The sequence below is a fragment of the Girardinichthys multiradiatus genome, chromosome 1, assembly GCF_021462225.1.
Source record: "Girardinichthys multiradiatus isolate DD_20200921_A chromosome 1, DD_fGirMul_XY1, whole genome shotgun sequence".
Classification (NCBI taxonomy): domain Eukaryota; kingdom Metazoa; phylum Chordata; class Actinopteri; order Cyprinodontiformes; family Goodeidae; genus Girardinichthys; species Girardinichthys multiradiatus.
The window spans coordinates 16,580,200-16,837,771 of NC_061794.1; the positions used below are offsets into that span (position 1 = coordinate 16,580,200).

At 39.3% G+C, this 257,572-nt stretch overlaps 4 protein-coding genes and 1 long non-coding RNA gene across 7 annotated transcripts; 3 read left to right on the top strand and 2 right to left on the bottom strand.

Moving 5' to 3' along the window:
• Positions 1-64,256: 64,256 nt before the first annotated feature.
• LOC124870189 lies at positions 64,257-65,447 on the bottom strand. The gene is made up of 2 exons (XR_007038719.1): positions 65,307-65,447; positions 64,257-65,155 (listed from the first exon to the last, which is right to left on the bottom strand). It is a non-coding gene; the product is annotated as an uncharacterized LOC124870189 (long non-coding RNA).
• On the top strand, positions 65,149-213,203 carry celsr3 (cadherin, EGF LAG seven-pass G-type receptor 3). 2 transcript variants are annotated; one of them, XM_047368701.1, is made up of 37 exons: positions 65,149-70,727; positions 99,102-99,445; positions 105,605-105,893; positions 123,715-123,937; positions 130,461-130,576; positions 131,184-131,272; positions 131,563-131,577; positions 131,958-132,115; positions 137,261-137,424; positions 139,289-139,414; positions 140,197-140,366; positions 142,596-142,781; positions 144,755-144,865; positions 144,997-145,165; positions 158,665-158,806; positions 160,041-160,161; positions 163,182-163,365; positions 163,637-163,738; positions 163,824-163,918; positions 164,201-164,410; positions 170,092-170,290; positions 173,562-173,753; positions 173,827-174,013; positions 174,853-175,020; positions 176,142-176,268; positions 176,970-177,176; positions 180,012-180,186; positions 190,154-190,266; positions 190,964-191,043; positions 191,801-191,927; positions 192,044-192,163; positions 193,745-193,842; positions 195,305-195,396; positions 195,865-196,038; positions 199,108-199,296; positions 206,612-207,671; positions 209,242-213,203. In XM_047368701.1, the coding sequence occupies exons 1-37, from the start codon at positions 65,297-65,299 to the stop codon at positions 209,267-209,269; spliced, it is 11,781 nt and encodes a 3,926-aa protein (XP_047224657.1). In that variant the 5' UTR covers positions 65,149-65,296; the 3' UTR covers positions 209,270-213,203. The 2 variants fall into 2 exon arrangements, with proteins under 2 accessions (XP_047224657.1, XP_047224665.1); XM_047368709.1 differs by lacking the exon at positions 131,563-131,577.
• Positions 213,204-216,848: 3,645 nt separating this feature from the next.
• LOC124874397 lies at positions 216,849-221,296 on the bottom strand. The gene is made up of 4 exons (XM_047375749.1): positions 220,999-221,296; positions 219,166-219,212; positions 218,868-219,036; positions 216,849-217,492 (listed from the first exon to the last, which is right to left on the bottom strand). The coding sequence occupies exons 1-4, from the start codon at positions 221,201-221,203 to the stop codon at positions 217,143-217,145; spliced, it is 771 nt and encodes a 256-aa protein (XP_047231705.1). The 5' UTR covers positions 221,204-221,296; the 3' UTR covers positions 216,849-217,142.
• Positions 221,297-222,105: 809 nt separating this feature from the next.
• Positions 222,106-232,460, top strand: wdr6 (WD repeat domain 6). Of its 2 annotated transcripts, none has more exons than XM_047377836.1 (7): positions 222,106-222,200; positions 222,406-222,522; positions 224,207-224,371; positions 224,935-227,491; positions 228,988-229,065; positions 229,404-229,520; positions 231,438-232,460. In XM_047377836.1, the coding sequence occupies exons 2-7, from the start codon at positions 222,453-222,455 to the stop codon at positions 232,309-232,311; spliced, it is 3,861 nt and encodes a 1,286-aa protein (XP_047233792.1). In that variant the 5' UTR covers positions 222,106-222,200; positions 222,406-222,452; the 3' UTR covers positions 232,312-232,460. The 2 variants fall into 2 exon arrangements, with proteins under 2 accessions (XP_047233792.1, XP_047233799.1); XM_047377843.1 differs by having other exon boundaries at positions 222,182-222,200; positions 222,414-222,522.
• A 5,997-nt stretch (positions 232,461-238,457) lies between these two features.
• Positions 238,458-244,778, top strand: LOC124875346 (adenylyl cyclase-associated protein 2). Its single transcript, XM_047377462.1, has 4 exons — positions 238,458-238,926; positions 239,929-239,984; positions 241,118-241,468; positions 244,376-244,778. The coding sequence occupies exons 2-4, from the start codon at positions 239,936-239,938 to the stop codon at positions 244,591-244,593; spliced, it is 618 nt and encodes a 205-aa protein (XP_047233418.1). The 5' UTR covers positions 238,458-238,926; positions 239,929-239,935; the 3' UTR covers positions 244,594-244,778.
• Positions 244,779-257,572: the final 12,794 nt, after the last annotated feature.

The window sequence follows — 257,572 nt, forward strand, 5'->3', positions numbered from 1 at the left end:
CACAGAGTGTTATAAATTAGCTCAGGTCAACAATATATAATATGCATTTTTTAATCACTAAATACTGTAAAAGATTGTTTAATGTAACATGAATAACAATAAGCATGATAATGCTGCAATCCCATATTTAGTGGAAGTATTAATCCTGAGCAAGTAAGTAAGAAGACTGAATCAGATGGGACAAGATTGTTGCTTGTTGTTTTAGCCCTTCTGTGCATCAATTATTATTAAGTTACTCAGGATTTCGTTCCTAATTCAGAAGTTCAAACTTCTGTATGCATGATACTTTTTAGACAGGTTCTTTTCAAGTCCACTCAGGTGCACAACATGGGTTTAGACTTTAAAATATGTCTGACAAACAAATTAATAATATTATAGAGAGAAGATTTTTGATAATACAAATTGACCACATATTTCACAATTTTCAACCCTGTTCAGAGTAATGGAAACATATTTCCCTCACATATTTCCCTCACATATTTAGTTTTTTGTCTTGACTCTTTGCCACCTCCACCAAACCTCAAATATATTTATTAATGGATATAAAAAAAAAGGCAATGGGAGTCATCATGATATACAAACCCATTCAATAATTTGTTGATAAAATAAGGAACACAAGGCTTAGAGACAGCTGATCTGGATTCTTCTTGAGCCTCCAAATACTGGATATTTTACCTCTCTTTGCTCTCTCAGGTTGCATATCTTCAGCATCTTTAAGGATGCACACAGGCATTCAAAGCCCAAACAGTGCTAAACAATTGAAGTGGACAGCTCCATGGAGCAGTTTAATGATGGCTGCTACAACCTTAGCTCCAGTAATGAGCTATCAGCTGTATCTGTCTCTGCTCCAGGTGACACAGTTCAGTAATTCAAACATACAATGCTACTGCTTTCAACTATAAATCATTTACAAAAAGCTTGAGAAGCACCAAACCAGGTCATAGTAAGTGTCCACGGACCACCCGGTCATTCTCAGAATTGTGGGCCTGAGACCTAAACATTCATCTTTTATGTGATCCTATGCAGCATGAATTATTACACATGCATTTGTGTAATAAATGCATGGTCCTCAACATGTTTTCACTACTCTCTGCCCTGTTGTTACAGTCCAGCACACACACACACACACACACACACACACACACTGTTTTCTGGCTGAAGCAGCTGGGAAAATGTGGGTTTAAGTCCCAACTGAAGATTTTCCCATTTGGAGAACTACCTGGGAGCAAAGTTTCAGCCTTAAGATTATTAATAAAAACCTTATTTCTATTTCAATCACATGCATGTGCCGTTTTTACTGTGTATTTACTTCAACTTTTATGTGATAACGTTGACAGACAACACGGACACGTCAGTCAGAATAAGAAACTCGAGGAGGCATGATGTAATCTCAGAAGTCATGTGGTGTTTCCACCACATGGTGGGGATATTGAGACAGTTTATTTTGAAATGCAAGACACAGACCCTGAACCCAGCTGGGTACACTGCAAAAAAACAATTATTAAAAATTGAAAATAAGCTGAAGCGAAAATCTCTTAAAGATAATCACGGATTGATTTTTTAAACCTGAACCTTTTGGTACAGCTGAACTGTAAAATTTGGTCTCTATAGCTCTGTAATTAGCACTTACCCATGGATGTTGAACATAATTATCAGTGTTTTGTCTTCAGTCCATTTAGTTCTGCTCTGTCGCTTGGCACATCTTAACCGATGTGTTTTTATCCATCAGCTCTTTAATTTTAGAGTCGTGCTTTTCTGGAAATCATTCAATGATAAAATGTTTCAGGGGCATACATACTATTTAGGGCCAAAATATAACATATTGTTAAACTGTAGTTAAGGATAAACAATTTATATAAGCAAATGTGTCTTCTACGTATTCTTTGTGAATTTTCAGCAATTTGTTTTGATTTTGTTCTTTACTTTTTGGAACTTAATGTAAATAGCACATACGTTTTTAAGTATGTGTTTTACAGATGATTCCAGTCTTACTTGCTTACTGTTATCTGTGTTCATTTAGTCCTGCAGTTATTCTCAGGGGTCTTTCTGCCAAATGGTTGATGTGATCCCAAAACATCTGCAATGCTATCATGTGCTTTCTCGCAACATTACTGATTTAGTCAATTAGCCCCTGGAAAAATCAAAGATGTACTGTGAAAAAAGGTAAACAGTTACAGGACACTGTGGAGCTTGGAGAACACGAGGCTAGTAAAAGGAATTTCTCAAGATTGTTTAACATTCCTGTAAAGCAATTAAAGTTGGTCTATTCTGTGCTTTATTAACCACCGTCTGTTCTTTTTTTCCACTTTTTTTCTTTACTTGTTTCATTCGTCAGTTTGGCTGTTCAGGAACTGTGAAATTTTTGGAAGCTAGAGCAAAAAAGAAAAACAAAAGCAGAGTTCAAAGTAGCCACTTCAAGCATGCCTGATGTGAAGGAACCTTCCTAAAGAGGACATGATAAATTTCAAAGAATGTTTTTGCAGTGCAGTCCAGGAGGCTTAATCCTTTTCATCTCCCTCACCAATCACAATCTCTCCTTTAGAAGAGTGCTACTTGCTTGTCAATCACTCCCCCTGGGTGATAGGTTGGATCAAGACAAAAGAGGGAGGAGAGTGATAGAAAGGGAAAAAATAGGCTGGGGGGATGGATGTAAAAAGGGATGAAAACACAGGGATGGGATGTTGGAGAGAGCGGAGTATGTAGAGTAATCGCTGAAAGCAGAGTCACTGTCTTGAGGGGAGATGAATGAATGGGGTCAGGGATGCCCCAGAGAATAAAGAGTGAAAGGAAGAAAAGAAAAAAGGCGTGGATGAAGGGAGAATGGTATGGATGGAGAAATATCATGAGCTGGATATGGGCTGAAGTTGAGAGCAGACAGGAATTAAATATCAGCGCAAAATAAAATAGAAAAAACCAGGTGGAGTGTAAGAATAAAGGAGACGGCAGCCGAAAAGAGGAAAATAAAAAAAAACAATTAAGAAATCACAAGAAGGACAGAGTAAAACGAACTGACTCATCAAACTTTAGGAACATGTTTACATACAGAAAAGAAAAAAAGAAAAGCAGATAACTGATTAATATTGCTGTTTTAGTGCTCCTTCTGTTGAAAACCTCTTATATACTGATTTTCTTTACTGAAATCGCTCCAAGTCCCCATTAAAAAAAAAGAAAAACTATGATGATCCGATTAACCTTGTGGTACAGCAGGTTTAGGATGCACCCAACAAGACTGCTGGATAACCTCTTTCTACTGTTAGGGTTATTAGGTGTTTTGTACATCCTCATATTTCTGTGCATATGATTCAGTCGGACGCTTTACATGCATGATGGTGTTTGAAGCAAAGCATATTTTATGAACTTTAAGGAGGTGAACTTTAAACAGTAGTGTTGCTTTGCATTGGACTGTTATTTCCAGAGAAAGCAATGATTATTTGCAGAGAAAAAGGAGTTAAGTGGCAGTGCATCCCCAATGATCTTCCTGTGTGAAACACATATCTAAAACAGAACACTTTCAGAAAAAAAAGAAAAGCAGCATAAAAAAAAACTATTATAGTATAGACGGTTTCATAGGCTTTTACATCGTTCGACTTTTACATTAGGTAGTTACTTTGACCAGAAACACAGCATCTTCCATTCTCAGCAGGTGTTTCACACAGGAAGATCTTCAAAAAATACAATGCGAACATGACAATTGTTTAATAGTAAAATGAGGATTTAGATTAAATTAAGATACCAAGAGTGTTCCAGTAAGATATTAAAAGTTCATAAAATGTTGAACTGAACCTGAGGCCCGAATCCCACCCATATGTACAATAAAAAAGGTGTTCAGGGCTGTCAAACCCAATTTGGAGACTTCTTAAACCCAACAAAGAATAAAAATTGGTGTAGATATCTAAGCTACAAACACAACACCCCAATGCGTTTGTGGCAATGTCTGGTGATTTTAACCATGCTTCACTCTCTGCTACATTTCCAACGTTTCAACAGTTTGTCAGCTGCTCTACCAGAGAAAACAAAACGATGGATTTGTTTTATGCAAATGTCAAGGACTCATACATCTCTACAGCAAGACCTCCTCTAGGTAAATCAGATCACAATCTTGTTTTTCTCTGCTCAAAATATAAGCCCCTTTTTCAGAGACAACCTGTAATAAAGAGGACTGTGAGAAAATGGTCACAGGAAGCTGAAAAAGCTCTGCAAGGTTGCTTTGAGGCTACAGACTGGGACGCACTGTGCCAGCCACATGGAGAGGACATCAATGCCATGACTGAGTGTGTAACCGATTATATAAACGTCTGTGTGGATAACATCATCCCCACCAGAACAGTTAGATGCTTCCCCAATAACAAACCCTGGATCACCAGTGACCTGAAGGACCTGCTTAACAAGAAAAAAAGAGCCTTCAGAGAGGGAGACCGAGAATTGTTGAGAAGTATACAGAAGCAACTTAAAGTCAAGATAAGAGACAGCAAGGAGATGTACAAGAAGAAACTGGAGAGCAAGCTCCAGCAAAACAATATCAGAGATGTGTTGTCAGGGATGAAGAAGATCACAGGCTGCAAGCAGAAGGATGATTAGACCAATGGAGGTCTGGATAGAGCCAATGAACTGAACACATTCATCAATAGGTTCAGTTCAAAAACAAGCTCAGCATCCTCCTCTCCTGCTCACAGCCAAACAGACATCCAACCCTCCTTTGACCCACAGGACCCACAGCTGTCCTGTAACACCTCAAATGTTTTATCTTCTACCTCAGCCCTAGACCCTTCTGCTTCTACACATTTGCCTTCAACCAAATCAGAAGATGCTGATGCTCCCTTTGCCTCCCCCTTCCACCTGTGTCTCTCAAGAAGTCAGGTGAAGAGACAACTGGAGAGACTGAACCAGAACAAGGCTGCAGATCCAGATCCTGCTCTAACATCCCACATCATAAAGGTCCTACAGAGACTCCTGTTGGCCCACCTGAGTAAGCAAACAATAAACTATCAGGACCCCCCTCAGTTTTCTTATCGCTGTGGAGTTGGAGTTGAAGATGCCATCATACACCTGCTTCAACAAACCCATTGTCATCTGGACAAAGCCAGCAGCACTGTGAGGATCATGTTCTCTGAATTGAATTGAATTGAATTCTTTGATTTATCCAGTGCACTTGACACAATTTAACCTGATTTGCTTTGTCAGAAACTCCAGAAGACTCGGGTAGAGGCCTCAACAATCTCCTGGATCAAAGACAACCTGAGAAACAGACCACAGTTTGTGAGACTACCTGGTGTGTCTAACCAGGTAGTTAGCACCACAGGGGACTGTACTCTCACCATTCCTTTTGTTGGGACTCAGCTATGTGGACAACATGAATGGCCAGTAAGAACATTTCTGGAACTTTCAAAATAAATCACATTAACCTACTTCCAGCACAGCCAGGAAAAGGGGTAACAGTGGATTTCCCGTGACGTCATTATGGAAGTAAAATAGTCTCATTAGAATCAGACATTTTTTAGACATTGAATTAATAACACTGAATTTTTATCCTGTGCAATTATGTATGTGAATTTTTTTTTGTACTTAAAATTTGCCAGCAAGAATTCGTGTATCCGGTATTCATTCATGAACGGGGTAATTAAGGTACAAGCCTTGCTTGACTTTTCTCTCTGAGGTCGACAGAAGCAAACTGTTCCAGAGAGTTCCCAGCAGAGACCCTGTCTCTACAATGCCGAATGGAGCAGTTTTCCGGTCTGAAGGAAGGACAACGGGACCGCATCACCATGGCTACAGCAGTAACGTGCAGTAACGTGGCTGGCTGACAGAGCGAGCCGCCCCACCCTACAGCTCCGGAGGTTAGCTGCAGCTAACCCTTTGTTCACTGTGGATGTTTTCTTAAAACTGCGTCGCCCTGGACAACTTTTCCTCAGCACGGTTCACCTAAGAGGTTAGGTTTGGGCAGAGAGAAGTAGTTTAGAATGAAATAATCTAAACATTTTTTCGTTTTATGAAGTTTGGTTTTGTTTGTGTTGAAACTCAGCTATCTTAGTGCTAGCAGATTATCTGCTCAGCACATGTGCTCAGTTGATGTGTTCTGTGTTGGTGTTAAGACAAACTTTATTTAAAGGGGGATTTTAAACACAGAAGATCAGCCATAACGCGCTGTCCACGCTTATGCATTTTATCCCTTTTATTAGTGGTATTTTAAAGGTATGTGTTTGATTCTGATGATAAGCTATAAGCTTCTTTTGTTAGCTTCAACCGCTAACAGCTAAGAACACGTGCTTGCCTACTAAGATTATATACCCAAAAATGTTGTTAGTTTTCAAGCTAGGAAATAATATTTCCCTAAATATTATTTTATGAAACTTGATAACTAAGCAACACAATTAAGCCTGTTTCTCAAAGATTTGGTTCTTATTCAAAATAATAAATAAAGGCAGCTAATTAAACATTGTTGAGAATGGGTCATCCAGAAGGTTGGTTTTATTCAGCAAATCATTTTTTTAAATAGTATTTTATTAAAATAATGTTTTATCTGATCTTGCATTGTGAATGGTTGTCAAAAGGTATACCAATTATTATCTAAGTTAGTTCCAAGACTAACTTCACTTCACTTCCAGATTCTTCAAGATAATACTTGATTCTCAAACATAAATAACATTGTATGGTAATGTTGCATCACTCTTTCAGTTATGGTTTTCAACCATCTTTGATCAACTTGTTTATATTGTACATAGCCCATTAGTCTTTCTTATTCTTTAATTCTGCTTTGTAGTTTAGTTGGATTGTTTTAGCATAGTAAAGAGTTTGTTGATTGAAATATGTTTGACTTTGAGTTGACTTATTTTTGTTAATGAATTCTTGTATTTTAAGAAATTGTGTGAATTCATTCCATGTGTGTGCAGAGTTTTGCTGTTCAATAATGTCAGAGTTTGGCTCAACCCTTTCAATTTTGTCCTAATACCATCGCCTTATTGGGCTGGTATTCACAGGACAACCCTTAACAGACTGAAATATTATTTAATAAAATATTAAAATATTGATATTAAATATTAAATAATATATTCATATTCATAATTACAACATTCTTGGCATTCCTGCGGGTGGGCATTATTATGAACAGCTTGCACTGTAAATATATGAGAAGGAATAAACCACAACTGCACATTATTGATGCACTGAGTGATGAGCTTAAAACCAGCTGTCACTGGTCACAATAGGACTCAAAACATCAGAGTTCTAACATCAGATGTCACTGATTATATTTAAGAAGACATTATAACTCGTGACGTCCCCGGAGTTCACAATTTTAGACGTTTGTCAAAGTTAACTCCAATATCTCCGTGCTAGTAACAATCAACTCTGCTACAAAGGCAAAATTTTAGATGTTCTGACTCAGTCTGGTTTCTTCTGTGTAAGCAATAACTTGAGACTTGGTTTAACTTCAGTTAACCTCACTGTCCAGACAGTTGCTGCACATCTGTATCCAGAGGCTGTGTTTTGTGTGAGACCACAATTTGAAACTGAATTAACTTGCCAGTTAATTTTAGTATCTGACCTGATTTCTGATGCATGTATCCATTCAGGAACTTTATAGTTTATGTTTTGAAAGAACAGGATTTATTGCCAGAGTAAATCCCAAATTTAATCTAATCCACCCTGCCATATAGGGGGGTGTGTCAAAAGCCAAATTGCAAGTATTACCCTTAGGAGGTGTAGCAATTTTCTTTTCCCTTTGCATTTTAAACAAAATTCCTTTAAAGGTTAAGAATAGTGTCTAATCACTAGTTCCTCCCAAAGAAAAGTGAAGAATTAATGTTAAAATCACAAGATATCCCTAAAGAAAGCAGTAGCATTATAACCCTTAGAGCATAGTGATGATCAACTTGTCCACCCATTTTACAGTCAAACAAATGTTTGCAATATATGTATAGTCAAAGATACATATATAGCTGGACATACATTTGTTGGATGTTGTTGCTTTTAGCAATTTCTCATAACTTTGTTGTTGTTTTGTAGTGTCTGCCAGAATGATGGAGTCCCACTACGTTATGAATTTGGCAGACGCGGAGATTCAAAAGGTTGTTGTTGCTGATCTCATCCGTTTGTCTCCAGATGAGCGGGATGCTTAAAATCAGTTTGACCTTGCTGCATGTGATTTCAGATATTTCAGATATTCTTTGTCAGCTTACCTTGTTGTATCAGCAGAAAGCGCAACTAGAAGCTCAAAGATATTTTCAGTTACAGACTGACCATCAGATGGCTCTTCAAAGAGAGAATGCCTCATAGCTTGAGCTCTCAAAAGCTGAGGAGAAGATGGAGAAAGCTGAAGCAAAGTTAGAGGACTTGAAGGCAGATGAGCTCAAGAAAGCTGCATCCCAAAAGGGGGGACAGACCCCCACCTCTCAGGTACCCGATTTGCATTTTCACTCACAGCAGCTGCAGCAGCCATGGCAGGGGGCAGACTCAGACAGCAGGCATCCAGTGCCTACACAGTCTCCACTTCCTAAACTTAGTCAAAGTATTCAACTTACTTCCACAGACCCTAACAGAAGTGTTGGAAGTCAGACTGTCTCCAGTGGTGTCCTGCCAAATCCCATTGCAGTGAACAACCACCAAGATGACCGAGTGCCGGACTCAGCGTGCACAAGTGGTCCAATTGGGTGGAAGGAGCAGCCTTCCAACCTGATCTGCACCTCTCTCCCTTCTGACTCTGTCGACCCCTAGGGGCCAGGAGAGACGCATGTGGCTCTCAGGTGACTCAATCCAACCTGACCCACCACCAATTGCACGAGTCCATTCATTCGAAAGCCCTCATTTAAATCATGAGAAAACTAGTTTTCTTCCCCAGAGGTTAGATCATGATCTTCCTCCATTTCATGAACTTAACCAGCTTGACTTCTCAGATGGACGTGGTCCACCTTGGGAACATGGTGTCTATTTTAAGCAGCTTGAATCCCTTGCTAAGGACATAGAAGTTTTTGATCCAGGTAGCCAGGAGTCCAATATTGATGCTTACCTGTTTGAGGTTGAACAATGTCTTCTTGACTTGTGTTTTCCTTCTTCTCGTGAGAAGCTGAGGCTTATTTGGAAAACAACAGCTAAGAGTGTTCATGTGTTCATAAAAACTCTTCCTCCAGAAATTAGTGACAGTTATCCAGCTCTCTGCCAGGTGTGGAGATATATTATGTGTGTGCATCATTATTATTACTATGTTCATAACCAGTGTGGGAAATAAAATGTGTAACATGTGTTAGTATAAGACATTGTGTATTGTGTGGCCTGCAGAAGTATTTCTCACAGGAGAGGTGAAGTGGAAAATTACTGAGAACTGCAGGAGTGTGATAGTACAACTGACTGAGTTACTCCCTGCTCAGAAGATACGGGATGCAGCTGTTGGACAATACCTGTCTAAATATGGTCAGCCGGAAAAATGTTTACGTGACTATGTGTAGAAAATATTGTAAACAAGGGCGCTGCCCATTTTAATGTGTGTTTTAATAAAAGACATGAGCCCAGTGGGAGGTGCAGAGAAATCTCGGTGTGTCCTGACCACATGAGTTCTCTCCCTGGGTCCAGGTATGAAAATTGAATACAACGGTGTCTGAGTGTGATTTATTCTAATGTGTTGTAAATTCCTCCAGGTTATGGTGAATAAACGAACGTGAAGAGGGCCCCGTTAAAGGGGTACTTCAACACAGGCTCTTAGAGAGGAGTACTATGTGTACAGCGATGAAGCCACTGCCACTATTGATGCTTTGGCAGTTTAGCAAAAAGAGGATGAACCTCCCAGAGAATATTTCCACTGCTTACTTTCAGGGATGTTATGCTCCAGGTCTTGAAGAATATATCTCGGTGTTCACCTGGACAACAGACTTGAGTGGAGATGCAACTGTGAAGCTATTTACAAGAAGGGAAGGGAAAGAAGGTTTCTTCATAAAATGAAAAACATTATGGAGAACCCTGAGCATCCTCTTCATGAGACTGTTGTACAACAACAGAGTGTCTTCAGTCAGAGGCTTCTTCAGATGCTGTAAGACAGACCAGCTACAGGAGATCCTTCCTGCCCACAGTGTAAAAGAGTATTAAAGATGCAGTAACTCAAAATATCATGAAGATTTACACAGGAATTTCACTGATATCGATAGATATAATTTTAATACAGTGGATAAAAGAAAGGACGGTGCGGACATACAGCCCTAATTATTCATACCCTTGTCCGATTTAGGTTAAAGCAAACTCTTAATTTTACTAATGTGTCTCTTCTGACTCGAAGCAATGTTAAGGTTTTAGAACGGCTCAGCCTGAGTCCTGATTTGAATCTGATAGAGAATCTGTGCATGGAGCTAAAGATTAGGGTGATGGCTAGGAGACCTTACAATGTCAAAGACTTGGAGGTCACCACCAGAGATGTGCCCCATCTTTCATAATACCAGTGGAAATGTGCCAAACGCAGGTCAACAATTGTAAGTTTGCTTTGATTTTTGATTATTGAAAAGGGTATAAATAATTTTTGATGTGCCATTTGTTAATATTATGTCATTATCTTTTGAAAGATGCCTGTCTGATTTCCTATCAGAAACAAACTTCTCGGTTGAATAAAAATAAAAACCTAACTCTGCCAGGGGTATAATTTTGGGCTTAACTGTACATGTAAGAACATCAAATATGGGACAATTATCCACCTGAGACACTGATAGATGCAGAGACACCAATCTCTAAGTGACAGAGGTAAGTATGGCATGTGCTTTTTGTTTCAGGGACTTATTTTGAGATGGGACAATAGTTTCTTAGAAAGATGTCGAGCCAAGAAATGTATGTTATTTCCACATGTTCATTTAAGTCACAAATGAACATCTGGATTGGTGGTCTGCAAATCATACTTGTAAACTAGTGCAGTGAAGCTTTTTGTTTAGGTTCTTAACAATTTTTATTTTAGTGCTTAAAGCAATTAAAAAAGAATTAGGATGTTAGGGGAGTTCTTAGTGGTCACTCATGCTTGTTATGGGCATCTTGTAACTGAGGAGGAGCTGGATGGCCATCAGCTGTGGAGGCTGCTAGCTGACCAGGTCAGGACACATACTGGCAGTCGAGCCTGATGGGTTCCTGACATCACTTCTATTACTTTCCATATTCCGTAATTTTGTGCCTATTCACTTATGCTGACATTTTATATTATTTACATGAAAACTAACAAAATCATCCTTTTAAATACTGGTTAGAGGTTATTTTCTTTTTGCCTGTATGGATTTTATGGGCGCCGTAAATTTCAACCAAAAACAAGATGGTTTTTTTTCCCCTTGATACATTGTATAGAACTTCATCCTTGTTCATTCTATCAAAGGCCTGTAAGTGATAAGATTTCAAGAAGCAAACTTGAAAACAAAGTTTTCCAACATGTCAGGAAAGTTGGTGAATTCCAGATTATTGTATACTGTCTGAATTATTTTCTGTTTTTTTGTAAGTGAGATGTCTGTTTCAGTGTACCTGCAGAATTGTGTGACAGGAGCTCAGTATAACTCTGTTCTCAGGAATGTGTGAGCACATTTTGTGAGTTCTTAACAGCAAACGCTCACTCAGCGTTGCAGCAAAAACAGAGGATGTGAAAGAAGCTAAGACTATTTTGAGCTGGTTTCATCTTCCATAAGGCAGCAAGTTCCTTCTTGACTCAGCAGGAAAGCTCAAGGAGAACAAGAGGAGGATGAGAGGAAGATTAAAGGAGTCAGGAAGGAGGTGAACCGCCTATGGTTTTGGTTGGCTCACCCACTTAACATCAAAGACCGATGACTTGTAATTTTCCTGATTCATACCTAGAGCAATTGTGGCTGATGGTGAATTGAGTTAAACTCAGCTTAAATGTCACTCCATCTTAGGGAGGAAAAAATGCTGCTCTGCAGTTCTGCGTTTGTCTCACGGAGCTCCCAAAACTAAGGAGCAAAAATTAGTAGCTGCTCAAAAATACACATTATGATGAGAGAACGCAGACTGATCTAACACTGGGTCTTAAGAAGAACCAGTTCCATATATCTGTTTTATTAAACATTATTACACCTAAATTAACATCACAGTTAACCTCTTACTTAAAATAACATTTTGTCACATTAACACCACAATTTGTAATGTATTTTTTCAAGTTTATCATGCATGAGACAGAAAACTGACAGTAGGGCACAATAATGAAGTGAAAGTAAAATGGCACAAGGTTTTCAAAGTTTCTTACAATTAAGAATCTGAAAAGTGAGGCATGCATTTGTACCCCACTTCGTCTGTACTTTGTAGAACCACTTTTTGCACAATTAGAGACTAGATTGTTTGTTCAAAATATCTCAAGGTCAAATTGGATGGAGCTTGTTTGTGACCATGAATTTCACCACACATTCTGAAGGGGATTTCGGTCAGGACTTTGAATGGGTCATTTTAACACATAAATATACTTTGATCTAAACCATTCATTTGAAGTCTGGGTGTATGTTTTGGGTTGTTGTCCTGCTGGAAGGTGAAACTCCACCCCAGTCTAAAGTCTTGCAGCCTCAAACAGTTTTATTCCAGGATTGTTCTGTATTTAGCTCCTTCTATCCCCCCATCAACTCAAGGTTAAAATCCAGTTGGTTGCACTGGATTTTTTTAGGAGCATTAAAATAACGAGGACTAATATAAACGAATCACAATAAAAAACTATGTAGTTTTTGGTTGGAACGTGATAAAATGTGTACACAATTCAGACTGTGAATGATGTGACCGAAAAATGTTCAATAGCTTAACATATGGTTGCTCTGCAGTAAAAAAAGTCACTCCTTTGTGGATTTGTTTAATTGATTTGACCAATGCTGGCTGAGAACATTGTAGTTGCTTACATTTAGCATTAGATCTTAACAGGACGTCTTTCAGGGAAGGACTCTGAAAATACATTTTACTTAAGTTTGACCCGACCTTGAATTACAATGTGAACATTAGACATCATGCTTACTGAAGCATTTGAGTAAGGCTTGCATAATACACACAAACATCCGCTCTAGCTGGTATACTAAATATATATACTGCTCAAAAAATAAACGGAACACTCAAATAACACATCCTGGATCTGAATGAATGAAATATTCTCATTGAATACTTTGTTCTGTACAAAGTTGAATATGCTGACAACAAAATCACACAAAAATCATCAATGGAAATTAAATGTATTAACCAATGGAGGCCTGGATTTGGAGTCACACACAAAATTAAAGTGGAAAAACACACTACAGACTGATCCAACTTTGATATAATGTCCTTAAAACAAGTCAAAATAAGGCTCAGTATTGTGTGTGGCCTGCATGTGTCTGTATGACCTCCCTACAACGCCTGGTCATGCTCCTGATGAGACGGCGGATGGTCTTCTGAGGATCTCCTCCCAGACCTGGACTAAAGCATCCACCAACTCCTGGACAGTCTGTGGTGCAACGTGACGTTGGTGGATGGAGCGAGACATGATGTCCTAGATGTGCTCAATCAGATTCAGGTCTGAAGAACGGGCGGGCCAGTCCATAGCTTCAATGTCTTCATCTTGCAGGAACTGCTGACACACTCCATCCACATGAGGTCTAGCATTGTCCTGCATTAGGAGGAACCCAGGGCCAACCGCACCAGCATATGGTCTCACAAGCGGTGTGAGGATCTCATCTCGGTACCTAATGGCAGTCAAGCTACCTCTGGTGAACACATGGAGGGCCATGCGGCCCTCCAAAGAAATGCCACCCCACACCATAACTGACCCACTGCCAAACCAGTCATGCTGAAGGATGTTGCAGGCAGCAGATCGCTCTCCACGGTGTCTCCAGACTCTGTCACGTCTATCACATCTGCTCAGTGTGAACCTGCTTTCATCTGTGAAGAGCACAGGGCGCCAGTGACAAATTTGCCAATCCTGGTGTTCTCTGGCTAATGCCAAGCATCCTGCGCAATGTTGGGCTGTGAGCACAACCCCCATTTGTGGACGTCGGGCCCTCATACCATCCTCATGGAGTCAGTTTCTAACCGTTTGTGCAGACACATGCACATTTGTGGCCTGCTGGAGGTCATCTTGCAGGGCTCTGGCAGTGCTCCTCCTGTTCCTCCTTGCACAAAGGCGGAGGTAGCAGTCCTGCTGCTGGGTTGTTGCCCTCCTACGGCCTCCTCCACGTCTCCTGGTGTACTGGCCTGTCTCCTGGTAGCGCCTCCAGGCTCTGGACACTATGCTGACAGACACAGCAAACCTTCTTGCCACAGCTTGCATTGATGTGCCATCCTGGATGAGCTGCACTACCTGAGCCACTTGTGTGGGTTGTAGAGTCCGTCTCATGCTACCACGAGTGTGAAAGCACCACCAACATTCAAAAGTGACCAAAACATCAGCCAGAAAGCATAGATACTGAGAAGTGGTCTGTGGTCCCCACCTGCAGAACCACTCCTTTATTGAGTATCTTGCTAATCACCAAAGATTTCCCCCTGTTGTCTTTTCCATTTGCACAACATGTGAAATTGATTGTCAGTCAGTGTTGCTTCCTAAGTGGACAGTTTGTTTTCACAGAAGTTTGATTTACTTGGAGTTATATTGTGTTGTTTAAGTGTTCCCTTTATTTTTTGAGCAGTGTATATTTGTGATAGAGCACACATGGCATCAGCGGAAACAGGGCTTGACTCAAATTGATTCAGGATGGAAGAGCTGCAGATATCACTGTGGCTGACCGAGTGGAAAAATCTCCCCACAGCAGAGACTCAGCACTCTGCTGGTTTCAACACATGGAGTGTTTCTTGAACCATGCACCTCCATTTAATTCCCTGAACAACTGCAAATGTTTCTGTCAAATGCAGTGAAAGGTGGGAGATTACGGGTTTGGTCGTGTCAGCAATGTCTGCTGTGAGGCCTGGAAAGCAGGAACAGGCCCTGTGTTAACCAATAATTAAATAAATTGGAAACAGAATTAAATTAGATGATAGAAATTAGGATTCTGCTCATACATAATTGCTGTGAACTATGGTAGCTTGCCCAGGGGCTGTAGTTCATGATTGGGGCTGGGTTGCAGCAGTGACAGCAGTGTAAGAAATTATTTGATGCTTTATAGAATTTAAAACAACAATTTAGACAATTTTCAATTTAGAAAATAAAACTTTGCCATAAAACTTTAAATAGTTTTAGCACATTTTAAGAGCTCCATAGAAATGCATTTTATACTCATGTAAATAAATCAGATTTATATCCAGCTGTAAAGAATAAAGAGTTGCATCATATATGGTTTTATAACACGATTAAAAATTATATAAAAAAGAAGAAAATAAATCTCATGTTCATTTTTAAGATGTTTAACTGCTGCATATATACATAAGACACATTAAAAAACAAAAGATCACAGAAAAGAAATTAAATTTAGAAGTCGATCACAAGATTACTCTTTTTATGAGTCCTTATGATGGTGGCAAAGAGTTGCAGAAGTACACGCAGCATGGATTATGATTGCAGTGGTATAAAGTAATCATAAACATCAAATGTTCAAAATTTCTGTGAGATTATAACTCAAAGTAAACATCTGACTGCCCCGGTCTTAAAAACCACAGCTATCAACCCAGACTAGTCACACAATAAAATGCACAGTGTCATCGAGCAGAATTATACATGTGCATTTATATGATACATGTTGATTCACATCAAATTAAGTTGATATGTTAACTTAGGATTGGGAGCGGGGCCACACCCAAACCACACCTCTAATTAACCTGCAGTCTACTTAAACCCAGTTCACCCATACCTCACAGTGTGTCATGTTCTTTCAACCCTACCTCCCTTACCCTTAAACCCTTCTCACCTTATCTCTCTTCTATCCCTTCATCCCATCCCATCACCCTCATCCTTCTTCTTCCCCTTTATTCCATCACCGTCATCCCTAATTCCTCATTATTTATTATTTATTCCATTTTCCTAAAGACTGCACCCCCACGATGAGTCTCCTCCTCCCAGGCCTTCTGGCAGTCTCCCCAGATGACCCAATCCTCACTTCCAGTTGTTTCATCCCCTCGACCCCTTCCTTCAAATAAACCTTTAATCTCATATCTTTGTGGTGTGGTCCTTGCTAGTGAAGATCTGTTACAATGCAAATTAATGAACCCAAAGTTAGTCTTTACCAACCATTAGTGCATACAGAAATTAGCTAAAGACTGTCAATATCAGAAATCAATATACAAATCTGAAAAATCAGTAATTAGAAAAACATGAAAAGGAACATTTCTAAATTACTACTTATCAGTTCAAGCACTTGTGTGTGAGCATGTGTTATTTGGATGTGTCACCACTGTCATAGCGCTGTTTGAGGCTGGACCAAAAATGCAGACGAGTGAGGAAGCAGAGTGAGATGATCACGCTTTAATGAAGTGAGGCAACTTACAAATTCCGGTGCAGGCTTAACAGGTGATCCAGGTAACAAAGTTCATGAATAACAGTCCTGGTTTCTGGACCGCAGGACAAACTTCAACACAGCAAGAACAAACAAACTAAATAAGACTAACGACACCGCATGGAACAAAGGACAAAGATGAACTTAAATACAAACGAAGGTGGACATGAAACAATAGGGCAGGTAATCAGGGGGGAACAGGACACAGGTGTGAACAGACTAGGAGACTGAGAGGCAGGTGAACCAAATTAGGAGTAACAGGAACATGAGGAGCTAGACGAGCAACAAACTCTAAACAAATCCAGGGAACTAGAACACAGGGGAGAGAGCAGAGACAAGAAGGACAGGGCAGGAAATAAACTTCATAACTAAAAACAGGAGGAACTGATATAAACAGACAATCATCAAACCCATATCCAATTTGAATAAATAACTAACTGACTGCACTGTTCAATGGTTAGGATTAATTGAAATGTATGTACCTGACATGTTGTGAAGTGCCTTGAGTCAACATGTGTTGTGAATTGGCGCTATATAAATAAAACTGAATTGAATTGAATACGAACACAGAGCAAAGCAGAACCTAGACAGCCTAAAAGAAAAGGAAAACACACCTGAAACATAGAACCATGAAATAACCATGCACTGGAGTAAACAAAAAACATCTGACTGAATAAATGTAAACAAATACCAAACCAAAATTCCACATCATGACAACTACTTTCTCAGGATCTAGGATAAACCCTAAATTGCCACCCCTATATGAAATTATTTGGGATAGTTAGGAACAATCCATCAAGGCTAAAGCCTGGTATGAATCGGAAGCAATGAAAAGAGTTTCATATCAACATGGATTGACACCAAGCTTATATAAGCACACGCATGCACCCTGTCTAGGTGTGTTTTGTCCTTTCAGTTGTGCACATCCTTATCACATCCTCATCCTTTTGTAATAGTCCATGTGTAGTGTAAGTGGCGTTTGCCAAATAGGAAGAGCAGGAAGGTAGACTTTGAAAGCGCATATGTTTTACCAAGCCTATGCATAGTTGAATATAAACACAGGGGTTATACTTAATGCAAAAAAAATGTAAAAAAATACACAGATTTCTTAGAATCCCTTAAAAATAACACTTGTAAGGTCAAACTGTGTAGTTAGAATTGTATTAGAAATGCCCTTCCTCTATAGATTCTTCTTCTGCTATTGTCCACAACATCAGCCAGGGCTGAAATTTGCGGCTGCTCACAAGGACAAACCAAATAACTTCTGGAGAAACGTTGTATAGTCAGATGAGACAAAGCTTTTAATATTTGCATAAAGTGACAAGTATATTTAAAAGAGTCAAATGAAGGCTTTCACACCTAAGAACATTATCATGCTGCGGGTCTGCTGTCCATAGTAGAGGTGGAGTACACAAAGTGAGTCGGAAAGTGAAGGCGGACGAGCAACTTCTATTCAAATCAACAGCTAGATACTGTACCACTCCTCCTCTGTCTGTACACAAATGACTGCACCTCAATGGACCCGTCTGTTAAACTCCTACGTTTGTAGACCACAGAACTGTTATTGGTGTGATCGAGGACAGTGACACAGCATACAGACAGGAGGTGGATTATCTACTCCTCTGGTGCAGTCATGATCATTGGGCCTGATCTTCCCTCCATCCAGGGCTTGAACCAATCTAGGGTGAGGAACAGGACCTGCTCACATTTTTGCAGACCACACACATCCTGGACACAAACTGTTTAGACCTTTCCCTTTAGGTCAGCGCTACGGAGCTCTGTTTGTAAAAAAAAAAAAAAAAACACACCACAAAGACAGTTTCCTCCCCCAGGCTGTTTCTCTGATCAACCCTTAAGAGGCAAAGTGCCCAGATCAATTGATACCATACACACAGTATTTATGCTAATTCAACCTTGTCTTCACCTTTTGTAAAAACACTGTACATATATTTACATATTTACAAAAACGTTAGAATTTTCCAATAATTCGTTTTACCTATTTATATTTTATACATCTTCATTGAGAGCAAAGTGGAACTGAAGTCAGATTGCTTGTTTGTGTGCACAATCCTGGCGAATAAAACAGATTCTGATCAGATCTAAAACTGGGGGTTGGAACAGGACAAAGATCTCAATCTCATTCCCGACCCTTGGCCATTAACTACAAATCTTCCCCTTCTATCTCTTCTCTTTCTGTCTAATTATTAATGAATGAAGGGTAGTAGTGCCACAAGGTCTTTTAAGAATGGATAGAGCAGGCAGAGATTAAGACACATGAATGACTTTTCCTAAGCCTCAAAATCACCTCTACTGAAAGTTTGTTAAAAATTTTAGAAAGCTTGGTTTGTTACAGGAAATCAGCCAATTCTACTGAGAAGAGCGGTCAAAGCTTTTTGATGGCTACTTAAAAGCTTGTAGCTGAGGTGCAACTTGCTAAGAGATGTTTGTCCAAATATCAGTGGGGGTGTACTGATGCACCCGTTTCTTGTATTTTTTTTTTTTTTATCATTAAAGCTGTATGTTTTGTATTGATTCAATCCTGGAAAAAGAACAGTTCAAATGCATCATTAAAAGCTTGAAATTAAAAAGACATTCATCCTAATGATGAGTACATATAAACTTCTGGCCCCAACCATGCATAATAAGACAAATACAAGACACAGTAGACAGCGTCAGGAATAAAACCACTTAAAAAGAGGTTGATTGCAATGAAAATGAGAAACACACCACATTGCTTCAGAGCAATGCCTGCTCCCCTCTGGCAGCTGTAGTGTCAGACAGAAACATCCTCTTAGAGCAGGATAACTCCTCACCTCACATAGCAAAAACAGGTTGTGGAACATAACAGGGAGCCCAAGGTCCTGTAAAGGACTTTTAAACTCCCCAGATACCAGTCTGGTCCTCAAAACAGGCACAAACCCAGTCCACAAAGATTTGACTGTGCACCAGAGCAGGTAAAGGATCCACTGCCAACATCAAGATGACAAACGCTAAAGACGGTGCTCTTGATTAGAGGAAGCTGCGTTAAAATTAAATCAGCGTGTTATTTTTCTAAATGATGGTGTTTAAAGCGTTGCTCTATGTGTCACGGTTGTTAAATAGGTTGGATTTTCACCTTTCTGACTTCATTTATTAATAGCTCCCTCAAAAGGAGAAAATTGGCATGCTGAAGTGTACTCCTATGCCAACTGCCAGTTCCTATAAACATTTGGACTTACAGCATGTGCTATAAATAGAGAGACAAATGGCGTACCTATATGGAAATGTTTAGTGAGCGTGTCAAAACATCACTCGATGGCTTTAAGTTGGGTTTTCATTTACAGTTGAAACTCAATATTTAGATATACAGTGTAACTCACTCTCTGACACTGAATCAGACTACTCATTTCCTGCTTCAGTCAGTCAGGATTACCAAAATGATTTAGATTTGCTAAGTATCTGAATAATGAGAGACAGAATTTTTACTTGCTTTCTTCAAAATCAAAAGCTAACGATAAGACTAGGATGGCTTTACACAACACTGGAAAGCCAAGGTTGATGGTGTGATGGCTTTGTAAGCTTTTGGTTAATTCACAACTTCTGGTTTAATTACAACATTTAAGTTAAATTGCTAAGTCAGACAAGAGAACAGGAAGAGAATTATGCACCTCCACAAGTCCTCCTAAGTCATACTTAGGGAAATTTTCAAAAGCCTGAAGGCACCTGATTAATCTGTTCAAATAATTATCTACATGTAATAACACCATGGAAATATCCAACCATGAGTTCTGTATCCCAAAGGTGAATGTGTTTTGGAATTAATTGTATGTAAGACCTCGTGAAGATGCTGGCTGAAGCTGGAAAGAGTCATTGTCCACAATGCAACAGGTGCTGTACTCTCATGGGCTGAAAAGCCACTCAGGATGGAAGAATCCATTGCTTCAAAAGCAACAAAGAGCCTGATTACAGTTTGCAAATTCACCTACATTTTTGGAGACATGTCCTATTGTCTTATTAAACCAAAAATGTATTGTTTGACCATAAATGACCATCATTAAATTAGCAAGAAAAAGAAGAAAGCTTGCAATTCTAAGAGCACCCTTCTACCTGTGAAGTACAGGGGTGGCAGCATGGTGCTCTTCACAAAATAGATAGCATCAAAATTGAAGTAACATCTCAGTCACTGCCAGAAGGTTAAAGCTTGTACACAAATTGGTCTTCCAAATGGGGCATGACTTGAACCATAGCTCCAAAATAGTTGCAAAGTGGCTTAAGGACAACAAAGTTGTAGGATCTCAGCTTCTGTCGTCCTGGTTGGTTTTGGCAGCTTGTTATCAGCAGCTGCAGCTCATTTCCTGATGAGCTCACTGGGCTTCTTAAGGCAGCTGCTGGAACAGGTCTTTGCTGGAACATAACCTCAGTTATGTGGACTGCCTGTCTGCCTACCTGCCCGGCTACCTACCTACCTACCTGCCTGTCTACCTGCCTGCCTGTCTACCTGTCGACCTGCCTATCTGCCTGCCTGCACCTGGTAAATACTCACCTAAGGACTGCACTGTAAATATACTCACCATCAGCACTCTCACCTTGGATTCCTGGATTCCGTCCTCCTCCCCTGGTTCCTGGACAACACCAACTTATTATCCTAGGCAAGCCTACACTAGGAATAAAATTTCACTTACCGTCTACATCCTGTGTTTTGAGTCTGTTTTCATTCTCTGGTTTGTTCTACTTCGACTACCTTAGTGATTCATGATAAAAGTCAATGTTTTGAAGCGGCCATCACAAAGCCCTGATTGCACTCCCAAAGAAAATTAATGGGCAGAGCTGAAAAAGTGTGTGTGAGCAAGACGACCTACAAACCTGACTGAGTTATACTAGTTCTGTCAGGAGGAATGGGCAAAACTCCCAGCAAACCATTGTTAGGGTCTTGTGGAAGGATAACAAAAACATATAGGAGAAGTCATATAGTTTCAAGGGCAATACTAAACTTTTAAATTTGAAGAAAGTGAATCTATAAAGTTATTAATTTCATCTAGAGTGATGTGGTGTATAGTGCAGTGGTAAACTATGTGACAGCTATTGGTCCTCAGCACACCTGTCCAGGGTTCAAAGCCCAACCTTGTGAATTTTGCTGATGTCTTCACCCCTTCTCTCTTTGCACTGGTCCTGTCTGATTACTGTCATTGAAACCCACAGGTACCGCAAAGAAATTCCTTCAAAAATGAAGAAAAAAGAAATAAAAAAAGTATAGTGTGATTTAATGTGAAACAGTGAAGAAAGAAGATTATGTGTCTTTTTTATCCACTGTATGCAAATATCTAGGTGTAGTTGTATGTTAAAGTCAAAGTATAAATCTTAGTCTACAGTGGACAAGTAATGAGGATGGAGCCTTAACGTTTCCTGTTCAAAGTCTGTCTGGCTGCTGAATAGAACATTTTTTATTCGTGTTTTAACTTTTTACAATTTTGTTTATTTTCACGTTTTTTCAGCCCATTTTGTTAATGTAGCTAAAGGTGAGCTGCATGTGTTTTAGTGTGTGTGTGTCTGTGTTTGCACCATAATTTAACTGGGTTCCACCCTCCCACAACGGAGATGGTCTGATTTAATCAGATAAACTCTCGGTGCAACAGCTGTTGGACCAGACCCAGCCTCCATGACCCAATGTCCCTTCCTCCCACAATCCTGCTTCTGCTCTTAATTCCTCTATATTTTCTCTGTATTTGGGCCTCTTTAACTACATTTGTGTATAAAGTGTGCCTTGAAAAAACACACAGTATATTCTAGAGCATACTTTGCTTTTAGAAACAAATGCAAACATAAGGTCAGAAGATAGCTCACATATTTGTCACAATCCCTAATCCAGCATCAGAGGATCTGGTACAATAAAGCTTTTCTTTGGAAGAAAACAATCCCAAGCATATATTAATTTATTTACTTAGGGGCTTTTAGCACACCGAGGCACCTACCACATAAGTTATTTCTGTATCTATCTGCTGTGATCTTAGACCCTTTCCTTACATGCCTATGGGTCTACTTGCCATGCAACTCTCTTGGTACTTCTTTTACTTTCATGCTAGTTTTCTTAAAATGTAGTTATCACATTCAAAATCAGACACCATTTAGCACAAATTTTTCCCATGGGAAATAATGCATTGTCTTTGTAAATGTATTCCTTTTTATTAGTAAGTGATTAAAAAGCCACATGGAGGCCTCTGATCTACCTGCAGTGGCCTGAAAACATTTTTGCCCCATTAAAACCTTTTCAGTTTTTTTGTCACACTTAAATGTTTCAGATCTTTAAAACATTAATATCAGAGGAGGATCATCTGAGTAAATTCTAAATTTGTTTTTTCAATTTATTGTCTTATTTATTAAAGTTAAAAAGCCATCCAATTGAACCTGGTCCTAAGTAATTATGCCTAAACATGTCATACCATCCTTGGCAGCAGCAACTGCAATTAAGTGTCTGTGGTAACTCGTTTACATCCCCACAGAAGAATTTTGACCCACTCTTCCTTACATAATTGCTTTGATTCAGCCACAATGGAGGGTTTGAGGTCATGCCACAAATCTGAGTATGGACATTGATTAGAAATCTCCAAAACTTTCTGTGACGTGGTGTACAATCACCGCTAACTACGATCATTCGTGGGAAACCCTCTTGTAGTACAGAACCTATACAGGTAAATTTGTAAGGATCAACAGAGGCGTGGCTCACGGCAAGTAACATTTTATTATGTTCAAAACATAGACATGCCCTTGATCTAAGGACTCAACAATAGATAGATATTTGATTTAAAAAATAACACAAAAAATAAAAGCTAATGGTTATGCCGCCCCTGAGAATAACTTGGCTAATATTCTATTCAAGCCAGGTCAAATTGGACTACTCGGAGGGAAGGAATAAAAATGCAGAAAAACAAAAACACAAAATAAAAAAAACTCTACGTGTTCCCCAACAAACCTACTCACGCAAGAGAAAGACTCACTAATAACCCAAACAAATAAAAGCTCTCAGCATTGAGCTCAGGGACGACTTACTGCCACCCTAAAATAATAAAAAAAAAAAAGGCTGTATATCTAAAATTTCTCTATTGTTCAAAAAGCAGCCAGAATAAATCTAAAAAGAAACTGAAAACAATAGCAGGCCAACCTACAAAGAGAACAAGCTATGTTAAATCAACACCCTAAATAAAAAAGAAGAGCATGAGATAATGATCCGCTGTACCTCCTGATAAATGGAAAGTGGTCATTGTGCACACCTCATGCGTTACTCCCTCTCAGAGGATCTAATCCTTAAAAATTAAGAAGTGATTAACATAGCACAAATCTCCCAAAGAAACAGATGTATAGCAGAAATATAATATAGAAATTGATGGTTGGATGTTCTCCTTCAGGATTTACTGGTAAAGAGCAGAATTTATGGTTACATCATTTACAGCAAGGCCTGAAGCAGCAAAGTAGTCCCAGACCATCGCACCACCACTATGTTTGACTGTCGGTGTGATGTTCTTTTTGTCAACACTATCAGTGTTGACAAAATAGGTTAGGGTCTGTTGTATGGCTGTTGGCTCTAAATGACTTAAAATAGTAAAAGATGTCACTATATTTATCAATAGTATCTGTAAAGACAAGCGTTGTGCTATTTTGAAGATCATTTATGTGTTTTTGGCAGCTTTCTATTTAACATTACTCCATCCTTGGTTCCATAAATCCTGTGACTCCAAGAACCAAAGACTATGCCCCTGCTGGACCACATTTGTAGGACATGATGCAACTGATTGGTGTATAACCTATGTTGTAAGCGCATTTTGAGGTCATTATGATGAAGGTGACTATTTTATCTGAAGCAAAATTAATGAAAAAGTGACTTTAAAATGGAACTTGTGACAATGCAAACAAGAGTTCATTTCAATATATCTAACTGTTATGATGTAAGGTTGGAGGTTTTGCTTTGAATGATTGTATAAGGGAAAATAAAGTGAGTAAACCTAAATCTCTCCATGGATGCTTAGCATGTCGTATAAGTGTGATGAGCTGGGTGTGGGGTTTTACAGATTTAAGACTGTGGCTGCACAAACACAAGAAAAGCCGACATCCCACCAAGAAGAACACAGCCACCAAAATAACTTACATCTCCCCAAATATGTAGATCCATTCTGTCTCTAGCATCGCAAGACTGGAAATTAAGCACAAACCAACTGATGTTAAATGTTGATTTTTCTGACTTTAAATTTAATGTTTTGTCTGGCCATGAATCAGAAGCAGTTAGGGAAATTTGCTTTCTGGTTTTTGAAGTCATTAACATGTTTTCATTTCAGAGTTTTTGTATGGGAATTACTTCTCATATTTATTTGAAACACCATTTAGTCCAAATCTGCATCTCATTAAGCATCGAAACTGCGCTTGTCCTTGTCCTCGTAACTGTGCCAGCTCATCTTCAGCTTGTCTGCTGGGGTCACTTGGTCATGGTGTTACTCTAAAACCAGACCTCCTGCCAACACAGACAACAGCACACACATTTCAAAGCTTTAAACACATGTTACTTCTGCAATGCCTTTTCCACTTATATTTGAATATTGCAAGTGCATATCCAGCATTAGAGAGCTAGAACGAGCAGCAGAGAGTTGAGGGGGCTCCGTTTAATGAACCCCCGCTGAGCTGACAGCACGCTGGTTTGGGTTTATGAGAACGTGTGCTACTGTGATTGGTTGAGGCTTAGGATAGGGGCCCGATACAGTGGGATACATTTCTCATCTGGATTGCAAACTCTCACAGACCTCACTCAGGCTGACATGCTTTTCAAGTTTCCTTCAGTAGTATGGGTAGTGACTCATTGTCCCCTGTGGAGCTTCATTAGCTATTTAAGAAGGCTGCATGTTTTCATGTGACAGTACACAGAACACTTAACCCTTAACTTAACGTAAGAACTTACTTTAACCTGATGTAATGTGAACATCATAACAATGTTAATACTTATTCCAAAACTGGTTTTACCCTCAAATATATTTATGGTTTGTTTGGATCCAAATTTGGTTCCTAACTTTACAGGAAAATTGTTGTAAATGAGCGGTGTTGTACGTGGCTGATACAAATGAAACCAGACGTTTACGTAAACTGTATAAATATACCTTTTTTTCCTCACTCTTTGGCATTAAATCTGACTACACATTATTATATATTTTAGAATATCATCACAATCACTGTCCTAAATAATTTATATAAAATAAATGTAATTATTTTTATTTTATTTTTATTTGTATTACATTCTTTTTTTGTGTGACTTTAATTGGTAGTCAATGAATGACTGTGTTCATTTGATACAAATTTGATATGACTATCAAAATGGGAAATACATGCAATTCAAGTAAGGCAGATCTGTGTTGATCTTCATAAGTTAGGGAATGGCTATAGAAAAAATACTATCTGCTCGCTTAAACTTCCCTTCCTCTACATTGAGATGAATAATTAGAACGTTTAAAACAACTGGAACAGTTACAAGCAAGGCCTGGTGAAGACCCAAGTCAAGTCTGTCATACTGTGGGCCTGTTTTACTTGCAAAGGAAACATTGTTACAGTTCAAAACACCATGAGCCCTTTAAAATACTGGGACATTTTAAATAAAGATCTGGTGGACCCTACCAGTAAACTGAAAAAAGACTGGGGTTTTCAACAGGAAAATGACAGATATGGCTAAATCAACAGAGAAATACTTAATCAGACAGATGATCAAAATCTTTCCAGCTACATCTCAGTCCCCAGACCTAAAACCTATAGAAGACCTGTAGAGTAAGATTAAGAGAAGCGAGCATAAACGAGGACCCAGGACTCTGGATGATCAAGAGAGATTGTTTGTCGTGATAAAATATTCCTCTCTCTCTTTCTGTGTGTGTTCTCCAACCTGGTGAAATGTTATAAGAGTAGACAAAGAGCTTTCTTGTTGACAAAAAGAATTTGTACACACACAGAACAGCAGGGATGGCAGTCCTTACAGCATACGGGACTTTGTAAAAAAAACAAAAAAACACTCAAGGTTTGATTTTTTCTCTCTTTTTTTTTTTGCTTGAGATTTTGCTACTGCAGTATATTATCAAAGCATTGAGCTGTATAGCTTTTTAATACATGTTTACCAGGGGTGCCAAAAACTAATCTATAAGAGCCCCTAAGGCACATCTGACTGAGACAGGGATCTTGGCCACATCCTTGAGCAAGAAGACACCAAACAGTCTCACAGCAGGACAGAGACAAAGCTCTGCCAGATCTAATTAGTTCATTGTCTGACTGTCATGTTCCACCTGAGCTTGAGTTAAATTGGGATTTATGTCCATTCGAGCACTTTCTTCTCTGTGCAAACTCCCTTCAACTAATGCCGTCGTTGCTCAGCTGACTTAATACTGTTCACAATGACAAAAACTAAGCAACTGAAACTGAGCGGAAGCAACAAATCTACAATTTAAAAGCTAATCCATAACTTATTTACATGCCAACAGATGATTTTCATTTTGGTTTTATCTCAAGTAGTGTGCACATACTACCTATCTATATTAGTCTCTATGGCAGCCCAAATAAGTGTTTTAATATTGAAGCAGAAGACAAAAAAATCAATGATCCACACAAACGAAGGTGCACTCAGGGAGATTCTGTACATCCAAGCTTCCGATGTTGCTTATAGGAAACAAATGGATATGGGCTATAAAAACAATCAGGACTGAGCCCATTATAAGGATCAATTTGAACTGTGTGATTAGATGGAAGTTTAAATATTAACAATTTTAACTCTGCAGTTCTTTGTATCAATGATGCGACTGTGCCACACACAAGGATCAAGCTGCAGGCTCAGATAACAGACTTATCTGAGAAGGGAATTGTGTTTTCTGTTAATTGTTCTGCTTCTGCTGAGACTTTTTTTGTATCAGTTTTCCTAAAACAGGAACAATTTGACTGTGAGTGTTACATGTAGAGTTGTCTAATCAAAGGTTAAATTGGTACTTGTACACTACCAGTCAAAGGTTTTAGATACACTTTCTCACCTAATGGGTCTCTTTATTTTCATGACTGTTTACATTGTAGATTCTCACCAAAGGCAACAAAACTGTGAATGACCACAGACTTATATAGTAGACAAAAAGTGTAAATTAACTTTAAAAATTTTTATGTTTAAAGTTATGTTTAAAGTTTTAAGTTCTTCAAAATAGCCACTCTTTGCTCTGATTACAGCTTTGCTCTCTTAGTATTCTCTCCATGAACTTCATGAGGTGGTCACCTGAAATGGTTTTCCAAAGAATCTTGAAAGTACTTCCCAGAGGTTCAACAGCATGGGCATCAAAAGTCTCATCTTCACCTTCTTTGGTTGACAGAACAGCAGACATAGACGCTCCCTCTCCTCCAACTAAACCCTTAAATGACTCCAGGTCAGTTTGTTTCTTTGCCAAGTTGTGTTTTATATCTTCGGATTGCCATTTCCTCCCTTCCAGGCCACAAGTACCCTGGTTCGAATCCCACATCCTTTCACTCTGAGTCCCTGAGCAAAACCCTTTGCCCCTGAATGCTCCCTGGGCGCTGCACAATGGCAAACCACTGCTCCCTGAGGGATGGGTTAAATGCACATGACAATTTCTCCATTATGAGATCAATAGTCTATATTATTATGAAAATCATACCCATATGGTTTTTAGCCATAGCTAAACCATTTCATGCCTATGTACTCAAACCAGTTTTAATCCCTTGTAGTGAAATATTTTTTTTAAAATTAAAGATATAGTAAAAAAAAAGATCAAATCTCATGAAGAATTTAATATGACTACAGATAGTGACTTCTTTGTATTTTACCCTATTTCCATTGATTTTGCTCCTGACCTGCTTTTTGGGCCAGTTGACCAGTTAATCAGACCAAAATTGCTTTAAACATCCTCCTGGTGGTATAAATATTTCATGGCGTCATAAAACTGTGTTTACATACATTAGACTTTAGGTAGAAAATAGAAATAATACTTGAATTCATTAGTTGTCAAAGTGGGTACGAAATCTGCCCCTGGTATGTACAATTTGACAAATAGTTGGTATGAAATGTACCTAAAAAGTCAAGTACATCCATCAAAAACATAACAGAAAAGGTCCAGCAGCAGGTGCTTTGATGAGCAGAAGCATATCTGCCAGCTACATTTTAGAATTAGGAAACGCAACGATTCAGCAGGAGGGTCTGAAAATTACAAGAAACTCAGTCGCCTCCAATACAACTAGTTTTTAACTAAGATCTCTGACAATTCACAAAATTTATGGGTCACATTTAAAAGCTCAAGAGAATATCTGACTCAAAAGGCAACACCATAAGAGTCAAGCATCATCGCAAATGACACAGAGTTGTCAACTCGATAATTAACAGCGACATGCAGCTCAACACATTAATATTTATTCCACTTAACTGTCTCTCACTGATGGATTTTTGGTAATGAACTGTCAATTTAGCCTACAGGAATGTCATGTTGCTGTATTTTAAATGAAGGGGATAATATTAAGTGATTTGTTTGTATAGCTGTGGAAGAACCTCTGCTTTCGCATACTTTCAACAGATATTCAGCATGCGCAGGTCAATTTGCATGTTTTAATACAAAGTGTCTGTCATGGAATAAGTCTATCAGAACCAGAGCAGGTGTGTAAAAAGACAAAAATGGTCTGGAAAAATTACTAAAATTTGAAAGAAGGACATCGAGGATGAACAGAGAAGAAGTCAGATGAAAAGTCAAGTGACCTTTAAAAATAAGGTCTGAAACAAATAATAAAGACAAAGCCAAAAATTACTGCAAAAGTTTGTTTAGTGTTTTGTTAAAGTTGAAGAGTAATTTTGAAATGTTTTGATACTGACAGAAAGCTTCTTAAATTCTATTGCTTCAGTTTTATGGTGGCAGTCTGCATGAAGTCTACTGTATGTGGCTATAAGGAATTAGCAGAGGATATGCAACTGCAAAGCTAATAATAGTTAATGAAAATTATTTTAATCACAAAGACTTTAGTTCAGGCAGTGCCATAAAGTCACCTGCAAGTAATCTTGTGGTTAGTTCAGGGGAAAATGTTAATGAAGTCAAGTCAGCAGATTTCACTCAGTCTTTATGATGAAATTAGAAGAGTAGAATAGTTGCTACAGAAGACGGCAGCTTTCAATTATTTGTCTTTTTAACCAAACACAGAGTCTATTAGCATAATAAAAGCTGCTAAATGTTTGATAAATGAGCCTATAAACAATAACTCAATTTTGGATTCCAGTTGTGCTCTATACACTTATGAGGCATTTATGCTTGCATGCCACAGCAGTGATAAATTAAAAAAGAGGAGATATAAATGCCTGCAGTTTAAGTCATACTTATTAAGAATACAGGAAGAGGGGCTCGTTTTGTTCTGCTGAATTTGCTACTTTTCAACCCTAATACATGTCTCAAGGCTTTTTCATGTCCACCAATTCAGTAATTATGTAAAAAAAAAAACTCAAGTTGATTGCTTCTTGGTATTCTGCCAAGGCGAGAACACTTGTACTGGTCTCAATTATGCTGTCAACTGTAGGCAATATATATGGAAATGGTCTACTTTAAAAAGTGTAACGGGTTGCAAATTATTATGCCTTCTATTTGCATTGTGGCTGAAAATCATGGGTGCAGATAATATAAGGTAAAGGGGGTTATTACTGTCATTTACTGCCTTGCTAAGTGACAGATACTTGCCACCATGCTGCTGGGACCTCTAGACAGCTGTCAGCCCCGACAGATCTGTGACATGAAGACTTTTTCTCCTCATCTTTTTTTATTTTGCATTTGAAGAGGTCCCCTTGTGTTTCTAGACAGGTACAAGGTAGAGATGTGAAAATGACTGATGCAATCTAATGCTCTTTCCATCTTCTCTATAAGTGGAAGCTGCTGCTTAACTGAAACTGATATGTTTTCTATTTAAAAGAAATTGCTACCATGCAGCGCTGCGTTTACAACTTCGGGTTTGTTTGGGTATGTCTCTAGGAGCTTTGCCCATTCAGAGACTAAAATGTTTGCCCATTCTTCTTTGCAAAATAGCTCAAGCTCAGTCTGTCTGGGCAGAGTACATCTACGAACATCAGATTTGAAGTCTTGCCACAAATTTTCAACGGCATTCATGTCTGGACTTTGACCGCTTAATTCAAATGCATGTCACAATTTACACAGTTCATAGATTTTTTTCTTGTAAAATCCATTATTTATCATTTTCCATCTACTTTGCAGTTATTCACTACTATGTGTTGATCTATTACATAAAATCCCAATAAAAACACATTATAGTTTGTGGATGTAGCATAACAAAATCTTAAAGAGGTGGTTATACTTTTGCAAGGGGGAGTTTGTGATTGATTAGAGTCATTTTACCATCAACCTTTTTTCTCTCAAACCATTCAAATGTCACGTAATTACAGCATTAACGTGCAGTATTCTCTTTTCATCGTGCATTAACATTGTCCTCACACAGGTAATCTGGAGACAACACTGTGACGTAACAAGACATACTGTAGCTCTCCCTCCTGGCTTCAGTATTGATCCAATTTATGATTCCCATCTGAGCTTTGGCTGCAGGCTGACTTGCAGGGTGCCAAACAAACACACAGACTGGGTGATGCAGGAGCCAGAGCCAACTCTGCACAAAGCTCCAATGATCTGAATGTGAACACAGTTTGACTCAAATCCAGACTGAAACTGCTCGACGCCAAGAGGGATCCAGAGATGAGTGGCACTTATAGACTCAGATTACAGATGTGCTTCACAGTCTGATGACCAGTTTGGGCGTCTGATTGGACCAAGGGTCTTTTTGTTAGTACTGCACGTGCATTTGAGATGAGAGAGAGATGAACTGTATGAGAGATGAGAAGCAATCACTGATAACTGATCTAACTATAGGTAAAATAATAAAACGAGGAGAACAGGAGGAATTTAGATTTTAAAACTAGGGTTGTACTAGAAGAACAACTGAAAGGGCATTGAAACATAATAGTTGAAAAAGCTTTGCAATGCATGAAATCATATGCAGAGCATCATTTTATTTTTGGTTCAGTTATCACTTTGTTTTTTTCATTTTCTTTCATACCATTTGGCAGATCAAAGAAGTGTCCCAACTTGTTTTGTTTTTAATCCACATTTTTATTTCAGTGCACAATATATCAGAAAGAAGCCAGTTAATTTCTGCTTTTTAAAATCTGTAAAAGTTTATACAAATATAGCCCCTATGCATTTGATATAATATTATATTTTCAGAGCTGTGTTGAATATCTGACTGCGTTACAAAAAATATAATAAATAGTTTCTTATGGATTGTGTGTCCTCTGTCCAACATGCCTAGAGGTCTGTCCCTGCAACCACGTGGAAGCAACTTGAAGCCAGTCTGGGGTCTTGGATGTTATTCCACAGTTCTCTCCATTTTATGCATTTAAACATTAAAAGAACATTTTCACAAATGACATAAACCATCTGAAGTGTCGAGTTTTAATGGACTTTGGTATTTAGTCTGTTCTTAGTTCAGTTTTGTATTTTGGTCATGTCTGTGTTGGTTTACCCTAATTTATGCTTTGTTAACTTCTACCTGGCCTCTATGTTTCTTTGTAGTGTTACTTCTATTCAGTCAATATAGATATCCAGCTTCCCTCAGTTGCTGCAGTCTTCCTGCTCCCTCACAGCTGCAACACACATGTACAAACATTTTTAATTCCATCCATGAATCACCCTCCCAGCTTGTATGTCTCTCAGTTTCTTCAGTTCATTGCCAGATCCCCCTGTTATGTAACTAATTTTCTCCTTGTAGTTTTTCCTGCCTTCAAGCCTAATGTCCTCCCTTGTGTTTGACACATGAACCTTGGTTTGTGAGTTTCTTTATCATTAAAGCTTTTATTTGCTTAGGGACCTCAAAATCTCCAAGTTGCAATTCGAACTTCGCAGGTCATTTCAATATGGATCAAAGTCACTGAGGAATGTTTATGACTACTTGTTGGATCTATGACCCAAAGAATGAATGCAGTTCTGAAGGCAAAAGGGGTTCAAACACAGTATACCTAATAAAATGAGTGTAAATCAGTCAGTCATTTTCTACCACTTATTCCATAGTGGGTCATGGGGGAGCTGGTGCCTATCTCCAGCAGTCTATGGGCAAGAGGCTGGGTACACCCTGGACAGATCGCCAGTCCATCGCAGGGCAACACACAAACAACCACGCACACACTCATTCATACACCTAAGGGCAATTTAGAGTAACCAATTAACCTAACAGGCATGTCTTTGGATTGTGGGAGGAAGCCGGAGTACAGGGTGAAAACCCACACATGCACGGGGAGAACATGCAAACTCCATGCAGAAAGACCCCTGGCTGGGAATCAAACCGAGGACCTTCTTGCTGCAAGGCAACAGCGCTACCAACTGCGCCACCATGCAGCCATGAGTGTCAATAAGTGGTGAAATTAATTTATTATTGTTCCATTTATTATTATTCTGAACATTCTGAGTTAACCTACATCTCACGAAGTCACAATAACTTTCTGAGAAAATGTAAACCAAAGGTAAATGTTAGATTTTTTCGATCAATAATGAAAACTTCAACATGAATCTGAGCTGTGAAGCCTCTGTTTACCCAGAAATAATAGCTGCTTTCAAAGGTATAATGAGAAAAACATCAAGCTGTTCCTGAATCCTCATGATGGCACACTTAGCTACTTGTGCCAAAGCCCTGTTAGTGCTGCTGTTCTGAGCTGAGGTTGCAACAAGATGTAAAGCCTCTAAGTGATGCTAATGGATTCTGCCCTTGTTTCTGATCACATTCTCAGAATCACAAATGTACTTATCTGCCTGGATTAATTAAAACAAGGAAAGACCAGATGCTGCCTGTTTCTCAAATCTCTGCAAATAGTGTGTTTTCTGTTTATCCAAATATTAATTATTACTTTAATGTTCAATCTAAAAAAAACACTTTTAATGAGATATTTTGCGTTGGGGCACTTTGCTGTCCAAATACAGCTAAAGATCCCAGTGTATGTTGAATATACAGCTTGCCATGCTTGAGATGTTTTCTCTTCCCTCATTCATGTTGTGCTTTGCTATAGCTGCAGGGAGCTGCTGTGTGTTGGTGTGATGAACCATCATTGCATTTGGGAAGTTTTTGCTATGGAAATGTAAAACAGGCAACGCAGGAATAACAAGCTCAGATATTTATAACTGCGCTGAATAATTTCAACTCCATAAATGTCATCTTTTTCTCTCCTTTTCCTCTTTGCTTATTATTCCCTTTACCAACCCCCATCCATTAACATTGTTTAAAAAACTTTCTCCACACTTGTTTCACCTCAACCCTTTTCCCTTCTCCTCTCCAAATCATTTACTCACTTCTGCTCAAGTTATCAGTGCTTCACATTGCTTAAATCCATGAATAGGACTCGTCCCCCACTAACACACTCGATGCCTATGCTTTCTCTTTTTATTCTGTGATTTAGGTCACTGACTGACTAAAAGACTACACACAGCTGGCCTACAAACCTTCCTTTGCAGTCCCCTCCCCTCTGTATTACACACAGCATGATGAATCACAGTCTTTCCTCTGTAACTCGCCCACAGTGTCCCAAAGCATTTTTTTTTATCATCTAGTCCATTATGTGCATCAGTGTTGGACCTCACACCTTAAATATCTATTTATTTTTCCTTTATCTTGATCTCCAGTCAGATTTTTCCTTTTTCCAATATTTTTGCACATCTACCTGTATTTTTCAACACTCTTTCATAGGTAAAACTCTGACATTTAAAATACTGCATCAGAATATAATTTGTGTTCATAGTGTACAAATTATTGCAATATGCAAATTTTTATTTAACATTTAAAAGTTTTAATTTTGTGTTTTAATATTTGCCTCAAATTTGATTTCTATGCGAACCCAGAAAGGCACATGCCTTTTAATTTTTAGTCTAAGCAAAAAAATGTTTTTGTCCTGGCCTTAGAAGTTATATGCAGGAAAAAGATGACTGAGATTCTCTGCACATCTTCCAGTAAACAGCAGCTATATCAAGTGTTTCACAGCTGATGGACATCAAACTTAGAGAATATAGGGTTAGGCTGGAGCTCATTGGTCAATGTTCAGCTTTTATTGCAAAAAATTAAACAAAAACTAAAGTCAACAGAGACACAGTGAAGTCACGTTACAAGCCTATTGGTCAGATAAATGAGGGGTGGAGATCAACAATGAGTTTAATGCCCACACCTTCAGAGACACCAGACATATAGTACACAACTGAAAATAAAAGCATCAAATTATTCAACCTATTGACAAAACAACATAAGCAGAAAGGAGGGTTTTACAGACAGACATTTGGGAATAAAATGGATTTAGCTCTTCCTTCATTTCAAATGGCTCCACTGTATTAAAAGTTCAAATAATGTATGCTTCTCTGCACCGTAAGAGCTTGATAATATCGCCTCCTCTAGAGGTAGGTACGATTTTGTTCTATTTCTCCGAACTTCAGTGATGCTGCAGAGCCATGGCCTCCTGTGCATAACGCTGGACAATTTCTTGATCCATACTTTGAGAGCCTTATACTCAAGTCTTTAAAGCTCTTTTTGTTTGCCCAATATAAACCAAACACCATGGACATTTCAGAAAAGATATATAACAGGCTTTTTTTCATGTTTTTATTTTCCTGTGTGGATGTGTAAAAAACATTCTGTGGGTTGATTAGAGAGCCAGCATCTAGTGGTTGATGTTTTTTTTAGTTCACAATCAACCAATTGATATAAAATGTAATCAAAGAGGGCACAGGAATGATTAAATTCACAGATGGATTACTCCTAAAAATATTGCAGTGTTCTGTTTAGAAAGTGCGTGTGACATTGAATTTTCATAATAAATCCAATTACATTTCTGGAAAGGAAATATTGATTAAATATTTTAAAAAGTAAATTCATGCCACTGAAATGAACAGTTGTTGAGATATTTGGCCATAAATTTAATTATAAAGGCATTTCCAGACTACTGCTTTGCGCTCTTTTATGACCTCAAAGCTGCTACAATAGCAGCAACACAGGCAGCAGCAAAGAATCTGATATTTCTTTAGATATATTTCAGTAACTATCAAAGAGAGATGCAACAGAGTCAGGAGAAGTCAGCTGTCATCAGATGGCAGAGCACAAGTGCTGTGGTGTGCGGACGGCCATCTAATTGGACTAGAGTCTATTTTTGCTGGATGCCGGAGCACGGCCGGAGTCAATATGCATGAATCATACCACGCCACCAGGAAACAGAACGGGCACAACATCAGGATTTTCAAAATAATTCACTAAAGACGGACTAGATCTCGCTATATTAATAAATACACACATGTATTTATATATACATGTGTGTATATTAGCAGTTGTTTATATTAGATCAATTAAATCAGTTACTGGGTTAACTAAGGTATTATAAACTGAGCAATTAAACATTAAATGCACCAAACTAAGCAACAAATATAGCTTTGCTACACTCAGTGTACTCACCTTTTGTAGAACAAAACACATGAAAATATCTAGAGGCATAAAACTAAAAATGAAGCATTTTAACTGGTTTAACTTCCACAGAATTAGTTGCTCCCGCGACCTGGTCCCGGATGAAGCGGAAGACGATGAGGATTAATTGTTTTGGACTTGCTACCACTCCTGATATCTAAATGTACTTTTGCGACAAGGATGTGTTCTTACCTGTTGAGCCTTGATCCGTTTAGCAACAGCAGCAACATCCCTTAATTTAATGATCTTTTCCCATCAGATGCTCTAACATCTGCTTCAACATTCTCCTTCGTCTGTCAGATATCATAACCTCTGAAATAATTTCTCTTGTGAAAACAGAGGTTTCTTGTTGGAAGCAGTTTGACGAAAAGGCCTCTGATCAACACTGGCTGTGCTTGGTGGGACCAGCCCATCTGTCACTAGTCAGTTTTCAAGCTCTGAACCAGGCAGCTCTGATCCTCTTTACTTCAGGAAAATTGTGCAGACTAACGGCTGCTGTCGTAGTATCGCTGCCACCACCAGCAATGCACCGTTTCACCATATTAATGCTGTTTTTAATGCAACTTGGCTTCAACCTGAACAGTTTATCATTGACGCTCACACAATGAATGACTGGAGACTTCCCCTTTCACATAATTTCTGGGCAACTTTGGACTTGCTAAATTTAACAACGAAATATGCTTATTTTGTATCACAATTGTCTTTTATCATGTCTCTAATCCTAATGTAATGTCAATTACTGCACATTTCCTTCAATATTAAGATGTTTTCTTTCAATTTCTGCAGTTGTGGGAAAAGTGTGTCACAGGCACTTTAAAAATATAATAATAAAAAACTATATAAAGAAAATATTTTTGGCAGCAGAATGATTCAGCTGAGAACATTACTTATTTGTTTGTTATCATGTTGTTTTTTTTTGCTTTGGATAAACAGAACAGCAACAGGTCAACAATTTAATGACCAAACTATCCATGCATGCAGGCTCCCCCTCTGTAATTTTGTCATTTAATAATGTGGCCACCAGATACAGCGCACAATCCAGCATCCAGATATACACACTCAGTGATGCATTCAGACGAAGACATCGACACACCCTCAGCACACATACACAGACACAAGCTTAATCACATAATCTCTAGGCAAATAATTAGGCATAATTTTTGGACGGAGCAACAACAGCGAGGCAATTGGGTGCCGGAGGTAATAAAGAACAGACAGAATAGAGGAACAGGGACAAAGACAGCCTGTCTTAAAAAGGAGAGAACAGAGACAATGGGTAAGAGAATGAATAAAAATAATGAGACAGGTACAGAAATGTTAGGGGTGTGTTATAAATATGTTGGCATTTCAGTAAATGCTTTAACATTTGTACTGTATTTTTGAGTTTAGGGTGATGTAAATTAGACATTAAATTTGTCTATCGGGAAATTCACAGGAGAAAAAGAAAAAAACTTGGTAACAGAAAACCAAAATCCCATGCATTTTCTGAGAAACAGAACAAAGATCCTATAACATTACTTTGACTTACAAGACAGCAATTTCATTTATTGCTTAAATGTACTGTATTAATTACACATCTAGCAGAAACTGAGCAGCTGAAATCCTGGGATCTCTCAGACTCAACACAACCCTTTGATAAAAGTTCAATATTCATGCTGTCCTGAAACACATCAATCTTCTCACCCCATAAAGAAGGACAGAAGCACAAAAATAAACAGACCTAAAATTTAAATGGATAGGTATAATTTAAACATTTTTTTTTTTTCTTGGTATTGTAAGGATCCCTCAGCTGGTGTCTTGTGGCAAATGATTATCTCTATTATATGTGGAAGATTATGAAAAATTAGAACCCTGTTAATCATGTTTGCCAGATTGTCTGCTGGCGCAGTGTTAGGTCCTGAAGGTTTCAGAGTTAAATTTTTTTTGGAGCTTCTACACAGACAGTCATGTGGGGAGGCACTGTTTAGTGGTTAGCATGAAAGGATATTGGCTAGCAGCACAGCTAGTACGTCTAGCTGGTTGAAATAGTCAGAGAAGTTGCTATCAAGTCAGTCAAAAACAGAAGCACAGCCAGCCTTCCCTTACCTCCATTATAAGTGTATACTAGGGATGGGCAGTTATTGTACAGTCATATCATTATTGATAAAATTTGTTTTACAGTCACAAGTGTTTTGATTTATTATGACAACAATAAAATAAACAGTATGATGTTTGCAAAGCCCAAAAACTAAATGTATTGCTAAAATTGTTAATTTTTCTATTTTTTAAGGCTGATTGTGAGTGCTTATTTTAGAATTACAAGGAAAGGCGTCACAAGGAGAACATAACATGGAGCACAGGAAGAACAAACATTAACGTATGTGCACATGAAATCATGACGGGAGACTAATCAACATTGAGAACCCTGAGGAAGGAAACACTTAAACTGGGAGAAGGACAAATACTAACCTAAGGGGAATAAACTAGAATACACACAGAACAGAACACAGGAATAAACTAAGACATTAAATAGAAAGAAATTTACTTTTTCTTTAACAAACCCTCTTCACTAACTGTTCAGCATGTTTCAGAGTTGTATTCTGCTACTTAAAGTACCCTTAATATTTTACAGTGGGCACAGGAGCGCGATTTATATGTTAAGATGTTGATTGTCCAAAGCACTTTTACACTATAACAACAAAAAACTCCACTGTTTTGACTGGCTATTTATAAAGAGCATTTCTTGTTCTCAAGAGGGTTTTATTTTCTCATTCTTATAAAATTTGTTGTTAGTAACACATGGAAACAAATGTGTATCAAATAAGGTCTAATATTTCTCTAAGTCAGGCTTGCTTTTAAGAACAATGATGAGAAAAACATTTTTCCACGCTAGCTTACTTTAAAAATCGGTCAACAGTTAGCTTGCAAGTGAAGCTTAGCTAGCTGTTGAATAGCACAGGGTAATGCACTGCCAGAAGGAAGAAAAAAAGAGCTTGTTTTAGTTGCTTTGTGTGACCCATCCAGAACTATCAGAGGGAATAGTGTTTCCCTGCTGATGTCAAAGTTAGGCAGCTTAACCTATTTATTTTAAAAGCTGTAGCATGCTCTGTTCTTAATGCTTCTGTCATTTTTAATGTTATTATAAAAAGCTTTTTTAATCGAGCGAGTGCATAAGGTAAAAAAATTTATTTGATCATGGAAAGTCTTTACCAGAAAAAGAAAATAAATCTTTTTTTATACTTAAAAGTAATTTTTATGGTATCAATGGTGAAATCATTATCACCTTCTAATTGTGTTAAAGTAGCAGCCTTCTCAAGTAAACAACAGACATACGATTACTGGAACTCAGAACTTGCATCACCAAGACAATATGTAGCTCATTAGTCCAAAAATGATGACTATATTCAATGTAACTTTAACTAGGCAGTTTAAAAGCTTGATATTGGTTCATTTTTGCTTTGACAGTGAGTTTTGAAAGTTTCTTTCCTGTGGAGGGGGGAACACATGGAACCATGTTCAAAAATGAGCTGGAATAAAAAGAGCTAAAGAAAGAAAATTTCATTTTAATGTGAACAAGACAGAGGGTGAGCAAAGAAGAGCCATGAACAGGGACTTTAATGATGAAACGAGAAGCCAGCTGTTAAATTTACAGTTATGGTTCACGGGAAAGGGAGCACCTCTACAGGAGGTTTCCTTTATATTTTTCACCTCTTTTTTTCATACAATTCTTTCATCTTTTCATCAAGAGAAGCGCGTCCCCGTAGAGAGGCGAGGCTCATTATTCATGCGCTCACCATCATGGCACGCGCTGGGCAGCTGCTACCATATGCCTTCCTGTCTCTTTCTCTGTGTGTTTATGTGTGAATCTGAAGAGGTGGGACTCTTTCCAATAAGTAGCTCTCATGCCTATTTGAGTGGTGGACACCCGCATTTAGTCACACATATAAAATCAGTCCCAGCTCAGTCACCCATGACCATCTGTTAAATATGCATCAGCCGCACATCACTTCCAGCCAGGACAAATGAGCAGAGGGATGGTGGCCACCTGCTGACCTGCTCAGGAGCTCCATGGTTTATTTGAGGGGGTTGCCGGGAGGGGGAACCCGGTTTATAGACAGCCTGTGGCCTACCCCAACACATTGCACAACCCTCCCCCCCATATTCTCCCTGTGGGTTGGATCAACAGAGAAAGGCTGAGGGCAGTAGGCAATTAGAGGGGAGTGTTATAGGGGAAAGGCAATGAGGACACAAAACGACCTTATCTGCAGAGGTTACCTTTGCTGTCATCGTTTCTCTTTGATATTTTTCTGGCTTGTTCTTTGTGTGCATGTTTGCATGTATGTGTGTATGTGCTTAAGCTTTCTCTTATTTATTGTCCAGTTTTCACTTATGGTCTTCTCCCCCAGTCATCACCTTATGTTTCTCCTTGTCTTTCTGTCTCAATCTTTTTCCCTCACAGCAGCGCAACAGAAATCCACCAGTCTCGCTGTAACCCCCCGTAAACACCCCCCACCACCACACAACAAACACACACACTGTGCACACACGGACCAGCAGACTGTTCCCATGGAAACTCACATCGACAGAAAGCACACTGGCCTCTGCCTGGAAGCTCGAAGCCGTGTGGCGACTTCCTGGGAAGAGTCAGCCGGTTGTTGATCCATCAGCACATGGAGGACAGCTGACTGACCAAACACTCACACAAGAAAACTCACTCTCTTGCTACCAAAGACAATAAAAATAAATTCAGGAAAAATACTGGTTTTGATTTTAGCAAGTTTGAAGGGAGTTAAACTGAAAGGTATAAGCCGTGGTCTTTAACCCTTTATAACACACTGTAAAATATGAATATCATGTTCAATCTCAGAGTATCAGATTATTTCATGCATTTTGACATTTTGACATTGATACTTTTCAGATCAAGCGCTGCATGGTAACACTTTTGCTTTGCAGCAAGAAGGTTCTGGGTATGTAGGTCTTTCTGCATGGAGTTTGCATGTTTTCCCTGTGCATGCGTGGGTTCTCTCCGGGTACTCCGGCTTCTTCCCACAGTACAAAATCATGACTGTTAGGTTAATTGGTCTTTCTTGGTATGAATGGGTGTGTGCATGGTTGTTTCTCCTGTGTGTTTCTGTGATGCCCTGCAATGGACTGGTAACCTGTCCAGGGTGTACCCCACCTCTCACCCGTTGACTGCTGGAGATAGGCACCAGCTCCCCCCATGAAATGGAAAAAGCAGGTATAGAAAATGGATTGATTGGTGTTAAAAATCAAGGTCAGTTAGAGTATGTATTGCCTCGCAAAACTCCTCATGTGCCTAAAGCTTTTATTTATTTCTCAGACTTTAGTGTGCTTTATTAGGATCTTATGCGACAGACCGACACAAAATATTGCATAATTGGGAAGTGGAAGCAAAAGGTTTTGTAGTTTTCAAGTTTTTTTTTAAATAGATATCTGAAAAGTGTGGTGTTTAACTAGGTAATTCTAACACAGGAGTAAACTTCTATCTAACTTCTAAGATCTAAACCAATCAATTGTAACTCGGGCTGAATGTTCAGGGTTGTGCTCAACCTCAGTCTCCAGTCTTTTGCTGACTCTGATAGGTTTCTTCTCCAGGATTGCCCTGTCTATAGCTCCATCTATCTTCTCATCAATGCTGACCAGTTTCCGTGTTCCTACTGAAGAAAAGCGTCCCCACTGCATGATACCCCCACCACCATGTTTCACAGTGGGAATGGCGTGCTCAAGGTGCAATATTATTTTTTATACCCACATACCATTTTGCATTTATTTTGGGACATACATCCCTTTTGACAAACCTTAAACATGAATTTCTTGTGGCTTTCTTTTAACAATGGATTTCTTCTTGCCATTTTAACATGAAGGCCAGATTATCCCGTCAAGCAGATTCTCCCTCCTGGCCAGTGGGTTTCAGACAATGGATTGAAAAGTGCTGTGTGTTTAAAGCTTTGGATATTGTTCTATAACATATCCCTGCTTTAAACTTCTGTTCAACTTTATCCCTGACCTGCCTGTTGTGTCCCTTGGTCTTCATGATGCTGTTTGTCTACTAAGGTATCTAACAAACTACTGAGACCTTCACAGATCAGATGGATTATACTGGGATTAAATCACACACAGATGGGCTCTGTTTACTAATTAGGAGACTTCTGATGGCAGTTGTTTGCAATAGATTTTATTTAGGGGTATCAAAATAAAGGGTACTGAACATTCATGCACTCAAACATTTTCAGATAGATTTTGAGGTGTAAAAATTTTGAAAACCCTCAATCCTTTTCCTTTTGTTTCACTATTCTGCACCAATTTGTGTTTGTCTAAACCCTAAAATCTCATTAAAATACTTTTGTTTGTAATTTTCCAAAAATGTGAGAAACTTCAAGCATAATGAATGCTTTAACACACTGCAGATGCATCTATCTCATGAACTGCCGACGTGATTGTGAGTTTTATTCTCTTACTCTTCGTCTTTTAATTGTAGATGTCTTGCTTTTATAATGACTTTTACATTTTTTCATGAAAAAAGTTCTCTAAGTGTTAATTAATTTTAAATATATCAAATGCTGTGATGGACTTGTCCAGAGTGTATCCCGCCTCTTGCCCATTGACCCCCATCTAACAACTCCCCTCTCCAACCCACTGACCACCCTGCAACTATGCATGGACAAGCAGTTACAAAAATGGTTGAATGGATGGATGTTGATAAATGTTTATTTTATTTTTACAATCATGTAAATATTGTTTTTCCTTTTAGCATTATTAACTACCTTGGGTGACACCTCTACTTGAAGTAGAGTTGAATTTAGGATAACAGATTAAATCCAACTTGCTGCTAAGATTCAAATGTTTTTTAAGGGAAATGCCAGAAAGGAAAACACTAGAACCATCATTGCCTTGGGGTGAGTAATAATTACATTCATAGAATTCCACTTGACCGTTGGGTTGTTTTGTAATTGTTGGAAAATCCTCCCCAAGCAGAACAATTTTTAAAAAATGCAGATGAAATCCTGATCTTCATCACCTGTGACATGGTGTTATTGAAAGATTTTATATTAGTTTATAATTGCATCCTTTTCCTTGCAAAGGTGGACCAAAGTATGTTCTTGAATTAAACGAATTACACAGTCAGATGCTTGCTTGCTGTTTGCAAGCAGTGTTTGTCTGTTTGGGTACACTATTTAATACTCACTTCATACTAGCATGCAGATAGATATTAATAAGCTGCACAGCAGACGGCAGCAGAGTGGATCAGTGCATAGATCCAGCTGTTCCTGACCCACATTACCTCAAATGAATTAGGAATGACATTTTTCATATGAATTATGTCTGCAAATGTCCGATTTCTCTGCAAGCTGTAGGCTGTTAAAAACTGTTAACAGACTTCTGATATTAGCTGGCCAAAGTCAGAGAGTGCAGATTTTTTCCATTTGTTTAGGTACAACGAGGCCACACGGCAGGCAGTTGTCTGTAGTCTTTAATGAAGCAAATCTGTCCACTTTTAGGAGAAATTCTTCCATGAAGTAATTTCACCCCAATAACAAGTAGGTAGGACAGTGTGGTTCTGTTTTCCTGGATAATTGCCTCCTGAGGAGTAAAATGGTTTCTCTCTCTCTCTAGGATCTGTTCGTTTAAAGCTAACATGGACAGTGGAGGTGAAGTTTCACAACTACCAAAAGAATAATTCAAACTTAAGCCAGAGAGTCTGAAAAAAATTTAAAAAACATACAGGGTAGAAATTGAAAAAGCAAACTCCTTTCTCCTCTTATGTGGACAAGACTGAAGAAGTAAAAAAAACAAAAAACAGCTACAGTGTCTTTTCATTTTAAAAAAATCATTGGCTGTCTGTGTCTGAATGCTACAGATTTAAGAAACGAAAGAGCTATAACAACTGAAAAGCATTTTATGTAATGAATAACTGAACTGAAATTTATTATTTTCCTTAAGAGGGTTGGCAGTCTTCTCTGTATTTTTATAAGCAAGGTTCTGCAGTAAAACTACCTTTTAGTAAAACCTCCATTTCATTCCTCATTCGAAAGGCTTATAATATTTGTTTTGTTCTGCAATGTACTCAGTTAGATATGAGGGTTCATTCTACCAATGGAGGTTAATAGCTTTGGATTGGATTATTATATAGCTTAATGTAATTACTTAGATTTCAACATAGCTGGTTGCTGCTAGTTGTCAGGGAGCTGAATGCTATAAAAGCAATGTTGGGACATTTACATTTTGCATACATGCTGATTTTAACCTTTTATTATTTCCTTCCTTTCAACACAACAACTCAAGAAAAAGTGTCAAGAAAAAATCTATGAGAGATTCTACAGTTTGCAGCAAGGTATGTAAAGGACAGAGCAAACATGAGGAAGAAAGTACCCTGGTCAGATGACACCAAGAGTTTTGGCCTATATGCAGAATGTCATGGGTGGAGTGTGAAAGAAACAGTGCACATTCACCTTAACACACCATCCCCATGGTAAAACATGGTGGTAGCAGTATCATGCTGTGGGTATGCTTTAAAGCAGGGACAGGGACACTGGTCTCAGTGGATGTCAGGATGAACGGAGCTAAAAACAAGGCAATGCTGGGAAAACCCAGTCAGAGCTGTAATTGCAGCAGAATGCGGTTTAAGACAGATGATGACATATAGACATCATGCATATCTGATTTTCATTGCTAAACAAAATTGAAATCATGTATCATTTTGCTTTCACATTTGAATCACATTTTGCTTTCACAAAAAACAATAAACGTTTGTGTTTGTAACCTCACAAAAAGATTAAACAGTTGAAGGGGTGTGAATTCTTTTTTTAAGTTTTTGTGGCATTCAAGCTGATTTTCAAAATTCTGTTATCACCCTGCTTATCTTATCTCATTTTTACTCTCTTGTTTGTTTTAAAAAGTTTGTTGCAGACAGTGTGTTTTATATACAAGTAGATTATTATGATTCATTCAGGACCATGGACAGCTACCTGATGGGCAAAAGAAACAAAATGTTCTCTTATTTTCTGTTTTTGTGGTAAAACATGCCCTCTTCATTCCCTGTAAGGCTGGAGTATTCAGGTTTAACAGAAGGCAACCTATAATGATCAGAAACAAGCCTCAGCTACAGCCAGAAAAAAATATGTCAAGCCACTTTTCCCTTGTTCATGTCTTTCAGCTGCTCAACTTTCCTTCCCGTCCCTTCACAGCCTTTTCCCATCAACCTCCATCTCTTTCTCCATCTGATGTCAGAGCCCCACAGGGTGCCGTAGTAACTGTCTGTCAGTCAGTTTCGTTTAGCGTTTATAGTGCATCCAGCCTCTCTGATACATAATAAATAGCTCTAAGAGGCACGGCACACTCCTCGCTGGCTCCAAATACCCCGCCTATTAGACTCCCTGCTCTGGCTAATTAATCTGACTAGATGCTCAGAATTAAAATAAAGGTGGACATGAAACAGCAGCATCCCAGTTACATGATCCTACAAGCCTAAAGATTAGTAACTTTAGAATAGATCAACTCAAAAGTCTATTTACAGAGGCCTGTTGAATCATATTATTTAATTGGAGCAGCACCAGAGCAGCTATCGGCCCTGGTTGATTTTCTGTCTGTATTTATGTAAGTTGAGATGCAAAATAAATCATAATTTAAAGTTTTTCAAGGATGCGTCGATTATTGCAAGGATGTGTTGATTATTGTTTAGTCTTAGAATATTTTTGTTTGTAATGCAAAGTTAGATTTTTCAAATGTGCTCTGAAGAAGGGATTTTTCCAGTTTACAGTGATGTTGTTTGCTAGACTGAAAAGGTTTCTTGGCTGCACAGTGTGGGTCAGTTTACATCTCACCAGGTTTCTAAAATGGACCCAGAGCTTGTGCACATTTTCACATCCTGGTATTATTAGACTTGCTGTTCGCTGTAATTAACTGCCTCTCTTCCAGAGTATAGGAAGCAAAATTATTTCACGGCAGAAAATTTTCCCCCGGTGGATTCACTGCTGTCTCGATTATATGCTCCCTGATGGAGCGATGGCTTTTAATACCTCAAAGACCTCCAAGGGCAAACAAGGATTAGACCAGTTTTCTATTCTGTAATGTGGAGGGGGACTTTTTAATATGAAATGTGTAATCCCGTCCATCCTCATGTTTAATAATACCAATTTCTTTCTTATGAATGCTGAATGACTGAGACCTGTAACTAAACATTGTGAATTAATTTCTTCTTGTAGCATTTTTTCCGTAATGACTAGAGATCGAACTTGTCAATGTTTTTCTTGGAAATTATATTATAATAGTTCTATTGGCATAAAATTCACACTGGATGTTGGTAACAACATAAGTAATCCAAACATAAAAAGTTAGCACAATTATCTCATCAATCAAGTCACTTGTACCAAGGTGAATGGACACCAGGATGATGTCTGCAGAAAGCAAAGTACAGAAAGCAAAGAAATCAGCAAACATGTGTCGGTTTTCAGAAAGCAATCCTGCTCCCATCAGTGCACATTAATAATGACTGGATTTTCCAAGGCATTGCACAATAACCATCTTATGATGGGTCAAAGCAAAGAAGTATCTCCAGAACTTTCCAACATTGTTGTTTGCAGGGTTTCTGTGGTGTCCTAAATAGATTTTAAATACTTTTCAGTTTGCTCTTTAATAAAATACTTTGGTATCATATATTCTTCCACGTGTTGTAGTTTCAGGATTGAGAAATTTGGGCAATATTACATGTTGGGAAAACTACAAAACCCAGAATTTAGGACAGTATGGCTAATCTAGTTTCTTAAGGGTAAAGGTTTTTCATCCACTCACTCAAACCCCTCCACCATGTTAAGGTGGCGGTTCAAGGAGAGGCTATGATCCTAGAGGCTATGTTGTCTGGGGCTTAAATGCCCCTGGTAGGGTCTCCCATGGCAAACAGGCTCTACGTGACGGGTCAGACAAAGAGCGGTTCAAGACACTTTCATGAGGACCATAAAATTAAGGCATGTGATGTCGCCCGGTATGGCAGAGCCGTGGGTCCTACCCTGGAGCCAGGCCTGGGGTCAGGACTCATCGGAGAGCGCCTGGTGGCTGGATTGCTTCTTGCGGGACCCGGCTGGCCAAGCCCGAACGAGAAACGCAAGCCCATCCCCCAGTGGGCCCACCACCTGCAGGGGAACCATGAGGGACCAGTGCAAAGAGGTCTGGGCAGCGGATGAAGGTGGAGACTGCAATCCCTGGAATCAGGTATGTTAAAGGAAGGAAAAATCTAAAACATGAAGGGCACCACTGCCGAGGACCAACTTCGGACACTCCTGCATTGTACAATATACAACTACAATGATTATTAAAGACATGATTATGGTGCAAAAGTTTTAATTTACTGTGGATTTTCTCCAAACTATAAAAAACATCTAAACTATTAAATATATACAAACACCCCTCTACTAATTGATTAAATGTAATTTAAAAACCCTTTAAAAATTTTTGTTTTCTCTCAAATCTTCCATCTGTTTCAAACAGACTCTAGGACCCTGGGGAAAGCCTTCAGATTTCATGATTCCTCAGGGTAATTGTTAGGGTTTTAATAAATAACAGCCTTCTGCTGAATCTGATTGGCTACCAGTGATGCTGGTCTTTGTTATTTTTGTGGTAATAATGTTGTTCTAATGGCTCTATCAATTCAAACTCACTGATTTTGACTGTTACAGTGCAGAGTAACTGCTAAAAGCACCTAAGCAGAAAGTAGCAACAACAGCCATCTGTATTAAGACTTAAAGAAGGTCATTTCTGTTTGAATTTTCAAATGTTCTAGTGTATGACAGTGAAACAGACCCTCAGCATGATGCTGCCACCACCATATTTAGATTTAAAGAGGAGCGGCAAACACAAAGGAGGTGGACTGGCAGTACTTGTGAAGAGCAGATGATGTAATCCACATGTTACTGTGAAGTGTCGTCTTTGCAACCCAGATATTGAACTGTTAGCAGTAGGTTTTTGTCCATATTATTTACCCAGAGAGTTCACCAGTGTTATTTTGGCAACAGTTTACATTCCACCTTTAGCTATTGCTGACACTGCATGTGATGCCATCAGCTCAGTTGTTGCTAAGCTACAGACACAACACCATAATGCATTTGTGGCAATTTCTGGTGATTTTAACCACCCTTCACTCTCTGCTACATTTCCAACGTTTCAACAGTTTCTCAGCTGCTCTACCAGAGAAAACAGAACGTTTGATTTGTTTTACGCAAATGTCAGGGACTCATACATCTCATACAAGCAAGACCTCCTTTAACCAAATCAGATCACAGTCTTGCTTTACTCTGCTCGAAATATAAGCCCCTTGTTCAGAGGCAGCCTGTAATAAAGAGGACTGTGAGAAAATGGTCATAGGAAGCTGAAGAAGCCCTGAGAGGTTGCTTTGAGGCTACAGACTGGGACACACTGTGCCAGCCACATGGAGAGGACATCAATGCCATGACTGAGTGTGTAACCGACTATATAAACTTCTGTGTGGATAACACCATCCCCACCAGAACAGTTAGATGCTTCCCCAATAACAAACCCTGGATCACCAGTGACCCAAAGGACCTGCTTAACAAGAAAAAAAGAGCATTCAGAGAGGGAGACCGAGAATTGTTGAGGAGTTTACAGAAGCAACTTAAAGTCAAGATAAGAGACAGCAAGGAGGTGTACAAGAGGAAGTTGGAGAGCAAGCTCCAGCAAAACAATATCATATATGTGTGGTCAGGGATGAAGAAGATCACAGGCTTCAAGCAGAAGGATGATCAGACCGATGGATACCTGGACAGAGCCAATGAACTGAACACATTCGTCAATAGGTTCAGTTCAAACACAAGCTCAGCATCCTTATTTCCTGCTCACAACTAAACAGACATCCCACCCTCCTTTCACCCACAGCTGTCCTGTAACACCTCAAATGTTTTATCTTCCACCTCAGCCATGTACCCTTCTGCTTCTACACATTTGCCTTTAACCAAATCAGAAGATGCTGATGCTCCCTTTGCCTACCCCTTCCACCTGTGTGTCTCAAGAAGTCAGGTGAAGAGACAACTGGAGAGACTGAACCAGAAAAAGGCTCCAGATCCAGATTGTGTCAATCGTGGAATCCTGAAGGCCTGAGCAGATCAGCTCTGTGGGATTCTGCAGCACCTCTTCAACCTTATCCTGGCCCAGAAGAAAGTTACAGTGTTGTGGAAGACCTCCTGTCTTGTTCCGGTATCAAAGAAAACTCACCCATCAGTCCTCAGTGACTATAGACTTGCTGCCCTGACATCTCACATCTTGAAGGTCCCAGAGAGACTCCTGTTGGCCCACTTGAGTAAGCAAACAATGAACCATCAAGACCCCCTTCAGTTTGCTTATCGCTGTGGAGTTGGAGATCACGATGCCATCATACACCTGCTTCAACAAACCCACTGTCATCTGGACAAAGCCAGCAGCACTGTGAGGATCATGTCCTTTGATTTCTCCAGTGCATTTAATACAATTCAACCTGATTTGCTTTGTCAGAAACTCCAAAACACTCAGGTAGAGGCCTCAACAATCTCCTGGATCAAAGACTACCTGACAAACAGACCACAGTTTGTGAGACTGAAGGATTGTGTGTCTAACCAGGTAGTCAGCAGCACAGGAGCACCATAGGGGACTGTACTTTCACCATTTCTTTTCACTCTGTACACCTCAGACTTCCAGTACAAGACACACTCCTGTTACCTGCAGAAATACTCGGATGATTCTGCAGTTGTTGGGTGGATCAGAGATGGAGATGAAGCTGAGTACAGGGAGCTGGTGGACTGCTTTGTGGCATGGTGTGGAAACAATCATCTCATCTTGAACGTGAATAAAACAAAGCAGATGATGATGAGAAACAGGAATTGGTCAAACACTATTTCCATCATGGGAGAAGAAGTGGAGGCGGTGGAGGAGTATAAATACCTTGGTGTTCACCTGGACAACAGACTAGAGTGGAAATGCAAATGTGAAGCCGTCTACAAGAAGGATCAGAGCAGACTGTTCTTCTTGAGGAAGCGTAGGACCTTCAGTGTTTGCAAGTCTGTTTTGGAAAGTGGGGTCTCTTCTGCCATCATCTGCTGCTGTAGCAGCATCAGAGCTAGACTTTAAAAAGCTCAACAAGCTGATAAAGAATGCTGGCTCTGTTCTGGGGACTCCTCTGGAACCTCTGGAGATCATTGTGTATAATGTTCCATGAGAGCCCTGAGCATTCTCTTCATCAGACTGTCGTACAACAGCAGAGTGTCTTCAGTCAGAGGCTTCTTTAGATCTGCTGTAAGACAGACCGCTGCAGGAGATCCTTCCTGCCCATGGCCATCAGCATCTACAACGCTCTTTAAAGAAACCTGCATAATATGAGTTACAACAATGTTTAATTTCCCTTTGGAATAAATAAAGTACTCGTACTCATACTCGTACTCGTCGTCTTCCGCTTATCCGGGACCGGGTCGCGGGGGCAGCAGACTCAACAGAGACGACCAGACGTCCCTCTCTCCAGACACCTCCTCCAGTTCCTCCAGGGGGAGCCCAAGGCGTTCCCAGGCCAGCCGAGAGACATAGTCCCTCCAGCGTGTCCTGGGCCGTCCCCTGGGCCTCCTCCCGGTGGGACGTGCCTGGAACACCTCCCGAGGAAGGCGTCCAGGAGGCATCCGGTATAGATGCCCGAGCCACCTCAACTGGCTCCTCTCGATGTGGAGGAGCAGCGGCTCTACTCCGAGCCCCTCCCGGATGGCCGAGCTCCTCACCCTATCTCTAAGGGAGTGCCCGGCCACCCTACGGAGGAAACTCATTTCAGCCACTTGTATCCGGGATCTCGTTCTTTCGGTCATGACCCAAAGTTCATGGCCATAGGTGAAGGTAGGAACGTAGACCGACCAGTAAATTGAGTGCTTTGCTTTTCGGCTCAGCTCTCTCTTCACCACAACGGACCGGTACAGCGCCCCTATTAATGTGGCAGCCGCACCGATCCGTCTGTCGATCTCCTGCTCCATTCTTCCCTCACTCGTGAACAAGACCCCAAGATACTTAAACTCCTCCACTTGAGGCAGGAACTCCCCTCCAACCTGAAGAGGACAAGCCACCCTTTTCCGGTCGAGTACCATGGCCTCGGACTTGGAGGAGCTGATCCTCATCCCAGCCGCTTCACACTCGGCTGCGAACCGCCACAGCGCATGCTGTAGGTCTTGGCTAGAGGGGGCCAGCAGGACCACGTCATCTGCAAAAAGAAGAGACGAAATCCACTGGTCCCCAAACCCGACCCCCTCCGGCCCTTGGCTGCGTCTAGAAATCCTGTCCATAAAAGTTATGAACAGGACCGGTGACAAAGGGCAGCCCTGCCGGAGTCCAACATGCACTGGGAACAGGTCAGACTTAGTGCCGGCAATGCAGACCAAACTCCTGCTCCGCTCGTACAGGGACCGGATGGCCCCTAGTAAAGGGCCCCCGATTCCATACTCCTGGAGCACCCCCCACAGGGCATCACGAGGGACACAGTCGAATGCCTTCTCCAGGTCCACAAAACACATGTGAACCGGTTGGGCAAACTCCCATGAACCCTCGAGCACCTTGTAGAGGGTATAGAGCTGGTCCAGTGTTCCACGGCCGGGACGAAAACCACACTGCTCCTCCTGAAGCCGAGGTTCGACTATCGGTCGGACTCTCCTCTCCAATACCCTTGCGTAGGCCTTACCAGGGAGGCTGAGGAGTGTGATCCCCCTGTAGTTGGAACACACCCTCGGACTCTATGTCTCCAACATCCCCCGGGATCTGGTCGAAGCTCTCCCGGAGGTGGGAGTTGAATACATCCCTGGCCGAGGGCTCTGCCAGGCGTTCCCAGCAGACCCTCACTATGCGCTTGGGCCTGCCAAGTCTGTCCGACTTTCTCCTCCTCCAGCGGATCCAACTCACCACCAGGTGATGATCAGTGGACAGCTCAGCCCCTCTCTTCACCCGAGTGTCCAAAACATGCGGCCGAAGGTCTGATGATACGACAACAAAGTCGATCATCGACCTCCTGCCTAGGGTGTCCTGGTGCCAAGTCCACTGATGGACACCCTTATGTTTGAACATGGTGTTCGTTATGGACAATCGGTGACTAGCACAGAAGTCCAATAACAAAACACCACTCGGATTCAGATCGGGGAGGCCATTCCTCCCGATCACGCCTCTCCAGGTGTCACTGTCGTTCCCCACGTGGGCGTTGAAGTCCCCCAGCAGAATAATGGAGTCCCCGGGAGGGGCACTATCCAGCACCCCCGACAGGGACGTCAAGAAGGCCGGGTACTCCGCACTGCCACTCGGCCCGTAGGCTGAAATGATAGTCAGAGACCTCTCCCCAACCCGAAGGCGCAGGGATACGACCCTCTCATCCACTGGGGTAAACCCCAACACGAGACGGCTGAGCTGGGGGGCAACAAGCAAACCCACACCAGCCCGCCGCCTCTCCCCGTGGGCCACTCCAGAGTAGAACAGAGTCCAACCCCTCTCAAGGAGATAGGTTCCAGAGCCCACGATGTGCGTGGAGGCGAGCCCGACTATTTCTAGTCGATATCTCTCGACTTCCCGCACAAGCTCAGGCTCCTTCCCCCCCAGCGAGGTGACATTCCACGTCCCTAGAGCCAGCCTAAGCATCCGGGGATCGGGTCGCTGAGGTCTCCACCTTCGTCCGCCACCCAATCCTCTTTGCACCGGTCCCTCACGGTTTCCCCTGCAGGTGGTGGGCCCACTGGGGGATGGCCTTGCGTCTCTTGTTCGGGCTTGGCCCGGCCGGGTCCCGCGAGGAGCAACTCGGCCACCAGTATTTTGAATTAAATTCAACATATACGGTTGCCAAAATAACACTGGTGAACTCTCTGGGTAAATAATATGGACGAACACTTACTGCTAACAGTTCAATATCTGGACTGCAGAGACGACACTTCTCAGTAACATATCCAGGATGACACCACCTGTTCACGAGTACTGCCAGTCCACCTCCTTTACGTCTACCGCTCCCCTTCAAATCTCTGTCTGCTCGAATGGTTAAAAAGCCAGGCAGCGAGACGCTGGAGTTGGGGATATGATCCTGCAGCCACGTCTCACTGAAACACATAATACTGCATTCCGGATAATCTGGCTGGGTCCTTTGTAGGGCTTGGAGTTCATCCAACTTGTTTCCCAACGATCTCACATTGACCATCATGATTATGATGGGCAATGAAAAGATGGTTTGAACTTCCTCCTTCTCTCTCTTCTCTTTGCTCCTGCTCTGCCTCCACGACACCTCCTTTTCAACTCATCAGGGATTTGGTGTTGTAGTTGAAGCATTATTTTAGCTTTTGAGATATTAGCTGCTCCTGGTTGTAAAAAAACTACCTCATTGCCATGGTGACACATCATAACAAATGTCGAAAAGTAAAAAAGTATCAGCAAAAATCCTTCCAACTGCACAGCATCCGGCACCAGAGAAGATAATCGTCCATAAAAAATAAATTTTATCCGCCGCAAGAGGAATTTGAGTTCTGCAAAAGAATCATAACGTAGAAGTAACAGAGCCACTCCAACCTGCTGCCACCTTGAGCGGCGCATTCTAGAAACATCCCATACAGATGAACAACACTCCTGCTCCAGTTACATTTAGAGGTCAGATAACTTTTTCACATAGGGCTAGTTAGATTTGGATAGGTTTTTTTCCATTGATAAAATAAATCGCCATTTGAAAACTTCTTTTTTCATTTTTTTTATTTACACTGAACAAAAATATAAATTGTTTTTGCTCCCAGTTTTCATGAGCTGAACTTAATGATCTAAAACATTCTCTATATACACAAAATTACCATTTCTCTCAAATATTGTTCACAAATCTGTCTAAATCTGGAATAGTGAGCACTTCTCCTTTGCATAGATAATCCATCCCACCTCGCAGGTGTGGCATATCAAGATGCTGATTAGACAACATGATTATTGCACAGGTGTGCCTTAGGCTGGCCACAATAAAAGACCACTCTGAAATGTGCTGTTTTATCACACAGCACAATTCCACAGATGTTGCAAGTTTTGAAGGAGCGTGCAATTGGCATGTTGACCAGAGTTGTTGCCCGTTTATTTATTGTTCATTCCTCTACCACAGGTGTTTCAGAGAATTTGGCAGTGCATCCAACTGGCCTCACAATCACAGACCTCCAGGCCAGGTATTTAAATCTCTAGACTTTCGGTTAAAAAGTGGCTAGTTACATTGTTTGTAAGAAGGCCCAGCAGAGACTGTACTTTCGGCAGCAACTTAAGAAGTACAACCTTTCACAGCTGCTGGTCATCTTCTATACTGCCATTATTCAATCTATTTCGTGCTCATCCATTTCTGGGTGTTTTGGCTCACAAAGGCTCCAGCCATGTCTATCTTTTTTGTAAAAACATTGGATATTTACATATTTAAAACAATATTTTTATTTCCCTTTTATATTTCTGAAAAAAGTCCTCATTAAGAGCAAGTAGAACTAAAGCCAAATCCCTTATTCCTGTTTACAAACCTGGCAAATAAAGCTGATTCTGATTCTGGTTAGATGAATATACTGGACCGTATCTAAGTGAAAAAGCAGTCAAAGTCCCAAAATAATTTCTAATCAACTTCAGCAAATTTATATAAGCATTACTTGAGGGCTTTTTAAGGTTTTAAAATAAGGTTTTGCTCTTTTGAAGCAAAGCATATGTACATCAAAGCTGGTTTAATACATGGTACACAGCATTGTACCATGTTGAATCTATGTAACTACATCTACTAGGAGCATATATCTAAAGAATCCACTCTAGATAAATAATACATTTCATCTGACAAATTATGGTCCCATCTGGATGCACTGCAAAATTTAAATCATACTCTCAGTGCAAGTAGTAACAATAGGTTTTAATTACTGGCATCAGTGCAATAATAGGCAAATCAGAACTTGAAAAGCCTGTGTGCTAATTTCCTCTTCATATACCCTATTACAAAAATAATTCATTGGTTGTTTTAAAATCTTGTTATGGTAGTCATAGCCCTTGGTTACCGATTTTCACATTACATTCACAAACCTCTGTGTGATTTATCTTCGATTTTATGAAGTAGACTAACTCAAATTAGTGTGTAACTGTGAAGTGGAGGGTAAATTGTTTATGGTTTTCACAATTGTCTTAAAAACCTGAAACCTGAAAAGTGTGGCACGTATTTGTATTAAATTGTTAATCAGTTCAATTCATTAATTTGTTGTTTTTCTATATACAGTACAGGCCAAAGGTTTGGACACACGTTCTCATTCAAAGACTTTTCTTTATTTTCATGACTATGAATATTGTAGTTTCACACTGAAGGCATCAAAACTATGAATGAACACATGTGGAATTATATACTGAACAAAAAAGTGTAAAACAACTTAAAATATGTCTTATATTCTAGGTTCTTCAAAGTAGCCATCTTTTGCTTTGATTACTGCTCCTCACACTCTTGACATTCTGTTGATGAGCTTCAAGAGGTAGTCACCTGAAATGGTTTTCCAACAGTCTTGAAGGAGTTCCCAGAGATGCTTAGCACTTGTTGGCCCTTTTGCCTTCACTCTAGGGTCCAGCTCACCCCAAACCATCTCGATTGGGTTCAGGTCCGGTGACTGTGGAGACCAGGTCATCTGGCGCAGCACCCCATCACTCTCCTTCTTGGTCAAATAGCCCTTACACAGCCTGGAGGTGTGTTTGGGGTCATTGTCCTGTTGAAAAATAAATGATGGTCCAACTAAACGCAAACCGGATGGAATAGCATGCCGCTGCAAGATGCTGTGGTAGCCATGCTGGTTCAGTAAATTTTGAATAAATCCCCAACAGTGTCACCAGCAAAGCACCCCCACACCATCACACCACCTCCTCCATGCTTCACGGTGGGAACCAGGCATGTAGAGTCCATCCGTTCACCTCTTCTGCGCTGCACAAAGACACAGTGGTTGGAACCAAAGATCTCAAACTTGGACTCATCAGACCAAAGCACAGATTTCCACTGGTCTAATGTCCATTCCTTGTGTTCTTTAGCCCAAACAAGTCTCTTCTGCTTGTTGCCTGTCCTCAGCAGTGGCTTCCTAGCAGCTATTTTACCATGAAGGCCTGATTCACACAGTCTCCTCTTAACAGTTGTTCTAGAGATGTGTCTGCAGCTAGAACTCTGTGTGGCATTGACCTGTTCTCTAATCTGAGCTGCTGTTAACCTGCGATTTCTGAGGCTGGTGACTCAGATGAACTTATCGTCCGCAGCAGAGGTGACACTTGGTCTTCCTTTCCTGGGGCGGTCCTCATGTAAGCCAGTTTCTTTGTAGCGCTTGATGGTTTTTGCAACTGCACTTGGGGACACTTTCAAAGTTTTCCCAATTGTTCGGACTGACTGACCTTCATTTCTTAAAATAACAATGGCCACTCTTTTTTCTTTACTAAGCTGTTTTTTTCTTGCCATAATACAAATTGTAACAGTCTATTCAGTAGGACTATCAGCTGTGTACTGTATCCACCTCCTGCTCAACACAACTGATGGTCCCGACCCCATTTATAAGGCTTGAAATCCCATTTATTAAACCTGACAGGGCATACCTGTGAAGTGAAAACCATTTCAGCTGACTACCTCTTGAAGCTCATCAACAGAATGCCAAGAGTGTGCGGAGCAGTAATCAAAGCAAAAGGTGGCTACTTTGAAGAACCTAGAATATAAGACATATTTTCAGTTGTTTCACACTTTTTTGTTCAGTATATAATTCCACATGTGTTAATTCATAGTTTTGATGCCTTCAGTGTGAAGCTATAATATTCATAGTCATGAAAATAAAGAAAACTCTTTGAATGAGAAGGTGTGTCCAAACTTTTGGCCTGTACTGTATGTAAATCGTTATTATTCAGGCACACGTTGCACATTATGCGGTGAAGGACTGGACTAAAAAGGAGTGACAAAGCAGCTTAAGTGCAAAACAAAATGTTTAAAAGATTTTCAGGAACCCTAGAGAAGTATTGATGAAGAGACGTTTGAAAGATAACAAAAAAATAAAGGTTGTTCTTCCACAACTTTCTCCCCCGCCTTTCTGGTGTGTTCCTTGGTCTTCATGATGCTGGCTCTTCACTAATATCTAATACTTAATTCACTAATAATTATGTGACCTCTGAAGGTACATTGTTGCCCTGGATTTTATTTAGGTTTATCAGAGTAAAGCGGGGTAAATCAAACTCGTGGTAAGAATTTTCGGAATTTTTTTCTTGTCAAACAATTTGAAAATCTTGTGTGATTCTACTACTTTGTGTCGCTCTATCACATAAAGGTTTGTAGTTATAGTGTGTGAAAATGTGAAAAAGCCAAATGGTTGAAAAAATTGTTTTTCAAAGCACAGTAACCTTTACACCATGATTCTTATTAAATATAAAGCTCTGCCAACTGCCCGATTAAAGCCTGGGTTACCCTGACCTTTGACCTATGAATGACCGATCTCAAATTGAAAGCTTCAACTATTTGTCTGAAACACTGAAGCTGTCATTGCTGAATGGGTAAACTGCCCAATACCATCACACTGCTTCTCATGCTGGCTAGTTACAACTTGTCTAGACATCCTCGTGCTCCCCTGACACGCACCCATTGCAAATCCCGTTAGCTTCCCCGGCCTGCACCACAATAACCTACATTCTGCTGTAATCGCTCTCACTAGCTGAGGCGTGTGAGGAGGCACAAGGATAAAAGAAAAATGATTTAAAAAAATGCTACAGATCTCGGTGTTTCAGAGTGTGAGGATGAAGGGAGGCTATGGACATGCAGAAAGGGGAGTTGAAGCACTTTTTCTTTTGTGGTTCTAAATGTGTGTTGGGGGAAAAGGAGGGTGTGCAAATCGGATCACCATATTGATGTGGCAGTGTTCCAAAGTTTCATGCCAGGAAGGAAAAACACAGGAGGCAGGGATCCAGCCTGACTGGGACACATATATCCATGTTAACACATTGTAATACAAGTTCTCCATAGGATATTTTATTCAAAATTGACATGTCCAAAGCAGCAATTTGGACTTATATGAAAATATTCAAATGGCCATATATTGAATATATATATTCAAATTTTATTCTTATGAAATTAATTTCATTGAATTTAATTCAGTTTATTGAAACTAGGCAATACAATGGTAATTCTGTTGTTACAAATAAGTTAACTGAAAAAATATTTACAGATTTGAGAGTGCAGCTGAAGCTATAGTTCCTACTCTTTCATTTTCACATCTGCTTGTGAAAAATACTGTATCTCTTTCTTAGGGCCCTCTTCTCCTTCCCCTACAAAGACAGACGCTGTTGAGTTACCCTACCCCTTTAGTGTAAACATACGCTACCGGTCTCAAAAAAAAAAATTGTAAAAGAACTTTAAATATGTTTTTATGTTAGATTCCTTAAAGTAGCTGCCCATTGCTGTGATGACTGAAATATTAACCTTTGGCCATCTCTCAATGAATCTCTGGGAAGCTCTTTCAAGACTCTTTGGAAAACCCTTTCAGGTGACCACCTCATGAAACTCATCGAGAGAATGCCAAGAGAGCAAAGAAGTAATCAGAGCAAACAGTGACTATTTTGATGAATCTATAATATAAAAATGTTTAGTTATTTTACACTTTTTGTTTACTACATAATTTCAGGTGTGTTCATTCACAGTTTTGCTGCCTTTGGTGAGAATTTACAATGTAAATAGTCTTGAAAATAAAGAGACACATTAAGTGAGAAAGTGTATCTAAAACGTTTGACCGGTTATGTAGAAAAAGTAGGGTTACTGCAAAGAAAGACGACCAAGGGATAAAATAGGGGTTCAGCTTTGGGGTAACATTTTAATACATTTTTGACAAATGTTGATTAACTCTGCCAGCTTATTTTGCTTTGGCAATACATTAGCTTGATTGGTATGCAAGGACATAAGATCTGTCTCTGATCAGATTTAGTTGTGTAAAATCTGTATTGCCTGTCCTTTTTGACATTTTGCCACAGTACAACCACAAACAAGTATTTCATGTGATACACTAAAAGTGAAACAAGTGGAAGGAAAAGGTTATGGTTTTATCTTTTCACAAATGCAAAATTTGAAAAGTGTGGAGTGTGTTTGTATTTTTTGGCACTATTTATGCCTGGTCCCAATACCCACACTATACCCTACGCCCCTCTATAAAGTGTCTACTGTGTAAATATACTCGTAGGGGTTGAAGTGTGCCGGTTACAAGCGTGCAAAATGGGAGAATGGGGACAGTGGGGGTTACGTCATCGACTTGCACCTCTGCGCCATAACTACAACATAAAAAATGGCCGGACCCGTTGCTGTTTTTGCAGTCTTGCTGCTAAAAAATTATTTTAAAACTTTAACAAGCAATTGTTTTGATTGAAAAGAAAGTGCAAGAACCAAAGGAGGCTTATACACCAGACTCTCGCTGCAGCACCAGTGTTTGTTTACAGGTAATTTCAGTGCTATGGGCTACTGACTGCCCAGAATCACCCTGAAGCCAGTGACGTCTTATGATGTTGAGCATGGAAAACCAGTAAAAAACATATTTATATATATACAGGTCCTTCTCAAAATATTAGCATATTGTGATAAAGTTCATTATTTTCCATAATGTCACGATGAAAATTTAACATTCATATATTTTAGATTCATTGCACACTAACTGAAATATTTCAGGTCTTTTATTGTCTTAATACAGATGATTTTGGCACACAGCTCATGAAAACCCAAAATTCCTATCTTACAAAATTAGCATATCATTAAAAGGGTCTCTAAACGAGCTATGAACCTAATCATCTGAATCAACGAGTTAACTCTAAACACCTGCAAAAGATTCCTGAGGCCTTTAAAACTCCCAGCCTGGTTCATCACTCAAAACCCCAATCATGGGTAAGACTGCCGACCTGACTGCTGTCCAGAAGGCCACTATTGACACCCTCAAGCAAGAGGGTAAGACACAGAAAGAAATTTCTGAACGAATAGGCTGTTCCCAGAGTGCTGTATCAAAGCACCTCAGTGGGAAGTTTGTGGGAAGGAAAAAGTGTGGCAGAAAACGCTGCACAACGAGAAGAGGTGACCGGACCCTGAGGAAGATTGTGGAGAAGGGCCGATTCCAGACCTTGGGGGACCTGTGGAAGCAGTGGACTGAGTCTGGAGTAGAAACATCCAGAGCCACCGTGCACAGGCGTGTGCAGGAAATGGGCTACAGGTGCCGCATTCCCCAGGTCAAGCCACTTTTGAACCAGAAACAGTGGCAGAAGCGCCTGACATGGGCTACAGAGAAGCAGCACTGGACTGTTGCTCAGTGGTCCAAAGTACGTTTTTCAGATGAAAGCAAATTCTGCATGTCATTCGGAAATCAAGGTGCCAGAGTCTGGAGGAAGACTGGGGAGAAGGAAATGCCAAAATGCCAGAAGTCCAGTGTCAAGTACCCACAGTCAGTGATGGTCTGGGGTGCCGTGTCAGCTGCTGGTGTTGGTCCACTGTGTTTTATCAAGGGCAGGGTCAATGCAGCTAGCTATCAGGAGATTTTGGAGCACTTCATGCTTCCATCTGCTGAAAAGCTTTATGGAGATGAAGATTTCATTTTTCAGCACGACCTGGCACCTGCTCACAGTGCCAAAACCACTGGTAAATGGTTTACTGACCATGGTATCACTGTGCTCAATTGACCCGCCAACTCTCCTGACCTGAACCACATAGAGAATCTGTGGGATATTGTGAAGAGAACGTTGAGAGACTCAAGACCCAACACTTTGGATGAGCTAAAGGCCGCTATCGAAGCATCCTGGGCCTCCATAAGACCTCAGCAGTGCCACAGGCTGATTGCCTCCATGCCACGCCGCATTGAAGCAGTCATTTCTGCAAAAGGATTCCCGACCAAGTATTGAGTGCATAACTGTACATGATTATTTAAAGGTTGACGTTTTTTGTATTAAAAAAACTTTTCTTTTATTGGTCGGATGAAATATGCTAATTTTGAGAGATAGGAATTTTGGGTTTTCATGAGCTATATGCCAAAATAATTTGTATTAAGACAATAAAAGACCTGAAATATTTCAGTTAGTGTGCAATGAATCTAAAATAATTGAATGTTAAATTTTCATCATTACATTATGGAAAATAATGAACTTTATCACAATATGCTAATATTTTGAGAAGGACCTGTATATATATATATATATATATATATATATATATATATATTGTCGGCTTGCTGTTGTTTATGCAGCTCTTATTATTCTGATTTGATGGTTGATTACATTGATGGTTGTGATTGTTTTTGCTCAAAACGTCACCTGCAGCAGTGAATTGTGGGTAATATACTTCGGCAAAGATGTGTGGATCTAGGGCACAAAGGGGGCAGAGCGACAGACCACTCTGGAGTATTGGGACACACTACACACTCGAACCCATCAATGGGAAAGAGCAATTGAAGGACACAAGGGTGGAAGTGCGAGCATTGGGACAGGGCCTTAGTCTGACACCCCTAAATAAAATCCAGTGCAACCAATTGACTTTAGAAGCTATCTGAATGGTTAATGGTGTTTACCGATGTGATTTAGCCTGTATACAGATGTTCTGTGAAGGAAGGCCTCAGAGGTTTGTTATACTGTAGAATAGGGGTGTTTGAAGTGAGACTCAGGGAACATTCTCGGCCCCCAGCATGATCCTGGGCCGCCCTCGACCACAATTCAAGAATGACAGTTTAGTTTGCTTGTTCAGGTGATTGATGCAGCAATACAAAGAAATTTAAGGATGCAATTTTCAATAATGTGAGGCCTTTCAAAACAGATACACACTGAATAAAATCTTCTTAAATTATAAAATGTGAGGTGTAACACAAAATATTCACCTTTTATCAACCATGTATTTTGTTTTTAATTTAATAATTAATAATAGTAAATTGGAATACAAACATCCAATGACTTTCCCTTAAAAACAGTATTGTGCACACCCATTTATGAAACCTGGCTAAATAAAGAAAAAGTTAAACATATCCGGTTCTTGTTGCTGAAAATACACACAAAAATCTAGACAAAGATATTCAACTTGAAAATTTTAGGAAATAGTATTTTTTTTGTTTGTTTGTTTTTTAAATGGACAAACGCCTTCAAGACCCTATTTATGTTTCGGATCTGCATTGATTTACAAATCGTGTTTCTGCAAAAATCAGACTACTTTGCTTGTTTCATCAACATGTTATGTATTTAGTTTATCATTAAACAGGTAAAAATAAAAAAAATAATACATTTAGTTTTAATTTTAATAGAAAATACTGATATCAAAATTTTGTGACCTCCGAGTACTTTCAACTTGACATTTTTGGCTCATATGGCAAAACATTTATTATTTTAAACGGCTGTATTTATTTTGCAATAAAAATACAATAAGATAAACAAGGATCAATTGCTTGTGTAAATCTTTGTGACTTTACACGTTCTTAGTTTGAGATATTTCCCTTCGTTATCGTTTTAATGTGAGGACATCTATAGCTCAAACAGACCATCGCAATTAGTGAAATGCAATCACAACCTCACACACAAGAGACACACAGACGGAAACCAAGAGCGCACAGTGGACGGACGCGTGCACGTACAGCCGCGCGGTCACGCAGCTCTCCAGATCTGGCTGCTGATGCGCGGCTTCCCCAACTGAGACACGCCTTCTGTATCTCCTCCCATCAGCCGCGAGGAAAAAATGAAATTGAATTTGAGCCGTGTCATTAGAAACTGTGTACCTCCCAGACAGCATTATAAATTGGTATTGAACGGAAAGATTGTGAGTGAATAGTGGAGGAAATTTGAAGCTTAAAAATTTGCATAATGCGATTTTTTCTCACCTCCCCAACAAGTACCAGGAAATTGATCTGGCTATTTTGCTGTGTGCACATTAGTGTTAAACTGGGATGATTGTCGGATTGCGCGCATGTGCCTGTAATTATTCTCATTACTAATCCCATATTTTACATTTTGCAGGCACACCATAATGGAGATCCATAATTTCCTAAATATTTTGAGTAAATAAATAGGTAAATGATTACCTACATGCATCATCCAATATTTAAAAATTATCAGCGAATAAACAGATGATTTGTTATGAATACAGTTATTTAAAATACGTTTAAATGTTTATTTTCTTTACAAGAAAACATAACTATTTCACTATTTTTACCGTTTCGTGGCTGCTGCAGCAGCACATCATAATTTTAATCTGTCAATTTGAGCCTCAGTGTCAGTGGGTGGGACTACCACTGCTGTAGTCATAGTCTGTGGTCTGAAGTGAACTTGCTGTGCAGGTTGACCTGTGTGATGTGAGGGTCTGACAGAACACAGTGAGATTTGTTTTCTGGTGCACTGCAGAACAAGAAACCTGGCATTATTCATCAAATACCGAAAAAAAAAAAGACAGGATTTTAACATATAAATGTTTCACATTATTTATTGATACATTTTACATGTAATTATCACCTATGTATGGAATCAGTTACGCAACTATTTATGAAAAATGTTCCCCATTTATATTTTGTGATCTTTACATATTATGAGTAGGTGCCTTTGGCAGTGTGGGCAGGTATCAAGTCCTGCTTGAAAATGAAATCAGCATTCCACAAAGCTCGCCTAAAGGGAACCATAAAGTGCTCTTATATTGTCTGGTTGATGGCTGTGCTGACTTTGGACTTTGAAAAACACAACTAAGCAATGCCAGCAGATGACATGGCTTCCCAAATTATAACTGATGGGAAAACTTCACACTGGTTCTCACGAAACTTGGATTCTGTACCTCTCCATTCTTCCTCCAGACTCTCAGAGTGTGATTTTCAAATAAAATTTTTACTTTCATCTGACAAAAGGCCTTTGGAGATCTTGGCAATAGTTTAGTCCTTCATTTTCTTAGCCCATGTAAGACACTTTTGTCATTGTTACTGGTTCAGGAGTGGAGTAAGAAAAGGAATGAAACAGTTGTAGCCCAAGTCCTGGGTACGTCTGTGTATTGTGGGTTTTTGCAGAGCTGACCCTCTCCACAATCCACATCTTGTGAATCTCACCTAAACTCTTCAATGGGCTTTGCTTTACGATACTGTAACAGCTGTGACAATTCCAGTTGATTGTGCATCTTTTCTACCCCACTTTTCCTTACACTCAACTTTATGGGATATGCTTGGATACCTTTTTCCTCTGAAAGAAATTATCTTTTGAAAAAAGTTCCTTTTTTGTTGTTTGCTCAAATTTTATTTTCCTCTGATATTAAAAATGTAATTGGTAACCTAAAACAGATAAGCTCAATAAAGAAAGCAAAAGCAGAAGATATCTGTATGTTCACAGCATTATAACATATGAATTTCACTTTAAATTGAATTACTGAAATAAATACATTTACGGAGATGCAAAATACAGGTTTATTCATTTTATACATTGTGGCATCAGTGGCTCTGGATACCCAACTATAGTACATTACAGGAAATATATGATTCGCTGTTGAAATTTGAGTATGCCTGTGTGTGACAGAGACTTAGTCATGGATATAATAAGCAGATTACATCACTTTTACATGATTTAAATTGATATAACCAGAGCTGAACTCACAGTGCGGTTTAATAGAGCAAGAACATGTAAAAAAAATCTGAAAAGGCAGCCTAAATCCTGGCTTTAATTTACATGCATTTCTCTAAATTTGAGGGAATCCCATTTCATCACTTCAGCATAACCTGAATGTAACAGCTGTATTCGTGAGTTTTTGCTCTTGTTGATATAGAGCCCATCCTGGTCATGCTTCATATAAGGTGATGACTGATTGCACTTTTTCCCCCTCCTTTTTCCCGCTGTAGGGATTGCACCGCCGCGGGTGCTGTGTAAAAACCCTGCTTACCGGAGCCATGCATTTAAAGAGAAAAAACAGAGAGGGTGAGGCGCTGGAGATGCAAGCACAAGGGGGAGGGGAAGAGAGCGTGATGGTGTGTGTGTGCGTATGGATGATGCTACACATTCATATCGCCTTTCTCTCTCTCTCTTTCTCTCTCTCTCACAAACACACACACACACACACACACACTCTAAAGGAGTGTGTGAGCCAGCCCGCCAGTCAGTGTGAGTGTGTGAGCCATGTTGGATGTGAATGAACGGGAGGAGAGATGCTGCCGGCGCGCCGATCCTAACGCTCACACCTCCAGCTCTACGGACCACAGCGGGTAGATGCCAACTCTCCAGGCCGGCAGAGAGACGGGGGAGCCTGGGGAGCTTAAGGGAAGGTGTCGGGCGGTGTTGGCGGTCCTCGAACTGGCCACCTAGCCGGAGCGGAACAAGGGAGGAGAGAAGTAAGGTGGAGAAGGGGAAGTGAACGCGCACTCTGGAGAGAAAGGTAGAGGATTGTCTAAGGTGGAGAAGGGAGAAAGGAGGGGAGGGATACGGAGAAAGGAAGAGACTAAATGGCTGCACCTATAACGGGCTTCACCCCGCTCCTGCTCTCGTCTCTGGTGCTCCACCTGCTTCTCCTCGGTCCTTTGTTAGCCCTCACTCCGGGGACGGTGAGTACAGAAGGGGTTTCCAGTAGATGGACCCCTGCACTCCGCTATCGAGACGCCAGTGAAGTAAACCAGCAGCAGCTCCATCAGTGTAGGGAAGGAGGCGGATTACCGAGGGGCAGCTGGGATCTTCGCTGGAGCAGGTGGACTGTAGTGCGGATACAGACAGAGGGATGCACCAGAGCGCAGCGCGCAGGATGGACCCTGGGAGGAGATCAACTGGATGGTGCACGGAAAGAGAGACTGATAGGATTACAACGCCCACAGGCTCCTTTGCTACCACCTTTTCCTCTTCTCCCCAGCACTAGGAGCAGCTTTAACTCCGATGGCGTCGGCGCAGCCGAGGGTGTGGAGAGAGGCGGGATGGGGAGAAAGGGCGTTGTTTCACCTCCCGCTTCACCTGCTTTTGCCTTTTTGCCGGCTCAAAACGGAAAGAAAAGGGCAGTACAAAGGACTAAAACGTGCGTGCGACGGTGGTCGGCGTCGAGGCCACACCTCGCCAAACGTGGTGCTGACAGAGCCTTTGTGCACGTCTCCGGACCATGCATCTCACCCGGAAGTGGCGAGAGGAGAGGGGGAAAGGTGTGCAGAGGGGCTCCTGAGGTGAAGAGAGTCTCAGCTGCATGGCATGTCCACTGTCTAATCCCTAACAAGCAACTCATCCTTCCTACCAACAAGCCTTCACTGGGCTCCTTTTCAGCCGCTCCCTCCTGGTGCAATTATCCTATTTCTGGATGCAGTTTACCTCATACTGACGCTTCAGATGACATCCGATGTTACCCTGTTTGCAGCATTTTAGACTGTATCAGAGCAACAAAACTGGACCACATCTGTCAGTTTTCAACTTTAAATTTTTGCAACAATGGCTGCACTTATAAAACTAAGCAGCAACCGGTTTACATGGACACAAGCAGCAAGATGGGTTGGGACGCCAATGGTAGCTCAGTTTGTGTTGACGGGAGCGGTGGTTGCTCTTGTTTGGGAAGGCACAATATTGTCAATCTAAACAGCAACAGGGAGAAGGGTGATGATGGAAGGGTAGCTGGTTATTTGACAAGCAGAGGAGGTTTCCTAGATACTTCCCATTTTTGTTGTGGAATTGCAAAACGTAAGCATTCCAGAATTACTGATGAAGGGAGGGGTGATGGTAAAGATGTAAATGATCTCAGAGGAGGAGGAGGGGTTGATCATGTCAAAAAACACATTAACCTGTCTAATTACCCAGATAATGATTTGCAGGGGAAATCAGTTCCTGCAACCAGGCAGCCGAGCAGTCGAACCCAGGGAGAGAGGAGGGAGGTTACCGGTGGTTGCTTTAGCTGTTTGGGCCAAAAAGAAATGGGGGCTGCTCTCTATATGGCCCCCAAGGGAGTCATGCCTCAGATGAATCTCTTCATCCAATTTGCACTCAACAGTATCGCAGAGATGCCTGCCCGACAGGTTTTACCCAACAAAAAAGCCATTATGTGGCTCGTTCAAACAGATGCAGATAATTATTTGAAAATAGTAAAACTGACTAAAAAGCTCTATATGAGTGTTGCCAAAGTGGAAATAACTTCAAAGGCTGAGTCTGCCAGTGACTCAGGCTTTTTCTTGCCTGCCAAGCTTCCTGTTACATCTCCCAGTGCTGTGTCAGCCATGACTTACTATGCTGCTGAACGTAATCTGTTTCTCCTTATGCAGCCTAATCACTCAGTAGTTCAGTGTGTCTCCTTTTTCTCGCAAATTAATCTGACCACACCACAGGAGTCCCTGCCTCACTCACCCTCTGCTGAAGAGGTAGCTTCAGCACCAACAGAAGCTCTGCATGTGTTTTTGTGGAGCAGATTCAATACAAACAACAATAACAACAATGGAAAGAAAGAGAACAGTGAGAGTAATAGGTATGGTCATGAATCTGATTTTGAAAAATCCTCCTGGCATAGCAAGATGCAGGAAGGAGATCTTGGGTGCGCTGGAAGCGTTTCCGATGACTGCTCAGCCACTGTGCGAGGTGAAGACTCACATATGCAATTAAAATCCGGTAATCAAGAGCCATTAGAGCCCAACGGTGTCAGACAGTCAGATAGGCAGCAGATGGGGACAGGAGAAAAAAGGGAGAGGAGTGCTGAAAGGGAGGGAAAGGACTTGGAGGGGTCTGCTGCTGTTGCTGCTGCTGTTTGGGGAGGAACATTACAGGTGGGGGAGGGCAAGGCGCGACTGATGGGAGGCAGGGAACCACGTGCAGAAGAGGAAGAGAAGGAGGAGGAGTGGGAGAAGGAGAGGGTAAAGGGACTAACAAAGGCGAGCCAGAAAGAAAGTGAGGCAAAGGAAAGGTTGGGTCAGGATAGGGGCAGCAGCACCTCAACCATCACACAGTTTCATCGCAATAGAGGGAAGAGAGAAAGCCAAGCAGATGAAAGCCACCAGGGAGGTGAGGGGGTTGAGAGACACACTTCAAGGGGAGAGAGGAGCCTGGAACGCCTGATAATAGTGTCAGATGATGATACCTCTCAGGGAGAAAAGGCGAGGAGGATTTTGATGCCATGGTCTCGTTCCAGACGTGCAGCCAATAGACATCCTCATTTCTCTCTGTATAACTACCAAGTACAGGTGGCAGAGAACCAGCCGCCAGGTACCTCTGTCATCATAATGTCAGCAACAGACCCTGATGCAGGTGATGCAGGCAGGGTGAGCTACACAATGGCCCCGCTGGTGAACAGTCAATCATCTGACTACTTCCACATCCACCCTGACACAGGCCTCATCACCAGCACTCAGATTTTGGACAGAGAACACATGGATCTACATTACTTCCGGATCACAGCGACTGATCACGGATCCCCTCGGCTCTCTGGCACAACAAAGGTAGCCATCACTGTTTCAGATCGTAATGATCATTCGCCTATATTTGAGCAGTCAGAGTATAGAGAGACAATTAGGGAGAATGTGGAAGAAGGTTATCCAATTTTACAGTTAAGAGCAACAGATTCAGACTCTCCATCCAATGCAAATATCCGTTACCGGTTTATCGGTGAGTCTGCTATAATGGCACGAGCTGCCTTTGAGATTGACCCACGTTCAGGACTCATCACAACCCGTGGATCTGTGGACAGGGAAACAAATGAACATTACACGCTTCAGGTGGAGGCCAGTGACCAGGGAAAGGATCCAGGTCCACGCTCTGCTACTGTCAAGGTTTTCATAACTATACTGGATGAAAACGACAATGTGCCACAGTTCAGTGAAAAGCGGTACGTGGTGGCAGTGAAGGAGGATGTTCGGCCTCACTCTGAGATCCTGCGTGTGAGCGCCACAGACAGAGACAAAGACAGCAATGCTGCTGTTCATTATAACATCATTAGCGGTAATAGCCGTGGACAGTTTTCCATTGATAGTGTAACAGGTGAAATTCAAGTGGTGGCACCACTGGACTATGAGTCTGAACGGGAGTATACTCTCCGTGTTCGTGCCCAAGACAATGGCCGACCACCTCTTTCTAATAATACTGGAATTGTCAGTGTGCAGGTTACCGATGTCAATGACAACCCCCCTATCTTTGTATCCACACCATTCCAAGCATCTGTACTTGAGAGTGCCCCAGTTGGCAGTTCAATCCTTCACATTCAGGCTATAGATACAGATTCAGGTGATAATGCTCGACTGGAGTACAGGCTGACTGGGACTGGCTCTGACACACCCTTCATCATCAACTCTGCAACAGGCTGGGTCACTGTCAGCTCCATTCTTGACAGGGAGTCTGTGGAACACTATTTTTTTGGTGTGGAGGCCAGGGATTATGGCATGCCACCTCTCTCTGCTACAGCGAGTGTCACCATCACAGTCATGGATGTTAATGACAATCGCCCTGAGTTCCTCCAAAAAGAGTATTATGCCCGCCTGAATGAGGATGCAGCTGTTGGCACTAGTGTAGTGACTGTCACGGCTGTTGATAGAGATGTCAACAGTGCAGTGACCTATCAGATTACAGGTGGAAACACTAGAAACCGCTTTGCTATCAGCACAGCAGGAGGAGCAGGGCTTCTCTCCTTAGCTCTGCCACTGGACTATAAACAGGAGCGGCGTTATGTTCTAACTGTCACTGCATCAGATCGCACGCTCCATGACACCTGCCAGGTGCACATAAACATTACTGATGCCAACACGCACCGACCTGTTTTTCAGAGCGCCCATTACTCTGTTAGCGTGAACGAGGACAGGCCACCAGGAAGCACCGTGGTAGTGATTAGCGCCACGGATGACGATGTCGGAGAAAATGCTCGGATCACATACTTTCTTGAAGACAACATTCCCCAGTTCCGCATTGATCCGGCCACAGGAGCAATCACACTCCAGGCAGAACTTGATTATGAGGACCAAATGACCTACACTTTAGCAATTACAGCAAAAGACAATGGCATACCACAGAAATCGGACACAACATATGTTGAAGTAAATGTAAATGATGTGAATGACAATGCACCTCAGTTCCTCAGTCCCAGATATCAGGGGACAGTGAGTGAAGATGCCCCTCCCTTCACTAGTGTCCTGCAGATTTCAGCCACTGACCGTGACGCACACGCCAATGGTCGTGTTCAGTACACCTTCCAAAATGGTGAGGATGGAGACGGAGATTTTACCATCGAACCTACATCTGGCATTGTACGAACTGTTCGCCGTTTGGATCGGGAGAGTGTGCCGTTCTATGAGCTAACAGCTTATGCTGTGGATCGTGGGGTTCCCCCCCAACGAACCCCTGTCCATATCCAGGTGACGGTTCTTGATGTAAATGACAATGCTCCTGTCTTCCCTGCTGATGACTTTGAGGTTTTGGTTAAGGAAAACAGTGCTGTGGGGTCTGTGGTTGCCCAGATTACTGCCACTGATCCTGACGAGGGTGCTAATGCTCAGATCATGTATCAAATTGTTGAGGGCAATATCCCTGAGATCTTTCAGATGGACATCTTTTCAGGAGAGCTCACCTCACTCATTGATCTTGACTATGAGGCTCGTAATGAGTATGTAATTGTAGTCCAGGCCACATCAGCACCTCTAGTCAGCAGGGCTACTGTCAGAATCCGCTTGGTGGACCAGAACGACAATCGGCCAACCCTGCAGGACTTTCAAATAATTTTCAACAACTTTGTTTCCAATCGGTCCAACAGTTTCCCCAGTGGGGTGATTGGCAGGGTACCGGGCCATGACCCTGATGTGTCTGACAGGCTGTACTACACCATCGACAGGGGCAATGAGCTTCACCTTCTGCTTCTGAATCACACCAGCGGAGAGATCCGACTGAGCCGAAAACTGGATAACAACAGGCCCCTGGTTGCTCCCATGCTAATCACTGTTACAGGTAAGAGACCGTGAAGGGAAAATGTGTGGCAAATATCGAATGGGGTGTGTGTGTGTGTGTGTGTGTGTGTGTGTGTGTGTGTGTGTGTGTGTGTGTGTGTGTGATAAGCTCATTAAGATACCCCAAGTGCATTATCCAGTGAAAACCCATAGTGTGAAGATAAGAACTTCATCACTACAAGGTTGAGAGCAAAAGATAGATGCTGAAGCTGGAGAATGATGGGGCTGTTTTATAAGTTTCTCTTGAAGAAATTGGATTTATTAAAACCATGAGCTGGCATTTTTAAAGCCTAAATCAAACTGCATGTGGGTTACTTTGACTGAATTAACAGGCAGCAAGAAAATTACATCCCCCTCCACATTCAAACACAGTATAGATGTGTAAAATAAATTTAGGTTTCAATGCAATAGAATAATCTTAAACTGAAAATAAATAAAAAAATAAAATCCATAATTTGACAATATTTATTAAGTGATGTAAAAAAATCTCAAGTTTAATGAATATTGGTTTTTACCAAATATCCATTTCCACAAGTAGTGGTCCTAACAATTCATAAAAAAGAACAATTGTAACTAAACTAGTTTTGATTTAAACTTTACTTGTGTAGGTTGGTCAGAGTGGCTGAGATCTCTTGTAATCAAATTTGTAATACATGACTTCCTTTTTCTCTGGTTTACAGAGAACCAGTGCTGTTAGCCACTTTTCAAAATGGGAAAGACAGTGGAACATTTAGTAACATTCAGTAAGACAGATGTGTTTTGATCTTCCAAAGTATAAAAGTGTTCAACACAAAATGGTTATCTTAATAAACTTGCACATATACACAGACACAGCAGTAGCTAAAAGTTCAAAACAACTGGAAATGTGGCAAACAAAGCTGGAAAAGGACCCAAGTTTTACTTACCACCATGTTCATTGGGAGATAGCAAGGCAGTAAAAGCAAGATGTGCTATCTTGGGGTTACCAATAACAATAGTTCATTGTAAACCCTTTTTTACACACTTTCATCATGGTTGCTAAAAATTGTGAAGGGGCTGTATGTTTTGTCCGTATGTCAACAGCAGCTGGAGTGTTTTGCAGATTGTCTAACAACAACTTAGAAATACAATTTAGGAATATTGACAGAGATGAAGCTGTTGTTTTAGCAATATTTACATAAAAGCATGGGGAATAATAAAGACTGATGCTGGTTATTAAGTATGAAAAGAGGGCAACTCTGTAAAGTAATGTCAAGACTGTTTTTTTGGGGCAGAAATACTGCAAATTTTGTGTGTGTAATCTCAGATTATAACTATATGGGGAATCCTTTGTCAGATTTTCACATGTTTGCATATTTGCGAATATTAGGAATGCTGTTTATTTTGGGCTCAGAGGTCTACTAATTTTTATGGAGAAATGAATGAAGCTGTGGATTTGTAAGGAGTGATCACTTTCACTGTACTGCAAACACAATTGATTAAAAGGATATGAGGCAAATGCAGAAACTATATAGAAGCTAAAATAATAAACCATACATTTTTACCTGGCAGAGTCAACTGCTTTTACTGGCCAAGTATCTACAGAAATGTTGTCTGACCGACCATTGTAATGTGTTTGCTGCTAGAATGACACAGTTCATGAAGGATTTTGAGGGGAATGATCTTGATGACTCCAGTAACTTGTAAAACAGTCATCTTGTCATGTACTTAAAATAAAGCAGAATTTATGTTACAAGCTGCTTAAATGCTATTGCCAACACACAGACCTTTTCTCAAATCAAAGTTGTTTTTCTTTAATGTGCCTTTAAAGAAGCTTTCTTTTGCACGTATTGGGTTTAGCTTTAATACACAGCTTCCTCAATACTACAGGCTCCTCCGCTGTCAGTGATCAAAGCCTTAGAGACCAACTAAGCTCCAGAAAACAAAACAAGAGCAATATTTCTTGCTTTGAAGGCCTGATTATTGTTCTGTTTGCCTTCTGTTTGTGACAGAGAGGTTGCTTGGAAATGTGTGTGACCTGCTATCCCTTTGACACAGTTTTTTTTCTTTTAAACAGGGGCTTCACATGCTGAGATGTCAGCTGATAAATATTCACTTTGTTGTCATTTTGCATGACAAAATAAAGAAAATATTGTGTGTAGGGAAAGCACAGCGAAAGTGAACAAAAGAGTGATCAGAATGAGAGTGATAAATGAGTTTGTGTGATCGTTACGGGGGAGCGAGTGATGGTGGCAGGATGAATAAGAAAGTAAACAATAGTTTTAGTAAAGAAGTGAGTGTATACATGAGGTGACTAGTAGAGTCATTTAGCTGATTTATCAAATAGCAGAGTGAGTGAGACTTGGAACAGATAATGATCCACTGACTTTCTAAAAACATATGATTTTATTTGTAAAAAAGAAATGAAAATGAAGGAGAGTGCGGATCAAACACAGAAGGGACAAATTTGTTGGCACTTCAGGTAAAGATGTGTATAAAGCCTTAAAATAAATGTATCCTTTTTAGCAGTAGCATAATCTCACACTGAATATAAAGCAAAACAAGAAAACATTAATTTGTGTCAATTTATCCAGTGAAAAAATCAACATTAGGAAATTGAGAAATCACTGGTGGAATGATAATTTGTACAACCCATTTTGACAATAAAACAGCACTCAGTCTGGTGCTGTGAAGGATATCAGCAGTTTTCTATAAAACATTTTCTGGCATTTTAAACCAGAGGTCAGGACTTCAACAAACATAGAATTCTAAAAATCCACTTTAGAAATCAACTAAATGACACAAAATGATAATGGTAACGTATTTCTACTTACGAATAGGTAACAAAAATATATTGGCTGCTGGTCGTGTCTGTGATATCATTATACTCATTTAACTCATTTAGTAGTCTTGGTAGTTGACTCATCTGATAGTCGGGGTCACGAGTCTCTTCCACTGATACTTTGTGGGTCAGAAGCTGAAATGTTAGGGAAACACCTTAATAAGCAGTTCCTGATGCAATTTCCGGGCACTCTGGACGAGAAAAAAAGGCACACCACATCACAGATCCTCCCCCATAATTATCAGCAGCCATGAGGGGCTTTATCGCATACTTCTTTCTTGTTTCACAACAAACACATAACAAATGTTTGTTTCCAAAAAGTTAGGTCTCCTCTAACTAAAAAACATGGTTCCGGTAGAGTTTAGCAAACACAAAATCTTCATGGTGATGGTAGGACAGAAAAAGCTTTTTCTCAGCATTAGCAGTTAGAGCATCTTATGGCTTTTGTGGAGACTTGGTGACCTCAAGATGCAACTCTTTGCTGCACCTCCATGACAGGCACCTGCACTGTGCCTCTGGCAAGATAAATATGGTTCCTCATCCAGCCTAGTGACCAGCGTCTAAACAACATGGGCCTTTGTGTCACATCATATTTATACCCCAGGGAGTTATGGATTATTTAATTAAAGGTTCCTGGAAACTCTCATCATTAAAAAAAAGTATAGATTTAGAAAGTTTCAATATTTATTTTAATTATTATGGACAATAATAATTGTTAAACTAAGGATTTTGTTATAAACACTTATTTCTTAACATGGAATTTATTCTCCAGTGAATACAATTAGTAAAATTAAAGGTTGGTTTTTTCAAACATTTTCAGTCTGAATTTATGCTACTGCAATGAAATAGATTTATTTTTTTTCTTGTACTTCTTAGAATCAAGCAATTCCAATATGTGTAATGTGTGTAATATCTTAAAATCTTTTACTTGCTTTTGTCAACCTTTGTCTCTTTCTGCCTCTTCGGGTTTCCATCTGGCTCAGATGAGCCACACATAGATCCATTTCTAATTTCAGTCTGTTTCTCCATGAAGTCATTACACCCTCCCTCACCCTTTCTATTCCTCCACTCCTTCTCTGTCGCTCCAAGATGTGACAGTTATGAGATTATAATGAAACAACAGTCAGCCAGAGTCAGAGCTGGAGCAAAGCTGTCACTTCCATTGTTTGCCGTGTTATCTGTGTCTTCATGTTGACTCCCCACCCACCACTCACTTCCTCTTTCTCTTTCTATCGTTCATTGCATTTATAGACCTGAACTTCTCTCTTTTAACCTTTTTATCACTTATGTTTCTTCCTGGGCAGGAGGCAACTCCTTAAACCTGTTATGCATCTTGAGAATGGGGGAATATTCCTTTTAAAACTGGTACATGTCTGGACCAAGTGTCCGGAACTTCCTGGTGCTCTGTACCTTGCTCCTAACTTCTTCTAGGAGAACCCAGCACAACCATGGTCTGTCGAGGAGGGGTCTTTTACATTGAACTGCTTCTCAATGTGGACAGCAAGGATTTTTAGGCTGTCTGTTGCAAGGTGGAAAATTCTGATTTATCTTTATCCCCAGAAGAAACTTTTACCAGTGTCTTTTAGGTAATAGTTTACAAAAGCAACTCTAAACAAATTGGGTTTTTAATCTTGATTTAAAAGAACTCAGGGATTAAGCATTTTTGCAGTTTTCTGGAAGTTTGTTCCAGATTAGTGGAGCATAAGCGCTGAATGCTGCTTCTCCATGTTTGGTTCTGGTTCTGAGGATGTAGAGTAGACTTGAAGAATGGTCTGGAAGCTTGATACAACAGCAATAGATCTTTAATGTATTTTGGTGGTAAGCCATTCAGTGATTTATAAACTAAGTATTTTAAAGTCTATTTTCTGAGACACAAGGAGCCAGTGTAAGGACTTTATAACTGTCCTCTACTTTCTTAGTTCTAGTGAGGATGGGGCCAGCAGCATTCTGGACCAGCTGCAGCTGTCTGATTGACTTTTTAGGCAGACCTGTGAAGACACTATTGCAGTAATCAATTTGACTAAAGATAACTGGATGATTTTTCCAAGATCTTGCTGGGACATTAGTCCTTTAATCCTGGAAATGTTCTTCTGGTGATAGAAAGCTGCCTTAGTGATTGTCTTTATGTGTCTCTGAAGGTTCAGGTCTGAGTCCACAACTACAACCAGACTTTGGGCCTGATCAGTAGTTTTTAGCTGTAGTAACTGAAGCTCTGTGCTGACTCTTGATGACTCCTCCTTTGATCCAAAAATAATTACTTCAGTTTTGTTTTAATTCAGCTGAAGAAAATTATGGCACATCCATGCATTGATTTGGTCACTGCATCTACCCAACGCTCGAATAGGTTCATAGTCTCCTGGTGACATTGTAATGTAGAGCTGTGTGTTATCTTCATAGCTATGGCAACTTATCTTGTTGTTTGTTGTGATCTGAGGGGGAGCAGGTAAATATTGCATAGGAGGGGCCCCAAGATGGAACCTTGGTGAACCCCACATGTGATTTTTGTCAACTTTGATGTAAAGTTACCTACTGACACAAAAATGTCCCTGTCCTTCAAGTAAGACTCAAACCAGCCAAATGATGTACCAGAAAGCCCGACCCAGTTCTCCAGTCATTCTAGTAATATACTGTGATCAACAGGGTCAAATGTAGAGCAGAAGTCCAATAATACCCACACAGTGGTTCTTCCACAGTCTGCATTTATCCAGATGTCATTGAACACCTTGACAAGGGCAGTCTTGGTGGGCCCTGACTCTAATTTGTTAATGTGAACAACACTGCAAGGGAATAATGGTTTGATTTCCAAATGCAAAAATGTGAAAATAAAACACATTTTGAGCACCTTTGTCATTTCAAGAGCAGGAAAGGACATGTGAGATGTACACCCTTTGAAGAACCTGTTCCCATTGGATTGATCTAGTTGCATTGGTTAGCACATTTTGCAGCTTATAGAACAGTGAGAGTTATAGTAAAAATGCTCATTGTGCAACCCCAGAGGTAGTTCATCCTCTTTTTTTATCATTAATTCTTGTTTTATTTCAGAGCATTTTAATGCTTAATTGAATCCATTGTTCTGTCAGTGATAAATTAACAGCACAGGATCAGCAGAGTTCTGCACTTTACTGTCAAAGCATCACCACCTGTGTCTGCTGAATGCCATCAAAGACTGTTTTTGCAGTCGAACAAGTTTTTATTTTCCTTGTTAGTAAACATCTCATGTATCTGTTTTTATTCATAATTTCTGTTAAATGCCCTTTTCTCTGATCATAGTTTTAATTACTTAACAGTGACTCTATTCACTATCCTTTTGCTGCTTTGTAGGCATCAGTTATTTTAGTTTTTTAGATTTTCACTGCCTAAATCCATGACTGCTGGTTGTTGCAAAGATTTGAGATGTGAGAAAATGTATAAAACATAGACAATTGCATCACTGTATTTTTATGAGTATTTCTAATGCCAAAAAAATAACCACTTTTCTCTTTATTGCTTGCTGTTTGAATCTCTTCAAACCCTCTCTCCTCTGATTATTCCTCTTTCCCTCAGCCTCTGCCTGTAATCCTCTCATGCAGTAACTCTTGCAGGATGTTTGTTTCCAACTACATATTCTTTCAACACCCTGTTCCTTCTTTTCTATCTCCTCACTGCATTTCTCCGTTTTCTGTTCTCTTATTTCTCTGCTTACAATACTTCCTCCCTCTGTGTATGTCTATGTTGTGTACTGTGTAGTGTTGCGTATTCGATGTATTTGCACACATGGCCATTCTTTATTTATTTGTGTGTTTCTGAACAGTGTTTTCCTGTTGCAGATAGATGTTTCTGTGTGTATAGGTTTTTGTGCATTGCTTGCATTTGTGTATTCTCAGGTGGCTCTGGATCGCACTTGAGGGTGTATTCATATCTTCTCGATGAATAATATCTGCACATGCCAGAGAGCTGGGACTGCTCTCCTCCCTTTTTGCCCTTCGTGCTTTTCTCAAGAGCTTCCCTTTGCACTTTTCTCCCTCTGTTTCTCTCTTTGCCTGTGTTGTCTGTCCACTTTCCTACTCTAAATCTCCTCTCTTTGTTTTCTTTTTGACAGTTTGTGTCTGACTATTGATTCTAAGGGGAATCCTTTTATTTGTTGTGCAAAAAACCACAGTTTATGTTCATACAAACACACACATGGAGCTGGCTTTAGGGTCGGCTGGTTTAAGCCATAATGAGACCGCTTGGCCCCCAAAACAGCAGCTACTCAAGGTGCCCTTGAGCAAAGTACCCCTCACCAGCTCTAGTGGCCAACAGCAGAGTATGCGGTTGGTTGTACTGGCAAACTCCCAGTTGTGACTGTGGGTAGCAGTCTGAATGTAGAGCAGGGCTTTGTTGGAGGAAGAAACTTGTGCCTAAGTAGACGCCTCTGGGTGAATGAAGGTTAAGGCAAAGTCAGTGTGGTGTTAACATATTGGAGAGACTTTTTCTGTCAGCCTTTGTCTCAGAAGACATTAAGACATGACACAGAAGTGAATAGTAGAGCAAATGGCTGCCTAGACCCGTTTAGCTTCCTTAGTTTAACAGGTCATGATGGTTTTGTGCAAACCTACTCAGTTACATTGTTTAACCTTCTATTAATGTCATTATTTTCCTAACAGAAACTAAAGTATATAACTAAATATGTGCAGCACTCTTTTTGGTTTGATTTTCAGTACCTGCATAAGATTAGTTTGAGGGCCAGATGAAGGAAAACAATAAATTAAAGCTGATTCTCTGGAGCTCTATATTCATGTTAGGCAGTCAGGGTTTCCCAATCCTTTTGGTGATTCAAAACAATGGTGAAGAGGTAGAACCAGCAGCTATTAAAAGTATTCATCCCCCTTGAACTTTTCCATTTTGTGTCCCATTACAACCACAAATGTCAATGTATTCCATTGGGAAATGTAGTGCCTAATTGTCAGGTGGGAGCAAACTGATCCATGAACATTTTTTCCTAATAAAAATCTGAAACAAATTTACCAATTCATTCATTCATTTAGCTCTAATGGATTTAGGTTTAGACTTGGACTGGACCATTCTAACACATACATATGCTTCCATCTAAACTATTGCATTGTAGATCTGGCTGAATATTTAGGGTTGTTGTCCTGCTGGATGGTGAACCTCTGCCACAGTGTCAGACAATTTTGCAGCCTCTAACAGGTTTTCTTCCTTTATTGTCCTGTTTTTAACTTCTTGGAGGAAAGTATTCTTGCAGCATGGTGCTCTTATTTTGTAGTGGGAATATTGTGTTCAGGCAAATGTGCAATGTTAGTTTTCCACAACACATAAGATGTACAGCAGAACGTTCAATTTTGTTTTCATTTGATGATAATACCTTCTTTAACAATGGAGATGCTTTTGCAAATCTCCAATGAAGACTGGGTTTGCGGAGGAAACAGTTAATAGATTGCCTGTTAACAGACGCTTCCACTTCAGCCATGCTTCAGCTCTTCCAGAGTTACAATGGGCCTATTGGCTGCTTCTCTGAGTAACACTGTCCTTGCCATGCCTGTCAGGTTAGGTGGATGGCCATGTCTTGGCTGGCTTGCAGTTGTGACCTACATTTCCATGAAGGATTGAACAGTGCTATGTGAGATGTTCAAAGCTTGGGATATTGTTTTATAACCTAATTCTGCTTTAAACTTTTCCATAACCCTCTCCCCGTTCTTTCTGCTGTGCTTTTTGGTCTTAATGATGCTGTTCGTTCATAAAGGTTCTCTACCAACCCACTGAGGCCTTCACAGGACACAGCTGGATTTATACTGACACTAAATTACACACAGGTGAACTGATAGAGCAGATGACTTCCGAACAAATTTGATGGCTGTAGAGTTTATTTGGAGTGTGAGAGAAAATGGGACCGAATTACAAATGCATGCCACCATTTAAAATATTTTTGTGGAATTTTGAAAACCACTGTCTGTCACAGAAAATCCCAGTGAAATACTGATATGATATAATTAATAAAATAACTTTTCAAGGGGAATGAATACCTTTGGAATACATTGTACAATCACAAATTATTTTCTCACAAAAGAATATTTTAACTGGCCTCAAACTCTTTGTAATATTTACTTTGATGATGTAACCCTTTAAAAGCCATTGATGCTTAATATGTTGCAAATAAAAAAGGGATTAAGTAATATGCCATTTTTAATCATGTCTAAAATTTAATCAAACATTTAAGTGATTTAGTTAAACTTGTTTAATGCAAAACAATGTAAGTATATTAAATTCCCTCAAATAAAGATTAGTGTAAGGGTTAAACACAAGAAATAAAGCAACGAGCTGAGAAGTAAATACAATTTTTGATGGGCCTGGTTTTGACATGCCTATTATTGCCGATTATTTACCACATTACCTGGCTAAATAGGAACAAACGTATGTGTTTTAGTCACACTCACTGTGAAGTGATTTCCTTTCCAACCCCCCAAAGCGTTCAGACACTTAACAGCAAATCCTTCACATGTAAAACACGTACCAGTGCACAGAGCCATATGCTCCATTTTTCTTCACATTATTTCCGTCAGGCTTCAGACTCAGATACACAGCCAGGCCGCTGTGTGACCTCGATGTAGTAGTAGATTTGACCAAGCTTTCACACTCTTAGGAAGTGTGCATGTGGTGTTTCTGATGTTTTATTATGTGAATATAGTATTTTTTTACATTGACTTCACTGCCCAGATTTGAAATATGAAGCTTCTGGATCTTGAATACACATGTGCAGAAGATGTAGCATTCTGTGAACCATCCAGTGCTTGTTTTAAAAACTGATTATGCAACTTTTTTTCACCCTGACTTGAGTTTAAAGGCATCTTTATGCTATTTATTCCAAGAGCTCAGATGTTGCTGGAAAAATACAAGCACATTGCATAGTATTGCCTGCCTGGATACAGATCAGTACACAATAAATACACTTACAATACATTTAGGTTAATGCATTGAAGGTAACCTAACCTATATCCTCTGGTTGAGTACTCTGACTGTTCTTGTGTAATGTGGGTCAGCTTAGAGAGGTCAGATCCCAAGTGAATATGCTTTTATTCTAGAGACCATCTGAGACAGCAATGTGCTTTTTTTTCTTTTTATTAATAGGGGAAGGAAAAATGAGTTGAGATTAAAATTTTTCAGTACCGATTGTGGCTTCTCGTTGTCATCTTCTGCTTTATCTGGGACGGGTTGCGGGGGCAGCAGACTCAGTAGAGACACCCAGACTTCCCTCTGCCCAGACACCTCCTCCAGCTCCTTTGTGGGGAGCCCAAGGCGTTCCCAGGCCAGCCGAGAGACATAGTCCCTCCAGCATGTCCTGGGCCGTCCCCTGGGCCTCCTCCCGGTTGGACATGACTAGAACACCTCCCGAACACCTCCCAGAGTGGACCAAACACCTGCTCCGCTTGTACAAAGACCGGATGGCCCCTAATAAAGGGGCCCTGACTTGTTACTCCTGGCGCACCCCCCACAGGGCACCACGAGGGACACAGTCGAATGCCTTCTCCAGGTCCACAAAACACATGTGGATCGGTTGGGCAAACTCCAATGAACCCTCAAGTACCCTGCAGAGGGTGTAGATAGAGCTGGTCCAGTGTTCCACGGCCGGGACAAAAACCACACTGCTCCTCCTGAAGCCGAGGTTCGACAATTGGCCGAGCTCTCTTCTCCAATACCCTGGCCTAGGCCTTACCAGAGAAGCTGAGGAGTGTGTTCCCCCTATAGTTGGAACACACCCTCCTTATGAAGGGGAACCACCACCCCAGTCTGCCTGTCCAGAGGCACAGTGCCTGACTCCCACGCAAATTTGAAGAGGCGTGTCAACCATGACAGCCCCACAACATCCACAGATTTGAGGTGGCCCTGCCACCGTGGAGCTTTTTAACCACCTTGGTGACTCCAGCCAGGGTGATGAAAGAGTCCAACCCTGAGTCCCCAGCCTCTGCTTCTACCAGGGAATGCGTGATGGCAGGATTGAGGAGATCCTCGAAGAACTCCTTCCACCACCTGATAATGTCCCCAGTTGAGGTCAGGAGCTTCCCACCCCCACTGTAAACAGTGTTGGCAAAGCACTGCTTCCCCCTCCTGAGGCGCCGGACAGTTTGCCAGAATTGCTTCAAGGCCAACCGGTAGTTCTTCTCCATGGCCTCACCGAACTCCTCCCAGGCCCGAGTTTGTGCCTGTGCCACAGCCTGGGCCGCGGCACGCTTGGCTTCTATGGTACACATCAGCTGTCTCAGGAGTCCCACAAGCCAACCACAGCCAATAGGACTCATTCTTCAGCTTGAAATCATCCCTTACTACCACCGGATTCGGGGATGGCCACCGCGACAGGCACCGCAGACCTTACAACGTGTCCCCGGACCAAAGGCACAGGGATGCGACCCTCTCATCCACTGGGGTAAACCCCAACACGAGACAGCTGAGCTGGGGGGGGTAAAAAGCAAACCCACCCCAGCTCACCGCCTCTCCCCACGGGCCACTCCAGAGTAAAAGAGAGTCCAGCCTCTCTCGAGGAGCTGGGTTCCATAGCCCCTGCTGTGCATGGAGGCGACCCCGACTACTTCTAGTCGATATCTCTCGACCTCCCCCCAGTAGGGTGACATTCCTGCATCCAGCATCTGTAGATTGGACCGTCAAGGTCTCTACCTTTCGTCCGCTGCCTGATCCTCTTTGCACCGGTCCCTTATGGTTCCCCTTGCAGGTGGCGGGCTCAGTGGACGTTTGGCTTTGCGTCTCTCATTCAGACGTGGCCCGGCTGGGTCCCGCGAGGAGCAACCCAACCACCAGGCACTCTTTGATGAGTCCCGACCCTAGGCCTGGCTTCATGATGAGACCCCGGCTTCGCTGTACCGGGCAACATCACATGCCTCGATTGTGTAGCCTTCATGAAGGTGTCTTGAACCACTCTTTGTCTGACCCGTCCCCCGGAGCCTGTTTGCCATGGGATACCCTACCAGGGGCATTTAGGCCCCAGACAGCATAGACTCTAGGATCATTTGAGCACTCAAACCCCTCCACCACGTTAAGGTGGCGATTCAAGAATGGGTTTCTAAAACGTCTAAAATCTTTTAAAATTAATGTCACACCAGTTTCTTCAACTTCTCCAGTCCATGTTGTCGAGGTGCCTTGGGCAAGACACTGAATCCACTGATGAATCTGTGTTTATAAAAGACGATAAGCATTATGCAAAGGATAAAATGCTCGGCTGCGTGGGTGCAGCTTTTACTGGAAAGAGCTTTGAGTGGCCGATAACATGATAACCTCCATTTACATCTGTCTCCTTTTTTTCCCCTCTTGTTGATGTCAGTGATAAGAAATGCTTCCTTTTCTGCAGCCCATCTACAGCCTTTAGCGATCTATTAGATTGTAGTGTTTTGTATCAACAATCATGGCATTTGAAAACACAGAAAATAGGAGAAGACAAGACACTCAAACACAGCAGTAGATGTCATGAAGCAGTATGAATGTCATGTTAGGATGAAAACATGTTTGATCCCTGAACCCAGAGGAAGCTAGTTTCACCTCCAAAGCAGTGTTAGAAAATAGGAATACTAGACAAGTTCATAATGGTTAACAATCTACCTGCTATAGTGCTATGATTTGCTTCTTGTCATATCTAACCTACGGTCATGGGAAATACGTAGGACATCCAATAAAATATTTGGTTCTATATGAAAAAATGTAACTTTTTCAACTCTGGAAAAGTAGGCTATACTGCCAGTCAAAAGTTTAAACACATCTCTGTTATTCAATGGCTTTTCCTTATTTTTATTACCTTGTGCCTTGTAGATACATCATGAAGGCAATAAAACCACAAAGCAAAAGTATATAGAATTATCTAACAAACAAAATGTTGTGAAATAATAAAAACATATTTTATATTTTAGATTCTTCATAATAGCCCTTTTTGCTTAGATGACTACTTTGCACAGTCTCAGCATTCTCTCAATTAGCTTCATGAAGTCATCACCTTAAATGGTTTTCCATAAATATAAAGACAATTCCCTGAATGAGGAGGTGTGTCCAAACGTTTGACTAGTAATGTATATACTTTAATTGCACTTCAATAATAAAGGTACCATGTTTTACTCAAAAGATAAATTTGTGTTTTAACTGAAATAACTACAGTGATTAGCTTCTTGTAGGCATGTACCAGTCTATGACATCACCCTAAGGAAATCTTCCCCCACACATAACCTTCAATTGTCAGATGTTTGACTGGTTTCTTGCATGTACAACCCATTTTAGGTCAGCTCACATCGTCTCAATGATATCAAGATCTGAACTTTGTCTGAGTTCATGACATTCCCAGTCCTTTGTTGATTTACTGGTAGATTTTTGGTCATGGTGCTGGTACCAGTTCTGCTTCAGTTTTATTTTTTTTACAGGGTGTCTCACATTTTCCTCAAGCTTTCTCTGATACATGGTATAATTCATGGTGGATTCTATGAAGGTGAGCTGGCCAGGTCCTGCTGCAGCAAAGCATCTCCAAACCACGACACTTCGAGCATACAGCTGGAAAACTGTATTCCAGAAAAAAGAACTCCATACATTCAAAGAACATTATTCCAGTAGTCCTGGACTTTGTCTACACCAAACTAAATGTCTGCAAACTTTGTCTGGCCTTTATAATTTCAGCAATAAAGACAATCTATGGACATCTTCAATGAAAGCTAAATGTGTGCAGTTTCCTTCCAATTGTACAGCCATACACTTTCTTAACATTAGTGGCAAATGCCTGCCCTTGGTCCCTTAAGGACATTTTAAGATTTGTTTTAGACTTTTTTTAGCATCTCACGGTCTGCTTTCGGGACAACCTTGCTTGGACAGCCAGACCTATGTTTGTCAGCAGTTGTTTTGAAAGTTCTTCACTTACTATTTTCCATACATTGATACTGACAATTTCAGTTTCATTTGGGACCTCTTTAAATCCCTTACTTGACTCATATACTACTACAGTCGTCTTTCTGAAAGCCTCAGACATCTGTTTACTATCATTTAAACAATCTGGAGCACTTCAAACTAAGTGTCTGAGGTGTGGAACAGTCAAACCTACTTTAAAATACTGAGTAATAATCTTCTAGTCATGGTCACATCTGTGTGATTTAAGCCATTTTAAATGGGAATAAATGTATTCTAATGTAAAAATCACTAAATCACTAACCAGATTTTTTGTGAAGTTGAGTTTAAGCAGGTCAAACCCACTATTTTCCACTTTATTTCAATATTTTGACTTTAATCATGAAACAGAATTTTGACTTGTTTTCCCACGACTTTAACTTTATTCTTGAAATATAATTTTGATGTGATTCTTGATATTTGAACAAAAAAAGAAATACAAAACATTCCACCATCATTTTTTTTCTTACAAGCGACCCTAATACTTCTACATAGATATCCTTGTGTACGATAAATATATATATATATATCTATATACATATATATAGATATATCAATATTTGGTGTAACCACCCTTTGCCTTCAAAACAGCATCAGTTCTTCTAGGTAGACTTGCACACAGTTTTTGAAGGAACTCGGCTGGTAGGTTGTTTCAAACATCTTGGAGAACTAAGCACAGATCTTCTGTGGCTTTCTCACATCCTTCTGTCTTTTCATGTAACCCCAGACACACTCGATGATGTTGAGATCAGTGCTCTGTGGGGGCTATACCATCATTTCCAGCAAGTCTTGTTCTCCTTTACGCTGAAGATAGTTCTTAATGACTTTGGCTGTATGTTTGGGTTCGGTCACTTAGCATTTTGGAAATTGATAAAAATAAACAATCATCATTTATATTTCTGAAAGCATTCTTGGTTTCACCCAGTACTCACCTGTGTCACAGTTTTTTGCATTGTTTGGTTTATAGTTACACAACACAATCAACCAGAGAATTAAATCAGGCGTTTTAGGATGTGAGAGAAAAGGAAAAGGTAAGGTGAGATTATATATATATATATGTATAATCTGTGACACAGCAGAGTTTTCACATTGATCTGAATTTGTAAATAAAAAAAAATATCCGCATATCTTTTAGGCTTGTTACTTTAATTGCGGTGACACAACAGCAGACATACACCTCCGCTTCAGAATAATGTTTTAGAAACATGTAGGACTGTTTCTGAGACGGAATACAGGATTAGTGTATAGAAACACTAATCTAATTTCATGCTATGTCATTTAACCCGCTGCAGGCCAAAGATACGATCATTTGGTTATGTATGTTTAATAACATTGACCCATCATTTGTGTAATTGTTTGACTTTACATTAGCTCTACACGCAAAGTGGACTGTCTGTACAGTAGGCAAATATACTGAAAAAATTGTTTTTTTCCTGACTTATAGGATTTGCTCGCTACATTGTAATAAGGAGGCTTTATTCAGTATCTTCTGGAAGGTGCCCTGTACAAGAAAGGTTAGCTTGATGTGCGTCTTTCTCTCCAATACCAAAGCATGTTGAGTGACAGAATAATTTCTGGGAAGTTGTGATAAATATGGCAGCATTATTCTGCAGGGGACATACTGTGGCAGTGGATTCAGGCTGGGAATGGATGAATATTCTGACAGGAATAGTTTCTATAGAGATCAAGCGTAACAAATTCCTGCTCCCTGCTGAGAGCTTTGCAGTGAGGCCGGGGACCCTCTGCTACTGAAAGCTGCTCCTCACAACTTTTTAGTCATTTTCACATGAAAAAGCATTTATGCACAACAGGAAAATGACTACCTTTTTAACCTGGAGACACATATTTAAAACATGAGAGAGAAAGAATTTATAATAAGATTTTTTAATGATGAAGTGAATTCAAATGTTTCACATTAGTCATTGTCATATAGTGGAACAGACAGAATTGTATCTGCTCTAATTGAGTTCTGCTTTCATAATAGATTAAACTCAGGAAAAGGTTCTTATGGTCTGTGCTCTGCTTCTTTATCTTGACATTTATCTCCTGTTTGTTTCTCATTAGCGACCTTTCAAACACATGGCTGGATGGGTTTTAAATTACCAGAAAAGATCAAGTTTAGACAAGTAAAGTCTCAAAAAAAAAAAAATAACATATGCTTAAATGTAAAGATAATTACAAAGCAAAGAGTAAAATGTTGAGTAGAAAAGTGGAAATCCATGAGTGCATAAGCAATAATTGTGTCCGTCCCCATCTAAAGCCAGTGGTGAATAAGATGAGCCCATATTAACGAGTTTAAAGAAAGTCATATCATGCAACAGAAATGATGGAGCTTTGTCACAGAGCTGGCACTGTTGTCAATGAATCACTATCATATTAGCCTTATAATGTTAGTATTTTATTGTATCTAAGCAAATCTACAGCAGTGGGAAAGGAACCCAGACTCCCTCAGTGTTTTCTGCTAAACTCTGAGCCATTGAAGCTGCAAGTTCTTATTTTGGAAAGTGAAGTTAAGAAATTAGCTAAGAAATTTAAACTTTATTTTTATTATTTGGCATATTGGGAGTCAGAAAGTGGACCTTGTTGCTAATAGGTTTGTTCTCAGTCTTGCTTCTTGTTGATTTCATTGCTGTTGGTAAATATTTGGCTGCATAGTAATAGTTTTTGATAGCCATGTTTTACTGACTAAACCCGTACAGCTTTATGCACACGGGAGCAAGCTGAAACACCAGGTGTGATGCCTTGTTTATTCATGTTCCATAATCACTTTATCCTGTTGGGGGGTTTTGGGGGTTGTAAAGTCAGTACCAGTTGTCATTAACTTCAGAACCTCTGGTTGTATGTATACAGTATCAACATCGAGTACTATGCATAGAATATGTGTCTGACATCCCATGACCTTCTTTTTAAAACAAGAATGATGGTGATCCTATTGCTGACTGGCCTAATCTTGTAAACAGAAGCAAGCAGAATTAGCTTACAGTCTTCATTTCTCCTCAGAAATGACTCTGTTAATCACTTTTTGTGCTTTTAAATGATGGGGCTAACTGATTTTAGAAATTGTCATGACATCACACTACTGAGCAGCTGTTTACCGTTTCATACACAAACGTTTTAGACACACTTTCCCATTTAATAGTATACTTTATATTTATGAAGTCATCGAAACAGTGAATGAACACATATGGAATTATGTAGCAAACGAATGATTGTAAAATAACTTTAAATATGTTTTATATTTTAGATTCCTTAAAGTAGCCGCCCTTGGCTGACTGAAATAGTAACCTTTGGCCGTCTCTCCATGAACCTCTGGGAAGTTCTTTCAAGACTCTTTGGAAAACCATTTCAGGTGACCACCTTATGATGCTCATGGAGAGAATGCTAAGGGGCAAAGCAGTAATCAAAGCAAAGTGTGGCTATTTTCCTAAAATATAAAAATGTTTAGAGTTAATTTACACTTTTTGTTTACTACATAATTCCATGTGTGTTCATTCATTTTTGTTGCCTTGGTGAGAATCTACAATGTAAATAGTCATCAAAATAAGGAGACCAATCAAGTGAGAAAGTGTATCTAAAGCGTTTGACTGGTAGTGTATGTTAACTATTATAGTGGCAAGTTGACTCTAACCTCTTAACAAATCACAAGACATCAAGAAGATTGTCCTGCTAAAACTTGTTAGCAGGACAATGACCCTAAACATACAATCAGAGCTGCAATAGAATTGCATGATTTTCATCTTTTACAATGGTCTAGTCAAAGTCCAGGACTAAATCCAGTAAGATCTATGGCAAGACTTGAATATTGATATTAAGAGACAAACTGAGGGATTTTGCAAAGAGGAGTTTGCTATTTCTGTTTTTAGATGTACAAAGCTGATATTGGCATATTCCAAAAGAGTTTGAGCTGTAAATAAAACTGAACGGGTACGAAAACCTTTGCAAGGCACCATGTATATAACATATATAATAATATAATGAATAAAATAAATTTGTTGTCCACTTCTAAAGTCGTTGTTAAAGCTACACATTTTAAAGAATGCCGTGTAAACAGAGGCAGGTGCCGGTATGAGGACTGCTGCAGCTACAAACAGCTGCTACCCAGTGCTACATGTGCTCATTGGAGAGGTCACTGCAGATCTGTTTGAAACAACATACATCAGGGTTTGACTGCGACTCGAGCTGAAAACTTGAAATGGTCCAGTGATGTTGAATGTAACTGTTTGGATTAGTTCCATTTTCATTAAAAGGTAGTTTATACCATCATGTAGTTTATAAGCTGCTGCTGTGTATAGCTTTTCTAATTTTCTATTTTAAAGGAAAGAATATAATTAAACTCTGGATCTCAGGGGTGAAAAGGCTTTGACAAACAAACAACGCAGAAATCCGCTGTCAGGCCACTGCCTGAGTTTAGTTATAATGATGCATAATGCACGGTAATTGTTGTGTTAGTTTGCAGGCTTCAATGCTTGGTCTTCGTCTCTCTTTGGGCTATGCCTTCACTGAAGTGTTTCTTTCCATTGACAGTTCACACTTTCACACTCTTTAGGAGAGAAGTTGTTTTTTCCCTTTGGGGTGACTGTGCTTCAAGCAGCTGTTTATGAGCTGCATTAACAGCTGTGTTCAGAAGTGGCTGCTTTTGTTCAGCAGAAACTGCATCCATTTCTCTGACAGACCTGAGGGCAGCTTGGGATCGCCACTGGATTTGTTACACAAGTTTTGAAAATTCAACCCTTTTCCGTCTTTTGTTGGAACTTCTCGGGGACAGTGAGCAACAGAAGAGCAGCAGGGGGAAGACCAAACAATGCAAACGGGACAACACAGTGTGAAATGGGATTTAAAACCATGTGATTGTGAGTCCACAGGCTGTGAAGTAACGGGTTGAGGGCACTCAGACAGAGTCTAGTATGTTTGAGGGTAGAGCAGTGTAGCTTTTGTTCACTGTAAATCCGATTGTACTGTTTTTATTTATTTATTTTCTGGTTTTTGCGTGCAAGCTGCACTATCTTCCCGTTTGGTTTATTTCCTTTTAATCCCTCCTCATTATCGTTTTAGGAGTCCAAACCGTTACAGTCAGAACCCTTTACAGCAGCAGTGTTAATGTCATGAGTGAAGCATTACTGAAGCATGGAGGGATTTGAACTTCTAACCCTGGCAGTGTTTGCCTTTACAAGCTGAGCCACCATGACTGATAATAAAGAAACGGATTAATGGCAGTGTATGCCGTACAGTTCCTTTACATGGTTTGAATATGAGATTAAGTGTACAGCACGACCTTCTGTCACTTGAAACAGAAGACAGGTTTTTAACCTACAGTTTGAAAATAGGTGAAGCTTAAAAGCTGTAACTAAATGCACAGATCTCCAATGTTCTGTCCCACCTTTAAAACCAGTTGTGTCCTCTATTAGACCATTTATGTTATGTTTATGGTCATTGTCCTGCTGGAAGGAAGCCCCACTCTCATCACTCTAGGCTCCATTACCCTGCAGTTAGCTACTTCCATCCTCTCATCAACCCTAACCAGCTTCTCTGTCCTTCCTGAGGAACAGCATCTCCACAGCATGATGCTGCCACATAACATTTTGCATGCAGTTGAAATAGTTAAATCTTCTTCTCATCTGACGAGAGCACCGTCTTCCTATTTGCTGTGTCTCCTGTACAGCTTGTGGCAAACTGGAATTTGTATGGCTGTTTTCAACACTGATTTTCTTCTTGCCACTCTTTCATAAAGACCATTTTGTGGAGTGCATGACTAATTGCTGGTTTTGTTAACAGATTTTCCCACCTGAGCTGGGGATCTCCATAGTTCCTCCAGAGTAGGTGGGTTTGCAGCTTTGCCGCAGTTTTCTAAATTTAGATGATTTGAACAGTGTTTTTAGAGACAAGAGATTTTCAAAGCATAGAATTATGTTTTATAAAGTAACCCTGCTTTAAACTTCCCCATAAATGTATTTCTGACCTGTCTGCTGTGTTCCAAAGTCTTCCTGATCTTTCTCTGTCCTCTAATGTTCTCTAAAGGCCTCTGAGGCATTCACAGAGCAACTGTTCATACTGTGATGAAATTACACCTGTTTACTTACCTGTTAATTGGTAGCACAGAATTTTATTTGGGGTATCGAGGGGCGGATTACAAATTCACATCACACTTTCAGATTTGTATTTGTAGAAAAACGTGAAAACTGTATGGTTTTTCACATAAGATTCCAATAAAACCCAGTGAAGTTTGTAGTTGTAACATAAAATGTAAAAAAGGTCATATTCTCACAAGGCCATACTTTAATGTGTTTTTAAAACCTTAAAATATTTGCTTTAGATATTGAGGCATTTTGAAATCCTAAGTCACCTAAGTGGTATATCTCTCTTTCTTCCATTGGGGAAAAATGCCAGGGCTTATTTTTAATAACCCATCCCTCTGGCCTATGTTGACCATTTTTGAGGCTGTTTCCTGCCACTCCGTCTTTCTGCTGAACATACTATTTCCGTTTAGATTTTCTGGCAGCAGGCTGAGGATGCTCTGACATTCAAGAAGCTATGAGTGTGTTATTAGTCAGGCTACCTGGCACAGAGAGATAGCTCTGAACTCCCTCAGCCCTTTGAAACGCTGGGACTGCACTCCCCACAAAGCGTCTTATAGAGCCGATGCGCTGATCGGAGGTCGGCCTCACTTTCATGGCTTGCGCATCGGCTGAACCTCCGCATTGATTCTAAATCAGTGTGGTTATTCTTGGAGTTTCTTTGCGTGCCAAGCCCCAACTCTCCTCCCTCTGTGAAGTACAGACACATGCAAGTGGAAACGCCAGAAGGAAGCCCATAGGAGCTGTAAAAGCTTCCAAAAGTGTCTCTAAGTTGTTATTGGCAAAAGCTTTGTTTTTCCTTTAGTGCAAAAGATGTCAGAGCAACCTTCCATTTGTTCAGTTTTTAGTTTGAAGGTTATTAATGTTTCATCGTTTTTATGCACCCTAAAATGAATAGGCATGGAGATTGTCAGATGCATTAGTTATAACTTTATGGCTTGAAAAGAGGATTAGCTTTGCTCACCTCTCACCTAAAGCAATCCACATTTCCATGCGGTCTTTATACTCTTAGATAGATCTGATATAGTGTGGGCGAATTGTAAAGGTAGGGGTGGCAATTTATATAGAGGGGCTGATAAAAAGGCACATTTGCTTTTACTGTATGCGTCTGTTCTTTTGTGGGTTTCAGTATTGACCCTTTAGAATAAACTTGACACCAACTCTAAAAGGTTGGATTGATGTGAATTGGCAATAATATTGGCTTATCATACATTATAACATTTGGGCTGTGTTGGATAATTTCTGGACCATAGCAAAGGAAAGATTGTTTAAAGTACGACTGAGTGTTCAGTTTTGATTTAAACTAAAAAATAAAATGTGGCATGTGTCAAATGTAAACTGGTGTGTTTTGTTTTTTTAGTGACTTTCCATATTTGGACCATCACAGTCCAAAGAACCAAGGGCAGGAATAACATGTCAATATGTCAGCTAGCTGAGTTAACTGGAAAACGGCACCACATCGTTCTTGTATTAGTAGAATGCATTATAATCTGCAACCAACATAGAATTCAGTCCAGGTGTACCTAGCCCATGTATTGCTCTTATTTTTATGCTTTTCTAATTGTAAGTTGGAGCTTTAAATGTTCAAAAAGAGATGGTTAAACAGTAAGGCTCTTTATGAAAAGTGTGAAAATGCCCCTTAGTTTAGCACCAATAGGAAGCTTTAAAACAGATGCTACCTTTACCACTATTAGTGGCTAGCAGTTTGCCAGCTGTTGTATTCTCACAGTGATTACAAATCATTTCTTTCTTGTCTGTTATCAGTTTGTCTCTCTACCAAGTGCCCAAAATACTGACAATCTTCTGAAAGAGGTGAAGGCTACAGTGTTTTGTAATCAGGAGTTGTCATCCAACCTAATGAAAAATTTGTATTTATTGACTCCATCAGCACAAAAAAATAGACTAAAAACTGCTCTGTGGATCATTTGCAATAATACTGCACAATATATGAAATCAAAATCACCATTGCATTATTGGTGCATTCACACTCTGCATGCCAACAATATATATTTAGCCAACTGGATGGTCTTTAGCTGCCCTTGGTGCTCACAATTTGGATATTTTTAGAAGCCAGAGGTCACAGATGAATGGTCAGTAAAATGTGGATTTCTCATTGATATCATCATCACAATATGCATTCAGTGCTTTAAATACAAGCAATGTTTTGAGCTGTTTTGCAGATCATCAGATGACTTTGTTCTCTTTGAACCCACAGATTAGTGTTGCTCTCTGTGCCTTGTATTATGTCACTATGCTACATTAGTGCTACATCCTGCTTACTGTAGCCTGAGCTTACCTGCATTGTGCTATTTTTAGGATAAAGAATTTGCTGTGATACTGTGTCATCTGCGTTTACTCTCTCTTTGGGATTGCAGTCAAAAACAATGTGCTACACATGCCGTGGTGATGACATCGTCATTAACAACATCAAAACTGAAAGGAATACCCAAGGCTGAGCAGTCGTAGGCGAACTATTCCCCTGAACTATTTATAGTTCACATTTTCTTTGACTCTGTTTAGTCTTCCCTTTCTGTTAATAATTACTTCAGCTCTTATTTAACGTTTATGAGTCAGGACAAATGGATGGATGTCACGGGAAAAATACATGTGTTGTATAGATGTTGTGTAGACTTTAAGGAATCTAAAATATAAAAGATATTTAAAGTTATTTTACAATTTTTTGTCTGCTACATAATTCCATATGTGTTTATTCACAGTTCTGATGCTTTCAATGAGAATCTATGTACAATGTAAATAGTCATAAACATAAAGAAAGCCATTAAATGAGAAAGTGTGTCTAAAACCTTTGACCAGTAGTGTATATCTATAAGCAATTAAGAGAGACAAATTAACCTAAGATCACAGTCATGTTTTTGGACTGTGGGAGGAAGCTGAAGTATGCAGGGAGAAAACTCATGCATGCATTGGGAGAACATGCAAACTCTATGCTGAAAGTTCGCAGGCCAGCATTTGAACCTTTCTGCAGCAGTGCTACCAACTGCGCCTCTGTCCAGGCCAAGAAACCACCAGGAAAGCTGATATGAGTACTTTTGAGTGGCGATTTACATTTTTATCTTTTCATATAATTAGTTGAGTTGTCGAAATTTGCTGATTGAACACCATTCTTGTCCCCAGACATCCTCTGAGGGATTCCTGTGAGGCTGTTACTCAGATGAACATTTCCTCTATGTCTGGTAGTGGGATTGCTTTTTTGTTTTTCTGAAAACAAAGACATCGACTGCAGGATGCTATCATGCTTGCTGTGCATAAAACAACTTGACAAAATGAAAACATCAAGGCCTCAGAGTGTCTGTGGGAAGAATTTTATTGTGTTCTTGTAAAAGAAGATGAAAAAAACATACATTTACCGGCCACTTTATTAGGTACACCTTGGTAGTACCGGGTTGGACCCCTTTTGCCTTCAGAACTGTCTTAATCCTTCGTGGAATAGATTCAACAAGGTACTGGAAACATTCCTCAGAGAGTTTGGTCCATATTGACATGTTAGCATCACACAGATGCTGCAGATTTGTCGGCTGCACATCCATGATGTGAATCTCCCGTTCCACCACATCCCAAAGGTACTCTATTAGATTGAGATCTGGTGACTGTGGATGCCATTTGAGTCCAGTGAACTCATTGTCATGTTCAAGAAACCAGTCTGAGATGATTGGTGCTTTATGACATGGTGCGTTATCCTGCTGGAAGTAACCATCAGAAGATGGGTACACTGTGGTCATAAAGGGATGGACATGGTCAGCAACAATACTCAGGTAGGCTGTGGCGTTGACACGATTCTCAATTGGTACTAAGGGGCCCAAATTGTACCAAGAAAATATCCCCCACATCATTACACCACCACCACCAGCCTGAACCGTTGATACAAGGCAGGATGGATCCATGCTTTCATGTTGTTGATGCCAAATTCTGACCCCACCATCTGAATGTCGCAACAGAAATCGAGACTCATCAGACCAGGCAACGTTTTTCCAATCTTCTATTGTCCAATTTTGGTGGGCCTGTGCAGTCTTCTGCTGCTGTAGCCCATCCGCCTCAAGGTTTGACGTGTTGTGCGTTCAGAGATGCTCTTCTGCATGCCTTGGTTGTAACGAGTGGTTATTTGAGTTACTGTTGCCTTTCTATCACCTCAAACCAGTCTGGCCATTCTCCTGTGACCTCTAGCATCAACAAAGTATTTGCAACCACAGAATTGCTGCTCACTTGATATTTTCTCTTTTTTGGACCATTCTCTGTAAACCCTAGAGATGGTAGTGCGTGAAAATCCCAGTAGATCAGCAGTTTCTGAAATACTCAGACCAGCCCGTCTGGCATCAACAACCATGCCACGTTCAAAGTCACTTAAATCACCTTTCTTCCCCATTCTGATATATATATATATACGACAGCTCTCAGTAGCTCCAGTCTGTATGGTTACTCTCCTTATGTTAGATTAGCATTCTCCTTTGACTTTCTAAAGGAAATGATAATTATAGCCTTGTTTAATACTATCAAATAATGGACCAGTATAACATTATATTGGTATGATAACCTTGACTGAAAATACTACAGTATCTCTTATTTATTTAGAAATCTAAAACAAACATGTAATTTTAATACATAGACTGAAGCAAAAATATTGAATAAACCCAGTAATCTAGTAATAGTGTGTATTAGTAACAATAATGCAATGTTTTTCCAGTGTTACACCTCCCAGTGTATTGGATTAATAATACTGTATTATTATTGTATTGTATTTTGTTGTAAGCAAACAAAATGCTCTGTGTCAGCCAGCTGACCTGCAGTGTGCGGCATTAGGTGGGAAAGGGCTGCACAACTCTGGTATTAAACAGACCGGAACTTATAGGAAGGGGATGACAGGACATTTTATCAGTTTTGAAGCCATAACTTTTGAAACCACAGTGTACGGTAATAACTGGAAACCTGTTCGTAGTCTTGGGAACCTCTTTTAGGAACTCAGCTATATGAGGTAAAACCAGAGTTTAGTTAACAATTTTTAGGCTAAATTGTGTATTTAACACAGCATTTATTTAATGTAATTGTGTGCTGGTCCAGCAGATTATCCCAGCTTTTGTCACTGATCCCAATATCATTTTAATGACAGAGGAGGATCAGAATCAATTACTGGATTTTGTTTGCATTGGGATTCAGCCTAGTAATAAATAATTTGGAGTATTTAACGTTAGCAGAATAAACATTAATATGTTTGTATATGTATATTGATATAAGACCTTTTCTTGCTCTCGCTGTAAATGTATTATAAAAGTCATTTGGATTTGAATGTGTGTGTGTGTGTGTGTGTGTGCGTGTGTGTGTGTGTGCGTGTGTGTGTGTGTGTGTTGGAGGTCAGCAGGGAGTGAGGCTCCTCGTAATCCGGTAATCAAACCAGCTGCCACTGAACCCAACCCCCCACTTTTCTACCCTTGTGTTATTTCTCTCATCCTCCCTACATTTCGTCCTCCAGTTTCAGTGTTTCTGACCACTGTTTTCTAAATATTTTATTTATCAAGTCTTGGCCATCTTGTTTCTTTTTTTCCATCTTTGTTTTGACAGTTTCAGTCCACAGTAAAAGAGTAGAAGATTCGAATATAAGAGACCTTTTATTTTTAAAGTATTCTGTTTTTTATAATTGACATTTTCATATATGCGTCTGTTATTCTTTGTTAAAACCCCTCACTTTTTCCAGTCCTTCACTGCTGTATGCTTTCGCTTTTCCTGGTTTTTAATAAACCTCCTTTGCTGTCCTTCATCCTCTGTTGCCTCCCTGTCCTCCTGATCCTCTGTGTCCCTGTCTTCCTTTACCCCTCACCCTCCATCTATTTCTGTCAGGTTCCTCTCTTCCTTTCATCACTGTATTATGTGTTCTTGCTTCAGGACCTCTTTTATATTGCTTCCTTACTCCTTCAATCAAGATTTACTATCTTTTATTTGTTTGACTTTAACATCCAGTCACTACCACATGGTTAGAAATTGCCTCCTCCAGTCAGTAGGATCCCTTTGTCACAACAGATTGCTTTACAGCACACAATGCAGAGTGTTATGTATTCTGTATTGATGATGAGACACAGGTTGTGCCTGTGGAAAAGCTGGCTGTTGGTCAATAATTAAACAAAGAAATATGACTGGAAATGGAAGAGAAGAAACAATGAATTTGTAAATCTGTGTGACTTTCAACACAAGATATTTTATACAGTATATTTATGCTTTCATAAGAAATTAATGAATTTTATATTTACATTGTTATCCCTGGAACTGAACAATACTACGACCATTGTGTTGATTTTTTTTGCTTCAGGTCTTCCTCACTAAATTTTTTACAAACTTCAACTTGTCCAGAACACGGCTGCCCGGGTCATTACCAGAACCTCCTCCTTTGAACACATTGCTCCCATGCTTAAATATCTTCACTGGTCACACAAATATTGCTGTAATTTCAAGATTCTCTTTATCACTTTCATAGCTTTCCATAACTTGGCACTTCCTTACCTCACTGATATTTGCTATTACATGCCCTCCTGAACTCTTTGCTCTTCTTCCTACCTTCTTGGCATACTTCCTTCCAGTTTGACAAACATGCGGCCTAAGGTTTTCTCTCATGTAGCTCCCCGTCTTTGGAATACTCTTCCACAACACATCCATGATTCTAATTCTCTTATAATCCACTGGTTTAAGTTAGCCTATCTTGGATATAACTTTAGATGTTACTGTGCCAGTCATTATTTTGCTTTTATTGTTGTTTGTTCTTATATTGTTTTATTGCTTATATTTTTACTGTTCTTTAATCCTTTTTTCGTTCGGTGTCCTTGAGTACCTTGAAAAGAACCTTCAAATAAAATGAATTATTATTAAATAAATTATTATTAATAAAGCAGTGACTGGTTACCATAGAGAATGAACATGGCTGGTGAACAGACATTGCTAACTTGCTAATTAGTTGCCATAATTTCCTGGGCGGGCCAACCTGGTTCTCAGGCAGAGGGGAAATGTAGCAGGTGCTGCACCCCTCCAATATGTTGTGGGATCCCCAGGATGTGATAGAAGACTGTACTTGACATACACTGATAGACTAATATATCTACAAAGACCATTGCAATTATATATTATGTACATTATGGATATACTCATACGGGTCACTTCCTTAGGCATACCTATTAAATCTATAACTAAAAGGTACTCATTTAATCAAATGACAACAACTTAATGCCTTTAGGCATCTAGATGTTGTCGACATGACTTCAACTGACAACCATTTCTTAGATCTGATCAGTAAATGATAAAATATGAGGAAGTGCTCCTGGGATGTTCTCAGGAGAAAAATGCCTTTGTGATGTCATGGATCAGGAGAGAATGAGCAAACTAGATGGAAATGACAGAAAGGGAACAGATTCTCAAATAACCACTCAAAACAAATAAAAGTCCAAAGTTGCCTGGTCTAACAAGCCTTAAATTCAGCTGCAACATTCAGAAGGGAGAATCAGAATTTAGTGTAAACAACACTGAAGCATGGATCCATCCTTTTTCTGTCAGCAGTTAAACTGCTGCTGCTGTTGGTGGCGCGTAATGGTCTGGAGGATTTGGTTTAGGTTTTTGAAATAATACATGATCTATAAATGCAATGTTTATTGAAGTTATCCTTAACTGAATAAGCTCATTCAAAAATCTAAACTTGCTCTAGAAAACTAGCAAAAAATTAATTTTGTTTAATGTAACTCAACAGTTTAATTAAAATAGACTTGAGTGAGGGTTTTATGGTTGATGTTCTTTAGAAAGGCAGCCATCAGCAGAATGTTTACTTTGCCTGGAGAATCTTTCTCCATGAATGTTTGTCCCTGCAATGTATGATCATATATAAGTAAAGTACAGTGAGTATAGTTTTAGTGTGTTACAGTCTATGCATATTTTGCCTCTATATCTGTCCCACTGCCTCTTTTTCTTTTCTTTTCTCTTTAATATCCTGGTTCAGGTCATATTTCATGTGGTGTTCATCAAGGATCTGTCCTCAGCACTGATCTGTTTTCACTTTATATTTGGCTTTGAGGTCTATTCTTAACATACATTTTTCTTTTATTTCAAAGCAGATAACATACAAATATATTTGCCCAGATAACTACATTAAAAATTTGAAGTTTATTGAAACCTTTAGTGTTTAATGCTTTATTCCTCAGACTTTTTCAGAACCAAACAGAAAAAAACAGAGGTAATTGTTCTTCCATTCTGAAGAATAACTTGATTAAATAAGTACGGCCCATACCTTGGAAAGATTTGAAATACTAATAAAAACCTACTTCTTTTCACTGAGATTTGAGTCCAGTAATGCTTGGCATCATTTGTGTATATACTTCAAATCTTATTTTATTTGAACTGTTTTAGTTTTTTTCACTTTAATTAGATCTATTTGCTATATTTAAATATATGTTTTGTTTTATTATCATCTTATTGAACAGCAATTTGTTCTAACTTACATGGTTTAAACTTTTCTATCTCTTTTTGTTCTAAGCCTGTTGTAAGTCATCTGTATTGCCAACAAAAAACCCTAATGGATTCACCCTAATGGTTTTCCCTTCTTATTTGTTTCTTAACTTTTCAGACGGTGTCCACAGCATCTCAGCCCAGTGTGTTCTTCGTGTCCTCATCATCACAGAGGACATGCTGGGCAGCAGCGTCACTGTCCGCCTTCAGAACATGTCTCAGGAGCACTTCCTCTCACCCCTGCTGGGCAACTTCCTGGAGGGTGTGTCCGCAGTGCTCTCTGTGCCCGTCGAGGATGTTTTCATCTTCAACATCCAACCGGACTTGGACGCAGCACCAGGAAGCATCCTGAATGTCAGCTTCTCTGCTGCATTGCCGGGCGGCCATTTCTTCCCCTCTGAGGCTCTGGAGGAGCAGCTGTATTTGAACAGGCCCAGACTGACATCACTGACGCAGATGGAGGTTTGTTTACATGAAACAACACAGATATGCTCATGCATAGCCAAAAGACAGGTAACTGCCTTATTTAGTTCTGTCTCCTTCTTATACAAATTGAAATGCTATTGCGCAGCTCTGTTTGGATTTTATTCAAAACTAAATGAATATTTTTATTTTCAGCAGCATTTAGTCTCTGACTGGATCATGATTTGACCTAAATTATATATTTTTCTATATTACACTTGATAAAAAGAGATACGATACTGAAAAAGTATTACTAATCAGTGACATATATTTTATATGTTTATCTCCAGTATTGTAGTTAATTTAAATATCCAAATAAAAGGAGGAAATTATGTCCTTTTTAAAAAAAAAATGGACATTAATAATTTAAGGCCTAGTGAAATGTCATTGACTTGCTGTAATCAAAACAATAGTATGCATAAAGTAATAAATCCCATTTAACATGAAACCCAAGTTAATTTAAATAAATTAAAATATCTAGAAGTTATAGTATTTTAGTAATACAAGTCAAAAAGTGAAACTCTTAATAACACAGCATTATACATTAATTTGTTTATTTTTGTTAATTTTGATTATTGCCTTTTTTGAATGTTACATTACACCAATAAAAAGTATTTTCAATACAGACATGTTATGTTATGGCCTACACCATTATAGGGAAAACTGTTGATTTGACAGCTGTCCAGCAGACAGGCACTGTCTCAAAGAGGGTATGCCACAAAAGTACATTACTAAAGAAGCTTGCTAAGAGTGCAGAGTGCTGCATCCAAGCACATTAATGGAAAGTTGAATGGAAGGAAAACACGTGGCAGAAAATGGTAGCCAAGTACTGAATTGATAACCTTGGGAAGATAGCCTTGAAAGGATTTTAAACAAAGCCAAATAAAGAGCTTGTAGGTGATTCACAAGTCAGTGCTTCAAGAGTCACCATACACAGACATATCCAGGACATTGGCCACAACTGTGGTATTACGTGTCTTAAGCCATTCCTGCACCAGAAACAACTTGAAGATAATCTTACCTGGGCAAGGGAGAAAGAGGACTGGACTTTTGTTCAGTGGTCCAAAGTACTTTTAGAAGTGAAGGTGAAATTTTGCATTTCCTTTGGAAGTCAGGGTTCCAGAATATAATCCAGGTTTCTTGTGTTTTATCAAGTGAGCACAGCCATCTACAAGAAAACGTCAGAGCACTTTAGGCTTTCCTGTACTGACAAACTTGATAAAGATGCTCATTATGTTTTCCAGCAGGACTTGGCACCTGCCCATACATGCATAATACAAATATTTGCTTTAATAACCATTATTTGCTGAAATTGGCAGCAAATTGGTGCAGCCAATTTGCTGCCAACTGATGCAGTATTGTCAAGACAAATTAGGGAGAGACTCCAAATGCAATAATGCAGACGAGTTGAAGGCAACTGTTAAAGCAACCCGGGCTTCCTTAACCCCTCAGCAGAGCCACAGGCTGATCATATTGTCCTTCTCTGGCAAATTGAATTTTAGCTTGTCACTAGCTGTAGGCCACAATTATTAAAATGAACAGAAATAAATTAATAAATAAATCACTCAGTGTGTAGTGAATCTATATATTTAAGTTTTGTTTGTCAATGCACCTAAATCAAATAGTTTAGATTTCCCAGAGTTATAAGAGAGTGATCTCAGGAACATCTCACATGAACTGACAGTAATACAAGCCAGATGTTAATCACACAGCAGCCATATGGCTTCATGCAGGACTACACAAATATCACCACCATATGTTACCATGCATGAAATCCACATACCTGCACACAACACTGGGCATCAGTTATCTACACGTGTACACAGCCCTGAGCGTTCTGCTCACACAGACCTAAAACACACACACACAAACACACACACACACACACACACACAAACACACACACTGATATTTTAATGGATCTGAACATGTGAAGTCTCCATAGGATACATTTCTAAGAGGAAGCACAAAAATGCATAGCGAACAGTGTATGACAAACATTTTATAGGTATAGAGATAACACATAACATGCAAAAGAACTCTGATGTTAAAAATCTTTAGTTGAGTTTTTATTTGATTTAACAGCTTTAATGGGAAAAACTTGCACCAGTTTTAAGAAAGTAGCTGATCTTTCACAGCTTGATGACAGACTATTTAAAGGTGTCCTCATACTGTCAGATTTCTGGCATATTTATAACCTGTAGTAGACAAGCTGCTGGTCAAGCATTACTATACCACCAGCCAATCCCATCCATCATCATATCATAAATTTGTTTTTCTGAAGGATGAAAGAAAATGTATTAATTTTTGCAATTTTAACAATGAAAATCAGCAACGACAAATGACAAAATTAACAGAAACATTTGAAATGAAGGACCATGAACAGGATAAAAACTGTGGCAATCAAAAAAGTGGCAGTAATAATTCATCAATAAGAGATGCCGATTCATTCCATGCAAACAATGATTAGGAATTGTAAGGATTATTCACACTAAGAAGCCATATAAGACATTTTTGGTGTAATCAGATTCATCACAAAATTTATTTTGATGATAGAATAAAATGGATTTAATTGATGAAGTTTTAAAGGAATTAGAAATAGATGGAAGCTGGACGAGCACCTTAGATTCATAGACACGTTGCAACAAATCTGTAGAAAGGTTTTATATAACCTAAAGCAGCAGTTTCCAGCCGGAGTCCTCAAAGCCAGTGTCCTTCGTGTTTAGATCTGCAAATTTCGTCCGCATGTTATGAAACTCTACAGAGGCCCTGGACTAATTAATTCATCTGAAAAAATTATGGTGAACCAGGGAAACATCTAAAATATACAGCCCCTGAAGACTGTGGACACCAATGCCCTAATGGTTTACAGGTAATTGCTGTGGCCAGAATACAGAGGTACGTCTGTGTCACTAAGCCCCAAACATTTTGATGTGTGTAGCAGCACACAGTTTGTACAGATAATTGTTTCACTGTAACAAAATGAGGAGTGTCATTGGTCATAATGTTATGGCTCAAGAAAGCAGTAACCACACTGAAAGGTATGACGCTATCTGGCTGTTGGTGCTGATCATTTCATCCTTTGGCATTTTGGGACTTGTGTAGTTTGGACCTTTCGTACCAACCAAACATCAGTTCTTACTTGCCGGGGGAGTGTATTAAAGTGAATCAGAGTGAATTAAAGTAATTTTCTATATTCTACTGATGGTTTGCTGTAAAGAAATGTAGCAATGTGTGACTTTAATAAATAATATCTCCCAGTAGAGTTTGTGTTAAGTTATATTGGCTGGTTCAGGAGTCCTAACTTTAACATACTCAACTGGAAGAACCAAAATAAATGGATATAGAGTATGAACAATTTGTTTTTAGAAAGTAATGTGCAAGTACATTTTTTTATATGTGAGATTTTTTAAATTTTTATGACCATTTGTTTCCATAATTGAAAATACTTAACAACAAATAAAAATAAACTGATATGCATTGATTTATGTACATAGGTATGCAAATATTTGTTCATGTTTCTGAAAGGGAAGTAGGAGGAGCAAAAAGGTAACACCTGGGAATGAAGTGAGGGTATAAAATTGACCCGGAGCCTGTGGCTGCAGGTCATCTAAACTCAGCTCTCCGTTCAATGTAAATTGATGATACTTTGACAGTAATTTAGCAGTTTAGAGGTTTGACTTTTGCAACATCAAAACAAGAACATGTAGGTTTTATTTTAAGTAATTTATTACTCTAAATAAATATTAATGTAAAAGTGTGTTTCATTTTAGCACAACAATATAACTGTGACATTAAAATGATCATGCTGGTATGCAAAGCCTTAGCATGTTCTGCTTTAATGTTGTTACTGTTCCTTTTACTTTCAAGTTTTTTGTAATTGATTTAAGAAGATATAAAATAATTAAAACCTCCTGATAGTGATCAAATTTCCAAAATATTAAATTATTAAATAAAATTATAAATCCACCTATTTAGCTACTAAAGCAAATCCAAAAGCCCTGATACAGATTGCTTTGAGGTAAATATTAGGGTATCGATTATAATAACTCTAAGAAACAAGTTTAGTTTTTCCAGCTTTGCCATTAGAGTCCATTTACATTTGCACTGATACATCATATACATTTCACTGCCACTACTTACAGAAAGTACTGATGGGTATTTGAGGTATTGGTTGAAGGTATTGGTTTGTAATGGAACATGCTTTATTGTATTGATTCAAGAGTTTTAATTGTTCTATCACTATTTTTTATGACTCATTGGAATACCCATTAAAAGAGCCATTAAAGTTTCCATGTAACTCAGCTGATGTTCATGTAAAGCTGACCCAAGTATGAGCTAAATGCAGGCAACAGTAGGCAGGTTTTGGTCCTAAACAATAAGGCTTGAATTACAAAGTTAAGGTAAGAAATGAAAACTGGGAAGACAAAACATGAACTGTGCTCACCAAAATTAAGGCATAACCCTACTGATGCTAAATATCTACAGTTAAGTAGCTAACAGGAGGAATCTGACAAGTTTGCCTGAAAACCAGAAAGCAATGTACAGCAGAGGTGGGTGATTGGAGGTGGAGGGGAGATGGAAACCAGCAGAACTAAAGGAATTTCATGGTTGGTAACAAATAGAGTAAAATCACCAAAATGACTCAAAATACATTGAAAAGGAAAGTCAATCAGGAATTTCTCTATAAATATACAATTAACACAATAAGTAACATTTTAACATGTTCACAGGATGCATAATTTTTATACCACTTTGATACATTTACTATAGAGATAGATAATAGATAATAGAAGAGGTGAATCTAATACATTTTACAGTAAATGGTAATTTAACAGTTTCCCACTAGTTCTATCAGTCAAAAAAAATTGTAGGTATTCAGTAGGAGATTTTGATATGGGTGATATTTAGTATGTTTTGATAATTTTTGGCATTAGGATTAAATTAAACTGATTATCCGAGACACAAGTAAAGGAGGGAAACCCAGATATACCTCTCCCCAGTGACATCTTGTGGCTCATTCTGTGGGATTCCAAGGCGTTCCCATGCCAGATGGGATACATAGTCCCTCCAGCAAATTCTTGGTTTTCCTCGGGGGCTCCTTCAAGTTGGACGTGCCCGAAAAACCTCCAAAGGCAGGCGCCCAGGGGGCATCCTGATCAGGTGCCTAAAGCCCCTTAACTTACTCCTTTTGACGTGGAAAAGCATTAGTTTTACTTTGAGCTTGTTGTTTCGGTCATGATCCATAACTCATCAACATAGGTGAGGGTTGGAACGTAGATAGACTGGTAAATCAAGAGCCTTGCTTTTTGGCTCAGCTCTTTCTGCATCACAACGAACTGGAGCAGCACCCACATTAGTGCAGATGAAGCCCTAATACTTCTGTCCATCTCCTGTTCCATCCTAGTGTAAACGGTTTCTGCTTCACTGCGACTCTGTGTTGTGTGTTTTTCCTAAAGAAGATTAGGAGTTTTATGGTTGATCAGGCGAATTTATTTCCTGAGTAGAAATGTAAACCAGTGCAAATGGCGCATCACATGTTGCTCTCGTACAGCACACTACAACAGAGCATGGTGTTTTACATTAATATACAACCTGAAAGTACAGAAACTAGTGTAGGACACTTGCACAGTAAGTGTTTATTACACCCTGTAATAATGTAAGTTAATAAAAACAGGTTTCATGTATATTATGCTTATCTACACTCTGCTGTAAAATGAGACCTCTTGTGCGACTCTCATAGACTGGCAGTGATTACTATAACCAGCACTATATAGCTGACCACACAGAGAGAGAGGCGCTATTTCTCGATTACACTGACCCATAATACAAGTGGAATCACACAACATAAACCTTGTTACACTAGCATCACTCGTAAACAAGACACCAAAATACTTAAATTCCTCAGCTTGAGGCAGAAACAGATAGGGGGCAGTGCACCAAGCATGAAAACTGCAGCAAAAGTTTATACCCGGATTAAAATATTATACACTGATCACAGACTATTTAAAAAACAACTTTGATTTGTTAATTTCAACAAGTGGTGTTCTATTTCTGAGGCCAAAAATATGAGTATGGCCCAGGATGGTTGGAGCACCGGATTGGGATTATTCTCCACATATGCTTTTATCTTTCCTCTGTCCTCTTCTACTTCTCCAGGTTCTCCCATTCGATGATAACGTGTGTTTGCGAGAGCCCTGCCAGAACTACATGAAATGCATCTCAGTCCTGCGCTTCAATAGCTCTGCCCCCTTCATCTCTTCACCTTCCATCTTGTTTCGGCCGATCCATCCTATTGCTGGCTTGCGGTGCCGGTGCCCGGTGGGCTTCACGGGTGATTACTGTGAGACAGAGATCAACCTGTGCTACTCCAACCCCTGCCTGAATGGCGGAGTATGTGCCCGCCGGGAGGGAGGCTATACCTGCATCTGCCGTGAAGACTACACCGGTGAGTATGTTAGAGAGAGTGCAAATGTTGGCAATAGAAAGACTTGCAAGCACATTTTGATCTGTGGTAAATATATGATTCCAGAAACAGTTAGAACTCAAATATAAGAGATGTCAGACATTTCTTCTGAATTTGAAGCATTATTAATGAGAATGTCTTGGCTTTGATTGCTCCAGCAGGCTGAATATGGTATGCGGTCTTCTATTTTCCATGAGCTACAGAGTTTACATTAACTGGCTGATCTTCCCTGAGCACCTGCTACAATAAAACAGTGCTCTGGAGTCTATAAAGGAGGTGTGAACTTGGCTATAAACTGGTTCTTCATTAGGTAACAGCAGTTGTGAAAAACTGCTCAGTACATATAAACAGTTTAGGTCATCACAAACAGAACCACAAGTCCTTGTAACATACTGGTATGCAGATTTATGTTAAATTAGAAAACAAGGAAATAATTAATAAGTGATCATTTAAGCTTAGATGTGTTTGAATGGCACATATAGTTCCAGTGAGAAGTGTGCATTGACCATTGTGTGCATGTCATAATATATTTCAGCTTTTAATGATGCATTTGAATCATTCTTTTTTTAAGTGCCATGATTATATAACTTACAACTATACTGACTTCTAACAGCAAGAAAAATGCACTTATTGCCATCAACAAACCTATGATATAATTCTGGTTGGAAATTTGACCACAGAAATGATAGGACGTTTCACACATTTTTGAGAATAATACAATATCATCCAATTAAATTACAAACTAAATTTTTGTTCTGTTGGAAAACACAGTTGTGTCCAAGTTTCAACCATCTGACCCAAACTGGGCCCCTCAGATGAAAGGAAATAGGTTAGAAGAGCAACCCTGGAACCACCACGTTTAAGCCGATCGTTTATAAGATGCCAGAATACCAGTGTGACTGTTTACAGTGCAGTGACTACAAGGACATAGATCAAGAAAAAAGCTCCCTGCTTGAAAAAGAATAAATTCCCAGCTGTCTATGCAGACAAGGAAATGTCAACCTGGACCAAATTTGATGGTGTATTAAGACAAAGACTGAGCTATTTGGCAATGACACAAACAGTGTTTACAAGATCGGCTTCCACACATATGAACACACCGTCAACTGTGAAGCATGGGGATGGCAGCATCATGCCGAGCTCCTGTTTTGGTGCCGGCCGTATTGCTGCATTCCAAGAGCAGAGAGAATAATCAAGAAGAAGAGCAGTCCAATATCTACCCAGAATTATACCAGGATGTTAACAGCAGAATATGTGTGGTTTCTCTGCAACAAGCTAGAGGACATTTATCCAAATATTAACCAGCTGTCTGTATGTATTTAAGCCTGTATGAATGAGATTGGCTTTATGTGGATGAAAGAAAATCCATAATCAAACTTGCAATACATTTTTTTTTTATTTGTTTTTTTTAACATTAAAATATGTTTTTAGTCTACATGGGCAAATGAACAATCTAATGTGGTGATTAAATCAAAATCCAGGATACAATTGTTTAATTGTTTCTCAATATGCAAACCCGGACATAAATGTTTAAAAACTTTAAGGTATTTGAATGACCTAATTCGGCTTTTAAAATTAGACATGTTTGATACAAACACAAGTCATATATTAGAATGAATTAGTTCAAAAATACTGGAGATAGAAACAAACCGATGTTTGCTGCTACATTATTGATTTAAAGGTTGAAGGCAGGACAAAAGTAAAGAGCAGTTAGTGCATCTGACTGCTTTGTTGTATGTCTTTAACTGTGCCCTGGTAAAGTAAAGCTGACTGTCAGTGCTTCTTTGTTCTTGTCCCACACTGACTTCCCTTTTGATCGGCTCTGTTTTCTCTCTTTTGTCATATTGAGCCGAACAACATGAAAACACACACAATCAGCCTCATGGGAGAGATTCCTCCTCCCCAACTACCTGTTACTTTGTCTTTTACACACAGCCATTCACACTCAGACACACACACTCAGAGAGACAGTTGCTGTTTTTCAATTTGTCCCCTTCTTGCCTGCCATAACCCAGACATACAAGCTGTTCCATCTTTCTTACCCTGCCCAATACACCAAGCTCTTTTCAGACAGCATCCCTCTCATCTGTTTCTTTATATTGCCTTAGCCATTGACTTGACGTAAGTGAATAAAGATGCTTTGAATGTCAGGTTGAATGCGTTTCTATTTGAGTCAGGGGGATATTTCGCATTTCCTTTTGTTTCGTTTCAAAGGAGAGCTGGAGGAGTGAAGCTGCACTTTTCCTTCATGCGCTAGACGGTGCTTTCCAGCCTCCCGCTGAGACAGATGGAAAGGGATGAGTGGAGAGATAAGAAATGAGGAGAGCAGAAAGAGAAGTGTGATCACAAAGTGAAAGAGAAATTGAGCTACTCGAGAAAGCTTAAGAAGTGGAGAGAAATCTAAGAAGTAGAGGTGAATATGAGGGGGAAGAGGTAACAAAATCTTTATTAAGAAAAAATAGAAAGGTAATGGATAATTTATTTTAGATCACTGGATTTAGCAGAGAAAAAGTTGTTTACTGGGTAAGAAGTGCTTTCCAGACATTTAAGAAAGAGCACCAGACTCCAATCTGTTTAATCCATTTTTATTTATGTAGCGCCAATTTACCACAAATGTCATTTGAAGTTACAAGGCAAACAGGTCCACATTCATATCCTGCTGTGCAGAACTAAATTTAATTGAAATCAATCGAATTTGTTTCAATGCAGTTCAATAATACAGTGAGATCCTGAATCCATTATCTATGGTCCAGTTCAGATATAATTATAATACCATACAACCAGGTGACCATTTAATGTTAGTCAGTATCAAATTATGTATGTAAGAAAGCCCAGACGATTGTATCAAGATGTTTATTTTATCGTGTGGTGGCAGTGGAGAGGAACCTCTCAGTTTTACTGATTCAACAAGTAAAGAAAAGCATATGGTGCCCATAGCTATGAACCATGTCTACAAACCAACAAGACCAGTTCTGAAGTTTAGGAAGCTTAAAGCAGAAAAGGCTACATAGATAGATTTAACACATTACTTAATAAGTCCTTTCGCAAAATCGACACCCCCTTTTTGGGAATAAAAGATGCTACGATTTGAATGTGAGTCAATGCTTTCTGGGATGTTTGCTTCAATGAAAGATAAAATAGGCAAACAAATTTGTTTTATGATTTTTGGGTGCTCACGTATTATGGCCGAAAAGTAAAACAAAAATATGATTTTGCTGCTTTTTGCTGTTTGACAACCTGAAAAACTGAGAAATAAGGGAGTCAGTTTGGAAAGAGGGAGCTGAGTATTAGTTGTGGATGAACTGAGTGAGAATAATAAAGAGGTAAAGCTTGAGGGGGAAATGGATTTAGAGAGGTGAGAAAGAACAATGGAAATCAGACAGTTCTGGGCTGTTGTTGTTGTGCTCTTCCTGCGTAGGTGTAGGGAGTTGTAGTGTCTCGCCACCGCCCCAGGGCAAGTAGAGGGAAAAAAGAGGGATGACGAGGAATAGTCATTGACAAATTGATTCTTCAGTTCCTAGAAATCTCCAGACATCTACTAACTGTGTTTGCTCTATCCTTTCTGTTTTCAGTCCGACATGCCTTTACCTGGCCTCGTCTTATCATATCTTTGTGACTTTGATTTGGTTTTTCCCTTAAACTCTATGACTTGCTCTGAAAGGGAGGAGCTAAGCTGGCCTCAGGTTTTCAGCAAGACTGGAAACTTTGCCTTTCCATTGAGTGAGTTTTATATTTTTTTAATCTAAGAACAGAAGTCATCAGAGTCAGGTTTGATCTGCTAACAACTGTGTTGGTGATCTTTTGCAGCACTGAAGCTCTGAACAACACTTGTGGAAAACACCTGATGTGAAAAATAATCTCTTCAAAACATATCTAACTATCTTTTTTTCATTTGCCAGTCCTGGCTGTCAGGTACTGAGGAGATTAGACTAATGATGGCACAGGAACATGGAATAACTAGAACATTCAACTCCAAGTAAACAAAGTTAAATATAGAAAATAGAGAAATTACTCAAACTACACTAATCAATATACTGAACTCAGACAAATATATGTATGTATGTATGTATGTATGTATGTATGTATGTATGTATGTATGTATGTATGTATGTATGTAGGTAGTACATGTGTATATATATATATATATATATATATATATATATATATATATATATATATATATATATATATATCCACACACTCATTTAGCCATTTGAAAGGTTCAGCTTTCAAAAAGACTTAGCATGTTTAAGCTTTTCTGCTACAGACACAAAATGGACATCTAAAGCTTCTGCAAATTTCTTGTGACCTGGCATCTGCCTTCTTAAATAACTAATTTAAACTGGGAATGAAATAGCTGCAGTGGTGTTTTATGTTAGTAAGTCCAAATCACATAGGATGTCTGCTGCCCAAATAGCAAAGCTAGTTGAGAAGGTGGTGTCCAACCCTCAGTTTAGTCAAATGTATGTTCATGGCCATCAGACACACTTCTTGTACAATCAAAATGTGTTCTTCAAATATTTGAATGTAGAATTTTAGGGCTGATTTTGATGTTTGCAACTTATACCTTCATGTTTTATTAACATATTGCTATTTCTTTTAGGATGGTCATACACTGATGTGTTTTAACACAGTTTTTGGGTTGTTATTGGTGCACAATCCATGCACAACTTTCACGCTGGAGCTATTTGTCATCACCTTGGCATGAACTTTATTATCCTTGTTGAGTCTATTGTTGAGTCTTCAGCTTTGTGTTGTTTCTTCCCTTGAAGCCAAGTTTCAAAATGCTTGATATGCACTGGAGACAAAAAGTATTCTGAACAGGATGGGTGATGAGAAGTCCACCCTCTTCACTTTCACAAATCTCACACACATTTCCTGCATACAGAATCCTTGGTGAAAGTAAAACTGCTCATTCCATCGTTTTCTGTGTTGCCAATAAGTGGCAGCACATTTATTACAGATATATTCCCCTTAGAATGTTTTTTTTTTCTTGTTAAGAAAACAAAGAGTTCTTTTTAGTTTTTGAATTGTGCTCTGATGGTCCAGAAGACACATAAAACCCCATTGTGCCTTTTTGTGTTAGAGATGCTACCAAATGCTCTTTTCGTTTAGTTAGAAAAATGAATTTAAGAACTACTTATAGTTCTCTGGCTCCAAAATTTGAAGATTATTGTCGTTTAAACTATTCCTTCTATTACATCTCCGTTAACCAGTCCATGATTTGTGCTGTATTACCACAAAAAGTGTTAAACCTTCAGGTGGCCTTACAGGATGTCCTGTAAAAAAGGGAAGTTCACAAAGCATCATATATTGTCAAGTTTCTACATTTTATTAATAAGATGTTTGCCTTTGATTTTTGGAGAACTTATTGGCTTTTAGTGCCAAAGTCTGTCTTATCAAATCTTTTGTTGTATAATGTTAAATTATGAAAAACTAAAAAAAAAAAAGAATACTTTTATTTTATTATTATTTTATATGTAGCTTTAACTACCTGGAAAACAACTTGCATTATAACTAAAACGTAACATTCCAAACCTGTAGAGTTCACATTTTGAAACAAAAGCTACTTCTTCGACACAAACAAGATTTATTAGCTCTGAAAGCAGCCAGTGGTTTAAGGACGTTCCCAGCAGACAGTGAACCTTACAGGTAGAGATAAAGGCCGACAAAAGGGCGGATATGTGATTACAGTCACCATAATACAGGGAATAGGCCTCGTAGAGCTGAAAGATACAGAGGAAGATTCATGAGATGCGAGGGGAGAGTCAGAGAGACGGAAGCATGGATCCACGCTAAATTAGTTTGTGAAATGATAAACTAGTGAATGGTGAGAAAAGAGGACAGAGACAGAAATTAAATCTGTTGTTTCTGTAAAAGTAATTTGTATTTTACACTAAGGGTAGCAGAGGCACAGCAGAGGAGTTAGTAGCACAGAACAAGCTGGAGCAGAAAAGCGATAGGCAGAGATCAGATTAGTTTTGGGTGTGATAAAGTAGATATGCATGGTAGACTGAGAAATCTAATCCTACTGATAGGGAGGGGAGACAGATCCCACACAGAGGGAACATTAGCTGGATGAAGCTTGTGAACAAAAATGATTGATATAAGCAAATGTTACTTTTTAGTCAGAATTTGGGCTGGGTTTAAAAGTCAAGATAGGAAGCAATGTGGGAAGAAGAGACAGAAAAACAAAGAAGATGAACAACAAGTGACAGGAAACAGATTCAAATCAAAGATGTAAAATGCATTTTTTGTAGATTCCTCAAAATGAGACATTGCAAAATCAGGGTTGACATCTGAACTCTTTGTAACACATACACCTATTCTCTTCTATTTTACTTTAAATATAAAAAACCTGAATATTTTTGAACAGCTATTTTCATATCAAGCCTAAAACTATTCATACCCCTGGTAGATTTTGAAGCAAGAATATTTTCATTCGGCCAAATATTTAGTTGCTAGAAATGAGACAGGTACCTCACAAAAAATAAAACACAACTTAAGGAGTGTTAACGTTGAAAAAAAATAAATGTCTCTTTTGTTTTTATTTACATTTTATTATATATGGCATGTCTAAAATTATCACCAATAAAAAATCTTTACTGGCATTACAGCAATCAAAGCCGTCTTATAAAAGCTGACCAGATTTTCCACATTTTCACTGGTATCTTTGGTGATGAGCTCCAAGTCTCTGAGGCTGTAAAGCCTCCTTGCCATCACCCTAATCTTTTTCTCACTGCAAACATTTGCCATGAGATTCAACTCAGAACCTTGGCTGGGCCAGTCCAGAATGTGAATATAATCTTTCCTCACTTAGGAGGTTAATGTTGGTAAAACGAAAAGATTTCTTTAAACCTCTACCTGCTAGGCACATAAATAATTTTGGGCCTAACTGTAGGTGAGTAGAATTACAATGGTCATGATTTGAACCAAAGTTTTAGTTTCTAAATTAAAATTTTTATTTTAGCTATAAAAAACTATGGATATTTGTACATCAGTACATTTGGATTACTAGGGAAGGTCTTTCGGTCGCCCATTTCATGACCTAGAAGTGTATATAATGAGAAAAAAATGAATGAATGAATGAATGAATACCTGCTGAGAGTACCAACATTGTTCAACACATTGTTTTTTTATCTGTTTTGTTCTGACATTGTATTTAAATACATAACTTAGTTTTTTTTAACTATAACCATCACTGTTCTTATCACTCTTTGGTTTGCCCTTTGTCATCCATGGCAGGAACCGTTTGGGTTCTGGGGGTTGTCAGGGTCAAATTCTGGCTCAGACAAGTAACCCCTTGTCCTTTTCAAACCATGTTGTATTCTTTGTCTGACTTGTATTCCTGGTGGGAAAAGTCCTCCAGACAGAATGGCTTTAGTGTCTACGTCCCTTACAGCGTTTACTAAAGCAAGCTGGTCATCTCAACCAATACAATAGCAGCATGAGAAAACAAACTGTGGAAAACAATGAGAAATAATCGTTATAAATCCAGTTGGAAAGGAAATACCCAGCTGAGTTATGAGTTGGCAAAAAATACAAAAGTAGGGTCCACACACTTTACATTTCTAATGTTTGGTTTAACATATTTCTGAAAATATTTTAGAAAACATTTGAATGTAAAAAGAAAACATCGATGTAAGGTCAAAGGTAGGAATGAGCATGACATCAGAGCCAGTTAAAAAGGTTATTGGAGCTAATTATACAGCACACTGCAAATCTCACAGGGCTGCAAGAAAATCAATGTTTTTAGATCAATTCTTTTGATAGAACAGCAATTTTCTGGCCTCTTTTTAAGGAAGAGATTTTCAAGTTTAATTTGTTCACTTTGTTTTGTTCTATGAATTACATCAAATATTCTAAAATGTAACTATATATTTTGAGAAACACAAATATAATTAGTTATTTAAATACCCCTGTGGTCTAAACACAAGATTAACCAACTTGTCCTTGCGTTTATAGCTTTGTTGTGCAGTTTTCTGTAAGGATTTGCTCTGTTTTCAGTGTACACAGAATTGTTTTAAGATTTGTAACCCTGTGGTGAAGTACGTGAAGAGCAGATTAGTTTGAAAACAAGTCTGACAGCTGGGAGCAATGAATGAAAGTGATGGTGAAAGAAATGCACTGCTGAGATAAAGGTAGACTATTATGCAAAAAAATGGATGAGGATTTTCAAACATGGAGTTAAGATTACATATTGCAGAACAAAGATAATTTAGAAAAGAAAAATAAATATAGCTTGAATGAAATGTTTAAAGTGGGGGATGAGTTAAAAATACAAGCTAACAGTTTGAGGAGAGGGTTGAAGAGTAGAAGGATGAGGAAGATAAGGGCAGATGGTTGTTGGGAAGATAAAAACCATTCAGGATGGGAGAGTCAGGGAAGAAAAGAGATAATGGTATAGAATGGATTCACTGAGTGACATTCATTAAAAAGGTAATTTACTGGGTGAATGATTGTGTCTCTTGTGTGTTAATATTGGACAACAGAGAATTAAGTGTGTGCCTCAGTTCCTGAACTGCTTACTTTTTCAAATAGACTACGATGGAGGAAACTGAGACATCTACATACATAATGGACACAATTTGAAAAAATGCATGTTGAATGAAAATAATTATACTGCTGCTGGCATAATTTGCTGAACTGTGGGATAAATGCATAAAACAATTTGAGAGTACAGGAAAAGGAGGCAGGATTTGTTTTAGGAAGATAACAGGAATAAAAAAGTTTAAACTGTGACATGCATTGGTAATCGGCCCCCATACTCAGATACCCCTAAATACAATCCACGGAAACCTGGTAGCTTCAGAAGTTACCTAATTAGTAAATAGGATCTATCTTCTGTAATTTAATCTTTGTATAAATCCATCTGTTCTATAAAGGCCTCAGACGTTTTTTGAGAACAATTGAGAACAAACAGCACCATGAAGACCAAGGAACACAGCAGACAGGTCATGGAGAAAGTTGTGGAGAAGTTTAACACAGAGTCAGGTTATAAAACAATATCTCACGCTTTAAAAATCTCACAGAGTAATGTTCAGTACCTGATCTGAAAATGAAGTCTTTGACACAGGGAAACAAAGAAAATAACATGGCCTTCAACCTAAACTTACAGGTTGGACAAGTAAAGCAATATTCAGTGAAGCAGGCATCTGATCCATGGCAATTATGGAGGAGCTGCAAAGGTTCACAACTCGGTTGGGATAAAAGGCAACTATTATGGCTGTTTTCCGTTAGTACCTACTCAAGTCTGCTTGACCCAACACGGTTTCTGTCATTTTCCATTACATCTGAGTGCAACCTTAATGTGGGTGCAGTCATTAAGGCAAGGTGGCCGAAAGGTAACGTGACTTGTATTTGGCTCTAAAGAATATCTTTTCATTTCTGGTTACCCCATCTAAGTTCCTCTGTATTTTCTTATCAGTGACCAAGCACAAAAACTTCTGCAGTCTGTCCTCGTTGTTGGACTACTGTGTTAATTTCCGTATTGCCATTTACCTCAAAGCTCGGAATACACTCATTAGCTGTGGTGAGTTTTAAAAATGGTCAAAAAATGGCATTCCTGTAACGGAGTCGCTCTCGTGACTCAACCAGTGACACCTATCCTGACCGGCAGTCTTTGGACATTACATTTTCTTTTTCTTTTTTGTTTACCGTGTCCTGTCTATCAGAGTAACGCCCAAAATTGTTGTCTGAGTGCCAAGAAAAACCCCAACAGATTTACTTTCACAGTGGAGCATTACAGCTAATGCTTTAAAGCTCTGCTTGATATTTGTAAAATAAACTTTATTAGAAACTGCGTTTGGATTATTTCGATTGTTACGGACATGGGGACTAAAAAACAAAAAGGAAAACAATAAGAAGCAAGAAAGAGCAATACTGAACAATAGTATTTCAGTAGTTTGTTTCCTGAATGCTGATGTTTTCTAGCCTTGTTTTTCTGTCTGAGTGGCAAGAAGGAAGCCATTTTTGAAAGCCACAGAAAGTCTGATTTGTAGTTTGCCACAAGTGTGTAGTTAGCAAACATGTGGAAGAAGGTGCGCCGGTCAGATGAGACCAAATTAGATTATTTTACTACATGTATGGACTATGTGTGGCTAAAAACATATCACTGCACATCACCCTCCCACAACCCCCAAAGTAACACATGGTAGTGGGAGCATCATGTTGTGGGGTGTTTTTGTCAGGATTAACAGGATAAACTGTTAGGGGCAGTGCTGAAAGGAAACTTGTTAGGAGCTGCAAAATACCTGAGACTGGGTAGGAGGTTTATCTTAAGCAGGGCAACAACACTCACATTCAGCCAGATGGGTCAGATCAAAGCATTGCAAAAGTTTAAATCAACAAGACTTTAAATTTAATGTTCGATTGCTACTCTATATCCTGTCTGACTGAATTTTAGCTATTTTGCAAAGAACAATAGACAAAGAAATGTAGTCTCTAAACATGCAAAGCTGTTGGAGACATATCTCAAAATACTTGCTGCTGTAATTGCAGTAAAAAGTGGTTCTGCCAAGTGTTGACTGTTTGCACACCACATTTTTAAGATTTTTAAGGTAAGGGACATGAAAATGTCACCTTATACTGCACAGTTATCCACTCTGTGTTTGTCTATCACATAAAATATAAATAAAATACACTGACGTTTATGGCTGTGACGTAACAAAATGTGGAAAGGATTTTAGAGGTATTGATATTTTTGTAAGGTACTGCATTAGATAATGATTTAGAGCAACGATGTTTACCTAGACATGGACTAAATGCATCTTCTGTGCTTTCATATTTCCAAGTCTGATGCATGATTCTCAAGAAAACCTTTAGATTTTAGAGGGCTTTTCAAACAAGACCTTAGTGTTGAATGGGGAAATCTGGCACGGCAACACTGTAGTGGTGAGATCACCAACATACTAATAAATAATAAAGCATATTATGAGGCTGTTTGACAGCAGCTTTCCTTTGGATGACACATCACTGAAATGATCAGTCCGCAGGCTGTCGGCTGGCCAGTGTCACCCCATGACATCATCTCTATTTATGCCTCTAAGTTCTAATTTCCATCAAAAAGCACAGCAGATTTTATGGTTATTGATTTTATATGTCAGAGTCACAGGGTTTTCTCTTCAAACAGAGGTGGTTGAGTTTAAATAATAGCCAGAATTTAGTGATAATTTCGTACAGCACCCTTTTCTTTTTTTGGAATTCAAACCAGCTGTACAAGTTATTTTATGTTTTTCTTTTTGCTTGCTTTGTATTGGTTGAGAATCTTTTTGTCCCATCTTGGAAAATGTGTATCTTTGTATGACTTTTTTTTAAATGAGTAGTTAAAACACTGCATATAGAGTAAGATGTGGTTTAAGCTTTGTAATGACCTAAAAATAAGGAGCTCTTCAAGGTGGGAAAAAAGAGGCAAGTGTGAGGTGCACAAAACGTGTGCATTAGGAAGGAGTAGGGGGAAGCAAGCAGGGGTGTGCTGGCCTCTGGGGATGCACCATGTGTTGGGCTGGAGAAGGAGGAGGAGGGCAATGGGGCGGAGCGAACTAAAATGCCGGGGGGTGGTTGAAGAATACCCACTTTGATGAATAAAACATCCATGTGTATGAAGGGGTGGAGTGAATGCATTAAGGCCACTGTAGAGGAAGAAAAGAAAAAGCAAATGGCAAGATTTGGAAATAGATGGAGAGAAAGAGAAAGCAAAGAGTGAAGGGTATTATAGAAGGATGTAAGAACAGAATAGAATAGAATAGAATAGAATAGAATAGATTAGAATAGAATAGAATAGAAGCGGCCTATGCAGATTCACACGAAGGTAAAAATATCTAAACAGAAAATAAGGATATAGTAAGGACACATTTTCAGCATGAGAAAATAAGTTCTGTAGCTACCAGAAATAGCATACTCGGATTAAAAGAGATGTGCAACTGAGTCGGATTTAAAAAAAAAGTATAACATATGCATGTATATGTTTGCAATAAAACAGTCAGTCAGTCAGTCATTTTCTACCGCTTCTTCCATAGTGGGTCGCGGGGAAGCTGGTGCCTATCTCCAGCAGTCTATGGGCGGAAGGTGGGGTACACCCTGGATAGGTTGCCAGGCCATCACAGGACAACACAGACACTCACAGAGGAAAATAAATGAAATAAAAAATGCAAACTATGGCAGAATGACAGATGTCTCAAGACTTAAATGTTTCTTGAATTCTCAGCAGGGTGTGAGAATTGCACAAGCTGGCATGTGCTAGTGGGTGTGTCCACAGTAAAAATGTAGATCTTTCTTGAAAAAGTAACTGTGATAAATGAAAATATAAAATGTGAGCATGGGCTAGTATGAGATTATCCCATGATTACCTTGAGCAAAATATCAAACTTTTTATCATTGTTACAATTATCCAATTATTATATGTGATGTTTATTTATTTTTTTGATTCCATACAGAGACTTAAACCAAAATAATAAAATAAACAAACTCAAATAAATGTGCCTAGTGTGTAGAATATGATCTCCTGTTGTTGTTCTTTAAAGCGTAACACAAGAACAAGCTGATATTACCTTTTTAGTTAGTTGGGCTATCAGCAAGGTTTAGCCTGTATTCAGCTGCTTAACAGACATGTCACTCTATTTTTTTTTGGTTGTTTAAATCAATGTCATCTTCATGAGGGTGTTTGGTGGTGTGCCTTAAGTTTTCATAGGGTAACTGTCCATGTTTTATTTTCCCAAAAATATCCATGTAGTCGATGAAAAAGTGTAGAAGGGCATTACTCAGTGGTTCATAAATCTAAACTCCCATCACTCCGACACTTTCTCTGGCATCTAATTAGAAGAACTTTAAACATATGATGGATAATTCTGCCGATTTTTCAAACTGTAACTTTTTTAATCTTGGTATACCATAGTGTAAAACTGCCACTGCTAAACAGCATGGACTTGTTTAAGTTCAAGTTAGGTCTAAAAAAAATACCTGAATTTCATTGTATAAACAAAATTAAACACAAAAATGCATAATATGCTTTATTTTAGTATAAAACAAAAAAGGATTTATGCTAGAAAAATATTGATACTAGTTTTGAAACAGGTTTACTTTAAAGATGGCAGCACTCGATTGTCTGTGTCTTTCATGACTGGAAGTTCTTCCAGTCAAAGTTTTCCTTTCTTGAAAGCGAGGGAAGACTATAGTAGCCTTCTTTAAGCCAGCTGATAAGCAGTGCACACCAGCACATCTGCTTGAGGAGGAGGAGGAGTGCTTCATGACTCTATATCCATACAGACAGAGAGAACTCTGTCTCTTTCTCTGGAATTACAATAAATGATTTAAAAGCGTCAGCATGGCATGAGACACATTTTAGCAGTTTTTATAAACCAGCTCATACCCAGCCTAATGTACCATTTATTAATATTTAAAAAACACAAACTAGTCATCTCTCTTGTAAAATCCCTTCTATTTGCTGCTGGACTGTTTAAACTGTCTAAATCATAATTATCAGAGCTGTCAAACTGCTTTATATTTGTTAAAACAAGGGACTTGCAAAGCAGTTATTAGTGGCAGTGAAGTGGAGTAAAAGGTTTAGTAATCCCTCCTGACATGTTACTGCATTTTTCTCTGTTACCTTCCGTCAGTAGGAATGTGTGTATGACGTATCTCAGTCTATATGTGCTTCTTTGTTCGGCTGCATGTTTCTATTAGATACCATCTCGCCTGTGTGGCTGTGTGGGCGTGTTCCAATCTATTATGGCATGCTCATTAAAAACCATCTGTGCATGCAGCTTATGGGTGTTTTTTTTGCATGAATTTCTAAATGCTTTTTTGCAGTAGGACTCCCACTATTTTGTAATCGCTTGACCTTTGTGTCCACGTGCATGAGGAATTGCACGTCCTTTCCCTACTCCAATGTCGTATGTGCGTGATGCTACTGTTGATCAATCGAGGCCTCACTCCTTTCTTAACAGAGACATTCTGTTTTAGAAACCATGTGTGCTGTTTTTCTAACTTTAATAACAGTGTACATGCCTTTTTCTCTGGATATGGATGTTTTGTGTTCTATTTTTGATATTGTACATATGACTGCACATGTTTATTTGTGTCTGTTTGACTGACTTCCTTTACCCAATTTATTTTTTCTCTGTCAACTTGAGCTCAACTTTGTGTGCATAATAAACAGTGTTAGAGAGTGTGTGTGTGTGTGTGTGTGTGTGTGTTTGTGTGTTTATGGATGCATCTGTAGGTGTCTGAATTAAGGTCTCACCTCACGCATAATTCATGAGTATTAATGCGTATTTATTTATTTCAATATTAATGAGAGCATCTCTACGGATGAACGATTGCTACAGACAAAGGCAGCAATATGGAGTGGTGCTGCTCCCAGTCTATATGTTTTTTATGGGTTTTTTGGTTTAATTGCTTCCCTGTTGTGTGCACTTACATGCGAGTCTAGGTTTAACCTACGATGACCGACGGGATGAAGGAAAGCAAAACACGGACAGACTGATGTGATCATTTTAGATGTCCCCAGGCTGTTGTAAGTTGAGCTGGGATTGTGTTTGGGTGTCTCTCTGTAAGGGTGAGAGCGTGCACATCCCCGGGGAGATGCAGCGGTGTGAAAGAGAGTGCTTGTCAGCCAAAATCTAGAAGATACTGGCCGCCTGGAGGTATAGCAAATTTGGTGAGGTGGAGAAACAGGGTGATTAAAACTGGAGTGGACAAATTGTGAATGGATGATATATGGAAAAAACAGCTCGGATAAACGGGGAACAAATCAAAATTCAGGCCAAGAAATAGGGATAGCTTATTGATTGATAAGATCAGATGGGTGCTGACAAATGAAGCGGTTTCATTTCTTATAAAAGCATTAGATGCTTTATACATACAATGCCAAATATTCACACCGTGATGAACTTTTTCACATTTTGAAAGCCACAAACTTCAGCGCCTCATGAGGATTTTATGTGATAGACCAACGCAAAGGTTACATTTTGCCAATAAAAATGGGTGAAAAGTGTGGTGGGCATATGTAGTAACTCCCCTAGAGTCTATACATTGTAATTCTACAATGTATAGACTCTAAAATGGCTCAGGTTTATCCAATTTGGATGGAGAATCTCTGTGAAAATCAGTTTTCTGTCTTGCCACAGGTTCTCAATGTCATTTAGGATCTGGACTTTGGCTGGGCCATTCTAACACTCTGTGTTGATCTGAACCATTACATTGTAGCTCAGGCTGTTTGTTTAATGCCATTGTCCTGCTGGAAGGTGCCTCCCCCAATTTCAACTTTTTGCAGCCTCTTACAGGTTTTCTTCCAGGATTGTCCTGCTATCTCCATCTACCCTCCAAGAAACTCTGACCAGTTTCCTTGTCCCCTGCTGAAATATACTGCCACCACCATATTTCAAAGTGTAGGTAGTGCGTTTAGGGTGGTGTCCAGAGTTACTTTTTGGCCACACATAGCGTTTTGCTTGTGGGGTAAAAAGTATATAATTGGTTTCAGTTGACCAGAGCATGTGTTTCCAATTGTTTGCTGTGTCCCGTAGTGTTTTTTTTCATGCCGCTCTTGTGAACAGATTGTCCCATCTGAGCTGTGAATCTCTCCTGCTCCTCCAAAGTTACCATTGGCCTCTTGGTTGGATCTCTGAGTAATGCTTGCCTTGTTTCCTTGAAATGTTAAGGAGGTATGAAAACATTTGTACGAAGAAAACCATGGTTCAGAAAACCATGAAATGATCAAGGGTCAGTGTCACAAATTAAGAGATAACTTATTGACTGACGAGGTCAGATGAATATTGGAGAGACAATGAAGCCGCTTAATTTCTTGTACAAGTTCTAAATGCTTTATAAATAACGCTGTGCCATTTGATTTGTCCTGTGTCACGTAGACTTAGTATCAACATGTGAATTAGACATAACTGTGTACTTTTACAGTCTTCCTCTCAGTGTGTTTCTTTTCCACAGTGTTCTTGACTCACCCTCCAGAATCTTTACGTTTGCTTGTTTCTGTGTGTTTTTGCCGTATGTACGATGCCAGTCTGGAGGTGGCCGTGTCTTGCGTGTGTCGTGTGAAATTTGAATATAATTGATCATGAGGAAAGGTGAGGACTTTTACTGACTCACAGCTACAATGCTGTGTGTGTGTGTGTGTGTGTGTGTGTGTGTGTGTGTCTGTGAAGATGTGAGGAAGCTGCCAGCGGGTTCTATGGCATCTAAAAGCAGCGAAAACAAAGTGCCAGCAGAGACAGTTACATGATCAAACTCGACAGCCTCGAGGGCAGGGGCAATGATCCATGTATGTGTTGGTGTGTGTGTTGGTGGGGGGGAGGGGGTGTTTAAGGTATTAAGAGAGGAAAATAGGACAGAATGTGTGTTTATGTATTGCTTTCTGGATATAACTATATCTGCATTGCATTAATTATTGATGTGTTAGCATTTTGGTTTAGGCTTTTTCTGGTATCTCGCCGTCTGTCTGTATTTTGGGGGTGTCAGCAAGCAGGTCCTCAAGGAGCCATATTTCTTTAGGCTACTTTCAAACCCGTCTGCTCTGCTTACGTGAGTGGGCAATGTGTGTGGGTGTTCTTTGTGTGCAGCTGCTAAATGTCAGACAGTGTGTGTGTCCAAATGCACACAAGGAAAGGTGAAAAAAAAAGTCAATGTGCTTCCGTACATACCTATTTCTGTAGTGCTTTTGTGTGTGTCTGTGTTTGTGTGGGGGTGTTTCAGACTCACTAAAACACCCCAGACTGATGCTTTCTTGACTGGCAGCCAAATCTGTGTTTATTCTCATCTGTAGATTTGTTCATGCTGTTTTTGTTTTTCCACCCAGTTCTGAAGCAACAGAACTGAAGTCAACAGTAAAATATTCCTTCCTCTTTTTCTCCTGCAGAGATACACCTTCAGCTTCAAACATCCTCAGAATATCTTGTGGCTTTTAAGAGAAAGGTTTCAAATGTAATTTTCCTTTTTGAAACCTTATTTTTTTATGGGATGGTAAATATTTACCTTAAGCTTTGATGATTCTGCCAAAAGGAATGATAAAATGTTGAGCAATAACCTTGCCAGAAATTTGTTGAGGGCCACAACAAGCATGTAAAGATTAGAAAAAGCCACAATGAATTCAAACCTGTGCAACCTCTTTTGTTTTTAAACCTTATTAAAGATGTTTGCTGTATAATCATTCCTCTGAATAAAAATATGGTTGAAATAAATCATTGAGTCCATAATAACTATAGGCTTTATTAGATAATCTAATGAAGGGTGTAAATAAACTTCTGAGGAGCATTGTGTGAAACAGCTACATAACTGCAGTACTAGAATAAATTTCATTTACTCTGCTGACCCTTTCTAAAGCATGCTCACTGTGCAAGCATGTATGAAGACAGATGTTCACTTGTAGCCTTACAGGTCTCATTTAAAGAGTATTTAATCTGAGCCACAAGTATACACCAAAATGTTTGCCACAGAGGTAAAGATCTACTGTCTGATCGATGCTCAGCTGCAGAGCATCTGTTCTTTTTAACAGACTTGTCTTGTTTTTAACTAAAGTTTGTATCTTACAAAAAAAAAGTACTTCCTGGAAATGATCATAGTGGATCAGATGCTTTCTTCTGGTTCTTTTTTAGTTACAGAAACATCTGAGATTTTTGAATATCATCCCACAGTGCAATTACTCCGGTGTGGTGTTCATGTTTTACAGCACATTTTCAGTGAATAGTAATTTATTGACCGAATTCCCAATCTGCCAGCATGTCTTAAACATTTTGTCCCACTTTCATTTAGCTGTTTTATTCATTAACAATAAGACAGTTTATTTTTCTTGTTTTAGGTGACCGATGTGAGTTAAACCGGAGGCAGAGTCGGTGTGTACCCGGTGTCTGTCGTAATGGAGGAACATGTCGGGAGCATTCCGGTGGAGGTTTCGACTGTGTGTGTCCCCCAGGAGGTTATGAGGGCCCGTACTGCACAGTCTCCGCCAGGTCCTTCCCACCAAAATCCTTTGCTATGTTTAGGGGCCTCAGGCAGAGGTTTCACCTCTCCATCTCATTAAGGTCAGTAGATTAAGGAGTTTAAAGCTCTCAATTAGAATGTCGTTCTTTGTAGTCTGTCTTCTGTCTGCTACCATGTCTCATCCAGCCTCACTCAGACTGAGATCCATAAGCATTACTCTTTGATTCTCGCTTCTCCTACAGAATATCTTGTCTTTAATCTATTTATTTAATCTCTGTGTGAGATTGATCCTGTAACTCATCTTTTCTCCCTTTGCCAACTCTCTCCATTGAGAAGTGAGGTTTCTCCACACACTCCTCTTTCATCTGTCAAATTACTGCTTTCAGTAACATCTCTGCTGCCTTCTCTCCTTCACCTTTATGTTCTTATCTTACATCGGATTACCCTTTTAGTTTCCTATCCTTTAGACAGAGACTTAAACATGGTCGACCTCATCCTATTTATGTCAGATCGGGAAAATAAAAAGCTTGGTTATCAGAGTTGATAAAGGTTTAAAGATATTCCATTTGTTAACAGGCTTTTTAGGCAAAAATGGGCAATAAGAGGATTTGCTTTTTTACCTTTGTGTTTTAAATTAATAATTATTTAAAGGCTTATAAGCTAGCTAGAACTTTGTTTACACACAAGCTACCAATTAACCATAGTTTCCAGTCTTGCTTTGTCTGATTTTGTTTAACTGTAATGCTAATCTACAACCCCCACACTGCATCCTCTTAACGCTTGGTTCTCTAAGGGAGATCTCAAGTGATCTTTAGGAGTGGTCATGCAAGATTATGGGATGGTTGCCATGGATGAAGTCATCTAATGATAGTTGCTAAGGTGATGTTGCCTGTGGGGTTGTTGCTAGGCTGATATGGCCACCATTAGTGGTTTTTGGGAGACGTTTCAGTCACGGTGCCTTAAAGCACTACATCTGATTTGTTCTATTGATTTGTGGCCACTGTTTGTGTAGTGATGATAACTGGAGGAGTGAAGTTAAAGGGTTAACAGGGGGTCTTTCTTAAATTGAGACTTAATTTATAACCTTTTAACAAATCTTTTAACCATTGTCAGTTACAGAAGGTTGACTGATTGATGGTGGCTCTTCCCAGGTTAAAATTCCCATGATGGTTGGGAATATTGCTGTGCAACAATTATTTTATGGTAGAGATGCATCAATCAGAATTTTGCGTTTGATTTTCGATCTCCCGTTGTTGCCTATTCTAAATTCTCCTTAAAAACTATAATGTAAGTTAAGAACAGAAATGAAAACATTTTTCCAAGCCTTCCTGCCATGAATGTCATTAGGAGCAGAGGCGATTTCCAACCCTGTTAAAAAAACAGGGTTTTTTGAGAGCAACTGGATGTTTTATCTCTATATGTGATTTATAATGATTTAAAAGATCCTTTAAATATCATGGGCAAGACTGTTAAGAGCCTTAAGCATTAAAATTTTTTATTAATCCTGTTAAAAATTGTTCCTGTTAGTAAACGAGCAGCAGCAGTTATACCACCTACATGAATTTTATTTAAGTGTAATGCACACCATGTACCCAGCCCATACAGGCCTATATGACACTATTGACAATCAAGAAGTAGACATACATTAAAAGTACCAAAAAACAAACAATATTTTAAACAGGATGAAGTGCTGTTTGCACCCATGCGCTCTACAAATTTTGCCAACATAAATATCTCTTTCTCAAAAAGCCAACTGAACATATCATCATCTGATAGCCAAAACAAATCAGGATTTTTACACTGGATCTTCTCAGACATAGACATTCTCAGGTCATTATATAATGGGTAAAAATAAAAAATATATATAAAATCACTTTCAACAACAATTAAATCACATTAACACACAAATCTACCAATGATAAAGTGATTACTGGTCTAAGCACACATACAGGTAATTACAATGATCTAACCATGTTGATTCAAGACTGTGGAAATGGTGGTGGACTTTCGGAGAACACCACCCCCATACACCCCCCTCACCATCCTCAACAACACTGTATCGGCCGTGGACCACTTCAGGCTCTTAGGAACCACCATCTCTGAGGACCTGAGATGGTCCTCACACATAGACACTGTTCGGAAGAAGGCCCAGCAGAGACTGTACTTCCTGAGGCAACTCAAGAAGTTCAACCTTCCACAGGAGCTGCTGGTCATCTTCTACACTGACATCATTCGGTCTGTCCTGTCTTCATCCATCTCAGTGTGGTTTGTCTCATCCACAAAACAGGACAGGTCCAGGCTGCAACGAATAATCAGGACTGCAGAGAGAATAATCAGGGCTGACCTTCCCTCCATCCAGGACTTATACAGGTCTAGGGTCAGAAAAAGAGCTGCTAAAATCTCTGCCGACCCCACACACCCTGCACATAAACTGTTTAGAGTTTTACCTTCAGGCCGTCGCTACAGAGCACTGTTTACTAAAACCAGCAGCCACAGAGACACAGTTTCTTCCCCCAGGCGGTTTCTCTGATGAACATTCAATAGAGTACAGAACAACAGCATACAGATGTTGCAAATGCACCTTTTTATTATATATGTGTATATTGTACATTGTAAATATGTATATTCTGTAATGCAAAAACAAACAAAAGAGCAAAGTGTACCGGAGTCAAACTCCTTGTTTGTATGTACAAACTTGGCAATAAAGCTGATTCTGATTCTGATTAAAAATCAAACAAACAGGGAACAGCCTTTCAAAATTTTATAAGAATAAGAAATAAGAAATAAGAAACTGAAGCTGCCAAAAAGCTGGTTGTGACAGCTGAACTGAATTGCTTTGTTATTTGAAGGACCTGTCAAACAATAGCCCAAGATTCCCAACAAAAGAGAAATAAGGCTAATACATGATATTGAAAAAGTCTGCTGTTCCAAATACAACGACTTCTATTTTATTATTGGTGAAAATATAGAAATGTAATTTAATCAGCACCTTAATATCAATATTTATTGCAGTTCAGGCAGTTCTTGGTTATATGAATATGATGTAAAGTTATATTGTGATAATGATAAATTTGTGATATTTTGTGTGTCCCTACCATTTACTGAACAGAAAAAAACTGTTTTGAGTTTACTATTGGCCAATCATTGATTTTTGCTTGTAACCAATCCAGTGACCTGTTCTTGCTCCACCTGGTTATAATGGTTACAATAAAGGTTTTTTTTTTTTTTAGAAAGACTGCCTTTGCACTTATCATAGCTTATATTTTCCTTCCCATTTGTTAAGGAATTGGGCTAATATACGGAACAATATGTTAACTTAACCTAAACAAGGGGAATTATCATTTTATAGGAGTTGTTAAATAAAGTCGTGCAAGACTGTTAGTGTTATTGAGGGCGACAAAACAAAACTCACTCAGCTGGCACCAAATCTCCACTTGTTTTTACAAATATACTTGCATTAGCACTGCAGCACACCTTCTTACAAGGAAATTAGAAAGGTAGCTATTTAAAATTCCTATAAGAAAAATGATTGTTTGTGATCTATTTAAGGATTTCTGGCATGTTGCAACCCTAATCCTAGTATTTGCCCTGCTCAGAATGTTGTTTAAATATCAGCAGTTAATGAAACCATTATGATAAAGGTGTGTCTTAAAGGAAGTCATATGATGTCAGTGTTCATTAAAGAAAAGGTCATAATAACCATAGACAGAAGAACTCATTACACACATAGGTTCAGGAGGTTAGTTGTGATGTGGTTTATTGTGTAGAACATTAGTTATGAATTTGGTTATTGTCATGTCAAAACGTTTTTAAGAGAGCAATACGGCAATACTGTAACCACAGCTGTCAGTCGTCCTCTCTGATTTTTGCATGGTGTTTTGCAGCCTACTGAATGAATTAGTTTTTTTTTTACCACTACAAAAATATTTGTGAAGGTTCTTGTATTTGTAACTCACTGTGTTGAAATATTGATAATATTGCTCTGCTGAACTGGAATATGAAAACAACCTTGAGATAGAAACATTTTTACAGCCCAGTTGGAAAAAACATGTGTTTTATTACAAATATTTTTAATTTTTTCAGCTGTGCTTGAAGTCATCGCTGGCAGTTGAGCTGAACCAGTTTTAGGAATAAGAGTTATAATGAAGACATAATATTTATTTATGCAGTTTTATTGCTTTCGGGAGTAAGTCACTTAATTTTGATGAGGAGCTCGAATAATGAATTTCTCCAACAGTAATTACACTATCTGGAAGATGTAAAGCATGCTTCTTTGCATGCATTTACTCCCTGTGCTTCAGTGCATCTCTGATACATTAACTCCACAAACAAAAGTTAGGTTGTTCCATTTTTCCACGGTTTCTGGAAGCATGTTTAGATTTGATTTGCATGCATTAAAAGATGGCATAATGACACAGAAGACACATGAGAATAAGATTATGTAGACAAGAAATTATCCTCAGATAAGGTTTTATGAGTATTATCTTACCCTTAATAACATGCTGTGCTCCTCTGTAAACTTCCACACATTTTTGTTTTTTAGTAATAAAAGAAAATATTAGAACCATATTTGTAAAAATTTGTATCTATATATGTATATTTTAACTTACTATGATAGGAGTCTGTGACAACACTTTCTTATGATTTAATTCAGCCAAATCAGACATTAATTATTTCTTAGCTCAAGGGTTCCCATTTCGTAGCGGAACCTGACCTTTAACATCTGTGGAGTTAAATATGTAGTTTAAAATCTCATGTGGGATTGGGTTGTATTCATTTAATCTTACTAATGGGAGATTTAAAAAAAAGTGTTCCGCATAAGTTTCAGCAGCTTACTGAATGTAACTTAATATTAAATAATTTCATAGTACACTACAGTACACACTACACACTATTTTTTATTTGAAAATTGGTTAAGTGTGAATATAAGATTCCAACAAACTATAAGAGAAAATATTTGCCATCTGGTTTACAAAGAATACATCCATTAAAGATTCCAAGAAAATGTTTTGTATACATTTGATTCAATTTTTGTAGATTTCCTTTTTACATAAACAGAAGTCATACAACACCCATAAACATTTATTTATACTCCTGGTGGTAAAGATATTTGAAATGCTGCAAAATAAATTCAGCTTTTATCGCTGTAGGGTAATCTTGCATTAATAAATGTAGAAAAGCCCAACCTTTAATTTTTTATTTATGTCATATCGGTACATAACTAATTCACAATAAATATAACCTCAATGCAATTTACAAAAGAAACACGTATACTATTATATGCTTGAGAACAGTTTATAAGTGGGAAAATAATTATGTTATGAAATGGCATTTCTTTTTGCCAGAGAGGGACTGATCCTAACATTGTAGACAATTTATGGTTTATTTTTGTAAACGTTTGACCTGCCTGTAATAATTTCAGATAATTCTTTTTTTTTTTTTAGAACTATCGAAATATTTAAGAACACTTTAAAAAACATCTTTCTCAGCCTTCTTGCTATAAACATTAATTATTGATTATTCATTAATTATTTATGTGAGAATAACAAGTAACATTATGGAGCTGGCATTTTAAACTGGCTTTAGAATGCTATTCATCATCAGCACAGTTAGCATGACTAAAACTGCAGAATCCATGTGTTAACCCTACAGAGCCAACATCTCCCATTTCAGACAGAGATTGGAGGTTCAAAATGAGAACTTTCTGTACTCTTTTCAGGATTCCTGTTATCTGCTGAAAACCTTGTTCTCTTGCAGGCTGAATGAAACAGAGGCAAATTTTGACATGTTATAGAAAATACAGTTTCTATTTAAATTGCTTGTTATACCTCTGTACTTCCTCTATAACCCCGGTCTGAATGCATTTAATAATTGGAAGAAGGTTCGGATTTCCTAGTTTCTGACTGATCTGTTATTGGTCAAACCTGATCAAGCTAAATAATGGGCCAATTCCAGTCAACAGGTGATTACTCAGTCCTCTGTAGCCTCACTAACAACTGATATAAATGTAACTGAAGACTTTTTACCTTTTCACTTTACTTTTTTTAGGTTCAACAGTGAGTCAATAACATTTCATTAGTAATTCATAACTTCCTGTTTCCTGTGGTATAAATATGATGTTGCACAAACGCCAATTTCTGTTGGCTACTCTTCAAAATATGGAAGACAACATAGCATCTTATTCAAAAAGAGCAGATGCATGCTGAACTTTACATTTCAGCAACTGGCTACAAGACAATACTTTCATGCCCAAACCTGACCATGTTTTAGGCCACAGAAAATATTTAAAAACAGCCTGAACTATAACAGCCCCTCAAGCACGTTTTCAATGTGGATTCATACTACTGCAATAATAATAGATTTACTTTAAAACTTTTTATACAGCTTTACCAGTAGTGCCACTAAATGTAGAGGGTGTTCTAGATGTGTTTATATGTGATTACATTAATTTTAAGCTTTTGTTGTTATCATTTTAAATACAGTTTAAAACAATGTGAATATGATGAAAAGAGTAGCCTGTTCCTTAGATATTTTATTAAATATAGAGTATAAACATAGTGCAAGAAAACTATAATGTCTGTTCTTTTACTTATTGGATGAATCTTATTTGTGTGTCTTGTCTAGTTTTGCCACCCTGGAGAAGAGCGGTCTTCTCTTCTACAACGGACGCTTCAATGAGAAACATGATTTCATTGCCTTGGAGATTCAAGAGGGTCAAGTGGTCTTTAAATATTCCACAGGTACTTCATCAGGAAATGTGTTAGGCCCTGCTTACACTGTTTATATTCCCTGGAGAATGCATTGTAAATATAGCCCATATGTCCACTGTATCTCATAAATCTGTGATTTTTCTTGTGTGCGACGAAAATGTGCAGACTGTGGAAATAAATTTCCCTACAGGGACAATAATGTCTAATAATTTGTTTACTTGTGCCTCTGGGGAGTAAATGCTTTGAGTCAGAACAAAAAGAGTAATGTTGTTGAATGCAAATCCAATTACCTTTCCCATTGAATTGCATATATTTTTGTAAATATTATATATATATATATATATATATATATATATATATATATATATATATATATATATATATATATATATATATATATATATATATATATATATATATATATATATATATATATATATATATATATATATATATGTATATATATATATATATATATATATATATATATATATATATATATATATTCTAATCAGAACATCATTATGTAATCTTATACATATTCTATTCTAAAATATAAAGGTGTTTCTATGATAAATAAGTACCAAAATGCACACCTATGATGCCACCTGGTCAGGTTTACCACATCTGCCTGCAGGTGAGTCGTCCACTCAGGTGAGCCCCTTCTTGCTCGGCGGCGTGAGCGATGGCAACTGGCATACGGTTCACATCCATTACTACAACAAGGTGGGTTTACCGCACATGAAAGCCGCTCACTGCAAATCTAAACAGTTTTCATCCCTCAGCTTACATTTGATCTCTGATGTCTGTCGAATAGCATAAATCTCAGTTTGCATTCCACTTGTTGTTTGTGCTTCTGATGCGTTGGCATAAAAGTTTTTCATGCTAACAAAGCAGAGATGATGTGTTCTGTGTGTGCTTATTTTTCATGTGGGCGTTTGCTTGTCCCCATTATATTCATGCATTTTCGCTGCACATCTCCTTTAATTTTCTTCAATTTTTTTCATTTTCTTCAGCCAGCTACACGCTATGTGAGTATGAATGTGTGCCAGGGTGCACAAAACCATCCTTGTTCCCTAACCTTCTGCCTTTCTTTCCCTTTTTAAAACAAAAAAACTATATGAGAAGATTTGGAATATCTTCTGCTTGCTGTTCTGTGTCCTTGCTGAATTGCTGCTTTTACTTCTTGTCACACTAACTTAGATTTCCCCCTCTCTTGTTAACAACTTGTACAGTAGCACATTGTTTACTGTTCTGTGTGTTGAAACTGCTTTGTGTCTGACGATTTATAGTCCTTTATAAGCAAAAACTGTTCTGTTTCCTGCATGTCATCATGTCTAGACTTGTTTATTTCTTTTCTAGATCTTCAGATTGGTTTTTAATCTTGTGTTTGTAAATGTGTGTGTTTCAGCCCAGACGTAGTTTGATTGGAGAAGCCCAGGGTCCCTCTGATGAGAAGATAGCTGTGGTGAGCATCGACGACTGCGACACGGCTCTCTCGCTTCGCTTTGGTACACAGCTTGGAAATTATAGCTGTGCTGCACAGGGCAAACAGACCAGCAGCAAGAAGTGAGTTTTTCTCTTATTTTGCGCCCCTCTTTATATTTTTTATTTTCTCTGTTCAAAAAGCAGAAATGTTTTGGAGCTGAAATAAAAACCACACACATCTGGAAAGTTAGCTACAGATTTATCTTTGGATAAATGGATGAAGGCAGGGTGCTAATTATACTGTGTCAGTCATGGAGGTTAACTTTTTGCTATGTGAAAGCAGACCTACACTTAGCTGCCAAAGTGCCCTCGTACCAAACACACCGTAGCTGAACACATGCAGAATGTTTATGTGCCAAACTAAATGCACAATGCAATGTTTTGAAGTGGTTATATTGTTGAATAATCTGTTATTCCAGGCATTGGCTATGCGAGCTTATGCTACTTTATTCTTTGAAAAAGAATCCAGCTAGATCTCCAGTCAGCTCTATACTTTCCACTTTTTTTAAGTTTTAAGACATAATACAATCAAATCAATTTGGGAAGTTAAATAAGATTCTTTGCTTACGCTAACTTAAGTAAAAAAAAAAAAAGATGTATTTTCGTTTATTTTTCTTGATTGAAGCATGACGGAAATTAATGTACCATGAGTTTAAAACTTGAATACATACCAAACCATGCATTTTATGTACCATTACACCCCTATATCTCTGGCAGATTTAGGTTTAAAGTAATCTTCTAATTTGAACAAGTTTCATCTGGCCTAAAGTAATATAATGTTTTGTAGTCCTGATTTTTAATATAATAGAAAATCTGTGGAGGTAGCTAAAGAATAGGTTGTTGGCAAGGAAGCCTTCCAGCTTTAAAGACTCATCACCAATGACAAATTATAAAAATACAAGTAGAGACATACAAAAAGCTGCTGGCTTAAAAGGTTTGATTGCTATAATCCCCAAAACGATTTTTCCATTAATTATTGAGAGTGGCATAAATAATTTATATTTTTGATGAAATATTAATACAAACAAAAAGATGTCAAAATTGCTATTACTTTCACATTGTTTAATCACTGATTCTTGTCACATTTCCTGTCAGAAACTAACAAAACAATTTCAAACATAAATCTGCCAGGGGTATAAATAATTTTGGCCTTAATTGCATACATAAATTGCATTTATAACTAAATTTATACTGTTTGGTCAAAGTCTTGCTCTTCTTAACAATCGGATATTTATTACTGCAACCACGGGCAGATCAATAGAGAAGATTTTTTTTTACCTGTGACAATATTGAATGATTAAATAATGTTTATTAAACTGGCACTTTGTCACTCATGGTCACAATTGAAAATATGTTGGAATCACAATAAATTCAACAGTCTTTGGACTGAGGGATGAAAACTGAGAGTTTGAAACCCTTATATAGTTACTTTAAGAGGACATGCTCCCCTCTGTACTACCCTGCTACCTTGATTGAAATCCTCAGATATTTAGTTAGGATTTTATTTCTAGTGCACTGAAAAAAAAAACACTTAATAGTCACCGACCATGGGCTGTCAGTAGTGTTTGCACAAGATGTGCCAGCATCATAGCACAGATGACTTTCATTAAAAATAATCTGAGACTGATCAGAGACTCAATGTTTATTCAAAGGCAATTTCCACTAAGTAAAAATCCAATAAAGCTGGTCGGTGTCAGTATGCAGGCTGGCAGTAGGTCACTAGATTATAGTTTTAAAGTGGTGCAGTTACTCAATGTATTTGAGTATTTGTTTAGACAATATCAGGCGTGTATTAAATTATTGTTTTATGGTATGCTGAAGAAATGTTTCCCTGCAGTTAGAAAATCTGAATCATAAATTGTATTCTCTAAGTCTAAAAAAGCTTACATCACTGGTACAAATTACTGCATTTGCTCAGTTTTATTTCCTTTCCCCTAAAAACCCACTGACGTTTCCACACTAGCCCCTTCAGATTCAGATTAGAAAGCACATCACTCTCTTCAGTTAACAAAAACTGGAAGAATAAAATAATTCAGCACAGATTTATTTGCTTCTGCTATGATTGTCTCTGTCCGATCAGTATTAAGAATCATTTCTTTTTCATGCCTACAAGTGCACTACTTCGTCAGATCTGTGACCATACAAAGCGCCTTGGAAACGTTTTCACAAACATTTTCAGATTTTGTAACCATAAAAATGTATACGTTCAATATAGCCTCATTGGATTTCATGTGATACATAACAAAGCATATTATGATTGTGTAGTGGAAGGAAAATGATACACCCATAATTTGAATGTTTTTTTATTTTGTTTTGGGTTTTTACTGTTATTTATGTCTTCCAGGTGACGCTTTAGTTTATTCCTTTAGGTTTTATTTCTTATTTGTTCTGTGTATGGTGCATTTTATGTTATTTTACTTTTGTAAGAATTTCCTTTGGTAAGATTGTGTCCTTCTGATTAGTTTGGGTCATGTTTTGTTAGCAATCTGTCTTTGCCATAACATTCAGCTTCATGTGGCCCACCTGTTTATATCTATCAGTCTCAGTGTTTTTACCTGTACCATGCTCCCTATACTCTGCTGTCCTGTTTACTTTTTGCGGATACAAGCTTAGCCAGTCCATGTCCTCCACTATTGCCAAGCCCATGTTTTCGCCTGCTGTGAGTTTTTTTGTTTTAGGTTATTTATTAAAACCTTTTTTTTTACCGTGCTCCTCCCTGTCTGTCTGATTCTGGGGTGTAACTTCAAGAACCACACCTGACAGATACATGTTTTCAAGATTTTTCAAAAAATTAAAAAAGTGTGTTTTGTATTTGCATTTGACCCCTTTTATTCTGATACCCCTAAATAAAATCCTGTGCAGCCGAGTCCCTTCAAACATAACCCAATTAGTAAATAGATTCTACCACTGTGTCAAATGTTTTTGTAACGGCCTCCGAGATTTTTTAGAGAACATTAGTGAACAAACAGCAGATAAAGTTAATAAAATAAGCTTGTAGGGTAGTTTAAAGCAGGAATAATTTATAAAACAACATCCTCAGCTTTCAACCTCTTACAGAGCACTGTTCAGTCCATAATACAAAAATGGAACGAGTATGGCACAACTGCAAACATACCAAACAATGGCTGTCCACCCAAACTGACACACCAGGCAGGGAGAGCATTTATCTGAGAAGCAGCCAAGAGGTTCAGGACAGGAAAGCGGGTCAGGGTTGAAGGGAGGATACATGGAGCCATAAACTGGACAATCCTGAAAGAAAATCTGTTAGAAGCTGCAAAAAACTTGAAATTGGGGCAGCAGTTCACCTACAGTAAGCATAATCGTAGTGGGCCAGTCAAAGTGAGAATCTGTAGTAAGACTTGGAAATTGCTTTTCCCACATGATTTTCAATTTGACAAAGAAGAAGAATCAGCAACAAAGTCTATCTCTAGATGTGCCCAGCTGGTGGAGATACACCTTAAAAGACTTGCAGCTGGAACTACAGTGAAAGGTTGTTCTACTACAGTGTGTTGACTTGAAAGTCAACTGCTTTAAAACCGAGTATAAAGAAATTAGGAGTGATTTATAACTCAGCTTCTAATGTCTGCTATTTTTCCCTAATTTCATGAACCTTTTAGTAAACAGTTTTTAACTGAAAGTATTCTTCATCATATTGATGTAACAATTTAATCATAATTACAAAAAAAACTAAGTTTTATTTTCCTGTTGACAATAATAATGGTTGAACTGAAGAGGATTTATTAAGACTGTTATATATAACAAAAAATGACCTATTCCTTATTTATTTGCTGCACTGTATGAGTTGCATGTCTCTGCAGCAGTTTTATTAAGAAAACCTTATTGCAGCTGGAACTACAGTGAAAGGTGGTTCTACTACAGTGTGTTGACTTGGAGGGGCTGAATGTTGGCTGCACTTTTCATGATTTCTTTTGTAAAAGAAAGTGAAAACCAGGTGTCATTTTCCTTTCAGTTCACAATTATGCACTACATTGTGTTTTTATATCGAAAAACATTCCCAATAATAAACAATAAAGGACAAAATGTGACAAAATGTGAAAGACATCAAGGGGTATAAATTCTTTTTCAAAGACCTGTAGTCTATTTGTCTTGTTTTATGAATATAGTATTTGTCTGCGGATGTCATGGGATGCACCAACAAGTGCATAAAGCACAGACAGTTTATGCATGATCACACGATCATCATGCCACATAGAGAATCTCTGTCCCCTATCTATAAGCTCTGATCAGGCTGGCTGTGTCCTGTCTGCTAGGAGACAGATCAAAGACAAAGGCCACAAACTCACACTTCAACACAGTTTTTCCTTTCCATTTATCCATTATCAGCTCAGCCTTCTCTGACACACAGCACATCCTTTCCTAATGACTCTCTCTGTTAATATTTGCTTCAGCTGTTACTTAAGCACTCGTGTGTTTGGCTCTGTGGTTTCATTTGTCTTTGAGCTTTTTTTAAACGTTCTCCACTGTTTTATGTTTCTTGGCATGCAGCACTTGTTGTCATAGTTCTTAAGAAGGATGAAAGCTCACTCTTCAGTAAGAAAATTAACGCAATGTTAGACAGACAGCACAACAGCTAGAATCTTGTCACTTTCTTCCAGCTCCCAGAGCTGTGATTTGCTGTCTTCAGTGTCTTTGTCCTCACATTTTTCTTGTCCTCCATCTGTCTCCTCATCCACCTTTATGCTGTTCCCTCTCCCATCACTTAATTCAATCCTAATCTTTTATTTGTTTCTTTTCCTCCAGTCACATCCCCAGGCATCTATGTTCTGTTATATTGCATTTTTTGATGTCCACTAACATCTACAGTACCTCATGTCTTATTTCTCCCTGTATCTACAATCTCTCCTGAGATTTGCTCTAACTCCTGGTTAATCTTTTGTATGTTCTCCATCTGTCTTCTTTTCTGTCTCAACTTTTCTAACATGTCTCCTTCTCAGATCAGCTCCACTGCTACTCTAAAGAACATTACAACCACCTGCATTAATTTCCTCTGAACTTCAAATATTATTCTCCAAATCTTTTTCCTTTTAATGTTTACCTTTGATGCCACATTTAATCTATGGAATTTGTAAATCCCTTTCCTTTTTTTCTTATGCACCTCCTTTACATTTTTCGGGCTCCTTTTATCATCCGGCTCTTGTTTCTGTGAGGTATGATCCTGTTTTTATTTCCTTAACAAATATATACTCTCTTCTTCTTATTCCTTAGGTCTCTGGATCTGACTGGCCCTTTATTTCTGGGTGGAGTCCCAAATGTGCCCGACAACTTCCCCTTTGGCAGCAGGGAGTTTATTGGTTGTATGAAAGACCTGCACATTGACAACAAGGCGCTGGATCTGGCTGGATTTATTGCTAACAACGGGACACTTCTTGGTCAGCGCTGCTCTTCCCATGTGCTGCCTTAAAACACGAATCATTATTATTCAAGCATTATCATTTGGTATCCTCAAAAAAGTAATACGAATACTTAGTTGGTTTAATAAAAAAATATAGGTTAATATAATTTATATTTTTAGTGTCACAATCTTTTCCAGAAAAGAAAAATACTATTAGATATTTTGCATTTGATTACGCATGTAAAATATGTATGAATTCAGAAAAAACAAGACCAATAATCTTTAAAACTTAAAGAAAATACATGACTTAATTAAATTAGATTTGTAAAAGTGCAAAGGATAAGGTTGCAAATCCATTCTTTGCTCAGCATCATGCATTAAGTGATTCATAGTGTTTGCACCATTCAAGATGCAAAGAAAACACAACACATTAGAGAGGGACTTTGTCTAGTTAAGAATAAAAATCATTTGTTCCTTTTTTAATACACAGAAGCACTGTTTGCCTAAAAATGTATTCTATTCTATTGCTTAAGTTAATGCAGACACTTCACAGCACAGTTTATATACGGTATTGGAATGAAACTCCACAGTTAAGAAATGCTATTACCATAAAAAAAACAGTTTTACCAGTCTTTTAAACCTAGATGTCCAGGCAAACAGAGGCAAAGGAACAGCCTCATTTCTAGCAAAAGCTAGAAAGAAGTTTTTGTTTCTTTGACAAAACTCATACTGCAGCCTGAACCAGAAAAAAAATATATGGAGACTTCCCATAAAACTTTAGCTCAGATACAAAACAAAATCCCTTTCACTGACCAACATTTAGGGCTATGGCTAAGGTCAGCATGTTTTGGTTTTTAACCTTGAAACTTTTAATCACTTCCTCAAAAACATTGTTTGTATGGAATCTTTGTGTGATTCTACTCCACAATACGTTTTTTGCTACAATGCAAAAATATGCAAAACCCTCTAACAAAGGGGCAGGTACACTATATGACTATAGGATCTGGGTGATTCCCAACCTCAGGTAATTTACTGCATATCTTCCCCTTTCCTCTCTGTCCCTTTTCCTGTCATGCTACTGATGCATGAAGGCCACTAGCGCCACAAAATCTTTAATAAAATCTAACAAAAAAACAAAATTGCAGCTTAGAGTTTAAACCTGGGTGGCATAGAGATGCAGCAAATACAGTAAACATGACGCATTATTCGAATCTTGAAAGACTGAGGAAGCTACGTGCAAACAAAGTTTCATTGTTTGCTAGCCTAAGTGTTGGTTAAGCAAATCTCAGACATAGTAACAAATATGTGGAGGAAATTCATATACCAAACCAGAAACATGTTTCTGAATAGCATCTCCAGTTTGGTAAACATGCAACACTTGCTCTGCAATGCAAAGTACCAAATTTAAGAACATGGTAGAAAAAGCTGTTGTGGTAACATTCAAAGACTTGACAGAAAGTGACTGAAAAAGCAGCCAACGTCTAAAGAAAAACTTTAACAGACCATCTGAAAGGCAAGAGAACTATTGATCAGAACCACAGTAGAAGATAAAAAGAAAGTCAACTGCTTTAAAACCGAGTATAAAGAAATTAGGAGTGATTTATAACTCAGCTTCTAATGTCTGCTATTTTTCCCTAATTTCATGCACTTTTTAGTAAACAGTTTTTAACTGAAAGTATTCTTCATCATATTGATGTAACAATTTAATCATAATTACAAAAAAAACTAAGTTTTATTTTCCTGTTGATAATAATAATGGTTGAACTGAAGAGGATTTATTAAGACTGTTATATATAACAAAAAATGACCTATTCCTTATTGATTTGCTGCACTGTATGAGTTGCATGTCTTTGCAGCAGTTTTATTAAGAAAACCTTATTGATTTGTGTTGTTATTCACAGGTTGCAGTGCCAAACACCTGTTCTGTAAGTCCAACCCCTGTCAGAATGGAGGTACCTGCAGGGTGAGCTGGGAGACCTTCTCCTGTGATTGTCCTGTAGGATATGGAGGAAAGGACTGCAGCCATAGTAAGAACCTTTATCTGTTTATATCCTGCACTTAATGTAGTAGTACATGATGTTTTAATAATTGCTCATTAACATACAGTAATGTTCTATATATATATATATATATTCTGTCTGTAAAACAGTGGATTAATGATGGGTCATTATTTCATGCCACCTTACCCTTTTTACGTAATTGAATTAAAAGCTTTAATGAGGTCTTGTCTTGGGCTCGTTTATGTTGAACTAGGCTATGAATGCTGCTACTTCCTCAGCTGTACGTGAGCTCAGAGCGTTGCTGCTTTTCTTTGTTCTTGCACATTTTTCCTACTGAGCTTTTATGCCCATCTCATTCATAGCTTTTGGAAACTGTAAGAATGCTAAGTTGTACAAGCAGGGCCATATTCATCAGTAGCGTTAGGGCTGGCCAAGTGTAATCATGTATGCATACAGTTAAAGAAGAAAAGCACAATCAAACGCAACTTGGTAACAAAAATTATCTTTGACACTTTCCTAGACCTTTCCTTTGAGACATGCACTCTGGACATTCGGCTTTATTTATTGGGTTATAATTGGTGGATGCCAGCTGGTTATTAATCAGTTATTTTTCCTAACACGTTTTTATTGTAAGTTCAAACAATCAACTCTAAAGTGAAATCATGTAGCAAAACAAACTTATTATGTTGGATTATACTACAGCACATCTATTCAATACTTTCCAATAGTGTAAAATATTTTGGAAAATAATTTGGTTCTGTAAATGCAGTAGTTTCTATTCACACTTTTTGTCTCAACTTCCGTTGCAGCCATGCCACACCCACATCGCTTCCTCGGAAACAGCGCCCTCTGGTGGGATCTGAAGAATGACGTGACCATCTCTACCCCCTGGTACCTGGGCTTGGTGTTCAGAACCAGAGCACGAGAGGGGACGTTGCTGCAGGCCCAGGCTGGTCAGTACACCAGTCTGCTGTTTCAGGTAGGTACAGACACAAACATGCATATGGTTTGTTTCTGTTGATATCATTAAAGCCAAAATTTGTGATGATGAGCATAAGCACGTGTTTCCAGGTTTATGCATACAATCATTACACATGCAAGGCCTTTTCACAAGAAAGCTATATAAAAATGAGCCCCTCTTTAAGTCACTTTAAGTCTTTTCCATAAGCCAAACACTCTTGTTGACCATGATTATGTGGAATTGCATAGAGCAGGCGTTACAGTACTGGAGAATGAAAGTTGATTGGTCCTCAGTGCACACCTACTCACCACTTTGGATCTGTGATAGCTTCCCTCAGTAGTTCAGGGCTGTAAGAACTAAGATTTTACTTCCACACCCTCATACCCTTGTCCTTTATACTGATCAGACCAAGATGATAGGTCTATTTGTCTATTTTTGGACCAATCCAGTATGCATCCAGTTGACGGCAAAACAACCAAAACAATCCTAGGCCAAATCTTCGTCACCCAGGTTACAGTTTGGCTCCATCATCTTCCTCTACCCCTGGCTCTCTTTTAGAACCACTTTGGCTAATTCTGTATATATATATATATATATATATATATATATATATATATATATATATATATATATATATATAATAAAACAACCAGTTTTTGCATAATATACCTGAGTATATTATTCCTGCATCACATATACACAGCATGTAATTGATGTGTGGTTTTATTGTTTAACTCTCAAATATCAGAAAGATGTCTGTCTTTGACCAAATAGAATGTTTTGTTTTGATATGATAGTTTTTTTAATTACACACAGTTTCCAATTATTTCTCAGAAATTACAACTTTTAAATGTGGAATATTTCCAAAACTCCTCCAGATCAACTAACTTTGGAAAGATTCTGGAAGGTTTCAAGCTCTTTGCAACCCAAGTCTCAGACACAGTAAAAAGTATGAAAAAACCCTTTAGCAAAAGCTAGAAAGAAGATTTTAACTTTAAAATCGTTAGCTAATGGTTAGACAAGTGCTATTTTCATCGTGCTTAAACAAATCTGTTATATATTATCTGTGAACACACAAAATGTTGCCAGACAAACAGGTTTGTGGAGGCTTCTTCTGTTTATGAAGTCAAGTGTCAGCCAACCCAATAGGAAGTCTCTATTGGATAACCCTCTTTACACAAACAGGGCAACTCAAGAACCAATTCCTTTCTTACTTCAAAATAAGTCACCCTTTATGTTTTATGCTCTTAATACTTCACCAAACTCACTTCATATTGAATGAAAAATATATTGTAACGTAGGCAATTGTGCTATCAGGCTAATGATAATATACTATAGAATGTATAAAATACAGAATAATGTTGCATTTATGATTTACCTGCACAGTGGCGCAGTTGGTAGCACTGTTGCCTTGCAGCAAGAAGGTCCTGGGTTCGATTCCTGGCCTGGGGTCTTTCTGCATGGAGATTGCATGTTCTCCCCGTGCATGCGTGGGTTCTCACCGGGTACTCCGGCTTCCTCCCACAGTCCAAAGACATGCCTGTTAGGTTAATTGGTCACTCTAAATTGCCCTTAGGTGTATGAATGAGTGTGTGCTTGGTTGTGTGTGTGTTGCCCTGCGATGGACTGGCGACCTGTCCAGGTTGTACCCCGCCTCTTGCCCATAGACTGCTGGAGATAGGCACCAGCTTCCCCGCGACCCACTATGGAAGAAGCAGTAGAAAATGACTGACTGACTGATGACTGTTGCATTTTTATATCTCAAAATCTCATGCCATGAGATTATATTACAAATGTAAATAATATCCTCAGTTTCCATGTTTGTCTCTTCAGCAGTTTGATGCTGTGTTTTGAAGCTATGCTGCTTCAAATCCTGCCAGAGGCCACATGATGTAAAATACTTCTTGGAGGCAGCTAAATGTGTTAGCCACACTATCACTGAAAATAACATATCATTCACAGAATTACACAATGGCGATCTACGTAGTGTTCAGTGCTAAAGTATATACTGCTGTGTAATGTTATTTAATAAGAGCTTTGTGCTTCTCGTAAAGCCAATGAAAGATTTAAATTATCTGAATATTGACAGGAGAGAAGCCAAGTCATTAGATTTCATGCTCTTGCTTTCACACACAAACACACTTGCAAGAGCATACATTATAAATACATGGGATCAGTTTTTTCCACACCATTTCTCATGTTTTATTATATTGTTTTACTGTAAGCACATTCTTCTGTCATACACAGGTGATAAATGGTCAACTGGTGTTCTCAATAACGCGTGGCTCCACGAGACCCGTGCGCTTGCGATTGGATCAGGTTCAAGTGGCAGATGGCCGGTGGCACGACCTCCAGCTGGAGCTGCGAGACGTCCGCAGTGGCCGTGAGACGCGCTACGTCGCCACGCTGAGGCTTGACTTTGGACTCTATCAGGTAATAGTTAATATATAGAACCTCTAATTGAAGGGAGATGGACTTTGAGTTCCAGCAACAAGGTCAACATTTTGTTAATTTATTTCTGTGGGTTTTTAAATATAAATTAATACAAGTTGTTTTGAAATCTGTAATTCAATGTTATTAATTTTGATCTGTCGTTTTGGCCCATCAGGGTATAAACCTCAGTTAAACGCAAATGTTTGCTGCCTACACAGGTTTTCTACATCCCTGCACAGAATCAGACTCCCCAAGATGTGGGACACTAATCCTGGTTTGCCTAATCTCTGCTGGATTACTGTGTGAGATTACGATGGATGATGTTTGTTTGATGTGTGTGTCTGAATTGGTTTGTATGAAGTATGGGGGAGCCCATGAGTACAGAGAAGCCTATACACCTCATAATTTTTGGCTTGTCTGAAGTCAAACAAATGTTGTACATGATCTGCTGTTACATAATGCCTTTTATCTCTTTGCTGCTGTGAATCAGGATGTTCCTCATAGTGTGTCAAAAAAAAAAAAACTGAATAAATGTTACAGAAAGCCTACATAGATTTGGTATTAGTAAACAATGCAGGAGAAAATTAAACACTAAATATTTCTGAAAGACCTTGGTGTTTCTGGAAGGATTACATGATGAATCTGAGCATCTTCCATGCTGCTGAAACAATGATGAATAGAGCTCACTGATTTTATGTTCATTCTTCCTGAGAGCTATTCACCTTGTCTGCTTTGCCTTTGTTAGTGCTGCCATCTGTACACTGACCTCCTCTTCAGTGATTTACTGAAATTTGGATAAAGAGGAGTCAGTCAGTTTTTGTGATAGCCTAGCTTAAATAGGCCTGAAACGTGTCTTGTGCATTTGCATTCTGTCCCCTCTACACTAAAACTAATATGTCTTTAGAAATCACATAAGAAGCAAATTAATCCACCTTTGTTTAACTTAGCCACAGTATAAATACAGCTGCTCTATTAAAGCTTAGTATTATTCAATGAAGCAGACAAGAGGTCCATGGTGACTCTGGAGGAGCTACAGAAATCCAAAGTTAGATGTTAGACACTGTTGACAGGACAAACTTTAGTCGTACGCTCCACAAATCTGTCCTTTATGGAAGAATGGAAAAGAGAACGTCATTGTTGAGAGAAAGCCAGAAGTGCCATCTGCACTTTGCCCCTAGCCAAGTAAGGGACACAGCAAAAATGTGGAAGAAGGTGCTCTCATCAGATGAGAACAAATGTTTAACTCTCTGGGCAACATAAGATGGAAATCACCCTGAACACACTATCCCAGTGGTAAAACAGGGTGGTATCATACTGTGGAGTTGCTTTTCTTGAGCAGGGACATTGAAGCTGTGCAAAGTTGCTATGAAGATGGACGGAGCTAAACAAGGGGCAATCCTGGAAGAAAATCTGTTAGAACCTAAAAATGATTTGAGACTGGAGCTGAGTTTTACCTTCCAGGTGAACAATGACCCTAAACATTAAGCCAGAGCAACAACAAAAGGGTTTAGATCAAGACTGTTGACAAGTACTCTCTATCCAATCTGAAATATGGACAAATATTTATCTTGTGCAAAGATAGTGAAGGCATACTCCAAGCTAGCTAAAGGTGCGTCAACAAAGTGACACAATTGGGCTAAAAAAAAATTCACGTTTTTCAGATTCTTATCTGTGAAAAGAAATTAATACTGTGTGTTGTTTTTCTCCAACTTCACAAATAATGCACTACTTTATTGCAAAGAATACACTTACTAGTTACTTACAAAAGCAAGTTTGTGTTGCTAATGTGAAAAGCAATGTGAAATAGTGAAGGGGTTTAAATAGTTTTTTCTTGCATTATTTTCATAGTCTTTAGCCGGTTATTCTGCTACTTGACAATTCTGTGATATTAAGCCATCAAAATGATTGCAAAGATGACAATGGTCCCATCAAACTAACCCCTTCACCTCTCTCCCTTTGCTTCCCCCTATTAGGGAACAGTGATTGTGGGAAATGACATTCATGGCTTGAAGGTGAAACATCTGCATGTTGGAGGAGTGCTGGGCTCTGGTGAGGTGCAGAACGGGATAAAAGGATGCATACAGGTGATGATTAATGCAGTGAATTTTTTATTTTTTGGCAGATAGGTAGATTGAAGCTTTTAATGTCAGAGGAAATCAGTCATTTCTCACCTAATTTTTACTTCAGTTTAACATGATCCTTTCTCTACCTACAGGGAGTTCGTATGGGTGTGAGGCCAGATGCCCCCGCCCTCCCCCGCCCATCCAGAGCCATCAAAGTAGAGACTGGCTGTAATGTTGGAAATCCCTGTGTCTCATCTCCTTGTCCAGCTCACGGCCGCTGCACTGACGTCTGGGAGCGCCACACCTGCTTATGTGAACCCGGTGAGGGCACACACAGACACACGTATGATGATTGTTTTCTACATGAGGTTTTGCTTCAAAATCATTTCACAGCAAAGTACATATCCATTGTTTCTAAGTTTACTTTTTCTTGGTAGGTAGGTCTTTCTTATGAGTAAAGGAGAAAAATAATCCTAAAAATCCTGAAATCTTACTTGAAATATATTTACCTTTATTTTGATTCTCTTATAGGCCAGTTTGCTTTATGAAATATGAGAGACTACCTATCAACTCAAAAATCTCAGACTTTTTAGGTCAGGGTAAAAAGACCACATATCTTTACAAAAAATAGATTATAGGAAATTATTTTCAACCAAACAGGTAAGAAATGTACCTGAATCATCAACAGTGAGCGTTACACAACGCAGGGGAAGAGCGTGGTAGCAATGTTTCCTTTAATGCAAAAAAAGAGCATCCATAAACTACAGTTAATAACTTTATTGTACTAAGACAATATGGTAAACAACGTTGAATGAAAAATTAGCTACGGTGGTTTTAAGAGAATCATTAGCTAAATGCAGAATGTTGTTGTCAAATTTAACACTGCCACTGGCCTGGCAGGGGTTTTATTCGGCGATTTGTTTGTTTGGGGTTTTTTTTGGACTTTGTTTTGTGTGAAGTTGCAGAAGCTGGGAAATGTCATGTTTACAACAATTTCTTTTGATTATTCTGATATCTCCTGATAACCGCATTAGTTTGATTACTGGAATTAACCAAGTTATTCTTTAAAAAAATGCCTGTTTGAAAATTATCCAGAATAGCCGTGCTGACCATTATATGAGAGAATATATTAAGGGGACAAGTGTAGTTTTCCACTAAAGCATGTACAGCACCCCCCACGGTTGTTGGTGTTTAAGATGTGTTTAAACCCTGAATATAGATGTATGTTTTATTCCATTCTAGCTTTAAAAATGTGCTGCATTGCTTCGGAGCTTCTAAGATTTTTATGGGTTCTGTAGGGTCTTAAAAAGCATTACATAAGCCAATAATGGGCTTATATTGTATTACATTATCTTTAGTTAGATTTTAAATTTGTAGTTTTTTCACTTATTGCCTGCTTCATTGTTTTGTTTTTTGTTTAATTAAGTTACAGTTTTCATTCGCCCCATATGCTGTAGGTCTGGCTGTGGATTTTAAATATTATTGTAATTTGTAAAAACTATTATACTGCCCTTAATGACGGGCAGTAAACAGACCTGTCAGAAAGAAGTTAAAGCCAAACATTCAGACTCATGCTAAACCTCTGGAAATATGTCTCTTCCAAAAAAATCGCTCTTTAAAGATTCAGTAGATAAAGTTATGTTTAAATAAATAAATAAAAAGTGAAAGATAAGCTAGTAGGTAAGTCAGTTACTGCAGTCACTTAAGTAAATGCTTGTTTTACATTTTTTGGTTTCGTTATAGATGTGGGAGAATTTCGACAAGTAACCATTTTCTTGTATCCATTATTTAATTTATGAAGATCATCACATCTCTTCCTAACTTGAATTGCATTTCATAATTTTTCCCATTTTGAAAAGTGGCTGAAAAAAACAGGACATTGTGTCATAATAATTCTCCAGAGAAACAGGAAGTCCTGGATTACTAATTAAAAGTTAAAAGATGCTCTAATCAACTGATAAAAGCAAGGATAATTAATTAAAGATGCTTCATTGACATTTATTTTACATTTTGCTGATTCTTATGACACTGATACTTTTGCAATTACTTCTTAACAAGGATTTATTTCCCTCGATAAAAAAATATATGCCTTTTAAAGGGTACCAGGGAGGCTAATAAAGGTGAATGGGAGCTGTATGATGTAATGTCCTTCAGGTCATTGAAATTGTCTTCAGCATTGGAATAAAGAAAAAAAGTTACAACAAATCCATGCAGACTATCTAACTGAAAGAGTGAAAGGAATTAATTAAATGCCCATATCTCTGTAGGTGTCTGGCAGCACTCTGACGGGGTTAAGCTGATATTTGGGTAAACATAATGAGCTCTCAGTCACTTGAGAGCCAGAAAAGAGGTTGAGGCCAGGCAAACTTCCAAATCCCCTTAGTTACGTGAATATAATGAGGGTGAATTAAGATGCTGGAGGAAAATATAATTTAAAAAAAAGAAGAAAAAGAGTAGGGAGGAGAAACAGATGAGAGAAAATGGAAAAAATGCAGTTTGTATAGGAATGAAGAGAAAAAGAGAAACAATATGACAGATGAAAAATGCAGGAAAAGAACAAAGGCACCAACATTTTTTAATGATTAATGAGCTGAAAAGAGCATGTGGCAGAAAGTTTTGAGGCAACACAAAAGAAAAGAAAAAAAAAGGCACAAAAATCTAATCAAATAGCCTAAAACGCTGGTGACACATTTGGGAATTGCTGCAATAAAAGGCGGATGCAAAAGTGTGGTAAAATCAACATGATAGCTGCACACACAACAGAAAAACAAACGTGAAAGCTGAAGAGAGAGGATGAACAGACATCTGGTAATATTTCAGAGATTTATTAACAACAGCTGCAGTTCAGTTCTGCAAGTATTGATTAAACATGCAAGACCAACTGAGCAGAGATGATTAAGGCATATTATTCATACTTACGATTAAAGGAGCGAGGGAACCAAAGGTCTGGTGGCATAATAATGAAAAAAAGAAAAAGATTTTTCCATCAGACAGCTCATACTCTTATTTGCTACCCTTCATTTTTGGAAGCTCTGTCCTCCTCAGATACATCTACAAATGTTCTCCTATCTACTCCTAAACTGCGTTTTTTTCATTTGGACAAAATAAAATGCTCAGATAACCAATCATGTTTGATGTGAATCAACCGGCTGCCGGTACTTATCACAGACACAGTATTAAGCCACACAGCATATACATTGGCTTGCGGTGGCTCTCTTTTACAAAGTAATTGTAAACTGATTGAATGAACCCTCTATTCCATTCAATCCTGTCTTTGTTAGTCAAACTGAAGCTGTTTTTCCAGTTTTGAATAAGATGGACTCTTTTTCTTGTAGGGAAACTTTTTTGTCATTCTTTTTCATCTTTTGTAGCAAACGTGCTCTTAAATACTAGTACAGCAGAAGCTATCAACAGTTACGCTAACTTCAAGATGGGTCATCATCGCTGATCGGTGTTGCAGCTCAAATCTGTTTGTTCATGTCTGCCAGATTAGGATTTTGATTACACTGCAACAAGTGTCCATGGATGGATTTTCACCGGATATTAATCTTGTGATAATGCATCAGCACCAAGGTTTTACTGCCTCATCCCAGAACATAAACGTTTGCTGTTCTGTCAGAAGCTGGTAGAGTAAGTGCTTAAAAGCATTTGATGATTTTCATTTTTAGATATTAAGTGTGTCAAATCATTTGGAGGTCATGCTAAATTGTAGTTTAAGACTTTTAATAGTGACACGTAGAATAATTTTCCAGAGTTTGATCCTCCAAGTCTGAGGGTGTGATTCTCAAACAGAAAAGAAAGAAAGAGAGTGTTAAAGAAAGAGATGAATGATGCTTTTAAAAAGGCAATTCATTCTTTTTCTGTATTTATTTAAACACTAAAGAATGTTACACCATGTAAACCTATTTGGTTGTTTAACTTAAGCTCAATGAAAGTTTTTAAGTGACATAGGTCAAAAACATTCAACAACAAAAAAAAAGATACAATGGTGCAAAAAATATTTGTCGGTCTACTTTTACATGTACTTGAACTTTGATGACATCCTAATCTTAATCTGTTAGGTCCAGTTTGTTGATGGACCCACTGTTGCCAGCAAGATCAACTTTAACTATTTTCTAAACATCTTCCACAAGGTTTAGGTGTGTGTTCGTGGTTAGATGATAAACCAGAATAGCAGCCTCTGCTCTAATTCATCCCAAAGGTGTTCAAGAAGGTTGAGGTCACAACTAAGGGCAGGCCAAGTCTCTCCTCGACAAACTTCATACACTTGCAGCCATGGAAGTGATTGGAACACCAGAATTCATTCATTTGGTGCTGTGACCCAATACTTTTGGTAATATGGTAGAGACCAAAAAAAAAAATCTAACTTTAATTTTTGTATCTTTTAAACATGAATCTGACCAAATAGACTTTAGTTACATTTTATTTAATTTCAAAGGTACTAGGGGCAGGAATGACAATGAATAATAAAGTACAGTTTTCAAATGTGAACGATATATTTATTTTCAACACTTATTAGCACAGTTAGCACCTAGCATTACTAAAACATCTGTTTCTGACAGACTAATCTTGATGCATCCTAAAATAGTTTCTTTTAAAACAGTTTCTGATACCTTCTGTGTGTCCTCTTACTTATTTTCAGCAAGTCACTAATGCAGAAAATAGTTAACGTCTAGTGTTTTTCACACAGTGACAGTGTCCACATTGAAGAATGTTGTTTTTAGCAGGACCTGGTCCTGCTTAGTATGGTGTGTTTACTGATGTTTGGATGTTTGAGTTTCTGACCGGCTGGTGACCCGGATCAGGGAACAGAAACCAGCTGATTCTGGTTAACAGCTAATTGCTTGGTGCAACTCTAGTGAACACGGCAGTGATTGACAACTTTGGGGTAAAGGTACAGTTACTGAAGAGTTCTGGTCATTTTGCCCCTTTCACCTTTTTTTACTTCTGCAATTTCAGTTGTTTCAAATCAGAGTTTTCGGTTGGAAAACTGAATTGTTTACCATAGGACATTTCATATGGATCAATGTCAGCCCATGTTTTTGAATTTCATAAAATACACAGTCTGTTAAAAGGAAATGTGATTGTGTTACTATAAATAATATCCACCAAAGTTGCTTTCATGTGTTTTTGTTTAATTAGGGTTAAAAAGTTTAAGAAAATTATATCCTACGACTAAAGACCCCTACCAATAAAGCACTAGAAAATGCCGGTACAGTAGCATCTAATTTGAGTTGATGAAGGAAAGTTAAAACAAAGTTAGGAATAAAAGAAAGGTTGATCAAAAGAAATGAAAAGATCAAAGTAAAAGACGATGTTGTGAAGGAAAAATACATGGGCTCTGAATGAAGGATATAGAGTGTAATTGTGGTAGAGCCTCAGGTCTGAGAGCGTGCGGAGGAAGCAGAGAAGCGCTGTATCCCTATGGCATCCTCCACTAGCCTTCAAGCTAATACTAACACCCTGACTCATTAAAATGGAGCACACACAGATGTTTTCACACCTAGATTACAGATACACAAACCTACACACACTGAATGTGCACACATCTATTTACTGTAAACTCGCTAACAAGAGTGTCATTCTCATTATCATTACGTTTCATCAGCACATTAAGCATTAAAATTTTAAAATGTTATACAATGAATGCTGCTTAGAGACACATCAAACTTTAATAAATGTAGATAGGGGGAAAGAGGAGAGGTGCTCTGTGAATAATTCCCTTTCATTTGCGTTTGTGTGTTTTTAGCCTCGTGCTGAGCCAAGCTTAAGTTTCACACAGCTGACAGTTACTCAGATTTGAGCAATACAGCCTCCTACGTGGAAAACAGATGCCTTCTTTTTAACATACACTCTAACACTGAGACAAGGCTCTCTATGAAAAAGCACAAAGATATGATCTTTTTGAATTCTTTGCTCTGTGTTTATGTGAAAGTATATTCATGCTGGTGTTTGCTTACCTTACACGACAGCTTCAGACAGTTGCTACCGGCTAATTCTGTGCTGTAAGAAAGGCCAAAAATAAATTACAGCCATGTTTCCACTGAACTGAGTTCCCACAGTTGTCTAAAAACCAACTCAATTACACTCTCGTGAGTGTGTCTGTAGAGGAGGGAGTCATTTAGAGGTGGTGGGACTATTTCTTATGATATTGGTGATTGAAATATATATAACTATATATATATATATATATATATATATATATACTGCACAGCTGCAGCAGGCATCTCTCTAACCCCTCTGGGGAACGAGGGGACAGAGAAATGATTTATGAGTTTCAGGATACACACCTGTGCTGGAACCTACAGGAGGTACTGGATCTCCTCAAACTGCTGAATCAGGATGAAGATGTTCTTTGTGACAAATGACTCCACACCTTAGAATGTCATTTATTGACCAGGATTGATATCACGATTAGAAATTTACCAGTTGTGCAACTGGTGTGCAGTTATATGAATTATACGTTTACAAAACTTGAACCAGTACGTCTGAACACAGCAGGCTGCCTGTATCACAATGCCCATTACTGATTAGCCCTGAACTAAATGGCAGCTTCACAGTTTTCTTTAATGAGTCTAGGCTGCTATAGATCCCCTCTAGTTCAAAATTGAATATCCTTGGACTGATCAAACTGAAGTGAATTAATCTACACAGATCCATGATGCTTTAAAACACAGTGTGAAATTTTATAACACTTTGTTTTATTTGTGGATACAGGAAAATGTTAAACTCTGCCAGCAATAGGACCTCCTTAGAATCAGACAAAGCCTTAATACATGGAGTGGTCAAGCCCTGGACTGGATTTTTATGCACTGACTATGTCAAAACCGAATTTGTGAAACTTTTGCCTCATCTGTGAGAACACAAAATTAGTATTGTTAGATTTTTCAAGAAATTAGTTAAAGTCTGCACGGTAGTGCAGTTGGTAGCACTGTTGGTAGCACTGTTGCCTTGCAGCAAGAAGGTCCTGGGTTCAATTCCTGGCTGGGGGTCTTTCTGCATGGAGTTTGCATGTTCTCCCCATGCATGCGTGGGTTCTCATCGGGGACTCCAGCTTCCTCCCACAGTCCAAAGACATGCCTGTTAGGTTAATTGGTCACTCTAAATTGCCCTTAGGTGTATGAATGAGTGTGTGCATGGTTGTTTGTGTGTTGCCCTGCGATGGACTGGTGACTTGTCCAGGGTGTACCCTGCCTCCCGCCCATAGACTGCTAGAGATAGGCACCAGCTCTCCCGCAACCCACTATGGAATAAGCAGTAGAAAATGACTGACTGACTAGTTAAAGTCTTATAATATCTCATTCTCTTGAACCCATTTCATGTATCGTCTCGTAAGGTGGATGTGCTGTTACGCCCCTGGGTGAAACAGTTTTAAGATCCAGGCAAAGAGATTGATTCAAGCAGAGAAACCAGTCGGGCTGCTTTGCCACTGTGATTGGACGCTTTGGCATGCACAATCTTTGTAGAGTCAAAGATGCTGTTTTAAACACATAAGAAGAGAGGCTGGTTCAGTGAACAGATGGCCTATTGATCTATCTTGATTATAGTCTTGTGGGGAAGTCAAGCTGCTGTTGTGGTACAACAAAGTCAGACGAGAAACAGTCACACTTGATGCATGTAAAGCTCTGTGGGCATAACTTTTGAAACAAACTTACGGACCTTGTCTCGGGAAGTCAGAAACATATTTAACATCAACATCAAATGATGCATATGTCTTTGTTCTTCCAGGCTCAAGCCTCTCCCTAAGTCTGTCTACATCGTCTATTGTTGTGGCAAGGCCAGTGTCATTATAAGTATTTGAAAACAGCCAAGGCCGCTGATTCTTCCCTCAGTTGGTTTCCATGGTGAGAGTGTGAAGATGTACAGGCTTGACAGAGACAGATAGACTACATTCATGAGCACATAGACTGGAATGAAAAGAAAACAAATTACACTATATTTTTCTTAATAGCTCTGTCCTTTCTTCTGCTCGAATTTATGTGTTTATGTGCGGGGAAAAAAAAAAAAATCAACAACTGAAAACTAGAAATGTAAATGCCTCAGTTTTCTGTTTGTATACCTATTGACCTACAGGCAGGAGAGCTAAACATGCTAGAAGAAATGAATACAGTCTATAATGAGTTAGTAAAAAATTAAGATCACACAGTTTTTCTTTTTAAGTTATGCATATACATTTTTGAAATGTAATAATGAACATAATAAATGTAGGCAATAATTAAATAAATAGAAGTCGCTGAAAAGTTGTGTAGGTCTGTGCCTGTAGTCCATGGCTGAGGGCTTATTGGACACAGTCTCCTGCTTTTTCTACAGACAAACACACAAAAGACCACCTCACACATCTTTGGCAGCTCCAGAGGGAGGGGAGAAGAGCTGGGTGAACTGCACGCACATCAGTCAGTGCCTTTTCAATCCATAAAAAATATCCCTCAGTTCATTGCAATGAAATTCAAAAGGGAGCCTGGAGGCTGGAGTTGTTTGCTTAAAGGAGGTGAAAACAGAGATTTTTACTGATTACGATGATGCGTTGGGTAGAATGTGATACCTTCTTGCAAACGTTGCATCACTTTTTGGGTTTTCACTCTTTGTGACTATATGGGCATTTTGATAGCTGTGCATTTGTATTGATTGAACAAACAGTTTATGTTTCCTTGGATTGCAGACTTTATTGCTGAAAGTAATTACAGTATATTCTTGAATGGTAAAATGAACTAAACCGCTGTTTAGAGACCCAGACTAGCAGGGGCTTTTCATACAGGCTTGAATTTTAACACACACCATAAATTTATATTTTTGTTTATTGAGACCGAGAATACTATTACGTTTGATTTAACGTTTCAGCATAGATACATTAGAAAGATTTTAAATTGTTTATAGTTTTAAATTTAAAGGAATTCACAAGTTTGTTTTGTGCAAAGAGTAATCTTCATTATTTCATTGTTGTGTTACATAGTTACAATCTGAGGCCACGAGTAACGTTTTTTTTTTTGTGTGATTTTTCTTAAGGGCCCCAAATTGAATTCTGCTTAAGGCCTCATTATAACCTTGGGCCAGACCTGGTTAAATGTTAAACAAGATCGTTTAAATTATTTTTGATGTTATTCTGATGTAAAACACGTCAGAAATTATTTTATAAAGGCCACAGTCACCATTAGGTATACACTTAGTTTTTGGCTAAGTTTAATTGTATTTGTATTATTTTTACCTTTCCGTGTATCTTTCTAAGGGCCAACCTAATATGTGTGTCATCCCTGAATGATCATCCTGGTGCTTTTCTACTTGTTAATCTAGACAACTTGAACATTTACTACTATAAACATAGTGCTAGTCTGAATAAATGAAGTCCTATTTATAGACACCTACATGCACCAAACTGTCTGGGCTTTTTAAAATATTTAACATGCTAAACTATGCCAATCCATTGACACAGTTTAGCACGCACAATTAGTGGTGCTTGATTTATTTATTTAACCATAATTTTGTCACAATTTCCCTACTTAAAAAATAAAACTATTAAAGAAAAACATGCAACAGAGTTTCAGTTTGCAAAATGTTGTCAAGCTTTGTCCAGTACAACTCACATATAAGAACTATGCAACATGCAATTGAAATCACATAATTACATTCACTATTTAAAAAGACACATAGTATATTTTTCTCACTTTTTGACATTATACCAAACTAGGACTAGGTCTATTTGCTAAATGCCAGACTAATGAGGAAGGGAATCTTTTAGAGATTCTTTTAACTTTCTTCAAATTCAGAAGTTTACATACACTAAGATTACTATGCCTTGAAATATTGTAGGAATGCCCAGATAACGTTGTCTTGACTTTGTAAGTTTCTGTAGACATTATAAGGCAACATCTCAAACACACTGCCTTCTTGTGTGACATATTTAAAAATAAATATAGGAAATCAGCCAAAACATCAGGAAGAGAGCTGTTCACCTCTACAAATCTGGTTTATCCTTAGGACTAATATCAGCACTTTGTGAAAGCCACTCCAAAATATAGACTTTGTTGTCCTTAAGCCACTTTGTAACTAGTTTGGCTGCATGCTTTGCAGACAGTGCAGACTATGAGATCGTTTGATGTAGAAATAGTATTGCTGGAACACTGCTAAGTACCTTTCTGAATTGTATTTGTCATGGAACAGAATTTTCTAAAAATTGTAGTAGTCAGCTGACTCTGGTGATCAAACTATGTCTTATATCACATTCACAAGTAGGTCACTGCATGTCTTTATACACGATTTTTTATATGCTCAGCTTGGAATCAGTAGAAATATAAATATCTTGTCCCAAACATAATATATATTGGATTTCAGTGTATTTTGCATTTTGCGTAAATTATCCAAATTTTCAAATTGCCCTGTTTCCATCTTAATCAATGTGCTTGTAATTTACTAGAAAGTTCTAATTATATCCCAAAATAAAAGGAGGTGTTTTACAGTTTATTCCCTTCCAATAATGTATTGCTTCTATAAATAACCCTACCTTAAAGACTAAATTGCCCAATTATGTTGTTTTCATATTAAAAGAAACCCCTTTGTGAGAAGCCGGTTCCATTTGTTCTAAATACACCCCAAAGTATTCATGAAGCACTCTGCTTTAGTCATTAGATTAAAGAGGGGTTTCATGTGCTTGCCTCTATTACCATATAAGAGGCTGGTGTGTGTTTGTGTGGAGTATCAGGGGACTGCACTAAAGTGAGTGACGGCTTCGTTTGTCACACCGCACAGGTGCAACATTAAAGTGAGTGCTGTTAATGTGTTGCACATTGTCGTGTTGCAGAAGTGTATTTAACTGCCTTGGAGTGTTTTAAAGTGTAAATGCTGCCTTTACTGCTGGGGATTTTGTCTTGAGAGAAGTTTGTCTTGCTCAGATAAATTCGTGTTTATGAATTTTTCTTTCTTGTCCCCGAATTTTGTTTCAAACTCTGCTTCAATATTTTAGACCTGTAGTTGGGAAACGTTTTTAAAAAGGAATGATTTACTAAGTCACCGGGCTCAGTAAAGATGATTAAAAAACTTTTTTTATTTTTAGTATTTTAAGGTAATATTTGGTCAATATTTAGTCTTATATATTAAATTGTCTACTTTTGTGTTAAACTTTAGGTATGTTAAATTTTATATTATATAAACAGGATATCTGAATTGTAGAATTTTACTTTTAGCTTTAATTGTTTTCAAAGCATGTAGGTGAAAATAGAAAAACCTTGTTTTTGCACCTTAACTCGTTTGATTTAACAGATTTTCATGTGATATGCACAATTTATTTATCTCTGTAGACTCAAATGAACCATAAAAATTGTATCTAAAAACTAAGCTGACCTAAATTAAATAAAAACTCAGAAATGTCTCTCAAGCTTTGATCTGTTGAGACCAATTTGAGCTGATGCAAAGTTGTCTTTATGAACGAGGATAAGAAGATATAACAGCATTAAAAATATTTTTAGTGAGCGATCAATAATTATTTGTCTTATATGCACATGTTGAGCAATTGCTATAAAGTGAGTTTTAGACACAATGTTTAAACAATTGACATTTTAATCTCTTTACCACCTTTCATGGTTAGTAGTGTGCTTTGTTTGGTTGGCATTATAAACTGTAAACATCACCCTCTGTGTGTTTTCCTTAGAGATTGTAGATCCTTACTCTAATTCTAATATTTTCAAAAGGCTGTGAACATTTCCAAATACAGCATGTTCCATGTCAGACAAAAGCTGAAGGCTAAAAAAAAGTCAAATGATTTATCTTTGCTGTGATACTTGCAGCCTTACTGGTATCTACTGAAACACTGTTACTGTAGTTGTTTATTAACAAATGTAGCTATTACCTGTTCTCAAAGTTGTTATGTCTTTCAGTCATTAAAATCATTAAATTATCTCATCAGCAAATTGGCGTAATTGGTCATTAGCATGTAATTGCAAAGGACGCTGTGAGAGAGATGAATAATTTTCAACAGCATCTCCTACCAGATATATGCAGACAACACACAACTAGACTCAATGGGGCTAAAGGCCATAGAGCATGCCAGGAATATGGGTGTAGTTTTGGACTTCGATATACATTTTGACAACCACATAAAATCTGTTACTAAATCAGTTCATCTTAAAAACATTGCCAGAAGAAAGGGTTTCTGGTCATTGCAGGACACAGAAAAACTGGTGCATACCTTTGTCTTTACAGGTCTCAGTAAAAAAATCAATCATCTAGAATCCAGAGTCCTAACCAACACCTGGGAAATGGATCATATCACACTACACTGACTCCCTGTTTGTCAAAGAATCTATTTTAAAATTCTCCTATTGATCGATGAAACTCTACTCTTTCTGTCTTCCTTCGATCTCCTGCAAAGCACTTTTGATTGCCTTGTGTATAAATGGTGCTATATAAATAGATTTGCTCTACCTTGCCTTGCCTATTGTTGTGTTAGTGAAAATAAGAGGGTAAAAAACACTTTATTTATTATTTTAAAAATGTTTTGTGTGCAATCCGCAATTACAATCTAAATGACCATAAAGACACAACAGAATTAAGTTTAAATCCCAACTGAACAATAATGAATCAGCCCATTGCTTCATGCAAGAACAATCCATTAGCAGTAGTAACGCTAATAACACCTAGGTTATTGTCTGATCACTACCTGATTTTTTTGTTGCATTTCCAGCAAACACAATGATATTTTAATTGCAGCCATTTACTTTATGTTTTCAGCCAGGGGTGCCCAAGTCCTGTCCTTGAGAGCTACTATCCAGCAAATTTGAGGTGCATACCTGCTCCAACACACCTGAATCAAATATATGAATTCCATCATTCAGCTCTGCAGAGACCTGGTATTGAGCCATTCATTTGATTCAAGTATGTTTGAGAAGTGATACATCGAAACCTTGCAGGATAGCGGCTCAGGAGGACTGGTCTTGGGCATCCCTGTTTTAAGTCTTTTTAAGGGATATTATTTTAATAGTGTGATGCATTACAGTATAATTAGGCATGCGAAGATACACCATTCAATGCATGTGTATGTATTCACACTTGCCACTTTTGGTCCGCTTTAAACGGACCAGAGTTCGTTTCCCCCCTTGGTCCGGACCTTTTGTGCAGGTGTGAATACACTCAAGCGAACCCTGGCCCGGACCAAACAACCGGACCGAGACTCACTTTTTGAGGTGGTCTCGGTCCGCTTCCAAACGGACTCTGGTGCGGTTCGCTTATGGTCTGAATACAAACTGGCCCCGATCCGAACCAACTACAAAAAGCGTATGTCTCTATGGACATAAAAACCCACCGTAGCCGGTAGCAAAGGTGTGTGTTGTAAGGTAATCATACCTGATAAGCTGTGTGTTGCTTAGCAATGCTACTGGCTTGTTTTGGAACAAGGCACATAGAGAACGTTGGCATTCAGCACGCATTCTCTGACGGGTTCCAACATTATAAATGGAGCATCTCAAAGTCTGTGTTGAATGAGCTGCTCTTCACCCTCACAATAATATTGCAGCTGTAATAATGGCACAATTATGCAGAACAGATGTGCTGCATGCAGCACGTCTACAGCTGTTATCCTAAATTTCCGGGTCTGTGCTTTGTCCCGCCCCCGTCATTTCTGTCCAGTGGGAACAATGATCGTCACCTGCATGGCTTTGTTTACAAGTAATGGTTCACTTGCAAAATGTACAATGTGAAAACAAACCGCACCAAATGAAAAAAATAAAGTTCACTTTTGGTCTGGACCAAACAAGAGGACCAAAGAACTTTGCTGGTGTGAATAAAGAAAAAGTTTAATATTTTGCTGAAGAAACGTCTCCACTTGTTTTTCACAGGGTATTATGGGAAAAGCTGCACTGATGCTTGCCGCCTGAATCCATGTGAAAATGAGGCTCAGTGCCACCGGAAGCCAAGCTCTTCCCATGGATACATTTGTGACTGCGGAGACAATCACTACGGGCAGTACTGCCAGCACAGGTACACACACACACACACACACAAGCTTAATTGATTCAGCAAGTGAACCCCAACTTACCTGTGAGATGTCAACAGCATCTGAAGTACTTTGATGTCTAAAACTGTTTAAGCTCAGTGAGCGTCGGTGTGTCTTGTTGGCTCCCACTCTGACTTGTTGCCCCACGTCTGCAACACTTGTAATTCACTGCGGTACAGGTTCAGGAAGAGGGTACTCTCTCACATTAAGGTTTTATGTGTGTGTGTTTAAATTTATTCTCAGCGAGAGTGACTCTGACCTGACACTAAGCACTTTAACTTTTCCTCATGATCTGCTCTTTGTTCAAGTGTGTGTGTTTTAATCATTCATAGTTAAACTAATTAGAGTATATGTTTTCCTGAAAGATACACCTGGTCAGGTGCTAGTAAAATAAACACTCCTTCAAATTTCTACTAATACATCTGTTAAGACTAAATTTAGAGGTTTTGTTTATTAATCTTCCCAATTAACTCTTAATATTATCAGTGTGCCATGTCTTAAAAAATATATCCATATAATGACATGTGCCAAAGTCACATTTATCATATAAACCGAAAATTGAGGAGAGATTTGAAAAACAGGATGTAGAAAAAAAATATTAAAACATTTCTGTAAATTCTCCTTGTGCAATTCCATCTTGTGAATGATTTTTTTTAAATACATTTAGAACCTGACATGATAAATAACATGAAATAAGTTGACAGTTGAAACAGGTTTCTCCCTGAGGGAGGTCTTGTATAAACATTTTTATTGTGAGGGTAGACATTTCCTCTTGGTTTCTTTTTTCCCATCAAACACAATCATCAAACAAAGCATCTTGTATTTAATGAAGTAAATATACTCAGTGGGGAGAGTCAATACCTGCATTCTTCCCAGATCAATTATATCTGACTTTGTTATTTTAAAAGAATAAACAGTAACTTGCTGCCAGATGTAATAAAGAGATGTTGAACACCAATGAAAACCCCGTTTTCAATGAGCTATCAAACTTAATTTGTGGCATCTGATTTCAAACTCTAGAGATTTATTTGTAAGGAGCAGACATTCAGCTGGAATTTTAAGGTCTAATAAAAAAAGGACTTTAATGTGAACAAATGCTTAACTCTTATATCAGAAAAAAGGAATTCACTGATACTGAGTTCCAGTCTGATGCAACTACTGATACATACTGTTTTTCTGCTTTATCTGACCTCTGTCCGCTGTTTATTCAACATGTAGGATTGACCACCAGTGCCCCAGGGGTTGGTGGGGATCTCCCACCTGTGGACCGTGTCACTGTGATACGAATAAAGGCTTTGACCCTGACTGTAACAAGACGAGTGGACACTGTCACTGCAAGGTAATTAAGGCAAACACAATTATATATAATATATATATTATTTCCAAAGAGCATAGAAATTTGAGGGGAAACGTGTGTGTATTGATTACAGAAAGATGAGAGGACAGCTGAAGGAAACAAAACTAATTTATTATTTACACGGCAGCTAAGGCAACAGCAGACTCAAGACTTTGAACAGTTTGAATTAAAAATGGATTAAAGCATTTCAAAAAACTAATAAAGAGTTACAAAGTCTTTGGTTCAAAGTTCACTATACAAATAATTCTGTCTGGAATGACATTAATAGCCTTTGCAGAAGCTGAGCCCAAACACTGCACAGCATTACAGACTGACCAGGACATACTATTATATAATGATCAGTCCTTCATTTCAACATCCCTGCAGTCTGTTCATAATTTGGGCTTTAAATGGTTTGTGTGTAGCCAAGATGCCTAACCCAGACATTTTCTGCATTTAACCTGATGTTTTGCCCACAATCTTTAATTTCTGATGTTGACCTCAGCTCTGACCCTGACACACACACACACACACTCACACACACACACACACACACACACACACACACACACACACACACACACACTCTCTTGTTTTGCTATATGTAGTGAGGACCATCTGTTGACTCCCATTGACTTCCATTGATTTTCAGTCATTTTCAACCCTTTCTATGCCCTAACCCTGACAATAACCCTAAACCTAACCATTACCAGTGCATGCCTAACCCTAACCTTAACCTAAACTCAATTCACACCTTAGTCTTAAACCTAACTGTTAGCAAAATAGGTCGTGAGGACCAGCAAAGTGTCCTCACTTTGGTACAAACAGTCCTCAATTTGATGGTGAAATCGGGAAAATGGTTCTCACTGTGATGCCAAGACAGGAACACATACACGCACGCACGCACATACACACACACACACACACATGCACGCACACACAGATCTATATTTATTCCTAAAGAAGACGTTTTTTGACTTAATTATGTTTCCTGGAGACTTAGACCACCTTCAGATCTTCTACGATTATCCAGATCAATGTCAAAGCATTGCTTTCCTTCTCTGTGTTTCTCTGCTGGCCAGTGTTTCCAGGATAATTATGGCACAAGTCCAATAGCACTTCCAGCTTTGTGAAAGTGGCCCTTGTATATGGAAGAAATCCAGCTGATAGAGCTCTTACAGCTAATTTGACATTGGATTGGTAATTCCTGTTATTGCTGCTTTTGTCTTTAGTGCACAGACAAAACATGTAGTTGATGCACTTAAACCTCTGCTCTTAGGGAAAGAAGCTGATGTGAAGGAAAAGATTTTAATTAGCAGAAGAAAAGTAAAATAAATGTGGGAAAAAAGAAAAGGGGTTATTTTTATACTCTATTGAAATTCAAAATACTTTATCATTCCCAAGGGGAAATTAAATAATAGGACAATGGTTGTGCTCCCAAAAATGTCTCAGCGCAACATTTTCCACATTTTCAAATTCCTAATAGTGAAATATCCCCCAACTGGACTAAAATCTGTAAATTAAATTTAAAGTCGATTCCCTTGTCCAAGAGGTTAGACATATGACAGCCATAGAGTTATTGATCTGTCCTATGAATAAAGAATGCTGAAACAGTGACCTCTCTTGTTCCAATAAAAGCGTGTTTATTTTTTGCCCCACCTGTTACAATGCAGGGTGTCTTTTACAATGGAGATTAAGATATCAGTTCGAAGATGTATGAAGGAGGAGTAGCAGAATGGCCTCTGCAGAGGAGGAAGCCATCTGACTGAGCTGACTGAGTAAAGGTTAACAGTGAGATGTGGTTTGAATGAGGCAGAAAAACAAGGCTGCTAGCTATAGGTTGACCTGCTGGAAGCAACCAAACCACTGTCTTCCTGTTAATGTTCATCCCCTGGATAACAGATGGTTTACTTACAGTCGCAATTACATATGTAGTATGTACACATGCCAGCATGAAACTGTTGTGCTTTTGTTTTTGGCCAACTCTACAACAAAGTCTCTGGAGCCAAATGGACCTACTAGCGAACTGGCAGCAAACATCCTTGCGTCTAGTCAACAAATCTGTGGGCTTTGTTTAAAACATATATCCTGATAGTGCAGTACATAAGAGTTAAAACCTGATGTAATAATGAAAGTGGCAGAGACTACCAACACACATTTGCCAGTACATCAGTTGGTTACAATATTATGATTATTGCAGACTGGATAAGAGACATTTGTGACCAAGGAGTTACACAGATTTCTTAGCCAATAATTATTTCACCGATATTCTCCAGACAAGAAGAATGCACCTTTGTTTGACTCTATGTTTTTGATATGCAGTGTATAAAACGACAAACTATTTGTCAAACACCAAAACTCTAAATTACTAAAGTTTTAAAAGCAATGATTGTAACTTGCTGCCGTTCAAATGCCAGTGGACTGGGTTTTATTTTTTACTTATTTTAACCTCAATTAAAGCTATCTCATGTAAATATAATACCAATACTGATTATTTTAATGTCGATACTACCAATTAACTCACATTTTCCTCCTTATGTCCTTTATTTTGCTTCCTCACAATGTCCCCACAACCTTTTGTTAGCTTTAGCTCTAAGACCACTAAAAATACACACCAAGTTTGGGCTTCAATGCCAGTCTATCCGGCCTAATATATCATTGGCAGAATTTGCTTCCATGGGACTTGAGATGTAATATTCTACCAATAGTTGCATTCAAGCAGTCCTTTGCAATTGTGGCAAGGCACACATCAATATTGTGAGGATGATGGTGTGTTGATATATTGAACATTTCTAGCTCCAATTTATTCTCAGTATGTCAACTTTAAATCATCAAGACTTCTTTATAAAAAGAATGACTTCTAATTGAACTTTGTTGTACATTAAAACTATTTTGTAAGGTTCTGTAGTAAAGTGTATTCTTCTTAGATGATCAAAACATTGTGTTGGTGCTATAATATTATAATTTTACACATACAGGCTTAAATACACCAGTTCACATGCTAAAAAACTAAGTGTTTTCAGGAGTTTCACTATCATCCTCGAGGCTCTGACACCTGCCTCCCATGCGACTGTTACCCGGTGGGCTCCTTTTCACGATCATGCGACCCCGAGACGGGCCAGTGTCAGTGCAGGCCCGGCGTGATCGGCCGCCAGTGCAACATGTGTGACAACCCCTTTGCTGAAGTCACTAATTCAGGATGTGAAGGTGTGAAGGAAGAAACTAACCTTTTTAAATCTTTTCATTTTTGCTTTTATTTTATTTTTGAGCTTCTGTTACTTCTAATGTGTTATGCTTGTTAAACTGGTTTCTGTAACAAGAAGCTATGAAATCTCTGAATGAGATAAGCTATGCATAAAAAGAAGCTTCTATAAATACATCCGAAACTTTTTTCAACATATTAAACAAAAATCTTTTGATTTAGTGGCATGATTCTTTATCCTGATATGTAAGATTTTTAATGGTGTTCTACCTGCAGTTATCTATGATGGCTGTCCAAAGACCATCACTCAGGGGATCTGGTGGCCTCGGACTAAGTTTAACCTTCCTGCTGCTGTCCCCTGCCCCAAAGGCTCTGTTGGTCAGTACACACCTACTGGTGTTGTCTCTTTCTAAATCCTTTCTATTTTAAACATCTTTAAATATTCCTTTTTGCCTTCTTACAGGCGCAGCAATCAGACACTGTGATGTGGAGAGAGGGTGGCTGGAACCAGATCTTTACAACTGTACCTCGCCTCCATTTGTGGAGCTCAACATCGCTGTATGTAGACAACTTTAGAGACTCACACAATTAAATATTTGTCCTCATGGGTTTGGAAACATACATTTTATTGAGTTTCTCTAAGTACAAAATGATGAAAGAATATTCATTTAAAACAGGGAAATAAAACTAGGATTCATACGCTCCTTTAAATCCTAACTCTTTTTAAACTACAAGGACCTTGAGAACCTTGAGCTTTCCATTTTAATATTTTTATGTCAAATCTTATTAACATTTCTGAGGATGTATATGACGTATTTTTCCATATTTTGTTTTGGGTAGCTTGATTCCTTGGAGCGTAATGAGACAGAACTGAACACCATCATGGAGAAGAAGCTAGCTCACCAGCTCAGGGACATTACCGAGGCTACTGGCCGGCTCTATGGCAATGACCTGCAGATTGCTGAACGACTCCTCTCCCGCCTCCTGACATTTGAGACCCAACAGAGCGGCTTCGGCCTCACTGCCACTCAGGACGCGCACTTCAATGAGGTAATTGACCTTCACGGAGATGTTTTTAAAATAAAATATTTTTTATTGACTTTGACAATGAACACTTGCTTCTAGTTTTTTAATGCATACATCAAGAGGAAGGCGCTATTACCTCATTTTTTTTTACAGTCATGTGGCTCATTGCAAGAGGAATTTTTATTATAGTATCCAATAATCATCAATATTAAGGCAATATCCCTGGCAACTATAATACTGCAAACTATTGAACACACTCTCATTAGTAATTGCCTGCTGTAAAGTTTGCCACATGGCAAAAAACAAAAGCAAGCAAGTCAAAAGCAACATCATTTGGCCATAGCATTGGCTCACCAGTTTTAAACTGCTACTTTTCTGACTTCCTTGGATATACACATCAAAAACAAGACAGGGTTCCTTTTCATGTGTTTTTTCTGCCCTTTTAAAATAGCTAAATAACAACATTTGTGTTAGTATCTCTCTCTATTAAAAATACATTGTTATTTGATTCTGGCTGTGCAAAGTTAAGCTATGATAAATTAAGTTGCTCTCCTTATCAGCTATCCAAAGTTTAACTTTCCACACAATTGTTAGTGTAGGACGGTTTAAGGAAACATTTAATCTATACAAAAGATTCTTTAATGTTGTTAAATAGGTTTAAAACAACTTTAAGAAGAATGCAACAGTATTTATAAAGGGATGGTTCAAGGCTTTTGAAATGGCTTGCTGTTAAATGGTTCCGGAGGCTGAAGCTAACAGTTACTCTGGGAGGAAACCAATACCTAAAGTGGACTTGTGCGGTCTTAAACCAACTCCAAACCTAAAACCGTCAGAGCGGTTTATGCTAACTCTAGGTTAAGAACCTTAACACATTATCCTGTTTGGATGGGCTACCTCTGATTATTTACATAGGAAATGGAAGTTGGGGGTGGTGCACCATCAGTAATTTCCCCGTGTGAAACACATGCCGAAAAGAGTACAGCTAAAGGTTTTATGTTCCCACTAATTATTTATTAGAAAAAGGAGACAGTGTAAACACTAACAGAGTAGCATTCACTTAAATGGCTGCAATAGTTTTTGCATTTTACAGAGCTTTTCTTTTATGTCAGACAGTTACTCGAACTGGAAACATTTTACATGTTCCAATCTCAGTACATGTACCACACAAGAAGATCTTCATTGAGGATTTGTCTGCACATTAGTAGTGATCCAACACCACCTGATATTTTTCACACTTTAATCTTCAGCTGTTTAGTTTCCAGGGAGTCATTTATTCATTTTAATAAGGCCCATAGCAGGTGATAAAAAAAGAAACCGTTTTCTCTGATTTATAAACCTGGAGAAAATAATTCGTTTTTGCTAAAACTGTAGATTTCACCCATCTGACAGCTGTAGCAGCTGTAGCCATGACCCTGTCAACTGAAGGGCTTTTAAGTAAATAGTGGCAAAATGTACGTGTACGTTCAAATTTGAGTGCTTAATTTCAAAAGTAATCCGTTTCCCTGTTTTAAATTTTGCATAATTTTCAATAATGTTTTGTTGTAAATCTTTTGACAAAGAGATTTATCCTCTTAAACATGAGACATGTCAATAAACTTAAATTTGTCATAATTGTTATGAGTAAATCAGTGGTTAAAAAAAATGTGGTTCTCACCCTAATGCCAAATGCAGTTCAAATATGAAGTGTTGCCAAACACATGACTATTGCCTGACAAAGACAGTTTCTATGCCAACCTTGTAGCAGCATAAATTATGTCCTATACAGAGTGAAATAAAAAGGAGCAAAAAAAAAAAAGCCTTGCATCTAACATCTAATTTAACCTGCTAGTAAAACAGAATCACACCTGTTAGGGCCTCAGCTGCTTTATAGTGTCATAAACCTGCTGTGCACTGCCACAATAGTACAATAACATTTTTCTGCTCATTCTTGAACAGAAACCTCATCTCAATCACCTTGTAACCTGAACCTCTATCTGTGAAGTGGTCCTGCTTCCTTTATGTTGTCTCTTTAAAGTTAATAAGAGGTTATCTCTGAAGCACAACCACACACAGCCTAGTTTGTTCACTCAACAAATGCCAAGAATATACATCTAATAACAGTTGACACCCTACATTAGACCACAGCTATTAGGCCACATGAGCAGGTAATGCAGAGGACAGTTTCTATAGTAACACGGTGAAAGTAGCAGAGATTTGTAGCTGCAGGAAAAATGACTAAAGGCAGGATAGAAAGTAGAGTTTTCACATCAGGAACAAGGTATAGAATGAAAGAAGATGTAAAACATTTCATGTTCAAGCTGTGATAAAGGATTGGTCTGTAAATTGTTGCAATGTTTGGAGTTCTTACAGTAGGTTTGCAGTAAAAATGTGCCAGATCTTCTCCTTAATTAGGAAAAACATTTAAACAGTACAAATATTACCTTAGACATTATGCACCAAAACATTTATTAGTTAATTGTGTTGCATATTATTATTGGCTGTATTGTTACCGTAATTTTGTTTATTATATAATAATTTAGTATATTATGTATATTAATCATATTTTCAGTATAAATCGTGTGGAGCTACAAATCTTGTGAAAAACACAGGTTTTGCTCAAAATGGCATGAATAGGACAGCCTGTTAACTGACATGTGCAATTTGTCAACAATTACTTTCATGCTGCCTCATTTTCAGCCTGCCATTTATTCTCCCTGCAAAATTATTTACCTTTCACCTCCTTTCCCCACCTCTTCTTTATGTACCTAAAGAAGCAGGATGAAAAACAACAGTCTATGGGCTATTTGTGTCAACCTGTTTGGGTGTACATCTTTTGTCCCTTCAAACTTTGAGTGTATGACTGGTCCATATATCGCTGTTTTTATGCTTTTCTAATTCTAAAACTGACCTAATGGCAAAAAAAGAGACATTCTTGCTTATATTTTATTTTATAAATAGAATAAAAGTTTCATTATTCTCAGACACAGTTTTTTTAAGGATCATTCTCTGTTCAGTCAAATACTCAACATTCTCCCTCACTTACTCAGTACACAGTATGCTGACACCGTAACTAGAGGGGACTTTGTGAGACTTTACTTTGAAGAGAACAATCATGCTTTTTTAGTGCTAAAAATCTCGAAGGGATATATTGGATATTTTGAAGTGAGTTTCTGTAGAGTAGTTATGTGCAGTCTGCATCTTACCTGCAGTAGATGGTGGTTCTGAATGCCTGGAGTGTGAAGAGCGAAAAGTATGGACTAGAAAGTTGAACACAACGTGAGCGTATCTACCATATAGCCCTTCTGCTTGGCTGCCCAAAGAACGTTCCATAACCGCAGGCTGACACCATCTTCAGAGAAAATAATTGTAGACTTGTAAAAGTGAAAGGTAAAAACTAGTGTTTGGATGAACTGACATATGGAATGTTTTAGATTGAAGTTCTTTTACACGGCAGGAAACTTGTCTCACTCTGACTACCTTTTAGATTACCCTCTGGTTTTTCTCAGTTGAGGTTGTTTAGACGCAAACTACTGCATGAAAATACTGACTACCGATAAAATCTCCACACAACTTTACTTTAAAAATTTGAACCTGAAAACTGTTTTAATCTGAGACTGAAGTACCTAAAATAAAAAATAACCCATAATCACAACAATATGAGTTTAAATTTACTAAAGTCAAATGTAGCGAATAACTATGAGACATTTTTTTTGTAAATGATCTTTTTCACATTTACCACAGAGACTACAATGTGCAGAGAACAAAACATCAAGAGCAAACAGCACCCTGTTTTCATGTCCACAATCCTTTTATACCTCCAGGCAGTTCCTCTTTTGACTCATTTTCAAACAAATCAATGAATAATGATGTTTTAGGCTACTCACATTTGCTGCAACATCAACATCCAGAACGAAGAAAATGACATCAGTTTGAGTTCACTTTGTGTTGGTTGCTTGTGTTCAAACAAGCATCCAGTTTCCTCTGCCTATAACCTTCAGCAAAATATCCTGATTGTGATTTGGATTTAGGATACTTTAAACATTTGTTACACAAATCTTTTTTTGATCTTGCTTTTAGTGCTGGATATAGCATATTTAGCTGTGTAATATAGTTTTGTAGTAATGGTATCGGAATGGTAATGGTATAGTAAACTGATAATTTAGAGTTGTAATCTGGATTACAGTGTATGTAGGAATATAAATAAGCAGGTTTGTCATGTGCTGAAAACCATATTTATGACGCAAGAACAGAACATGGGGAAAAAGCGAAATAAGGATACAAAAAAACACAGCGTTTGCCTACAAAATTCCATTTCAGCAGCTTCAAATAATATACCAAAAAGTAGAATACCTTCAATAGTCAAAGATTCCTTTTGCTGGTTTGGATTTTCTATTTCATCCCAACTGCCTTCCTTCCTGTCTTCCTTGCATCTCTTTCATTTTGTTTTAATTTTTTTGCTGTCTACCTAATTCCCTGAACAGTTCACCACCTTCTTCTAATACTGCGCTGTCTGTATCTTCCCTTGTTTGTCTGGAGGTTGCCGTATGTATTTTTTCCTCCTCCCTTGAGCCTCATATGACACTGCAGTAGTTTATTAGCTTTAGTGCAGCCTGACTTCAAAGATTGACAGGCTCAAATATTACTCTTTGTTCAGAACAGTCTGGAAGGCTATACCCTCTGTCTGTGATGCCTCCAACAGGCTTCAATCCATGGTCACTATGAAAAGAAATTGGAATGAAGATTTGTCTCATTTGACGTTCAGCTAACATTTTTTTGGAAGCCATGGTCATGATAAAAACAGCTGAATAAAAGGTTTTACATTGATGTTAGATTAAAAACAGAAGGATTCCCTCTCGTAACTCTGCTCAGACATTTAACGTTTTAAAGGTTTCACATTTCTAACTAACAAAAAATATGGTTAGTATTTTTAATCTGTGGTAAAAAACTACATTTTATGTGTTTCATGAGGACATATTTTATGCTTCTACTCACAAAGTCAGAGACTTAAGTAAGATAGTCCACCAACGTGTAACTTAATCTCAATGTAAAACCAGTTGTTTTATGTAGGCCTCAGAGGTTTGTTACAGAACATTAGTAATTAAACATCATCATGAAGACCAAGGAACACAGCAGACAGGTCAGGCATTAAGTTGTTGAGAAGTTTAAAGCAAGGTTAGGTTATAAAACTATGTTCCAGGTTTTGAAGGTCTCACAGAGCATTTTGTCATCCAACATCATAAAATGTAAAGATTATGGCACAATTGCATCCTAACCAGGAGATGGCTGTCCACTCAAACTAAAAAGCCAGGCTAGGATAGCATTGGTCTGAGAAGCAGGCAAGAAGCCCATGGAAACTCTAGAAGAGCTTCAGAGATACACAGCACAGAGACATACTGCAAAAGACTTGCAACCAGAGGTGGTTATACAAAGCACTGACTTAAAAGGGCTGAATACTGATGCATTCAACACCTGCCAGGTTTTTATTTGTAAAAAGATTTTGAACCGATGTTTCATTTTGTCTGTGTTTGTCCACTTAACAATTCTGCGCTGCTTTGTTTTGGTTTGTCACATAAAATCCCAGTAAAATGCATTGAAGTTTGTGGTTGTAACGTGACAACATTACCTGGAGGAGAGTGACAAAAGTAATCCCATGAAAATCTAAAATTTAATTGGATTCTAATCTTAAATCTGCATTTTGTATTTGTTCATCTTTCTGCTGCTTCCAGAACATTCTGCAAGGCTGCAGTGTGCTGTTGGGTCCCGGTACCTCCGGGCTTTGGAGGGCTCTCGCTCAGAATCAGAATCACCTTCTCGGTGCTGGTCCAGCTGAGCTGACAGAGCTGCTGGAACAGTACTCCAAGAACCTGGCCCAGAACATGAAGCTAACCTACCTCAACCCTGTGGCCTTGGTCTCACCCAACATTGGTGAGAATAAGCTGATCACACTTACAGGCAGTCACACACCATCTTTAAAATCAATAAAAATGAACAAGTCAGATGTGAAATCTTAATCTTTACAGAATATTTGATTTGGTTTTCTAATGATTCTCAAAATCTCTGCTGTGAAATCAACCAGAATGACTCATTGTGAAGCAGGAGATGAAGAGCACTAATGCAAATGAGGATATTTGGCATGAGCACAAAACGACTGAATTTCACACTCCCACATAAACATAGCAGCTAATTCTATGAGCACATGCACAAAAACCCTGAGGCGCTAAAGCGCTGGCCAATGCGCCATTCAGAATAACAGATGCCAAACCTACACACACGCTGAGGAACACGAGACATGAATGCAAACATGTTACAGGCATACACTTAAACTATCTAAAATCATTTATTACTGTATAACAATTGTCAGATCAATGCGCGACTGCAAATTTATTTGATAAATGGGGACATTTATGCACACTCGTGGCCACGTGCCACCTTAAGGGTAAAAACACTGATCTGCAGCACATGGAGCGAATAGAATTGTTAAACAATAGCAGCGTCTTTAGCTGTTAACCCATAGCCACACACAGACTGAATTTCTTTTAAAATCCAATCCACATGTTTAAAAAGCACACCAGAGTTACCTGTTACTGACTCCTGCCTCATCATCTTCCAGTGGGTTTACTAACAAGCTTAATGGTGCATGTGAAATTATCCTGTCTGTCTCTGCTGGTTTCAAGTTTATATCTCTCCAATTCATTCTTCTCTTAATTAAGTGCATGTGTCTGTTCATGTTGGAACTCATCTAAAATGCAGATGAAGAATCTTAAACTGAAGTCTGATGCAGATACTCAGTAGGTGGGTGTAGAAATACCATGACTGGTGAAAGCAGAGGGACCAGTAGACATGACTGATGCTAGATTTCTCACTCCTACACACACATGTGCAGACATTTTCTGCCCTCTGGTGAATAGGATAGGATAGATACCATGTATATCTTCTGATGATTTCCCTTTTTTGCTGTTACCGCCAGTATTTTAAATATTTATTTGGCAATAATTTTAAAAAATCCCTTTTCTCCATAACATCTGGCCAAGAAACATGTTTGACAAATCAGTAGCTGCTGACATGTTTTACAGATCTGCTACAAAAGTATGATTTGCTTAATTTCTCTGAATTTAATATCGTTGCACTTCTGTTTGCTTCACATTGGTCAAATCCCTCACGTTTCCCAGCTGATGGGCATAGGAATGTTTAAGATGTTTAATCCTTCCTTGAAATCAAGTTGGATTATTAGTTAGAGTGAAATACTCCAGCAGTCTGATCAGGACTGCAGGTGCCATTTTCTTTCTGGCAGATATCCAAATTGAGTAGAATTTTGACAAAATTTGACAAAGGAGGACACAAATACAGGTCAGCATAAAACTCTGACTGTCTGGCGCAGATGAAAGGAGTCAGAATTTTACTAAGACCTGAGAAGAGCAAACAGAGGAGAATGCTGAGCAATGTACAGCACTTCAACAAAAAAGAAATGACAAAGAAACAGCTGAAGATCAAGTGCTATTGTTTCCACTGCTGCATTAACAAGGTAAAAAGACTGCCTTGGTAGGAAGGTGTTACCTTTTTATTCACCAACTTTTAGATGAGGTGTTGTGGAGAGAGAGTGAAAGAGTGCTAAACATTTCAAAACGGTTTTATTTTTCAACGCTGTAATTTAGTAATGTCAGTATAAATAGTTTAAAGCCTATACTTTCTGTTTATTTAAACTGTAATAGTTTTTAAATCATCAGTTTCTCTTTGGAGCTGTCATTGACAAAAGAGGAAGTAAATCCATCATGCAGACTAATATTTTATGATTCTGAGGCACAAATATTCAACAACCACAATCCCTGTGGATCATCATCTTTAAGAACTGACATGCTGCCACTGCTCTATGTGTATGCCACTCAGTTGGGGTACTTCTTTCAGGTTTTATTTATCTGTAAATGTTACAAACTTCATCTGACTTTGAGGGAATTATTATACAGTTTCAGAGTGTAAACACTGTCAGGTGATCACAAGATTCTGGCTGGAACTGTCGGCTTCAGTGTAAACTGGAGCCCTCTCTCCTATGCCCTTAGAGGTGATAAAACACGCCAAAGAAACTCTGTGTCAAACAAATTTGTCACAATTAAAATTTCCATGGGGCTGCACGGTGGCGCAGTTGGTAGCACTGTTGTCTTGCAGCAAGAAGGTCCTGGGTTCGATTCCCGACCAGGGGTCTTTCTGCATGGAGTTTGCATGTTCTCCCCGTGCATGCGTGGGTTCTCACCGGGTACTCTGGCTTCCTCCCACAGTCCAAAGACATGCCTGTTAATTGGTCACTCTAAATTGCCCTTAGGTGTATGAATGAGTGTGTGCATGGTTGTTTGTGTGTTGCCCTGCGATGGACTGGCGACCTGTCCACAATGTACCCCGCCTCTCGCCCATAGACTGCTGGAGATAGGCACCAGCTTCCCTGCGAGCCACTATGGAGTTAGCGGTAGAAAATGACTAACTGACAATTTCCATGGACTTTGTATGTTGTCTCTGTGACAGAATCATCAGTGATAGTTAGAACAACTACAGGAGAGAAGGAATAAATTATTTAATTTATGTATATATGCCTATTATTTTGCTTTTCTTTTTAAGGGTTATTTATATAATATGTGTTATACATATCTTATATGTGTACTTTAAAGGTGACAAGTATACTGCTATAGCAATTTTTTTACAGGAGAGTACAGATAATATTGTAGAAGTGTAGCATCTGGTGTTAATCAGGAATTAACCACCCAATAATCTTTTAATAAGGTTATTTTTTAACACGCAGACAGAATGAACCCCACAGGCCTTTATGCCAACCACCATCCTCACTCACATTACCTTGCTGACACATAACACATAATGAACACAAACTAGAGAAACAAGAGTACACTAACACACTAAAAGAACAATGGAAAACTAGCTAGCATAAGTAATAATGAACACGAACTCTGCCAATAATCCCTCCCTCTACTCACATCACAGAGAGTCACCTGCAGCAGCACACTACAATATTAAAATCATTTGATGTATTTAAATGGAATACAAGGACTGAAGTACTGGAAGACAGTAATACTATCATTGATGAAATTTCCCTGATACTTCACACTGACACATGACCTTCTCCATTTCTACATCAAAATTACCTGTACCATTTGTGGTCTCAGAAAATTGTCATGTGTTCAATGTTATCCCTCAGTCATGAACCTGGACCGTGTGGAGAACCACACCCACGTGCGGCGGCGTTTTCCACGTTATCAGAGTACCGTGTTCCGTGGTCAAACTTTATGGGATCCTTACACCCATGTGATACTGCCCCCTGCTGCCCTGGTGCCACAACGACAACAGCAGCAGCTCAGCTGGAAGGAGAAAGAGCGCTCAGAGAAAGAACGTAAGTACAGACGCACAAATTAAATCATTGAAATGTCAAGAAATAAATGCTCACTCTGGCTTCTCTTTTCCAGTCTCGGCCCCTCAGAGTGCCGCCTCTGCCCCTGCTAGCGTTTCAGCCAATCACACGAAAGAATACACTGCGGCTAGACGCAGTGTTTCATTGACTGACCAACCCATAACCATAGTCATCTTGCTGATCTATCGAAGTCTTGGGGCTGCCCTGCCTCCGAAGTACCACACAGACCGGAGAGGAGTGAGGTGGGAATCAGTCGCTCCTGAAATGATAAAGATCTAATCACATTTTGGTGCTTTACTGAGTCGGTGATAAACAATGATAAACAGGCTATTGAGTTTGAATCACAGAAGCATTCTATTGATAAATATATTAGTAAATCATTAATCATATTCAGTATGAAACTGTCTTTCATTTATTTTATCCATAAATTTCAGAATTGGTTTTAAGTGTCAGTTGCCATTGTCTCTGTAATAGCCTTTCTCAAAAACAGGGCCAAATGTGACCTCCCTCTACTGTTTGTTAATCTGGCCATCTTTCAAAAACATCCAACCATCCATCCATCGATTTTCTTCCGCTTATCCGGGGTCGGGTCGCAGGGGCAGCAGCCTAAGCAGAGAGACCCAGACTTCCCTCTCCCCAGCCACTTGGGCCAGCTTTCAAAAACATAATCTAATAAAAACAAATTCCTAACTTTCAGAAGACAAAGGGTCAAATTGTTTGAATGCTTTCTTGATAGAAGATAGCAATATAATAAACAATGGATATAGAAGTCAACAGGCTCAGAGGTTAGTGGAGAAACTGTTTTAGCACCAATTAAAATATTGTCTTACTTAACATCTGTTCCTTTTTTATTATCTTCTAACGCCATCTTCCCTCCCGTCTGCCGTTTCTCACTTCCCCTGTGGGCTTATTACACAGTAATGAGCTGTCCAGTTTGTAGTTGGCATCAATGAAAAGCCAATCATATCTCATCTAAAATGCAAATCCTGCTGCCTTTATTTTTCACCACATAATATAAAACTCTATTTGTTGGATCAAGCAACTGGTTGGCAATGCTGTACTTTTACTCCCTTCCCCCCAGGCTTCCCAGACACCCGGTTATGAACTCCCCCGTGGTGACAATCTCTGTCTACAACAACCAGACGTTCGTAGGCGGTCACTTGGACCAGCCCATATTGCTAGAGTTCAAACTGCTGGAAACAGCCAATCGCAGCAAGCCTCTGTGTGTGCAGTGGAACCACAGCAATCCGTGAGTGCAAGTCAACACAAGCGTGCATGGACTGGTACACAGCAATAAAGCAACATTAGGACCATATACATGCTAACCTAACAGTGTGCTTATAGGACTGTCTTTCCTTTCAAACATTTTTTCATTTTAATGTTTTAATCTGCCCGTTTTGACAAATTGATTCGAAGTATGGTTTTCTAAAACACTGGAATTTTTTTTGTTCGCAACAGAATGTATTCCATATTGTACGATGGTGTAAAGAGGACTCTCTTGAAAATGACACCTTATGTCTCAATGGGACTCACCTGTACAAATACATGTTTGAAATGAAGTACCCCAGTGGTACTTGCACCACAGTTTAAGAACCATGGATATTGAAGATAATTTTCGTAGTACTTATCAAATCTGAAGATTAGACTTAATTGATAAAGCTTAATTCTGGCTTGTATGAGATGCAATATAGAGTATTTTCCAATACATTGCTTGGCATTGGATACAACCTTCAATGTTACACCCACCTCTTCAGGCTTAAACTTCCAGAGTTTCCTTTTTGTTTTTAATCTAATTTTTAGGTGTTAAGGCCAAACATGAATGTATGGTTACAGTGGTAAGACTGAATATGAAAACTAGAAAAACCCACAGACTTTAAAGGAGAATGGATAGGTTGAATTACAGATTGCAGGAGAAACATTCATTTGAAACTCATCGTCTGGAACTTGCTAACTCCATGCAGATTCGAACCCAGAATCTTCTTGCTGTCAGGCAACTGTGGTGTCAACTGCTCCACCGTGCAACCCCCTATAATTAGTAAAAATTATTTTCAGAAAATACCCTATACACCTTAATTTCTGTAGAGCTCTCATAGCAGAGAAGATATCAATGTAAATCACACACATAACAATAGCGTCCACTAGAGAATCATTCATTCTCAGTAAAAGGGTAAAAAGCAGATCTTCTTGATGTTGTTGGGTTTCAGACTTGTCGTTATGACACACCAATATTATTTTACCACTGCAGAAGAGAAAAAAACGGTCCAAACTTTACTGACGTGCATTCTGGAAATTTTCAACTAGTATTTCATCAAGTATTTTCCCATGTTTCCAGAGGAGTCCTCCTGTAATTTTAAACCCTTTTTTGTGCAGACATGACATTGGAGGTTGCTGGACAGTGAGGGACTGCATAGTGGTGTACAGGAACACCTCTCACGTCCGCTGTCAGTGCCAGAGACTGGGCACCTTTGGCGTTTTGATGGACAGCTCCCATAGAGAGGTTAGACACCTATCATGCATTTATATCTAATAGTTTTTTTAATGCTGATTTATACCACGAAAAGTACTATTATGATATGGCATGCAATACATTTTCCTTTGATAAACCTATTTCGAATGAACATCTTAAATGGTCATTTCTGGATGTGGTTTACATAGGAGTGTGATAAGGAATAAAAGCAGAGTGATGCTCACAGGGCAATGCTCAGGAAGATTTCTGAAGCTTATTGCAAACTCTTGTATTTGTCACGTTTAGAAATCTAGACAATGGACTATTGGACACTAACAGTTAAACACTAGACAGTCTGGATAGCTTTTTTACCTTAACAGATAAAATTCTCATTTGAAAACTGTTTTTTGTATTTACTTAGATGCTCTTTATATGATATTAAAACTTTGACCATGTGATACATTTGTAACAAAAGAACAGAAGAAACCTGTAAGGTTTTTATTGAGTAGCACTGGTGTTATTCCCTCTGTGGTGATGTAGATGTGCAGAATATATGGTGTCTCAAAGTTTCAAAGGTCATGTCAAAGACATATCAAAAATAATCTGTCAGTCTGATGTAGGTAGTGTTCAAATTATGCAAACTACAGTATCAGATGTGTAGAAAGGGAATGATGAGCATTAAGGTCAGATGGGGGTACAGTTTGTTTTCTTTGCCTTATTTGTTTTCTTTCTCTTCCACTGTGTGTGAGCAGCAGTTGGAGGGGGATCTGGAGACACTGGCCTTGGTGACTTACTCCTCCTTGTGCGTCTCCATGCTGGCCCTCCTTCTCACTGTCCTGGTCCTGTCCTGCCTCCGGGGCCTAAAGTCCAACACTAGGAGTATCCACTCTAACACAGCGGCGGCCATGTTTCTGTCAGAGCTGGTATACTTGCTTGGGGTGAATCAGACCGAGCAACAGGTAAATGGTGTGGTGTGTTTTTTTCTAAACGTGCTTTCTTCTGCAGTGTCTTTGGCTTTGTTTTTAACCTGATTTATCCCAATCGCTGTCCATCAAGTTTTCTTACCCATTAATATGTAAGCCTCTTACCTGTTGTCTGATTTCTAAAACGTACAACATACGCATGCTTCTTCTTTGAACCCATGTACCATATGTCATTTTAAAGTAGTTATTTAATTCAATACAAAGAAACCAAGCAGAAAGCTATACATTTTTTTAAAAGTGTCTTTTAATTTCATGTTTTTATCTAAACTAATTGTTGCCAATCTGGTTCAGTCTTACTTAAGTTTTGAGGTTTTTAACCAAACCAGTCCGATGAGCAGTCGTGTTTTTCTGATTTCAGTGTGTTCTTACTGTCTTCCTCTAGTTCCTCTTGTGTTCATTGTTTCTTCTTACCCTCTGCCTATCCTAACCACTGCATCTCTGTTTTGTTACATAACACATGTTCTCATGTTTGAGTGTGTTCGAAGAGCAGTGAATCTTGCAAAGAGGGGAGTGCAAATATGTGCTCACTCAGCGTGAAATCCAATTAATTAAGCTGTATCCCACCACACTGTGGACTGTTAGGCTCTTACAGAGTGATTGGTAACTTCTAGCTGAACAATATGCTCTCTAACTTATGAACATCATGCTCCGGAAAGCATGTTAGTGCTTGCAGCTGTCCTGTGTATTCATTTTTACGGGTTTGTGCATATTTTGTGTCTTTCGTACCGTTTATGTGTGGGAGTATGAAACTCATCGTCTGGCTGTATCGCTGCCAAGGCTGCTGTCTTTTTTTTTAACTTTCTTTTTTGTGTCGTTCTTGGCTGTCAGTGGCAATTTATGCTAAGCTTCTCTGGCCTCAAAATATAAGATTTACCAGTCTGTTTTCCTATAGCCTAGACCACATGCATGTCTCAGCCATAAGAAGCCAGAAAGGTTGAGAGACATACATGTTCATTCCAGAGTAGCTGTAACAATTTAGGGATCCTAAAATGTCATTTGAAGTTTGCTTTCTTTGATATAAAGGCAGACCATTTTATGGTAGTATATTTTTGATGCGGGTAATTTATATCCTGAAGAAATGGCAGCCTTGTTGTTTCACTGAAGCTTGTAAATGTATGCAATACTTGTCTTTTACATACCTTGGGTAGAAATGGGACAGAGTGAGACTGCCACAGTGTGATAACATGGACTAAAGATAATCCAATACTACACCTTGTTCAGGAGGTCACAGTATTTAAACAAAAAATTAAACCAAAACATTGTAACCCAATATAATCACATTTATTTAACACAGAAAAGAAACAGTCGTTCCTTCTGCTGCTAAAATAATATAAGCTGTTCATTTTTTTGGTCCTCCATTCCAATCGGTCGGATTTAACAATTTCAGCAAAATTTCAGCAATTTTTAACAGTATACTTTTGTGGCTTTTAATAGGAGTATATGGGAATTAACTGGAATTTATAGAAACTAAACAAATATAACAATATTGAAGCTTTACCTTTAACTAGGACAGACAGTTTTGCATTTACACTATTCTTCTAGCACTTAGCACCCTGCTTTTTGCAGGTGTTTTGAGGCCACGCCCCGTACATTCACTCTGCATTCCTCCATCACATGTACAGATGTAGAAACCTGAAACAGTACCTGGACTGTATACATAAAGTGAAGTAGGTTTTGACTAGATTTTTGTATAAACATATTTAATATATATTATTTAGTTCAAACATGCAACATCATATGGATGTCAGCGTGTGACAACACAAAACCTTTTATATTTATGTTTGAAAATGATTCAGAATTTTCAGATAATTTCTCTGAATTCTCATTAATTCCAAAAACTGCCTTGGAAAGGGTTCCAGTTAGCCTTTAGAGTATTTATCAGAACGAGGGGGTCAAAGTAGATCCTAATCCGGAGCAGGATTTACTGCTTGATATTTAAAGTAGATATTTTAATAAGAATACAAGGCTTCAAAGAAAAAGTCCCACTAAATTGCTCTTTATTCGTATTTCTTTTTTTTTTTTTTAGATCTATCTATTTAAAATTACCCAACTTGAGCACTGTTGAGTTGTTTGGTGGTCTTTCTGGATTTAGCACCACCATTCTCTCAGAGTATTAATGCCTTTGTAGTTGCTGTAATTATGTACAACTCATGTTTAAACAGGATAGGTTTATCTGTCCAGACAAAAGTGTTTAGGCGTTTAAAGAAACCAGTGTCCACATTATTTTATGCAGTTTGACAATAATTTCTCACAGAGCTTAAATGCTTGCGTGCATTTATTTATATAAAAATTCAGCAAGTACACAGCAAGTACAGCTATTCAATTTGAGCAATTATTGTGAAGCTTTTATCTGCTTCAGTGTTATGCAGTCTAAACTATGCTATAAGGATGACTTCAACCGATTGCAGCAAGCAAAAATATTTGCACAATTTTTCTGTTAAAAAGATTTTTAGTTGTCCTAATCACAGTTAAAAGGCTCTCATGGGTCTTATTTCTCGATCTCAGCACTTTTGGAATATTGACTTAGTCATTTTTAGGCTTTTTCTAGAGATATTCTGTAACATGATGCCATAAACCCTGGTTATTGGTAATTAAATCATGAGCGGCTGCTCCTTCCGAGCTAACACCTGCTCTGCCCTGTTCCGCTGTGCTTTAATAAAGACATCTTGTTTATTTGCTGGGAAATCTGCTTTTAATTAGCCAGGCAGTTTTTTTAATTTTTTCCTCTTTTAACACTACTTTTATTTCTGCTTCCCTTGTCTTATATTTCTGCCCTTCTTCCATTCATTTCTCTTTCTGTATTCATTCCAGTTCTTGTGCACGGTCGTTGCCATCCTGCTGCATTACTTCTTCATGTCCACCTTTGCTTGGATGTTTGTCGAGGGTCTTCATATCTACCGAATGCAGACTGAGCAGCGCAACATCAACTATGGAGCCATGAGGTTCTACTATGCCATCGGCTGGGGCGTGCCCGCCATCATCACAGGTAAACGCAGAAACATATCTCAGTGGAAACGCAGACAGGCCTCTCCTCAGCTATGCTTTAATGGCAAAACACTGCCTCACACAGGATCTGCACAGTCAAATATGTCACATTCGTCCAGAGCCTGTGTTGCTGTACAGATAAGGCTTTCCTATTGACATTTGTATTAAAAAAGTTTTAGTGGCATTTTAATTTCGAGATAGTAAAGCAGAGCTTCATAAGCAAGCCATTACTGCTGTGAGACATGTAATATCTGCCAGCTATACTTTCTCAGTTCACACACGAACCCGCACTCACACACACACGCACACACACATTTGCAGTTTTCATCCAGAGCCATAACGTGCTGTCAACTCACCTCTATCTGCTGCTTTTTCTGTCGCTGTCAGACCTGCAAGCTGGTGTCTCCCTTTGCCTCAAGAATGGATCTGTCTCCCACTACCTTACACACATCTACCCCCCCCCACACACACACACTTGTCATTTGCCTCAGGCAATAAAGGTGTGTTAATCTGTCTGCCTTCATTTAGACTTTTCCTGTCTCTTTCAGTTTTGCAACTGAATTTAAAATATACATATCCATGAAGGTCAGAGTCTTGACGGAAAACATCACTGATCACAAATACCTTCCAGCACCCACATTTAACACATGAGGACAATGTGAAATGAATACCTGCAAGTTGTTTTAAAAAAAATGTTTTTTTTTTTACTTTTTAATTCTCGCATCTTATTGTAACACATTTCAAAACCTTTTAGACTTTTTCTTATTAGATGCATTAATAATTAAATTTGTGTTTCATTTGAGCTGACAGCTTTTAAAGCAGTGATTTTTCACAAAAACAAAATCTAACAGTTTGGACTGAGTCACACTGCAGTGATTTACAAAAGCATTCATTAACTTAATTTTTCGCATGGTACTACATTACAACCTGAAACTTCAATGCATTTTATTGGGGTTTTTATGTGGCAGACCAACACGAGGTTGCACATAATTGCGAGTTTGGAACAAAAGGATACATATTTTTCATTCTGTTTAGAAACGAAACTGAAAAATGTGACATGCATTTTTATTCAGCCCCCTGAGTCAGTACTTTGAGGATCCATTTTTCTCTTTCCCTACAGTTACAGCTGCAAGTCTTTTGATGTATATATCTACCAGCTAGGGACTGTTTTTTGTGTTCATTCTTCTTTGCAAAATGGCTCAAGCTCAGTCAGACTGGATGAAGAACCAGTAAGGGTGTATTCACACTTGTCCGCTTTAAACAGACCAGAGTTCATTTCTCCCCTTGGTACGGACCTTTTGTGCAGGTGTGAATACACTCAAGCGAACCCTGGTTCGGACCAAACAGCCGGACCGAGACCCACTTTTTGAGGTGGTCCCGGTCTGCTTCCAAACGGACTCTGGTGCGGTTCGCTTATGGTCGGAATACAAACCGGTCCCAATCCGAACCAACTACAAAAAAACGTACGTCTCTTTGGACATAAAAAGCCACCGTAGCCGGTAGCAAAGGTGTGTGTTGTAAGGTAATCATACCTGATAAGCTGTGTGTTAATTAGCAACGCTACTGGCTTGTTGTTGGACAAGGCACGTAGAGAACGTCGGCGTTTAGCACGCATTATTAATGGACCGTAGGCGACTGAGGCTAAGATTAGTCGTCTTTCAATCAGAAGGTTGTGGGTCCAATTCCAGCTTCCTCGTGTCATATGTCGATGTGGGCAAGGCACTTAACCTCAAGTTGCCTACAGATCTGCGTTTCGGTGTATGAATGTGTGAGCGTTAGTGAATGCGATTGGGTGAATGTGGCTCTAGTGTAAAGGGCTTTGAGTGGTCAGTATGACTGGAAAAGCGCTATATAAGTTCAGTCCATTTACCGTCTCAAAGTCTGTGTTGAATGAGCTGCTCTTCACCCTCACAATAATATTGAAGCTGTAATAACAGCACAAATATGCACGCAGCACGTCTACAGCTGTTTTCCTAAATTTCCGGGTCTGTACTCTGTCCTGCCCCCGTCGTTTCTGTCCAAAGAGAACAATGATCGTCACCCGCGTGGCTTTGTTTACAAGTAATAGTTCACTTACAAAAAGTACAATGTGAAAACAAGCCGCACCAAATGAAAAAAATAAAGTTCGCTTTTGGTCCGGACCAAACAAGTGGACCGAAGGACTTTCCTGGTGTGACGAAGCTGACGTTGGATTCCAATTGCAGCTTCCGATTTGGGAAACAGTTAAAGGGCCATTCCAGCTCATTTTTAATTTCCTTTATCTTTAATTAGCCCCTATTTTTCATGTTCTGCATTTTAAACTTTTTTAAGTTGGGCCTATTTTATTGTAGAGACCTTTATCCCACACGCAACAACACACTCTTTTTAGCCAGTTTTCATTACGTGCTAGAACAATCTAGTCCTGGTTTGATGAGTCTACTGTAGTTTTTTTTTATTAACCGTGTCCTGTCCGGCAGAGTATTGCTCAGAATTGTTGTCTGAGTGCCAAGAAATTGCCCAACAGATTTACTTTCACAGGCAGAGCATCAAAGCTAATGCTTTAAAGCTCTGCTTGATATTTATAGAAGAAACTTTATTATAAACTTCTCTGAGAATATTTCAATTGTTACGGACACGGAGACTGAAATGACAAGGAAAAAAGAAGCTCAAAAAAGAGAGAGATGGGGGGAAAAAGGGGAGAAAAGGAGGAAAGAGTGGAGGAGAGAAAGAAGGATAAAGAGAATTCAAGATTACACCCTGCTTCCTTATACACCTGCAGCTGTTTTTTTTTTTTAACAAAATGGTACACGGTAATTCTGAATGTAAAATGTACTTAGTGAGAGGTGCAGCCCAATATAGAACATCTGTGTATCTGTCAACACCTGAAGCTTAACACCTGGGAGTATGAGTGTGGACGCGCTTTTGTATACAAGGTTTCTCCACAAAAATATGCAATAGCGAGTGTGAGGACCCACAGGCCTGCCCCATGGTCCCTGGACGGACACTGAGGAGCTCTGAGTCACAGACATCTAAAGGCCCCTCAAAGCACAGAAACCCCAGGAGAACCACCGCCGGGACTACCACAACCCCCCCCGGAGAAGAGCAGTGGAGAGTCCCAGGGGAACCACCCAGCAGCGACAGTGCAGAAGCCCCAGGGAGCCGCAGCGACAAGTCCACAGGCCCCGCCAGCAGCCGTCCACGCCCGAGCAGATCCAGCCATGGACCCAGAGGCCCAAGACCCCAGGACACACCACCCCCCAAGCAGAGGCCCGACAGAGCCCAGGGGGCCAGGCCCCGGCAAGCAGCCACCAGGAGTGAGCCAGTACACACCAAAGCACCCGGCCGCGGACACCGAGAACCACAAGTACACCAGCGGGCAGAGACTCCAACCACTGGCAGGCAGTGTGGCGGGGAGGAAGCTGATCCAGCAGAGGGAGCAGTTCAAGACCCAACCTGTCGCAAAAAAAAAAAAAAAAAAACAGGCACACACAGTCACAATCACCCACTCCCACCCTCATGCATACACATAAAATCACTCACACCCAACATAAGGATAAACAACAATGGACGTCATACACTCACTCACACTCCCCATGCATACTCTATACTCCCAGGTCCAGGCGCCGGTACCCCCTCGGGGCAACCAGCCCCCGGACCCATGAGGTGGTCCCCTTCCCTTCTGGGGCAGAGGCAGGCAGACAGCGCCGGTACTGCTCCGACCCGGGTGACCCCAGCCCAGCTTCTGCCCCCCTGCCCCAAACCCAGTCCCCAACAACCCCCATCCACCTCCGGAGAGGGGGCTATGTACAAAAGAGGGGTCCACATGGCCCAAAGCAACCCGCCAACCGGAGCTGCCCCAGGACGGAGCAGTCCCAACCCCCCAACGAGCTCCGATCCCAACTAGAGGGTGACACGGGAGTGGATTTTCTCTCCTGTCCCGCTCCCACAGAAAAATGTCTTGTCCCATCCCAATCCCAGGCCAGCATAACGAAAAAAGTCCTGTCCTGTCCCACTCCTGGTAAATTGACTCCCATTCCCATCCCACTCCCATTCAGAACGACTCCCACTCCTGTGCCTCTCCCATTTTTGTTTTCTTCATTTAGTCTTTTGGCAATTTCTTTGTTTGAAGGACCAGTTAGGTCCCTGTTTTTAGCTGTAGTAAAGGCCAGTTAAAGTAAAAAGAATAATAATGAAGAAATAATAAAATATCAAACAAGGAAACAGACCATGCCTATCTTAGTTGAATAAACAAAATGTACATAGTTGTATTTTACTCATTTATTAACTGACTGTTTCCTTTGAACAATGACATTACTATTATGTTTCAAATTGCTGAAACGAAAGAAAAATGCACCTAGTAAGAGAACTGTTCTTGTTGAACAAAAGTGCAAAAAAGGCAAAACCTTCACAATTTAGAAACTGTACCTCAATGGTTCACAGCCCTGGTCCTCAGGGACCCCTTCCCTGCAAGTTTTTGATGTTTGTCTGCTCCAGAACACCTGATTCAAATTCTGACATGACCTCCTATACAGGCATCAAGAATGGAGGGTCAAACTGGACAAAATTAACACAATAAAATCATCAATAAATAAATAAATGTTGTGAATGTCCCATAAGTTAAGTAAATGTAACATGAAAGAAATATAACATTAAATGTGCCGTTAAATTAAAGGTACCATTTATTTATTTAATACATCATTAGAAACAATAAATGTACCATTATATCATGAAATGGACTATTATGCAATTAAATGTGCCACTGAATAATTAAGTATAATTTTAAAGACGACATGATGTAATTAGTGGTAAACTTAATATTTAATGATGTATTAAAGAAATTGTACATTTAATGGTACATTCAAATTTTTTCTATTTCACAACATATTTATTTAATATCTTCCCTTGATGAAGCCTTTCTACGGAGTCCGCAAGGGGACATGGGGAATTTTTTCTCTTTTTGCGTTCCCATGCAATAGTCTTTGCGTTATTTCACAATGCTTTGTGGGATAGTTTCCAAACCAGATAACTGCAAAAATGAAACAAACACTACACCCGTTTGAGATTTATTGAGTTTTATTTTGAAATCAGCATTAAATAAAATTATCTTCAAATCAGACTAAAAGACAGTTTTTATCCACAAGCTGTCAAACAAACTACTGAACTCTGGATCATAATACTGCATGAAACCACATCTGTGACACTTTGTTTGCTTATTACTGCTGCATGATGTGTACTTTTTTTTTGCACGCCATTAGTGCTTTTGTTTTTATCGTGATTTGAACGGTTCTTCTTATCCTAAGCATTTCATCGCATTGTTTACTGCGTGTTAACCTGCATATGACAAATAAACCATATCAATGACATATCAGTGTTTGTTTTATGAGCAGTTTGTCATCTGTGCTGCTGTTCCAAAATGCCAAATGCAAAAGTATTGCGTGGGGATGCAAAAAAATAAAAATCCCCCATGTCCCCTCTCGGGCTCCGTACCTTTCCCCTCTATTGTGGCAAAGGCTCTTAAATCTTTAGTGCACTTGCAGCAAGTTTGTTGGTCAGATGAAACTTGACACATTATGGTACTTTTGGTTTGATGTATGAAGAGATGCGGGGCTGGTTCAATCCAGAATTTGCCTTACAAGTGTCCCTTAATCACTGATGTACTTGATTATGACTAAACACGTTTTACAAGCAGCAGACTGCGTGTTAAAACCGCTACATTCAACTCTCCTGAAGTTCGGTAATATTTGCGACTTTCCTGTCAGCTCTATGAGTTTAATAGATAAGTCCTTACTTCTGACTTTAGGTTACAAATCCAATTTTACCACGTCCAGTTCTCCACCTGCGTTCAGGATGGAGGGAGCAAACATTGAGCAGAAGCACTGTTGGCTTGTGGGTCGTATAGTTCGTTTGACTCGCATTATAGTATAGGCATCTTGGAAAAAAACTACAGGTCCTTCTCAAAATATTAGCATATTGTGATAAAGTTCATTATTTTCCATAATGTCATGATGAAAATGTAACATTCATATATTTTAGATTCATTGCACACTAACTGAAATATTTCAGGTCTTTTATTGTCTTAATATGGATTATTTTGGCATACAGCTCATGAAAACCCAAAATTCCTATCTCACAAAATTAGCATATCATTAAAAGGGTCTCTAAACGAGCTATGAACCTAATCATCTGAATCAACAAGTTAACTCTAAACACCTGCAAAAGATTCCTGAGGCCTTTAAAACTCCCAGCCTGGTTCATCACTCAAAACCCCAATCATGGGTAAGACTGCCGACCTGACTGCTGTCCAGAAGGCCACTATTGACACCCTCAAGCAAGAGGGTAAGACACACAAAGAAATTTCTGAACGAATAGGCTGTTCCCAGAGTGCTGTATCAAGGCACCTCAGTGGGAAGTGAGAAGCAGCAATGGACTGTTGCTCAGTGGTCCAAAGTACTTTTTTCGGATGAAAGCAAATTCTGCATGTCATTCGGAAATCAAGGTGCCAGAGTCTGGAGGAAGACTGGGGAGAAGGAAATGCCAAAATGCCAGAAGTCCAGTGTCAAGTACCCACAGTCAGTGATGGTCTGGGGTGCCGTGTCAGCTGCTGGTGTTGGTCCACTGTGTTTTATCAAGGGCAGGGTCAATGCAGCTAGCTATCAGGAGATTTTGGAGCACTTCATGCTTCCATCTGCTGAAAAGCTTTATGGAGATGAAGATTTCATTTTTCAGCACGACCTGGCACCTGCTCACAGTGCCAAAACCACTGGTAAATGGTTTACTGACCATGGTATCACTGTGCTCAATTGGCCTGCCAACTTTCCTGACCTGAACCCCATAGAGAATCTGTGGGATATTGTGAAGAGAACGTTGAGAGACTCAAGACCCAACACTCTGGATGAGCTAAAGGCCGCTATCGAAGCATCCTGGGCCTCCATAAGACCTCAGCAGTGCCACAGGCTGATTGCCTCCATGCCACGCCACATTGAAGCAGTCATTTCTGCCAAAGGATTCCCGACCAAGTATTGAGTGCATAACTGTACATGATTATTTGAAGGTTGACGTTTTTTGTATTAAAAACACTTTTCTTTTATTGGTCGGATGAAATATGCTAATTCTGTGAGATAGGAATTTTGGGTTTTCATGAGCTGTATGCCAAAATCATCCGTATTAAGACAATAAAAGACCTGAAATATTTCAGTTAGTGTGCAATGAATCTAAAATATATGAATGTTAAATTTTCATCATGACTTTATGGAAAATAATGAACTTTATCACAATATGCTAATATTTTGAGAAGGACTTGTACACAATGGCGGCGTCGATCCAAGTTTTTTTTTTCTTAAAGTTTATAACAAAGTCTCAGTTTTACATTTCCAAAGACAATTGATCCTAGTTTATTTTCCCTCCAATTGGTTAGCTCCCGCTCCCGTCTGCTCCCGTAAATGTTTTATCCTGTACCGTCCCAATCACGTGATCTTTACTGATGCTGTCTCCAGTCCCGCGGGATTCCCATGGGAATCCCGTGACCCGTGGAATTCCCGAAAAAATGTCAGCCTCTAATCCCAACCCCATGAGTCTCCCACCCCCAGTGAACCCCAACAAGAACCTCCCCACAGGGCCACCAACAACAAGGACACCGATATCGAACACATCCCCCCGAACCCAAACGGCACAAATCCCCACCCCCACAGGGGCACACCCCCACAGGTGAACTCCGTGACCGAGAAGCCGATGAAGCCACACCCACACAGCGGAAGCTCCACACACAGCCCCGCTCTAAGAACCCCCACCGCACCCCGCTTCCCCACCACACAGCGCGCCGCAACGGTAAGGCAAGGGCCCTGCGCAACGCCACCCCCGCCCACCGGCACAACAGGGCAGACCCCACCCAGCACCGCACCCACAACCGGACCCCCGACCCCACACCATGATGGGACAAACTCATCCACCAAGAGGTCCCCGGCCAGCGGCAGGAACCCAGGGCCAGTGACCTCACCACGCCCCCCTCAGCAACAAAAAACACTACATCACTGCCACTGTACATCACTGTACAGTGATGTACAGTGGCAGTGTACATCACTGTAGTTTTTGAGTTGGAGCAGATTAAAGATGCTCAAAGTAATGAAAAATGAGGTGGAATGGTCCTTTAACTGTTTCCCGAATCAGAAGCCAACTTCAGCTTTGTTTTTTTTACGTGGTCTCAGTCCGCTTCCAAATGGATATGGTTCGCTTATGGTCTCAATACGAACCGGCCCCGATCCGACCCAACTACAGCAAACATATGTCTCAAGCCACTGTAGCTGGTAGCAAAGGTGTATGTTGTACTGAAATAAAACCTGATCAGTTGTATGTTGCTTTATCTTCACTACTCTCATATGTTGATGGGGTTATTAAAGCAAAAAACAGTGGAATGCAATCTTTTTATTGCCTTATAAATATATAGTTACTAACAGGATCAAAGAATCTTTATTTAGAATTTTACAAAGATATTGTCCAGTAAAAGATAATATTTGTTGTTTCTTTCCAAATGTTAGTAAAAACTGCTCCTTTTGTCAGTGTGAAGTTGAAAGTATCGAACATTTATTTGTGGAATGTTTTCATGTTGTAATATTTTCATTGGATTTACAAAGTCTCCTTACAAAGAAAACTGGAAAGAATATTCCAACATTGCTTGCAACATTTAAATGTTCTTTAGATTAAATATACATAGTCAATTTAATTATAATGCTAGCAAAATATTATGTCCACAAGATGAAATGGAGTAAAAGTATTCCCTCCTGTAATAATTTTAAGGACACTGACTAAAAAATATATCTCGCCTCTATTCAAAAATTTAACTTAAATAATCAGAAACTTGGAAAAACAATAGCACTTGTTGAAAAATTTAGTTTTATCTCATAAGCATACCCCTTTACTATTTTGTTTTCCTCAATTTCCGGGTCTGTCCTCTGTCCCGCCCCCGTCATTTCTGTCCAATGGGAGCAATGATCGTCACCCGCGTGGCTTTGTTTATAAGTAACACTTCACTTGCAAAAAGTACAACGTGAAAGCAAACCACACCAAATGAAAAGAAGTCCGCTTTTAGTCCGGACCAGACAAGCGGACCAAATTACTTTCCTGGTGTGAATACACTGTAAATGTAAACAGCACTTTTTCAATCTAAATTGGACTTAGGACTGGATTTTCACTGGGTCATTTTAAACACATGCATATGATTTCATCTAAACCATTCCACTGTATCTGGGCCTGCATGTTTAAGGTTGTAATTCTGCTTGAAGGTGAACCTCCACCACAGGCTCAAGTTTTTTGCATCTAACAGGTGTTCTTCCAGGATTGTCCTGTATTTAGATCCATTCATCTTCCCATCAACTTCGACCGGCTTCCCTGTCCCTGCTAAAAAAGGCATCACTGTAGCATGATGTCCCTTCCTCAATGTGAAACCATGTGTATAGTGTGTTCAGGGTGATGTGCCATGTTAGCTTAGTTAGTTTAGTTTCAGTCTTCTGTGATCAGATCAAGACAACTGCAGACAGGATTTTCCTACAGTTTTCTCGATCCCACTCTTCCACAAAGTCCAAATTTGTGAAGTGTAGGCCTAATAGTTTTCATGTCAGAGTTACCATGGGCTTTGTAGCTAATTCTCTGATTAATATTATTGTCTTTTCTGCCAGTTAAGCTGGGTGACCATGTCTTTGTAGGTTTGACATTGTGCCATACCTTTTCATTTTTGGATTGCCACACTTATCAGATTTGTTTTTGTAAAAACGCTGACACCCTTAAATCATTTGCTTTAAGCTTTAGCTGTGTACTAAACTGAAGCTTGTGGTTGTAATGAGGCTAAATGTAAAAAGATTCAAGTGCAAATTATATTTCTGCATGACATTGTATGTCACAGGCAGTGCTTCACCTACATCTTTGTGATTGACAACAGAGGACATAACAGAGACGACCTTGATGTCTTATCTATCTGTCTGTCTGTTTCCTTTCTGCAGGTCTGGCTGTCGGCTTAGATCCTGAAGGTTACGGTAACCCAGATTTCTGTTGGATCTCCATGTACGATAAACTCATCTGGAGCTTTGCTGGCCCAGTTGCAATTGTCCTACTGGTAAGTGTCTCCCTGCAAATGTAAAACACTGTACTTAATTGGAAGCACCAAACCTAAATAAAATGTTGTCGAAGCAGTCAAGTAGACTAAACGATTATTGTTTAACAACCGGTTAAGGCAGCAACAAATGAGTCTTTTTGGCTCAAAAAACAAGCTACCATAATGTTAACAGTCTCAACACCAAAGTGTAAAAGGTCAAGTTTATTAAACATTGTGTGAAAACTTGGTTTCCGCTTTCCTGGCTTTTAATCTGTAGCTTAACTGTCCTAAGCAGGTTTCTGTCATCTGTCACAAGTGGCAGCACTACAAATTGATTTCAGGAAGAGAGCCCACTTGAACTTTGCTGGAGCATGATTTTAATTGCTTGCCTCATTGTGAAAAGACCTTTCAATTAGAAAGCTCACTTCAATAACCTACTTTTACCAACCTTCAAATGGATCTTTTACTTCTGTTTTTACCACGTTAATTTAATACCTCTTCATGTTATGGACTGTTTTACCAAACATTGTGATTGTTCTTTGAGATGCGGATAAATTTGTCTGAAGGCAAAACGGTTGCCCATGGCAACTGTTTTATCCACATCGATTTTGTGTCATCAATTTACCTTGATCCCAGATGTTCCTAGAAGCAGAATTGGATTTGTTGAAATGCATTGAGAATGTTGCCTTACCATCGTTATTGATTTCCCCTGATCCAGATGAATGGAGGGATTTTCACGACTGTAGCCAAGATGTCCTGTAACCCATCTCAGAAGGAGACTAAGAAACTTCCTGTCATGTAAGTAACCTTCTCAACTCTGTTGTCACTTTACTAAAATAATTTTTATTTCTTCTAGAGTGGCTGTATAAAAGTTTAAAAACAATATAATTCAGTTTGCTTACAAACTGGCTAAGAGACAATAACTTAAATATCTACATGTATAGAAAAAACACATGACATTCACATGTGGTCCCTTTTCTCACATGTCACAATATAGTTCCAACATGTGAAACACGTGGACATTTTACATGTGGAAGGTTTTCCCTCATGTTTTTCACATCTTGCAACACAATATAATTGGGATATGATTTAGATTCAGATCCAAGTACATACAGCCCAATATAATCCCAATTGTAAGAATCTACAGTCCAATTCAGTTGATCATATAATCATACAATCATACAAGTGTCTATCCAAAGAAGCCCAGATTAATTCATCGAGCTGCAACCATGTGGCAACTGTGGACAGGAACCACACCTTTAACAGAAAGACACCACTGGCAGAACCAGAACCCATATGAGGATAGCCTGTCTATTCTACATTCAGTGTCTGCAACATCAGCCCTGATTTATTCTGTTTTATTTAAATGTTCATAATAAAAGCAGACTAGTATGTTTGTCCCTGTAAGACATTAATGGTTTGTGTATACTTGTAAAATATGTTAACAGATTATGTAAATGATTGTGAATATCTTTAATACATCACATTTTCGTGTATTCATCCTGTTTAATACAGATTTCATTGTTTTCCTTTGTTTTTTTTATTTCTGTTTTAGTGCTACTATCCGAAATTCCTTCCTGCTGTTGCTGGTTGCCACCTCCACCTGGCTGTGTGGTCTGATGGCTGTAAATAACAGCATCCTTGCCTTCTATTACATCTTTGATGTTCTCTGCCTAGTGCAGGTATAAACAAAGTCCACCATGTGCATTCTGAACCTGCACCTGGATCTTCGAAAACTCATATCTCAACCTTTATTGTTATCTTACAGTATGTCTCCTAATCCCTTTCTCTATCTCAGGGCCTGTCGGTGATGCTGGTCTTCACCGTATTTAACTCTGAAGTTAAGGAGGCCTGGAGAGTTGCCTGTTTGGGTAAGAAGACCCCTGGAGAAGACCCACCAAGAACGCCACAGAACACTGTGAGTTTCCCGCATTTGGTTTTTCGAAACCATATGCAGGTTTTATCCATTATCTGTTTTAGAGTGATTTTAAGCCAGAAAATAAGAGGAAACATAATGATCTTTGATGTCCCAACAAGATAGCCATTATTGAGATGTCTTGACTCACATAGTGAATCTAAAGTCCAGATGTGAAGCCATAAATCATCTCTCTGCATGATCTGAAAGCCTTTTACTGTGTTTTATTACGATGTATTCTTTTTAAGAAACAGATTTTCACTATGTCCATTACTTAACAGCACAAAAACCCTCCTGTCCTCCATTTCTACTTCCCTGAATCCATCCATCAATCTTTCCTGTCCTTCCTTTGCTCCTGTTCAGTTGCCCTCAAGGTTTGCTGCTGACCCACATTAAACAATACACCAGCCACTGGAACACTGCTTGTTCTTTAGCCTCTTCAACGAAAGCACTGTGCAGTACTTTGTGATTGCGTGTGTTTGTGCATGTTGGTAAAATCCTATCCTACTTTCACCTCTTTACTCTCTTCTGCCTTGTGTGTTTATTAGTTCAGCTGAATGAACATTAACCATTACTATTCCAGACTGTTTGCATGCATGAGTTATAAAAAGTTATATGAATGTGCATTGTATGCCTCATATACAATTTGAATACAATGTGCACAGAGCCCCAAGAGAAGCATAAATGCATTTGTGAGGTATTTTTGTTTTAGGATGTGCATGGATGAGCAATTGTGTGTGTGTTTCATTCCCGGTTTTGCTCTTCCTCTCCATCACTGAGTCATGTGAGGAAGAAGCCTGGAACTATTATTAGAAGAATACTTCGGGGTTTTTATCTTTGCTGGGTTACATATGTTAATGGCTGCTTATTATAGTGTTTTTTTCCCCCTGTCTGACTCATGTCCTGCTGCATGTTATTTATTAATCTATGTATCTATAATGTGCAGAGTAGGGAATGCCATCTCAGTTAAACACTGGAGCTTATGCTCTAATTTTCTAGTTTGCTAATTTTATTCCCTACAGCACTTTAGGTTTGGTAATGGAAAATACAGTAACGTGTTTTAGGGCTAACAAAGCTGTATTTGTTTGTTGTATCATCTATAAGCTTCGAAAAAGTTATTGTAATGTAAGGTTGTAACGATATGAAAAGACATGAGATTATATATTTGAACTATATTTTGGGAAAAACAATTTGGGATGTGTACAACTTTGTTTGTTTGTTTTAACAAACAGAATAAAGATTTTAAGTGGGTGTCTAATCAGTGTAGAAAAATGAACTCCAGATTTGAAACGTCTATCACGAGTCTTGTCTCATTCTAAGGTGATCCTAATGCCAAAAAAGGCATTGAAACTTCTCTTAAACTGAAAAAGTTTAGAAAGAAAAATAGTGGTGTTTTATTATCTTGAGATCTCATTACATTCCTCTTATATAGTCATCCTGATGTTAATATAAGGCAAGACTTCTCAGATAAGATATTAGCACATTCAGATTATGTGATTTTGATTACCTTTTACTCATTAAACAAAAGACATTGAATTCTTGAGGTCCTCCGGTTTATATCTGTCATGTTTTGTGTGTTTTCAGGCTCAGAATCCCTACCATAATGCATCGCTATTGGAGCAGAGTGGGCTGCACCGCATCACCCTGGGAACTTCCACCATCTCTTCTGTCAGCTCTGCGAGGTATTCCTCAAACATCAGCATTCACACTCTCACCAACATGCTGGAAATGAACCTTGCTTAAAAACACATACAGACTTTGACAAATTTATTGTCAGCCCTGGTAAAGATTTGTAAAGGAGCCTTATAACCAGTGATTTGATTTACTTGTATTGCTGTAGCATAAATTCACACTAAACGGTTTACTGAAGTCCAACCTTTGATGTGAGTATATTTATTCATTGGGGAAAAGAATAAAATTCCTAGGGATACATTTTTCCCCTTTGAAATAATTGTAACAGAAGTATTTCTTTTAAACTCATTTTTTACTTTTTTGATTTTTTCAGAGTTTGTAGAAACTTCTAGTTAGTAATCCATTACCTTCTGTTTCCCTAGTATATAATGTGACAAAGGGGCCTATACGTTTTTTCCCAATGGATTCAAGGCAGATGTTTAGGAGTGATGCAAGGCAAAAGCTTTTTCTGTCTTAACATCACAACAGTCAACTTGTGGATTTTGGTATACTTTACTTTAAGATTATGACTGGGATTAAGATTTAGCTTTTCCAGCAATAAATTATCTAAGAAAGTTAGGAATGAAAGAAAAACCTTTTTTATTTTGTGCTCTAGATATTATTCCATCATCTCTGTTTAAAGCTGTTTTCCAATGTACTGGTTAATCTATTTTGACAATCATACAGTGCTGTCTAACCTCTGGTCAGGTTCCCGCATCTTTTAAACACTTTTTACGTGCTTCTCTAAAAACACCCTAGATCTGTTGGCTCTTCTAGCTACAGGCCTTCCTCAAATCTCTCTTGCATTGCATGAATTCTAGAAACACTGATAACCCAAAAACTGTGATGACTGAAATTTATATAATATAGATATATATTACTAGGTTTTTTTTTTCCACTGAACAAATTTACTCAATATAAAGGTTGGAATTGCTAACTGAGAAATTATGCTACTGTCATGAAAGATTAAATCACTTTAAGGCTTTTCACACACATTCACACACATTTATTTGTGTCTGTGTTCTGCTGCTGCAAGAAGTATTTTTCCCCTCCTATTTTAGAGCAAAGGTTTTGACATCCAGACTCTAAAAAGGATAAATTGATGACTGGTCTGAATGACAGAGAGATCATCATTCAAATAGGACTGCATCTGGGTTTGTCGAGTCTCTGCTGCTGTCTGTGTTAGATTGCTTCAGAGAGGAAACTCCCCCCACTGTTTGCTTTTTTGGGTCAGTAGGGTAAAGATGAAGAAGATCGGATTGAACAAAGTACTGTACTACATTTAGAGCGACACTAATGTACCCTTGAAATGGCAGTTGATGTCTTTAAGGCTCAATGATTATCTCACCAAGTTTACATACCGCACACATAACTATGTGTGTGGATCATCTCATGTGTTTCAACTCTATTTGGGTCTCCTGTATGTTGTGCATGTACTTATCTGTCCTCACTTGTCTTCTCTCCGCCTGTTAGAGAAAATCTCTTGGCACGTCAGAATCTGGAGCAAAACATCGTCCACACTGGAGCAACTGACCTGGATGTAGCCATGTTCCACAGAGATGGAGGTTAGGGTGCAGGCACACACACTAACAAGGATGGGTTTACAGTACATCAGCGGTGCCCCATTCCAGTCCTCAGGGAAGTGCCTTGCATGTTTTAGATAAGTTCCAGCTACAACATACCTGATTCATTGGGTAAACTGCCTCCTCAGCTTGTCATCAAGTTCCACACAAGCCTGCTAATGGATTTGTTTAAATCAGGTGTGGTGATGCAAGAAAACATGCAGAACACCCCTAAGAGCTGGAATTTAACATCACTGATTTAAATGTTTTACACAAAACACAAATCTTTAATAAAAAGCCACATTCTCTCTAAATCAAGCCTTTTTCCTGCCCCTTTATAACAATGTCATGTCAGAGACTTTATCAAAGATAAATCCCCTTCAGTGCTTCCATAGAGGAGAAAGATTTCAGGTCACCATCTAATGTTTCTTGCTCTCCTATTCTTTATTTATTCAACATGGCTCCATTCAGGTGGGGATTCAGATTCAGACTCAGACCTGTCCATGGATGAAGAGCGAAGTCTCTCCATCCCTTCCTCTGAGAGCGACGACAACGTGCGTCTCCGGGGGCGCATCCAGCGGCGGTTCAAACGCTCCAATCACAGCGAGCGTCTGCTCACCGAACCAACCAACAATGGCACCAAAGGTAGACAATCGACTTTCCTGTTTTAAATTATTTTAATACATACTGGGAAATAACTTTGATGAAAAATGGGATTTCACCATATTGTTTGATAAAGAACACATAAAAAAAGTAACAGGAAATCATACTTACTGCAAAGTAAGATAAAAGTGTAAAGCACTAATCTCCTGGCATATTCATTATGCCTTTTAGTCACAACCACAGACTAAAACAGAGTACAGTAAATAGAGTCCATCTGTGCATAATTACATCTCAGTATAAATGCAACTGTCCTGGAAAGTATTAATCAGAGAAGCAGCCAAGAGTGTCATGGTAACTCTGGATGAGCTGCAGAGATCATTAGCTCCAGTCGTACAGTATGTCAAAAGGATATCTATTACTTGTGCATTGACCTTTATGGAAGAGCGGTAACAACAAAGAAATTGTTCAAAGAAAGCTTTAACATGTTCGCCACAAGCCAAGTAATGGACGCAACAAACCTGTTGAAGAAAGTGCTCTGGTCAGATGATACCAAAACTGAACACTTTGGCAATCATGCAAAATGAACGGTGGAACAATACCTCTGCACATCAACAAGAACATACCATCTCTACGAAGAGACATGATGGAGGCAGCATCATGCTGTGGGAATAGTTTTCTTCGCCACTGACAGGAAGTTGGTCAGATGACGAAAGAATTGATGGAGCTGAAAGAAGGGGAATTCTTGGAAAAAAAATCCGTTAGAGGTTGCAAAAGACTTGATTGTGGCAGGGCTTCTTGTTCAAACAGGACAACGAACCAATATATAAAGCTTCAACATGCATGGTTCACATCAAAGCATATGGCTGACCATATTTTCTTTCCACTTTTATGAACCACAATTATGAACCTATTTGTCTTGGTCTTTCACATAAAGTTTGCGGTAGCAACCTGTTAAATTTTGGAAAAGTTAAAGAAGTCTGTTGTTTCAAAGTCAATGCATACTCAGGGCAGATAGGTAGAAACAGTAACATCCACGCAAAATGTTCGAACAACTTCCCGGGATCAGAAAATTCTTTTCACTAGTTATCTAATAGAACTAAAAGTCAAATGCTGAAAACATGTAGCCTGGATTGTCACAACATCAAACACCTAAAACAAGAGCTAGTTGTCAGTATTGAGTACCTTCCTCTTTCTGATACTCATTAACTTATATCATTTTCTATGCACTTGAAAATTGGTGATATAAATGTCACGCTTAAACCGCTCATTCGAAAGGCCAGATATGTTCAAATCAATAAATCTATATAACTACTGAGATTTTAGCCTAATAAGATGTTTGTTAATCAGTTGAACTTTATTCCAGTTAAAACAAGAACACAGCTGTATGTTGAATAGCTGAGAGCAAGAGGCCAGCCGGTTCTGATCAATAAATCACTGCAGTCAATTTAAAGAGCAGTGCTGAGACAGCTGGCTTTTTTAAGTGAACAGTCACAATCTTAAGAGATTCCATTGACTATGACAAAGCAATAACCCCTGAAGGACCATAATATGCCAGAACCTGTCAGCTGAACAGCAGTTAACCTCCCATCACTGCAGATTAAGACAATGATGAGGAGAATGTCCAAGGATAGGCAAACCTTTAGTGTCCAATAAATTAAAAGAAGAAAACAAAGTAGATTACTACAACTTTATTTTATGAGCAGAGACTAACAGGAATAACTAAAGAACAGCAGAAATGTCAAATTAGCATTCCTTCAAATCCAAAGTTCAGTTCGCTTCTTGTTTTTGTAGATTCATTATAACAGCTTATTGATACTGAATTTATTTCAACGTTAATAAACAAGACAATGTGAATATCTGATTGACTTCATTGTCCGTATTACAGACATGTCTGTTCATAAGTTATATACAGTAATCTAAAATGTAGCACAGCTGGAACTTTAAAAGTATTTACAAGGCATACACACTTTATTTGCTGACAACTGCTTCAGTGCTTTGTAAAAGTTATTATACCCTCAGACCTCTTCACATTTTGCCATGTAACAAATACAAACTTGAATGTATGTTTTGTGATAGATCAACATAAACTAGTGCATAACTAAAAATAGAAGGGAAAATATATATGATATTTAAAATATTTAGCAAATAAAAATCCAAAAAGTATGGCATGTATTTGTATTCAGCCCCCTACTCAGTCAATGGTCTTTAGAGCCGATCTTTCATTGCCATTAAAGCTCCAGACCATTGTAGCTCTGGATGTATGTTTAGGATAATGGTCCTGCCGGAACGTGAACCTCTGCCCCAGTCACAGGTCTTTCGCAGTCTCTAACAGATTTTATTCTATGATTGCCCTGTATTTAGCCCCGTTCATCTTCTCCATCAACTCCGACCAGATTTCCTGTATGCTGAAAAAAGCCATTCCCACACCACAATGCTGCCACTACTATGTTTCAAAGTAGGTGTGGTTTAATGTGATGTGTAATGTTAATAACAATTTGTGTGTAGGCCAAAACGTTCAGATTTGTGAAGTATACGCCTCATAGTTGTCCTCTCAACAAATTCTCTCACTTGAGCATTGCATTTCTGCGGCTCATCCAGAATTATCATGAGCTTTGTGGTTGATTTTTTGATTGTTGCTCTCCTCATCTGTTCGGTCGGTTTAAGTAAACATCCATCTCTTGGTAGGTTTCCATTTTCATTCCTTTCTCCCTGACCTGTCTGTTGTGCTTCTTGGTCTTCACGATGCTGTTTGTTCAATGATAGTAACTGATGTTATGATGTGATATTATGTAATTCTCTGTATAATAAAAAGTGAAAATTTGTGCTTTAGTTTATGACAAAGAGTGAAAAAGTTACAATATTATTAATACTTTTGCATGGCATTTTATTTGTCACTAACCTACATTGTTTTCTGCACGTTTAAAAACAATATAGCACAATGCCTAATGTCAAATTGAATAATGAAATAATAAAAGTGTACTCATGAAAGCGATCATTTATTTATTTAAGGATATGAACTGAAAAACATAAAACAAAATGGTCCTAAAATGAAATAATCCTGGTATATTTATTTGTAATTGAAAAGAAGCCTCTTTTATTTGCATGCAACAGATTTGGATGGCAATGACCTTCTATCCTACTGGCCTGCCTTGGATGAATGTGACACCTTGCAGAAGTGGGGCTCAGAGCGCCCCCTGGGGGGGGATTACAACAAGGATGCTGCCAACAACAACCAGCTTGATGCAGCGCTCACCAGCGGAGACGAGAATGGCCTCACCCAGCCACACAGGCACCGCAAAGGTGGGAGAGACATAAAACTACTCTTTTATTCTTCTACTGTTTTATCTCTCATCATGTAATTTAATCAGATATTAGAGGATTTTTTATTTCTCTTGCATCTGATTTGCATCACTGAAAGATAATTATGTGAAATCTGCATCTGGCTTGATTTTCATACATATATTAACCCTAACCCTACTGCTCTTCACTGAGCCCAGCTGAGCAGTGGGGTAGCCATGTGTTGTAACTTGTTTCTATCCTTCAGCAAACAGCAGGTATGAGCACCCCGCAGAGTAGCTATCAAACCTGGCTCAAGTACAGCATGCTAGTGCAGCACCTCATTCCCAGCAGAAAGAACAGTGAGCCACAGAAGGGGCCTTCACATCCAAACAATGAAACTGAACAAATGTATGTGTCAAAGACCACCTGGCCACAGCACAAACATCACTCATGAGCAGCCCTCTAAACAGGACCCAGGAGGTCACTACGCCCATGGTGGAGTGAGCCCTAACACCATGATGCACTGGGAGACCCCTGCTGTTGTAAGCTAGAGAAATGGTTTTGATAAGCCAGTGGAAGAGTCAAGGGCGAAAATTCCATTTCATTGTTGGGGGACAATATAAAGAGAGATTTTTCAAGAGCAGTTTTTGGGGGAATCAGCAAAGCTACAGTGAAAAATAATATTGTAAAATGTAAAGATGGAACCTTATCAGTACTGTACGCAGTGTACTAAATAATTGGTAAATAACCAGGTTGAAATGGCATATTCAAACTGTTAATACAATTAATAATCATGAATAGTAATATTAATTATTACAATTTGCCACTTGAAAAACCGCAGGTCACCACAAGGTAATTATTACTAAATGAATCAGAACTGGCAAATTCAGCCACAGTCAAAAATTGTTTGGACATTTTTTGTTTTTGCTGTTTTTTGCTCTCTTTCTTTCTCTGTATCCTGTTACTTGCTCTGTTCACTTCTTTTTTTCCTCTCATTGTCAGTGGCGCTCAGCTGCTCGCAATGCTTGGCCACTCCCTCCCGAATTTTACATGGCAGTTTAATTCAACCGAAGTAATGAGATGAAGAAAATGCGGTCTGATTCCAAATGTTAATGTGTTTCATTCTATTGAGAAGTGGAAGTAAATAAAATGTGTGATATATGTTTTGTTTTGAGTAGGTACTTACTGGAGGTCAGTTATTTATGCTGCTCTTGGTACAACAGACCAAACCATTGTACTGACAATGGATCTGGCTCTGTCCAGAAAGAGCCTTACCCTTGGTTGGGCTAGCAATACACACAAACTGCTGATCACACAACATCACATCCTGTGTGCGGTCAATGTAAATGTGCAGTGCATGTAAAGGGCACAAGGAGTGTGACCTCCTTTGCTCCTCAGATGCAAAAGGGGTGGACAAAAACTAGAGAGCTCTGTAGTCCTAGCTGTAGTCTGGAGATATAACCTTAGGAAGATATGCTGCATTGGGTCACAGGGTGACCTTGGAGCCATCAGGGGAAAATTATGTGTAGGTGGGATTCACAGTCAAAGCATGGAGGTCCCCAACCTGCTTTGAAGTTGTCAGAATAAGAAGCAAAGCCACCTTATATGAAAGGAGCTTCATATTTACTGACTCCAAAGGTTCAAATAGAAGGTCACAAAATGCCTCTAGCACCAAAGTGAGATCCTAGGAAGGGAAGCTAAGTTTAATCACAGGCCTGAGTCTACGGACCCAAAGGCTGATTATCTCAGCATGCCATGACTTCACTAGCCAACAGGGTGCTGCTAATCCAGCACAGATCTTGTTTGCGCACTCTCTCTAGTACAGGCAGTATCATTTTCACTAGGGTAAATGTATATAGGAATACAATAGGCAATGGGTGGGCTAAAGCACCCGCTCCAGCATAACATTCTGATCCTGTATGGAGGGCAGTGGGTGTTGGCCCTGGTGGCGAACAGATCTACTGCTGCTCTTCCAAACAGACAACATATCTGAGCCTCCACAGAGGGTTGAAGCCTCCATTCTCTTCCAGAGGCCCATCTCTGGAGAGCAAATCTGCACTGTCTGTTTATGTGTGAAATCACGGCTGTGTTGTCTGTTCTCACCAGAACATGTTACTGCCACTCCATTGCACAGGTGTCACCCCTCTCGGGAGGCACCTGTGGACACCACCTTGCAAAAGGACACTCCCTATCGGTGAATTGTTTGCTTTCTATGGCCGTGATGTGATGTATGCAACCAGACGGAGTGGGTCAAGCCAGGAGTTGGCTATCAATGCCCAGCAGTCCAGATAAGTCCAAATACGGGTGCCTGTTTCTCTATGTGATGCTAGCAATGCCTCCACACATTTTGTAAAAGTGGGAGGCGCCAGAGACAGGCCGAAAGGAAGTACAAGGTACTCGTAGACTATGCGCTTGAAAGCAAATCTAAGAAACTGTCTGTGGTTCAGGTGTATTGTTACGTGAAAGTAAGCATCTGTCAGGTCTATAGTAGCATCTCAATCACCCAGGTTGATGGCATTCAGAAGATGGTTGAGTGTTAGCGTTTTGAATTTGTACATTTGGAGGTATTGGTTCAAAACTCTCAAGTCCAAGATCAAATGAAGCCCGGCCCCTTATAACGGCTTTACCAACTTTTGTTAACTTCTGAAGCAGGAACCACATATTTATCGACAAACCTACCCACCTTTGTCTTCATTCTCTGGACCTTGTGCTGACATATGGCATTGAGTGTAAAGACATAACAACATTCTCTCATAACCCTGTCCTGTCTGACCATTTCTTAATAACCTTTGAGTTTAATTTAACCGAGTACTCCACACCTGAAAGAAATTTTTATTATAGTAGATCATTATCAGGCGATGCTGTAACAACCTTTAAATAATCTGTTCCACTTTTAATTTCCTCATTATCACTGAAAAGCACAGTGGAGGGCAATAATTCTGTTTCTGCCCCTTCACAAATTGATTCTTTTGTTCATAGTGTTTCTTCATCATTGCGTGATGCATTAGACAATGCAGCCCCCTTGAAAAAGAAGGTAATCATTAATAGGAGGCTAGCTCCTTAGTTTAATTCAGAGCTGCGTACTTTAAAGCACAATGTTAGAAAATTGGAGAGAAAATGATGCTCTACACATCTAGAGAATTCCTACTTAATCTGGAAAAATAGCCTACTGTTGTATAAAAAGACACTTCGCCAGAACAGCTTATTTCTCATCATTAATAGAAGAGAACAAGAATAATCCTAGGTTTCTCTTTAGTACAGTTGCTAAACTTACACAGAGTCATAGCTCTGTTGAGCCATCCATTCCCTTAGTTCTTAGCAGCCATGACTTTATGGGATTCTTCTTAAATAAAATTGATTGGACTGTTTTGATCCTGTGAAGCTTCCTGAGTTATCAGAAATATTAGCTTCATCTAAACCTTCAACTTGTATGTTAGACCCAATCCCAACCAAATTATTTAAGGAAGTGTTCCCTCTGATTACCAGCCCCATTTTAGATATGATTAATATATCTTTAGTAAATGGATATGTACCACAGGCTTTTAAGTTAGCTGTAATTAAACCTTTACTTAAGAAACCTTCGCTTGATCGAGATGACTTGAATAATTACAGACCTATATCCAATCTTCCATTCTTATCTAAAATTCTTGAGAAAATTGTTGCTAATCAAATGTGTGAGCATTTATACAGCAATGACCTGTTTGAAGAGTTTCAGTCAGGCTTCAGAGCTCATCATAGCACTGAAACAGCTCTGCTGAAAGTCACTAATGATATTCTTATGGCCTCAGATAATGGACTTGTGTCTGTTCTGGTTCTGTTAGATCTCAGTGCTGCATTTGATACAGTCGATCACAAAATTCTCTTAGAAAGGCTGGAATATGCTGTAGGGATCAGGGGAACAGCGCTAGGCTGGTTTAAATCTTATCTGTCTGACAGATTCCAGTATGTTCATATAAATGATAAATCATCTTTAAACTCCAGGGTTAATTGTGGAGTACCACAGGGCTCAGTACTTGAGCCAATTCTCTTTACTATATATATGCTTCCAAAAGGTCAAATTATCAGGCAGCATAGGATAAATTTTCACTGTTATGCTGATGATACTCAGCTTTACTTATCCATGAATCCTGATGAGCCCAACCATTTAGATAGACTACAAGCATGTCTTGAAGATATAAAAACTTGGATGACTTTAAATTTTTTCTTCTAAATTCAGACAAGACAAAAGTTGTCATCTTTGGACCGGAGTCTTTAAAAAAGAAATTGCTTAGTCAATCACTTAACCTGGATGGCATTAAATTGACCTCTGATAATAAAGTAAAAAACCTTGGTGTTATTTTTGAGCAGGACATGTCATTTAAATCCCATATTAAACAGGTTTCTAGGATTTTCTTCTTTCACCTCCGTAACATTGCCAAAATTAGAAATATCCTATCCAGGATTGACGTTGAAAAACTAGTCCATGCATTTGTTACTTCAAGGCTGGACTATTGTAATTCTTTACTAACAGGATGTCCACTAAATGCAGTTAAAAGCCTTCAGCTGATTCAAAATGCTGCAGCAAGAGTTCTGATGAAAATTAAAAAGAGAGATCATATTTCTCCTATTTTAGCTTCCCTTCATTGGCTCCCTGTTAAATCCAGAATATAATTTAAAATTCTCCTCCTCACATATAAAGCCCATAATGATCTAGCACCGTCATACATCAGAGATCTGATTGTTCCATATGTTCCTAACAGAGCACTTCGTTGTCAGACTGCAGGTTTACTGGTGGTTCCTAGAGTCTCTAGAAGTAGAATGGGAGGCAGATCCTTTAGTTATCAGGCTCCTCTCCTGTGGAACCAGCTCCCAGTTTTAGTCCGTGAGGCAGACACCCTGTCTACTTTTAAGGCTAGGATTAAAACGTTCCTTTTTGATAAAGCTTATAGTTAGAGTGGCTTAGTTTATCCTGAGCTATCTTCCTTATTTTTTACCTCCGTCTTCTTCCCTCCCTGTTGGTGTAGTTATGTTGCTATAGGCTTAGGCTGCTGGAGGACATAACGACCACTTTCACCCTCTTCGCTACATTCTCACACTACTCTCCAATTTTGCATTGTTTGCTGTTATTTCAGCTTTTAACTTTGTTCTCTCTTTTCTCTTCCTAGAAGCTACACCTGGCCTGACTCTGTGTCTACCTGTGACACCTTTCTGGAGAGGGGAATCGTCCGAGCTTCTGCTGGCAACAACTTAATGCTCACCCTCTACCGATGATCCACATAGCCCTGTCTTTTAGTGTTTAACCCTTTCTCTCTCCTAGACATGGAAATTGACTGAGCTTTTACAGTAACTAATTATACGTGCTCTCTTTCAGACTCCAACCTTGAAAACTGGCTCAGAGTTTATCTGTTCTTTCTTTCTAGGTGAAACGACTAAAGGAGCTACATCCATTAACATTTACTTTTCCTTCCCATAGAAAGTACTTCTGGATCAGTGCTTCTTTGTTCTCTTTGTGTCTCTGCTCTGTTCTCTCAAACCCCCAGTCGGTCGTGGCAGATGGCTGCTCACACTGAGCCTGGTTCTGCTGGAGGTTTCTTCCTGTTAAAAGGGAGTTTTTCCTCTCCGCTGTCGCTACATGCATGCTCAGTATGAGGGATTGCTGCAAAGTCAACGCCAGTGACTGTCCACTGTCTCTACATGCTCATCCGGGAGGAGTTAATGCTGCAAGTCACTGACTGGATGCAATCTGCTGGGTTTCCTTAGATAGAAAAACTTTTTATCCAATTTGAATAAAAAGCTAACTGCGACTGCACTGTTCAATTGTTAGGATTAATTGGAATGTATGTACCTGACTGTTGTGAAGTGCCTTGAGACAACATGTGTTGTGAATTGGCGCTATATAAATAAAACTGAATTGAATTGAATATCTCCTTATCTTAACCCTGACCGCCGTGTATACCACACCAATAAAACAGGGCTGTCTCCAGCAAAACTGTAAGCGGTGACCCACACAAATGGCTTTCTCCACCCAAGATTGGAGTGTGCATGCGCCACAGAGGGGAAGGTGTGTTGCCTGCAGCACTGTTGGCGGGAAGGTGGAGCCCCCTCTCGACATGCAAGATAGGTGCACCCTCATTTGACTGTTGCCTGCAGAAACATTTTATGCGCACAAACTGGGAGCTGTAGGTGCAAACATTGCGTGAGTGGGGTAATTGTGCTTGGGAGACTGTGTGGGGGGAACACAGTGCCTCTTAGGAACAGGACCCCAAAACAACAACATCAAAACACCTTTTGGGTGGCCGTGGAAAAATGGTGAGCATGTCTTCCTCCTCCTGAGGCCTCTGCAGTTTTAGTTCAACAGCTAGGTGGACTGTATCTTCTTCCTCTGGGACGTCCTGTCCCTGAAGTCCCTTTAGGAAGACACTTGCTCCAGGCCTTCTGGCTGGGGGCTCAAGCTCGTGGGCCACGCCACCCTCTTTGGTTGGGGTGGTGGTACGGCCCGAGCTGGATTTGGGTCCCATATCACATCTGGGAATAATGCAGTGCAGTCCTTTAGTCTGTTTCTTCCTGAGCTGAAATTTTGTCTGTATGGTGCCAAGAGAGAAAAGGTATCCTCACTCGTCTTGTTGGATGTAACCGAGTATCCTGAACGACGAAACTGCCAGCAGAGCATGAACAATCCCCAGACAGGGGAGAGGAGAAGCACTGTGCTGGTCCTTGTCATGAAGTGAGAAGCTGCACCCCTGAGGACAGGGATGAACTGAGGATTTCTGCTTCTCTTATGTTAGCTTTGTGCTCATCTCGAGCCACAAAAGACAGACCGGAATACTTGAAATTAATGCTTCGAGGCCAAAAACAACTACCAGCCGGCAGCAGTGGCTAACTCCAAAAAAAGCAGTTAAGCTAACTCCAAGTAGCCTCACAAAACACAAATCTAAAAAGCAGCAGCTAGCTATCCTGACTCCGAGAGGTGTTCGTAGTGAGCTGAAGAGCATATGAATTGAGTAATGATGTGATGATAGATTGGTATATAGTGCAGGCGGGGCCTGTCACTTGTCGTCATCGCATCATTTGCCCAGAAGGTGTGATTAGAGGTGGTTTCAGCCAGGACATGCAGGGGCGTGATATCCCATACTTCATGTGTTGTACTGAGTGAATTGACTGAAAGGGAACAGATGTGGTATTATGATTCATACCACTTTAACAGTGGCTGAAGGCAGACTTAAAATGTTAAAAGTAGCATTGTTGTCTGCCTCTTTTAATCATTTTAATTTTGTACTCTATGAATTTCCTCTCTTTGCTTTGTCTTCTCAGCTTATGACTTTATAGTTCATTCTTAGTTTCCTATTTTCTTTTGCAGGTATCCTGAAAAATCGCCTTGGTTGTCAACCTGCACTCCAGGGTCTTTCCACCATGGGCCGAGTGCCTAGTGAGCTCAACTGGTACCGAACCTCTACACTTGGACACCGAGGTGTTCCAGCAGCTTCCTATGGTCGCATGTACTCTGCCACAGCCGGTGCTACTGGAGGTTCTGGTTCTCTCTCCCAACCAGCTTCCCGCTACTCCTCAAGGGAGCACCTGGACTCACTTGCCAGGAGGCAGCTGTCCAGGGATCCCCTTGGACGACAGACAGTTGGGGGTTCAAGGGAGCGTCTGGACTCCCGGGGTTCCAGGGATAACCTGGATCTCCTGCCTAGGAGGAGAGATCTAGGGTTGGGACTCGGAGCAGGGCTGGGGGGCCTGGATCACCAACGAGTCTCATCATCCAGGGAAAACTTGTCAGGATCCAGGGACAGACTGGACAACCATCATGCCACCAGCTTCCATGCTTCAAGAGAGGACTTGAGTGGAAATGGGGGAGCTGTTGGAGCTGGGATGGAGGAATACCTTAGTGGGTCCAGGTCCCAGTTGAACACATTAACTCGGCGACAGGCTTCACGAGAGCACCTTGGAGGGGCTCTGATGAGTAGTAGGTCGAGGGAGCAGTTGGAAGCCAACGGGGTGGGAGTTCAGGTTCAGCCATGTCGGGAGTGGCTTCGTAGTCTACCCCCCCGGCAGCCCTCACACCCCGACCAGCCTTTATCTGCCTCTCCTCCTCCCCCAATCTCAGAGGAGCCACAACAAGAACAGCTATCTCCTCCAGCTCATGTCAGAGGACGTCTGGACTCTGCCCCTTCATGTAGGTACCCTGGTCAGACTGTCCCCCAGTCTGCAGGTTCAAATCCAAACCCTCTGGTTAGACAGCCGTCCAGTGAACAGCTGGACATTTTGTCCTCTATCCTGGCATCCTTTAGTTCCTCTGTCCTGACTCCTCCTGCTGCCTCTAACCCTGGCCCTAATGGTTCCATCCATGGACCTTCCCCTTCCCCACCCCAGTCTACCACTTCTCACAGCATATCGGAAGTGTCTCCTGACTCAGAGTAAGTTGGTCTGGGTGCGTCATACTCAGCTAACACCCACATCCTTCTGTGTTCATGTTCTGCTCTAATTTTACCTTATATTATCCTGAAGTATTTTTCTTTTTCAGATAACTTGTCAAGCTGTTAGCTTGTCTCTATGTGGCTGTTTGCTTGAATTTGAGTAAATGTTAGATCAGATCTTCCAGGCAGTCAGACAAATAACAAGGACACCCAGTTAAGTCAGAATTCCAACTTGGAAAGTCAGAGTTTGCTGAGCAAACCTGTGAATTCAATATGGCTGCACGCACATAGAATTTAATAAAAGTTGCCAGTATAAATTACAAACCATGCAGTTTTGATGGCTTGTAGCTCAATAAACCAGTGTCACATAGGCTACTGGTGTGAAAAACATATTTTACAACATGGTTCCCTTGTGTTTGAATGTATAAAACAGAGAAATATATTGTTATCAACTTAAACTAATTATTATTAGCACCAAAGCAAATTCTACTGTTTTGTGACTTGTAACCAGAACGCCCTCAGTTCAGGTGGAATGTTATTCCCAATTTTAAATTCCAACTCCTAAGACAACTCAAAGACCGCAATAAGTATCTGGTTGCTTGACTCTTAGTAGCTGTTAGCTTGACATTAAGGTTTCTTCACACTTGAGGTGTTGGTTTAAAATGAACTCTTGTTTGTTTCCTCCTTTGGTGTAGTTTGTTTGTGTAAATGTGAACACAGCAACCACACTAGGGTGCGGACCAAAACAACCGTACTGAGACTGTTTGGAGAAGGTACAGTTCCATAGGAGCTCTAGCTTGGTTCATTTATGGCGTGAATGTGATCCAACCTTGATTCAACACAGCTAATAGGTATACGCTGCAAGCTTGAGCCAAGCACCTTCTTGTAGCCAGGTTTGCGTTGCATTGTGGGATGTGGAGTAAATAAATTAATAATAATAATAACAACGATGGTGGCATGCATGAAGCACCATGCAACTTTTAAGACATCTCAAAATCATTTGGAATGCTTCTAAGATCATTTTGCCTAAAATAATACCCAGAAACACACTAATTATATGATTAAAATCTCTGTGTTTTTAACTAGCTCAGAAGACAGCATCTGCTTCCTGTATTTATGTTTGGTATTTCCACCCTGGACACATCATACCAATAAACATACCAAACAATCTCACGTGGTTTGTAGCAACTATTGGTACGTTCGGAGTTTTCTTTGTGTGAAAAGAAACTGAACCACCGCAAAAAGTTACAAGTTTACAAACCTCACAACATATTTGGACCAAAGTAAACGAACTATAGATGTGAAAACGCCCTTAATAACTGTTCGCTTGAGTCTTGGTGGCAGTTAGCCTGGCACCTAGTAGCTGTGAACTTGATTCGTCAAACTAAAATTGTCCTCAAGGCCGTGTGCTGCCAGTATTGCACATGACAGAAGTAGCACACACAATCTTGCTTAAATCAAAAAATAGCCTTTTATAAGTTATCATTTTGCATTTTGTTGTAATAAATCTGAATTGGGAGCACTGGCACATAAACTTACTGATGTCACTTATCTTTTTCTTTTACCTCAGAGCCCACAGAAGCGAAGGACAGTCTTGATGACAGCCTCCGCGTCTATTAATGCATTGCAACAGTGCTGGGACAAGCTCAAAGGTCGTGAATGAGCCTGAACTGAAGGGACAACCTTGGAAATAGAAACAAATTGAGTCAGAGGAGCCAAATAAGATGAAGATTGACGAAAACAACATTTTCAGACAAAACAGGTTGTGACAAAAAAGGAAGTTTGTGAGTGGGACGTTTTGTGTATATCAAGTTTTTAAGTCCTGCTACTCACATTCTATGGCTCTATGGACAGTGAATCAACTACCTAATTCTACTGAGAACAGTTAGACAAAAAGGAAGATAACAAATTGAAAGCACTCCTCAGATGTTAAACACACATGACCTAAATCTGACAAGACCTGTCAAAACAGAAGAAAAAACGTGTCTGTAAATAGCCTTTTTATACATTTTTTATCTTTTTCATTGAAGGTGAAAAAATATCTTGTGATGTTTCTTTTTTTTAACGCAGTCATATCCGTGTGAGGTTGTGAATGAGGTTGAAGCGAGTGCTGTCTTGTGTGTTCCTGAGGGAGGAAATTTCCTCTGCACAGTAAAAAAAAAATCTTCAAATTTCTCCCCAGAAATACATTTCCCTTAGAATGTTTTCCTCAAACCTTTGAACTTTACGTAAAATGACATGGATCCGGCAATAGAGTATCTGATGAGATTAGGGAAAGACGTGGTTGAAGGGATAATATCAAAGTATCAAGAAGTGATTGTAAACAGAGAAAGGAATATTTTAGGAGAGGACAACTGATGGAGCAAGATGATTGTGCAAAGAAAGATTGCAAACAACACATTTGATTCAAAGCTGGTTGTTCAACTGTTGAAGGTGGTGTCTGCTGTGAGAGATTGGAGATTGTACTGTTTTGTGATCTGATGTATATAATCGTGACCTTGTCATCTTTCTCTGTTGCACCTGGTGCTGTCTGAACCAGACCCTATCAGTCCACTGATGTAACAGGAAAATATCATCAGAGTTATAAAAACCTGGTGGGTGGAAGTTGATCTTGCCATCTGCCTCTCCCCATGGGGCCAGATCGAGTAACAACCACTTTTAAGAACCCCTCAAGGTATCCTTTACACTTTGATGCATCATGACTCAACCTGCCTCGAGGTGCACCACAGGAGCAGCTGAATCTCTCCAGCAGCAACCAGGAAACTCATTTGTAAAAGCTTCTTGAGCAGAAGGCTCTTGTGCAAACCTAAGCCAAAGGGACATGAATCAGTGTGAAGCATTATTTTATCCTTTTTTCAGCTATGAAAATGCCTTCCATAGGGTGTGAAGACTATGGAAATAATCCACTTTTCCTATAGCTATAATTTTTTTACATATATTTTGCCACAAATATAAACCAAAATGTTTTGTTACTGAGGCCTTAGTTCTACACTACAATACAAACAGCTGTTTGGCATTTTATTTCACTGTGTACTGTGCATCTGATTTTGATTTAGATGTGACAAAAGAAAAAAGATAACAATATTGTTGAATCCCAGTGTGCTCAAACATTTATTGAAGAGATGAAAGCTTGGATGCAGGGTAATGTATACCTGAATATATTTGCTCACAGCATCTTTTCTCTACCAGACTCTCCTTAACGGGAAATATTCCAGACAGGAAGCACTTTTTCAAAATCTAATTAGGCTCCAAAATGTTCGTCATGCGCTGAGATAAAGTGTTTGCTACTAAAACACTTTCAGACAGATTGTCTTTTCCAACCATCTGGAGATTTAATGGAGATGAAGTATTATTTGAGATCAGCCAAAGCTCCTGCTGCTGTGTATTAGCTAACAAAAGGGAAGATGAGATGTCAGCAATGTCAGCACTCAAACCATGTGTTTTTTTTTTTCTTTAGTGGTAGGTATCTGAATGAGCTGCTGTTTCTTTCACTTAGATGCTGGCAAAAGCATGGAGTTCAGGCTTTAAAGGGATAGTTCAGGATTTTATGAAGTGAGGATCAGTTAAAAGGTTATAAGCAGTTATTATTTCACATGCAGTACATAACTCTGGGTCTTCAGTTAGTATAAATCCATGTAAGCTAGTCCTGATGGCTCAAGTTAACAATCACTATTAATCAATGAATCATTAAACATCAGTCCAGTTTGCATTTGGTGGATATTTGCACAAAAAGCGATGATTATTTATACAGAAAGTGGAGGGAGGAGGTGGTGCGCCACCAGTGATCTTCCTGTGTGGACTGAGAATGGAACATTTAAATTGTTTCTGGTCAGAGTAAAAATCTGTAAAATAAAATTAACAACAGTATTTTTGCTTTTAAAACAACTTAATTTTGTGTTCAGCAGTTAATCTGAACTGAAACTCCCCAAACACACAAATAGAGAGGAAACATGATTAATCATAGGTTTTTGATATGCACTGCTTTCACATTTTTGAGATTTGAGATGTTTAAGATGGTAAAGATCCACTTGCGTTTAGTTCTTTTCAGAATAGCTTTTAGCTGTGGCCTCCAGAACCAGCTAATTTTAGTTTATACTAAATGATAATGACAAAAGAGTTGACATCAGAAGATAGTAACTGCCAATAATCTTTCAATCCTGAACTATCCCTTTAAGGCAAAAACACATCTTCAGAGCTATGTATAAAAATAAAGGTCTCACTGTGTTTTTTAAAACAAAAAAGTATTATTAATTTAAAACAATCTGGCAGATGTTTGTCTGAAGGAGCAATATGTTCCACAAAAATATAGTTGCAAACCATGAAAACAAGAAGTAGATACAAAAACACAAGTGTGATCAAATCCAACAGAATGGACAGATAAGAGAGCAAAAGTTATAAAGCTAGATGTAGTGAGTAGGAGAATAAACTGGGTCAGTAACCATGACTGTGTTGTAAAACACATAGCCACGGGGAGGAAGGTGTGGACAGCACTCGTCACGGAGACAGAAATAGACAGAAAGACAGAAAAGAGGAGGGACATGCCGACAGTGGAAATAAAGACACACATCACAAGCAAGTGCATATTTTCCTGCTCTGACTGCAGCTCTGTCAGCCCCGTCTCCCCAGAAAGTGACAACAAACCTGATCCTGACAGCATTATTGCCAAAAATGTTCCTGCAGAAGGAATGCCACCTGTCAGTTTCTTAAAGGAGCAGTACACCTAAAAACTATAATTCTCCTCTCCGTTTTATCTTTTTCTCAAATTGTAATGACATGAGATCTATTTTATTTAGTGATAATTTATTAACATTGTATGAATGATTTATCTGACCATTTTTTTATATGAAAGTTAATTTCTAATCAAGACTGTTTTCTTTTAATCCAAACATTCCCTATTCTTACACATTACACATTTTAACTTTTATTTATTGTTAATTATGATGCAAGTCTCTCAAGTCCACAAATTCCTAAGGGATAAACAACAGGAAATGTGTTCAAATAAAAGTTTATATGTAAACAGCAAATTAAAATCTGATGCAAGGCAGAGGAATGGTAGCTGGAAGACTCTGCCAAAACCAACAGACCATAGTGAATTTAAGGTACATTTATCTTCTTTAAATGGCACACTTACATATGATGAATGTGTGGTTTACTCTTGCAGCTATGCTTCATATGAAATCTGCACATAACTGGTTATTTGTCTGCTTTGACACTGTATCCACCTATAAGTAATAGTGAAAGAACAAGAAAAAGCTTCAAATCCAGGATAATTTGGTTTGAACCAATAGGAGCCATTCAACAAAAGCCAGAGAAGACAAATTTGAGTCTACAACATTGTCATGTGTTCTGGAAAAGGAAAACAAGAGGGAAGGAATGGCAGATAAAGGTGGAGGAATAATGAGAGATTGTATTTGTTGGCTTGTGTGTTCATTATGAGATGCCTTCTGCCCTGCCATCGGGACGGAAACAGCTGTTCCCGTTTTCACAGTAACAAGAGAAATGTTGGACATTAAAAAAAATGAGGGATTCCTACCAGACTGTGTGTGTGTTTATATTCCGTCTTTCTGTGCGACAGAAAGTACTTTGCTGTTTTCATTTTCATGAAAACATTTTAAGGAGTAAAGCAGCAACCAGAGGAAACAAAGTGACAGGAGGTGATTCTCTGTGGCTTGTTTTGACTCTCAAAGTGCTCTGTCACAGTCAGAGACATGCTCAGCTGCCAGCGTAATACAGTCAGCTCAGGGCGGATGCTCTCTGACACAATATCACCATTTATATCAGCAGCTGTTACAGTGCTTTGAAAAATAACTTGTACCACATTCAATTGTTTTCACATTTTATTTGACTCACCCACATAAAGTAGTACGTAATTGTAAAACGGATGGAAAATAGTACTGAATTTACAACTTTTCTTAAATAGAAATTGTATTCAGCCCCTTTACTCTGATACTCCTAAATCAGATCCAGTGCCACCAGTTGCCTTCAGAAGTTACATAATTATTGTAGTTTAATCTCAGTATAAATCCAGGTGCTCTGTGAAGGCCTCAGAGGTTTGTTAGAGAACATCATTAAGCAAACGTCATCATAAAGACCAAGAAACACACCACAAGGTCTTGGGATACAGTTGTGGAAAATGTTAAAGCAGAGTTAGGTTATAAAGAAGTGACCTAAACATCCAATAGAGGACTCTTCTATCCATCATCTGACAATGGAAAAATTGTAGTTTAACTGCAAACCTACAAGGCCATCTTCGTAAACTGTCCGGACAGATGAGGTGAGCATCAATCAGAGAATCAGTCATAAAACTCATAATAACTAGCTGCAGAAATGCACAGCTCAGGTGGGAAAGGACAGCTTTGAGGCACATCCTTTACATATCTGAAATGTTTGGCCTACAAGCAAATTGCAACAAGGGCCAAAGAACTACTAACATCGTACATCATGCTGTGTGAATGTAATACACAGGGAAGCTGGACAGCGTTGATAGAGAAGATGAATGTAGTTAAATACAAGGCAACCCTTAAAGGAAACCTGTTAGAGGCTAAAGATCTAACACTGGGGTGGAGGTTTACATTTCAGCAGGACAATTACCTAAACATACAAGTAGAGCTACAATGGAACAGACTGGATTATGGCACATGTATGCATCACAATGGCCCAGACCAAAATCCAATTGAGAATATGTGACAAGACTTGAACAAAGATGTTCAGACACTCCACTGCTCTGAGGCTGTTTTGTAAAGGACAGAAATAGTAATCTCTAGATGTGCAAAGCTGGTAGAGACATACTTGTAAAGGATGACAAATGTGCTGGCAGCAAAAGGTGGTTTTATAGCAGGAAGTCAATTCAATTAATAAAAAATACTTTATATATCCCAAAGGGAAATTAAATGTTATAGCTCATATTAAGCAAGTTTCTTCACAGAGCCGTTGTAGATGCTGATGGCTGTGGGCAGGAAGGATCTCCTGCAGTGGTCTGTCTTACAGCAGATCTAAAGAATCCTCTGACTAAAAGACACTCTGTTGTTGTACAGCAGTCTGATGAAGAGGATGCTCAGTGTTCTCCATAATGTTCTTCATTTTATGAAGAACTCCTCTTTGCACAATGATCTCCAGAGGAGTCGCCAGAACAGAGCCAGCCTTCTTTATCAGCTTGTTGATCCACCCTACAACTGCAGTATCATCTGAGTATTTGTGCAGATGACAGGAGTCTGTCTTGTACTGGAAGTCTGAGGTGTACAGAGTGAAAATGTATGGTGCAAGTACAGTCCCCTGTGGTGCTCCTGTGCTGCTGATGACCTGGTTAGACACATAACCCTTTTTTTCAAAGTGTGGGGTGGGGTCCAAATTTGGGGGGAGTAAAGGGGAGTCATGACAGGGGGTAGGAAGAACCTTCCTGATATTTATTTATATTTTATATTATGCAAGCAGTACGTATGTATAGCCGTTCAGTATTGCAGCTGGGGCTTGGTTTCACCTTGAACAAATAAGCGTTGCCATGGTGAAACAGCAAGACAAGGGCCAAGAGCACCTGGCTGTGGCATGGTTCCACTGCAGCCTCTTAAAATGCAACACATTGTTTTACTTCTATCTTTGAGTTAGACACGGCTGCTGCACAGTCCACTTTATTTTCGAAAGTGTAGTTCTTGTTTGCTTCTTTATTTAAAAAAAACAAAAAACATTGTTGAGACAAAAAAAGGACAAAAAAGTATCATGGAAATGTATTTAAAAACAAGAAATATAGTAAGACCAGAAATATTCTATAGGAATAAGGAGACAATCCCAAATGTGAGTTTAGTGGAAGGGTATCTAGAATAAACCAAAATCATCAAGCATAGCACTCCAGAGGCAGCCATGGAGACACATCAAGTCACGAACTTCCAATCAGAGAACCCAACAATGTTGGATTGTTGAAAAAGCTGGCTATGTTCTGTGACCAGCTCAGAAATACACTTTTCTAGAGTACTTCAGACATTACTGTTTATAAAACAAGTGTGAGCATTTTCTGTGCTAAACCTAACTTCATGCTAATGGACAACAATAACCTCCACAGTGCTCTAAGAACATTTGTATGGAACAATAAGGCACATTTAACTATTTTAACTTGTGTTTGTTTAGGTATTTTTAGCCCAACAGAGGTCTATTAGTTCCATTAAAGAAAAATCTTAATATTATGTGAAGCCTACCTCAAATATAACAATAATAATAGTTCTGTTTGAGTAAATGCTACAGATTTTCATGTTGTCTACAAAGGACTCTTGTTGTTGTCTTGACCTTAAGTCAGTCAAACAACTGACGTAGAAACAGCCAATATTAGCAATTCTGTTGTGACTAATAAGTGTAACTAATGCCAGACGGTGGCATATTATATGATTACAGAATGGTTTAACACAGTCACACAAGGAAAATGACAAGTCTTGGCAGAGAAGTTTATTATGCATTCATGTGTTTATGAAAATTACATTATGCACCAACACATGTTGATTTTAACAGCAAAATCTAAATACACACATATTGGCATGCTCCATATGAATGTGATGATGTGAAATTAGAGATCACCATTGAATTCATAGTAAACTGAATACATCAGTTAAAGTAACTGTAAGGAATACTTTACCTTGAGAGAAAATAATGAAACATGTTTGCCTAAAAAATAATAATAATAATAACAATGCCATTGTGTAAAAATAAGATAAGCAATATTGTTGTGGTTACAGTGCATTGTACAAAGTAAGCTAATATTTTTTTTTTACTTTACAACATTCTTTTGCATTTTGTATTAGTCCCACATTCACTCTGGATTATTCTGAATAGCTTTGTAACAACTAAGAGTTCTGTTCTGTTTGGCAGAGCAGGTCAGCTGGGACAGAACCAGCTGCCTTATAAACAAACCTGTATATTCCAATCCCAGCATCAGTTCTAAGTAAGTAAGTAAGTAAGTAAGTAAGTAAGTAAGTAAGAAAGAAAGAAAGAAAGAAAGAAAGAAAGAAAGAAAGAAAGAAAGAAAGAAAGAAAGAAAGAAAGAAAGAAAGAAAGAAAGAAAGAAAGAAAGAAAGAAAGAAAGAAAGAAAGAAAGAAAGAAAGAAAGAAAGAAAGAAAGAAAGAAAGAAAGAAAGAAAGAAAGAAAGAAAGAAAGAAAGAAAGAAAGAAAGAAAGAAAGAAAGAAAGAAAGAAAGAAAGAAAGAAAGGAAAGAAAGAAAGAAAGAAAGAAAGAAAAGGAAAGAAAGAAAAGGAAAGAAAGAAAAGGAAAGGAAAGAAAGAAAAGGAAAGGAAAGAAAAGGAAAGAAAGCTATGAATATCCAATAATGACATAGATCCAGTATCCAGTTTGGAGCCACAGTAAATGACATTGACCTTTAATGGAAACCCTACCACAGGGCCTTCCATACTTCCATGTTCATTTCAATCTATGAAAAAATCCCAAGGGTTATAAACAAACAGTACAGGAATGAACAAGATCAACCACTGACCTCAGATATTTTTTTCTTCTTCATCACCACTGCTAGAGGAGGATGGTGGCACGTCTTCACCCAGCCTCTTTAGTTTGGCCTTGTAATAGGCCTTTTTCATCCTGAAGGCCTTCTCCTTCTGTCGAGCAGCTTTCCTTTTCTCCCTTACCAGCTCCTGTTCCCATGCAAGCACCTTCATCCTGTTTTCCCACTCCAGGATCTTCATCTGTTCCAGCTGCTCCAAGGCCTCTGTCCGCTGCTGAAAATCAAATCTTGATAAGTCCACAGTGTCATGATGAGCTAGTCGGCGGCTGACGTCCTCCTCCTTGATGTCAGATGGGTGAAGATGATGGTTGATGGTCCTTGAGGTTCCTGTGAGGATAGAGGTAACAAAGAAGTGCAGTTTGAATGTTTGTTTAAACGTGACAAGCAAAACAGCTTGTGAACTATTTCCCTAGTTTCGATTTTGACACTGTCGCTCACCACCCAGGGTGGAATCCGATGGTAGGCGGCACTAGAGAGTGGTGATCTGATTCATATCTTCTGAGTCAATACTAAAGGGCTATTGAAAGGCCTGCACTTTATTATCTGAAAATATAAAATTACTTAGATTGACCAGACCTGAGTTTTTTGTACATGGATTCGTTAACAAAATCAGGTTTAATAGACCTGTATACTATTGGAGACAAAACAAACAAAAGGAGCATTTTTAATAATTTTTCTACATTAGGATCCACTTTATTTGAGACAAAGCTGTGACATTTACCTGGACCAAATTATTCTACAAAAAAACTGTTGCTGTGCAAAACGTTTACTCTGTTTCATTTACAAAAAGCAAAACAGAAATGATCTCCTCTTAAAAATCTTGTTAAGAGTCGTGTCTTATTCTCAACACGGGCGGCTCGTGCATGTCTCTATTCATCCAAGAACTGCCACAGCTATAGCTGGTTTAGTGAACACAAGGTAGGTCAGCTAACACGTTTCACAATGAGAGTGTTCCACAGGGTACTTCAGAGTACCTTGTGTATTACCTGTGCATTACAGTGTATTTCAGAAAGAAATGATTTGTGTGTTAAAATTTTATCAAATACAGATTTACACAAATGGTCCAAGATTACAGTTTTTGCAGTAGACAAAAACTTGCACTTTAGTCTGAGTCACAACGCCATGCAAAGTCATGCAGCAAAGGTAAGATCTGGTTAACTGCAAATGCTAATTTGGACATACTATTATAGTGAAGCACATTATCCTCTCCTATAAACAGTAATTTTGCTTTCATTGATATCTGATGTGTGCATCAATTTCTATTTATCAGAAACTGACAAACGTCTATTTAACGCTTTCAAAGAAAATCAGATCCCTTCTAAAATAGTGAGTAGGAAATTTATAATAGGTGATAAATCATCATTGTGAAGAAACAAACTTTAAAACTCAAGGGATATTTATAATGGATAAGTCACATCCTCAAACCCCATTCCTGGGATTAGTTTTGACAGTCCACAGCCACGCTATATATAAACCAACTGATAACAGGATTCCCCACCTTACTAATCACCTCGATTCATTAAGACTCTTACTGCAGGGTGCTTATTGTCAGTAAAAACTAAAGTATATTCTGAGTATCCAAACCTGTCACATCACTATCTGTTAATACCCTGAGCAGGAAACAGGAACAGATTGTCACAAGCGGCTGGCTTGAAAAAAACCAAACTATTTGGCCTTTACTTAAATCTTTATCTGTCGGTACCTGGGGCTGTGAAGTAGGCAACGGGAAATGCTGCATCCTGCACCTCTGCATTGTGGGAGCTGGAGTTTGTAGCGGGACTCTGGTGCAGCTCTGACCAGTCACTGCCTGAGATTCTGTCCAAAGCTTCACGCTGGAGGGTGAGGGCCATTTGCTCCTTGATCTTCTCTACCTAATAAGGAGGTGGCGGGCAACAAAATTCCCTCTTAGGAATCCAATGTGTAGGACTTATGAGCAACTTACAACCTATTGTTATTATCATATAAATAAATTTAAAAAAAAAAACGTTTTAAATATTTACCCGATTCATGTTGCCATTCATCTGTCTTGCATCGCCTATTAAACCGCCTGCAATAATGGACAGAAAGGACAGAGAGAGATGGGGAATGTCTGGAGGTAAATGTTAACAAAGAGCGCCTCCATCTGTTGGATGCAGGTATAACCTTACCTTAGTAGGTAGTAAAAAAAAAACATTCATGGCTTCATCAATCAGGTCTGTACAAATTTTAGCATAGAAAGCACAAAGTCAAAACCTATAATCTCATTACTAGCAACATTATATTGAGGACAGAGTGTTTTCTTTGAATTTAAAAACAACTTAGCGTTTAAATTACCAGCCTGCTAACTGAATTAGGCTTATCTGATCATGCTTGTAAAGAGAATTTTGGACAGTAGTTTAAGTCTTATTAAGAAAAATGTTTTGTGTACACTCTGCTAAACTTTGCTTGAAAAATAATTATTAAATAAAATGTTATACCAGAGAAATAACAAAAGTTCAACTCAGTTTATTTCAATTAAATTATTGGCAATAATATTGATGCGGTGTCTAGTACTGTTTCACTGTGCAACAAGAATAGCAATTTTCTGAAAGATATTGCCACCATTGTAGTAGCACAACCTCACACTCAAAATTCAGAAAAAAATGAAAAAATAAATAAATAATCGACATAATAGTTTTTACAAAGTTAACAGTGACACGATTATTGATACAGCAGTTACAACTCTCCTTTGCCTATTAGTCTTTCTGTGTTGATTTGTGATTGTTTTAGATCATTATCCTGGTGAAAGAACCAATGACAATCCATTTTCTATTTTGTGGCGGAGTACATTCGGTTTTTATTTGAATTTTTCTGGCATTTTAAAGATTTAATGATCACATGCACTTGAACAAGGTTCCCCGGGCCTTTCAAAGAGAACAGGCCCACAGCCTTACAGATCCTCCACCATACTTAACAGCTGGTATGAGGTGCTTTTCCACATAATCATCCTTTGTTTTACATCAAACTCACCAGGATGGGATTTTGCTGACTAGCTCAATCGCAGAATCATCTAAGATGGCATTTAATAGTAGGCTAATAGGAGGCTATGAACCCCGACTCTTACCACATGTCTAACAGCCAGCCTTGGAATTTTACTAATTGTTTTACACCTGCCCTGTGCGTATTGTGAAGATAAACCCTGGTCCTTCTCCAGCCTTGTTGGTAACAAACTCCAGTTTTTTTGGGGGGGGGGGGTTTTTACTTCATACTTATGTGATATTCTTGTAGCCAATTCCTGATTGATGAAGGTCAACGCAAATCTGCCTGACTTGAATCATATGTTGTCTTTCCCGTTTTATAGAGCAGCTAAAATTGATGGGCGTTTTTGCAAACAGGAAACAATTGATTACTAATTAAACATTCAGCTGACACTCTGATCAACTTGAGAAAGTAAAAATGAAATTTAGCATAAGTTACATTTAATTCACATGAATTGTAAGAGGACCCAAATAAGAGAGAAGTGGATGTTTTTAGCAAGAAGCAGGTTGATTTTTTCAACAACAACAAAAAAAATTTACATAAATAATTATGATTTAAGAAAGTTTGAAAGGATTAAGACACAATCTAGAGCTTGTGACAAGTGATTAAAAACTCAGTCATCTCAGCAACTTGCACATCCCTGCATATCCATGTGTGCTGACTCAGGTGTATAATTTATGCTTTAATCGCACAGTGCTGGTTGACCAATAACACCACGAAGATTACAAAGATAAATAAACAAACACAACGCGTGTCACTCAGCAGAAACCAACTCAACAGTGTTTAGCATTATTGAGGTTGTTTCCTGCTATAAAGACAGAAGGAGGCGGACTAACCTTCCAGCAGCTTGCGGACCGCCGCTTTGTGGCCAGCTCCGCCTGCGTGGCTGGTGAGAGCAGCCTCGCCCATGGTCTGAAGTTTGATTGATTTACAGCAGGCCCTGCACCGAGCGAAGTGGATGTCATCGGCGTCTTTGACCAGCCAGTCCTTGAAAGCGTCCTTTGTCAGCCAGGAATCCTGGAATTTACATTTCCCAGGCATGGTTAGCTTAAAAGTTAGCTGGACCGCTATCCAATGCGGAAACCTAAAGAAACCTATTAGTCGTATTTTGTCTTGTGATGCGTTTATGTCCTCTGGGAAAATGTGTTCATGGTAGTATCCATGCTAAAGAAGAAAAAAAGTTTCGACAAAACGTAAAACAGTTTTATACAAAGTTTTAATGATCTAGCAAACATAAAACTAATTTACCATTTTAATCTATTTCACGAATAACAGAAACGCCTCAATTTTGTGTTTTTTGATTAAATCATTTTTACAGTATTGGGAAAAAATAAATAAAACAAATAAATAACTCTATATAATATACAGTTTCTGTCATAATTCATACCTCAGAGAGAACCTGTGGGAGGAGCCAAAGATTGAGGTGATGGCAAGAAAGCCTTCCAACCTCAACGACTTGGAGATCATCACCAAAGATCTTCAAAATACCAGTGGAGACACGCAAAACGCTGGTCAGCAATTATAAGGGTTTGATTGCTGTAATGGCAATAACTATTTTTCTTTTAATTATTGGGGTGGGTATAAATAATAAACAGTAATGCAAGCTATTTAATTCAAATGTTAAAAAAATTGGCGCCCCATATTTGAGAGATGGTAGAATAATTTCCTATATAAACCCAACTTCTTGGTTAAATTAAAATAGTTTCAAATCTAAATTCGCGAGAGGTATAAATAATTCTGGCCTCAACAGTATTTCTTCAAAGTGCACACTCTCAAGTAAAACAATTTTCCAAAAAACACTTCAACGCAGCACACTGCTTCGCTTTTTATCACATGTCTTCTTTTGGCCAATAAGCACAACTTATTTTTCCTGTAGCCAATCAGCTTTTAGGAATCTGGTCTTGTAGGTTTATTGGTTAGCGTAGACAGGAATTAGTACAGTTGCACATGTGGACTAAATTGCTGTTCTTTGAAGTAAATAAAATTGATAATATATGGGTTTTAGAAATGTTTCATCTGTATGTAAAGTTCTGAGGAGGTACGCATTAAAAATCATTCCATTTTCTGTTTGTAGTGGTAATAAATGTAAATGTATTCTGCTATTCGCTTGTTTGGCTAACAGAAAGGCTTGTCGAGCAGGATGTTTTATTGTTAATATGAGCCAACCACACTATTCGTTTCTAGCCTTTACCGAATCAATTTTTTTTAGCTTTAAAACATAGTAACTTTGTATCTTTCGGGAGGCTTTCAGAATGTTTCTGAAATAGAAATTAAACACTACCCATGAAAGATGGAGACTGCTGCCTTGGTAGTGCCTATCACAGGTTTGGAGTTGTTTCAGCACCGGTTCCTGCTGGCAGGTAAGTAAGGATACCTTGACCCGTTTCACGGTCTGTCACGTTACAACGGCAAAGTGTAGCATGCATTTGTTTTAACTGTCTTCCTTTTGATGCACTCAAATAAAATCCAATGCAGCCACCCGGAGGTCTATGGCAACTCTGGATGAGGTACAAATAATCTAACCTTTATGGAAAAGTGGTAACAAAGAAAGTCATTGTTAAGACATCCTTTAAGCAGGCTGACATGTAGGGAACACAGCAAACATGTGGGGGAAGGTGCACTGGTCAGATGAGATGCTATGTGTGGCACACATAAAATATGAAAAAGAAATAAACACTGCACATCACCCTGAACTCACCATCCTCATGGTCAAGGGTGGTGGTGGCAGCATTATGCTTTGGGGATGTTTTTCTTCAGCAGGGACAAGGACGTTTTTAGAGTTGATAAGAAGATGGATCTGCTAAATATAGGGTAAACCTGGGGGATAAAAACCTGTTAAAACTGTAAAACACTGGGATGGAGGTTGATCTTCGATCAGGACAACACTAAACATACAGCAATATCTACAAAGGAATGACCTAGTCAAAGTCCAGACCTAAATTCCATTGAGAATCAGTGTCAAGACTTGAAATTACTCTTCACACCTGCATGGTTTCCATCCAGTCTGATTGAGCCTGAGCTCTTATAAGAATAATGGGCAAAATCTTCTGTTCCTGGATGTGCACATCTGGTAGAGAAATACCTCTACCTCATAAGATCTGCAGCTATAATTGTTTCTAAAAGAGGTTTGAGTGTTGACTCATAAGGGCTGGATACAAAAGCATGCCACATTATTCAGATTTGTATATGTAAATAGTTGGAAACTATGTATAATTTTCCTCCCACTTCACGATTATGCACTATTTTATGAAGGCGTACTTTACTTCATTTATTCATAAAGCACATTAAAAAGTGCTACACATATATATATAAAAAAGAAAAACATTTAAAACAAGGAACAATAAAATCCCAATAAATCAGATTGAAGTTTGCATTTATGTGACAACCTGTCTTCAGCTAAATATCTTTAAGTTTATCAGAGGCCTTTCTAATTTATGGAGTGTAGTACTTATACCACCACATAAAGAGGATCAGGCGATTAACCAAAAAAGTCGAGGAGCTAATTAACAAAGAGATTAGAGCAAAACTTGATAGAATGACTTGATGTTGAAATCCCAATAACTGTTTTCTGAGGCAATATTCCTAATGGTTTAAGAGACAAGCAAGATTATTAACTTGTATATTGATCTACCTAAAGATTATAATCATATTTAACATACTTTTATGTTAAGTATGATCATAATTTATAATATAAGAAAATGTAACTTTATTAGCATTTATTTTAAACCGTATCCTGTTCTGCGAACTCAGTGGGACGGCAGATGATCCTTGGTTATCTTTAGGAGTGTTTAAGGAACACATGCCTAAAGTTTCCATTCTGTGATTTATTTAATTGTTTTTGATTTTATTCCAAAATTACCAACGAAAAAAATGCGGCACTCCAAATTTAGCCTGTCGGTATTGATTTTTAGAGATAAGCCTTTGACTTTTTTGCTAAAGTGAAATGAATAGCAAAAGCTCTCAAGATTATCAAACCATTTTTTTGTATTTAATCTAGACTCATGCACACTCTTACACCTGTATTACCATTTTCCTTCATGGCAGGCGAGGGACCGGTCCTGTCCGTGTACATTCTTCAGCCTCGCCCCAATGTTGGCGCCTCACTGAGTGTCCTCCAACATTACAGAATCCATGGGATCAGAGCGAGGAGTCGGGACGGTGTGTCGACACGGAGCTCTACCGTCATAATCCACGGACAGCAGGAAGATGGTAACACTTAGAAATGTCTCCTGACTTTATAAATGTTGTACTAATGACTCTTAAGCTTAGACCAGATTCTTTTTTTAGGAAATATAATTAAAGTGATGCTATCTATAGTAGAGATGCACAGATTTTAAAAATTCAGATTTTTCTGACTTTTTTCCTGTAGGGACTAAAACATAAAGGAAAAGGGCGCTGTGGGTTTTGCGTTAGAGGTAGCTTTGAATGCAACAGAAAATGATGACCAGATTACCTCCCTATATGCATCAAAGTATCTTTCTCTAACCTTCCTCTGATTTTTCTTAAACTCAGAGTAGATCAGTCCATGCTGGTGATGAATCTTCCAATCACTAAAGGAATGAGTTCTTAGTTTTAAAGCAGTTAATGAATACTGATGTTTCACAGTTTGAGTTGCCAGTATTGTTAAAATTGGCCCTTCTTTAGCCCATCTAGGGTGTCATTGTAAATCAGTTTTTTTTATTGTTTGTAAAACAAGTTCACTCCTTCCTAGCTCATTGCTGTCTTAAGACATTTGTTTAATATTTATCTGTTTTTCTGCTTTCGATCTCTAGAGAAACACTCCACCTCTGAACGAAGCTTCTATGACTTCGCCATATTTGGAGGAAGAGCTGTGAGGCTGGTCAGGCTTCATTTAGGTTTCAAAGATGTGGAGATTCTTCACTTGGAGGTCCTGGGCCCCCTCTTGGAGCTCCAGGACTGGGCCCTGGATGTCCGCTGGCTCTCCGCAGACAACCAGTCCCTGCTCTGCGTTGCTGTCGCCCATAATGGTGCTCTTCTCCTTGATTCTACCACAGGAAGTGCACTGGTTCAGTGCTCCTGTCTGGAGGGCTGTCTGCTGTATTCTGCCCTTCTTCTGGTGCATCAATCTTGGACTGATGCCGTCTTGGTTGGGGGGACTGTTTTTAACCAGCTGATCATCTGGAAGCCTGGGCGAGAGGATGGAATGATTAATTCTGGTCACAAGGCTCCAGTTGAGCGCCGTCTGTTGGGCCACAGCGGTGTCATCTTCAGCATCTCTTACCTCCAGGAGAAAGGATACCTAGCCTCAGCTTCAGACGACCGCAGCGTTCGGGTTTGGGGTGTTGGTGCCTTAGGCGGCCCGGGTGGGAAATGTGGAGACTCGAACCCGACATGCTTAAGAGTTTTGTATGGCCACCAGGCCAGGGTGTTTTCAGTCCATCTCTCAACGGGGTACGTGTTCAGCGCCGGGGAGGACGGAGCCTGTTTAGTCTGGGACCTGGAAGGGGGAGGAAAGGTGATTCGCACACTGAAGGGCCACCGTGCAGGGGGGGTGCGTTCACTGGCAGTCAGTGGGGGAACAGGAGATGATGAGAGATGGGTGGCCACAGGTGGGGCAGATGGAGGGCTGAGGCTGTGGATGGTAGAAGATGGTGAGGAGAACAAGGAGAGTCTGGAAGAGAAACTAACAGACCTGAAGTTTCCTGGACCTGACCTTCCTAAAGTGGTTTGTATAGCAGGAGGAGAGGAGGAAAACATGTGCTGGAGTCAGTTTTCAGTTTGTACAGACAGAGGAACAGTTTGTCAGTACAGTGATGGAAGTTGGGAGACAGTATGGGAAGGCCCACCTGAGTTTTATTCATACTGTGTGATGGATACAGTAAATGCCTTTTTGAAAAATGTAGCCAGTACAGTTACATTGTGTGCTGTAGGGAACATCTGCGGATCCATCCAGGTGTTTCCTACTTCTCATCCTTTGTCTGGCGTACGTCTAACAGGCAGACCAGGAAAGATCCACAGTATTTTTTGGAAAAAGGGAACAGATAAGTTATATTTACTCGCATCAGGTGCTGAAGGATTTGTCTATCGCTGGTTTGTAGAGGTAAAAATGAAAGAAAACAGTTTATTAGTTCTTAGCTTGGTACCTCTTCCATCTTTCCTCCTACCTCTCTGCTCCAAGCGTTGGCTCACATCCGCCATCTGCCTCCAGCATCATTCCAACAAGGAGCTCTGGGTGTGTGGAGACAGGAGAGGGTCCCTGCTTTTGTTTCAGGAGGGGGAAAACGTTGAGCTTAACAGAACTGATCATGAAAAAGTGAATGAAGGCTTGCAGCCAGGTGTAAAAACCAGAACGATGGTGGAAAAAAAACATGACTTAACACTGCACCCTCTGAGCTGTCTGTTCGGAGTGCACGGGAAACATGGTGTAACCTCGGTGTCCGAATACCGGGGATTGTTTTACAGCACCGGGAAGGACGGCTGCGTGAGGATTTTCAGGGTGAGTCAAACGCAGCCTGAAGAAAGTGATGGCGATCTTCATCTTGAGGTGCTCAGAGTCCAGCGGGCCTGTAGGGGCATGGAGTGGCTGGAAAGAGTTTTAATACTTGAGTCTGAAATCTCTGAAGAGCTTGGAGAGGAATGTGAAAATGTGATCCGAGGGGAGCTAAGGGAGGCCAGATTTGTCATTGCCGGCTTCCATGCCGTCCACTTTGTGGTTTGGGACCCTGTGAGACAGGAGAGGCTGATGGTGGTGCCCTGCGGCGGAGGGCATCGCTCTTGGAGTCTCTGGTTGTCGCACACAGGGATTTGGTCTGGACGTGGAGCTTTGGTCTTCATCAAACAGGGGGCGATCATGACTTCGCAGCCCCCAGGAGAGATGCTTGGCTGTGCTGAGGTAGCAGGGAGAACTGGAGGATGGAGCTTGAGAGAGGGCATCCATGGGAGGGGGATATGGTGTGTATGCAGGCTGGGGAGGATAGAAGAGATTGGAATTGACTCTCAAACACATAAAGGAGACAGTAAAATGTATTGGGAGATAGTGGTGACAGGAGGGGAAGACACTAGCTTAGCGGTCCTGGCTATAAATACAGTTTCTGGGATTGTTAAGGTTCTCTCCGTTATTACGGACCACATCTCAGGCGTGCGAACAGTGACAGCAACAACACAACTACAGGGAGAGGCTCTCTCCGCCCTGTTACTATCAGCCGGGGGCCGGGCTCAGATTCAGTGTAATCGGCTGCTGGTCGTCTGGGACAGACAAAGGATGACTCCTTCCTGTCAGGTGATCCAGGTGGCGAGTCACCGATTGGATATCCAGTGGGAGAGGAAGCGGAACCGACACAAAACTGTGAAAATGGACCCAGAATCAAGGCAAGTTTGGATAAGCTGATTTAGACTGAATTGATTCTAAATGAAATGGCTTCCATGTATTTTTCTGAACATGCTAGGTTTTGTTTTATTTAACTGGATCGAGTTGTAACCACAGTTAAAATGGACAGAAAGATGTATTTCAGTTCATTTTTACTAATGATCTCAATTAACAAGAATCTGTTCGTTTGTGCTTTCCCTTGACAGAATAATACAAATCTGCAAAGTTTAAACATGCCTGTACCATGTCTGTGACATGCCTCACAATTAATCAATGCAAATATTGATTTAAATAGTAAAACAGAAAGGTAACTTTATTAATTAGAATAGTAGAAAACAACAGTGATAAAATAATAGTAATAATAACACAAAATAATGTCCAAATTACTCCTTAAACTTAAATCATTAAACAAAAATCACAGTCATTGCTTATATTTTGCAAAGAAAGAAACGGCTGTATTAATATATAAGAAATGCACTCCTTAACAATGGTCCAGAGTAGAGCTGCTATATATCAGATCACCCCATCAATGTTTGCAATAGGCCAGTTGTGAGGGGCTACTTGGATGCAATGTTTGGTTAGAGATCATATTTAGAGTGCCCTGCGTTCACACTCGGCATGCCAATAATAGATTTGGCCAGTTGGCCACAGTTATGACCTCGCTCAAAGGCTACAACACAAAGGGAGACACAACGTGTATAGGAGGAACACAGAAAGGTTCAAATCAACGTTTCTAAAATGTAACCTGAAATCAATGATGTATGGCGTCCATAAGTAGAGAATGTTTGGGGAAAGTGTAAGTAAAATGATCTACTGAGCAAAAGGGTTGCAGCGTACCCGCAGAGGAGAGCAGACACAAGTTAGTTGGCAGTCAGGGTTCAAAATAAAAAACTCAGGGCTTTACCAGGTCATCAGGTGTTCCATACCAGTAAACAGTGTTGGATATGAAACATAAATGCCCAACATAACTACTCCAGTCTTGCAGGGGTCGTAACACCTCACAGGAAATGGTTGGAAAATAGAGAGTCTGAAAAATGTAGGTGAATCATGGTCATCATAGCAAAATCCAACAGTGGTATCACTGTTACATGTTTTCCTAACATCATACAGCCCTAGTCAAGAGATGGCTTAGCTGCAGCATTATAAACTATAGCAAATGTGCGACAATATGGCTAGCAGATTGACAGAGCAAGCCAACCATACAACAGCATTGATGGAGAAATTAACCAACAGGAGGACTGGAAGCCTGCATGCAGACATGTCCAGACAAGCTATCAACAGTCAGACCTTTCTGCGCTAGAATCCTCTTCAGCCGTTCATCTGCCCTTCCACTGTCCTCTCAGCAGATTCTTCCAGTTCTCCAGTCTGCAGAGCTTGGCCACTCTACTGACACCACTGACTTGCTTACTGAAAATGTGTTCAGACAACAGAAAATGAATGGATTGCTTGATCTGTTGTTCTGGACAAAGGTTTACCTCTTGGGTTTGGGTATTTCCAGGTACATGTCCATAGAAGTTCTGGAAGAAAAGACAGGCTGGGTCCTCGTGGTTCTGTCCTGCAGTGACGGGGCTCTCAGGTTAGTTGCATCGCATCTTTGGGAACTGAAGAAGTGCTTTAATGTTTCTGAATGTGTTAATTACGGTCAGATAAGCTCACAGTATGATAACCTTGAGAAAAAACATCATGTTTTCACAGAAATTAACACAAAATTCAAAACAAAAAATTATTGTCCTTCAAATATTTGTATTCCAAATTATTACATAAATTATGACATTTATAAAACCTTTCCATGAAAAGTTTTAAAATAAATAAATCTGTCACATTGCTCTGATTGTTAGATCTTACTGTATTTAACTGTCGTTGTGTTTGTATTTTAGGCATTTATTTGCCATTATTTTGTGACTGTCCCTCCAGATTGTTTTCTGTCAGTGAAGCTGAAAATCAAATTGACTTGTTGTGGGAGACGTTTTTCCACCAGCGCTGCGTTCTTTGTGTCGCCACCTGCAGCCTGCAGGATGGCAAAGGCAACAGGTGAGTTCATCTGTGTTCAAGACTTTGCTTCATGGATAGTTACATTTATAAATGATTGCTCTTTGTTTGATTAGTTTTACAGGGCCAGTAAGACGTTTGCAAACATTCATCACTGTCATGAATGTCGTATTTGTTCTACAGTCTCATTGAGACCTCAAGAAGTTTGCATCTCTTGTGGATTTTATCTAACCCATGGGGTCTAAATTATACATATATATTATATAAACTGGCTCACAAATATGAGACATTTCCACAACATACTTGGGTAAATATAGTTTAGGAAATGGCACCTTAGACACTGGCCATCTGAAAGCCTCTAGTATATTTCTGACTTCATATTTGTCCACCGCTCTTGGTAGAATTGGTAGAGTTAATTTGCTAGTCTCAAGGCACGAACGCAGCTTAATCCATAAGTCATCAACATGGTTGAGGTTGAACAAATTCCCAAAGCGTAATCTTGGCCAGCTTTATCTGTTCCAAGAGGAGTTTTATGTGTTTGGGGTCTGTCTAAAAATGGCTTGGGAATAACCCCATGGGCTAAAGCTGATGATAAACTAAAGTATCCTGGAACCGCCATTACCATCAGTCCTCAGGGAAATCAGTTTAGCATGGACTGAGAGGGAGGGGACTAAAACGGAAGCCCTGCTTAAAAATCAACACATTAATACTCCTTAAAGTTTTCCAGCCGCACGTGTGGAAAACAAATTTATTAAGCTATTGGATCACAGATGACAGATAATGTTCGGAGCAGTCAAGGAGAGGCTTTCAAACCTTAAAAAAAAAAACCCATACCAACTGTGAAACATAGTGGTGGCCGAATCATTCTTTGGGTCTGTTTTAGTGCCGGTGGTACTGGTGTGTTGTACAAAGTGGACAGAATGATGAAGGAGGTGGACTTCTTCCTAATCCTTCAACTTCAATGACCGCATCAGTATCTAAATGGCAGAAACTTGGCCACTGTTCGGTGTTCAAAGAAAACGATGATCCAAAACACACATCCAAACAGGTTTTAGATGTAGAAAGCCAACATTAGGCTTCTGAAATGCACCAAACCCTAACCCTAATGAAAATGTGTGGACTATGCTCAAAAGCGACATCCCTTTATTTAAATCTACCCATTTAATCCAAATATGTCAATCCGGGGCTGCGCAGTGGCACTGTTGCTTTACAAAAAGAAATCCTTGGATTCCAATCCCGGTCGAGTCCGTTCTTTATGGAGTTTGCATGCTCTCCCCATTCATGTGTGGGTTCTCTCCAGGTACTCCCTCCACAGTCCAAAAACATGAATTTTAGGTCAATAGCTCTTTCTAAATTGCCCCTATTGGCCCCATGAGTGTATGTCTGCATGGTCGCTTGTGTGTCTCTGTGTTACCCTGGTATAGACAGGTGTGTGTGTACCTCTTCCATTTTCATAGCCGCCTGCCTCCTTGCGACCCTCCAAGGATTGAGCTAGAATAGAAACTAAATGGATATATGTGTCAATTATGCTGAAAAGAAGAGTATATATCCTGCTAAATTTAGTTTAGATGCTTGTTGATGGTTTTAAAAAGGGTGGGGTCAAGGTGCAGCTTGCTGTGGGACATTTAACCAAGTATTACTCTGGGTGTATTTATATAATTAAGAAAATAGAATTATAGAAAATCCTCTTATAGAAAATCAATTAAAATTTGTGCATCCAATGATTAAAAAATAATTAACATTATTCTTTAAAAAACAGCAATGGTATGATTATTCCAGCCTACAAAACGAGCTGTTTAAATGCATTAAAAGCCCAAAATGAATATGAGAATAATGCTGATGATGAGTGAATGCAAACCTCTGGCCTGACCTGTACTTCTGCATCTCTTTGGTTCATGTCAGGTTGTTTTTAAGAAGTTATTTAGCAGTGATGCAGGAATTTATGTGCTTCTCCCACAGGTACAGACTGCTGTTCAGTGCAGCCACCGATGGAAAAATTGCAGTGTGGCATTTGACTCAAAGTTTGCTCGTATCGGATAATTCAAGTGGTGCTACAACCCCACCAATCCCCTGCCTTGTCATTACCGCCCACCAGAGTGGCATCAACTCATTGGTTGTTTGGGTAAAGGAACTGGGACAAGAAGAGGATGGTTGCCTAGTAACTGTTGCGAGTGGAGGAGATGATGGGCAGCTGACAGTGGCCACACTGAGGGTGCAGTACCCAGAAGATGGGAAGGTTGGGGGCGACAGGGGTTTTTCTCAGATTTGTTACAATCAAACCTTATTGGAAGCACATGATAAGTCTGCCAACCAGTTTCACCTTCATTTACACTCCCAGTCCAGCATCTCCCTGGCTCATGCTTCTTCTCTCACGGCCCTGAAGCTCCTGAGCCCTGGTCTCCTGGTTTCTACCTCATCTGATCAGAGGGTGTGTCTGTGGAGGGTTAGTGATACTGGCATCAGCCATAGCGGGGCACTGTGCTCCCATGTTGCAGATGCTGCAGGGCTTGCGGTGTGGGAGGAGGAAGAAGTGGATGAAAAGATGAGGTTTGAGACAGAGCAAGTTTGGGAGGAAAAAGTTGACCCAGTTTGTAAGACCAGTTATGTGAAAGACGAAGAAGCAACTGATAATCCGGGAAATCCAGTGCAGGATGGAGACACTAACACAGGTTGCTGTGAGTGCAGCAAGCAGATAACGAAGGTGGGATGGGTGTTGGTCTGTGGGCAGGGCTTCCAGCTTCTGCAACTCAGGGATGCTGGAATGGATGCAGAGATGTGGAAAAAGAGGAGAGAAAAGGAAAATGAAAGTGTTAAAGTGACTTTTCAGAAATAGGACGCATAAATGCAATCAGAGCATCAAAGTGGTACATAATTTATTTTTTAAAAACACTTATGTTGATTTATGAATAATATCAGTATGTTTATCTTGACTCCTGCTCCATTAATCAAACCATTTTTAAATAAAGTAATCTATTTTCCTGATTTCCTGTGTATTAGTGTTTGCGTTACAAAAGCAATGTATCATTTGTGAGTGAATGAAGAAGGTAAATAGGAATTAAATCTGAACCAAAACTGATTCATAACTAACTGGAAATAAGATTTATTGGCCAATTATGCAAACTAGCAAATGTTTGCAAAAAAACAGAGAAGGTTTTAAATAGATCAACACAACTACCTAACTGTGGTTTTGCAGTATATCCCTTCTAATGAGTGCTGAAGTCCTAAAATTATTCAACTCTTTCTTGAAAAGCGAACATGATTTGTAACCAGACCCCAACTTCTGGCAGCATTCCTGAATGTTAGCCCTTTCCTAATGTGCAAAGGACCACCAACTTTTTCACATAAAACAACTTGATTTTCAATTGACTTTAAGTCAGGCGACTTAAGGCCACTGGAGTAAATTCCTGAACTTTTGAAACCCAGCCTTGGTGGAGATGTGCTTGGGATCATTGTCCTGTTTAAACTTTCACTCGCTTTCTTGTGCCTTTGGGTCAGTCATGGTGTACGTGCTGGAGTTCAGGTGCAGACCCCTTCTGTATTTAGTATTTGCCTTTTTGTGGAAACTGAAACCTCAGTGGCTACTCTCACAGAGGTTTCACCAACCATTGAGGTATTTGAGAAATCTTATCTCAAGCACACTTCATGCAACTAATGAAGCCTAAAACTGGTTACAACTGGTCATAACAGACAAAACCTAATATTTAAATGTTTGCTTCAATCAGACAGTTGAATTAATTTTAAGACTGCACCAGTCATTTGAGTAAAATCCTAGTAATAGTTTTTAATAAGTATTTAAACGGTTCTTATATAATTTGTTTATTGCATGAACCTGAAGGGTTTTAAATTTAAACAATAAGCCTAATTTGTACGATTGAATTTGCCTAAACTCCAAATGGTCCCGTTGCTTCTAGTAATAAGCGAAGGCATTTGTATCTCAGCAAGAGCTGCTTTAAATTTCCCTGGCTGTTTCAAATTAACATTAAAAATAAGCTTCGCCCATCAGTGGTATGCTTCAAGGAGCGATGCCAAACAGTTCATTTATGACTGCTTTGAGATAGTTTTTAGTCCTAATTAAGAAAAAACCTTTTACTGCCTACACTGTGCCTTCAAAGTGTTAAGAAATGTGGTAAATCTGATTAGAGTAAGTCCGACACATGCTCTCATTGTATTTTTTGAATAAATCGCAAATGTTTTATCAAAAACATGCAGTTTCTTTACTTTTGCAATCAAAAATGCATTGTCTTTATACATAATAACAAAACCTACGGATGGCAACAAGTGTCATGCATTAATGAAGTAGGCTGTCCAGTTTAAGGCCACAAATAATGTAGCAGCCATTTAGAAATGGACTGCAGAATTCCTGCAAACATACAAACTATGTTTTGTCTGTCTGAAATGCAACACTGCTAACTCATATAAAGTGGTGTGTAAAAATGTATAACGATGCAGACTTTCTGCATTGTAATTTGGATATCTGCGATTGTATGCCTCTAGAATGCAAATGTAGCTGTGTCACAAGAGGTGTGTGACATTTGAACCTTGTTCATGTGCGTTACGTTAAATGTCAAACCCTGTAGATTAGTATGTGGTAACTTAAAGTCATCTGGTAGAAATTTTAAACAGTCACCGCTGTTGTGAGAACAGTCTTACAGTGGTGGGTTGTAACTGGTTTTGCACGCTCATAGTACGGACATATTCCCTTTAGAAGACACACAAGAAGTTCTCCCTCTGTAAATCATTCAAGTCAAGAATGTAGGTTAAACATATGAGGAAAGTTAATGTAAAACATGTTAGTTTCCATTTAAAGTAACTGCTGTGTGTGCTAAAACCTGAATACAGATATACATGGTCCTACACAGTCTGGGAAAGTATGACATTTTATTTTGTTATTTTTCCAGGTTTCTATGGAACAACTATCCATCCATCCATCCATAGAAATATCGGCCATAAATTCATAGTGAATGTTGGCAAGGGATTGAGAGGTCTGTAAATTGAGCTTAAAAATGTCTGTAATGTTGTCATAACAAATGTTTAAGGAACCTAAAAATAGTAAATACTTTATTGATTAAGGTCCACTGACAGCAACTATTTGTTGACTACTACTACTACTACTTCTTTATTTATAAAGAACTTTAAAACAACAGTAGCTGCGACAAAGTGCTGTACAGATGAAAACCAAAAGAAACATGCCAAATATGAAAAAGACAACAAAAACAGTAAAACACCATAGCAGAAGTAAGAGCAAAGGTTTCAACATGTGTTAAAAGCCGAAAAATAAAAGTGAGTCTTAAGATGAGTTTTAAAAGTAGACAATAAAGGGGCACTTCTAATATTTAACGACAAAACGTTCCATAATTTTGGAGCGGCAACACTAAAAGCTCTGTCTCCTTCAAGCTTTAGTTTAGACCTCGGTACCTCCAGGAGCAGCTGATCAGCTCACCTGAGGCAACGAGCGGGAGAACATGGGTGAAGCAGCTCGGAGAGGTAAGATGGAGCAAGACCATGTAAACTTTTAAAAACAAAAGAATCTTTAATTGAACCCTAAAACGCACGGGCAGCCAGTGGAGAGAAGCCAGGATAGGGCTGATGTGCTCCCTCCTCCCGACTCCCGTTAAAAGCCGAGCAGCAGTGTTCTGGACCAACTGGAGACGCCTGAGGGAAGACTGGCTAACTCCAAAATAAGGGGCGTTACAGTAATTGAGCCGAGTTGTAATGAAGGCATGAATTACTGTTTCAAAATCTTGTCTTAAACGAATTTGCTTGATCTTTGGCAGCTGCCTAAGATGATAGAAACAGGACTTGACCACTGCTGCAACCTGGCAATCTAACTTAAGATCACTGTCTATTATAAAACTCAAATTGGAAATTGTGTGCTTCAAATAAGACGTCAAGGGGCCAAGATTAATATGGGATGTTTCACAGAGGCTGCTGGGACAAAACACCATCACTTCTGTTTTCTTGTCATTAAAGTTTAGGAAATTTAAAGCCATCCAGGCTTTAATGTCTTCAAGACATAGAAGTAGGGGCTTGATCAATAAGGCTCCTTTTTTTAATGGCATGTATATTTGACTGTCGTCAGCAGACAAAAAAGGACATCAAATTGGTTTAGCTGGTGCCAACATAGCTGGCACCTCACTGGATTTTTGCAGTTTTGAAGTCCAACCATAATAGTGAACCATAGTCTTATTAACCCAGAAAACCATGCTTATCATGATTTTTTGTCCCACATAAAATTCAATTAGCAGTATAAATGTGATCTTTCATGCTATCTTGAAATAAATACACCCAAACTGATAAGAGTGGACAAAAACTTTATAAATCAGGGAAGCGACTGAAAGCCTCGTGGTAACTCTGGAGGAGCTGCAGAGGTCCTTAGCTCAGGATGAAAAACTTTGTGGTTGGTGTCGTAGACCAGTCCAAATCACCATGAGACATGGTGGTAGCAGCATCATGCTCTCCGCATGTCTTCAGAAGCTGGTCAGAATTGATAGATGGATTGAATTAAATACAAGGCAATTGTAGAAGAAAACTGGTTACAGGCTGCAAAGATGAGAGTGTGGCAGAAGCATTCAAAATATAATATATTCCAAGTGTTGTGCAGGTTCACTTTTAACAAAAACTAGTTAAGTTCAACATATCCCCTTACTTACCACTAACATAACATAAAATAGTTTATGAATTATTAATAAACCTGCTCCCTTATATTTCCCTGCTTTAGATGTTGGAAAGCAAAACACTTTTAGAATGTTGACAGAAAGTTTGCTCACTTTGTGTTCATCAGTTTTTTTCCCCCCAAAACTGAATTACACTCTTTTGTCATTTATTTGTTTTGCGCAGCTGTATTTTTAAAATGAAATATTACAAGTATTGTAATTAAAAATGTATAGTGTCTGTGGCTCCTCACACTCGCAATTGCATATTTTTATGGAGAAACCTTGTATACACAAGCACGCTCTCACTCAGACCCACAGGTGTTTAGATTTAGGTGTTAACAGATACACAAATGTTTTATATTGAGCCGTAATTACCATTCTCTATTCTCTTCTTCTTTCTCTCCTCCATTCTTTACTCCTTCTTTCCCCTTTTCCTTTTTGTCCCACCTCTCTCTTTCGTGCTTCTTATTTTTTTCCTTTCCATTTCTGTCTCCGTGTCCAACAATTGAAATAATCACCAAGCAGTTTTTCATAAAGTTTATTTTCTAAAAATCAAGCAGGGCTTTAAAGCGTTAGCTGTAATGCTCCACTTGTAAAAGTAAATCTGTTGGGCTCCTTCTTGGCACTCAGATAACAATTCTGAGTGCTACTGAGCGGACAAAAACAAATTGATAGTGTCGACCTCCCTAAACACCCCCACCAGAACACCGGCGTGAAGATTCACCTTCCAGCAAGATGACGACCCTAAACACCTAGTCAGAGCTTCAAAGGAATGGTATAGTCAGTCAGTTTCTACTGCTTCTTCCATAGTGGGTCGCAGGGAAGCTGGTGACCATCTACAGCCCTGGACGGGTCGGCAGTCCATTGCAGGTCAGGGCAACACAGACACAGGACAAATAACCACACACACACACACATTCACTAAGGGCAATTTAGAGAAACAAAGTAACCTAACAGTCACATTTTTGGATGTGGCAGATAGCCAGAGTACCTGGAGAGAACCCACACATGCACAGGGAGAACATGCAAACTCCATGCAGAAAGATCCCTGGCTGGGAATCATACCCAGGACCTTCCTGGTGCAAGGCAACACTGCTGCCAGCTGCGCCACTGTCGTTGGAATGGAATGGTATAGATCAAATAAACAAGAGAGCGATTAACTAAAGCTGCTGACTAATTGCATATCAATATCTTTTCTTCTGTTGCATCCTTCACATGTGTAACATTAGCTGAAGGTCACTTTTTAGGGTTTTGTTGTGACAAAACTAACTCCTGACAGACATAGATTTGGAGTAGGATTCATTTCTGTTAGTGTAGTAACACATTCATGAGTAAAACAGACTGATTATGTGGAGAAAACAGAGAGTCTATCGTTGCATGACTTGCTAATATAAATTAAACTATACTCTGGTGATACTATACAACTATTCTTGTTGGGAGGAATGTGCTGACACATGCCTGTTTTCACTTATGTAACAATGCTGGTCAGAACTGGAGCACAAACTACCCCTACCTGAATGCTATGTTTCAAATTATAGTTTTTGTCACAATTTGTCGAATTACAGGCAGACTGGGAATGTGACAGAGCACTTTTAAATCCCTCTTTAGGGTGCTGGTTTATCAAATCCCCAAGGTACTCCCTTTAGACTGCATTTCTCCTGACTTCCTCCTCCTCACTTGTTACATTGTAACATAAATCTTTGCTTTATGAAATAAAATTGAAACTTCGGACTTTGCTTCTTTTGTCTAGGGTTGACTTGATATTATTGATGTTCGGGTCCTGGGTTTCCAATCAAAATGTGATCAATCTCCTCGTTTGGTTGTGCTCTCGACTGTTGTGTGTTTTTTTTCTCTCAACCTTTTTTACCTGTCTCTTGATTTCAGATAACAATTTCAATAACTATTTCAAGCTATAGACCTGAAGATAATTGAGAAGGAAAAGTTGTAAAAGTGATAGTATATGCTCTTTAATGCATTTTGCAGCACTCTATAACAGAAGCTTTAGTCATGGGTGCCCAGTTACATGCCAATTTGCATGCCACTTTACCTTCGTGGATAAGGGGCTTTGTTGAGGTTAGAGCAGGCAAACTGCAGGTATCCATGAATATATGAATATTTTATTCTAATCTCAAGTTACTTTTTGTCTCGTGCCTATCTCCCTTACCTGCACTCTGAATAAAAGGGGAAAAAGAGATGCAGGGGGTGGGGGAAGCTCAAGTGACAGAGGAAATGGGGCCAAGTGGTTCTAGAAGAGGAGAGACATGAAGAGAAAGTTGATGAAAGCTCCATGGATCCTATTTCCTTTACTGCTCTTTGTTCTCTTCTCTGTCATATATGTAGAGAATGGATGAGAGAAGAGTGAGAAGGTGGGGTGCTTAAACGTAAATGTGATGTTGGGAGGGAGGCAGATTTAGAGTAGTCTCCAACTGCACTAAAACTCCTACTTGTTTTTTGGAAGTCACATTAAAAAGAGGAAATTGAAAATATTAGGAACAAGACATTTTGGGACTAGATGCAGATGAAGACGCTTGCCAGTGCCTGGATTTGTGTTTGTTTTTCATTTTAGAGCTTAGAAAAAGGCTGTGTTGTGTAGTCCTTTTTCAGTCTTCCAACATGTGCGGAGAGAAGAGATAACTTATGGAATAGAGCCTGAGAAATCATCACCATCTGTAGTGATAAAGCGCCAGTAGGGAAACTGTTCCCGTGAAGGATGTTTTGCATCACCCATGAGAGCAAGACATAAGAGCGCAGCTGTCAAACTGGAGAACGAGCGACATTTTGCATCAGCCAAAGAGGTACACAGACACACACTCACAGTCTCTGGCTGTGTCCTCTATTTTACCTTAGTTACAGTCTCCATTTTGGAAATGTCAGCTTTCTATAAAAGTTGATTTTTTTCCCTCTGTTTTGCTTCTTTCGTGATGGTTTTAGACTGAGTGATGGCTGTTCCTCGTCTCCCATTTCAGGTTTCCACCCCCCCAAAAAACTATCGTATTTGAACCTGTGCTTGTGAGGAAGACTGCAAAGCCTCTAAAGTGCATCATGTGCTAACATATTTGCAAGTCAACCACAGGCTTAAATGTCATGGGTAGAGGCTCTCGGTTTTAAATGGCATACAGAGCAGCACAGACTGATGTAATGGTTTTATGAAAAAATTTTAGTAAAGGTAGAGATGTAACCTGATGGTGCACAATGTAGCGGGTCATTAACAACAGTGCTCTGGAAAAGAACCTGGCCCCTTACAGATTTCTTTTGTGTTACTCTTAGTTTTTTCAGATTATCAAAAACTTTTATCAAAATTGTAGTATTAGATGAAGAGTAATTTAATTTGTTAATGGAAATAAAGCTATACAAACCAAACTGGCCTTATGTGAAAAAGGTATTACCCACCAAGGTAATTCCTGAAGTGAATCTGATTGGTCAAACGTTTTGGGTTATTTTTATTTGCCACACCCAGCCCCACTGCCTGACCCATAGAATGAAGAAATTGCTGAAATAGAACTGTCAGAAAACATGAAGTGGTCTAAAAGATTTATGTGATTTAGGTGAGAGCCATCATCCACAAATTAAGAGCACAGAACAGCGGTGAACCTTCTCAGGAGCAGACCAACATAACTGTATGTCTATTTGAACTTGGAACAAGTGGTGACAAATTAATAAAATCTTTACTTTTTGGTTCCTGTAAACTATTTCTATCTGTAGGCTATGTAATGATGGAGTGTAAATTGCAAACATATTTTCAGGAAACTCGAATGGCTTTAGAAAGTAATTCAGATTTCTTTCTTTCTGCCTCCTAGATTTGTGATGCCTAATGAACGACTGCCTTTCATTGGTTCATCTGGGAGCAAAGCAGGTGATCACTTTATACTGAAAGTGCCACACAGTGCAGGATCTTTAGCTCAAGCATTATCTGTGACAGCCAAATCAAAAACAAAAATGACGCCTAGTCAATGATAAGTAATTTACGTTGATGTCTTATAGCCTTAGTTTGTTAGAAAGACAGAATATTACATTTAAAATGGTTTTATTAACATTACACTAAATGAAAGATTTTCATGCTGAATACATTTTAAGTGATGGTCTAAACCCGTACTTAATTTACTCAAAATGTAACTTTGCCTGAACCAAAGTAAGATTTAAAAATGTTCTACATGTTCATCCATTTAATATGGGACTTGTAACAACAGTCGTATGAAAATGGATGAACATGTAGAACATTTTTAAATCTTACTTTGGTTCAGGCAAAGTTACATTTTGAGTAAATTAAGTACGGGTTTAGACCATCACTTAAAATGTATTCAGCATGAAAATCTTTCATTTAGTGTAATGTTAATAAAACCATTTTAAATGTAATATTCTGTCTTTCTAACAAACTAAGGCTATAAGACATCAACGTAAATTACTTATCATTGACTAGGCGTCATTTTTGTTTTTGATTTGGCTGCCTCATTCCACTGGCCATCTTACTGAATCTTGTTTAAAAAACCGTGCAAATATAAAAATATATATGCTATATAAATAAACCGACCTTACCTTACCTTACATTGAAACCACAAGCTTCTATTAAATTTTTTGGGATTTAATGTAACAGACCGACCCAAAGTAGCACTTGTTTATAAGAAGAAAGACACATAATGTTCAAACCTTTTTATAGATAGAAGCCTAAAAACCGTGGTGTGCATTTGTATTTAACCCCCATTACAATGTCCTGTGCAATCTTCAGGTGTCACCTTATTGTGTAATTGAATGTAGTTGTAAATACAGCTGTTCTCTGAAGATCTCAGCATCATGAACACCAGGGAACATAGTCAGGAATAAAGACGTAGACAAGTTTAAAGTAGGGTTAGTTTATAAAACAGAGAAAAAGCTGATACAAACACACAAAGACACAAATTATACGGGGTCCATCAGGAGACCCATGTAACCTCCTTAACAATGTTTCTTAAAGGTGTTTCTTTGTTTTCTCTTCTTTATGCAAATATACAGGCAAGCCTCCCTTTAGTTCCACTACTCTTCAGTATTCACACCTGACCAATCGCAAAAAACTAAACCAGCAGTCCCAGACTTCTTCATCCTCTCACCATCACCCAGGGCCATCTTCCATCTTTGTCTCAGATACCAACGTCACACCTTGGGGTGGCCTGGCTCATCCTGAATCCTCATTTACCATAATACCCCCAGGACTTCCCCCAACAAGACACACTCCCATACCACCAGGTCCTCCACCAACACCTAAAACTCCTCATGAGAAGGAGGAGGAAGACGAAGAATATTCATGTTCAGGTTTCAGCTCTGAAATCCCATCTCCATGCCTGTTGTTCCCTCAGAACAATGCAGGTATGGGTGATATCAACCAATTTTATGAAACAATTGGTCACCTCCAGGAGCTCAGTGAAATGGTTTTACAATGATAAAATGCCACCAGTACAATAAGTGCATTTGTGAAATGAATCTTATTCTTAAGGATAGTTTGTTTACATTCTTGGTATGTTTCTAGTCTAAGAATGCAGTAGAACAAAATAACAAAATGGAGTTTTCACATTGGCTGTGTAACACAACGTGGTTCACATATTTTCCAAATCTGCATCTGATTGGTTGAATAGCCCCTCGTGACAATTCCTGCCTGCAAAAACACACAGAGAGAACCAGAATTAGGAGACTGTTTATTTATATACATTAAAATGTTTAACATAGCTTATTAAACTTATACATGTTACTGGTATAACAAAGTTGAAGCAACTGGGAACAACAGCAACTAATGCCAGGTTCACACAGAATTGTTTTGCCAATTTGTGACACGATCTTTCCCTTCTGACATACCCCGATTATGATGATGATTCTAAAAATATTCTTATGAGATATTCCTGCTGTGTGTGGTGTGTTAAGAGTGAACTAGTCTGCTTGGAAAGACATTGGGACCGCTCCAACCTGAAATTGGGAAAATCAACATGTTGGATTGTCTTGGCCCGATATCCTACCATGTGGGGTGTTCCCCGAGGACAAACCCCCTAATTGGCTGTTGAATGTGACGTATAGCCTCAATCAGACAGCGAGGTGACAGAAACACAGAAGGGAATTACTCTGACCTCATGTTTGATCTCGAGAGGGTTGGCGAGATTTCCTGTCTGACATCTGAATGTTAGTAAGTTAAATTTGTTCATGTGGCTGTACACAACACACTGTAGGACTAAACCTGTTATTACTACAATTTTGTTATCGTCACATGTGGGGTCTCTCAGGTTTTGAAAATCAGCCGAACATTTTAAAATCTTACCGTGTGAACCAGGCATGGAGTGGTGAGCCAAATAAAATCAAAGAGTAAGGACGGCACATGTTGAGGGGCAGAGGTTGGTAACTTTCTCCAGAGTCAGTCGCTACACACCTCAAATGTTGATGTGGCCTTCAGATTAGCTTAAGGACAGCACATTGAGAGCTTAATGTAATGGGTTCCTATGCATCCAAGGTTTACATCACCATTTGCAATTCAAAGTGTGGGATACAGGGCTGTAAAACACATCGGCACTGAATTCTACAGTGAAAATAAAGCATGCTTGTCTGTCTGGCAATCCAATGGACAGGGTCTGGTGGTTGTCAGGGGAACCACACTTGCCTGATACCACTGTGTCAAGTGTAAAGTTCAGTTGAAGGATAAGTTGTCGTAAGGGGTTGTTTTAAAGGCTAAACGTCAAACTATTTCTTCGAGGGAAAGGAATTGTTGATGCTTCTACATACCTGGACATTTTGTATGGTTTGTTTCTCTTAATTCTGTGATTGGAAATGACTGCAACCTTTTCCAGCATAATTGCACACTTTGTCGCACTCCAAGGTCCAAAAGGACATGGATGAATGAGTTAGACGTGGACAAAATGTGCAAAACCCCTACCTCAACCTGATCAAGCACTTTTCAGACAAGCTATAGGGGAAACTGTGGGCCAGGTCAGAGGAATGATCAGATATTCCCATGAACACACCGATTGTTCTATCCCCACTCCTCTTCTCTCTGTACACAAATGACTGCACCTCATCGGACTCGTCCGTGAAACTCCTTAAGTTTGCAGACGACACCACTGTCATTGGACTGATCCAGGACGGTGATGAGTCTGCATACAGACAGCAGGTGGATCGGCTGGTACACTGGTGCAGTCAGAACTACCTTGAACTGAACCCACTCAAGACTGTGGAAATGGTGGTGGACTTTCGGAGAACACCACCCCATACACCCCCCTCACCATCCTCAACAACACTGTATCGGCCGTGGACCACTTCAGGTTCTTAGGAACCACCATCTCTGAGGACCTGAGATGGTCTTCACACATAGACACTGTTCGAAAGAAGGCCCAGCAGAGACTGTACTTCCTGAGGCAACTCAAGAAGTTCAACCTTCCACAGGAGCTGTTGGTCATCTTCAACACTGCCATCATTCAGTCTGTCCTGTCTTCATCCATCTCAGTGTGGTTTGGCTCATCCACAAAACAGGACAGGTCCAGACTGCAACGAATAATCAGGACTGCAGAGAGAATAATCAGAGCTGACCTTCCCTCCATCCAGGACTTATACAGGTCTAGGGTCAGAAAAAGAGCTGCTAAAATCTCTGCAGACCCCACACACCCTGCACATAAACTGTTTAGAGTTTTACCTTCAGGCCGCCGCTACAGAGCACTGTTCACTAAAACCAGCCGCCACAGAGACACAGTTTCTTCCCCCAGGCTGTTTCTCTGATGAACATTTAATAGAGTACAGAACAACAGCATACAGATGTTGCAAATGCACCTTTTATTAGATATGTGTATATTGTACATTGTAAATTGTAAATTTGTATATTCTGTGATGCAAAAACAGAACAAAAGAGCAAAGTGTACCGGAGTCAAATTCCTTGTTTGTATGTACGAACTTGGCAATAAAGCTGATTCTGATTCTGATTCTGATTAACATTGTGAACAGTTTTCCTAGAAAGGGTAAAGATTTATATCTGTGAAGGGTTGGTAAACTACATATTCAGGTCTATGTATTGTGAAAGTCGATGTGTGTCTAAGGGTAAGTGTCTCAATGCGTTTGGCAATATAGCATGTTTTAGTGGGGTGCAAAGCCCTTAATAAATGTATAAACCCCCATATTTGCATCAAATTAACTTCTGAAATTAAGAATAACAAACTCCATAAAGATCACACAGGTTAATAGAATGTAACTAACTGTTTAATAAGTGAGGGTCTTTCACTAACGTGAACATTGTTATTTTTTGTGTAGGTGCAGTGAGCAGAGGACTGCGGGTAAGAAGAAGGGTAATACCTCAACGCCGGGTTCCTCGCCCTCCACGTCTTCCACCGCTGCGTCCAATCACCAACCTCAGCTTCTCTAGGAGCTTCACTTTCTCCTTCTTCGAGCTGCCGCTGCATCACTCCCCTCATTGTCGGGCTGAACGTGTCAGAAACCTCTTTCAGCTTCTGAAGCAGATACACTACTGAGAGTTATTTCTATAAAGCAAGATGTAACATTTCTAAATGCCTGAACTGTCAATGGGGGTAAAGTAATGTCTTAAGTAACCAATGGATACTCTGAGCCCATAACTCTTAACTAAAGCATGGGCACACTGTGTTTTGTTTGACATGTTTTGCTTGGTTTTGGTGTCAATAAAAGACCCGTAGATGAACCTGCTGAGTGAATTAAAATGTTTATATTTATCATTTAGCCCCTCACTCTCTTTCTTTCTGTTTCTTTCACTCTCTCACAGACATCTCTGAAAGCTGAGTTAGGATGATGCAGCTATTCATTGGCTCTGAAAGACTGCTGAAGGGGAAAGAAAGGAGTGGTAAAATGACATCAATGTTCAGAGTTCAAGGCTGCCTTCCTCATTCTGTGTTTCACGTGTCACAGCTTGTGGAGCTTAGTGTGTGTTGACAACAAAACTGTACACTATCACAGTCACATGTGTGAATCCACTGTACTAATGTGGCTTCTCTCTGACATTAGCCGACCTTCCTCTCTCTTTCTCTCGTCCTCCTTTGATTTGATGTCAGTCCTTGCAAAGCTGCCTTTTCTAGTGAGAAGTGATACATTAAAGAAATACTTGTTTTAAGCAAAAGGAAAGTGAAAATTTGCATTTAGCATTTGCAGAAATTTCAGATAGGAATATGTAGTTCTCGTTGGAAACTGAAGAATCTTACAGTAACTCAGGATGAAGCACAGTCGAATGTTCTAGGTCAGAGTTTTAAAAAAACAATTAGTCCTTGTCTTTCTTGGAGGTGAAGGAACACTGCTGGTTGTGATGAAGGCTTAGTCAGGTTGGATAAATGATCAGTTTTCAGGTCTTGCCAACAGATTCTCACACAGTCTATATTTTTACTGGGCCCTTCTAACTCATGACTATACTTCCATCAAAACAATTATATTGTAGCTCTGGGATGTTTAGTGTCATTGCTTTGCAAGACACTGTGTTGGACAGGACTTCGGGGCATTTGGAGGAGAGGTTTTTTCAGTAGATCCACTTAACGTCTTGGATGGTCCATCAATTAAGGTTGTTTGTCACTTGCTGGGAAGAAATAAGGATTTATTTAATGCTCATTTGATGCGAGTTACTGAATGAGTGCTTAAAACACAAGCTGCCTTTCATCATCTCTTGGGACCTTTTACTGAGGACACACTTAAACACACTGAGACTTGTGTCCATAAGACGCACCCAGATGGACAGATGCCACAGTGTTAAACTGATGAGTGACTCATTATTATATAATAATCTGTTTTTATCTCCATAACCACCAATGAGCAGACATGACAGATATCTGCACCTGGCTGCTTATTAGTCATCAATAACTCCTCTGATGGTGCTGGTAATAATTAAATCTGTGTGACCTTTGTTTTAGTCAGGGCAGGGAGTTTGTAACTTAGATATGGAGAAAGGTAGAATACAAAACACATTGTTTATAGATCTGTAAAGTCCCTGTGTTGTTAATGTAAAGAGTGTATTAGGCACAGATTTATCTGACTATTACACAGACTCCAGAATATCCATTGATTTCAACTATAGATCTTCCTGGGCATCATCCTGTCAGTGCAGATGGATGGTCCAGGTGGTGGGATGCAAACAGAGTGGGTCAGTAAAACTGCGTTATTCTCTGTTTGGCTGATGTGGCCAAACAGATTTTTTTTTTCCCTCATATTTCTTCACATTTTGAACTGCCATGTTTGTGCACACAGAGAAAGTGACAAATTTAGGTATGGATTGAACATTGTATTCATCAGTTTAATAATGTAGTCCTTTCCCTTTATTTCTTAAACACTACAGCACAGTCATTATATTAAACCTATTTATATTTCACTAGCAGCAGTCACCCATAGACTGCTGGAGATAGGCACCAGCTCCCCCCGCGACCCACTATGGAATAAGCGGTAGAAAATGACTGACTGACTGACTGACTATATTTTACTATTTGTGACATTTCTTCTCTTTGAAAAAAATCTATTTCTTCTCTTATAGTCACAAGTATTTTTTAGGCGAGGTTGTCATGATTTGTGGGTGTTTTTGGGTTCTTTTTCTTATTATTATTATTATTGATTGATTTTGAATCATGCTTCTGTTATTTTACTGGTCATGCTTTAGTTTTTGTCTTCTAGTTCATGTTCTGTCAAGTCAGTTTTTTTGGATCTGGTTATGCTTTAGTTTCATGGTTTACTAGTTGTGTTTAAGTTCGTATTCAAGAGTCTCTGTTTTGCTTCAGCCACGTTTTGTTATCTCATGTCTGTCAATCATCTTCATTCGGTTCACCTGCACCTTGCATTCAGTCTCCTCCTTTCACCTGGTTCTTGCTCCATATATACACCTCTGTTTTGTTCATTCCTCGCAGAAACATTATGGATCACTTCACTCTGTTGTTGTTTCGACTCATGTCAAGTTTATGCCAAGCCTGTCTTTCCTGCCTATCCATGTCTGTTTTTGCCACCACCTGCTGAAGTAAGTTTAATTTATGAAATTAGTTTATTCACTTACCGTCATGCTGCCTGTCCGTCTGCATTCCGGGGTCCTCCGCTACACTACCCCTGACAGAGGTCTTTGGGTTTTCATAGCATGATATGAAACCTGTGTTTGTGGTTTGCTGCAATAGAAAAAACTGCTCATTTGCAGAAACATAAAACATCAAAACTCTGTATCCATATGGTTTGAAGTGACCCTGACTTTTTTTACTTAAGAGTTTTTGATTCAGTTCCTGAATACATTTTTTCTTTTTACTCATCTTATGCTGGATGTACAGAGCATTGCCAAGGTTTTTGTATCCCCTTAAGATTTTCAAATTTTGTCAAGTTGCAGCCACAAACGTCACGGTATTTTAATATGTTGATTTAATACCAAGAAGACCAGACTTGGCAAGTGAAATGAAACTTTTGATGTTATTTGTTGTTGTTCTTAACTATAAATTTTTATAGGTACTGTATGGCATCCATTTGCATTCACCTGACTAAGTCTCTCTGTAGAACCAGCTTTCCCTGCAATTTGGTTCTGCAGCTATATTGGTGTATGTTTCTGCATCTAGAAACAGATTTTTTTGCCCATTTTGCTTTGCAGAAATAGCTCAGTCTCCGTCAGATTGGATCTGTGGACATCCGTTTTCAAATATAGCCATGAATTCTCAAATAGACTTAAGACTGGGCCACTCTAACACATAATAGTGCTTTATCCAAACCATTCCACTGTAGCTCTGATACTAGGTTAAGGGTTACAATGTGCAGACATTGGACAGGGAAGACAGGTGGTCTGAGAGAGGAGTGAAAGAAGCCATCTATGTTGTGTGGTGCTGCTCTCGCCGTCATGCATGGATGCAGTGGGGCAGACGTTGCAGGGCTCTGTGGTTGCACTGGCCTTCTCTGCCTTGTATTGGGGTGGGGTGGGCTTGTCTGCTGGGTGGTTCCTGGTGGGTGGTGTGTGTTTTGGGTTGGTGGTTTACACCATGTCCTATGGATGTATAGAAGGATGTGTGGTGTCCCTTGGTGTGGCGAAGGGATTCCAATGTGTGTGGGGGGGGGGTTGTGTCTCTTATCAGTTGTTGGGTTTGGATTGGCCGGCTGGTTGCTTTGGAGCTGAGCTGGTTGGTGGTTCTCCATGGGCCAATGTTGCAGTGCCAGTGATGTTATGTGTGTGTGTTTTTGTGGGGACATAATGGGGGCCATCCACCCCGAGTGTGCACCGCCTCCAGGGACAGCTTGGTGGGTGAGTTGATCCCATCTTGGTGTTGGGTCAGGGGATCAGGTGTGGTTAAATGGCTCGGTGGTGTCTGCTCTGATGCGCTTGTGTAACAATGCACAGTGTGGTGGGGCGGTGGTATGCATCAGGGGTGCTTGGAGCAGGGCTTTCGCTGTGTGTGGGGCTCACGCTGTGTAGATGTGTCTTCGTTGGCTTTTTGAGGGTGGAACTCTCTTGTGGGAGTGTGCCTCTGTGGGGATGGGATTCATGACAATTGTGTTTGGGGCCACGTGTTTGATATCTGTCTCCTGGTTGGGGGTGGCCCTGTGGGGAAGTTCATGGGGAGTGGGAGGTCCATGGGGTTGAGATTGAAATTCATTGGGCGGTTGGGACTGTTTCGTGCTGGTGTAGCTCGGGTTGGCTGGCTTGTTTGGACCAGGTGGACCCCCCTTTTTTGTTATGGTTTGTGGCTCCATCACTGGATAGAGGCAGGGGTAGTTGGCGTCCGGGTGGGGCAGGCCGTCGAGTCTGGTCGGGGGTCGTTCGGGTTTGGGCAGTGCCGACCCTAATCTGGACTGGTGGCTCGGGCAGTTTACATAGCGTATGAGTGTTTTTATGTGTGCGGGTGAGGGTGGGAACGTTTGATTGTGACTGTGTGCTTGTGTTTCCCCCCCTCCCCCATCACACTCCCTGCCAGTGCGTTGTTGGCTCTCAGTGTCGGGTCTTGGTGCTTTGGTGTGTGCTGGCCAGGGGCGTGCACAAATAGCCAAGAGATGGTGCTAGAGCAGCTGCCCTTTTTTCCTTTGGACAAAAAAGGTTTAATTTTGACTATATACATTTTATAACTCTTGTTCTGGGTATAGTAGATTTACGCTGTAGAATAGACCACTGGTTACTCAGAGTTCTGAATATAACTCATTTAGTGTGATGTACCTAACTGGGCCAGGCCGACCTACCGCCCCAGGACGAGCACAACCTGCCAGCAGCCCCAGTGCAGGTACAAGACGTGCTCCACCACCCCACCCATGTCACCACAACTTGGTGCTAGGCCGGGGGCCAGAACCACAGAACGACACATCGGATGAAGGCCACCACATCAAGCCAAAGACCGGGAACCGTGCCAACCCCACACCCAACCCCAGAGGTGCCCAACAGGCCAGCCGCACGCACTCACTCACAGCATTCCCCGCCGCACCAAGCAGGGGGGCCAGCCCCTCTACCAAGGCAAAGCCGAATCCCAGTCACCACCGCACACTGTCCAACCAAGACCCCCCCCACCGGAACCCCGTGCCCCGACAGCCAACGGACCGGGCACCGAAGCCAAGGATTGAGATCCAAAATAATCCAAACAATCCCTAGTGAGCCGAAACAACAGCCCTGCACTGATCAACCCCCAAGACCCAACTCCCAACCCCAGCCCACATTCCAACCAGAAGGCCCGCAACCTTTCCTGGCCTCCAAGCCCAGACAACAAACAGCAAAAGGGGGTGTGGAAAGGCCCCAACCCTACCAAAATTTATGTTAAGCCTCCTCTCTTAAATCTATGGTATAACATAAAAAATCACACAGAGATGGTGGCGTCAGATTTTGTCTTACCAATACCTACTCTGGTGCCCTAATTTATTCCTCTAGGTGTTTTCAGCAATTTGAAACTTGGGACATGTGACCAAAACATCTCACATGGCATTTTAGAAATGACCTCAACCTTCTGGTCTTAATGCAGCCGAGGTGCCTGTTGATGCATATTCCACACATACCAAGGATTGTATTAGAAGCATTTTTGCTGCAATCTAGCAGGCAGACTGTAAACCACATCCATTTCTTATACTACAGTATTAAGGTGTATTTGAAATACCATTATGATAAACCAGCATGGATAGAAATCTATGATATAGATTTTCATAACCCTATTTAGAAATTACACCATCAATACAATCATTTTCATCCCTGAGACTGAAAAATCTGCTTAAATACTATTTTGATGAGTTATGACTAATGTCACTAATTTGCATCATACATGTACGGTATGTGCTATATTTAGTACAAAGGGGCTGAATACAAATGCATACATTTTTCCTATTTATAAACGTTTTTAAAAATGATTACCTTTATTTCAAAAATATAATCTACTGTCACGGTTTACTTGATATTGGACCCCACAATGCAGACGAGCAGGCAGCGTGATTTTAAGTGAAAAAAAAGGTTTAATTACGAAAACTCACACTTAGCAGGAGGCAGGAACAAAACAAACGGGCAGGCAAGACAGGCATGGCAAGATCAAAAAGACAAGACTTGGTTTTAGAACAAGACATGAGAGTGAAAGATGTTTCTACTAAGACTAAACAGAACAGGTGTGAATATATGGCGTGAAAACCAGGTGGAGCAAGGAGACAGATTAACTTGAAGCAGGTGAACTGAATAAGCTTAAGTAACAGAACAAAACGTGACTGGAGCAAAATAGAGACTCTTGAACACAAACTAGAAAAACATGAAGCAAAAGCATAACCAGATCCGAAAACCAAACTTGACAAAACATGAACAAGATGACAAAACAAAAAGCATGAGTCAAAACCTTAACTGTGAAAAACATAAGAAGAAACCCGAAACCAAACACCAAACAACCCTACATCATGACATCTACTGTGTTTTAGTCTCCCACATTAAAATTTTATAAAATATATTAAAGTTTGTGATTGTACTGTGAAAAAATATGAAAAATGTTTGCAATGCACTGTAAAATGTGTGACTGAACATGTGAGGTAGGACTATTTAGATGTTTCCCACATGCTGGTAAAAGCAATGTTTTCCATAACTCGGTTAAACATTGTTAGTTACTATGAGAGGAGATCAAGGTTAGGTTATGTTTTATTTATGACATTTTTATTGCAATACTCATATCATTTTAATAGATCAATATTGTCAAGCACCATGGTTATTTGGCTTTTCTTCTTGCTCATAAAAACTGATTCTATAGCCTAAAGGTTCATGACATGCAGCTTTTTCTGAATGCTTTTACCCCTTCATGTTGTCAGTCGGTCTCTTTTTAAGCCTAATATCTGTTTTGCTTAGAATTAGCTACAATCAAGTACATGATGGATTATGCAATTACTTAAAAAGACAAAACTTTAAATATTATGAAAATTTGTCTTTTAATACCTGTTGGAATAATTTAATATAGATTTACCTTATATTTTTTTCTATCCTTAACTTGACTATTTGATTTTTATAACCTTTCATGATGTTTGTGTGAGTAAAGGATGTGATGAGTTTGTCTGCAGGCAAAGGTCATAAATGGAGCCGAGAAGGAAGCGGGTCGCAGTTGAGGAGGTCATAAAAAATGAAGGCTGATTGTGCTGAATGGTCAACACACTGGTCCTAAGATTGGAGGAGACTGTGGAAGTGTGTTGTTAAAAGACAATGGTGTTTATGACCTGTTTACGATGCAGCTGTTTTTTTCCCATCCTTAGAAAGTAACGTTCTTTGTAACTAGGGACCCCCGAAAGATAATAAAAAGAGTGGAACGGACAGATGTTTTTCAGAGCGGTGGAGAGATTGTCAATGAAAACATCTCTATCCGTTCTCCTCGCAGCGAGTAAATAACTAATTCTTTGTCTTTCTCTTCTTTTTGTGATGTTATAAGTATTTTAGGTTGTTTAAACCTGACAATACCTTCAACAAGGGGTTTCGCATTTGTAATTGAAATATTCATTTAAGCCTAATCGGGTTGCACATCATGTTTCTGTGATTCTGCAAAAAGGAGCTTATGAATGTTATTCTCAATGTTGGCTACAGGTACAGTCAGAAGATCATGTCCACTCATTATGGGCATGTATTTCATTTTTTGCTCTTTCATTAACTTATTATATTTGAACTTGAATTATATTTGAAAGGTTCTATTTCTGGAGAGGAATAATGTTAAAATCCACAGCTTCATTGATTTTTAAACTCAAGAATTAGCTGCAAACATCTGAATTCATTGTGGACTTATTCTAATCAAAAGAAACTGGTGTATGCCAGGATTTGTAATAAAAGAAAGCAATTTACGTTGCATTTCTATTCATTGCACCCTTGAAAAACAACAGTTCGATAAATAATGTAAAGTCTATAATAAATTACTTTTAAGTTCATGAAAAGTCAAATATTGGACAATGATTATTTTTTTTAATTCTTACTGCATTTTAATTTATTCTTGTGAGACATGCTAAACAAATGAAGAACTGAGTTTTGCAGATAGGAATAATACAGATGTCCTGTATTTTGTTTAGACAAGTCTGCTTAAGGCACAATGCTGTCCCTGCCATATAATGCATTGGTAATTACAATATAGAGTTTACAACACATCATCTTTGACTCTGTTGCCGAGCAGATGTGCTTGTTGTTTTGGTTTTAGGGTGTTAACCGATCCTAGCGACTGCCAATAGGTGAGGGACATGTATTTTGTGACCATGTCTTATTATAAATGCTGTTAATCCTTTTAATAAATGAGAAAATCCTGTGTTTATTTACACTCGGGTGTTAATTTAATTCAATTAATCTGGTCTAGGACCAGTAGTTAAATAATCTGGTCAAGGACATGAGTCCTACTGTCATACCTCTTAATTATCTCCTGTGGACTAGCATTATGTAAAATTTCATTGGTGTCAAACAAGGTTGCTGATGATTTCTCTACAGCTCATTACTGCAAATAAAACCCAACCTGAAGTGTACAGCTGCATGAAATGCAAAAGCACATTTAAGACTACAGAACTAATTTTAATAAAGTATGATTTTACTCTTAGTTTGAAATACAAAACGTACGAAAGCATGTTTATACTGAATGCATGCATATTTCTGCAGCTATATATTCTGCATACCAAGGTCCTTTTCCCCTAGAAAACCCCAATAAAATCTGCAACTAAGGTCTGAGTTTTGGTAACCTAATGCACAACTCTGAACCCTGCTACTGAGATGCAGCCAAAACATGCTAAAAATAAACATCAGGATGAAATCCACCATCTGTCACACATCAAAACACCAAACTGAGGAGTATCGCTACTAGTTTTGCAATTATATAAACTAAAATTTGTTTCCATCAGTCTTTGCAAATTGACTCAAACTAAGTCACTATGGATGGAAAGCACCTCTAAAAATCAGTTTTCAAGTTTTTCTATAAATTTGCACTTTGGAGTAGAATTTAACATTCTCCTTCTCACATTTAACACTCAACAATGAAGCCCTCTCTATAGATCAGAGATTGTGCCATATGTTCCCAACAGAATGCCTCGCTCCCAGACTGCAGGTTTACTGGTGGTTCCTGGAGTTTCTAAAAGTAGAATGGGAGGCAGATTTTTAAGTTATCAGGCTCCTCTCATGTGGAACCAGCTCTCAGCTTTGTTTTGTTGTTGTTGTTTTTTTCTGTCCTGTCTGAAAGAGTAGGACTCGGTATGGTTTTCTGAGTATCTAGAATTAGCCCAACAGATTTACTTTCACAAGTGGAGCATTACGGCAATTGCTATATTGCTCAGCTTGATATATATAAAAAACTTTATTAGAAATTGCTTCGGGATTCTTAGAAATGCAGTTGATGTGGAGACAGAAACGAAAGTAAAAGAAAGAAGCAAGAAAGAGAGGGCGTTGGGCAAAAAGGTAAAAAGAAGTGAAGTGGATAAGAATAGAGGAGAAAAAGGAGGAGAAATAGAATACAAGTGTCAGAATCCGTGGTGTGTCTGCCTGCAACTAACCATTTTATCGCCAGGTGCCATTGCCTGGAGGTGCTGGAGAAGGGACAGGTGCAGCTCATCAGGCTTATCAACTGGGCAGTATATGAAGAGGCCGCGCCTGCACTTCGTTGCCTGAGCGTTTTGCCCTTGTGGTACAGCTACTGGCCTCCCCTGAAATCTACTCTCATAGTTTTAAAGTTATTTCTGAAATTTTCTGTAAACTTGCACAGATTTTGCCTGTCCTGACACTTCCAGGTGCCTTACCTCTGGATCCAACGGAGTTGACTAGAGATTTAAAGAATCGGTCTGAACCGAGTCCCGAATTGAACCTTCAGGCTGACTCTTCTGTGAGCCACCAGCGAAGCAAATCCTGTCTGCCCTCCCAGCACCTTCTGTTGGGCCCGTCTCAACGAACACGGCAGTCAAGGCGAGCCATTCTCTCTTACACCACTGGATCTATGACCATTCCCCCCGGCGGGTTTTCCTGCGCTTACCTGTAAGCTGCATAATCAGTTCTGGTGCGTTTTCTGAGGTCCAGTTTGTAACTCTGCTCTTTTCCCGTAGCCAGACGATTCCAGTCTTTTTTCCCGTTCCCAGGATCATTTGTTTAAATAAACATTCACTAATCTCACCTGTCTCTGGTTGTTCTCTGCATGTGGGTCAGGTCGGCAGTTAACATTATGACAACAAGATAACACCCTAGAAAACTGCTTCTACACCTGCCGAAATGCATATATAAAAACAATGTTACCGAAAAGTACATGGTACTAATGGATGCAAGATGTATTTGGTGGCAACCACAGCTCAATATAGAGTGTATCTGTGTATCTGTAAACACCTGAATCCAGACACCTGTCAGTGTATGTGTGAGTGCACTTGTCCCAGGGAACCACCCAGCAGCCACAGTGCAGTGACGAGCCCACAAGCTCCGCCGGCAGCCGCCTATGCCCGAGCAGATCTAGCCATGGACCCAGAGACCCGAGACCCCAGGACATATCACTCCCCAAGATGAGGCCCGACAGAGCCCAGGGGTCCAGGCCCCAGCAAGCAGTCACCGGGAGTGAGCCAGCACACACCAAAGCACTCAGCCCTGGACATTGAGAACCACAAGTACACCGGCGGTCAGAGACACCAACCACCAGCAAGTAGTGTGGCTGGGAAGAAATAGGCCCCACATTTGATGGGGGGGCCTAAATTGATCCAGGAGAGGGAGCAGCACAAGACCCAACCTGACCCAAAAAAAACAGACACACACAGTCATAATCACACATTCCCACCCTCATGCATACACATAAAAACACTCACACCCACGCACCCAAAGTAAAGACAAACAATAATGGACATCATACACTCACTCACTCCTTATACATACTCTATACTCCCAGGTCCAGGTGCCGATGCCCCATAGGTGCAACCAGCCCACGGACCCAGGAGGTGGTCCCCTTCCCTCCGGGGTGGAGACAGGAAGACCACCCCAGCACCTGAACCTGGTCCAGGCTAGCCCAGGCCCGTGCCTGAACATGAGCATCCCCGGCCCAGCCCCGACCCCAGTCCCCATCGACCCCAGTCCTCATCCGGAGAGGGGGTCATTTACAAAAGAGGGGTCCACATGGTCAAAATATTCCAGAATTTTAATAGAACTCTGCTGAAAATACATCTGGGCCCATTTTTTCATTGGGCATGCTTTTAAGGGCTTCCTAGAATTCAGCTGATGTCAGTGGTGCATTAAGGGCCATTTTTTAACTATCTGATAATTTAGGAAGTGTTACTTTATTCAGAAATGTATTAATTTCATTATCTGTTGGGTTTATCTGTGGTGAGTATAAAGCTTTGTAGAAATTTCTGAAAGTGCTCTCTATTCTTTAAGGATCATATTCTGTATTACCTATTGAGTCTTTAACAGCAAATATGGTTGTTGTTTTTTTTTAGCTGGTTAGATGGATAATTGCGGCTGTCTCAGTAATGGGGACACTGTGCCAGTCCATTGTGGTGAAGAGAGCTGAGCCGTTCCACCTGGAGGAGGCCCAGGGGACGACCCAGGGGACGCTGGAAGTACTATGTCTCTTGGCTGGCCTGGGAATGCCTTGGGCTCCTCCCGGAGGAGCTGGAGGAGGTGTCTGGGGATAGGGAAGTCTGGATGTCTCTACTGAGTCTACTGTACCCGTGACCTGGTCCCGGATAAAGCGGAAGACTACGAGTACAAGACGAGAACGAGTTTTCTTTTTTCTTCTTATGTGATTAGAATGATATTATCTTGCCTCTCATCACTGCTTTCCCTGCCTCCCAGAGAACCGATGTTGATGTTCCAGGCAGGTCATTACACTCCAAATAGTCCACTCTTCTTAAAAATAGATAATGATAAAATCCTCAACCTTAAGCAATATGGTATTAAATCTCCAGCTTTTACTTTGTGGGTTTTCTTTCTTATTTACTAGAGCTAGAGAGACAGGAGCATGATTGCTGACAGCAATAGGCTGTATCTCATTGTCTGAAATGTCAGTCAGCAACGAGCTGCTGACTAAGAAAAAATCCAGACGAGAGTAAGAGTGATGGACACGTGAGAAGAAAGTATATTCTCCGCGTTAAGGGTGAAGAGATCGCCATGCATCGTAAAGTCCTTAATGACTCATGTACTGTTTAACAGTATTTGTTGATTGCTAACTGCGTTGAGTCCCTGTTGTACTCAGCCTATTTCTTCATTTTGACCAAAGTTGAAATCGCCCACAAGAAAAAGTGAGCAATATAAGTGTTCAGCCAATGCAGAAAAAAAGTATGGAAAAATGAGGGGCCGTCAACATTTGGGGCATATATACTGACAATACATAACTTTTGGATAAGTATATATACTGTAATAATATGCTCGCTTAAACCCATAATCCAACCGTATTGTGTTAAATACATCCAAGGTTGGATTGGTTCATGTTTGACCCATGGCTGGATTACCAACATGACATAAATTATTTTGATTATAGTGTAGCATCGTTTCCTGTGTGTCCTAGTTTACTAACTGTATTCCATACAAATTGGTAATACATCGTTAAGACTCATGAGACACTGTGGTTTGAAGTGCATCAACTCTTGTTTCAAATGTTTGACTTTATTAATGCGAAATGATGAGTACAACCAGTTTACTGTTTGAAATTTGGTGAATAGTTATCAACTGTTCAATGTGTTTTGAAACTTGTTTTTATAATTTTTCTGACACATTTTTATCTTGCATGTAATCTTTATGATGTTAGTAATTTATTGTATTTTATGCCTGTATTTATCCAAAAGACGAGGCGAGATACCAAGATCAAATAGCAAAAAAAGATTACATTAAATTTAAAGATCTAAATTTAGGTCCTAACTCACTGTTTGCTTCTGCTTTTCATGCACAACAATTATAGTGCATCTCTTTTCTTATTGGTTCAATAAACCAGTAGATATCAGAACAGATGTTAAGAAGCCTTGGCGAAGTTCATCTTTTACACGCAGAACAAACTGTTCTGGTTGGAAGCTGTGACAACAGGTGTGCATAAAAATGATTTACAGGACGTGTGAAATGACCAGACTGTGTTTTGTTTTCATTGA

What these genes read in the sequence shown, in the direction of transcription:
- LOC124874397 (XM_047375749.1), bottom strand. Translation starts at nt 221,203, where the DNA reads ATGCCTGGGAAATGTAAATTCCAGGATTCCTGGCTGACAAAGGACGCT. An exon ending in GGTCCGCAAGCTGCTGGAAG is followed by an intron (nt 219,213 to 220,998) that starts GTTAGTCCGCCT and finishes CCATTATTGCAG; the next exon opens with GCGGTTTAATAGGCGATGCA. An exon ending in TGCCTACTTCACAGCCCCAG is followed by an intron (nt 217,493 to 218,867) that starts GTACCGACAGAT and finishes CTATCCTCACAG; the next exon opens with GAACCTCAAGGACCATCAAC.
- LOC124875346 (XM_047377462.1), top strand. Translation starts at nt 239,936, where the DNA reads ATGCCTAATGAACGACTGCCTTTCATTGGTTCATCTGGGAGCAAAGCA. An exon ending in TTCATCTGGGAGCAAAGCAG is followed by an intron (nt 239,985 to 241,117) that starts GTGATCACTTTA and finishes GCAAATATACAG; the next exon opens with GCAAGCCTCCCTTTAGTTCC. An exon ending in GTTCCCTCAGAACAATGCAG is followed by an intron (nt 241,469 to 244,375) that starts GTATGGGTGATA and finishes TTTTTTGTGTAG; the next exon opens with GTGCAGTGAGCAGAGGACTG.
- celsr3 (XM_047368701.1), top strand. Translation starts at nt 65,297, where the DNA reads ATGGCTGCACCTATAACGGGCTTCACCCCGCTCCTGCTCTCGTCTCTG. An exon ending in GGTCTTTAAATATTCCACAG is followed by an intron (nt 130,577 to 131,183) that starts GTACTTCATCAG and finishes ATCTGCCTGCAG; the next exon opens with GTGAGTCGTCCACTCAGGTG. An exon ending in ATGTTCTCTGCCTAGTGCAG is followed by an intron (nt 191,928 to 192,043) that starts GTATAAACAAAG and finishes TCTCTATCTCAG; the next exon opens with GGCCTGTCGGTGATGCTGGT.
- wdr6 (XM_047377836.1), top strand. Translation starts at nt 222,453, where the DNA reads ATGGAGACTGCTGCCTTGGTAGTGCCTATCACAGGTTTGGAGTTGTTT. An exon ending in GCACCGGTTCCTGCTGGCAG is followed by an intron (nt 222,523 to 224,206) that starts GTAAGTAAGGAT and finishes CCTTCATGGCAG; the next exon opens with GCGAGGGACCGGTCCTGTCC. An exon ending in CCACGGACAGCAGGAAGATG is followed by an intron (nt 224,372 to 224,934) that starts GTAACACTTAGA and finishes TTCGATCTCTAG; the next exon opens with AGAAACACTCCACCTCTGAA.